The sequence below is a fragment of the Rissa tridactyla genome, chromosome 9 (genome assembly GCF_028500815.1).
Source record: "Rissa tridactyla isolate bRisTri1 chromosome 9, bRisTri1.patW.cur.20221130, whole genome shotgun sequence".
Lineage (NCBI taxonomy): Eukaryota > Metazoa > Chordata > Aves > Charadriiformes > Laridae > Rissa > Rissa tridactyla.
The window spans coordinates 21,811,766-22,084,292 of NC_071474.1; the positions used below are offsets into that span (position 1 = coordinate 21,811,766).

The 272,527-nt window shown below is 55.1% G+C and overlaps 10 protein-coding genes and 44 non-coding genes across 69 annotated transcripts in view; 24 read left to right on the forward strand and 30 right to left on the reverse strand.

The window, feature by feature from the left end:
* Positions 1-17,311: 17,311 nt before the first annotated feature.
* Positions 17,312-17,393, forward strand: TRNAS-AGA (transfer RNA serine (anticodon AGA)). The gene has a single exon. It is a non-coding gene; the product is annotated as a tRNA-Ser (tRNA).
* Positions 17,394-20,609: 3,216 nt separating this feature from the next.
* On the reverse strand, positions 20,610-20,691 carry TRNAS-AGA (transfer RNA serine (anticodon AGA)). Its single transcript has one exon. It is a non-coding gene; the product is annotated as a tRNA-Ser (tRNA).
* Positions 20,692-29,124: 8,433 nt separating this feature from the next.
* TRNAS-AGA (transfer RNA serine (anticodon AGA)) lies at positions 29,125-29,206 on the forward strand. Its single transcript has one exon. It is a non-coding gene; the product is annotated as a tRNA-Ser (tRNA).
* A 708-nt stretch (positions 29,207-29,914) lies between these two features.
* Positions 29,915-29,986, forward strand: TRNAM-CAU (transfer RNA methionine (anticodon CAU)). The gene has a single exon. It is a non-coding gene; the product is annotated as a tRNA-Met (tRNA).
* Positions 29,987-31,127: 1,141 nt separating this feature from the next.
* Positions 31,128-31,199, forward strand: TRNAG-UCC (transfer RNA glycine (anticodon UCC)). Its single transcript has one exon. It is a non-coding gene; the product is annotated as a tRNA-Gly (tRNA).
* A 677-nt stretch (positions 31,200-31,876) lies between these two features.
* TRNAL-CAG (transfer RNA leucine (anticodon CAG)) lies at positions 31,877-31,959 on the forward strand. The gene has a single exon. It is a non-coding gene; the product is annotated as a tRNA-Leu (tRNA).
* Positions 31,960-32,956: 997 nt separating this feature from the next.
* On the forward strand, positions 32,957-33,028 carry TRNAQ-CUG (transfer RNA glutamine (anticodon CUG)). Its single transcript has one exon. It is a non-coding gene; the product is annotated as a tRNA-Gln (tRNA).
* Positions 33,029-39,452: 6,424 nt separating this feature from the next.
* Positions 39,453-39,524, reverse strand: TRNAQ-CUG (transfer RNA glutamine (anticodon CUG)). The gene has a single exon. It is a non-coding gene; the product is annotated as a tRNA-Gln (tRNA).
* A 997-nt stretch (positions 39,525-40,521) lies between these two features.
* TRNAL-CAG (transfer RNA leucine (anticodon CAG)) lies at positions 40,522-40,604 on the reverse strand. The gene has a single exon. It is a non-coding gene; the product is annotated as a tRNA-Leu (tRNA).
* Positions 40,605-41,281: 677 nt separating this feature from the next.
* TRNAG-UCC (transfer RNA glycine (anticodon UCC)) lies at positions 41,282-41,353 on the reverse strand. Its single transcript has one exon. It is a non-coding gene; the product is annotated as a tRNA-Gly (tRNA).
* A 1,141-nt stretch (positions 41,354-42,494) lies between these two features.
* On the reverse strand, positions 42,495-42,566 carry TRNAM-CAU (transfer RNA methionine (anticodon CAU)). The gene has a single exon. It is a non-coding gene; the product is annotated as a tRNA-Met (tRNA).
* Positions 42,567-43,274: 708 nt separating this feature from the next.
* On the reverse strand, positions 43,275-43,356 carry TRNAS-AGA (transfer RNA serine (anticodon AGA)). Its single transcript has one exon. It is a non-coding gene; the product is annotated as a tRNA-Ser (tRNA).
* Positions 43,357-49,535: 6,179 nt separating this feature from the next.
* TRNAQ-CUG (transfer RNA glutamine (anticodon CUG)) lies at positions 49,536-49,607 on the reverse strand. The gene has a single exon. It is a non-coding gene; the product is annotated as a tRNA-Gln (tRNA).
* A 997-nt stretch (positions 49,608-50,604) lies between these two features.
* On the reverse strand, positions 50,605-50,687 carry TRNAL-CAG (transfer RNA leucine (anticodon CAG)). Its single transcript has one exon. It is a non-coding gene; the product is annotated as a tRNA-Leu (tRNA).
* Positions 50,688-51,364: 677 nt separating this feature from the next.
* Positions 51,365-51,436, reverse strand: TRNAG-UCC (transfer RNA glycine (anticodon UCC)). Its single transcript has one exon. It is a non-coding gene; the product is annotated as a tRNA-Gly (tRNA).
* A 1,141-nt stretch (positions 51,437-52,577) lies between these two features.
* TRNAM-CAU (transfer RNA methionine (anticodon CAU)) lies at positions 52,578-52,649 on the reverse strand. Its single transcript has one exon. It is a non-coding gene; the product is annotated as a tRNA-Met (tRNA).
* Positions 52,650-53,357: 708 nt separating this feature from the next.
* Positions 53,358-53,439, reverse strand: TRNAS-AGA (transfer RNA serine (anticodon AGA)). Its single transcript has one exon. It is a non-coding gene; the product is annotated as a tRNA-Ser (tRNA).
* Positions 53,440-59,618: 6,179 nt separating this feature from the next.
* TRNAQ-CUG (transfer RNA glutamine (anticodon CUG)) lies at positions 59,619-59,690 on the reverse strand. The gene has a single exon. It is a non-coding gene; the product is annotated as a tRNA-Gln (tRNA).
* A 997-nt stretch (positions 59,691-60,687) lies between these two features.
* TRNAL-CAG (transfer RNA leucine (anticodon CAG)) lies at positions 60,688-60,770 on the reverse strand. Its single transcript has one exon. It is a non-coding gene; the product is annotated as a tRNA-Leu (tRNA).
* A 678-nt stretch (positions 60,771-61,448) lies between these two features.
* TRNAG-UCC (transfer RNA glycine (anticodon UCC)) lies at positions 61,449-61,520 on the reverse strand. The gene has a single exon. It is a non-coding gene; the product is annotated as a tRNA-Gly (tRNA).
* Positions 61,521-62,661: 1,141 nt separating this feature from the next.
* On the reverse strand, positions 62,662-62,733 carry TRNAM-CAU (transfer RNA methionine (anticodon CAU)). The gene has a single exon. It is a non-coding gene; the product is annotated as a tRNA-Met (tRNA).
* A 708-nt stretch (positions 62,734-63,441) lies between these two features.
* On the reverse strand, positions 63,442-63,523 carry TRNAS-AGA (transfer RNA serine (anticodon AGA)). The gene has a single exon. It is a non-coding gene; the product is annotated as a tRNA-Ser (tRNA).
* A 5,929-nt stretch (positions 63,524-69,452) lies between these two features.
* TRNAS-AGA (transfer RNA serine (anticodon AGA)) lies at positions 69,453-69,534 on the forward strand. Its single transcript has one exon. It is a non-coding gene; the product is annotated as a tRNA-Ser (tRNA).
* Positions 69,535-70,242: 708 nt separating this feature from the next.
* TRNAM-CAU (transfer RNA methionine (anticodon CAU)) lies at positions 70,243-70,314 on the forward strand. The gene has a single exon. It is a non-coding gene; the product is annotated as a tRNA-Met (tRNA).
* A 1,141-nt stretch (positions 70,315-71,455) lies between these two features.
* TRNAG-UCC (transfer RNA glycine (anticodon UCC)) lies at positions 71,456-71,527 on the forward strand. The gene has a single exon. It is a non-coding gene; the product is annotated as a tRNA-Gly (tRNA).
* A 677-nt stretch (positions 71,528-72,204) lies between these two features.
* TRNAL-CAG (transfer RNA leucine (anticodon CAG)) lies at positions 72,205-72,287 on the forward strand. The gene has a single exon. It is a non-coding gene; the product is annotated as a tRNA-Leu (tRNA).
* Positions 72,288-73,284: 997 nt separating this feature from the next.
* On the forward strand, positions 73,285-73,356 carry TRNAQ-CUG (transfer RNA glutamine (anticodon CUG)). The gene has a single exon. It is a non-coding gene; the product is annotated as a tRNA-Gln (tRNA).
* Positions 73,357-79,773: 6,417 nt separating this feature from the next.
* TRNAQ-CUG (transfer RNA glutamine (anticodon CUG)) lies at positions 79,774-79,845 on the reverse strand. The gene has a single exon. It is a non-coding gene; the product is annotated as a tRNA-Gln (tRNA).
* Positions 79,846-80,841: 996 nt separating this feature from the next.
* Positions 80,842-80,924, reverse strand: TRNAL-CAG (transfer RNA leucine (anticodon CAG)). The gene has a single exon. It is a non-coding gene; the product is annotated as a tRNA-Leu (tRNA).
* A 677-nt stretch (positions 80,925-81,601) lies between these two features.
* Positions 81,602-81,673, reverse strand: TRNAG-UCC (transfer RNA glycine (anticodon UCC)). Its single transcript has one exon. It is a non-coding gene; the product is annotated as a tRNA-Gly (tRNA).
* Positions 81,674-82,814: 1,141 nt separating this feature from the next.
* Positions 82,815-82,886, reverse strand: TRNAM-CAU (transfer RNA methionine (anticodon CAU)). Its single transcript has one exon. It is a non-coding gene; the product is annotated as a tRNA-Met (tRNA).
* A 708-nt stretch (positions 82,887-83,594) lies between these two features.
* TRNAS-AGA (transfer RNA serine (anticodon AGA)) lies at positions 83,595-83,676 on the reverse strand. The gene has a single exon. It is a non-coding gene; the product is annotated as a tRNA-Ser (tRNA).
* Positions 83,677-89,605: 5,929 nt separating this feature from the next.
* Positions 89,606-89,687, forward strand: TRNAS-AGA (transfer RNA serine (anticodon AGA)). The gene has a single exon. It is a non-coding gene; the product is annotated as a tRNA-Ser (tRNA).
* A 708-nt stretch (positions 89,688-90,395) lies between these two features.
* TRNAM-CAU (transfer RNA methionine (anticodon CAU)) lies at positions 90,396-90,467 on the forward strand. The gene has a single exon. It is a non-coding gene; the product is annotated as a tRNA-Met (tRNA).
* Positions 90,468-91,608: 1,141 nt separating this feature from the next.
* TRNAG-UCC (transfer RNA glycine (anticodon UCC)) lies at positions 91,609-91,680 on the forward strand. Its single transcript has one exon. It is a non-coding gene; the product is annotated as a tRNA-Gly (tRNA).
* Positions 91,681-92,299: 619 nt separating this feature from the next.
* TRNAL-CAG (transfer RNA leucine (anticodon CAG)) lies at positions 92,300-92,382 on the forward strand. Its single transcript has one exon. It is a non-coding gene; the product is annotated as a tRNA-Leu (tRNA).
* A 997-nt stretch (positions 92,383-93,379) lies between these two features.
* Positions 93,380-93,451, forward strand: TRNAQ-CUG (transfer RNA glutamine (anticodon CUG)). The gene has a single exon. It is a non-coding gene; the product is annotated as a tRNA-Gln (tRNA).
* A 7,734-nt stretch (positions 93,452-101,185) lies between these two features.
* Positions 101,186-101,257, reverse strand: TRNAG-UCC (transfer RNA glycine (anticodon UCC)). Its single transcript has one exon. It is a non-coding gene; the product is annotated as a tRNA-Gly (tRNA).
* Positions 101,258-102,575: 1,318 nt separating this feature from the next.
* Positions 102,576-102,647, reverse strand: TRNAM-CAU (transfer RNA methionine (anticodon CAU)). The gene has a single exon. It is a non-coding gene; the product is annotated as a tRNA-Met (tRNA).
* A 2,002-nt stretch (positions 102,648-104,649) lies between these two features.
* Positions 104,650-105,633, reverse strand: LOC128914954 (olfactory receptor 10A7-like). Its single transcript, XM_054214687.1, has one exon. The coding sequence runs from the start codon at positions 105,631-105,633 to the stop codon at positions 104,650-104,652; it is 984 nt and encodes a 327-aa protein (XP_054070662.1).
* An 11,172-nt stretch (positions 105,634-116,805) lies between these two features.
* On the forward strand, positions 116,806-117,756 carry LOC128914916 (olfactory receptor 12D2-like). Its single transcript, XM_054214627.1, has one exon. It carries the CDS (start codon positions 116,806-116,808, stop codon positions 117,754-117,756), a length of 951 nt encoding a protein of 316 aa, XP_054070602.1.
* A 5,503-nt stretch (positions 117,757-123,259) lies between these two features.
* Positions 123,260-124,150, reverse strand: LOC128915047 (olfactory receptor 11L1-like). Its single transcript, XM_054214841.1, has one exon. It carries the CDS (start codon positions 124,148-124,150, stop codon positions 123,260-123,262), a length of 891 nt encoding a protein of 296 aa, XP_054070816.1.
* A 7,992-nt stretch (positions 124,151-132,142) lies between these two features.
* Positions 132,143-133,124, forward strand: LOC128914955 (olfactory receptor 10A4-like). Its single transcript, XM_054214688.1, is given in 2 exon segments — positions 132,143-132,462; positions 132,464-133,124. Coding segments are annotated over 2 exon segments (981 nt in total).
* A 5,166-nt stretch (positions 133,125-138,290) lies between these two features.
* LOC128914957 (olfactory receptor 10A7-like) lies at positions 138,291-139,298 on the forward strand. Its single transcript, XM_054214690.1, has one exon. The coding sequence runs from the start codon at positions 138,291-138,293 to the stop codon at positions 139,296-139,298; it is 1,008 nt and encodes a 335-aa protein (XP_054070665.1).
* Positions 139,299-141,550: 2,252 nt separating this feature from the next.
* On the forward strand, positions 141,551-141,622 carry TRNAM-CAU (transfer RNA methionine (anticodon CAU)). Its single transcript has one exon. It is a non-coding gene; the product is annotated as a tRNA-Met (tRNA).
* Positions 141,623-141,699: 77 nt separating this feature from the next.
* TRNAI-AAU (transfer RNA isoleucine (anticodon AAU)) lies at positions 141,700-141,773 on the forward strand. The gene has a single exon. It is a non-coding gene; the product is annotated as a tRNA-Ile (tRNA).
* Positions 141,774-141,933: 160 nt separating this feature from the next.
* TRNAM-CAU (transfer RNA methionine (anticodon CAU)) lies at positions 141,934-142,005 on the reverse strand. The gene has a single exon. It is a non-coding gene; the product is annotated as a tRNA-Met (tRNA).
* A 3,274-nt stretch (positions 142,006-145,279) lies between these two features.
* Positions 145,280-159,281, reverse strand: LOC128914724 (mitotic-spindle organizing protein 2B-like). 11 transcript variants are annotated; one of them, XR_008468417.1, is made up of 6 exons: positions 159,131-159,281; positions 158,907-159,052; positions 147,939-148,138; positions 147,615-147,822; positions 146,326-146,429; positions 145,280-146,185 (listed from the first exon to the last, which is right to left on the reverse strand). XR_008468417.1 is itself a non-coding variant. In XM_054214180.1 (4 exons), exons 1-3 carry the CDS (start codon positions 159,268-159,270, stop codon positions 147,978-147,980), a joined length of 447 nt encoding a protein of 148 aa, XP_054070155.1. In that variant the 5' UTR covers positions 159,271-159,281; the 3' UTR covers positions 145,280-147,817; positions 147,939-147,977. The 11 variants fall into 11 exon arrangements, 4 of the variants coding, with proteins under 4 accessions (XP_054070155.1, XP_054070154.1, XP_054070156.1 ...); XR_008468414.1 differs by lacking the exon at positions 146,326-146,429; XR_008468416.1 differs by having other exon boundaries at positions 145,280-146,429.
* Positions 159,282-164,046: 4,765 nt separating this feature from the next.
* SHF (Src homology 2 domain containing F) lies at positions 164,047-189,903 on the reverse strand. 2 transcript variants are annotated; one of them, XM_054215080.1, is made up of 7 exons: positions 189,437-189,899; positions 180,777-180,906; positions 179,399-179,617; positions 177,674-177,811; positions 174,540-174,711; positions 174,068-174,187; positions 164,052-170,302 (listed from the first exon to the last, which is right to left on the reverse strand). In XM_054215080.1, exons 1-7 carry the CDS (start codon positions 189,830-189,832, stop codon positions 170,116-170,118), a joined length of 1,362 nt encoding a protein of 453 aa, XP_054071055.1. In that variant the 5' UTR covers positions 189,833-189,899; the 3' UTR covers positions 164,052-170,115. The 2 variants fall into 2 exon arrangements, with proteins under 2 accessions (XP_054071057.1, XP_054071055.1); XM_054215082.1 differs by lacking the exon at positions 177,674-177,811 and having other exon boundaries at positions 164,047-170,302; positions 189,437-189,903.
* A 12,522-nt stretch (positions 189,904-202,425) lies between these two features.
* TRNAH-GUG (transfer RNA histidin (anticodon GUG)) lies at positions 202,426-202,497 on the forward strand. Its single transcript has one exon. It is a non-coding gene; the product is annotated as a tRNA-His (tRNA).
* A 709-nt stretch (positions 202,498-203,206) lies between these two features.
* TRNAH-GUG (transfer RNA histidin (anticodon GUG)) lies at positions 203,207-203,278 on the reverse strand. The gene has a single exon. It is a non-coding gene; the product is annotated as a tRNA-His (tRNA).
* Positions 203,279-206,510: 3,232 nt separating this feature from the next.
* Positions 206,511-214,946, forward strand: SLC28A2 (solute carrier family 28 member 2). The gene is made up of 17 exons (XM_054214803.1): positions 206,511-206,579; positions 206,651-206,742; positions 207,223-207,314; positions 207,760-207,949; positions 208,325-208,466; positions 209,249-209,362; positions 209,747-209,824; positions 210,182-210,262; positions 210,606-210,686; positions 210,828-210,953; positions 212,204-212,334; positions 212,538-212,706; positions 212,883-213,080; positions 213,557-213,638; positions 214,056-214,154; positions 214,625-214,736; positions 214,823-214,946. The coding sequence occupies exons 1-17, from the start codon at positions 206,511-206,513 to the stop codon at positions 214,944-214,946; spliced, it is 1,980 nt and encodes a 659-aa protein (XP_054070778.1).
* A 472-nt stretch (positions 214,947-215,418) lies between these two features.
* Positions 215,419-249,410, reverse strand: ALPK3 (alpha kinase 3). Of its 2 annotated transcripts, XM_054214800.1 has the most exons (14): positions 249,198-249,410; positions 240,192-240,230; positions 236,860-236,981; positions 229,029-229,146; positions 227,118-228,150; positions 221,730-223,581; positions 220,789-220,936; positions 219,191-219,318; positions 218,855-218,890; positions 218,458-218,732; positions 218,038-218,126; positions 217,569-217,786; positions 217,321-217,369; positions 215,419-217,153 (listed from the first exon to the last, which is right to left on the reverse strand). In XM_054214800.1, exons 1-14 carry the CDS (start codon positions 249,398-249,400, stop codon positions 216,832-216,834), a joined length of 4,632 nt encoding a protein of 1,543 aa, XP_054070775.1. In that variant the 5' UTR covers positions 249,401-249,410; the 3' UTR covers positions 215,419-216,831. The 2 variants fall into 2 exon arrangements, with proteins under 2 accessions (XP_054070775.1, XP_054070776.1); XM_054214801.1 differs by lacking the exon at positions 240,192-240,230.
* A 4,704-nt stretch (positions 249,411-254,114) lies between these two features.
* The window catches only part of LOC128915147 (mucosa-associated lymphoid tissue lymphoma translocation protein 1-like), a 30,158-nt gene continuing 11,745 nt past the window's right edge, over positions 254,115-272,527 (forward strand). Inside the window, exons 1-13 of one of the 4 annotated variants that reach the window (XM_054215071.1) lie at positions 254,132-254,259; positions 254,860-254,954; positions 255,223-255,341; positions 255,645-255,798; positions 256,453-256,631; positions 258,124-258,220; positions 260,216-260,242; positions 261,054-261,257; positions 266,791-266,968; positions 270,581-270,655; positions 271,273-271,400; positions 271,714-271,845; positions 271,997-272,148. In XM_054215071.1, coding sequence (XP_054071046.1) covers positions 254,945-254,954; positions 255,223-255,341; positions 255,645-255,798; positions 256,453-256,631; positions 258,124-258,220; positions 260,216-260,242; positions 261,054-261,257; positions 266,791-266,968; positions 270,581-270,655; positions 271,273-271,400; positions 271,714-271,845; positions 271,997-272,148 — 1,455 coding nt within the window. In that variant the 5' untranslated portion in view covers positions 254,132-254,259; positions 254,860-254,944. Of the gene's footprint in view, positions 254,260-254,779; positions 254,955-255,222; positions 255,342-255,644; positions 255,799-256,452; positions 256,632-258,123; positions 258,221-260,215; positions 260,243-261,053; positions 261,258-266,790; positions 266,969-270,580; positions 270,656-271,272; positions 271,401-271,713; positions 271,846-271,996; positions 272,234-272,527 lie in introns of those variants that run through there. The other 3 variants (XM_054215070.1, XM_054215074.1, XM_054215072.1) reach the window with 3 other exon arrangements.

Sequence of the window (272,527 nt, forward strand, 5' to 3'; positions counted from 1 at the left end):
CAACAACAACAATAATAATGATTAAAGAACATACAAAACAAGTGATGCACAGTGCAATTGCTCACCGTCTGCCGACCAATGCCCAGCCAATCCCTGAGCAGCGGCTGCTGCACCCCCCCAGACAACTCCCTCCAGTTCTATTGGTGTGCGATGCCATATGGTATGGAGTATCTTTTGGGCCAGTTTGGGTCAGCTGGCCTGTCTGTGTCTCCTCCCAGCTTCTCGTGCACCCCCCGCCTCCTCACTGCCAAGGCAGCACGAGAAGCTGAAGAGTCCTTGACTTAGTGTAAACACCGCTAGCAACAACTAAAACATCAGTTGTTATCAGCATTATTCTCGCCCTAAATCCAAAACACAGCACTATACCAGCGACCGGGAAGGAAATTAACTCTATGCCAGCTGAAACCAGGGCACTCAGGCTCTGCAAGATCCTGGTTAAAGCACCGGTTATGGGGGATAGCACAAGAAGGAGAAAGGGATAGCGCAGGTAGTCACGCGTTTTCTCACGTTCTTGTGCAGCCTCATCAGTGGCACACCGTGCGTGAACACCTTTCAAGTGACAGAAACGCGGGCCCATTTTGTCAGGGGTGAAAGTGTTTCTGCCAACGGAAGCAGGAAGGAAGAAGCAGCAGGGCCAGTGTCCAGACCAGGGAACTCAATGCCTTCTTCACTTTAGTCTTCACTGGTAAGTTTTGCTTTAGGGAAACACAGGCTCCTAAGCACAATGGGAAAGTGTGGAGCAATGAAGACATACCCTCGGTAGAGGAAGATCACATTGGGGAACATTTTAAAATAGTGGGTATATCCAAGCCTCTTGAAACTCATGGGGTGCATCCATGAATGCTGAGGGAGCTCACCAGTGTCAGTGCCAGGCCACTCTCAATGGTCTTTGAACAGTGGTAGGAATCAGGTGAGGTTCCTGAGCACTGGAGGAAAGCAAGCACTACTCCTGTCTTCCAGAAGGGCTAGAAGGAGGACTCAGGGAACTTGAAGTAACCTCACCTCAGTCCCTGGAAAGCTGATCGAACATATAATACCACAAACCATTTCCAATCACATGAAGCATAGAAAGGTGATTTGGAGTAGTCCATATGGATTTATGATGGGGAATTCATCTCTGATGTGTATATCTAAACCTTCAATGAAGAGACGACTACCTTGGGGACAAGTGGAGATCAAATGATATTGATTTTCTGGACTTGAACAAGACTTTCACAGCTTACCCCTATGATAGCCTCACAGAAAAATTTTAATGAAGTGTGAACCAGATAAGTGGACAGAGCTATGACTGAAAACTGGCTGAAGTCCTAGGCCCAGAGGGTTCTGATTAGTGGCACAAACTCCAGTTGGAGGTCAGGCACTCAAGCTGTACACTAATGGTGACTGATACTGTATTCTATACTGTTTAACATTTTCCATTAATGGCCTGGACAATGGGGCAGAGTGAATCCGTAACAAGTTTACAGATGATACAAATCTTAGAGGAGTGGGTGACACAGTTCAAAATGCAGACAGACGATGCTAACTGAGAGGAACATGAGGCTTGTGAGGTAGCTGGGGGGGTATCTGAGAGCGTTTCTGGGCCCCTGACACCCTTGGGTTGTGTGTGCAGGAGGGACAGGTCGGAAACAGGGGGTCTCCTGGAAGGAGAGGAGGGGGAGAGAGCTGGGCAATGCTGGCTGTCCTCCTGACCAGTTCGAGCCCCACAAAGGCGTATGTAACTGGCCCCTAGGGAGCACCAGTGACCAGGGTGTGCACACAGGGAGCGCATCAGTTGGGAGCAGTGTCCACACGTAGGCGGAAGGGTGCCGGGTACTGGGCTGCTGCCTGCTCAGCTCACCCACAGGCTTAGGCTGCAGCCTCGATGGTCCCCCCAACTAACTGGTGACTGTGCAAGCCTACCCAGAAGCTTGAGATCTCCATTAGAATTAGAAAGACAACACACCTTTCAAAAGAATTAGGGTCCTGAGGGAACTGGCAGATGCAGTTGCTAAGCCACTCTCCATCATGTTTGAAAAGCCACAGCAGACAAACAAAGCTCCCAGTGACTGGAGAAAAGGGAATATTGCACCAATTTTTAAAAGGGTAATAAGGAGGACCCTGGGAATTACCAACAAGTCAGTCTCACCTCAGTGCCCGTTCAGATCATAACTTCCAGCAGGAAGATTTTCAGCCTTGAGAAGAGAAGTCTCCAGGGAGACCTTCTTGTGGCCCTCCAATACTTAAAGGAGGCTTATAAGGAAGATGGAGACAGACTTTTTACCAAGGCCTGCAGTGACAGGACAAGGGGCAATGGTTTTAAAGTGAAAGAGTGTGGGTTTATATTGGACACAAGGAAGAAATGCTTTATGATGAGGGTTGTGAGACACCGGAACAGGTCATCCGGAGAAGTTGTGGATGCCCCATGATGGATGGGGCTTTGAGTAACCTGACCTAGTGAAAGATGCCCCTGGTCATGGCAGGGGGGGCGAACTAGATGAGCTTCGACAATCCCTTCTAACCCAAACCATTCTACGATTCTATGATTTTATTATACAGCAGGCAGTCGTGATGCCATTCAAGAGGACCTTGACAGACTGGAGAAATAAGTTGACAGGAATCTCATGATACTCACTAAAGAGAAATACATAGTCCTGTATTGAGGAAGAAGATCCCCATGCACTTCAGTGGGAAGGGGAAGATTCCTCCTCCTGCCTGAAGCAGAGACCAGAGTCCAGTCTCCTTTGACTTGTGAGTTTGTTGGGTCTGTCAGCTCGGAGTTGGAAGCAAGCCCACCTTCCCTTTGCAAAGTCTTAAGGCAGGGCTGTCTCTCAGCTTGTGGCAGTGCACAATACGACGCATCAGTCTCTCACTTAGGTTGCTGATACTGTGCTGCCTGTTAGGTGCCTCTTGAAACATGGCTACTGGCTTGAAGAGTTCATCCAGCTGGGCACACTTGCACCTGTGACATCCACCTCTGCCTTCAGACCCTAGTGGAACTTCCAGGTTCTGGAGTTCTGTGCGACTTTGGGTCTCAGCAGCTATCTCAGTTCTAGGGAGGTTACTCTGGGTGTAGGTGCCCACATAGAGAGGTTTTGTCACTTCCATCTCGGCTTCAGCCACAGCTTTGCAGTTGTGGCAGGTGGACACCATTTTGTTTCAGCAGGAACCTGTCTCCGTTCAGCCCCTAGGAGAAGATAGACCGCTTTCCAAAGGTGGCCCTCCCTGTCTGTCCTGCTGCACTGTCTGCCACACAAACTGCTGAGCCACATTCTGCTGGAAGCACCGTGCCCTGTTTGCCTCCCTATTTGCAGCTCTCCTGCTTGCTGGCACTCCCTGAGGGCTGCCTTTGCTGGGTGCGGGGGCTGGCCACGGTTGCTCCTGGCAATGCCACCCAGCTCCATGTTGTGAAAAGCACTGAGAGCAATTCCCACCCCCAGAAAAAAACCCAAACCCACCAAGTTAAGCTTAACGCAACACAATCCAATTCAACTGCATCCAACCCAGCGCTGTACAATGCAACCCAACCAATGCCGAGGTCAGTATGTGTAGAACAGGCAACTGCATATGTGCGGTCTGACACATTACCCAGTGGCTTCCAAGAAGGGAACATGCCTCACCCCAGACGGTCAAGTCCACCCGTTTCACCTGACAAGGGGAAAACTCCATGTGCCCACACGTTCTGAGGGCACCTCCTTCCCCAGATGATCAAGTGGAATAAAGCAAGGAAATAAAGCTACATGTTCTCATTTGCCTCTTCCACCAGACAAAGGCTCTATGCCTTTCCCCAGGGGCCTCGCCACTTCCATGCTCCGCTCACCAGGGACGCTTGGTGGGAGACCAAGTGAAATCCCGTCTCAAAGCGACTGGCCTGCACGTGGCCAGGGACGGGGCAAGGGCAGCGTGGAACGGCTGGGCAGGTGTCAGTGCATCGACGCGTAGAGAAAATCAGCAGCCCCACAGCGCGCGTGGCCCAGGGGCAGCTGCAGTGTCAGGAGAAAGGAAGACGAGGGCACTCGGGCTGGGATGCAGCATTTCTTTAATGAGAAGAGCAAGTGCGCATTTCTTCAGTGAGAACAGGAGGGGGAAGAGCACTGAGCGTGAGAGGTCGAGGGCTCCACAGGGCACGAGGACGTCGCCCCTCGCAGTGGGATACCAAGCGCCTGCAAGGCACTCCTTTCTCCCCGTTGCAGCTGCAGCCGGTGAGAGTCCTCTCCCATCTGCAGCACGGGCGAGTGAAGTGTGTTGCCTCGGTCAGCAGCAAAAGCTACGAAGCACGGGAGGGAGGATGAGGGGGCTACCTGGCGGTAGCAAGGAAAGCACAGGAAGAATAAGAGCAAGACGGCACGCTGTCAAGGGGTGACACACGGTTCCCTTCCATTCAGGGGGAGAGGCAGGCGTCCCACGCACTGGGAAACCACTGGCGTCTCCCCGGTCCTGGATCCAGACGTCCTTTCTCCGTTCCTGGTGGTCCTCTCCAACGTGAGCCATGCCCTGGCCCTACAAGCACACGTTGCATGAACGCAGGGGCCCGCACAGACCGCTCCCGAGGCCTGTGAACCTCCCAAGGCCAAGGGAGCCCCCAGAGGAGACGGGGACCCCCCCGGCGCTGAGGGAGCTCCCCACAGCAGCCGACAGAGAGGATCCCACGGCTGTGCTCTGGGGGAAAGAGGTGAGGATGGGGCCCGGCAGGGTCACCACCACCGGGGAGGGCTCGATGACGGTGGTGGAGTCAGCGCAGCGCAGAACACAAGGCTCGTTGCAGCTGTTTGCAAGGGGGGCTGGTCCGCAGGAGAAAGGCAGGCAGGGTCTGGAGCAAGACATCTTGTGGCGAGGGAGGCAGGGCTGAAACACAGAGCAGGGCATGAGTACGAGGCGGACGCCCAGGGAGAGGACGGGTGAGAACCACAAGCGCGCCTGCAGAAAGAGTGAACCCGGCTGGGTTCAGACTTACCCAGCTGACTGAGGAGACGGCAGCGAGGGCAGCGCATGGCAGGCCTGGGGATGCACGGACTTTTATACCCTGTCCCCAAGCCTCGGGGAACCCGAAGCGTTCTTTACGCATGAAGCGCTTTGCTAACTGCCACTATTTGCTGGCAAAGCGCTCCTGGATGGTTACACCTTTTCCCCTTTCATCTCAGAGGTTTTGCTCCCATCCAACACGTGCCCAAGACTGAAATGGGCCCTTTGAGGCGCAGCAGTCATTACGCTGCTCCCTAAGGCCACAGGACGCTCTTGGCCGTCTCCTCTCAGCTGCTCACAGAGATGCTCCAGTGGCTTGCTGGCCACGCACATTCCTGGCGCGCAGCCGCTACCACCGCCCCTCCGCACCGCACACTGCCCTTCAGGCACTGAGGAATGCAGCACCTGGAGTCACCTCGCCATTGGTTCCAGCTCAGAGCCTTGGCCTGAACAGCAGAGACTCACACGCTTAGCAGCAATGGTTAGACATTTGGGCAACAGCTGGCAAACCTCTTTTGGGCTCCTCCTCTGCCCAGCTCTTGCAGTCCTCCACTTTCCTGGACCCAGGAACGGAATAATTCACTCTGACCCTGACCCCACCAAAGCACCTGGGAGCTCTCCTTCCCTGCCTTTACCATGTCCCACAGAGGCTGTTGGCCTCCAGGATGAGCAGGAGGAGAAAAACAAATGCATTTTGTCTTGGATCACCCTTGGGCAAGGAGTCATAAGGCTCTTCTTTGAACATCTTTGAACACAGACTTGTTTTTCAGTAAACAGTAAACCCTCCGAGCTGAACTCATCTGCCCGGAGGGAAGAAGAAAAGCAGAGGTGAGGTGCTCTAGGAACCACACCATCCACACCCAGGAGAGAAACAGCTGGACCTTCCTGATGAGAGTGGCCAGCTCAGCTCTTTGGCCTCCCCTTTGATGTAGGGCTGACGTCTGGATGACTTGGACAGAGGGTGAGCCACAAGGACTGCTGAACAGTGTCATCCCACAGGCTTCACTGATTGCATGTGTCCATAGGTGCACGTTCGTGCTGCACGCCCGGGGGGACACACAGAGCCCATTGTCTTTCTTGGAATCCAAGCCCAACCTAACCAAACCTGACCCAACTCAGCTGCCTCCAACACAGCTCAGCGCAACCCAACCCAACGTTCCCCAACACAAACTCAAACACCGCCATTCCAAATTAAACGAGATCAAATCAAGACATTAAGACAAACTGCATCTCCCCTTCGTAACTCTTCGCTGGCAGGAGGTATTCTGCATTTTGATGTAAAACTACCAGGGTTTGAGTCCTGGGCGAGCCTCTGCCTTCCCCTGGGCTGTACGTATCATGCCCCAGTAGAATTCTCAGTCTCGATGGTTTCAGGACACGTGAAAAGGAGAGTCCAGACCCTCTACCTCAGAAAGGCAACTTTTGGCTGCTTATGGTGCTAGGTCTCGGATCCCCTTCCAGACAGAGCAGTTGTGTGGGATGAAACCTGGGTGTCTAGCCGGCTGTTGCCCGAATGTCTAACCATTGCTGCTAAGCGTGTGAGTCTCTGCTGTTCAGGCCAAGGCTCTGAGCTGGAACCAATGGCGAGGTGACTCCAGGTGCTGCATTCCTCAGTGCCTGAAGGGCAGTGTGCGGTGCGGAGGGGCGGTGGTAGCAGCTGCGCGCCAGGAATGTGCGTGGCCAGCAAGCCACTGGAGCATCTCTGTGAGCAGCTGAGAGGAGACGGCCAAGAGCGTCCTGTGGCCTTAGGGAGCAGCGTAATGACTGCTGCGCCTCAAAGGGCCCATTTCAGTCTTGGGCACGTGTTGGATGGGAGCAAAACCTCTGAGATGAAAGGGGAAAAGGTGTAACCATCCAGGAGCGCTTTGCCAGCAAATAGTGGCAGTTAGCAAAGCGCTTCATGCGTAAAGAACGCTTCGGGTTCCCCGAGGCTTGGGGACAGGGTATAAAAGTCCGTGCATCCCCAGGCCTGCCATGCGCTGCCCTCGCTGCCGTCTCCTCAGTCAGCTGGGTAAGTCTGAACCCAGCCGGGTTCACTCTTTCTGCAGGCGCGCTTGTGGTTCTCACCCGTCCTCTCCCTGGGCGTCCGCCTCGTACTCATGCCCTGCTCTGTGTTTCAGCCCTGCCTCCCTCGCCACAAGATGTCTTGCTCCAGACCCTGCCTGCCTTTCTCCTGCGGACCAGCCCCCCTTGCAAACAGCTGCAACGAGCCTTGTGTTCTGCGCTGCGCTGACTCCACCACCGTCATCGAGCCCTCCCCGGTGGTGGTGACCCTGCCGGGCCCCATCCTCACCTCTTTCCCCCAGAGCACAGCCGTGGGATCCTCTCTGTCGGCTGCTGTGGGGAGCTCCCTCAGCGCCGGGGGGGTCCCCGTCTCCTCTGGGGGCTCCCTTGGCCTTGGGAGGTTCACAGGCCTCGGGAGCGGTCTGTGCGGGCCCCTGCGTTCGTGCAACGTGTGCTTGTAGGGCCAGGGCATGGCTCACGTTGGAAAGGACCACCAGGAACGGAGAAAGGACGTCTGGATCCAGGACCGGGGAGACGCCAGTGGTTTCCCAGTGCGTGGGACGCCTGCCTCTCCCCCTGAATGGAAGGGAACCGTGTGTCACCCCTTGACAGCGTGCCGTCTTGCTCTTATTCTTCCTGTGCTTTCCTTGCTACCGCCAGGTAGCCCCCTCATCCTCCCTCCCGTGCTTCGTAGCTTTTGCTGCTGACCGAGGCAACACACTTCACTCGCCCGTGCTGCAGATGGGAGAGGACTCTCACCGGCTGCAGCTGCAACGGGGAGAAAGGAGTGCCTTGCAGGCGCTTGGTATCCCACTGCGAGGGGCGACGTCCTCGTGCCCTGTGGAGCCCTCGACCTCTCACGCTCAGTGCTCTTCCCCCTCCTGTTCTCACTGAAGAAATGCGCACTTGCTCTTCTCATTAAAGAAATGCTGCATCCCAGCCCGAGTGCCCTCGTCTTCCTTTCTCCCGACACTGCAGCTGCCCCTGGGCCACGCGCGCTGTGGGGCTGCTGATTTTCTCTACGCGTCGATGCACAGACACCTGCCCAGCCGTTCCACGCTGCCCTTGCCTCGTCCCTGGCCACGTGCAGGCCAGTCGCTTTGGGACGAGATTTCACTTGGTCTCCCACCAAGCGTCCCTGGTGAGCGGAGCATGGAAGCGGCGAGGCCCCTGGGGAAAGGCATAGAGCCTTTGTCTGGTGGAAGAGGCAAATGAGAACATGTAGCTTTATTTCCTTGCTTTATTCCACTTGATCATCTGGGGAAGGAGGTGCCCTCAGAACGTGTGGGCACATGGAGTTTTCCCCTTGTCAGGTAAAACGGGTGGACTTGACCGTCTGGGGTGAGGCATGTTCCCTTCTTGGAAGCCACTGGGTAATGTGTCAGACCGCACATATGCAGTTGCCTGTTCTACACATACTGACCTCGGCATTGGTTGGGTTGCATTGTACAGCGCTGGGTTGGATGCAGTTGAATTGGATTGTGTTGCGTTAAGCTTAACTTGGTGGGTTTGGGTTTTTTTCTGGGGGTGGGAATTGCTCTCAGTGCTTTTCACAACATGGAGCTGGGTGGCATTGCCAGGAGCAACCGTGGCCAGCCCCCGCACCCAGCAAAGGCAGCCCTCAGGGAGTGCCAGCAAGCAGGAGAGCTGCAAATAGGGAGGCAAACAGGGCACGGTGCTTCCAGCAGAATGTGGCTCAGCAGTTTGTGTGGCAGACAGTGCAGCAGGACAGACAGGGAGGGCCACCTTTGGAAAGCGGTCTATCTTCTCCTAGGGGCTGAACGGAGACAGGTTCCTGCTGAAACAAAATGGTGTCCACCTGCCACAACTGCAAAGCTGTGGCTGAAGCCGAGATGGAAGTGACAAAACCTCTCTATGTGGGCACCTACACCCAGAGTAACCTCCCTAGAACTGAGATAGCTGCTGAGACCCAAAGTCGCACAGAACTCCAGAACCTGGAAGTTCCACTAGGGTCTGAAGGCAGAGGTGGATGTCACAGGTGCAAGTGTGCCCAGCTGGATGAACTCTTCAAGCCAGTAGCCATGTTTCAAGAGGCACCTAACAGGCAGCACAGTATCAGCAACCTAAGTGAGAGACTGATGCGTCGTATTGTGCACTGCCACAAGCTGAGAGACAGCCCTGCCTTAAGACTTTGCAAAGGGAAGGTGGGCTTGCTTCCAACTCCGAGCTGACAGACCCAACAAACTCACAAGTCAAAGGAGACTGGACTCTGGTCTCTGCTTCAGGCAGGAGGAGGAATCTTCCCCTTCCCACTGAAGTGCATGGGGATCTTCTTCCTCAATACAGGACTATGTATTTCTCTTTAGTGAGTATCATGAGATTCCTGTCAACTTATTTCTCCAGTCTGTCAAGGTCCTCTTGAATGGCATCACGACTGCCTGCTGTATAATAAAATCATAGAATCGTAGAATGGTTTGGGTTAGAAGGGATTGTCGAAGCTCATCTAGTTCGCCCCCCCTGCCATGACCAGGGGCATCTTTCACTAGGTCAGGTTACTCAAAGCCCCATCCATCATGGGGCATCCACAACTTCTCCGGATGACCTGTTCCGGTGTCTCACAACCCTCATCATAAAGCATTTCTTCCTTGTGTCCAATATAAACCCACACTCTTTCACTTTAAAACCATTGCCCCTTGTCCTGTCACTGCAGGCCTTGGTAAAAAGTCTGTCTCCATCTTCCTTATAAGCCTCCTTTAAGTATTGGAGGGCCACAAGAAGGTCTCCCTGGAGACTTCTCTTCTCAAGGCTGAAAATCTTCCTGCTGGAAGTTATGATCTGAACGGGCACTGAGGTGAGACTGACTTGTTGGTAATTCCCAGGGTCCTCCTTATTACCCTTTTAAAAATTGGTGCAATATTCCCTTTTCTCCAGTCACTGGGAGCTTTGTTTGTCTGCTGTGGCTTTTCAAACATGATGGAGAGTGGCTTAGCAACTGCATCTGCCAGTTCCCTCAGGACCCTAATTCTTTTGAAAGGTGTGTTGTCTTTCTAATTCTAATGGAGATCTCAAGCTTCTGGGTAGGCTTGCACAGTCACCAGTTAGTTGGGGGGACCATCGAGGCTGCAGCCTAAGCCTGTGGGTGAGCTGAGCAGGCAGCAGCCCAGTACCCGGCACCCTTCCGCCTACGTGTGGACACTGCTCCCAACTGATGCGCTCCCTGTGTGCACACCCTGGTCACTGGTGCTCCCTAGGGGCCAGTTACATACGCCTTTGTGGGGCTCGAACTGGTCAGGAGGACAGCCAGCATTGCCCAGCTCTCTCCCCCTCCTCTCCTTCCAGGAGACCCCCTGTTTCCGACCTGTCCCTCCTGCACACACAACCCAAGGGTGTCAGGGGCCCAGAAACGCTCTCAGATACCCCCCCAGCTACCTCACAAGCCTCATGTTCCTCTCAGTTAGCATCGTCTGTCTGCATTTTGAACTGTGTCACCCACTCCTCTAAGATTTGTATCATCTGTAAACTTGTTACGGATTCACTCTGCCCCATTGTCCAGGCCATTAATGGAAAATGTTAAACAGTATAGAATACAGTATCAGTCACCATTAGTGTACAGCTTGAGTGCCTGACCTCCAACTGGAGTTTGTGCCACTAATCAGAACCCTCTGGGCCTAGGACTTCAGCCAGTTTTCAGTCATAGCTCTGTCCACTTATCTGGTTCACACTTCATTAAAATTTTTCTGTGAGGCTATCATAGGGGTAAGCTGTGAAAGTCTTGTTCAAGTCCAGAAAATCAATATCATTTGATCTCCACTTGTCCCCAAGGTAGTCGTCTCTTCATTGAAGGTTTAGATATACACATCAGAGATGAATTCCCCATCATAAATCCATATGGACTACTCCAAATCACCTTTCTATGCTTCATGTGATTGGAAATGGTTTGTGGTATTATATGTTCGATCAGCTTTCCAGGGACTGAGGTGAGGTTACTTCAAGTTCCCTGAGTCCTCCTTCTAGCCCTTCTGGAAGACAGGAGTAGTGCTTGCTTTCCTCCAGTGCTCAGGAACCTCACCTGATTCCTACCACTGTTCAAAGACCATTGAGAGTGGCCTGGCACTGACACTGGTGAGCTCCCTCAGCATTCATGGATGCACCCCATGAGTTTCAAGAGGCTTGGATATACCCACTATTTTAAAATGTTCCCCAATGTGATCTTCCTCTACCGAGGGTATGTCTTCATTGCTCCACACTTTCCCATTGTGCTTAGGAGCCTGTGTTTCCCTAAAGCAAAACTTACCAGTGAAGACTGAAGTGAAGAAGGCATTGAGTTCCCTGGTTTTTCTTATGTCCTCTGTTACCAGCACCCGCCTCCCCCTCCCTTTGCGTTCAGCAATGGGCCCAAACCTTCTTTAGTCTTCCTTTTGCAGCAGGTGTTCTTGTGGAAACCTTTCTTATTGCCCCTCATGGCCAGTGCCAGATTCAGCTCAAGGGAGGAGCTCAGGTCAAGAAATTCTCCCTGAAGTTGAAGGTCACTGGTGATACGCATGGGGAGCATGAACCTTGCAGTGGGCAATGACAGAAATGAGGTAGTTTCTGATTGCCACATGAACAGCTTTTTCATGTGTCTTTCAGCATGGTGAGAGTTCAGGGGTTTCGGGATCCCTGGATCTATCAGCCCCTAGAGACTCCAGGCATTCCTGCTTCTGCCCTGATTGCTCCAGCCTGTCCCAGAACCACTGTGTCTGCCCAGGGGAGGGGATCACCACATGTCCTATCTGTCACAAGTGCTTCAGCCTTACCTCCCACAGGGAAATGAATGCCAGGTCCACCAGCCCCTTCACATACTACCTCCCCCGGCCACAATCCACCGGGCAGGGTTGCAGAGCCCAAAGGCTCAGCCAGGGCTCATTCTGGGACACTGATGCCTTGATCATAGATTTCCATTGGCACTGCAGAAGGAGAGAGCAGCAGCCAAAATTTCACCTGTCCCCAGGGAAGGTAAAACTTACCCTGTGCGTGCAGTAGTCACCAGAAAGCAGACAGAAAGTGTCAGGCGTGCAGGAACCTTGAATGAGGAGAGCTAGGGTGTGAGAAGTCTCTACCAGAAGAAAGAAGACACCAGGGAAGGGAGTGATGAGCACAGGCCTCCGGCATCATCCTGTTCAGGGAGCAGTAGGAGATTCCCTGGGTGGGAGCCATGAGCAGCTCAGGTTCTTGCACCTTTCTTGCTGCCTGTCAGGACTCTGAGACTGCTTCTATGGGCACAGGTGGCAAACAGACCTGGGCCCACTCCCCAGGGACGTTTGTTTGCATTGGGGTTTCCTGGCGTGGCACAAAGCCCCTCCAAGACTCCAGCAGGAGCATGGAGGACAGCACTGGACCTGCACACTCACACAGGACTGAAGGTGGGAGCTTCAGAACGGCCAGTGGGAAAAGAGACAAGCATGTCATTAATCTGGCATGCTCTGGAAATGCACTTCAGCCACTTCTTCCCCTAGCCATTCTCCTCCTCCTTCCCTTCCCTGCAATCACTGCAGTGCCGTCCCTTACTGAACAATGAAATGGTGCTTTGTGAGAGACGACAGAGGCATTCCCTGAAACCTCCCGGGACGTGGCGCAGCAAGGAGCCAGCAGAATTACTTTGGCTTGGGGCTTTCCTGGTCAGTGGTTGCAGGCTGAAACGGGAGTACCCCACAAGTCCGTGGGATGGCAGCAAAAGCACACCCGCGTGTTTCCTTTCGGTTCAGTCTCGCTCAGCTCTTCTCTCTCCAGCTGCTCTTCCACCGGCGGCTCAGCCTGACAAGTGGTAACTTCCCCCCCCAACCAAACGCAACCTTAATCTCTGCCTTACGAGGCTTGCTAAACCTGCACAGCAAAAGGGGGAAATGGCAGGAGAAATAACAGGTGTGGGTGGTTGGGACAGGAAAAGAATTGGTATGGGTGGAACTAGGTTGTACGAGGCATTTTCTCATCACCTGCAAAGGAGCTGTAATTGCACAGTGCATAGAAAAAAGAAAAAAAAACCCCACAGAACATGATTTCTGGCGCTGTATGAAAGTCCCCTCAATTCCCTTTTGAGTATGAAGTAACTAAAAGTGAAACAGCTTCATTTCTCTCTCAGCTTATGGCCTGTGGGCCGAGGGAAACACAAGGAGCCTCCCTCAACAGGACTCTCTACTGGAAGGTGGTGAAGCTTCCTAAGTTTCTGATTCCAGGGTTGCTTAAAGAAAAAAGTAGAGTTCTTTTCTGTGCTGACAGTCAAAAGCCAATCTAGATGGTTTGCTGTATGTGGGATTTGTGTTGGCACAGTATTTAAAGACTCCCACTCTGTCACAAGCAGTTGCACAAGTAGACGGAGTTAGGAAGACTGGGATCATGATTGTGTGTGCTCAGTTCCCTACTGGAATGCCACCCTAATCCCATCTTGCAGTCACACTGCCTACGTCCAGGCCCAAAAGCCAGCGCCTTCCTCCTTTCCATTCCATACCCATTCCCTGGAATTCATTCCCACAACACAATGAAAGAAAGAAGTCCCATGACTTGTTTTCATATGAAGTTTGTGACTAACGTTTAAGAGAGAAGTTAATTCAAAAGGTCTATGTTAACATTGACATGTGAACAGATGTTGTCATCCACAATTCCTGTAGCCTCGTCCACCACTTGTGAAGGCCAAAGGACCCATGGCTCCACGTTTAACCACAGAACACCCTCTTTTGAATGGTGTCATGCAACAGTATGAGGATAGGCAGCCTCTTCAGGGATGCTTGGCAGAACGTTGTTAGGATCAAACGTGTGTCATCCTGAGTCTCCTGGGTGCCCAGGACCCCTTCAGAGGAGAACGGGATACATGAACCACGGCTAAAGGCTGCCTGCCCAAAACGGTGGCATACCAGGGGTTAGGAGTAGGAGGCTTCAGTCACAAAGGCAGGTGGGAACTGAAATTATTTTTACGCTACGTATAAGAAACTTGTATAACTTTTTGTGTCTCCCACTATGCTCTTTTCCAACAAAGATGGGATGAGAAAATGAAGACTGGAGACTGAGGCAGCTTGTCCTGGGGCTTCATTGCCAGCTTTACCAGAGGTCTGATTTTAAGACAAGCCTCTGCCTGGGGATACCGGTGGCTTTGTCCTGGAGAGGCAGCCGCTGTCAGACCTGTACTTGGATCCCAAGCACAACATCTGGCCTGGTCATAGCCCAGCGCCTTTTTATGACCCATATCTCAGGTCAGCTGGGCTCCTGGTAGCCTGCAAGGCCAGAGGCACGTGACCGAGTCCTGAGGGAGCCAAAAGGCTAAGGTCCCACTGAGATTTGAACTCAGATTGCTGGATTCAGAGTCCAGAGCGCACAGTATTACACCATGGGACCCCCGGGTGAATATTAATTTTCCACCTTGCCCATCCTCGCTCGGCCATATCCTTCTGGCTGAGCCCGACAGTCTCTCCATCTCCCTGGCCATCACCACGTGCAGCCTTTCTCCAGGGCCACTGAGCACTCGCTAGTCACAGGGCCTTTCAAAGGAGTAGCAAAACTCTTTGCGCAAGCCTGGCATGCTTTCTCTTACAAGACCCAGGCTGGTAAACTAAGAATCTTGCTTTCACCTAATTAGACCTGATTATGAAGTTTCCAGTGGAGACTGGGTCTACGTTAAGATTTACCAGAGAAACACGCACATCAGCTGTGTTTGAAGGGACCTTAACAGCTACTGGTAATTACCAATATGGTGGTAAACTGCAAGGCCCTGCTCAACTGGATCTGTGTTTCCTTGTCTAAAACGGTCACACCAGCTTCAGACACAAAATCACCTGTCACAGCAGAACTGAATGACCTAGATGAACTTCCTTTGCTCAAGTGTCAACAGTACAGTAACCTACAACCCCGCAAATAGACTTTGATGCTATTGAAGTGATTGATATCACCTCAGCCTGTCAATCGTTTTTGGCAATTGCAGCTTTGCTCTGGGATTTTGCATTTGGATTTATATTGTTACTGGCCATATACTAACTTGTAAGAATTATTCTATGGTATGGCCTTAGGTAATGAAGGCTTATGAGGAATATGTGGCTCTAAGACCCACAAGATACTCCTGTTAATTGGACTGGCATTGGTACATAAGGATGGGGTTTTTTCCCTTTTTTTTTTTCCTTCTCTCCTATTTCAGCCTTACAGCTAGAGGTCGAACAAGAATCTCAGGTAGCCCTGCAAAACAGCGTGGTTTTAGACGATGTGCTTGTCGCTCAAGGAAGTGTATGTGTATTAGTTAACACCGCTTGTTGTACATGTGCAGACCAGGAGCAGAGAATATAGAAACGGACATATGTAAAACTCGAGGTAAACTGCAGATATGATATACTTGGAGAAAAAAACCCCTTTTGACTGGTGGGAATGATTCCCAAACACAGAAGGATGTTGAGGAAAAACTGCTTAAGATAGCATTGAAATATATTTTGTGGAGATTATTAATTCTGGTGGTTTTGTACATAATTGGTTCAGCTGATCTTATGTTGTAGCAAATTGGTGTGCAAAAGGCTAGAACAAGGCATGGCTCAAGCAGAGGCCAGAAAAATGATGCTGAATATATTAGAAGATAAGGAAGAAGAAAAGGAAGAAGTGCTTGGACTAGTGACTATAAATTATTACAAAATCTAAAGGCAAGAACGAATGATGGGACAGCACAGCTCACATGGTGAGATTGATCCTGGGCTCCCAGGAATCTGCAGCCCTTCTACCTATCTTTAAGAGAAAGATGGTATGAGACTACAAGTCTCAAAAAGTCTCATTGGCCCTTGCAGGCCTCAATAGCTAAAAAAAAAAACCAAATATTTGCAGCTAATGGTCTGGTCAGTCAGCACAATTTACTTTAAAAAGTAGTGGATTATTTGTAAGAGGATGCACTGTCTGGAGCATCCTCTTCTGAAGGTACCTGAAAATGAGCTGTAAACAAAAGAAGGGAGCAAAGAGAAGTGAGGTGAAACAATTTTTTTTGGAAATGGAAATAAATAGGAAGCAAAAGGAGAAATTTTAATCACTTGCAATGATTTCTGTGAGTAATTACTACTCACTGGTAATTACTACTCACAAAATGGGGGGATGGTGGGTAAATTCAAATTGCAACTGCTCAGCAATGGTAAATTATGACCAATGAATGATCTGGCATGGAGGGCAAGAGGGCCTAACCGCAGAACTGGCTGGGTGCAGGAATGCCAGAGGCAGAAGGACTCCCTGTAAAGGGAGTGAAGGTTCCCTTGCTGATGAGATAAGAATTATGGCAATGTTGTCTTGTAGGAATCCCGTAATGCGAGCACTCGGGGGCCACCTTTGGTCAGCCGGGGGATGCACCCAACGCGAGGCTGAAGTGCCTGGTACCAACACTCCTATGATCCGTGCTGGTGCAACTGTATGTGAGGAAATGGCTTGTACTGCAGCTTTTGCAGATGTCATATAGAAACTCTTACCAAGGTAGGACACTGTCCAAAGCACTGCTCATTAAAGCTTTATATTTAAGTGCAAACATATATTTAATTCACCTCAAGGGGTGCAATAAAAATTCCCCTTCAACAGACAATGCCAGATGCACCACATCCACAGCGACTCCTTAATGCCATTTTCCACATACTCCTGCTACAGAGACAAAAGGGAATAGGGGCTACTGTCATCAAATGATGGAAATGATCATGTATGCAGATCATTTGTCTTTCTGGTTCCTGCTCAGGCATTGGACATCCCTTGCCACTGCTGGAAAAAGCTCAGAACATACCTATTCCACCAAGAGAAGCTCTCTCCTGTCTCCCTCTAGGTCACCTACACCTCCCATTTTTTCTCACTTTGCCTCTCCACTCTTCTCCTCAGCCAGGCTCGACCTTGCCCTTCCCACAGATCTCTCCCACTCTCCCAAACCGTTTTGCCTACACACGTACATCCTGCACGGCAGTTGTGGTCTCTGTTCAAGGGCTGACACCACCCTACGACCCCATGAGGCTGGAGGTGCTGCCAGGAGGTCACCACATGCCCTGCCGTAGTGTCCTCCCTGTAGAGCTCCCAGCAGGCTTGGAGTGCCCCTCCGATACATTTGAGAGGCAAAGCAGGGTCTAATATCCCACCTCACCCTGTCTGTGTCCACTCAGCTGCCCTCCCTTCTTCCCTGGAAGCACATGAGATGCCACGTGGGGAGTGAAACCAACCCCCCGCCCCGTGTTAGGCTATCTCAGATGGGTGTCTGAGGAGGCGGGGTTGGGAGGTGGGGGCGTAGGTGCTGGTGTTGCGTCCCTGAAGGCCTGTGGAAGGCTGTGGCCAGGTGCCGTCCATGGTCAGTGCATGGCTTGGAGTGCAGGCTGTCGCTGAAAGTGTCAGGGAGGCGGGTGTCCTTGGAGAGGGCGCGTGATGAGCAGGGCAGAGAGGGCTGGGGCAGGTAGTTGTGGCCGAGTGGTGAAGGCGATGGACTAGAAATCCATTGGGGTTTCCCCGCGCAGGTTCGAATCCTGCCAACTACGGGGCGCAGCTGCATTTTGGGCTGCTGACAATTCACCCCGCTGCAGCCACGGGACTCTGGGACACAGCAAAACCCCCTTGCGGTTCACACACCTTCCCAGAGAGATGCCTGGATACATGGAAAATCCTGCTCCCAGGTAAGGGAATGAGGGGAAGAGGAAGGCCCAGCACTGAATGTAAGCCATGAAAGAGGTCCTTCTGTGTACACACTGCCCTCATTGCCAATGATGCTGCCTGGGCGGTGCAGCATCTCAAGGAAAAAGGAAACCCAGATGACACCCTCTGGAGAGAGGCCAAAGAAAAAGAAGGTGATAAAAGCTCATTGCTAGCGCATGGTTTGTCCCCCACAGCCATGCCCCTGAGAGTGGGGGACATGAATGGGAAGACGCTAACTGTGTTACCTGAAATAAAAGCTCTCGAAACCAAAAGTAGTTTAGAGAGGAGGCATTGCTTTATTTGACATTGGGCGCTAGGGGGGAAACCCACAAATCTAGCACCCTTACTGGGAATATTCACCCATTATTTATACACAAAATATTCTCATTATTCCACCTACCTAATACATAACTCCACCTAGGCCTACATATTCATTAGGATGACCGAACAGCCTTTTTGCACATGCACATCAAATTTTGCTGCGTCGGCAAAACACTTCCACTCAAGCGCGAGTGTCTCGGTGGTCATTTGGGTAAGGGGACCCTTCCTTGCATCATCCTTTTAAGGTATCGAGTCATCTCAGGACAGTGAAAGTTTGCTGGAAGTTTGCCAACTTCTTGAGGATGATAAGGACGTTCCTTGAAGTAGCCACAGCTCAGTCCTAATTGGTATGGGAGTACATACTTGATGCATAAAAGAACCTTGAAGTGATTAACTACTTCTTGTTCTCCCGTCCTTGGTGATTAACTACTTCTGGCTGTCTCCTCATTAGCACTATCTGTAACATCAGCTCAGTGACTAACTATTTTCTCACACAGTAAGAAGGTCAGTAATTAGCTATTTTCTCACACAGATAAGAAGGTTAGTAGGAAACAAACAACATTTTAGTTAGCATAATGTTATAAAAAAAGCAGAGGGCTGTCTTTGGTAACAACTGCAATACATTTTGCTTAGAAGAACTAATGCTATGTGAGACTATGAACTTTTAATCTCAGAGCTGACATGGCCTGAAGACCCAATCTAAGTTGGCTCTCACCTCATGAGAACATGCAAATACTGACCATAAAAAGAATAGGAGATTTGCCTTAGGAAGCTAGGTTTATAAACATGGCTTTGGTGCAGAGTCAGTTTCCCCTGACCGGTTATGTATGCTTCCATCCGCACACCCAGCCCTCCCCATCCCGCTTTGGTTTTGTCTCCTCTGCCCGGCTTTGCCTGCTCTGACAGGCAGATGGGATAGAAAAACAGCAGACACAACGCACAAACACGCAGGCATCAGCACTGACACCTCATCCCTCGCCCTCACCGACAGGGTCTACCTGCTCAGCCTGCCCAGAGTGTTTCTGGCAGCATCAAAGGTTGGCCTCCACCCGGTCCATCTGGGCCAACCCTGTCCCGGGGAGACTGGGAGCCACCTCCACTCCCAGCAGTGCTGGGGCAATTCAGGCACAGAGAGGAGTGTTTCCCTGACTCCCTGGAAGGCTGCGTGATGAGAGGGGCAGCGCTCTGCTGTCACAAAGCAGCGAGGACAGGGCTGCGCTGGGAGGGAGGAGTTTATTTGATAGAGGAAGAGTTGTCAGGAGGACCCAGAGCAGCTAGCTACTGGTTGCACAAGCTGGACTGCCTTCCTCTGCTGGGACACTCCTGGCTGACTTCCAATCCTTTCTTCCAGGAAACACTAGCCCCTCCTGCTGCAAAGTGCCCTTTCCTGCAGTGGAAACGAGGTTTTTGTCTCCTGAGATGGCTCCAGACTGGTCCAGAGGCAGGTGAATTCCGCTGTTAGCCCAAGAGAGCTCTTCTGCGTGTCTTGGGACCACCTGGACTTGCATGCACACAGCCCCACCCATTTGCAAATATCCCTTCCACTGTAGTCTCCCATGCTGCTCCTCCCTGGGGGACACTGTGGAGGGGACACTTTGTGCCCCCTTTACTGGATTCACGCAATCTTCGTAGTCCTCCTGAGTGGCCTGCCCCTTCTTCCATAAGACATAAACTTTCCTTTTCTTCTGAGTTCCAGCCAGAACTCTCAGTTTAGCAAGGCTGGTTTTCCTCCTCGCTGGCTTGTCTTACGGCGCATAGGGACAGCCAGCTCCTGCACCTTAAAGATTTCCCTCCTCAAGAATGTCCAGCCTTCCCGGACTCCTTTGCCCTTCAGGACTGCCTCCCAAGGGACTCTGTCAAACAGTCTCCTAAACAGGCTAAAGTCTACCCTCCAGAAGTCCAAGGTAGCAGTTCTGCTGAACCCCCTCCTTACTTCTCCAAGAATCAAACCCACTATCATTTTGTGATCCCTATGCCCAAGACAGCCTCCAATCTTCACATCACCCACGACTCCTCCTCTGTTCACAAACAGCAGCTCCAGCAGGGCAACTTCCCTGGTTGGCTGGCTCACCAGCTGTGTCAGGAAGTTACCTTCCACACACTCCAGGAACCTCCTAGACTGTTTCCTCTCTGCTGTCTTGTGTTCCCAGCAGATATCTGGCAAGCTGAATTCCCCCAAAGAGAACAAGTGGTAGTGATTGTGAGACTTCTCCCAGCTGCTTATCGAATATTTTGTCTGCCTCTTGATCCAGAGTGGGCATTCTACAACAGACTCCCGCCATGATATCTGCCTTGTCAGCCCTTCCCCTGATTCTTACCCATAAACACTCAACGCTATTGTCACCATCATTAAATTCTCAACAATTAAAACACTCCTTAACATACAGGGCCACTCTGCTGCCCCTCCTTCCTTGCCTGTCCCTTCTGAGAGTTTATAGCCATACAATGCAGAACTCCAGTTATGTGCATCATCCCACTATGTTCCTGTGATGGGGACCATATCGTATTTTCTTACTGCACAAAGGCTTCACCTCCTCCTCTTTCTTGCCCATGCTGGGTGCGTTGGTGTAGATGAACTTCAGTTGGGCTCTTGATCCTATCACCTTTTTGGGAGGAGACAGCAAATGCTGTAGACAAGAGGGCTTTACAGAATGTCTCCCTGGGCACCAGGTGCAGCATGGAGCTGAGTGCCGTGGCTGCAGCGGGGTGAATTGCCAGCAGCCCAAAATGCAGCTGCGCCCCGTAGTTGGCAGGATTCGAACCTGCGCGGGGAAACCCCAATGGATTTCTAGTCCATCGCCTTCACCACTCGGCCACAACTACCTGCCCCAGCCCTCTCTGCCCTGCTCATCACGCGCCCTCTCCAAGGACACCCGCCTCCCTGACACTTTCAGCGACAGCCTGCACTCCAAGCCATGCACTGACCATGGACGGCACCTGGCCACAGCCTTCCACAGGCCTTCAGGGATGCAACACCAGCACCTACGCCCCCACCTCCCAACCCCGCCTCCTCAGGCACCCATCTGAGAGAAACTCAGCACCAAGGCCACTTGCTCGGCCTTGCAGAGGTCTTGGCCAGATGAGGGGGCAGGAGAACAAAGCACCACCAGTCTCCAGCTGTGCTGCACAAAGGCTTTAATGAGAAGGAGCAAATGCAGTGGCACAGAACAGAGACCAAGAAAGACGGCCGCGAGGCGCGGCGGGGCAAAGAGAATGACACGCTTCCCAAGGACAAGCTCCACTCACAGCGCTTGCCTTTGCCCACTCTGCTCTGCCTGCTGGCAATCCCAGCCCAGCAAGAGCAGTCGCCAACTCCGGCAGCCTCTCCCCGTCAGCAGCAGATTGAGCAGAGCAGAAGAGAACGAGCCCTTTCTCAAGGAGCTCAGAGCAAAGCGGAGGCAGGGGAGGCACGGCGAGGCCTGCCGTGCAGCCAGGAGCAGCGGGCACAGGTCCCTCCTGCCTGGGGGGATGAGGACAGCCAGCCCATCTGCAAGCCGTGGCCACGCTCCTGCTGCAGAGTTCCCGTCGTCCTTCCCGCTCCGAGAGGGATGATGCGCTGGCTTCAGCAGTTGAGACTGCAGCGGGGAACGGGCAGACACAGCCCTGACCCCCCCAGACCAAGGGAGCCCCCAGAAGAGATGGGAACCCCCCCGGCGCTGAGGGAGCTCCCCACAGCAGCCGACAGAGAGGATCCCACGGCTGTGCTCTGGGGGAAAGAGGTGAGGATGGGGCCCGGCAGGGTCACCACCACCGGCGAGGCCTGGATGGCCACCGTCGAGTCAGCGCAGCGGGCCACGCAGGGCTCACTGCAGCTGCTGGCGAGCGGGGTTGGGCCAGAGGCTCCGCAGGGGCAAGGGACACAGGGTCTGAAGCAAGACATCTCTCGGTGAGGGAGGCACAGCTGAAACACAGAGCAAACACAGACTCCAACATCAGCCTGTCTATTCATTCCTCCACTCTCGCCCTAGATATACTTTGCTGCCATTCATCTCCATTTCCAACTCCACGTCGAGAAAGAACCTGCAGCTGATTTTGCTAACGTGCACGACACCTCAGGTCTAGACTTGAATGACTGGGAGCAAAGATGTGCCTCACTGACTGCTGATTCCACCAGGACCTCCTCCTGCATTTCCTGGTACAATAACACGGGTAAAGATTGATAAAATGGTCCCAGCAGAAATAGGCTGCGTTGAACAGGAGCCTCAGAGATCACCTCTTAAAAGCACACGCTGTGCCTACAGCTCCCATGGAACTCACTCTGCCCTCCAAGCTGCAGGGCACAGGAAGGCTGACCCACCTGGGGATAGACCCAGCACAGTGGGTGCAAAGCCACTTTCCGTACCCTGTGGAAAGACTGATCATAGCCCATCGCCAGAACAAACTTTGCTGCACTGAAGGCGGCACTGGATGCATGTGGCCATTGGGTCAGAGACCATCTGCTAAAGGTGCAAGTTCTGGTGGGCAGAGCTCCCTGCAGCTGAGCCCCATTGATGCCCTTCTGCTTGGAAGAACCCCCTCTTCCCTGCTCTCCCCAGACACCTCCCACAACAGGGAAAGAGCCGACAGCCCTCAAACAGTTCTGTTGCAGGGCCAGCCTTCGGCAGCCCAAGCATCAGCTCGAGTAGCCACCACGACAGCAGCTCAGCCCACAGGGAGAGATGGAGCAGGCTCAGGCTTACCTCGTTCCTGGAGGACAGGGAGGCAAGAGAGGAGGATGTGGAGCCAGAAGCAGCGCAGGCTTTTATGCTGTGTCCCAGAGCCCTGGCGGGGTCACAAACATTCCTGGCTCCTGAAGCATCGAAACACCCAGCAGCTACCGCTGGCTGAAGCCTCCCTGGTGATTAAGCCCTTGCCTCTTTCTCCTGAAATGTTTTGCTCCCACTTCATAGCACCTAGAATCAAAGAATGAATCATTGAATGGTTTTGGGTTGGAAGGGACCTTCATGATCATCTACTTCCTACCCCTTTGCCATGGGTAGGGATACCTTCCATGAGATCAGGTTTCTCAAAGTGCCATCCAACCTGTCCTTGAACGCTTCCAGGTATGGGGCATCCACAAGTTCTCTGGACCACTTGTTCCGGTGTCTCACCACCCTCATAGGAAAGAATTTCTTCCCAGTATCTACTCTACATCTACCCTCTTTTGTTTTAAAAGCATTACCCCTCATCCAATCCCTACACTCCCTGATAAATAGTCCGTGCCCATCTTTCTGGAGGGTCTCTCAGGACCCTCCTCTTCTCTAGGCTCAACAACCCCAACTCTCTAAGCCTGTCCTCCTAAGGGAGGGGCTCCTGCCTCCTCCTCATCTTTTTTTCTGCCCATGAGCCCAGGGAACAAGGGCAGGTTTGTAACGATGAAGAGCAGAGGCTCAGGTAGGTCTCTTTCTCCATGGGACCTCCATTGCCCTGTCCCTTGACAACTTGACCAGGCCCTCAGGCTTCTTCCAAGCAGGGGTTTGGGCTCAGCTTGGGAAGTGGGGAATCTGTTGGAAAGAAGCACAGGAATGCGTAGGAGGGTGATCAAAGAGATGCCCTCATCCTTCCCTGAAGTAGACCCACACCCAAATTGACCAGTTTTGCTCAGCAGGGGCATCCCAGACGCCAAAGCCCTGGATGGCCTGCTTTTGAGGAGAGGCTCAGAATAGGGAGCCAAAAGCTCATGGCTCTTTTTCCCGGGGCAGGAATTGGGTGGGCCATTCCATGCATTTCAAACTACAAAGGCAATTCAGATCAGTCTCCCAGAGCACCTGGGAGTCATTGTGATGTGGAAGAGTTGGGAAAATCCCAGAGCTCCAGGCAAACATGAGTCACCCTTCTGTCAACTTCACTGGACACGATGCCCCAGCCTCAGGCGTGCCAGGGATACCAGAGCTCATAGCCTCATTCCTCCCAAAGTGCTGCTTTCTTCAAGGGCATTTCCACGCATTTTAGCACCTTTCCTTAAACAACTGGTCCTCCTATGCAATCTCATGCTGCAGCTGCCACCCGAGGCATTGCCTTTTAGTGGCTGATCAGAGGCCCAAAAGACTCAGTGTACCCCAGAGCAACGAAGGTTAGAAGGGACCTCTGGAGGTCCTATGGGCTCACCTCCTGCTCTAAGCAGACCCAAATTCCCATATAACTCAGGAAGATCTGGGCCTTGCCCCATTGACCACTGAATACTGGTACTATCGTATAGGCCCCCATCTCTTGGGCAACTCTTCCAGGGCTGCACTGTGGTCCTGCCACTTCTTTCTCCACAAAGACATCTGGTATTTCCCTTGTTGCAACTTGTTAGTGTTGATCTTGCCCTTTCAAAGTGCACCTCTCTGGAGAGTCTGGCTCCATCCTTACACAACCTTCTGTAGCTGTTGGGGAACTGCAGTTCTTCCCTTGCCTGGAATTGTCCTCTCGCTTGTCCATCTGTTACTCAGGTACCAGTGATCTTGCAATCAGCATCCAGGCCATGTGCCTCCTTCTGTCCTACCAGCTATTCAGGCACAAGTGGCCTCACAAGTACTAGTGCTGCCATGAGCCTACCCCGGCCCATCAGCTGCAGAGACAGAAGTGACCTTAAGTTCAAAATGCAAACCACATGCCTGCTGCTGACCTAGCAGGCAATGAGGTAGAAGGCAACTCACAAGCACATAGCCCAAAACGCGCATGCTGCTGCTTATCAGCAACACAAGTGCCTAGCACAAGCAATGTCCCTGCAGATGGCCTGCAGAGCCAGACGTGACCTCACAGTCAGTATCCAAGCCATGTTCTGGCTTCTGGCCAGTAAGGGACTCAGGTAGCAGGGAGGTGACCTGCAGATACCCATGCCATCTTCCTGCTGCCAGCTCAGACAAGGAGGACTTCTGGAAGAGGAAACTCTGGATTGTCTTTGAAAGGTGACAGCATCTGGAAGAGGTTCCTGAGGCCTGGAAGAAGTCAACTGCACTCCCATCTTCCAGAAGGGCACAAAGGAGGACCTGGGGAACTGCAGGCTCCACGGCCACCCTCACCTCGTTCCCTAGGAAGGGGAAGGAGCAACTCATCCTGCAAACCCTTTCCAGACAAATAAAGAACAAGAAGGTGATTCTAATTTCCATTACACTATTCCTGACCCATTTCTGTGCAACTGTGGTCTCCTCTTTTTGTGGAGGGGGGTGTGTGTGTGTGTAAGGTGTTAGCTGGGAAACTTCAGCTTGCTTCACAAAAACACACACAAAGAGAACATTAGGTCTCAGGCTCTATTTATGGTTTGGATGGGGTTTATTTGAATCAAAGGGGTTTATTTAAAACAGCAACAGCTGCAAAGAATGATGCAGTTTTAGGAAACATCAGTTGGAAGGCAGCTTGCAGGTGTGTAGACTATCCTCCAGCTCAGTGCAGGGCTAACTGCAAAGACAGTGGAGGATCCTCAGTACCTTGTCCAGCTGACTTTTGTCCATGAAGGGACTGCCTCTCTCTTCTCTACAAACCATACTTCTGTGGTGTTGCAGTTCCCCCCCTGCCCAGCCTCTCAGGCCACGTGGTGCTTCGCATGATCTCCCTCCCAACCTGGGCCGCAGAACAACACAATGGAGCAGAACGTAACACAGTGGTCTAACATAAAAGAAAGAAAAGGTAGAGAGCCACAGACCAAGAACACAATAGTGTGCCTAGTCCCCATGGCTCCTACCCCTTGAAGATAATAACTATAATTGATCACTCCTGACACCATATTGATCATGGTCATGGGGGGGATACCAGGACCCCAAGATCTAGCAAGCTCTGGGGTTGCGTTACTGTCATCTCACTTGGCCCTAAGTGGGAAAGTATCTGATGAAAGTCAATTATCTTGGATCCTATAAGTAGCGATTCTAGTAAAGACCCTTTGAACTCTTCTGGATCGCAGTGGGCTGTGGCCAGTAACTCCACTGAGTTGAGACACCTCTCAGGCTCTTACCTCGAGGCCAGGGCAGGAGAAGACCTTCTCACACCTGTCTCCAGACCTCATCCCAAAACCCTGGGACCTTCTCACCGATGCTGGCACCCTCACTCTCATCCCCTGGTGGCCCACTTGTGGTCACAGGAGGCTCAGCTGTGAGAGCTCTTGGCTGGTAGGGTGGGGACCAGGCCACAAGCCCCCTGCTCAGGTGAAAGCATACCTGTTTGGTGGATACGTGGTCGGAGTGCATGATCTCAAAAGCTCCTTTCCAATACAAGGTCAGTGATGAAAGCTGAGGGGAAGGATCATTGCCCTTTTTCGGCAATGCAGAGACCTAATCTTAATTGGCACTTTGGGGCTATGAGCACTGGTATCCATGGCACGCCTGAGACTAGGGCACTGTGTCCACTGAAGTCCACAGCACGAGACTCACGTCTGCCTGCAGCTCCGGGTTTTTCCCAACTCTTCCACATCACGATGACTCCCAGGTGCTCTGGGACAATGATGCCATGTCCCTTGGAAATTTGAAATGCATGGAATGGGCCACCCCATCCCTAACCCAGGAAAAAGAGCCATGAGCTTTTGGGTCCCTGCCCCGCGCCTCTCCTCAAAAAAAGGCCATCCAGGCCTCTGGCCTCTGGGCTGAACTCGCTGAGCAAAACAGGTCAATTTGGGGGTGGGTCTCTTACAGAGGCATCTCTTTGATCACAAAAGCAGGCCATGGTAGAGCCTGATGAGCATAAGCGAGGTCCTTGTGGCTGTCACTCCTGTCCACAGTGGGCTTGTCTCCAGCCCGCAATGCTCTTTCCTTGCCTTTGAGCTTTTCCACGTCCCTGGAGAGGTACCTCTGTTCTCCTATATGGGATTTCAAGGTCTTGACCTTCTGCCTGAACCTACCCACAGTCTCCTGTGTGTCTATGATGACTTGCAGGGAGGAGCACCTCTCAGGGTTAGCTTGAGTGCCTCCACTGAAAGCCCGTGAGAGCTGACTTGAGATGCCATTCATGGTTGACGGTTGGACTCAATGATCTTAAAGCTCCCTTCCAACCTAGAAGATTCTATGCTTCTATGAGGAGGGCAAAGTGACAAAGGCAATCCGTATAATGCAAACCCACTTAAAATCTCTGCATGCCTAGCCTGAGACCTCTGAGTTAATTGGTCTCATGAAGCTGGGACACAGATGAATCATTTTGATGTTCCGTGGAAAGAAAAGGGAATAATATATTTCAGGTGAAAGAGGCAAGGGCCCAAGTAACAGGTGCCAGGACAAGAGGAAACCTTTCGAGTTGCGCTAGGGGAGGTCTAGATGAGAGCTTAGAAAATTTTTACACTGAGAGGGTTATCAAGCATTGGATCAGGCTGCCCAGGGAAGTGGTGGAATCGTCATCCCTGGAGGTATTTAAAAGACGGGTAAACGTAGAGCTTCGCAATTGGGTTTAGTGATGGGTTTTGTCAGTGTTAGCTTGATGGTTGGACTCCCTGATCTGAAAGATCCCTTCCAACCTGGGCAATTCTAGGATTCTATGACATTTGGTGCTATGACGTGGGAGCAAAACATTTCAGGAGAAAGAGGCAAGGGCTTAATCACCAGGGAGGCTTCAGCCAGCGGTAGCTGCTGGGTGTTTCGATGCTTCAGGAGCCAGGAATGTTTGTGACCCCGCCAGGGCTCTGGGACACAGCATAAAAGCCTGCGCTGCTTCTGGCTCCACATCCTCCTCTCTTGCCTCCCTGTCCTCCAGGAACGAGGTAAGCCTGAGCCTGCTCCATCTCTCCCTGTGGGCTGAGCTGCTGTCGTGGTGGCTACTCGAGCTGATGCTTGGGCTGCCGAAGGCTGGCCCTGCAACAGAACTGTTTGAGGGCTGTCGGCTCTTTCCCTGTTGTGGGAGGTGTCTGGGGAGAGCAGGGAAGAGGGGGTTCTTCCAAGCAGAAGGGCATCAATGGGGCTCAGCTGCAGGGAGCTCTGCCCACCAGAACTTGCACCTTTAGCAGATGGTCCCCAGCCAAATGGCCACGTGCGTCCAGTGCCGCCTTCAGTGCAGCAAAGTTTGCTCTGGCGACGGGCTATGATCAGTCCATCCCAATTGATTGAAACCCAGCGTGCTGGGTCCTATCCAAAACCGGGTCAGCCTTCCTGTGCCCTGCAGCTCGGAGGGCACGAGGAGGGCAGTGGGAGATGAAGGCACAGCGTGTGTTTTTGAAAGAAAGGGTGTCCATGGAGAGAGCTGAGGAGCAGAAAGACAGACTGAAACTGAGGTCCGTGTTGGCTCTCTGCTCTGTGTTTCAGCTGTGCCTCCCTCACCGAGAGATGTCTTGCTTCAGACCCTGTCTCCCTCGCCCCTGCGGAGCCTCTGGCCCAACCCCGCTCGCCAGCAGCTGCAGTGAGCCCTGCGTGGCCCGCTGCGCTGACTCGACGGTGGCCATCGAGGCCTCGCCGGTGGTGGTGACCCTGCCGGGCCCCATCCTCACCTCTTTCCCCCAGAGCACAGCCGTGGGATCCTCTCTGTCGGCTGCTGTGGGGAGCTCCCTCAGCGCCGGTGGGGTTCCCATCTCTTCTGGGGGCTCCCTTGGTCTGGGGGGGTCAGGGCTGTGTCTGCCCGTTCCCCGCTGCAGTCTCAACTGCTGAAGCCGGCGCATCATCCCTCTCGGAGCGGGAAGGACGACGGGAACTCTGCAGCAGGAGCGTGGCCACGGCTTGCAGATGGGCTGGCTGTCCTCATTCCCCCAGGCAGGAGGGACCTGTGCCCGCTGCTCCTGGCTGCACGGCAGGCCTCGCCGTGCCTCCCCTGCCTCCGCTTTGCTCTGAGCTCCTTGAGAAAGGGCTCGTTCTCTTCTGCTCTGCTCAATCTGCTGCTGACGGGGAGAGGCTGCCGGAGTTGGCGACTGCTCTTGCTGGGCTGGGATTGCCAGCAGGCAGAGCAGAGTGGGCAAAGGCAAGCGCTGTGAGTGGAGCTTGTCCTTGGGAAGCGTGTCATTCTCTTTGCCCCGCCGCGCCTCGCGGCCGTCTTTCTTGGTCTCTGTTCTGTGCCACTGCATTTGCTCCTTCTCATTAAAGCCTTTGTGCAGCACAGCTGGAGACTGGTGGTGCTTTGTTCTCCTGCCCCCTCATCTGGCCAAGACCTCTGCAAGGCCGAGCAAGTGGCCTTGGTGCTGAGTTTCTCTCAGATGGGTGCCTGAGGAGGCGGGGTTGGGAGGTGGGGGCGTAGGTGCTGGTGTTGCGTCCCTGAAGGCCTGTGGAAGGCTGTGGCCAGGTGCCGTCCATGGTCAGTGCATGGCTTGGAGCGCAGGCTGTCGCTGAAAGTGTCAGGGAGGCGGGTGTCCTTGGAGAGGGCGCGTGATGAGCAGGGCAGAGAGGGCTGGGGCAGGTAGTTGTGGCCGAGTGGTGAAGGCGATGGACTAGAAATCCATTGGGGTTTCCCCGCGCAGGTTCGAATCCTGCCAACTACGGGGCGCAGCTGCATTTTGGGCTGCTGGCAATTCACCCCGCTGCAGCCACGGCACTCAGCTCCTCTCCCCGGAGATCCTCAGTAGGAATGAAGAAGGGAAGGGGCAATGGAGAGGGCACCTGGAGCTGAGCCACCGCCTGGAGCTGAGCCACGGACCTCTTGATCTGCAGGGGAATACTTTCCCCTGAGCAAGAGGGCCCTGCGGCAGAGAGGCTGGGGCCACGCTCCCATCGGCGCCCACATCCCAGCCCTCCCCGTCCTGCTGTTGCTTTTTGAGGATGGGACGGGGAAGCAGGAAACACAAGCCCCAGAAGGGAGGCTTCAGCACTGCCCCCTCGTCCCTCGTCCCTCGCCCTCCCGAAGAGGGTCTCCCAGCTCAGGCTGCCCAGAGCCTTCTGGGGATGTCTTGGAGCATTGAAGAGTGTCCGTCATGCAGTCGCGGGGTTTGCTGTGTGTCCTGCAGAGGCCCAGAGTCGGGCGGTGAAAGAGCAAGTGCCCCTGCAGGGCGAGGGGCAGGAGGTGCGGGGAGAAGGGCAAAGCAAGGCCCTTGAGGTAGGCATGCCAGGCGCGAAAGAGGTGAACTTTGGAGGGAGAGAGTTTCCCGCGCGGGCGAGGGCAGGGCGAAGAGGCAGGGAAGGAGGCAGGAGCGCTGGTGCTGTCCGGGAGCATCCTCAGGGCTGTGGCAGGTGCCAAAGAAGGCCCCACAGGGAGCAGAGTGGCGCAGCGGAAGCGTGCTGGGCCCATAACCCAGAGGTCGATGGATCGAAACCATCCTCTGCTATGGCAATTTCCTTTTCCCCCTGCTCCTCACGCTTGCTGCCTCTCCCACCAACTTTGAACCGCCACTGCTCTACCTCTCTGGGCACCCATGCCCAGAGCGGCTCTCCCGCTCCCTCACACCCCTCTCTCTGCCCTCACGCCGCCTTCCTCCTTTGTCTCCTCGGCAGCCAGCGCTCCCAAAGCCACCCTCAGCAGGGCAGACGCAGGCTGAGGAGCAGCGGGCACAGCACAGCACACACCTCCCCGACCAGGTGGTGCCTCTTCTGGGGACACAGCTCTTTCTCCTTCCCATCACGCAGCTCAAGAGCAACTTCTCAGCCGTGAGCGGGTCCCTCCGGGGCTCTGCAGGTGGGCAGGAGGACAAGGCTGGGGCTGGTCTGGCAAAGACCGGTGGGGTCACCTTGGCCATGCGGGCTTTTTCTCCACCCGTGTCTCTCTGCTGCCATGCCCACTGGCAGGTCAGGCCGGCAGCAGGGCCGCGCAGGGATTCCCAACGGGCACTGGATTGGCTCTGTGTGGGCTGGCTGTTGGCAGTGGAGGGAAGCGGGGGTGCTGCAGGGTGGCCTCTGTGAGGAGAGGCAAGGGGCTGCCCCGTGCCGCACACAGACGGTTCCATCTGCCTCCACTGTTGGCAAATTATTCTTTCCTCCAGCGAAGCCCCATTTGCCCGCAACAGTCTTTGCTGAGGCAGGTGCTTCTGTTTGTCTTGAGCCATGAGGCTTGTCCTCCTGTTCTGCATGCTCTGCATCGCCCTGAGGGTGGGGAAAGGAGTGCGCAGCCGGGTGGGAGCTTGTCTGCGCTTAAAGCACGGCAGGTGCGTACATAGCGCGCAGGTTGGCTTGCAGAGCCCAGGCACGGGTGGGAGGCGTCTGAGCGCAGGTGGGGAGCGTCATCACTGGCAGCACCTGGAGTTTGCCTGGCCAAGATGTGAGGCGGAGAGAAGCAGAGGAGCAGGCTGAGGTGGTGCCCGTGTGCGGGGGTGCGTAAGGAGGAGTGGGCGCAGGGTGAGGAGCGTAGGATGAGGAGGCAGGTGGTTGTGTGCTGTGTAGGAGGGGAAGGCAGGTGGGGCTGGTCAGTGGAGGAGCAGGAGGGAGCGGAGGCTGTGGGGCTCAGGAGCAGAGGCAGCAGTGGCACAGCCAGATGCGTTGGTGGTATAGTGGTGAGCATAGCTGCCTTCCAAGCAGTTGACCCGGGTTTGATTCCTGGCCAACGCAGAGCCCTTTTCTTCAGCCAGCGGGCTCCCCAGTGCCTTGCCTCTGCTGCTCCCCGACAGCCCAGCTTTGCCCGCGGTGTTCGTTGCCCTTCACTCCCCTGCAGCCTGCGGGCACGGCTAGCCCTCTGAGCACCTCCTAGCCCAGCAGACGCACGCCTGGCCTTTAGCGAGGCCCACCTTGCCCACAGCCCCCTCGGGGGGCTGCTCTGCACCATTCAGAGCTCCTTGGGCAGCGGCGAAGCCCTGGAGCAGGTGCCCAGAGCGCTTTGGCACTCCCTACGCCTGGGTGTCACGCTCGGCTTCCAACGGGGCTCAGGCACGCAGCCACCTGCTCCAGCTTTGGGGCTGGCCCTGCTTTCAGCAGGCGTTTGGACCACTAGTGACCGCTGAGGTGCCTTGCAGCCTGGCTCCTTGCGTGCTAGATGGAGGATGCTGACGCAGCCGTGCTTTTTCAGCCCGGGGAATGTAAGGTGTGAGGGCACCAGGCTGCAGTTTGTACCCTGGTGTGGGTACGGCGTGCGTTGTGAGGTGTGTGGAGGAGCTGCGGTGTCCCGTCAGCAGCCCTTGTTGGGAGCTGGGGCAGGAGGCAGGTGTCCCCCCAGCGGGGGCAGGAGGGGGCTGGCTGAGCTGGGCCGGCTCTGGCCGCTGCAGGGCCGGCAGCGGCGGCAGCAGCAGAGGGTCAGGATGGCCGAGCGGTCGAAGGCGCTGCATTCAGGTTGCAGTCTCCCTGGGAGGCGTGGGTTCGAGTCCCACTCCTGACAGCCCCCTCGCCTTGGGTGGCCTCCTTTATGGCCTCTCTCTCTCTTGGCCCGCACCCCTCTCTTAAGCGGAGCCTCCTGGCTCTTCTGGGGGCTCTGCTCAGCCTGCTGCACGTCCCAGCTCCTGATGAAGGAAAAATGGGCACCAACTCCCTAGGCCTACAACACACTCATGACGGAGAGCCCTGGCCTCTTCCGTTTCCGACCACCACCTCTCCCCCTCCAGCCATCGAGTTGCCTCCTTGTAGGCCCCGGGAAGCTCCTCTTAGACCCCACAAAGCCTTTTCTTCTCTCAGCTAAGCAAGCCTTGCGCCCTCAGCCTCTCCTCACAAGGCCAGAGTCCCCCTCTGCTGAACTTGCTCCACTTCATCAAGGCCTTTCCTTGCTTCCCCACCTTTCCTTGCTTCTTCCGCTTTTTTGGAGACGAGGCAACTTTTCCCTCTCCTTAGTCATCGGGGAGCTCCTCTGCCCTCTGCTCCCGAAGCTGGAGAGCCCCTGAGGTGCCTCCTTGCCTCTGTGACGCCCAGTGGCACATTCGATAGGTGTCAAGCCAGGATGTGGCCTTGCGCAGCAGGATTTCAACGGGGAAAGTTCCCCTGAACTGTCAGTTCGTCACCAGCAAAGACGGGCAGCGTGAGGGGGAAGAGGGTGAGGCAGGAGTCAGGTCCCCCGTGTCAGAGGGCACCGGGGGCATTAGAGGCCGTGTGTCATTTCTCTGCAGCCCCGTGAGAGGGCAGAGCCATCCTGAGGCAATGTCATGAGAGGGTGCGGGAGCAGGGTGTGCGATTTTCGAAGGAGGGGAGTGAGGAAGTCTGAGGCCCAGGAGAGGCGCGGTGTTGCGCCGCTGTGTGAAAAGGTGGCGTGGGTGTAGAGGTCTGCGTCGCCCTGTAGGAAGGCTGCAGCTGGGGATGGGCAGGGAGCTGGGGAGAGTGCCAGAGTGGTCCAGGAGGCATTGGGTGAGGCAGGGCTGGGAGAGGGGAAAGAAGAGAGGAGTCTGGGAGGTCCCATGGTGTAATGGTGAGCACTCTGGACTCTGAATCCAGCGATCTGAGTTCAAATCTCAGTGGGACCTCAGCCCTTTTGCTGCCCTGCCGTGCTCACACCTTCTTCCCTTGCCTCCCTCTTGCCTCAACTCTTCAATGCACTCCCACCTTCCTTCCTTTCCTGGGCTCCCAGCCCTGGCACCCCCAGCAGAGACCCCTCTCCTGCCCTGCGCCCGCCACAGCTCTCCAGCTTTCCTGAGCACCTCGGCTGCACGGCATATTCGACGGCTTTCTCTAGTTGCGTATTGGACGTCTCCAAAGGGGCACAATCTACAGCCTCCCTGGGCAACCGTTTCCCATCTTTGACTGCCACGCTTTCTGCCATGACTTGCATTTCCAGCTCTGCCCAGTGCTTCTGCCTCTCCCCGCTTCTCTGAGGCTTTGCTGTCTTTCTCGTGCCTACTTGCTTCTTTTTGGTGCTCTGCTTCCGGGAGCGCCCCCCACAACGGGCAGTGCCCCACGCATGGGCACAGTCTCACTCTCATGGGGAGAGCAGCTTCTCCCTCGGCCTTGCAGAGGTCTTGGCCAGATGAGGGGGCAGGAGAACAAAGCACCACCAGTCTCCAGCTGTGCTGCACAAAGGCTTTAATGAGAAGGAGCAAATGCAGTGGCACAGAACAGAGACCAAGAAAGACGGCCGCGAGGCGCGGCGGGGCAAAGAGAATGACACGCTTCCCAAGGACAAGCTCCACTCACAGCGCTTGCCTTTGCCCACTCTGCTCTGCCTGCTGGCAATCCCAGCCCAGCAAGAGCAGTCGCCAACTCCGGCAGCCTCTCCCCGTCAGCAGCAGATTGAGCAGAGCAGAAGAGAACGAGCCCTTTCTCAAGGAGCTCAGAGCAAAGCGGAGGCAGGGGAGGCACGGCGAGGCCTGCCGTGCAGCCAGGAGCAGCGGGCACAGGTCCCTCCTGCCTGGGGGGATGAGGACAGCCAGCCCATCTGCAAGCCGTGGCCACGCTCCTGCTGCAGAGTTCCCGTCGTCCTTCCCGCTCCAAGAGGGATGATGCGCCGGCTTCAGCAGTTGAGACTGCAGCGGGGAACGGGCAGACACAGCCCTGACCCCCCCAGACCAAGGGAGCCCCCAGAAGAGATGGGAACCCCACCGGCGCTGAGGGAGCTCCCCACAGCAGCCGACAGAGAGGATCCCACGGCTGTGCTCTGGGGGAAAGAGGTGAGGATGGGGCCCGGCAGGGTCACCACCACCGGCGAGGCCTGGATGGCCACCGTCGAGTCAGCGCAGCGGGCCACGCAGGGCTCACTGCAGCTGCTGGCGAGCGGGGTTGGGCCAGAGGCTCCGCAGGGGCGAGGGAGACAGGGTCTGAAGCAAGACATCTCTCGGTGAGGGAGGCACAGCTGAAACACAGAGCAGAGAGCCAACACGGACCTCAGTATCAGTCTGTCTTTCTGCTCCTCAGCTCTCTCCATGGACACCCTTTCTTTTAAAAACACACGCTGTGCCTTCATCTCCCACTGCCCTCCTCGTGCCCTCCGAGCTGCAGGGCACAGGAAGGCTGACCCGGTTTTGGATAGGACCCAGCACGCTGGGTTTCAATCAATTGGGATGGACTGATCATAGCCCGTCGCCAGAGCAAACTTTGCTGCACTGAAGGCGGCACTGGACGCACGTGGCCATTTGGCTGGGGACCATCTGCTAAAGGTGCAAGTTCTGGTGGGCAGAGCTCCCTGCAGCTGAGCCCCATTGATGCCCTTCTGCTTGGAAGAACCCCCTCTTCCCTGCTCTCCCCAGACACCTCCCACAACAGGGAAAGAGCCGACAGCCCTCAAACAGGTCTGTTGCAGGGCCAGCCTTCGGCAGCCCAAGCATCAGCTCGAGTAGCCACCACGACAGCAGCTCAGCCCACAGGGAGAGATGGAGCAGGCTCAGGCTTACCTCGTTCCTGGAGGACAGGGAGGCAAGAGAGGAGGATGTGGAGCCAGAAGCAGCGCAGGCTTTTATGCTGTGTCCCAGAGCCCTGGCGGGGTCACAAACATTCCTGGCTCCTGAAGCATCGAAACACCCAGCAGCTACCGCTGGCTGAAGCCTCCCTGGTGATTAAGCCCTTGCCTCTTTCTCCTGAAATGTTTTGCTCCCACTTCATAGCACCTAGAATCAAAGAATGAATCATTGAATGGTTTTGGGTTGGAAGGGACCTTCATGATCATCTACTTCCTACCCCTTTGCCATGGGTAGGGATACCTTCCATGAGATCAGGTTTCTCAAAGTGCCATCCAACCTGTCCTTGAACACTTCCAGGTATGGGGCATCCACAAGGTCTCTGGACCACTTGTTCCGGTGTCTCACCACCCTCATAGGAAAGAATTTCTTCCCAGTATCTACTCTACATCTACCCTCTTTTGGTTTAAAAGCATTACCCCCTCATCCAATCCCTACACTCCCTGATAAATAGTCCGTGCCCATCTTTCTGGAGGGTCTCTCAGGACCCTCCTCTTCTCTAGGCTCAACAACCCCAACTCTCTAAGCCTGTCCTCCTAAGGGAGGGGCTCCTGCCTCCTCCTCATCTTTTTTTCTGCCCATGAGCCCAGGGAACAAGGGCAGGTTCGTAACGACGAAGAGCAGAGGCTCAGGTAGGTCTCTTTCAAGTGACTTCTCCATGGGACCTCCATTGCCCTGTCCCTTGACGACTTGACCAGGCCCTCAGGCTTCTTCCAAGCAGGGGGCTGGGCTCAGCTTGGGAAGTGGGGAATCTGTTGGAAAGAAGCACATGAACGCGTAGGAGGGTGATCAAAGAGATGCCCTCATCCTTCCCTGAAGTAGACCCACACCCAAATTGGCCAGTTTTGCTGAGCAAGTTCATCCCAGAGGCCAAAGCCCTGGGTGTCCTGCTTTTGAGGAGAGCCTCAGGGCAGGGAGCCAAAAGCTCACGGCTCTTTTTTCTGGGTCAGAGATCAGGTGGCCCGTTCCATGCATTTCAAATTTCCAAGGGACATGGCATCAGTCTCCCAGAGCGCCTGGGAGTCATCGTGATGTGGAAGAGTTGGGGAAAAACCCTGAGCTCCATGACGACTCGAGTCACCCTTCTGTCAACTTCACTGGACATGGTGGCCCGGCCTCAGACGTGCCAGGGATACCACACTTCAGAGCCTCATTCCTCCCAAAGTGCTGCTTTCCTCAAACACTTTCTAGCACCATTCCTGAATCAGTTGGTGCTTCTATCCAATCCTGTGCTGCAGCTGTCCATACCACCCAACGGTGGCACCATGGGATGCATCCCTGTCCCAGCTTCATAAGGAAAACCAACTCGGAGGTCTCAGGCTAGTGTACTAGGAGGGTTTAAGTGCGCTTCCGTAATACATGTTGCTTTTGTCGCTGCCCTCTTCGTGGTCAGCATGGCCACCAGTCACGGTCAAATTCAGCTATGAGGGACACCTCAGGTCAGCTCTCAAGGGCTTTCAGTGCAGGCACTCGGGCTAATCCTGAGAGACGTTTCTCCCCGGGGGTCACCTTAGACGCACAGGAGACTCTGGGTAAAGTCAGGCAGAACATCAAGACTGCACAGTGCCATAAGGGAGAAGAGACTCATTAACCAGGGACGAGGCAAAGCTCAACGGCAAGAAAAGTCCATTGTGGGTTGGAAGGATGTCCTCGGTGGGCCAGAGTGATGGCCACGAGGACCTTGCTTATGCTCATCAGGCTCTGCCACGGCCTGCTTTTGTGGTCAAAGAGATACCCGCGTCCTTCCCTGGAAGAGACCCACCCCCAAATTGACCTGTTTTGCTCAGCGAGTTCAGCCCAGAGGCCGAAGCCCTGGGTGGCCTGCTTTTGAGGTGAGGCCTGGGGGAGGCAGCCAAAAGCTCACGGCACTTTTACCTGGGTCAGGGATGGGGTGGCCCATTCCATGCATTTCAAGTTTCAAAGGGACATGGCATCAGTCTCCCAGAGTGCCTGGGAGTCATCGTGATGTGGAAGAGTTGGGAAAAACCCGGAGCTCCAGGCAGACGTGAGTCATCGTGCTGTGGACTTCAGTGGACACAGTGCCCTAGTCTCAGGCGTTCCAGGGATACCAGAGCTGACCGCTCTCTACAGCTACCTGAAAGGAGGTTGTAGAGAGCTGGGGTTGCTTTCTTCTCCCAAGTAACAGGCGACAGGACAAGAGGAAACCGCCTCAAGTTGCGCTAGGGGAGGTTTAGATGAGAGGTTAGAAAATTTTTACACTGAGAGGGTTATGGGTTATCAAGCATTGGATCAGGCTGCCCAGGGAAGTGGTGGAATCGTCATCCCTGGAGGTATTTAAAGACGGCTAAACGTAGAGCTTCGCAATTGGGTTTAGTGATGGGTTTTGTCAGTGTTAGCTTGATGGTTGGACTCCCTGATCTGAAAGATCCCTTCCAACCTGGGCAATTCTAGGATTCTATGACGTTTGGTGCTATGACGTGGGAGCAAAACATTTCAGGAGAAAGAGGCAAGGGCTTAATCACCAGGGAGGCTTCAGCCAGCGGTAGCTGCTGGGTGTTTCGATGCTTCAGGAGCCAGGAATGTTTGTGACCCCGCCAGGGCTCTGGGACACAGCATAAAAGCCTGCGCTGCTTCTGGCTCCACATCCTCCTCTCTTGCCTCCCTGTCCTCCAGGAACGAGGTAAGCATGAGCCTGCTCCATCTCTCCCTGTGGGCTGAGCTGCTGTCGTGGTGGCTACTCGAGCTGATGCTTGGGCTGCCGAAGGCTGGCCCTGCAACAGACCTGTTTGAGGGCTGTCGGCTCTTTCCCTGTTGTGGGAGGTGTCTGGGGAGAGCAGGAAAGAGGGGGTTCTTCCAAGCAGAAGGGCATCAATGGGGCTCAGCTGCAGGGAGCTCTGCCCACCAGAACTTGCACCTTTAGCAGATGGTCCCCAGCCAAATGGCCACGTGCGTCCAGTGCCGCCTTCAGTGCAGCAAAGTTTGCTCTGGCGACGGGCTATGATCAGTCCGTCCCAATTGATTGAAACCCAGCGTGCTGGGTCCTATCCAAAACCGGGTCAGCATTCCTGTGCCCTGCAGCTCGGAGGGCACGAGGAGGGCAGTGGGAGATGAAGGCACAGCGTGTGTTTTTGAAAGAAAGGGTGTCCATGGAGAGAGCTGAGGAGCAGAAAGACAGACTGATACTGAGGTCCGTGTTGGCTCTCTGCTCTGTGTTTCAGCTGTGCCTCCCTCACCGAGAGATGTCTTGCTTCAGACCCTGTCTCCCTCGCCCCTGCGGAGCCTCTGGCCCAACCCCGCTCGCCAGCAGCTGCAGTGAGCCCTGCGTGGCCCGCTGCGCTGACTCGACGGTGGCCATTGAGGCCTCGCCGGTGGTGGTGACCCTGCCGGGCCCCATCCTCACCTCTTTCCCCCAGAGCACAGCCGTGGGATCCTCTCTGTCGGCTGCTGTGGGGAGCTCCCTCAGCGCCGGTGGGGTTCCCATCTCTTCTGGGGGCTCCCTTGGTCTGGGGGGGTCAGGGCTGTGTCTGCCCGTTCCCCGCTGCAGTCTCAACTGCTGAAGCCGGCGCATCATCCCTCTCGGAGCGGGAAGGACGACGGGAACTCTGCAGCAGGAGCGTGGCCACGGCTTGCAGATGGGCTGGCTGTCCTCATCCCCCCAGGCAGGAAGGACCTGTGCCCGCTGCTCCTGGCTGCACGGCAGGCCTCGCCGTGCCTCCCCTGCCTCCGCTTTGCTCTGAGCTCCTTGAGAAAGGGCTCGTTCTCTTCTGCTCTGCTCAATCTGCTGCTGACGGGGAGAGGCTGCCGGAGTTGGCGACTGCTCTTGCTGGGCTGGGATTGCCAGCAGGCAGAGCAGAGTGGGCAAAGGCAAGCGCGGTGAGTGGAGCTTGTCCTTGGGAAGCGTGTCATTCTCTTTGCCCCTCCGCGCCTCGCGGCCGTCCTTCTTGGTCTCTGTTCTGTGCCACTGCATTTGCTCCTTCTCATTAAAGCCTTTGTGCAGCACAGCTGGAGACTGGTGGTGCTTTGTTCTCCTGCCCCCTCATCTGGCCAAGACCTCTGCAAGGCCGAGGGAGAAGCTGCTCTCCCCATGAGAGTGAGACTGTGCCCATGCGTGGGGCACTGCCAGTTGTGGGGGGTGCTCCCGGAAGCAGAGCACCAAAAAGAAGCGAGTAGGCACGAGAAAGACAGCAAAGCCTCAGAGAAGCGGGGAGAGGCAGAAGCACTGGGCAGAGCTGGAAATGCAAGTCATGGCAGAAAGCGTGGCAGTCAAAGATGGGAAACGGTTGCCCAGGGAGGCTGTAGATTGTGCCCCTTTGGAGACGTCCAATACGCAACTAGAGAAAGCCGTCGAATATGCCGTGCAGCCGAGGTGCTCAGGAAAGCTGGAGAGCTGTGGCGGGCGCAGGGCAGGAGAGGGGTCTCTGCTGGGGGTGCCAGGGCTGGGAGCCCAGGAAAGGAAGGAAGGTGGGAGTGCATTGAAGAGTTGAGGCAAGAGGGAGGCAAGGGAAGAAGGTGTGAGCACGGCAGGGCAGCAAAAGGGCTGAGGTCCCACTGAGATTTGAACTCAGATCGCTGGATTCAGAGTCCAGAGTGCTCACCATTACACCATGGGACCTCCCAGACTCCTCTCTTCTTTCCCCTCCCCCAGCCCTGCCTCACCCAATGCCTCCTGGACCACTCTGGCACTCTCCCCAGCTCCCTGCCCATCCCCAGCTGCAGCCTTCCTACAGGGCGACGCAGACCTCTACACCCACGCCACCTTTTCACACAGCGGCGCAACACCGCGCCTCTCCTGGGCCTCAGACTTCCTCACTCCCCTCCTTCGAAAATCGCACACCCTGCTCCCGCACCCTCTCATGACATTGCCTCAGGATGGCTCTGCCCTCTCACGGGGCTGCAGAGAAATGACACACGGCCTCTAATGCCCCCGGTGCCCTCTGACACGGGGGACCTGACTCCTGCCTCACCCTCTTCCCCCTCACGCTGCCCGTCTTTGCTGGTGACGAACTGACAGTTCAGGGGAACTTTCCCCGTTGAAATCCTGCTGCGCAAGGCCACATCCTGGCTTGGCACCTATCGAATGTGCCACTGGGCGTCACAGAGGCAAGGAGGCACCTCAGGGGCTCTCCAGCTTCGGGAGCAGAGGGCAGAGGAGCTCCCCGATGACTAAGGAGAGGGAAAAGTTGCCTCGTCTCCAAAAAAGCGGAAGAAGCAAGGAAAGGTGGGGAAGCAAGGAAAGGCCTTGATGAAGTGGAGCAAGTTCAGCAGAGGGGGACTCTGGCCTTGTGAGGAGAGGCTGAGGGCGCAAGGCTTGCTTAGCTGAGAGAAGAAAAGGCTTTGTGGGGTCTAAGAGGAGCTTCCCGGGGCCTACAAGGAGGCAACTCGATGGCTGGAGGGGGAGAGGTGGTGGTCGGAAACGGAAGAGGCCAGGGCTCTCCGTCATGAGTGTGTTGTAGGCCTAGGGAGTTGGTGCCCATTTTTCCTTCATCAGGAGCTGGGACGTGCAGCAGGCTGAGCAGAGCCCCCAGAAGAGCCAGGAGGCTCCGCTTAAGAGAGGGGTGCGGGCCAAGAGAGAGAGAGGCCATAAAGGAGGCCACCCAAGGCGAGGGGGCTGTCAGGAGTGGGACTCGAACCCACGCCTCCCAGGGAGACTGCAACCTGAATGCAGCGCCTTCGACCGCTCGGCCATCCTGACCCTCTGCTGCTGCCGCCGCTGCCGGCCCTGCAGCGGCCAGAGCCGGCCCAGCTCAGCCAGCCCCCTCCTGCCCCCGCTGGGGGGACACCTGCCTCCTGCCCCAGCTCCCAACAAGGGCTGCTGACGGGACACCGCAGCTCCTCCACACACCTCACAACGCACGCCGTACCCACACCAGGGTACAAACTGCAGCCTGGTGCCCTCACACCTTACATTCCCCGGGCTGAAAAAGCACGGCTGCGTCAGCATCCTCCATCTAGCACGCAAGGAGCCAGGCTGCAAGGCACCTCAGCGGTCACTAGTGGTCCAAACGCCTGCTGAAAGCAGGGCCAGCCCCAAAGCTGGAGCAGGCGGCTGCGTGCCTGAGCCCCGTTGGAAGCCGAGCGTGACACCCAGGCGTAGGGAGTGCCAAAGCGCTCTGGGCACCTGCTCCAGGGCTTCGCCGCTGCCCAAGGAGCTCTGAATGGTGCAGAGCAGCCCCCCGAGGGGGCTGTGGGCAAGGTGGGCCTCGCTAAAGGCCAGGCGTGCGTCTGCTGGGCTAGGAGGTGCTCAGAGGGCTAGCCGTGCCCGCAGGCTGCAGGGGAGTGAAGGGCAACGAACACCGCGGGCAAAGCTGGGCTGTCGGGGAGCAGCAGAGGCAAGGCACTGGGGAGCCCGCTGGCTGAAGAAAAGGGCTCTGCGTTGGCCAGGAATCGAACCCGGGTCAACTGCTTGGAAGGCAGCTATGCTCACCACTATACCACCAACGCATCTGGCTGTGCCACTGCTGCCTCTGCTCCTGAGCCCCACAGCCTCCGCTCCCTCCTGCTCCTCCACTGACCAGCCCCACCTGCCTTCCCCTCCTACACAGCACACAACCACCTGCCTCCTCATCCTACGCTCCTCACCCTGCGCCCACTCCTCCTTACGCACCCCCGCACACGGGCACCACCTCAGCCTGCTCCTCTGCTTCTCTCCGCCTCACATCTTGGCCAGGCAAACTCCAGGTGCTGCCAGTGATGACGCTCCCCACCTGCGCTCAGACGCCTCCCACCCGTGCCTGGGCTCTGCAAGCCAACCTGCGCGCTATGTACGCACCTGCCGTGCTTTAAGCGCAGACAAGCTCCCACCCGGCTGCGCACTCCTTTCCCCACCCTCAGGGCGATGCAGAGCATGCAGAACAGGAGGACAAGCCTCATGGCTCAAGACAAACAGAAGCACCTGCCTCAGCAAAGACTGTTGCGGGCAAATGGGGCTTCGCTGGAGGAAAGAATAATTTGCCAACAGTGGAGGCAGATGGAACCGTCTGTGTGCGGCACGGGGCAGCCCCTTGCCTCTCCTCACAGAGGCCACCCTGCAGCACCCCCGCTTCCCTCCACTGCCAACAGCCAGCCCACACAGAGCCAATCCAGTGCCCGTTGGGAATCCCTGCGCGGCCCTGCTGCCGGCCTGACCTGCCAGTGGGCATGGCAGCAGAGAGACACGGGTGGAGAAAAAGCCCGCATGGCCAAGGTGACCCCACCGGTCTTTGCCAGACCAGCCCCAGCCTTGTCCTCCTGCCCACCTGCAGAGCCCCGGAGGGACCCGCTCACGGCTGAGAAGTTGCTCTTGAGCTGCGTGATGGGAAGGAGAAAGAGCTGTGTCCCCAGAAGAGGCACCACCTGGTCGGGGAGGTGTGTGCTGTGCTGTGCCCGCTGCTCCTCAGCCTGCGTCTGCCCTGCTGAGGGTGGCTTTGGGAGCGCTGGCTGCCGAGGAGACAAAGGAGGAAGGCGGCGTGAGGGCAGAGAGAGGGGTGTGAGGGAGCGGGAGAGCCGCTCTGGGCATGGGTGCCCAGAGAGGTAGAGCAGTGGCGGTTCAAAGTTGGTGGGAGAGGCAGCAAGCGTGAGGAGCAGGGGGAAAAGGAAATTGCCATAGCAGAGGATGGTTTCGATCCATCGACCTCTGGGTTATGGGCCCAGCACGCTTCCGCTGCACCACTCTGCTCCCTGTGGGGCCTTCTTTGGCACCTGCCACAGCCCTGAGGATGCTCCCGGACAGCACCAGCGCTCCTGCCTCCTTCCCTGCCTCTTCGCCCTGCCCTCGCCCGCGCGGGAAACTCTCTCCCTCCAAAGTTCACCTCTTTCGCGCCTGGCATGCCTACCTCAAGGGCCTTGCTTTGCCCTTCTCCCCGCACCTCCTGCCCCTCGCCCTGCAGGGGCACTTGCTCTTTCACCGCCCGACTCTGGGCCTCTGCAGGACACACAGCAAACCCCGCGACTGCATGACGGACACTCTTCAATGCTCCAAGACATCCCCAGAAGGCTCTGGGCAGCCTGAGCTGGGAGACCCTCTTCGGGAGGGCGAGGGACGAGGGACGAGGGGGCAGTGCTGAAGCCTCCCTTCTGGGGCTTGTGTTTCCTGCTTCCCCGTCCCATCCTCAAAAAGCAACAGCAGGACGGGGAGGGCTGGGATGTGGGCGCCGATGGGAGCGTGGCCCCAGCCTCTCTGCCGCAGGGCCCTCTTGCTCAGGGGAAAGTATTCCCCTGCAGATCAAGAGGTCCGTGGCTCAGCTCCAGGCGGTGGCTCAGCTCCAGGTGCCCTCTCCATTGCCCCTTCCCTTCTTCATTCCTACTGAGGATCTCCGGGGAGAGGAGCTGAGTGCCGTGGCTGCAGCGGGGTGAATTGCCAGCAGCCCAAAATGCAGCTGCGCCCCGTAGTTGGCAGGATTCGAACCTGCGCGGGGAAACCCCAATGGATTTCTAGTCCATCGCCTTCACCACTCGGCCACAACTACCTGCCCCAGCCCTCTCTGCCCTGCTCATCACGCGCCCTCTCCAAGGACACCCGCCTCCCTGACACTTTCAGCGACAGCCTGCGCTCCAAGCCATGCACTGACCATGGACGGCACCTGGCCACAGCCTTCCACAGGCCTTCAGGGACGCAACACCAGCACCTACGCCCCCACCTCCCAACCCCGCCTCCTCAGGCACCCATCTGAGAGAAACTCAGCACCAAGGCCACTTGCTCGGCCTTGCAGAGGTCTTGGCCAGATGAGGGGGCAGGAGAACAAAGCACCACCAGTCTCCAGCTGTGCTGCACAAAGGCTTTAATGAGAAGGAGCAAATGCAGTGGCACAGAACAGAGACCAAGAAAGACGGCCGCGAGGCGCGGCGGGGCAAAGAGAATGACACGCTTCCCAAGGACAAGCTCCACTCACAGCGCTTGCCTTTGCCCACTCTGCTCTGCCTGCTGGCAATCCCAGCCCAGCAAGAGCAGTCGCCAACTCCGGCAGCCTCTCCCCGTCAGCAGCAGATTGAGCAGAGCAGAAGAGAACGAGCCCTTTCTCAAGGAGCTCAGAGCAAAGCGGAGGCAGGGGAGGCACGGCGAGGCCTGCCGTGCAGCCAGGAGCAGCGGGCACAGGTCCCTCCTGCCTGGGGGGATGAGGACAGCCAGCCCATCTGCAAGCCGTGGCCACGCTCCTGCTGCAGAGTTCCCGTCGTCCTTCCCGCTCCAAGAGGGATGATGCGCCGGCTTCAGCAGTTGAGACTGCAGCGGGGAACGGGCAGACACAGCCCTGACCCCCCCAGACCAAGGGAGCCCCCAGAAGAGATGGGAACCCCCCCGGCGCTGAGGGAGCTCCCCACAGCAGCCGACAGAGAGGATCCCACGGCTGTGCTCTGGGGGAAAGAGGTGAGGATGGGGCCCGGCAGGGTCACCACCACCGGCGAGGCCTCGATGGCCACCGTCGAGTCAGCGCAGCGGGCCACGCAGGGCTCACTGCAGCTGCTGGCGAGCGGGGTTGGGCCAGAGGCTCCGCAGGGGCGAGGGAGACAGGGTCTGAAGCAAGACATCTCTCGGTGAGGGAGGCACAGCTGAAACACAGAGCAGAGAGCCAACACGGACCTCAGTTTCAGTCTGTCTTTCTGCTCCTCAGCTCTCTCCATGGACACCCTTTCTTTCAAAAACACACGCTGTGCCTTCATCTCCCACTGCCCTCCTCGTGCCCTCCGAGCTGCAGGGCACAGGAAGGCTGACCCGGTTTTGGATAGGACCCAGCACGCTGGGTTTCAATCAATTGGGACGGACTGATCATAGCCCGTCGCCAGAGCAAACTTTGCTGCACTGAAGGCGGCACTGGACGCACGTGGCCATTTGGCTGGGGACCATCTGCTAAAGGTGCAAGTTCTGGTGGGCAGAGCTCCCTGCAGCTGAGCCCCATTGATGCCCTTCTGCTTGGAAGAACCCCCTCTTCCCTGCTCTCCCCAGACACCTCCCACAACAGGGAAAGAGCCGACAGCCCTCAAACAGGTCTGTTGCAGGGCCAGCCTTCGGCAGCCCAAGCATCAGCTCGAGTAGCCACCACGACAGCAGCTCAGCCCACAGGGAGAGATGGAGCAGGCTCAGGCTTACCTCGTTCCTGGAGGACAGGGAGGCAAGAGAGGAGGATGTGGAGCCAGAAGCAGCGCAGGCTTTTATGCTGTGTCCCAGAGCCCTGGCGGGGTCACAAACATTCCTGGCTCCTGAAGCATCGAAACACCCAGCAGCTACCGCTGGCTGAAGCCTCCCTGGTGATTAAGCCCTTGCCTCTTTCTCCTGAAATGTTTTGCTCCCACGTCATAGCACCAAACGTCATAGAATCCTAGAATTGCCCAGGTTGGAAGGGATCTTTCAGATCAGGGAGTCCAACCATCAAGCTAACACTGACAAAACCCATCACTAAACCCAATTGCGAAGCTCTACGTTTAGCCGTCTTTAAATACCTCCAGGGATGACGATTCCACCACTTCCCTGGGCAGCCTGATCCAATGCTTGATAACCCATAACCCTCTCAGTGTAAAAATTTTCTAACCTCTCATCTAAACCTCCCCTAGCGCAACTTGAGGCGGTTTCCTCTTGTCCTGTCGCCTGTTACTTGGGAGAAGAAAGCAACCCCAGCTCTCTACAACCTCCTTTCAGGTAGCTGTAGAGAGCGGTCAGCTCTGGTATCCCTGGAACGCCTGAGACTAGGGCACTGTGTCCACTGAAGTCCACAGCACGATGACTCACGTCTGCCTGGAGCTCCGGGTTTTTCCCAACTCTTCCACATCACGATGACTCCCAGGCACTCTGGGAGACTGATGCCATGTCCCTTTGAAACTTGAAATGCATGGAATGGGCCACCCCATCCCTGACCCAGGTAAAAGTGCCGTGAGCTTTTGGCTGCCTCCCCCAGGCCTCACCTCAAAAGCAGGCCACCCAGGGCTTCGGCCTCTGGGCTGAACTCGCTGAGCAAAACAGGTCAATTTGGGGGTGGGTCTCTTCCAGGGAAGGACGCGGGTATCTCTTTGACCACAAAAGCAGGCCGTGGCAGAGCCTGATGAGCATAAGCAAGGTCCTCGTGGCCATCACTCTGGCCCACCGAGGACATCCTTCCAACCCACAATGGACTTTTCTTGCCGTTGAGCTTTGCCTCGTCCCTGGTTAATGAGTCTCTTCTCCCTTATGGCACTGTGCAGTCTTGATGTTCTGCCTGACTTTACCCAGAGTCTCCTGTGCGTCTAAGGTGACCCCCGGGGAGAAACGTCTCTCAGGATTAGCCCGAGTGCCTGCACTGAAAGCCCTTGAGAGCTGACCTGAGGTGTCCCTCATAGCTGAATTTGACCGTGACTGGTGGCCATGCTGACCACGAAGAGGGCAGTGACAAAAGCAACATGTATTACGGAAGCCCACTTAAACCCTCCTAGTACACTAGCCTGAGACCTCCGAGTTGGTTTTCCTTATGAAGCTGGGACAGGGATGCATCCCATGGTGCCACCGTTGGGTGGTATGGACAGCTGCAGCACAGGATTGGATAGAAGCACCAACTGATTCAGGAATGGTGCTAGAAAGTGTTTGAGGAAAGCAGCACTTTGGGAGGAATGAGGCTCTGAAGTGTGGTATCCCTGGCACGTCTGAGGCCGGGCCACCATGTCCAGTGAAGTTGACAGAAGGGTGACTCGAGTCGTCATGGAGCTCAGGGTTTTTCCCCAACTCTTCCACATCACGATGACTCCCAGGCGCTCTGGGAGACTGATGCCATGTCCCTTGGAAATTTGAAATGCATGGAACGGGCCACCTGATCTCTGACCCAGAAAAAAGAGCCGTGAGCTTTTGGCTCCCTGCCCTGAGGCTCTCCTCAAAAGCAGGACACCCAGGGCTTTGGCCTCTGGGATGAACTTGCTCAGCAAAACTGGCCAATTTGGGTGTGGGTCTACTTCAGGGAAGGATGAGGGCATCTCTTTGATCACCCTCCTACGCGTTCATGTGCTTCTTTCCAACAGATTCCCCACTTCCCAAGCTGAGCCCAGCCCCCTGCTTGGAAGAAGCCTGAGGGCCTGGTCAAGTCGTCAAGGGACAGGGCAATGGAGGTCCCATGGAGAAGTCACTTGAAAGAGACCTACCTGAGCCTCTGCTCTTCGTCGTTACGAACCTGCCCTTGTTCCCTGGGCTCATGGGCAGAAAAAAAGATGAGGAGGAGGCAGGAGCCCCTCCCTTAGGAGGACAGGCTTAGAGAGTTGGGGTTGTTGAGCCTAGAGAAGAGGAGGGTCCTGAGAGACCCTCCAGAAAGATGGGCACGGACTATTTATCAGGGAGTGTAGGGATTGGATGAGGGGTAATGCTTTTAAAACAAAAGAGGGTAGATGTAGAGTAGATACTGGGAAGAAATTCTTTCCTATGAGGGTGGTGAGACACCGGAACAAGTGGTCCAGAGACCTTGTGGATGCCCCATACCTGGAAGTGTTCAAGGACAGGTTGGATGGCACTTTGAGAAACCTGATCTCATGGAAGGTATCCCTACCCATGGCAAAGGGGTAGGAAGTAGATGATCATGAAGGTCCCTTCCAACCCAAAACCATTCAATGATTCATTCTTTGATTCTAGGTGCTATGAAGTGGGAGCAAAACATTTCAGGAGAAAGAGGCAAGGGCTTAATCACCAGGGAGGCTTCAGCCAGCGGTAGCTGCTGGGTGTTTCGATGCTTCAGGAGCCAGGAATGTTTGTGACCCCGCCAGGGCTCTGGGACACAGCATAAAAGCCTGCGCTGCTTCTGGCTCCACATCCTCCTCTCTTGCCTCCCTGTCCTCCAGGAACGAGGTAAGCATGAGCCTGCTCCATCTCTCCCTGTGGGCTGAGCTGCTGTCGTGGTGGCTACTCGAGCTGATGCTTGGGCTGCCGAAGGCTGGCCCTGCAACAGACCTGTTTGAGGGCTGTCGGCTCTTTCCCTGTTGTGGGAGGTGTCTGGGGAGAGCAGGGAAGAGGGGGTTCTTCCAAGCAGAAGGGCATCAATGGGGCTCAGCTGCAGGGAGCTCTGCCCACCAGAACTTGCACCTTTAGCAGATGGTCCCCAGCCAAATGGCCACGTGCGTCCAGTGCCGCCTTCAGTGCAGCAAAGTTTGCTCTGGCGACGGGCTATGATCAGTCCGTCCCAATTGATTGAAACCCAGCGTGCTGGGTCCTATCCAAAACCGGGTCAGCATTCCTGTGCCCTGCAGCTCGGAGGGCACGAGGAGGGCAGTGGGAGATGAAGGCACAGCGTGTGTTTTTGAAAGAAAGGGTGTCCATGGAGAGAGCTGAGGAGCAGAAAGACAGACTGATACTGAGGTCCGTGTTGGCTCTCTGCTCTGTGTTTCAGCTGTGCCTCCCTCACCGAGAGATGTCTTGCTTCAGACCCTGTCTCCCTCGCCCCTGCGGAGCCTCTGGCCCAACCCCGCTCGCCAGCAGCTGCAGTGAGCCCTGCGTGGCCCGCTGCGCTGACTCGACGGTGGCCATTGAGGCCTCGCCGGTGGTGGTGACCCTGCCGGGCCCCATCCTCACCTCTTTCCCCCAGAGCACAGCCGTGGGATCCTCTCTGTCGGCTGCTGTGGGGAGCTCCCTCAGCGCCGGGGGGGTTCCCATCTCTTCTGGGGGCTCCCTTGGTCTGGGGGGGTCAGGGCTGTGTCTGCCCGTTCCCCGCTGCAGTCTCAACTGCTGAAGCCGGCGCATCATCCCTCTCGGAGCGGGAAGGACGACGGGAACTCTGCAGCAGGAGCGTGGCCACGGCTTGCAGATGGGCTGGCTGTCCTCATCCCCCCAGGCAGGAAGGACCTGTGCCCGCTGCTCCTGGCTGCACGGCAGGCCTCGCCGTGCCTCCCCTGCCTCCGCTTTGCTCTGAGCTCCTTGAGAAAGGGCTCGTTCTCTTCTGCTCTGCTCAATCTGCTGCTGACGGGGAGAGGCTGCCGGAGTTGGCGACTGCTCTTGCTGGGCTGGGATTGCCAGCAGGCAGAGCAGAGTGGGCAAAGGCAAGCGCGGTGAGTGGAGCTTGTCCTTGGGAAGCGTGTCATTCTCTTTGCCCCTCCGCGCCTCGCGGCCGTCCTTCTTGGTCTCTGTTCTGTGCCACTGCATTTGCTCCTTCTCATTAAAGCCTTTGTGCAGCACAGCTGGAGACTGGTGGTGCTTTGTTCTCCTGCCCCCTCATCTGGCCAAGACCTCTGCAAGGCCGAGGGAGAAGCTGCTCTCCCCATGAGAGTGAGACTGTGCCCATGCGTGGGGCACTGCCAGTTGTGGGGGGTGCTCCCGGAAGCAGAGCACCAAAAAGAAGCGAGTAGGCACGAGAAAGACAGCAAAGCCTCAGAGAAGCGGGGAGAGGCAGAAGCACTGGGCAGAGCTGGAAATGCAAGTCATGGCAGAAAGCGTGGCAGTCAAAGATGGGAAACGGTTGCCCAGGGAGGCTGTAGATTGTGCCCCTTTGGAGACGTCCAATACGCAACTAGAGAAAGCCGTCGAATATGCCGTGCAGCCGAGGTGCTCAGGAAAGCTGGAGAGCTGTGGCGGGCGCAGGGCAGGAGAGGGGTCTCTGCTGGGGGTGCCAGGGCTGGGAGCCCAGGAAAGGAAGGAAGGTGGGAGTGCATTGAAGAGTTGAGGCAAGAGGGAGGCAAGGGAAGAAGGTGTGAGCACGGCAGGGCAGCAAAAGGGCTGAGGTCCCACTGAGATTTGAACTCAGATCGCTGGATTCAGAGTCCAGAGTGCTCACCATTACACCATGGGACCTCCCAGACTCCTCTCTTCTTTCCCCTCCCCCAGCCCTGCCTCACCCAATGCCTCCTGGACCACTCTGGCACTCTCCCCAGCTCCCTGCCCATCCCCAGCTGCAGCCTTCCTACAGGGCGACGCAGACCTCTACACCCACGCCACCTTTTCACACAGCGGCGCAACACCGCGCCTCTCCTGGGCCTCAGACTTCCTCACTCCCCTCCTTCGAAAATCGCACACCCTGCTCCCGCACCCTCTCATGACATTGCCTCAGGATGGCTCTGCCCTCTCACGGGGCTGCAGAGAAATGACACACGGCCTCTAATGCCCCCGGTGCCCTCTGACACGGGGGACCTGACTCCTGCCTCACCCTCTTCCCCCTCACGCTGCCCGTCTTTGCTGGTGACGAACTGACAGTTCAGGGGAACTTTCCCCGTTGAAATCCTGCTGCGCAAGGCCACATCCTGGCTTGGCACCTATCGAATGTGCCACTGGGCGTCACAGAGGCAAGGAGGCACCTCAGGGGCTCTCCAGCTTCGGGAGCAGAGGGCAGAGGAGCTCCCCGATGACTAAGGAGAGGGAAAAGTTGCCTCGTCTCCAAAAAAGCGGAAGAAGCAAGGAAAGGTGGGGAAGCAAGGAAAGGCCTTGATGAAGTGGAGCAAGTTCAGCAGAGGGGGACTCTGGCCTTGTGAGGAGAGGCTGAGGGCGCAAGGCTTGCTTAGCTGAGAGAAGAAAAGGCTTTGTGGGGTCTAAGAGGAGCTTCCCGGGGCCTACAAGGAGGCAACTCGATGGCTGGAGGGGGAGAGGTGGTGGTCGGAAACGGAAGAGGCCAGGGCTCTCCGTCATGAGTGTGTTGTAGGCCTAGGGAGTTGGTGCCCATTTTTCCTTCATCAGGAGCTGGGACGTGCAGCAGGCTGAGCAGAGCCCCCAGAAGAGCCAGGAGGCTCCGCTTAAGAGAGGGGTGCGGGCCAAGAGAGAGAGAGGCCATAAAGGAGGCCACCCAAGGCGAGGGGGCTGTCAGGAGTGGGACTCGAACCCACGCCTCCCAGGGAGACTGCAACCTGAATGCAGCGCCTTCGACCGCTCGGCCATCCTGACCCTCTGCTGCTGCCGCCGCTGCCGGCCCTGCAGCGGCCAGAGCCGGCCCAGCTCAGCCAGCCCCCTCCTGCCCCCGCTGGGGGGACACCTGCCTCCTGCCCCAGCTCCCAACAAGGGCTGCTGACGGGACACCGCAGCTCCTCCACACACCTCACAACGCACGCCGTACCCACACCAGGGTACAAACTGCAGCCTGGTGCCCTCACACCTTACATTCCCCGGGCTGAAAAAGCACGGCTGCGTCAGCATCCTCCATCTAGCACGCAAGGAGCCAGGCTGCAAGGCACCTCAGCGGTCACTAGTGGTCCAAACGCCTGCTGAAAGCAGGGCCAGCCCCAAAGCTGGAGGCAGGCGGCTGCGTGCCTGAGCCCCGTTGGAAGCGAGCGTGACACCCAGGCGTAGGGAGTGCCAAAGCGCTCTGGGCACCTGCTCCAGGGCTTCGCCGCTGCCCAAGGAGCTCTGAATGGTGCAGAGCAGCCCCCCGAGGGGGCTGTGGGCAAGGTGGGCCTCGCTAAAGGCCAGGCGTGCGTCTGCTGGCTAGGAGGTGCTCAGAGGGCTAGCCGTGCCCGCAGGCTGCAGGGGAGTGAAGGGCAACGAACACCGCGGGCAAAGCTGGGGCTGTCGGGGAGCAGCAGAGGCAAGGCACTGGGGAGCCCGCTGGCTGAAGAAAAGGGCTCTGCGTTGGCCAGGAATCGAACCCGGGTCAACTGCTTGGAAGGCAGCTATGCTCACCACTATACCACCAACACATCTGGCTGTGCCACTGCTGCCTCTGCTCCTGAGCCCCACAGCCTCCGCTCCCTCCTGCTCCTCCACTGACCAGCCCCACCTGCCTTCCCCTCCTACACAGCACACAACCACCTGCCTCCTCATCCTACGCTCCTCACCCTGCGCCCACTCCTCCTTACGCACCCCCGCACACGGGCACCACCTCAGCCTGCTCCTCTGCTTCTCTCCGCCTCACATCTTGGCCAGGCAAACTCCAGGTGCTGCCAGTGATGACGCTCCCCACCTGCGCTCAGACGCCTCCCACCCGTGCCTGGGCTCTGCAAGCCAACCTGCGCGCTATGTACGCACCTGCCGTGCTTTAAGCGCAGACAAGCTCCCACCCGGCTGCGCACTCCTTTCCCCACCCTCAGGGCGATGCAGAGCATGCAGAACAGGAGGACAAGCCTCATGGCTCAAGACAAACAGAAGCACCTGCCTCAGCAAAGACTGTTGCGGGCAAATGGGGCTTCGCTGGAGGAAAGAATAATTTGCCAACAGTGGAGGCAGATGGAACCGTCTGTGTGCGGCACGGGGCAGCCCCTTGCCTCTCCTCACAGAGGCCACCCTGCAGCACACCCGCTTCCCTCCACTGCCAACAGCCAGCCCACACAGAGCCAATCCAGTGCCCGTTGGGAATCCCTGCGCGGCCCTGCTGCCGGCCTGACCTGCCAGTGGGCATGGCAGCAGAGAGACACGGGTGGAGAAAAAGCCCGCATGGCCAAGGTGACCCCACCGGTCTTTGCCAGACCAGCCCCAGCCTTGTCCTCCTGCCCACCTGCAGAGCCCCGGAGGGACCCGCTCACGGCTGAGAAGTTGCTCTTGAGCTGCGTGATGGGAAGGAGAAAGAGCTGTGTCCCCAGAAGAGGCACCACCTGGTCGGGGAGGTGTGTGCTGTGCTGTGCCCGCTGCTCCTCAGCCTGCGTCTGCCCTGCTGAGGGTGGCTTTGGGAGCGCTGGCTGCCGAGGAGACAAAGGAGGAAGGCGGCGTGAGGGCAGAGAGAGGGGTGTGAGGGAGCGGGAGAGCCGCTCTGGGCATGGGTGCCCAGAGAGGTAGAGCAGTGGCGGTTCAAAGTTGGTGGGAGAGGCAGCAAGCGTGAGGAGCAGGGGGAAAAGGAAATTGCCATAGCAGAGGATGGTTTCGATCCATCGACCTCTGGGTTATGGGCCCAGCACGCTTCCGCTGCACCACTCTGCTCCCTGTGGGGCCTTCTTTGGCACCTGCCACAGCCCTGAGGATGCTCCCGGACAGCACCAGCGCTCCTGCCTCCTTCCCTGCCTCTTCGCCCTGCCCTCGCCCGCGCGGGAAACTCTCTCCCTCCAAAGTTCACCTCTTTCGCGCCTGGCATGCCTACCTCAAGGGCCTTGCTTTGCCCTTCTCCCCGCACCTCCTGCCCCTCGCCCTGCAGGGGCACTTGCTCTTTCACCGCCCGACTCTGGGCCTCTGCAGGACACACAGCAAACCCCGCGACTGCATGACGGACACTCTTCAATGCTCCAAGACATCCCCAGAAGGCTCTGGGCAGCCTGAGCTGGGAGACCCTCTTCGGGAGGGCGAGGGACGAGGGACGAGGGGGCAGTGCTGAAGCCTCCCTTCTGGGGCTTGTGTTTCCTGCTTCCCCGTCCCATCCTCAAAAAGCAACAGCAGGACGGGGAGGGCTGGGATGTGGGCGCCGATGGGAGCGTGGCCCCAGCCTCTCTGCCGCAGGGCCCTCTTGCTCAGGGGAAAGTATTCCCCTGCAGATCAAGAGGTCCGTGGCTCAGCTCCAGGCGGTGGCTCAGCTCCAGGTGCCCTCTCCATTGCCCCTTCCCTTCTTCATTCCTACTGAGGATCTCCGGGGAGAGGAGCTGAGTGCCGTGGCTGCAGCGGGGTGAATTGCCAGCAGCCCAAAATGCAGCTGCGCCCCGTAGTTGGCAGGATTCGAACCTGCGCGGGGAAACCCCAATGGATTTCTAGTCCATCGCCTTCACCACTCGGCCACAACTACCTGCCCCAGCCCTCTCTGCCCTGCTCATCACGCGCCCTCTCCAAGGACACCCGCCTCCCTGACACTTTCAGCGACAGCCTGCGCTCCAAGCCATGCACTGACCATGGACGGCACCTGGCCACAGCCTTCCACAGGCCTTCAGGGACGCAACACCAGCACCTACGCCCCCACCTCCCAACCCCGCCTCCTCAGGCACCCATCTGAGAGAAACTCAGCACCAAGGCCACTTGCTCGGCCTTGCAGAGGTCTTGGCCAGATGAGGGGGCAGGAGAACAAAGCACCACCAGTCTCCAGCTGTGCTGCACAAAGGCTTTAATGAGAAGGAGCAAATGCAGTGGCACAGAACAGAGACCAAGAAAGACGGCCGCGAGGCGCGGCGGGGCAAAGAGAATGACACGCTTCCCAAGGACAAGCTCCACTCACAGCGCTTGCCTTTGCCCACTCTGCTCTGCCTGCTGGCAATCCCAGCCCAGCAAGAGCAGTCGCCAACTCCGGCAGCCTCTCCCCGTCAGCAGCAGATTGAGCAGAGCAGAAGAGAACGAGCCCTTTCTCAAGGAGCTCAGAGCAAAGCGGAGGCAGGGGAGGCACGGCGAGGCCTGCCGTGCAGCCAGGAGCAGCGGGCACAGGTCCCTCCTGCCTGGGGGGATGAGGACAGCCAGCCCATCTGCAAGCCGTGGCCACGCTCCTGCTGCAGAGTTCCCGTCGTCCTTCCCGCTCCAAGAGGGATGATGCGCCGGCTTCAGCAGTTGAGACTGCAGCGGGGAACGGGCAGACACAGCCCTGACCCCCCCAGACCAAGGGAGCCCCCAGAAGAGATGGGAACCCCCCCGGCGCTGAGGGAGCTCCCCACAGCAGCCGACAGAGAGGATCCCACGGCTGTGCTCTGGGGGAAAGAGGTGAGGATGGGGCCCGGCAGGGTCACCACCACCGGCGAGGCCTCGATGGCCACCGTCGAGTCAGCGCAGCGGGCCACGCAGGGCTCACTGCAGCTGCTGGCGAGCGGGGTTGGGCCAGAGGCTCCACAGGGGCGAGGGAGACAGGGTCTGAAGCAAGACATCTCTCGGTGAGGGAGGCACAGCTGAAACACAGAGCAGAGAGCCAACACGGACCTCAGTTTCAGTCTGTCTTTCTGCTCCTCAGCTCTCTCCATGGACACCCTTTCTTTCAAAAACACACGCTGTGCCTTCATCTCCCACTGCCCTCCTCGTGCCCTCCGAGCTGCAGGGCACAGGAAGGCTGACCCGGTTTTGGATAGGACCCAGCACGCTGGGTTTCAATCAATTGGGACGGACTGATCATAGCCCGTCGCCAGAGCAAACTTTGCTGCACTGAAGGCGGCACTGGACGCACGTGGCCATTTGGCTGGGGACCATCTGCTAAAGGTGCAAGTTCTGGTGGGCAGAGCTCCCTGCAGCTGAGCCCCATTGATGCCCTTCTGCTTGGAAGAACCCCCTCTTCCCTGCTCTCCCCAGACACCTCCCACAACAGGGAAAGAGCCGACAGCCCTCAAACAGGTCTGTTGCAGGGCCAGCCTTCGGCAGCCCAAGCATCAGCTCGAGTAGCCACCACGACAGCAGCTCAGCCCACAGGGAGAGATGGAGCAGGCTCAGGCTTACCTCGTTCCTGGAGGACAGGGAGGCAAGAGAGGAGGATGTGGAGCCAGAAGCAGCGCAGGCTTTTATGCTGTGTCCCAGAGCCCTGGCGGGGTCACAAACATTCCTGGCTCCTGAAGCATCGAAACACCCAGCAGCTACCGCTGGCTGAAGCCTCCCTGGTGATTAAGCCCTTGCCTCTTTCTCCTGAAATGTTTTGCTCCCACGTCATAGCACCAAACGTCATAGAATCCTAGAATTGCCCAGGTTGGAAGGGATCTTTCAGATCAGGGAGTCCAACCATCAAGCTAATACTGACAAAACCCATCACTAAACCCAATTGCGAAGCTCTACGTTTAGCCGTCTTTAAATACCTCCAGGGATGACGATTCCACCACTTCCCTGGGCAGCCTGATCCAATGCTTGATAACCCATAACCCTCTCAGTGTAAAAATTTTCTAACCTCTCATCTAAACCTCCCCTAGCGCAACTTGAGGCGGTTTCCTCTTGTCCTGTCGCCTGTTACTTGGGAGAAGAAAGCAACCCCAGCTCTCTACAACCTCCTTTCAGGTAGCTGTAGAGAGCGGTCAGCTCTGGTATCCCTGGAACGCCTGAGACTAGGGCACTGTGTCCACTGAAGTCCACAGCACGATGACTCACGTCTGCCTGGAGCTCCGGGTTTTTCCCAACTCTTCCACATCACGATGACTCCCAGGCACTCTGGGAGACTGATGCCATGTCCCTTTGAAACTTGAAATGCATGGAATGGGCCACCCCATCCCTGACCCAGGTAAAAGTGCCGTGAGCTTTTGGCTGCCTCCCCCAGGCCTCACCTCAAAAGCAGGCCACCCAGGGCTTCGGCCTCTGGGCTGAACTCGCTGAGCAAAACAGGTCAATTTGGGGGTGGGTCTCTTCCAGGGAAGGACGCGGGTATCTCTTTGACCACAAAAGCAGGCCGTGGCAGAGCCTGATGAGCATAAGCAAGGTCCTCGTGGCCATCACTCTGGCCCACCGAGGACATCCTTCCAACCCACAATGGACTTTTCTTGCCGTTGAGCTTTGCCTCGTCCCTGGTTAATGAGTCTCTTCTCCCTTATGGCACTGTGCAGTCTTGATGTTCTGCCTGACTTTACCCAGAGTCTCCTGTGCGTCTAAGGTGACCCCCGGGGAGAAACGTCTCTCAGGATTAGCCCGAGTGCCTGCACTGAAAGCCCTTGAGAGCTGACCTGAGGTGTCCCTCATAGCTGAATTTGACCGTGACTGGTGGCCATGCTGACCACGAAGAGGGCAGTGACAAAAGCAACATGTATTACGGAAGCCCACTTAAACCCTCCTAGTACACTAGCCTGAGACCTCCGAGTTGGTTTTCCTTATGAAGCTGGGACAGGGATGCATCCCATGGTGCCACCGTTGGGTGGTATGGACAGCTGCAGCACAGGATTGGATAGAAGCACCAACTGATTCAGGAATGGTGCTAGAAAGTGTTTGAGGAAAGCAGCACTTTGGGAGGAATGAGGCTCTGAAGTGTGGTATCCCTGGCACGTCTGAGGCCGGGCCACCATGTCCAGTGAAGTTGACAGAAGGGTGACTCGAGTCGTCATGGAGCTCAGGGTTTTTCCCCAACTCTTCCACATCACGATGACTCCCAGGCGCTCTGGGAGACTGATGCCATGTCCCTTGGAAATTTGAAATGCATGGAACGGGCCACCTGATCTCTGACCCAGAAAAAAGAGCCGTGAGCTTTTGGCTCCCTGCCCTGAGGCTCTCCTCAAAAGCAGGACACCCAGGGCTTTGGCCTCTGGGATGAACTTGCTCAGCAAAACTGGCCAATTTGGGTGTGGGTCTACTTCAGGGAAGGATGAGGGCATCTCTTTGATCACCCTCCTACGCGTTCATGTGCTTCTTTCCAACAGATTCCCCACTTCCCAAGCTGAGCCCAGCCCCCTGCTTGGAAGAAGCCTGAGGGCCTGGTCAAGTCGTCAAGGGACAGGGCAATGGAGGTCCCATGGAGAAGTCACTTGAAAGAGACCTACCTGAGCCTCTGCTCTTCGTCGTTACGAACCTGCCCTTGTTCCCTGGGCTCATGGGCAGAAAAAAAGATGAGGAGGAGGCAGGAGCCCCTCCCTTAGGAGGACAGGCTTAGAGAGTTGGGGTTGTTGAGCCTAGAGAAGAGGAGGGTCCTGAGAGACCCTCCAGAAAGATGGGCACGGACTATTTATCAGGGAGTGTAGGGATTGGATGAGGGGTAATGCTTTTAAAACAAAAGAGGGTAGATGTAGAGTAGATACTGGGAAGAAATTCTTTCCTATGAGGGTGGTGAGAGACCGGAACAAGTGGTCCAGAGACCTTGTGGATGCCCCATACCTGGAAGTGTTCAAGGACAGGTTGGATGGCACTTTGAGAAACCTGATCTCATGGAAGGTATCCCTACCCATGGCAAAGGGGTAGGAAGTAGATGATCATGAAGGTCCCTTCCAACCCAAAACCATTCAATGATTCATTCTTTGATTCTAGGTGCTATGAAGTGGGAGCAAAACATTTCAGGAGAAAGAGGCAAGGGCTTAATCACCAGGGAGGCTTCAGCCAGCGGTAGCTGCTGGGTGTTTCGATGCTTCAGGAGCCAGGAATGTTTGTGACCCCGCCAGGGCTCTGGGACACAGCATAAAAGCCTGCGCTGCTTCTGGCTCCACATCCTCCTCTCTTGCCTCCCTGTCCTCCAGGAACGAGGTAAGCCTGAGCCTGCTCCATCTCTCCCTGTGGGCTGAGCTGCTGTCGTGGTGGCTACTCGAGCTGATGCTTGGGCTGCCGAAGGCTGGCCCTGCAACAGACCTGTTTGAGGGCTGTCGGCTCTTTCCCTGTTGTGGGAGGTGTCTGGGGAGAGCAGGGAAGAGGGGGTTCTTCCAAGCAGAAGGGCATCAATGGGGCTCAGCTGCAGGGAGCTCTGCCCACCAGAACTTGCACCTTTAGCAGATGGTCCCCAGCCAAATGGCCACGTGCGTCCAGTGCCGCCTTCAGTGCAGCAAAGTTTGCTCTGGCGACGGGCTATGATCAGTCCGTCCCAATTGATTGAAACCCAGCGTGCTGGGTCCTATCCAAAACCGGGTCAGCCTTCCTGTGCCCTGCAGCTCGGAGGGCACGAGGAGGGCAGTGGGAGATGAAGGCACAGCGTGTGTTTTTGAAAGAAAGGGTGTCCATGGAGAGAGCTGAGGAGCAGAAAGACAGACTGAAACTGAGGTCCGTGTTGGCTCTCTGCTCTGTGTTTCAGCTGTGCCTCCCTCACCGAGAGATGTCTTGCTTCAGACCCTGTCTCCCTCGCCCCTGCGGAGCCTCTGGCCCAACCCCGCTCGCCAGCAGCTGCAGTGAGCCCTGCGTGGCCCGCTGCGCTGACTCAACGGTGGCCATCGAGGCCTCGCCGGTGGTGGTGACCCTGCCGGGCCCCATCCTCACCTCTTTCCCCCAGAGCACAGCCGTGGGATCCTCTCTGTCGGCTGCTGTGGGGAGCTCCCTCAGCGCCGGGGGGGTTCCCATCTCTTCTGGGGGCTCCCTTGGTCTGGGGGGGTCAGGGCTGTGTCTGCCCGTTCCCCGCTGCAGTCTCAACTGCTGAAGCCGGCGCATCATCCCTCTTGGAGCGGGAAGGACGACGGGAACTCTGCAGCAGGAGCGTGGCCACGGCTTGCAGATGGGCTGGCTGTCCTCATCCCCCCAGGCAGGAAGGACCTGTGCCCGCTGCTCCTGGCTGCACGGCAGGCCTCGCCGTGCCTCCCCTGCCTCCGCTTTGCTCTGAGCTCCTTGAGAAAGGGCTCGTTCTCTTCTGCTCTGCTCAATCTGCTGCTGACGGGGAGAGGCTGCCGGAGTTGGCGACTGCTCTTGCTGGGCTGGGATTGCCAGCAGGCAGAGCAGAGTGGGCAAAGGCAAGCGCGGTGAGTGGAGCTTGTCCTTGGGAAGCGTGTCATTCTCTTTGCCCCGCCGCGCCTCGCGGCCGTCTTTCTTGGTCTCTGTTCTGTGCCACTGCATTTGCTCCTTCTCATTAAAGCCTTTGTGCAGCACAGCTGGAGACTGGTGGTGCTTTGTTCTCCTGCCCCCTCATCTGGCCAAGACCTCTGCAAGGCCGAGGGAGAAGCTGCTCTCCCCATGAGAGTGAGACTGTGCCCATGCGTGGGGCACTGCCAGTTGTGGGGGGTGCTCCCGGAAGCAGAGCACCAAAAAGAAGCGAGTAGGCACGAGAAAGACAGCAAAGCCTCAGAGAAGCGGGGAGAGGCAGAAGCACTGGGCAGAGCTGGAAATGCAAGTCATGGCAGAAAGCGTGGCAGTCAAAGATGGGAAACGGTTGCCCAGGGAGGCTGTAGATTGTGCCCCTTTGGAGACGTCCAATACGCAACTAGAGAAAGCCGTCGAATATGCCGTGCAGCCGAGGTGCTCAGGAAAGCTGGAGAGCTGTGGCGGGCGCAGGGCAGGAGAGGGGTCTCTGCTGGGGGTGCCAGGGCTGGGAGCCCAGGAAAGGAAGGAAGGTGGGAGTGCATTGAAGAGTTGAGGCAAGAGGGAGGCAAGGGAAGAAGGTGTGAGCACGGCAGGGCAGCAAAAGGGCTGAGGTCCCACTGAGATTTGAACTCAGATCGCTGGATTCAGAGTCCAGAGTGCTCACCATTACACCATGGGACCTCCCAGACTCCTCTCTTCTTTCCCCTCCCCCAGCCCTGCCTCACCCAATGCCTCCTGGACCACTCTGGCACTCTCCCCAGCTCCCTGCCCATCCCCAGCTGCAGCCTTCCTACAGGGCGACGCAGACCTCTACACCCACGCCACCTTTTCACACAGCGGCGCAACACCGCGCCTCTCCTGGGCCTCAGACTTCCTCACTCCCCTCCTTCGAAAATCGCACACCCTGCTCCCGCACCCTCTCATGACATTGCCTCAGGATGGCTCTGCCCTCTCACGGGGCTGCAGAGAAATGACACACGGCCTCTAATGCCCCCGGTGCCCTCTGACACGGGGGACCTGACTCCTGCCTCACCCTCTTCCCCCTCACGCTGCCCGTCTTTGCTGGTGACGAACTGACAGTTCAGGGGAACTTTCCCCGTTGAAATCCTGCTGCGCAAGGCCACATCCTGGCTTGGCACCTATCGAATGTGCCACTGGGCGTCACAGAGGCAAGGAGGCACCTCAGGGGCTCTCCAGCTTCGGGAGCAGAGGGCAGAGGAGCTCCCCGATGACTAAGGAGAGGGAAAAGTTGCCTCGTCTCCAAAAAAGCGGAAGAAGCAAGGAAAGGTGGGGAAGCAAGGAAAGGCCTTGATGAAGTGGAGCAAGTTCAGCAGAGGGGGACTCTGGCCTTGTGAGGAGAGGCTGAGGGCGCAAGGCTTGCTTAGCTGAGAGAAGAAAAGGCTTTGTGGGGTCTAAGAGGAGCTTCCCGGGGCCTACAAGGAGGCAACTCGATGGCTGGAGGGGGAGAGGTGGTGGTCGGAAACGGAAGAGGCCAGGGCTCTCCGTCATGAGTGTGTTGTAGGCCTAGGGAGTTGGTGCCCATTTTTCCTTCATCAGGAGCTGGGACGTGCAGCAGGCTGAGCAGAGCCCCCAGAAGAGCCAGGAGGCTCCGCTTAAGAGAGGGGTGTGGGCCAAGAGAGAGAGAGGCCATAAAGGAGGCCACCCAAGGCGAGGGGGCTGTCAGGAGTGGGACTCGAACCCACGCCTCCCAGGGAGACTGCAACCTGAATGCAGCGCCTTCGACCGCTCGGCCATCCTGACCCTCTGCTGCTGCCGCCGCTGCCGGCCCTGCAGCGGCCAGAGCCGGCCCAGCTCAGCCAGCCCCCTCCTGCCCCCGCTGGGGGGGACACCTGCCTCCTGCCCCAGCTCCCAACAAGGGCTGCTGACGGGACACCGCAGCTCCTCCACACACCTCACAACGCACGCCGTACCCACACCAGGGTACAAACTGCAGCCTGGTGCCCTCACACCTTACATTCCCCGGGCTGAAAAAGCACGGCTGCGTCAGCATCCTCCATCTAGCACGCAAGGAGCCAGGCTGCAAGGCACCTCAGCGGTCACTAGTGGTCCAAACGCCTGCTGAAAGCAGGGCCAGCCCCAAAGCTGGAGCAGGCGGCTGCGTGCCTGAGCCCCGTTGGAAGCCGAGCGTGACACCCAGGCGTAGGGAGTGCCAAAGCGCTCTGGGCACCTGCTCCAGGGCTTCGCCGCTGCCCAAGGAGCTCTGAATGGTGCAGAGCAGCCCCCCGAGGGGGCTGTGGGCAAGGTGGGCCTCGCTAAAGGCCAGGCGTGCGTCTGCTGGGCTAGGAGGTGCTCAGAGGGCTAGCCGTGCCCGCAGGCTGCAGGGGAGTGAAGGGCAACGAACAGCGCGGGCAAAGCTGGGCTGTCGGGGAGCAGCAGAGGCAAGGCACTGGGGAGCCCGCTGGCTGAAGAAAAGGGCTCTGCGTTGGCCAGGAATCGAACCCGGGTCAACTGCTTGGAAGGCAGCTATGCTCACCACTATACCACCAACACATCTGGCTGTGCCCCTGCTGCCTCTGCTCCTGAGCCCCACAGCCTCCGCTCCCTCCTGCTCCTCCACTGACCAGCCCCACCTGCCTTCCCCTCCTACACAGCACACAACCACCTGCCTCCTCATCCTACGCTCCTCACCCTGCGCCCACTCCTCCTTACGCACCCCCGCACACGGGCACCACCTCAGCCTGCTCCTCTGCTTCTCTCCGCCTCACATCTTGGCCAGGCAAACTCCAGGTGCTGCCAGTGATGACGCTCCCCACCTGCGCTCAGACGCCTCCCACCCGTGCCTGGGCTCTGCAAGCCAACCTGCGCGCTATGTACGCACCTGCCGTGCTTTAAGCGCAGACAAGCTCCCACCCGGCTGCGCACTCCTTTCCCCACCCTCAGGGCGATGCAGAGCATGCAGAACAGGAGGACAAGCCTCATGGCTCAAGACAAACAGAAGCACCTGCCTCAGCAAAGACTGTTGCGGGCAAACGGGGCTTCGCTGGAGGAAAGAATAATTTGCCAACAGTGGAGGCAGATGGAACCGTCTGTGTGCGGCACGGGGCAGCCCCTTGCCTCTCCTCACAGAGGCCACCCTGCAGCACACCCGCTTCCCTCCACTGCCAACAGCCAGCCCACACAGAGCCAATCCAGTGCCCGTTGGGAATCCCTGCGCGGCCCTGCTGCCGGCCTGACCTGCCAGTGGGCATGGCAGCAGAGAGACACGGGTGGAGAAAAAGCCCGCATGGCCAAGGTGACCCCACCGGTCTTTGCCAGACCAGCCCCAGCCTTGTCCTCCTGCCCACCTGCAGAGCCCCGGAGGGACCCGCTCACGGCTGAGAAGTTGCTCTTGAGCTGCGTGATGGGAAGGAGAAAGAGCTGTGTCCCCAGAAGAGGCACCACCTGGTCGGGGAGGTGTGTGCTGTGCTGTGCCCGCTGCTCCTCAGCCTGCGTCTGCCCTGCTGAGGGTGGCTTTGGGAGCGCTGGCTGCCGAGGAGACAAAGGAGGAAGGCGGCGTGAGGGCAGAGAGAGGGGTGTGAGGGAGCGGGAGAGCCGCTCTGGGCATGGGTGCCCAGAGAGGTAGAGCAGTGGCGGTTCAGAGTTGGTGGGAGAGGCAGCAAGCGTGAGGAGCAGGGGGAAAAGGAAATTGCCATAGCAGAGGATGGTTTCGATCCATCGACCTCTGGGTTATGGGCCCAGCACGCTTCCGCTGCGCCACTCTGCTCCCTGTGGGGCCTTCTTTGGCACCTGCCACAGCCCTGAGGATGCTCCCGGACAGCACCAGCGCTCCTGCCTCCTTCCCTGCCTCTTCGCCCTGCCCTCGCCCGCGCGGGAAACTCTCTCCCTCCAAAGTTCACCTCTTTCGCGCCTGGCATGCCTACCTCAAGGGCCTTGCTTTGCCCTTCTCCCCGCACCTCCTGCCCCTCGCCCTGCAGGGGCACTTGCTCTTTCACCGCCCGACTCTGGGCCTCTGCAGGACACACAGCAAACCCCGCGACTGCATGACGGACACTCTTCAATGCTCCAAGACATCCCCAGAAGGCTCTGGGCAGCCTGAGCTGGGAGACCCTCTTCGGGAGGGCGAGGGACGAGGGACGAGGGGGCAGTGCTGAAGCCTCCCTTCTGGGGCTTGTGTTTCCTGCTTCCCCATCCCATCCTCAAAAAGCAACAGCAGGACGGGGAGGGCTGGGATGTGGGCGCCGATGGGAGCGTGGCCCCAGCCTCTCTGCCGCAGGGCCCTCTTGCTCAGGGGAAAGTATTCCCCTGCAGATCAAGAGGTCCGTGGCTCAGCTCCAGGCGGTGGCTCAGCTCCAGGTGCCCTCTCCATTGCCCCTTCCCTTCTTCATTCCTACTGAGGATCTCCGGGGAGAGGAGCTGAGTGCCGTGGCTGCAGCGGGGTGAATTGCCAGCAGCCCAAAATGCAGCTGCGCCCCGTAGTTGGCAGGATTCGAACCTGCGCGGGGAAACCCCAATGGATTTCTAGTCCATCGCCTTCACCACTCGGCCACAACTACCTGCCCCAGCCCTCTCTGCCCTGCTCATCACGCGCCCTCTCCAAGGACACCCGCCTCCCTGACACTTTCAGCGACAGCCTGCGCTCCAAGCCATGCACTGACCATGGACGGCACCTGGCCACAGCCTTCCACAGGCCTTCAGGGACGCAACACCAGCACCTACGCCCCCACCTCCCAACCCCGCCTCCTCAGGCACCCATCTGAGAGAAACTCAGCACCAAGGCCACTTGCTCGGCCTTGCAGAGGTCTTGGCCAGATGAGGGGGCAGGAGAACAAAGCACCACCAGTCTCCAGCTGTGCTGCACAAAGGCTTTAATGAGAAGGAGCAAATGCAGTGGCACAGAACAGAGACCAAGAAAGACGGCCGCGAGGCGCGGCGGGGCAAAGAGAATGACACGCTTCCCAAGGACAAGCTCCACTCACAGCGCTTGCCTTTGCCCACTCTGCTCTGCCTGCTGGCAATCCCAGCCCAGCAAGAGCAGTCGCCAACTCCGGCAGCCTCTCCCCGTCAGCAGCAGATTGAGCAGAGCAGAAGAGAACGAGCCCTTTCTCAAGGAGCTCAGAGCAAAGCGGAGGCAGGGGAGGCACGGCGAGGCCTGCCGTGCAGCCAGGAGCAGCGGGCACAGGTCCCTCCTGCCTGGGGGGATGAGGACAGCCAGCCCATCTGCAAGCCGTGGCCACGCTCCTGCTGCAGAGTTCCCGTCGTCCTTCCCGCTCCGAGGGGGATGATGCGCCGGCTTCAGCAGTTGAGACTGCAGCGGGGAACGGGCAGACACAGCCCTGACCCCCCCAGACCAAGGGAGCCCCCAGAAGAGATGGGAACCCCCCCGGCGCTGAGGGAGCTCCCCACAGCAGCCGACAGAGAGGATCCCACGGCTGTGCTCTGGGGGAAAGAGGTGAGGATGGGGCCCGGCAGGGTCACCACCACCGGCGAGGCCTCGATGGCCACCGTTGAGTCAGCGCAGCGGGCCACGCAGGGCTCACTGCAGCTGCTGGCGAGCGGGGTTGGGCCAGAGGCTCCGCAGGGGGAAGGGAGACAGGGTCTGAAGCAAGACATCTCTCGGTGAGGGAGGCACAGCTGAAACACAGAGCAGAGAGCCAACACGGACCTCAGTATCAGTCTGTCTTTCTGCTCCTCAGCTCTCTCCATGGACACCCTTTCTTTCAAAAACACACGCTGTGCCTTCATCTCCCACTGCCCTCCTCGTGCCCTCCGAGCTGCAGGGCACAGGAAGGCTGACCCGGTTTTGGATAGGACCCAGCACGCTGGGTTTCAATCAATTGGGACGGACTGATCATAGCCCGTCGCCAGAGCAAACTTTGCTGCACTGAAGGCGGCACTGGACGCACGTGGCCATTTGGCTGGGGACCATCTGCTAAAGGTGCAAGTTCTGGTGGGCAGAGCTCCCTGCAGCTGAGCCCCATTGATGCCCTTCTGCTTGGAAGAACCCCCTCTTCCCTGCTCTCCCCAGACACCTCCCACAACAGGGAAAGAGCCGACAGCCCTCAAACAGGTCTGTTGCAGGGCCAGCCTTCGGCAGCCCAAGCATCAGCTCGAGTAGCCACCACGACAGCAGCTCAGCCCACAGGGAGAGATGGAGCAGGCTCAGGCTTACCTCGTTCCTGGAGGACAGGGAGGCAAGAGAGGAGGATGTGGAGCCAGAAGCAGCGCAGGCTTTTATGCTGTGTCCCAGAGCCCTGGCGGGGTCACAAACATTCCTGGCTCCTGAAGCATCGAAACACCCAGCAGCTACCGCTGGCTGAAGCCTCCCTGGTGATTAAGCCCTTGCCTCTTTCTCCTGAAATGTTTTGCTCCCACGTCATAGCACCAAACGTCATAGAATCCTAGAATTGCCCAGGTTGGAAGGGATCTTTCAGATCAGGGAGTCCAACCATCAAGCTAACACTGACAAAACCCATCACTAAACCCAATTGCGAAGCTCTACGTTTAGCCGTCTTTAAATACCTCCAGGGATGACGATTCCACCACTTCCCTGGGCAGCCTGATCCAATGCTTGATAACCCTCTCAGTGTAAAAATTTTCTAACCTCTCATCTAAACCTCCCCTAGCGCAACTTGAGGCGGTTTCCTCTTGTCCTGTCGCCTGTTACTTGGGAGAAGAAAGCAACCCCAGCTCTCTACAACCTCCTTTCAGGTAGCTGTAGAGAGCGGTCAGCTCTGGTATCCCTGGAACGCCTGAGACTAGGGCACTGTGTCCACTGAAGTCCACAGCACGATGACTCACGTCTGCCTGGAGCTCCGGGTTTTTCCCAACTCTTCCACATCACGATGACTCCCAGGCACTCTGGGAGACTGATGCCATGTCCCTTTGAAACTTGAAATGCATGGAATGGGCCACCCCATCCCTGACCCAGGTAAAAGTGCCGTGAGCTTTTGGCTGCCTCCCCCAGGCCTCACCTCAAAAGCAGGCCACCCAGGGCTTCGGCCTCTGGGCTGAACTCGCTGAGCAAAACAGGTCAATTTGGGGGTGGGTCTCTTCCAGGGAAGGACGCGGGTATCTCTTTGACCACAAAAGCAGGCCGTGGCAGAGCCTGATGAGCATAAGCAAGGTCCTCGTGGCCATCACTCTGGCCCACCGAGGACATCCTTCCAACCCACAATGGACTTTTCTTGCCGTTGAGCTTTGCCTCGTCCCTGGTTAATGAGTCTCTTCTCCCTTATGGCACTGTGCAGTCTTGATGTTCTGCCTGACTTTACCCAGAGTCTCCTGTGCGTCTAAGGTGACCCCCGGGGAGAAACGTCTCTCAGGATTAGCCCGAGTGCCTGCACTGAAAGCCCTTGAGAGCTGACCTGAGGTGTCCCTCATAGCTGAATTTGACCGTGACTGGTGGCCATGCTGACCACGAAGAGGGCAGTGACAAAAGCAACATGTATTACGGAAGCGCACTTAAACCCTCCTAGTACACTAGCCTGAGACCTCCGAGTTGGTTTTCCTTATGAAGCTGGGACAGGGATGCATCCCATGGTGCCACCGTTGGGTGGTATGGACAGCTGCAGCACAGGATTGGATAGAAGCACCAACTGATTCAGGAATGGTGCTAGAAAGTGTTTGAGGAAAGCAGCACTTTGGGAGGAATGAGGCTCTGAAGTGTGGTATCCCTGGCACGTCTGAGGCCGGGCCACCATGTCCAGTGAAGTTGACAGAAGGGTGACTCAAGTTGTCATGGAGCTCAGGGTTTTTCCCCAACTCTTCCACATCACGATGACTCCCAGGCGCTCTGGGAGACTGATGCCATGTCCCTTGGAAATTTGAAATGCATGGAACGGGCCACCTGATCTCTGACCCAGAAAAAAGAGCCGTGAGCTTTTGGCTCCCTGCCCTGAGGCTCTCCTCAAAAGCAGGACACCCAGGGCTTTGGCCTCTGGGATGAACTTGCTCAGCAAAACTGGCCAATTTGGGTGTGGGTCTACTTCAGGGAAGGATGAGGGCATCTCTTTGATCACCCTCCTACGCGTTCATGTGCTTCTTTCCAACAGATTCCCCACTTCCCAAGCTGAGCCCAGCCCCCTGCTTGGAAGAAGCCTGAGGGCCTGGTCAAGTCGTCAAGGGACAGGGCAATGGAGGTCCCATGGAGAAGTCACTTGAAAGAGACCTACCTGAGCCTCTGCTCTTCGTCGTTACGAACCTGCCCTTGTTCCCTGGGCTCATGGGCAGAAAAAAAGATGAGGAGGAGGCAGGAGCCCCTCCCTTAGGAGGACAGGCTTAGAGAGTTGGGGTTGTTGAGCCTAGAGAAGAGGAGGGTCCTGAGAGACCCTCCAGAAAGATGGGCACGGACTATTTATCAGGGAGTGTAGGGATTGGATGAGGGGGTAATGCTTTTAAACCAAAAGAGGGTAGATGTAGAGTAGATACTGGGAAGAAATTCTTTCCTATGAGGGTGGTGAGACACCGGAACAAGTGGTCCAGAGACCTTGTGGATGCCCCATACCTGGAAGTGTTCAAGGACAGGTTGGATGGCACTTTGAGAAACCTGATCTCATGGAAGGTATCCCTACCCATGGCAAAGGGGTAGGAAGTAGATGATCATGAAGGTCCCTTCCAACCCAAAACCATTCAATGATTCATTCTTTGATTCTAGGTGCTATGAAGTGGGAGCAAAACATTTCAGGAGAAAGAGGCAAGGGCTTAATCACCAGGGAGGCTTCAGCCAGCGGTAGCTGCTGGGTGTTTCGATGCTTCAGGAGCCAGGAATGTTTGTGACTCCGCCAGGGCTCTGGGACACAGCATAAAAGCCTGCGCTGCTTCTGGCTCCACATCCTCCTCTCTTGCCTCCCTGTCCTCCAGGAACGAGGTAAGCCTGAGCCTGCTCCATCTCTCCCTGTGGGCTGAGCTGCTGTCGTGGTGGCTACTCGAGCTGATGCTTGGGCTGCCGAAGGCTGGCCCTGCAACAGACCTGTTTGAGGGCTGTCGGCTCTTTCCCTGTTGTGGGAGGTGTCTGGGGAGAGCAGGGAAGAGGGGGTTCTTCCAAGCAGAAGGGCATCAATGGGGCTCAGCTGCAGGGAGCTCTGCCCACCAGAACTTGCACCTTTAGCAGATGGTCCCCAGCCAAATGGCCACGTGCGTCCAGTGCCGCCTTCAGTGCAGCAAAGTTTGCTCTGGCGACGGGCTATGATCAGTCCGTCCCAATTGATTGAAACCCAGCGTGCTGGGTCCTATCCAAAACCGGGTCAGCATTCCTGTGCCCTGCAGCTCGGAGGGCACGAGGAGGGCAGTGGGAGATGAAGGCACAGCGTGTGTTTTTGAAAGAAAGGGTGTCCATGGAGAGAGCTGAGGAGCAGAAAGACAGACTGAAACTGAGGTCCGTGTTGGCTCTCTGCTCTGTGTTTCAGCTGTGCCTCCCTCACCGAGAGATGTCTTGCTTCAGACCCTGTCTCCCTCGCCCCTGCGGAGCCTCTGGCCCAACCCCGCTCGCCAGCAGCTGCAGTGAGCCCTGCGTGGCCCGCTGCGCTGACTCGACGGTGGCCATCGAGGCCTCGCCGGTGGTGGTGACCCTGCCGGGCCCCATCCTCACCTCTTTCCCCCAGAGCACAGCCGTGGGATCCTCTCTGTCGGCTGCTGTGGGGAGCTCCCTCAGCGCCGGGGGGGTTCCCATCTCTTCTGGGGGCTCCCTTGGTCTGGGGGGGTCAGGGCTGTGTCTGCCCGTTCCCCGCTGCAGTCTCAACTGCTGAAGCCGGCGCATCATCCCCCTCGGAGCGGGAAGGACGACGGGAACTCTGCAGCAGGAGCGTGGCCACGGCTTGCAGATGGGCTGGCTGTCCTCATCCCCCCAGGCAGGAGGGACCTGTGCCCGCTGCTCCTGGCTGCACGGCAGGCCTCGCCGTGCCTCCCCTGCCTCCGCTTTGCTCTGAGCTCCTTGAGAAAGGGCTCGTTCTCTTCTGCTCTGCTCAATCTGCTGCTGACGGGGAGAGGCTGCCGGAGTTGGCGACTGCTCTTGCTGGGCTGGGATTGCCAGCAGGCAGAGCAGAGTGGGCAAAGGCAAGCGCGGTGAGTGGAGCTTGTCCTTGGGAAGCGTGTCATTCTCTTTGCCCCGCCGCGCCTCGCGGCCGTCTTTCTTGGTCTCTGTTCTGTGCCACTGCATTTGCTCCTTCTCATTAAAGCCTTTGTGCAGCACAGCTGGAGACTGGTGGTGCTTTGTTCTCCTGCCCCCTCATCTGGCCAAGACCTCTGCAAGGCCGAGCAAGTGGCCTTGGTGCTGAGTTTCTCTCAGATGGGTGCCTGAGGAGGCGGGGTTGGGAGGTGGGGGCGTAGGTGCTGGTGTTGCGTCCCTGAAGGCCTGTGGAAGGCTGTGGCCAGGTGCCGTCCATGGTCAGTGCATGGCTTGGAGCGCAGGCTGTCGCTGAAAGTGTCAGGGAGGCGGGTGTCCTTGGAGAGGGCGCGTGATGAGCAGGGCAGAGAGGGCTGGGGCAGGTAGTTGTGGCCGAGTGGTGAAGGCGATGGACTAGAAATCCATTGGGGTTTCCCCGCGCAGGTTCGAATCCTGCCAACTACGGGGCGCAGCTGCATTTTGGGCTGCTGGCAATTCACCCCGCTGCAGCCACGGCACTCAGCTCCTCTCCCCGGAGATCCTCAGTAGGAATGAAGAAGGGAAGGGGCAATGGAGAGGGCACCTGGAGCTGAGCCACCGCCTGGAGCTGAGCCACGGACCTCTTGATCTGCAGGGGAATACTTTCCCCTGAGCAAGAGGGCCCTGCGGCAGAGAGGCTGGGGCCACGCTCCCATCGGCGCCCACATCCCAGCCCTCCCCGTCCTGCTGTTGCTTTTTGAGGATGGGACGGGGAAGCAGGAAACACAAGCCCCAGAAGGGAGGCTTCAGCACTGCCCCCTCGTCCCTCGTCCCTCGCCCTCCCGAAGAGGGTCTCCCAGCTCAGGCTGCCCAGAGCCTTCTGGGGATGTCTTGGAGCATTGAAGAGTGTCCGTCATGCAGTCGCGGGGTTTGCTGTGTGTCCTGCAGAGGCCCAGAGTCGGGCGGTGAAAGAGCAAGTGCCCCTGCAGGGCGAGGGGCAGGAGGTGCGGGGAGAAGGGCAAAGCAAGGCCCTTGAGGTAGGCATGCCAGGCGCGAAAGAGGTGAACTTTGGAGGGAGAGAGTTTCCCGCGCGGGCGAGGGCAGGGTGAAGAGGCAGGGAAGGAGGCAGGAGCGCTGGTGCTGTCCAGGAGCATCCTCAGGGCTGTGGCAGGTGCCAAAGAAGGCCCCACAGGGAGCAGAGTGGCGCAGCGGAAGCGTGCTGGGCCCATAACCCAGAGGTTGATGGATCGAAACCATCCTCTGCTATGGCAATTTCCTTTTCCCCCTGCTCCTCACGCTTGCTGCCTCTCCCACCAACTCTGAACCGCCACTGCTCTACCTCTCTGGGCACCCATGCCCAGAGCGGCTCTCCCGCTCCCTCACACCCCTCTCTCTGCCCTCACGCCGCCTTCCTCCTTTGTCTCCTCGGCAGCCAGCGCTCCCAAAGCCACCCTCAGCAGGGCAGACGCAGGCTGAGGAGCAGCGGGCACAGCACAGCACACACCTCCCCGACCAGGTGGTGCCTCTTCTGGGGACACAGCTCTTTCTCCTTCCCATCACGCAGCTCAAGAGCAACTTCTCAGCCGTGAGCGGGTCCCTCCGGGGCTCTGCAGGTGGGCAGGAGGACAAGGCTGGGGCTGGTCTGGCAAAGACCGGTGGGGTCACCTTGGCCATGCGGGCTTTTTCTCCACCCGTGTCTCTCTGCTGCCATGCCCACTGGCAGGTCAGGCCGGCAGCAGGGCCGCGCAGGGATTCCCAACGGGCACTGGATTGGCTCTGTGTGGGCTGGCTGTTGGCAGTGGAGGGAAGCGGGGGTGCTGCAGGGTGGCCTCTGTGAGGAGAGGCAAGGGGCTGCCCCGTGCCGCACACAGACGGTTCCATCTGCCTCCACTGTTGGCAAATTATTCTTTCCTCCAGCGAAGCCCCATTTGCCCGCAACAGTCTTTGCTGAGGCAGGTGCTTCTGTTTGTCTTGAGCCATGAGGCTTGTCCTCCTGTTCTGCATGCTCTGCATCGCCCTGAGGGTGGGGAAAGGAGTGCGCAGCCGGGTGGGAGCTTGTCTGCGCTTAAAGCACGGCAGGTGCGTACATAGCGCGCAGGTTGGCTTGCAGAGCCCAGGCACGGGTGGGAGGCGTCTGAGCGCAGGTGGGGAGCGTCATCACTGGCAGCACCTGGAGTTTGCCTGGCCAAGATGTGAGGCGGAGAGAAGCAGAGGAGCAGGCTGAGGTGGTGCCCGTGTGCGGGGGTGCGTAAGGAGGAGTGGGCGCAGGGTGAGGAGCGTAGGATGAGGAGGCAGGTGGTTGTGTGCTGTGTAGGAGGGGAAGGCAGGTGGGGCTGGTCAGTGGAGGAGCAGGAGGGAGCGGAGGCTGTGGGGCTCAGGAGCAGAGGCAGCAGTGGCACAGCCAGATGCGTTGGTGGTATAGTGGTGAGCATAGCTGCCTTCCAAGCAGTTGACCCGGGTTCGATTCCTGGCCAACGCAGAGCCCTTTTCTTCAGCCAGCGGGCTCCCCAGTGCCTTGCCTCTGCTGCTCCCCGACAGCCCAGCTTTGCCCGCGGTGTTCGTTGCCCTTCACTCCCCTGCAGCCTGCGGGCACGGCTAGCCCTCTGAGCACCTCCTAGCCCAGCAGACGCACGCCTGGCCTTTAGCGAGGCCCACCTTGCCCACAGCCCCCTCGGGGGGCTGCTCTGCACCATTCAGAGCTCCTTGGGCAGCGGCGAAGCCCTGGAGCAGGTGCCCAGAGCGCTTTGGCACTCCCTACGCCTGGGTGTCACGCTCGGCTTCCAACGGGGCTCAGGCACGCAGCCGCCTGCTCCAGCTTTGGGGCTGGCCCTGCTTTCAGCAGGCGTTTGGACCACTAGTGACCGCTGAGGTGCCTTGCAGCCTGGCTCCTTGCGTGCTAGATGGAGGATGCTGACGCAGCCGTGCTTTTTCAGCCCGGGGAATGTAAGGTGTGAGGGCACCAGGCTGCAGTTTGTACCCTGGTGTGGGTACGGCGTGCGTTGTGAGGTGTGTGGAGGAGCTGCGGTGTCCCGTCAGCAGCCCTTGTTGGGAGCTGGGGCAGGAGGCAGGTGTCCCCCCAGCGGGGGCAGGAGGGGGCTGGCTGAGCTGGGCCGGCTCTGGCCGCTGCAGGGCCGGCAGCGGCGGCAGCAGCAGAGGGTCAGGATGGCCGAGCGGTCGAAGGCGCTGCATTCAGGTTGCAGTCTCCCTGGGAGGCGTGGGTTCGAGTCCCACTCCTGACAGCCCCCTCGCCTTGGGTGGCCTCCTTTATGGCCTCTCTCTCTCTTGGCCCGCACCCCTCTCTTAAGCGGAGCCTCCTGGCTCTTCTGGGGGCTCTGCTCAGCCTGCTGCACGTCCCAGCTCCTGATGAAGGAAAAATGGGCACCAACTCCCTAGGCCTACAACACACTCATGACGGAGAGCCCTGGCCTCTTCCGTTTCCGACCACCACCTCTCCCCCTCCAGCCATCGAGTTGCCTCCTTGTAGGCCCCGGGAAGCTCCTCTTAGACCCCACAAAGCCTTTTCTTCTCTCAGCTAAGCAAGCCTTGCGCCCTCAGCCTCTCCTCACAAGGCCAGAGTCCCCCTCTGCTGAACTTGCTCCACTTCATCAAGGCCTTTCCTTGCTTCCCCACCTTTCCTTGCTTCTTCCGCTTTTTTGGAGACGAGGCAACTTTTCCCTCTCCTTAGTCATCGGGGAGCTCCTCTGCCCTCTGCTCCCGAAGCTGGAGAGCCCCTGAGGTGCCTCCTTGCCTCTGTGACGCCCAGTGGCACATTCGATAGGTGCCAAGCCAGGATGTGGCCTTGCGCAGCAGGATTTCAACGGGGAAAGTTCCCCTGAACTGTCAGTTCGTCACCAGCAAAGACGGGCAGCGTGAGGGGGAAGAGGGTGAGGCAGGAGTCAGGTCCCCCGTGTCAGAGGGCACCGGGGGCATTGGAGGCCGTGTGTCATTTCTCTGCAGCCCCGTGAGAGGGCAGAGCCATCCTGAGGCAATGTCATGAGAGGGTGCGGGAGCAGGGTGTGCGATTTTCGAAGGAGGGGAGTGAGGAAGTCTGAGGCCCAGGAGAGGCGCGGTGTTGCGCCGCTGTGTGAAAAGGTGGCGTGGGTGTAGAGGTCTGCGTCGCCCTGTAGGAAGGCTGCAGCTGGGGATGGGCAGGGAGCTGGGGAGAGTGCCAGAGTGGTCCAGGAGGCATTGGGTGAGGCAGGGCTGGGGGAGGGGAAAGAAGAGAGGAGTCTGGGAGGTCCCATGGTGTAATGGTGAGCACTCTGGACTCTGAATCCAGCGATCTGAGTTCAAATCTCAGTGGGACCTCAGCCCTTTTGCTGCCCTGCCGTGCTCACACCTTCTTCCCTTGCCTCCCTCTTGCCTCAACTCTTCAATGCACTCCCACCTTCCTTCCTTTCCTGGGCTCCCAGCCCTGGCACCCCCAGCAGAGACCCCTCTCCTGCCCTGCGCCCGCCACAGCTCTCCAGCTTTCCTGAGCACCTCGGCTGCACGGCATATTCGACGGCTTTCTCTAGTTGCGTATTGGACGTCTCCAAAGGGGCACAATCTACAGCCTCCCTGGGCAACCGTTTCCCATCTTTGACTGCCACGCTTTCTGCCATGACTTGCATTTCCAGCTCTGCCCAGTGCTTCTGCCTCTCCCCGCTTCTCTGAGGCTTTGCTGTCTTTCTCGTGCCTACTCGCTTCTTTTTGGTGCTCTGCTTCCGGGAGCACCCCCCACAACTGGCAGTGCCCCACGCATGGGCACAGTCTCACTCTCATGGGGAGAGCAGCTTCTCCCTCGGCCTTGCAGAGGTCTTGGCCAGATGAGGGGGCAGGAGAACAAAGCACCACCAGTCTCCAGCTGTGCTGCACAAAGGCTTTAATGAGAAGGAGCAAATGCAGTGGCACAGAACAGAGACCAAGAAAGACGGCCGCGAGGCGCGGCGGGGCAAAGAGAATGACACGCTTCCCAAGGACAAGCTCCACTCACCGCGCTTGCCTTTGCCCACTCTGCTCTGCCTGCTGGCAATCCCAGCCCAGCAAGAGCAGTCGCCAACTCCGGCAGCCTCTCCCCGTCAGCAGCAGATTGAGCAGAGCAGAAGAGAACGAGCCCTTTCTCAAGGAGCTCAGAGCAAAGCGGAGGCAGGGGAGGCACGGCGAGGCCTGCCGTGCAGCCAGGAGCAGCGGGCACAGGTCCTTCCTGCCTGGGGGGATGAGGACAGCCAGCCCATCTGCAAGCCGTGGCCACGCTCCTGCTGCAGAGTTCCCGTCATCCTTCCCGCTCCGAGAGGGATGATGCGCCGGCTTCAGCAGTTGAGACTGCAGCGGGGAACGGGCAGACACAGCCCTGACCCCCCCAGACCAAGGGAGCCCCCAGAAGAGATGGGAACCCCCCCGGCGCTGAGGGAGCTCCCCACAGCAGCCGACAGAGAGGATCCCACGGCTGTGCTCTGGGGGAAAGAGGTGAGGATGGGGCCCGGCAGGGTCACCACCACCGGCGAGGCCTCGATGGCCACCGTTGAGTCAGCGCAGCGGGCCACGCAGGGCTCACTGCAGCTGCTGGCGAGCGGGGTTGGGCCAGAGGCTCCGCAGGGGCGAGGGAGACAGGGTCTGAAGCAAGACATCTCTCGGTGAGGGAGGCACAGCTGAAACACAGAGCAGAGAGCCAACACGGACCTCAGTTTCAGTCTGTCTTTCTGCTCCTCAGCTCTCTCCATGGACACCCTTTCTTTCAAAAACACACGCTGTGCCTTCATCTCCCACTGCCCTCCTCGTGCCCTCCGAGCTGCAGGGCACAGGAAGGCTGACCCGGTTTTGGATAGGACCCAGCACGCTGGGTTTCAATCAATTGGGACGGACTGATCATAGCCCGTCGCCAGAGCAAACTTTGCTGCACTGAAGGCGGCACTGGACGCACGTGGCCATTTGGCTGGGGACCATCTGCTAAAGGTGCAAGTTCTGGTGGGCAGAGCTCCCTGCAGCTGAGCCCCATTGATGCCCTTCTGCTTGGAAGAACCCCCTCTTCCCTGCTCTCCCCAGACACCTCCCACAACAGGGAAAGAGCCGACAGCCCTCAAACAGGTCTGTTGCAGGGCCAGCCTTCGGCAGCCCAAGCATCAGCTCGAGTAGCCACCACGACAGCAGCTCAGCCCACAGGGAGAGATGGAGCAGGCTCAGGCTTACCTCGTTCCTGGAGGACAGGGAGGCAAGAGAGGAGGATGTGGAGCCAGAAGCAGCGCAGGCTTTTATGCTGTGTCCCAGAGCCCTGGCGGGGTCACAAACATTCCTGGCTCCTGAAGCATCGAAACACCCAGCAGCTACCGCTGGCTGAAGCCTCCCTGGTGATTAAGCCCTTGCCTCTTTCTCCTGAAATGTTTTGCTCCCACTTCATAGCACCTAGAATCAAAGAATGAATCATTGAATGGTTTTGGGTTGGAAGGGACCTTCATGATCATCTACTTCCTACCCCTTTGCCATGGGTAGGGATACCTTCCATGAGATCAGGTTTCTCAAAGTGCCATCCAACCTGTCCTTGAACACTTCCAGGTATGGGGCATCCACAAGGTCTCTGGACCACTTGTTCCGGTGTCTCACCACCCTCATAGGAAAGAATTTCTTCCCAGTATCTACTCTACATCTACCCTCTTTTGTTTTAAAAGCATTACCCCCTCATCCAATCCCTACACTCCCTGATAAATAGTCCGTGCCCATCTTTCTGGAGGGTCTCTCAGGACCCTCCTCTTCTCTAGGCTCAACAACCCCAACTCTCTAAGCCTGTCCTCCTAAGGGAGGGGCTCCTGCCTCCTCCTCATCTTTTTTTCTGCCCATGAGCCCAGGGAACAAGGGCAGGTTCGTAACGACGAAGAGCAGAGGCTCAGGTAGGTCTCTTTCAAGTGACTTCTCCATGGGACCTCCATTGCCCTGTCCCTTGACGACTTGACCAGGCCCTCAGGCTTCTTCCAAGCAGGGGGCTGGGCTCAGCTTGGGAAGTGGGGAATCTGTTGGAAAGAAGCACATGAACGCGTAGGAGGGTGATCAAAGAGATGCCCTCATCCTTCCCTGAAGTAGACCCACACCCAAATTGGCCAGTTTTGCTGAGCAAGTTCATCCCAGAGGCCAAAGCCCTGGGTGTCCTGCTTTTGAGGAGAGCCTCAGGGCAGGGAGCCAAAAGATCACGGCTCTTTTTTCTGGGTCAGAGATCAGGTGGCCCGTTCCATGCATTTCAAATTTCCAAGGGACATGGCATCAGTCTCCCAGAGCGCCTGGGAGTCATCGTGATGTGGAAGAGTTGGGGAAAAACCCTGAGCTCCATGACAACTTGAGTCACCCTTCTGTCAACTTCACTGGACATGGTGGCCCGGCCTCAGACGTGCCAGGGATACCACACTTCAGAGCCTCATTCCTCCCAAAGTGCTGCTTTCCTCAAACACTTTCTAGCACCATTCCTGAATCAGTTGGTGCTTCTATCCAATCCTGTGCTGCAGCTGTCCATACCACCCAACGGTGGCACCATGGGATGCATCCCTGTCCCAGCTTCATAAGGAAAACCAACTCGGAGGTCTCAGGCTAGTGTACTAGGAGGGTTTAAGTGCGCTTCCGTAATACATGTTGCTTTTGTCACTGCCCTCTTCGTGGTCAGCATGGCCACCAGTCACGGTCAAATTCAGCTATGAGGGACACCTCAGGTCAGCTCTCAAGGGCTTTCAGTGCAGGCACTCGGGCTAATCCTGAGAGACGTTTCTCCCCGGGGGTCACCTTAGACGCACAGGAGACTCTGGGTAAAGTCAGGCAGAACATCAAGACTGCACAGTGCCATAAGGGAGAAGAGACTCATTAACCAGGGACGAGGCAAAGCTCAACGGCAAGAAAAGTCCATTGTGGGTTGGAAGGATGTCCTCGGTGGGCCAGAGTGATGGCCACGAGGACCTTGCTTATGCTCATCAGGCTCTGCCACGGCCTGCTTTTGTGGTCAAAGAGATACCCGCGTCCTTCCCTGGAAGAGACCCACCCCCAAATTGACCTGTTTTGCTCAGCGAGTTCAGCCCAGAGGCCGAAGCCCTGGGTGGCCTGCTTTTGAGGTGAGGCCTGGGGGAGGCAGCCAAAAGCTCACGGCACTTTTACCTGGGTCAGGGATGGGGTGGCCCATTCCATGCATTTCAAGTTTCAAAGGGACATGGCATCAGTCTCCCAGAGTGCCTGGGAGTCATCGTGATGTGGAAGAGTTGGGAAAAACCCGGAGCTCCAGGCAGACGTGAGTCATCGTGCTGTGGACTTCAGTGGACACAGTGCCCTAGTCTCAGGCGTTCCAGGGATACCAGAGCTGACCGCTCTCTACAGCTACCTGAAAGGAGGTTGTAGAGAGCTGGGGTTGCTTTCTTCTCCCAAGTAACAGGCGACAGGACAAGAGGAAACCGCCTCAAGTTGCGCTAGGGGAGGTTTAGATGAGAGGTTAGAAAATTTTTACACTGAGAGGGTTATCAAGCATTGGATCAGGCTGCCCAGGGAAGTGGTGGAATCGTCATCCCTGGAGGTATTTAAAGACGGCTAAACGTAGAGCTTCGCAATTGGGTTTAGTGATGGGTTTTGTCAGTGTTAGCTTGATGGTTGGACTCCCTGATCTGAAAGATCCCTTCCAACCTGGGCAATTCTAGGATTCTATGACGTTTGGTGCTATGACGTGGGAGCAAAACATTTCAGGAGAAAGAGGCAAGGGCTTAATCACCAGGGAGGCTTCAGCCAGCGGTAGCTGCTGGGTGTTTCGATGCTTCAGGAGCCAGGAATGTTTGTGACCCCGCCAGGGCTCTGGGACACAGCATAAAAGCCTGCGCTGCTTCTGGCTCCACATCCTCCTCTCTTGCCTCCCTGTCCTCCAGGAACGAGGTAAGCCTGAGCCTGCTCCATCTCTCCCTGTGGGCTGAGCTGCTGTCGTGGTGGCTACTCGAGCTGATGCTTGGGCTGCCGAAGGCTGGCCCTGCAACAGACCTGTTTGAGGGCTGTCGGCTCTTTCCCTGTTGTGGGAGGTGTCTGGGGAGAGCAGGGAAGAGGGGGTTCTTCCAAGCAGAAGGGCATCAATGGGGCTCAGCTGCAGGGAGCTCTGCCCACCAGAACTTGCACCTTTAGCAGATGGTCCCCAGCCAAATGGCCACGTGCGTCCAGTGCCGCCTTCAGTGCAGCAAAGTTTGCTCTGGCGACGGGCTATGATCAGTCCGTCCCAATTGATTGAAACCCAGCGTGCTGGGTCCTATCCAAAACCGGGTCAGCCTTCCTGTGCCCTGCAGCTCGGAGGGCACGAGGAGGGCAGTGGGAGATGAAGGCACAGCGTGTGTTTTTGAAAGAAAGGGTGTCCATGGAGAGAGCTGAGGAGCAGAAAGACAGACTGAAACTGAGGTCCGTGTTGGCTCTCTGCTCTGTGTTTCAGCTGTGCCTCCCTCACCGAGAGATGTCTTGCTTCAGACCCTGTCTCCCTCGCCCCTGCGGAGCCTCTGGCCCAACCCCGCTCGCCAGCAGCTGCAGTGAGCCCTGCGTGGCCCGCTGCGCTGACTCGACGGTGGCCATCGAGGCCTCGCCGGTGGTGGTGACCCTGCCGGGCCCCATCCTCACCTCTTTCCCCCAGAGCACAGCCGTGGGATCCTCTCTGTCGGCTGCTGTGGGGAGCTCCCTCAGCGCCGGGGGGGTTCCCATCTCTTCTGGGGGCTCCCTTGGTCTGGGGGGGTCAGGGCTGTGTCTGCCCGTTCCCCGCTGCAGTCTCAACTGCTGAAGCCGGCGCATCATCCCCCTCGGAGCGGGAAGGACGACGGGAACTCTGCAGCAGGAGCGTGGCCACGGCTTGCAGATGGGCTGGCTGTCCTCATCCCCCCAGGCAGGAGGGACCTGTGCCCGCTGCTCCTGGCTGCACGGCAGGCCTCGCCGTGCCTCCCCTGCCTCCGCTTTGCTCTGAGCTCCTTGAGAAAGGGCTCGTTCTCTTCTGCTCTGCTCAATCTGCTGCTGACGGGGAGAGGCTGCCGGAGTTGGCGACTGCTCTTGCTGGGCTGGGATTGCCAGCAGGCAGAGCAGAGTGGGCAAAGGCAAGCGCTGTGAGTGGAGCTTGTCCTTGGGAAGCGTGTCATTCTCTTTGCCCCGCCGCGCCTCGCGGCCGTCTTTCTTGGTCTCTGTTCTGTGCCACTGCATTTGCTCCTTCTCATTAAAGCCTTTGTGCAGCACAGCTGGAGACTGGTGGTGCTTTGTTCTCCTGCCCCCTCATCTGGCCAAGACCTCTGCAAGGCCGAGGGAGAAGCTGCTCTCCCCATGAGAGTGAGACTGTGCCCATGCGTGGGGCACTGCCAGTTGTGGGGGGTGCTCCCGGAAGCAGAGCACCAAAAAGAAGCGAGTAGGCACGAGAAAGACAGCAAAGCCTCAGAGAAGCGGGGAGAGGCAGAAGCACTGGGCAGAGCTGGAAATGCAAGTCATGGCAGAAAGCGTGGCAGTCAAAGATGGGAAACGGTTGCCCAGGGAGGCTGTAGATTGTGCCCCTTTGGAGACGTCCAATACGCAACTAGAGAAAGCCGTCGAATATGCCGTGCAGCCGAGGTGCTCAGGAAAGCTGGAGAGCTGTGGCGGGCGCAGGGCAGGAGAGGGGTCTCTGCTGGGGGTGCCAGGGCTGGGAGCCCAGGAAAGGAAGGAAGGTGGGAGTGCATTGAAGAGTTGAGGCAAGAGGGAGGCAAGGGAAGAAGGTGTGAGCACGGCAGGGCAGCAAAAGGGCTGAGGTCCCACTGAGATTTGAACTCAGATCGCTGGATTCAGAGTCCAGAGTGCTCACCATTACACCATGGGACCTCCCAGACTCCTCTCTTCTTTCCCCTCCCCAGCCCTGCCTCACCCAATGCCTCCTGGACCACTCTGGCACTCTCCCCAGCTCCCTGCCCATCCCCAGCTGCAGCCTTCCTACAGGGCGACGCAGACCTCTACACCCACGCCACCTTTTCACACAGCGGCGCAACACCGCGCCTCTCCTGGGCCTCAGACTTCCTCACTCCCCTCCTTCGAAAATCGCACACCCTGCTCCCGCACCCTCTCATGACATTGCCTCAGGATGGCTCTGCCCTCTCACGGGGCTGCAGAGAAATGACACACGGCCTCTAATGCCCCCGGTGCCCTCTGACACGGGGGACCTGACTCCTGCCTCACCCTCTTCCCCCTCACGCTGCCCGTCTTTGCTGGTGACGAACTGACAGTTCAGGGGAACTTTCCCCGTTGAAATCCTGCTGCGCAAGGCCACATCCTGGCTTGACACCTATCGAATGTGCCACTGGGCGTCACAGAGGCAAGGAGGCACCTCAGGGGCTCTCCAGCTTCGGGAGCAGAGGGCAGAGGAGCTCCCCGATGACTAAGGAGAGGGAAAAGTTGCCTCGTCTCCAAAAAAGCGGAAGAAGCAAGGAAAGGTGGGGAAGCAAGGAAAGGCCTTGATGAAGTGGAGCAAGTTCAGCAGAGGGGGACTCTGGCCTTGTGAGGAGAGGCTGAGGGCGCAAGGCTTGCTTAGCTGAGAGAAGAAAAGGCTTTGTGGGGTCTAAGAGGAGCTTCCCGGGGCCTACAAGGAGGCAACTCGATGGCTGGAGGGGGAGAGGTGGTGGTCGGAAACGGAAGAGGCCAGGGCTCTCCGTCATGAGTGTGTTGTAGGCCTAGGGAGTTGGTGCCCATTTTTCCTTCATCAGGAGCTGGGACGTGCAGCAGGCTGAGCAGAGCCCCCAGAAGAGCCAGGAGGCTCCGCTTAAGAGAGGGGTGCGGGCCAAGAGAGAGAGAGGCCATAAAGGAGGCCACCCAAGGCGAGGGGGCTGTCAGGAGTGGGACTCGAACCCACGCCTCCCAGGGAGACTGCAACCTGAATGCAGCGCCTTCGACCGCTCGGCCATCCTGACCCTCTGCTGCTGCCGCCGCTGCCGGCCCTGCAGCGGCCAGAGCCGGCCCAGCTCAGCCAGCCCCCTCCTGCCCCCGCTGGGGGGACACCTGCCTCCTGCCCCAGCTCCCAACAAGGGCTGCTGACGGGACACCGCAGCTCCTCCACACACCTCACAACGCACGCCGTACCCACACCAGGGTACAAACTGCAGCCTGGTGCCCTCACACCTTACATTCCCCGGGCTGAAAAAGCACGGCTGCGTCAGCATCCTCCATCTAGCACGCAAGGAGCCAGGCTGCAAGGCACCTCAGCGGTCACTAGTGGTCCAAACGCCTGCTGAAAGCAGGGCCAGCCCCAAAGCTGGAGCAGGTGGCTGCGTGCCTGAGCCCCGTTGGAAGCCGAGCGTGACACCCAGGCGTAGGGAGTGCCAAAGCGCTCTGGGCACCTGCTCCAGGGCTTCGCCGCTGCCCAAGGAGCTCTGAATGGTGCAGAGCAGCCCCCCGAGGGGGCTGTGGGCAAGGTGGGCCTCGCTAAAGGCCAGGCGTGCGTCTGCTGGGCTAGGAGGTGCTCAGAGGGCTAGCCGTGCCCGCAGGCTGCAGGGGAGTGAAGGGCAACGAACACCGCGGGCAAAGCTGGGCTGTCGGGGAGCAGCAGAGGCAAGGCACTGGGGAGCCCGCTGGCTGAAGAAAAGGGCTCTGCGTTGGCCAGGAATCGAACCCGGGTCAACTGCTTGGAAGGCAGCTATGCTCACCACTATACCACCAACGCATCTGGCTGTGCCACTGCTGCCTCTGCTCCTGAGCCCCACAGCCTCCGCTCCCTCCTGCTCCTCCACTGACCAGCCCCACCTGCCTTCCCCTCCTACACAGCACACAACCACCTGCCTCCTCATCCTACGCTCCTCACCCTGCGCCCACTCCTCCTTACGCACCCCCGCACACGGGCACCACCTCAGCCTGCTCCTCTGCTTCTCTCCGCCTCACATCTTGGCCAGGCAAACTCCAGGTGCTGCCAGTGATGACGCTCCCCACCTGCGCTCAGACGCCTCCCACCCGTGCCTGGGCTCTGCAAGCCAACCTGCGCGCTATGTACGCACCTGCCGTGCTTTAAGCGCAGACAAGCTCCCACCCGGCTGCGCACTCCTTTCCCCACCCTCAGGGCGATGCAGAGCATGCAGAACAGGAGGACAAGCCTCATGGCTCAAGACAAACAGAAGCACCTGCCTCAGCAAAGACTGTTGCGGGCAAATGGGGCTTCGCTGGAGGAAAGAATAATTTGCCAACAGTGGAGGCAGATGGAACCGTCTGTGTGCGGCACGGGGCAGCCCCTTGCCTCTCCTCACAGAGGCCACCCTGCAGCACCCCCGCTTCCCTCCACTGCCAACAGCCAGCCCACACAGAGCCAATCCAGTGCCCATTGGGAATCCCTGCGCGGCCCTGCTGCCGGCCTGACCTGCCAGTGGGCATGGCAGCAGAGAGACACGGGTGGAGAAAAAGCCCGCATGGCCAAGGTGACCCCACCGGTCTTTGCCAGACCAGCCCCAGCCTTGTCCTCCTGCCCACCTGCAGAGCCCCGGAGGGACCCGCTCACGGCTGAGAAGTTGCTCTTGAGCTGCGTGATGGGAAGGAGAAAGAGCTGTGTCCCCAGAAGAGGCACCACCTGGTCGGGGAGGTGTGTGCTGTGCTGTGCCCGCTGCTCCTCAGCCTGCGTCTGCCCTGCTGAGGGTGGCTTTGGGAGCGCTGGCTGCCGAGGAGACAAAGGAGGAAGGCGGCGTGAGGGCAGAGAGAGGGGTGTGAGGGAGCGGGAGAGCCGCTCTGGGCATGGGTGCCCAGAGAGGTAGAGCAGTGGCGGTTCAGAGTTGGTGGGAGAGGCAGCAAGCGTGAGGAGCAGGGGGAAAAGGAAATTGCCATAGCAGAGGATGGTTTCGATCCATCGACCTCTGGGTTATGGGCCCAGCACGCTTCCGCTGCGCCACTCTGCTCCCTGTGGGGCCTTCTTTGGCACCTGCCACAGCCCTGAGGATGCTCCCGGACAGCACCAGCGCTCCTGCCTCCTTCCCTGCCTCTTCGCCCTGCCCTCGCCCGCGCGGGAAACTCTCTCCCTCCAAAGTTCACCTCTTTCGCGCCTGGCATGCCTACCTCAAGGGCCTTGCTTTGCCCTTCTCCCCGCACCTCCTGCCCCTCGCCCTGCAGGGGCACTTGCTCTTTCACCGCCCGACTCTGGGCCTCTGCAGGACACACAGCAAACCCCGCGACTGCATGACGGACACTCTTCAATGCTCCAAGACATCCCCAGAAGGCTCTGGGCAGCCTGAGCTGGGAGACCCTCTTCGGGAGGGCGAGGGACGAGGGACGAGGGGGCAGTGCTGAAGCCTCCCTTCTGGGGCTTGTGTTTCCTGCTTCCCCATCCCATCCTCAAAAAGCAACAGCAGGACGGGGAGGGCTGGGATGTGGGCGCCGATGGGAGCGTGGCCCCAGCCTCTCTGCCGCAGGGCCCTCTTGCTCAGGGGAAAGTATTCCCCTGCAGATCAAGAGGTCCGTGGCTCAGCTCCAGGCGGTGGCTCAGCTCCAGGTGCCCTCTCCATTGCCCCTTCCCTTCTTCATTCCTACTGAGGATCTCCGGGGAGAGGAGCTGAGTGCCGTGGCTGCAGCGGGGTGAATTGCCAGCAGCCCAAAATGCAGCTGCGCCCCGTAGTTGGCAGGATTCGAACCTGCGCGGGGAAACCCCAATGGATTTCTAGTCCATCGCCTTCACCACTCGGCCACAACTACCTGCCCCAGCCCTCTCTGCCCTGCTCATCACGCGCCCTCTCCAAGGACACCCGCCTCCCTGACACTTTCAGCGACAGCCTGCGCTCCAAGCCATGCACTGACCATGGACGGCACCTGGCCACAGCCTTCCACAGGCCTTCAGGGACGCAACACCAGCACCTACGCCCCCACCTCCCAACCCCGCCTCCTCAGGCACCCATCTGAGAGAAACTCAGCACCAAGGCCACTTGCTCGGCCTTGCAGAGGTCTTGGCCAGATGAGGGGGCAGGAGAACAAAGCACCACCAGTCTCCAGCTGTGCTGCACAAAGGCTTTAATGAGAAGGAGCAAATGCAGTGGCACAGAACAGAGACCAAGAAAGACGGCCGCGAGGCGCGGCGGGGCAAAGAGAATGACACGCTTCCCAAGGACAAGCTCCACTCACAGCGCTTGCCTTTGCCCACTCTGCTCTGCCTGCTGGCAATCCCAGCCCAGCAAGAGCAGTCGCCAACTCCGGCAGCCTCTCCCCGTCAGCAGCAGATTGAGCAGAGCAGAAGAGAACGAGCCCTTTCTCAAGGAGCTCAGAGCAAAGCGGAGGCAGGGGAGGCACGGCGAGGCCTGCCGTGCAGCCAGGAGCAGCGGGCACAGGTCCCTCCTGCCTGGGGGGATGAGGACAGCCAGCCCATCTGCAAGCCGTGGCCACGCTCCTGCTGCAGAGTTCCCGTCGTCCTTCCCGCTCCGAGGGGGATGATGCGCCGGCTTCAGCAGTTGAGACTGCAGCGGGGAACGGGCAGACACAGCCCTGACCCCCCCAGACCAAGGGAGCCCCCAGAAGAGATGGGAACCCCCCCGGCGCTGAGGGAGCTCCCCACAGCAGCCGACAGAGAGGATCCCACGGCTGTGCTCTGGGGGAAAGAGGTGAGGATGGGGCCCGGCAGGGTCACCACCACCGGCGAGGCCTCGATGGCCACCGTTGAGTCAGCGCAGCGGGCCACGCAGGGCTCACTGCAGCTGCTGGCGAGCGGGGTTGGGCCAGAGGCTCCGCAGGGGGAAGGGAGACAGGGTCTGAAGCAAGACATCTCTCGGTGAGGGAGGCACAGCTGAAACACAGAGCAGAGAGCCAACACGGACCTCAGTATCAGTCTGTCTTTCTGCTCCTCAGCTCTCTCCATGGACACCCTTTCTTTCAAAAACACACGCTGTGCCTTCATCTCCCACTGCCCTCCTCGTGCCCTCCGAGCTGCAGGGCACAGGAAGGCTGACCCGGTTTTGGATAGGACCCAGCACGCTGGGTTTCAATCAATTGGGACGGACTGATCATAGCCCGTCGCCAGAGCAAACTTTGCTGCACTGAAGGCGGCACTGGACGCACGTGGCCATTTGGCTGGGGACCATCTGCTAAAGGTGCAAGTTCTGGTGGGCAGAGCTCCCTGCAGCTGAGCCCCATTGATGCCCTTCTGCTTGGAAGAACCCCCTCTTCCCTGCTCTCCCCAGACACCTCCCACAACAGGGAAAGAGCCGACAGCCCTCAAACAGGTCTGTTGCAGGGCCAGCCTTCGGCAGCCCAAGCATCAGCTCGAGTAGCCACCACGACAGCAGCTCAGCCCACAGGGAGAGATGGAGCAGGCTCAGGCTTACCTCGTTCCTGGAGGACAGGGAGGCAAGAGAGGAGGATGTGGAGCCAGAAGCAGCGCAGGCTTTTATGCTGTGTCCCAGAGCCCTGGCGGGGTCACAAACATTCCTGGCTCCTGAAGCATCGAAACACCCAGCAGCTACCGCTGGCTGAAGCCTCCCTGGTGATTAAGCCCTTGCCTCTTTCTCCTGAAATGTTTTGCTCCCACGTCATAGCACCAAACGTCATAGAATCCTAGAATTGCCCAGGTTGGAAGGGATCTTTCAGATCAGGGAGTCCAACCATCAAGCTAACACTGACAAAACCCATCACTAAACCCAATTGCGAAGCTCTACGTTTAGCCGTCTTTAAATACCTCCAGGGATGACGATTCCACCACTTCCCTGGGCAGCCTGATCCAATGCTTGATAACCCTCTCAGTGTAAAAATTTTCTAACCTCTCATCTAAACCTCCCCTAGCGCAACTTGAGGCGGTTTCCTCTTGTCCTGTCGCCTGTTACTTGGGAGAAGAAAGCAACCCCAGCTCTCTACAACCTCCTTTCAGGTAGCTGTAGAGAGCGGTCAGCTCTGGTATCCCTGGAACGCCTGAGACTAGGGCACTGTGTCCACTGAAGTCCACAGCACGATGACTCACGTCTGCCTGGAGCTCCGGGTTTTTCCCAACTCTTCCACATCACGATGACTCCCAGGCACTCTGGGAGACTGATGCCATGTCCCTTTGAAACTTGAAATGCATGGAATGGGCCACCCCATCCCTGACCCAGGTAAAAGTGCCGTGAGCTTTTGGCTGCCTCCCCCAGGCCTCACCTCAAAAGCAGGCCACCCAGGGCTTCGGCCTCTGGGCTGAACTCGCTGAGCAAAACAGGTCAATTTGGGGGTGGGTCTCTTCCAGGGAAGGACGCGGGTATCTCTTTGACCACAAAAGCAGGCCGTGGCAGAGCCTGATGAGCATAAGCAAGGTCCTCGTGGCCATCACTCTGGCCCACCGAGGACATCCTTCCAACCCACAATGGACTTTTCTTGCCGTTGAGCTTTGCCTCGTCCCTGGTTAATGAGTCTCTTCTCCCTTATGGCACTGTGCAGTCTTGATGTTCTGCCTGACTTTACCCAGAGTCTCCTGTGCGTCTAAGGTGACCCCCGGGGAGAAACGTCTCTCAGGATTAGCCCGAGTGCCTGCACTGAAAGCCCTTGAGAGCTGACCTGAGGTGTCCCTCATAGCTGAATTTGACCGTGACTGGTGGCCATGCTGACCACGAAGAGGGCAGTGACAAAAGCAACATGTATTACGGAAGCGCACTTAAACCCTCCTAGTACACTAGCCTGAGACCTCCGAGTTGGTTTTCCTTATGAAGCTGGGACAGGGATGCATCCCATGGTGCCACCGTTGGGTGGTATGGACAGCTGCAGCACAGGATTGGATAGAAGCACCAACTGATTCAGGAATGGTGCTAGAAAGTGTTTGAGGAAAGCAGCACTTTGGGAGGAATGAGGCTCTGAAGTGTGGTATCCCTGGCACGTCTGAGGCCGGGCCACCATGTCCAGTGAAGTTGACAGAAGGGTGACTCAAGTTGTCATGGAGCTCAGGGTTTTTCCCCAACTCTTCCACATCACGATGACTCCCAGGCGCTCTGGGAGACTGATGCCATGTCCCTTGGAAATTTGAAATGCATGGAACGGGCCACCTGATCTCTGACCCAGAAAAAAGAGCCGTGAGCTTTTGGCTCCCTGCCCTGAGGCTCTCCTCAAAAGCAGGACACCCAGGGCTTTGGCCTCTGGGATGAACTTGCTCAGCAAAACTGGCCAATTTGGGTGTGGGTCTACTTCAGGGAAGGATGAGGGCATCTCTTTGATCACCCTCCTACGCGTTCATGTGCTTCTTTCCAACAGATTCCCCACTTCCCAAGCTGAGCCCAGCCCCCTGCTTGGAAGAAGCCTGAGGGCCTGGTCAAGTCGTCAAGGGACAGGGCAATGGAGGTCCCATGGAGAAGTCACTTGAAAGAGACCTACCTGAGCCTCTGCTCTTCGTCGTTACGAACCTGCCCTTGTTCCCTGGGCTCATGGGCAGAAAAAAAGATGAGGAGGAGGCAGGAGCCCCTCCCTTAGGAGGACAGGCTTAGAGAGTTGGGGTTGTTGAGCCTAGAGAAGAGGAGGGTCCTGAGAGACCCTCCAGAAAGATGGGCACGGACTATTTATCAGGGAGTGTAGGGATTGGATGAGGGGGTAATGCTTTTAAACCAAAAGAGGGTAGATGTAGAGTAGATACTGGGAAGAAATTCTTTCCTATGAGGGTGGTGAGACACCGGAACAAGTGGTCCAGAGACCTTGTGGATGCCCCATACCTGGAAGTGTTCAAGGACAGGTTGGATGGCACTTTGAGAAACCTGATCTCATGGAAGGTATCCCTACCCATGGCAAAGGGGTAGGAAGTAGATGATCATGAAGGTCCCTTCCAACCCAAAACCATTCAATGATTCATTCTTTGATTCTAGGTGCTATGAAGTGGGAGCAAAACATTTCAGGAGAAAGAGGCAAGGGCTTAATCACCAGGGAGGCTTCAGCCAGCGGTAGCTGCTGGGTGTTTCGATGCTTCAGGAGCCAGGAATGTTTGTGACTCCGCCAGGGCTCTGGGACACAGCATAAAAGCCTGCGCTGCTTCTGGCTCCACATCCTCCTCTCTTGCCTCCCTGTCCTCCAGGAACGAGGTAAGCCTGAGCCTGCTCCATCTCTCCCTGTGGGCTGAGCTGCTGTCGTGGTGGCTACTCGAGCTGATGCTTGGGCTGCCGAAGGCTGGCCCTGCAACAGACCTGTTTGAGGGCTGTCGGCTCTTTCCCTGTTGTGGGAGGTGTCTGGGGAGAGCAGGGAAGAGGGGGTTCTTCCAAGCAGAAGGGCATCAATGGGGCTCAGCTGCAGGGAGCTCTGCCCACCAGAACTTGCACCTTTAGCAGATGGTCCCCAGCCAAATGGCCACGTGCGTCCAGTGCCGCCTTCAGTGCAGCAAAGTTTGCTCTGGCGACGGGCTATGATCAGTCCGTCCCAATTGATTGAAACCCAGCGTGCTGGGTCCTATCCAAAACCGGGTCAGCCTTCCTGTGCCCTGCAGCTCGGAGGGCACGAGGAGGGCAGTGGGAGATGAAGGCACAGCGTGTGTTTTTGAAAGAAAGGGTGTCCATGGAGAGAGCTGAGGAGCAGAAAGACAGACTGAAACTGAGGTCCGTGTTGGCTCTCTGCTCTGTGTTTCAGCTGTGCCTCCCTCACCGAGAGATGTCTTGCTTCAGACCCTGTCTCCCTCGCCCCTGCGGAGCCTCTGGCCCAACCCCGCTCGCCAGCAGCTGCAGTGAGCCCTGCGTGGCCCGCTGCGCTGACTCGACGGTGGCCATCGAGGCCTCGCCGGTGGTGGTGACCCTGCCGGGCCCCATCCTCACCTCTTTCCCCCAGAGCACAGCCGTGGGATCCTCTCTGTCGGCTGCTGTGGGGAGCTCCCTCAGCGCCGGGGGGGTTCCCATCTCTTCTGGGGGCTCCCTTGGTCTGGGGGGGTCAGGGCTGTGTCTGCCCGTTCCCCGCTGCAGTCTCAACTGCTGAAGCCGGCGCATCATCCCCCTCGGAGCGGGAAGGACGACGGGAACTCTGCAGCAGGAGCGTGGCCACGGCTTGCAGATGGGCTGGCTGTCCTCATCCCCCCAGGCAGGAGGGACCTGTGCCCGCTGCTCCTGGCTGCACGGCAGGCCTCGCCGTGCCTCCCCTGCCTCCGCTTTGCTCTGAGCTCCTTGAGAAAGGGCTCGTTCTCTTCTGCTCTGCTCAATCTGCTGCTGACGGGGAGAGGCTGCCGGAGTTGGCGACTGCTCTTGCTGGGCTGGGATTGCCAGCAGGCAGAGCAGAGTGGGCAAAGGCAAGCGCTGTGAGTGGAGCTTGTCCTTGGGAAGCGTGTCATTCTCTTTGCCCCGCCGCGCCTCGCGGCCGTCTTTCTTGGTCTCTGTTCTGTGCCACTGCATTTGCTCCTTCTCATTAAAGCCTTTGTGCAGCACAGCTGGAGACTGGTGGTGCTTTGTTCTCCTGCCCCCTCATCTGGCCAAGACCTCTGCAAGGCCGAGCAAGTGGCCTTGGTGCTGAGTTTCTCTCAGATGGGTGCCTGAGGAGGCGGGGTTGGGAGGTGGGGGCGTAGGTGCTGGTGTTGCGTCCCTGAAGGCCTGTGGAAGGCTGTGGCCAGGTGCCGTCCATGGTCAGTGCATGGCTTGGAGCGCAGGCTGTCGCTGAAAGTGTCAGGGAGGCGGGTGTCCTTGGAGAGGGCGCGTGATGAGCAGGGCAGAGAGGGCTGGGGCAGGTAGTTGTGGCCGAGTGGTGAAGGCGATGGACTAGAAATCCATTGGGGTTTCCCCGCGCAGGTTCGAATCCTGCCAACTACGGGGCGCAGCTGCATTTTGGGCTGCTGGCAATTCACCCCGCTGCAGCCACGGCACTCAGCTCCTCTCCCCGGAGATCCTCAGTAGGAATGAAGAAGGGAAGGGGCAATGGAGAGGGCACCTGGAGCTGAGCCACCGCCTGGAGCTGAGCCACGGACCTCTTGATCTGCAGGGGAATACTTTCCCCTGAGCAAGAGGGCCCTGCGGCAGAGAGGCTGGGGCCACGCTCCCATCGGCGCCCACATCCCAGCCCTCCCCGTCCTGCTGTTGCTTTTTGAGGATGGGACGGGGAAGCAGGAAACACAAGCCCCAGAAGGGAGGCTTCAGCACTGCCCCCTCGTCCCTCGTCCCTCGCCCTCCCGAAGAGGGTCTCCCAGCTCAGGCTGCCCAGAGCCTTCTGGGGATGTCTTGGAGCATTGAAGAGTGTCCGTCATGCAGTCGCGGGGTTTGCTGTGTGTCCTGCAGAGGCCCAGAGTCGGGCGGTGAAAGAGCAAGTGCCCCTGCAGGGCGAGGGGCAGGAGGTGCGGGGAGAAGGGCAAAGCAAGGCCCTTGAGGTAGGCATGCCAGGCGCGAAAGAGGTGAACTTTGGAGGGAGAGAGTTTCCCGCGCGGGCGAGGGCAGGGTGAAGAGGCAGGGAAGGAGGCAGGAGCGCTGGTGCTGTCCAGGAGCATCCTCAGGGCTGTGGCAGGTGCCAAAGAAGGCCCCACAGGGAGCAGAGTGGCGCAGCGGAAGCGTGCTGGGCCCATAACCCAGAGGTCGATGGATCGAAACCATCCTCTGCTATGGCAATTTCCTTTTCCCCCTGCTCCTCACGCTTGCTGCCTCTCCCACCAACTCTGAACCGCCACTGCTCTACCTCTCTGGGCACCCATGCCCAGAGCGGCTCTCCCGCTCCCTCACACCCCTCTCTCTGCCCTCACGCCGCCTTCCTCCTTTGTCTCCTCGGCAGCCAGCGCTCCCAAAGCCACCCTCAGCAGGGCAGACGCAGGCTGAGGAGCAGCGGGCACAGCACAGCACACACCTCCCCGACCAGGTGGTGCCTCTTCTGGGGACACAGCTCTTTCTCCTTCCCATCACGCAGCTCAAGAGCAACTTCTCAGCCGTGAGCGGGTCCCTCCGGGGCTCTGCAGGTGGGCAGGAGGACAAGGCTGGGGCTGGTCTGGCAAAGACCGGTGGGGTCACCTTGGCCATGCGGGCTTTTTCTCCACCCGTGTCTCTCTGCTGCCATGCCCACTGGCAGGTCAGGCCGGCAGCAGGGCCGCGCAGGGATTCCCAACGGGCACTGGATTGGCTCTGTGTGGGCTGGCTGTTGGCAGTGGAGGGAAGCGGGGGTGCTGCAGGGTGGCCTCTGTGAGGAGAGGCAAGGGGCTGCCCCGTGCCGCACACAGACGGTTCCATCTGCCTCCACTGTTGGCAAATTATTCTTTCCTCCAGCGAAGCCCCATTTGCCCGCAACAGTCTTTGCTGAGGCAGGTGCTTCTGTTTGTCTTGAGCCATGAGGCTTGTCCTCCTGTTCTGCATGCTCTGCATCGCCCTGAGGGTGGGGAAAGGAGTGCGCAGCCGGGTGGGAGCTTGTCTGCGCTTAAAGCACGGCAGGTGCGTACATAGCGCGCAGGTTGGCTTGCAGAGCCCAGGCACGGGTGGGAGGCGTCTGAGCGCAGGTGGGGAGCGTCATCACTGGCAGCACCTGGAGTTTGCCTGGCCAAGATGTGAGGCGGAGAGAAGCAGAGGAGCAGGCTGAGGTGGTGCCCGTGTGCGGGGGTGCGTAAGGAGGAGTGGGCGCAGGGTGAGGAGCGTAGGATGAGGAGGCAGGTGGTTGTGTGCTGTGTAGGAGGGGAAGGCAGGTGGGGCTGGTCAGTGGAGGAGCAGGAGGGAGCGGAGGCTGTGGGGCTCAGGAGCAGAGGCAGCAGTGGCACAGCCAGATGCGTTGGTGGTATAGTGGTGAGCATAGCTGCCTTCCAAGCAGTTGACCCGGGTTCGATTCCTGGCCAACGCAGAGCCCTTTTCTTCAGCCAGCGGGCTCCCCAGTGCCTTGCCTCTGCTGCTCCCCGACAGCCCAGCTTTGCCCGCGGTGTTCGTTGCCCTTCACTCCCCTGCAGCCTGCGGGCACGGCTAGCCCTCTGAGCACCTCCTAGCCCAGCAGACGCACGCCTGGCCTTTAGCGAGGCCCACCTTGCCCACAGCCCCCTCGGGGGGCTGCTCTGCACCATTCAGAGCTCCTGGGTGTCACGCTCGGCTTCCAACGGGGCTCAGGCACGCAGCCGCCTGCTCCAGCTTTGGGGCTGGCCCTGCTTTCAGCAGGCGTTTGGACCACTAGTGACCGCTGAGGTGCCTTGCAGCCTGGCTCCTTGCGTGCTAGATGGAGGATGCTGACGCAGCCGTGCTTTTTCAGCCCGGGGAATGTAAGGTGTGAGGGCACCAGGCTGCAGTTTGTACCCTGGTGTGGGTACGGCGTGCGTTGTGAGGTGTGTGGAGGAGCTGCGGTGTCCCGTCAGCAGCCCTTGTTGGGAGCTGGGGCAGGAGGCAGGTGTCCCCCCAGCGGGGGCAGGAGGGGGCTGGCTGAGCTGGGCCGGCTCTGGCCGCTGCAGGGCCGGCAGCGGCGGCAGCAGCAGAGGGTCAGGATGGCCGAGCGGTCGAAGGCGCTGCATTCAGGTTGCAGTCTCCCTGGGAGGCGTGGGTTCGAGTCCCACTCCTGACAGCCCCCTCGCCTTGGGTGGCCTCCTTTATGGCCTCTCTCTCTCTTGGCCCGCACCCCTCTCTTAAGCGGAGCCTCCTGGCTCTTCTGGGGGCTCTGCTCAGCCTGCTGCACGTCCCAGCTCCTGATGAAGGAAAAATGGGCACCAACTCCCTAGGCCTACAGCACACTCATGACGGAGAGCCCTGGCCTCTTCCGTTTCCGACCACCGCCTCTCCCCCTCCAGCCATCGAGTTGCCTCCTTGTAGGCCCCGGGAAGCTCCTCTTAGACCCCACAAAGCCTTTTCTTCTCTCAGCTAAGCAAGCCTTGCGCCCTCAGCCTCTCCTCACAAGGCCAGAGTCCCCCTCTGCTGAACTTGCTCCACTTCATCAAGGCCTTTCCTTGCTTCCCCACCTTTCCTTGCTTCTTCCGCTTTTTTGGAGACGAGGCAACTTTTCCCTCTCCTTAGTCATCGGGGAGCTCCTCTGCCCTCTGCTCCCGAAGCTGGAGAGCCCCTGAGGTGCCTCCTTGCCTCTGTGACGCCCAGTGGCACATTCGATAGGTGCCAATCCAGGATGTGGCCTTGCGCAGCAGGATTTCAACGGGGAAAGTTCCCCTGAACTGTCAGTTCGTCACCAGCAAAGACGGGCAGCGTGAGGGGGAAGAGGGTGAGGCAGGAGTCAGGTCCCCCGTGTCAGAGGGCACCGGGGGCATTGGAGGCCGTGTGTCATTTCTCTGCAGCCCCGTGAGAGGGCAGAGCCATCCTGAGGCAATGTCATGAGAGGGTGCGGGAGCAGGGTGTGCGATTTTCGAAGGAGGGGAGTGAGGAAGTCTGAGGCCCAGGAGAGGCGCGGTGTTGCGCCGCTGTGTGAAAAGGTGGCGTGGGTGTAGAGGTCTGCGTCGCCCTGTAGGAAGGCTGCAGCTGGGGATGGGCAGGGAGCTGGGGAGAGTGCCAGAGTGGTCCAGGAGGCATTGGGTGAGGCAGGGCTGGGGGAGGGGAAAGAAGAGAGGAGTCTGGGAGGTCCCATGGTGTAATGGTGAGCACTCTGGACTCTGAATCCAGCGATCTGAGTTCAAATCTCAGTGGGACCTCAGCCCTTTTGCTGCCCTGCCGTGCTCACACCTTCTTCCCTTGCCTCCCTCTTGCCTCAACTCTTCAATGCACTCCCACCTTCCTTCCTTTCCTGGGCTCCCAGCCCTGGCACCCCCAGCAGAGACCCCTCTCCTGCCCTGCGCCCGCCACAGCTCTCCAGCTTTCCTGAGCACCTCGGCTGCACGGCATATTCGACGGCTTTCTCTAGTTGCGTATTGGACGTCTCCAAAGGGGCACAATCTACAGCCTCCCTGGGCAACCGTTTCCCATCTTTGACTGCCACGCTTTCTGCCATGACTTGCATTTCCAGCTCTGCCCAGTGCTTCTGCCTCTCCCCGCTTCTCTGAGGCTTTGCTGTCTTTCTCGTGCCTACTCGCTTCTTTTTGGTGCTCTGCTTCCGGGAGCACCCCCCACAACTGGCAGTGCCCCACGCATGGGCACAGTCTCACTCTCATGGGGAGAGCAGCTTCTCCCTCGGCCTTGCAGAGGTCTTGGCCAGATGAGGGGGCAGGAGAACAAAGCACCACCAGTCTCCAGCTGTGCTGCACAAAGGCTTTAATGAGAAGGAGCAAATGCAGTGGCACAGAACAGAGACCAAGAAAGACGGCCGCGAGGCGCGGCGGGGCAAAGAGAATGACACGCTTCCCAAGGACAAGCTCCACTCACAGCGCTTGCCTTTGCCCACTCTGCTCTGCCTGCTGGCAATCCCAGCCCAGCAAGAGCAGTCGCCAACTCCGGCAGCCTCTCCCCGTCAGCAGCAGATTGAGCAGAGCAGAAGAGAACGAGCCCTTTCTCAAGGAGCTCAGAGCAAAGCGGAGGCAGGGGAGGCACGGCGAGGCCTGCCGTGCAGCCAGGAGCAGCGGGCACAGGTCCCTCCTGCCTGGGGGGATGAGGACAGCCAGCCCATCTGCAAGCCGTGGCCACGCTCCTGCTGCAGAGTTCCCGTCGTCCTTCCCGCTCCGAGGGGGATGATGCGCCGGCTTCAGCAGTTGAGACTGCAGCGGGGAACGGGCAGACACAGCCCTGACCCCCCCAGACCAAGGGAGCCCCCAGAAGAGATGGGAACCCCCCCGGCGCTGAGGGAGCTCCCCACAGCAGCCGACAGAGAGGATCCCACGGCTGTGCTCTGGGGGAAAGAGGTGAGGATGGGGCCCGGCAGGGTCACCACCACCGGCGAGGCCTCGATGGCCACCGTCGAGTCAGCGCAGCGGGCCACGCAGGGCTCACTGCAGCTGCTGGCGAGCGGGGTTGGGCCAGAGGCTCCGCAGGGGCGAGGGAGACAGGGTCTGAAGCAAGACATCTCTCGGTGAGGGAGGCACAGCTGAAACACAGAGCAGAGAGCCAACACGGACCTCAGTTTCAGTCTGTCTTTCTGCTCCTCAGCTCTCTCCATGGACACCCTTTCTTTCAAAAACACACGCTGTTCCTTCATCTCCCACTGCCCTCCTCGTGCCCTCCGAGCTGCAGGGCACAGGAAGGCTGACCCGGTTTTGGATAGGACCCAGCACGCTGGGTTTCAATCAATTGGGACGGACTGATCATAGCCCGTCGCCAGAGCAAACTTTGCTGCACTGAAGGCGGCACTGGACGCACGTGGCCATTTGGCTGGGGACCATCTGCTAAAGGTGCAAGTTCTGGTGGGCAGAGCTCCCTGCAGCTGAGCCCCATTGATGCCCTTCTGCTTGGAAGAACCCCCTCTTCCCTGCTCTCCCCAGACACCTCCCACAACAGGGAAAGAGCCGACAGCCCTCAAACAGGTCTGTTGCAGGGCCAGCCTTCGGCAGCCCAAGCATCAGCTCGAGTAGCCACCACGACAGCAGCTCAGCCCACAGGGAGAGATGGAGCAGGCTCAGGCTTACCTCGTTCCTGGAGGACAGGGAGGCAAGAGAGGAGGATGTGGAGCCAGAAGCAGCGCAGGCTTTTATGCTGTGTCCCAGAGCCCTGGCGGGGTCACAAACATTCCTGGCTCCTGAAGCATCGAAACACCCAGCAGCTACCGCTGGCTGAAGCCTCCCTGGTGATTAAGCCCTTGCCTCTTTCTCCTGAAATGTTTTGCTCCCACGTCATAGCACCAAACGTCATAGAATCCTAGAATTGCCCAGGTTGGAAGGGATCTTTCAGATCAGGGAGTCCAACCATCAAGCTAACACTGACAAAACCCATCACTAAACCCAATTGCAAAGCTCTACGTTTAGCCGTCTTTTAAATACCTCCAGGGATGACGATTCCACCACTTCCCTGGGCAGCCTGATCCAATGCTTGATAACCCTCTCAGTGTAAAAATTTTCTAACCTCTCATCTAAACCTCCCCTAGCGCAACTTGAGGCGGTTTCCTCTTGTCCTGTCGCCTGTTACTTGGGAGAAGAAAGCAACCCCAGCTCTCTACAACCTCCTTTCAGGTAGCTGTAGAGAGCGGTCAGCTCTGGTATCCCTGGAACGCCTGAGACTAGGGCACTGTGTCCACTGAAGTCCACAGCACGATGACTCACGTCTGCCTGGAGCTCCGGGTTTTTCCCAACTCTTCCACATCACGATGACTCCCAGGCACTCTGGGAGACTGATGCCATGTCCCTTTGAAACTTGAAATGCATGGAATGGGCCACCCCATCCCTGACCCAGGTAAAAGTGCCGTGAGCTTTTGGCTGCCTCCCCCAGGCCTCACCTCAAAAGCAGGCCACCCAGGGCTTCGGCCTCTGGGCTGAACTCGCTGAGCAAAACAGGTCAATTTGGGGGTGGGTCTCTTCCAGGGAAGGACGCGGGTATCTCTTTGACCACAAAAGCAGGCCGTGGCAGAGCCTGATGAGCATAAGCAAGGTCCTCGTGGCCATCACTCTGGCCCACCGAGGACATCCTTCCAACCCACAATGGACTTTTCTTGCCGTTGAGCTTTGCCTCGTCCCTGGTTAATGAGTCTCTTCTCCCTTATGGCACTGTGCAGTCTTGATGTTCTGCCTGACTTTACCCAGAGTCTCCTGTGCGTCTAAGGTGACCCCCGGGGAGAAACGTCTCTCAGGATTAGCCCGAGTGCCTGCACTGAAAGCCCTTGAGAGCTGACCTGAGGTGTCCCTCATAGCTGAATTTGACCGTGACTGGTGGCCATGCTGACCACGAAGAGGGCAGTGACAAAAGCAACATGTATTACGGAAGCCCACTTAAACCCTCCTAGTACACTAGCCTGAGACCTCCGAGTTGGTTTTCCTTATGAAGCTGGGACAGGGATGCATCCCATGGTGCCACCGTTGGGTGGTATGGACAGCTGCAGCACAGGATTGGATAGAAGCACCAACTGATTCAGGAATGGTGCTAGAAAGTGTTTGAGGAAAGCAGCACTTTGGGAGGAATGAGGCTCTGAAGTGTGGTATCCCTGGCACGTCTGAGGCCGGGCCACCATGTCCAGTGAAGTTGACAGAAGGGTGACTCAAGTTGTCATGGAGCTCAGGGTTTTTCCCCAACTCTTCCACATCACGATGACTCCCAGGCGCTCTGGGAGACTGATGCCATGTCCCTTGGAAATTTGAAATGCATGGAACGGGCCACCTGATCTCTGACCCAGAAAAAAGAGCCGTGAGCTTTTGGCTCCCTGCCCTGAGGCTCTCCTCAAAAGCAGGACACCCAGGGCTTTGGCCTCTGGGATGAACTTGCTCAGCAAAACTGGCCAATTTGGGTGTGGGTCTACTTCAGGGAAGGATGAGGGCATCTCTTTGATCACCCTCCTACGCGTTCATGTGCTTCTTTCCAACAGATTCCCCACTTCCCAAGCTGAGCCCAGCCCCCTGCTTGGAAGAAGCCTGAGGGCCTGGTCAAGTCGTCAAGGGACAGGGCAATGGAGGTCCCATGGAGAAGTCACTTGAAAGAGACCTACCTGAGCCTCTGCTCTTCGTCGTTACAAACCTGCCCTTGTTCCCTGGGCTCATGGGCAGAAAAAAAGATGAGGAGGAGGCAGGAGCCCCTCCCTTAGGAGGACAGGCTTAGAGAGTTGGGGTTGTTGAGCCTAGAGAAGAGGAGGGTCCTGAGAGACCCTCCAGAAAGATGGGCACGGACTATTTATCAGGGAGTGTAGGGATTGGATGAGGGGGTAATGCTTTTAAAACAAAAGAGGGTAGATGTAGAGTAGATACTGGGAAGAAATTCTTTCCTATGAGGGTGGTGAGACACCGGAACAAGTGGTCCAGAGACCTTGTGGATGCCCCATACCTGGAAGTGTTCAAGGACAGGTTGGATGGCACTTTGAGAAACCTGATCTCATGGAAGGTATCCCTACCCATGGCAAAGGGGTAGGAAGTAGATGATCATGAAGGTCCCTTCCAACCCAAAACCATTCAATGATTCATTCATTGATTCTAGGTGCTATGAAGTGGGAGCCTGCTTTTGAGGAGAGGCCTGGGGGAGGGAGCCAAAAGCTCATGGCACTTTTACCTGGGTCAGGGATGGGGTGGCCCATTCCATGCATTTCAAGTTTCAAAGGGACATGGCATCAGTCTCCCAGAGTGCCTGGGAGTCATCGTGATGTGGAAGAGTTGGGAAAAACCCGGAGCTCCAGGCAGACGTGAGTCATCGTGCTGTGGACTTCAGTGGACACAGTGCCCTAGTCTCAGGCGTTCCAGGGATACCAGAGCTGACCGCTCTCTACAGCTACCTGAAAGGAGGTTGTAGAGAGCTGGGGTTGCTTTCTTCTCCCAAGTAACAGGCGACAGGACAAGAGGAAACCGCCTCAAGTTGCGCTAGGGGAGGTTTAGATGAGAGGTTAGAAAATTTTTACACTGAGAGGGTTATCAAGCATTGGATCAGGCTGCCCAGGGAAGTGGTGGAATCGTCATCCCTGGAGGTATTTAAAAGACGGCTAAACGTAGAGCTTTGCAATTGGGTTTAGTGATGGGTTTTGTCAGTGTTAGCTTGATGGTTGGACTCCCTGATCTGAAAGATCCCTTCCAACCTGGGCAATTCTAGGATTCTATGACGTTTGGTGCTATGACGTGGGAGCAAAACATTTCAGGAGAAAGAGGCAAGGGCTTAATCACCAGGGAGGCTTCAGCCAGCGGTAGCTGCTGGGTGTTTCGATGCTTCAGGAGCCAGGAATGTTTGTGACCCCGCCAGGGCTCTGGGACACAGCATAAAAGCCTGCGCTGCTTCTGGCTCCACATCCTCCTCTCTTGCCTCCCTGTCCTCCAGGAACGAGGTAAGCCTGAGCCTGCTCCATCTCTCCCTGTGGGCTGAGCTGCTGTCGTGGTGGCTACTCGAGCTGATGCTTGGGCTGCCGAAGGCTGGCCCTGCAACAGACCTGTTTGAGGGCTGTCGGCTCTTTCCCTGTTGTGGGAGGTGTCTGGGGAGAGCAGGGAAGAGGGGGTTCTTCCAAGCAGAAGGGCATCAATGGGGCTCAGCTGCAGGGAGCTCTGCCCACCAGAACTTGCACCTTTAGCAGATGGTCCCCAGCCAAATGGCCACGTGCGTCCAGTGCCGCCTTCAGTGCAGCAAAGTTTGCTCTGGCGACGGGCTATGATCAGTCCGTCCCAATTGATTGAAACCCAGCGTGCTGGGTCCTATCCAAAACCGGGTCAGCCTTCCTGTGCCCTGCAGCTCGGAGGGCACGAGGAGGGCAGTGGGAGATGAAGGCACAGCGTGTGTTTTTGAAAGAAAGGGTGTCCATGGAGAGAGCTGAGGAGCAGAAAGACAGACTGAAACTGAGGTCCGTGTTGGCTCTCTGCTCTGTGTTTCAGCTGTGCCTCCCTCACCGAGAGATGTCTTGCTTCAGACCCTGTCTCCCTCGCCCCTGCGGAGCCTCTGGCCCAACCCCGCTCGCCAGCAGCTGCAGTGAGCCCTGCGTGGCCCGCTGCGCTGACTCAACGGTGGCCATCGAGGCCTCGCCGGTGGTGGTGACCCTGCCGGGCCCCATCCTCACCTCTTTCCCCCAGAGCACAGCCGTGGGATCCTCTCTGTCGGCTGCTGTGGGGAGCTCCCTCAGCGCCGGGGGGGTTCCCATCTCTTCTGGGGGCTCCCTTGGTCTGGGGGGGTCAGGGCTGTGTCTGCCCGTTCCCCGCTGCAGTCTCAACTGCTGAAGCCGGCGCATCATCCCTCTCGGAGCGGGAAGGACGACGGGAACTCTGCAGCAGGAGCGTGGCCACGGCTTGCAGATGGGCTGGCTGTCCTCATCCCCCCAGGCAGGAGGGACCTGTGCCCGCTGCTCCTGGCTGCACGGCAGGCCTCGCCGTGCCTCCCCTGCCTCCGCTTTGCTCTGAGCTCCTTGAGAAAGGGCTCGTTCTCTTCTGCTCTGCTCAATCTGCTGCTGACGGGGAGAGGCTGCCGGAGTTGGCGACTGCTCTTGCTGGGCTGGGATTGCCAGCAGGCAGAGCAGAGTGGGCAAAGGCAAGCGCTGTGAGTGGAGCTTGTCCTTGGGAAGCGTGTCATTCTCTTTGCCCCGCCGCGCCTCGCGGCCGTCTTTCTTGGTCTCTGTTCTGTGCCACTGCATTTGCTCCTTCTCATTAAAGCCTTTGTGCAGCACAGCTGGAGACTGGTGGTGCTTTGTTCTCCTGCCCCCTCAGTTCAGCCACGCGCTTTGCAAGAAAGAGCTCTGGCCTTTGCCCTGAGCTTACCACCAGTTGTGGATAGAGCTCCCTGAACGTATACCAAACACCAGTAGCAAAAATAAGCAAGCAGGCGAGAGAAATATTTAAAAACCTCAGAGAAATGGAGCATGAGTCTCTAAACTGGTCATCGTGGCCCTCTGATGTCTCTCAGGGTCAGTCCCGAGATCCAGCACTGAAAGCATTCAAGAGCTGATCTCCGTTCTTTTCCCAGTGTACCCAGAGCGTCTTCCATGTCTATTCCGGATGCAGGGACATTTCCCTGGCTGCCCTGGCAGGGGACAGGGGCAGGCTTACGAACTGGGCTGAGATAACTGCACTTCCTGAGGTGGCAGGAGAAAATGGACATGTGTGCTCAGCTGAGCTCTTGAGGGCGCCTTCAGAAACGTGCAGAGACGCGTTGCCTTTCTGAGCATGAATCTCAGGAGAGTCCTGGCATTTGGAAGTCAGGTTCATACCTCCCTTCCCTTTGCTGATGCACTTTGCTACTCACAGGTGGTTTGGGGGCAAAAAGCACCGAAGCTGCTCAGCAGTAAAGCCAAGCCTCCCCCACGCAAGCATGAGGCCAAGCACAAAGGAACATCCCGTGTCACTGTTTAGTCTCTCGAACGTGGCATTTCTCTCCCCAGCGCTGCGCCACCAAAGCCTCTCAGCAGCCACTGCTGCTCGAGTTGCACAAACTGCGGGGCCGGTGCGTGTCTTCTCCTCACCGAATGCTGTTGCTTCTGCTTTCTCTCTTTGTCTAACCCGCTCCCAGCAGCCAGTGCAAACCCTTCTGCAAAGCCGTGCCTCTGCACATCTGGACATCCATGTCTCCAACCCACACTGTTGCCATGGCAGGGAGTAGAGGCGGTTGTGGCTCAGCCAGGTGACAGTGACAGGACCTACCCCTTAGATAGAGCAGTCCCGGGTTGACACCGCGGCGCTCACCCGGCCTGGGGCTGTTCTGGTGGGACGTGGCAGCAGGGCTGGGGCTGTGCCCCCCCCCTCAGGGGGTGGGAGCGGGCAGCGACGCTGCGACTGGGGTACAGGGAGGTGCCCGCCCGAGGCTGCGTGGACGCGGGGGGGTGTGGGGTGGTCAGCGTTGCTCACGGGGGGGCCGAGCGGGCAGTTGGGAGCAGCGCGGGTAGAAGCCCGGCTAAAGAAAAGCCTCTTTGCGTTGGCCGGGAATCGAACCCGGGTCAACTGCTTGGAAGGCAGCTATGCTCACCACTATACCACCAACGCATCTGGCTGTGCTCCTCCCTGCGGCTCCTCCGGAGCGCGGCTGCCACCGCCCCTCCCCGGCTGCCGGGCGGTCCCTTCCCGCCCCTGCACACACTGCCGCCACCTGCCGCCGAGTACGTGCGTTTGTTTTGGCTGGGAAACCTCAGCCGCACTAGCCACCGACCAGGGAGGATCCGCACCCGGGCTGGAGGGGGACACCGGGCAAAGCGGGACTGAGCCCCAGGCACCGACGCTGCGCAGGGCTCAGGGGACCCTCTGGCGCGCTCGGCGGTGGGAAGAGGGGGGGTGTCCAGCGCTGATCACCAGTCCTGAGCAGAAGGAGAAGAGGAAGAGGGTCGGGCTGTCTGTCTTCTTCATGCTGGTGTGAGTCCTGGGGGTGCTTCTAGGGGTGCTGCCAATGCTGCCACTCCCCATCCAGGACCTGAAAGATGCTCCCCTTCCCGTCCCTAAAGGGGCTCCAGGAAAGCTGGGGAGGGACTCTGGATCAGGGAGGGGAGCCATAGGATGAGGGAGAACGGTTTTAAACTGAAAGAGGGGAGATTTAGATGAGATGTGAGGAAGAAATTGTTTGCTGTGAGGGTGGTGAGCCCCTGGCCCAGGTTGTCCAGAGACGCTGTGGCTGCCCCATCCCGGGAGGTGTTCAAGGCCAGATTGGACGGGGCTTTGAGCAACCTGGTCTGGTGGGAGGCGTCCCTGCCCAGGGCAGGGGGTGCCACTGGGTGAGCATTAAGGTCCCTTCCAACCCAAACCAGTCTATGATTCTGTGATCTGCATCCATACATGCACCAGCTGTGCATGCACTGTGCAAGCGAATGCGCATTTGTGTGTGTGTACCTGTGGTGGTGCAAGCGTAGCTAACAGCCAAACACCCACCCAGCTGCTCACTCCCTTCCCCACCTTCAGTGGGAGTTGGGGCACAGAAAATAGGATGAGGAAGCCCCCAGGTCAAGATAAGCACAAGGACATGGCTTAGCAAAGCCTATTGTGGGCAAAACAGACTCAACTTGGGGGAAACTGATTTATTGCCAATTGAAATAAATTCAGATAGTGAGAAACAAAAAGACAAACATAAAGCACCAACGTTTCTCCCTCTTACCCAGGCTGCTCCTCAGCCTGCGTCTGCCCTGCTGAGGGTGGCTTTGGGAGCGCTGGCTGCCGAGGAGACAAAGGAGGAAGGCGGCGTGAGGGCAGAGAGAGGGGTGTGAGGGAGCGGGAGAGCCGCTCTGGGCATGGGTGCCCAGAGAGGTAGAGCAGTGGCGGTTCAGAGTTGGTGGGAGAGGCAGCAAGCGTGAGGAGCAGGGGGAAAAGGAAATTGCCATAGCAGAGGATGGTTTCGATCCATCGACCTCTGGGTTATGGGCCCAGCACGCTTCCGCTGCGCCACTCTGCTCCCTGTGGGGCCTTCTTTGGTACCTTCCACAGCCCTGAGGATGCTCCTGGACAGCACCAGCACTGGTGCTCAGGTCCTTCCCCCTTTCTGGTCTGGGCTCTGCAAGGGCTTTTCTGAAACAGGTCGAATTCTCCGCAGAACCTTTCTCCAAGACCTTTGTCCCCTCCTCCCTTTGGCCACCTGGCACAGCCCAGACTCCGCCATGGGGGTAACCTCTGAAGTGAGACCCTGTTATTTTATCTGGGCAGCCCCTCTGGACCCACCGCTGGGGTCAATGTGGGCTGTCCTCCTCCCGCTTCTGAGATGGTTGGGTTCCCTTCGGAGACCAGTTTGTCCGACTCCCTGGGACAGTTTGCCCTCCCCCCCATCATTGGCTTAATGCTCTTGGTACCACCCACATGCATGTCTGTCATATCTGCTGTTATACTGTTGATAAATTCACTTCAATAATGAATAAGTTTGTAGTAACCCATAGCACTATATATATATATATATGTTGCTGTTATTAATACAACATATTGTTATATTGCAATAATATTAATTATTGCAATTATTATATAGCAATATAATGCAATTATATTATTGCTGCTATTATTGTCACTGTTATTGATTGTTTCTGTTATTTATGGCTGTTAATAATTTGTAATAGCTTGAGATACATATATTTGCTTTATTAATCCTAGATACACTTGCTGATGGTGATTTTTGTGGCATTTGTGGTAATCTGTAATAAGTAGAGAAATTTTGAGGATGGAGCCTCCATGTCCTTCTGTATGACGGGATCCTACAAACACATGGCCACAACCCGTGCACAGGCGCAGGCCCGGTAACCCGTTAGGTCGCGATGGCACCGATGGCTTGGGTCAGCTAAGACGCTTGGTCTTACTTACAGTCAGTGCATAACAGTTGGCCTCTGCTGCTCCTTCCTCCTCACGCTTTGCTTCTGCTCCAGCGTGGGCCCTCTCTGGGGGCTGCAGCCCTCCAGGATAAACCTGCTCTAGTGTGGGCTTTCCATGAGCTGCAGTTCCCTACCGCTCAAACCTTGCCACGCACACCCAATACACCAGGAATTGTAAAATTGTCCTTTTGTATTTGTCATAGAGCACCTTTGTTACTTCTGGTCTAAGAGACAGTGATGTAAATTAGGTAGTAATCACACCAATTGAAAGAGAAAATGCTGCTCGGACATAAGCAAGACCAGAATTGGGCTTGAAGTTCAATCGAAACAAGCAGAGAGAAAATAAAAGCACAAGTCACATTTCGCTTTAATGAACACTCCATCTGGCAAGCCGGAAAAAGAATCAGACAGAAAGTATTGGGTTCAATGAGTTAACAAACAATCCCCTCCTATAACTTTTTTTCAGACTACATGAGATAAGAATTAATTAAAACAAAGCTACTGCAGCTTGCTGTCAATGTTTCAGTTTATCCTTTCTGTTTTAAAGCGAGATAGTTACTAGCTAGTTTGGGAAAGAGATCTTTGTTCTGAGAGGAAATAAATCAGACCATGTCTACACTTGAATCTTTTCTGTCCCATCGGTAGGGAGGACACTTCCAGGAGACACAGCTCCTTCCCTCCAGCCATAAGGTACTAACTGGTTTCTCGACATAATTGAGTTTTGGTGTTAGTTTTTAACTTTTTTTGGGGTGTGGGGGAGAAGTTCCAGTCTATCACTTTTGCTTTGACAGGGAGGAAACCAAAGTTCTTTTTTCCCAAGACAGGGACTTTATATACTTATGGGCATAGAGGTATAATGATGGGGGAGGATAAGAATTGCATAATCCACTTGTGTAATATTCCTACACTGTGTCAGCTTTACTTGTTTGCAAGGACAGAGTTGCAACAACTATAATTTATTCTAATATACAGAGTAAAAATGGCCAGGTACTTTATGGATTTAACAGCAGATCTTTTTGAAAAACATTTAACTTCATTCACAAATTCCATTTAAATTTTTTTACTAGGGAAACACTTATGCTCTGTGCAGCTCCAAGGAATCCATCACCTGGCCAGAGAAAATATGTCCATCTGCTTCCTAAGTAACCGCTTGTCAATGCATCTCCTCAGGCTTTGCTTGACTTCCTGATTCCTCAAGCTGTAGATGATGGGGTTGAGCATGGGGGTGACAACCGAGTAAGACAGGGAAACCATTTTCTTCATGTTGGATGAGAGGCTGGACTTGGGTCGCAGATGAATGATGCCAGCTGTGCTGTAGAAAAGAGTCACTACCACCAGGTGAGCTGCACAGGTGGAAAAGGCCTGCCTCCGGCCCACAGCCGAGGGTATCTGAAGAACAGCATGGATAATGCGAAAGTAAGAGATGGCTATCAGAGAAAAGGGAATCATCACTATTATGACAATAGCAATAAAAATCAGTAGCTCAAACAAGGCTGTGTCTGCACACACCAGCTTCAACACAGGAGGGACATCACAAAAGAAATGATCAACCACATTTCTCCCGCAGAAGGGCAGGGTAAATAACCACGTGGTGAATCCCAGAGCTACGGGGACACCAGACAGCCAAGACCCAACAACCATCTTGAAGCAGCGATCCCTGTTCATCATGGTGGCATAATGCAATGGGTGGCATATTGCTGCTTGCCGGTCATAAGCCATGACACCTAAGAGGAAACACTCACAGGTGACAAAAAGAATAACACAGTTGAGCTGCAAGGCGCAAGCTGTGAAGGAAATCCTTTTTCTCTCCACCAGCAGAATTGTGAGCATCTTGGGGACAATGCTCAGGCTGTAGCAGATCTCTGTCAAGGCAAGATTCTTTAGGAAGTAGTACATGGGCGTGTGTAGGAGAGGGTCAATGGTTGTGATCAAAACAATTAGAAAGTTCCCTGTTAAGATGGCCAGGAACATGATGGACATCAGTGTGAAAAATAGGAACTGCATCTCGCCTTGGAAGGCAAACCCCACAAGTAAGAAGTGAGTAGTGACGGTTTGGTTTCCTGGCTTCATTTCCTCAACAGGTCCCATCCTAAAAGAGGAAAAAAAAAAAACACACTACAAAAGGATTAGTAGCTTGGGACAGACTTGTGGTCTCAGAAATAGCTACAGCTCCAAGTAAAATGTGGTTTAAAACATGAGGTGAAACTTGGACTGGATATGACAGTGACCCCAATCTCAGCTGGGGAACCTGAACAAGACCATTTGAACAATCACAGGCTGGGATTCATCTTCTCTAAATTAGGTGAACAGAAGATAGACGTACACATTTCGAATAACAATTTGTGTTTATTTTATATGGAAAGAAATGGATACCTGCAAAGGGCAGGTCACCTTAGTGTAAGAGCGGCGTCTGTGATCGAACAGAATAATTTCACTTTGGATGGGCTGGATGTCCCTTAGTTCGCTTCAGTGTCTGAATGTCTATAGACATCTAAATGTCAGACAGTCATCTTAGCATCCGTTTATACTGAGTGACAAGAAATAAAGCACAAGACAGAAACACAATTTCTTTCCTTCTGAGATGGGTGTCCAAGGGTGACAGGATTCACGGTATCATCAATAGTGAAGTGAGTCAAAAATGACCACATTTTTGGATACCTGGAATTAGCTAAAATTCATTTACTTCTTGGTGCTCTAAGCCAGGTGACAGGGAGATCCCGTGGCTTTCCAGCTCCCAGTTTGACTTCAAGCAGAAGTCATCTGCCTACATTATTTTCGTTGTTAAGCCTGGAAAAGTATGATGCAAAGCTAAAAAAGTTTAATTTAAGAAAAGTGTTCATGCACCTACGTTTGTTTCATCAAATCATATAAAATCCATATTCTGAGTTTTCCTTTTAGATAAACTCTGTGGAGTAAAAAGATGCTCAGCACACAGACAGCTGCCCACTTAAAAGTGGTTGCCAGCATCCACACCTTCCTGACATTTTCTGGGAATTTATCAGCTCATCAGATCTGCTAATGGAATCATTTGTCTGGGAAACTTCCTGGACTGTTTCAGCCAAAATATATTTGGTTGATTTTTGAAAGGCCCGTAAAGAGCACAGTATACTTTACATATAGAATCATACTACTTTTTTTTTTTTCTGTATTTACACCATTGGGATTGAGATAATGCAGCCCACAGGATCTGGAGTTTGGCTTTACTCTAAGAGAAAGAAGGATTAACATCTTCTCTTCAGGATTCACATGCATGAGTTCAGAAAATATATGTATATACAAATGTATGTGTAACAAAAAATCCAAACTAATAATGAGAAATAAATTGCCTAGACTACCATGGAGATATCTGTATGTCCAGTGGGGTTTTGGCTTCCATCCACAGACGAAGGAAGACTCTTGCTACCTACAAAGCAGTCAAACTGTATCACTAATCAACACAGAACAGCTTAAGATTTTGAAGTCTTGGGGTTTTCAGGGCTTCTGGAAATGTCTTTTTCTTTTCCTTAGCAATGATGAAAGAGAAAATGAGGAGATGAGAAGGATAGGAAGACACGGGTAGACAGATAGACCCTGTGATTCATTTTTCAACATATTTATCAGCAAAATAGGCAGCTACAGTTGCCAAAGTTTTCTGTAGACAATAGAAATAAGCAAGTATACTCTCAGTATAATTAATGTTTCTCCACCTTAGACATAAGAATTGCTGATGCCGTGGGTTCCTGTTTCTCTCGGGTGACTCAGTGAGTAACTCAGATGTACAAATCTGCATTGTTGGTGTCTAAAGGTAGGTGGGATGGATTCCTCTCCTGTATCATAATAGCAGCTCCAGGCTCCAATTAGAAAAATAAACCATGGAAACACACTTAGGTTTTGGTTTTGCCTTAGGAACCAACTAAGAATAAGAAACAGAAATCAAAATATTACCTTATGTCACTAAAATGAGTCGAATTTTCTCTCTCTCTTCCGTAGAGGCAATAATTCCAAAGGCAGAGAGGAAGAGAAATTATGAACGGAGAGAAAAAAAAGGAAAAAACAAAACCACTTTGCTTTCCTCTGTAAGAGGCAACATCTCCTCTCTGATTCCAAAGGCTCTTACAACTAATGCATGGCGGTATTTGAATTGTTATGTGCTCCCAGTAGGATCAGGTCTCCAGGCAGCACCTTTTTGATATGATTAAAGCATATGTTAAATGAACTTTTTTTACCCATGTTCTATATAAATAATGCAGTATGTTTTAGGACATACTAGCAGTCTAAGCATAGTACAAGCAAAGTTTCCTCCCATGTCTTCAGAGCTGTACGAGTACTTGATATAAGTGTCAACAGTAATAACAGGATATTCTCTTACTGTTTTTCTTATCTAGTTTACTACCATTAGGGAAAAAAATGGAACTTGACATATGTTGGTTTCCCAGTAACTTAAAAGGCTTTCAAGAAATCATTAAAAATGCTTGAATAACAATGGTGTTACGAACATAGAGAATTGCAATATGATATTGAGCCAGAACGGTGGGGTTGGAAGGGACCTCTGGAGATCATCCAGCCCAACCCCCCTGCCAGAGCAGGGTCACCCAGAGCAGGTGGCACAGGAACGCGTCCAAGTGGGTTTGGAATGTCTCCAGAGATGGAGACTCCACCACCTCTCTGGGCAGCCTGCGCCAGGGCTCTGCCACCCAAAATAAGATGAAAAATCTTATGGGTCAAGATAAAGACAGGGAGATCACTTATCAGTTACCATCATGGGCAAAACAAACTGGAATTGAGGAAAATAAATTTAATTTATTGCCAATTAAAATAAATCGGACGGTGAGGAACAAAGACAAAACTAAAACACCTTGCCCCCACCTTTCTCTTTTTCCTGGACTCAACTTCATTCCTTCATTCCCAAATCTCCTACCTCCTCCCCCTCAGACCGGTCCATTCGTATCTGTCTCTGCTCCCCATTCCTCCTCACGCGTGGGTCCTCCAGGGCGCTGCAGTCCTTCAGGATAAACCTGCTCCAGTGTGGCCTCTCGCCATGCTGTGGTTCCTTCAGGGACTGAGGTCAGGCAGAAGTGTCCCTGACGGCTCGGGGTCTGCAGCTGTGTGGCTGGACATACATCTGTTCCGCTGGTCCTGCTCTTGCCTGTGATGCTGCTGGGTCATCAACAAATTTCTGGGCCTGGCAAGGCTTGCTTCCACCCTAATAAATACACAAGCTATGTTGCTTTAACAGTAAGCATAACCCCAAAATGAATTTTGCCCTGTTCTAGGTCTGCATTTCTTAAAGTACAACTGGTTGTTGTAGGGTTTGTCAAAAAAAAAAACAAAAAACAAAAAACCAAAACAAAAAAGTACCCTCCAGTTTCCTTTGATATTGAGAGGATTTTGGTTTCTTTTGCAACTGCTGTGAGCAGTAGCTCCACCATCCTCCCCTGAGCCTCAAGGCCGCCTAGCCTCTGCTTGCCTTTTCAGAGCGTTCCTCCAGCGCGTGGTGCATGTGCCTGCACGCATGTGCGTGGGTGGGGGTTTTGGTTGGCCACACAGGTATATTCCCTAAAACATCTGGCTGGCAGTTTGCATGAGGAAAGTGCATGAGATAATTACAAATTATTACTTTTCAAATATTCTTGCTCTGTCTGAGCATGCAGAGACGCAGTCACAGCTGACGATGAAAGTCAAAGCTGAAATGGACTTCAGTCCAGCCAGGGACGTCAAAGACAGCAAGAAGGGCTTCTCTAAGTACAAAGGTGACAAAAGGCAGACCAGGGAGAATGTGGACCCATCACTGAATGAGCTGGGGGACCTGGTGACATAGGACGTGGAAAAGGCTGGTGTACTGAATGCAGCCTTTACCTCGATCTTTACTAGTAAGACCAGCCTTCAGGAACGCCAGGCCCTAGAGATCAGGGGGAGAGTCTGGAACAAGGATCAGAAGATCAGTTCAGGGAATACCAGGCATATGTAAGAGGGTAGATCTATTAGATATTAGGAAGAAATTCTTTACTCTGAGGGTGGTGAGACACTGGAACAGATTGCCCAGAGAAGTTGCTCATCCTGGGAGGTGTTCAAGGCCAAGTTGGATGGAGCTTTGAGCAATCTAGTCTAGTGTGTGCCTGGCCATGGCAGGGGCTTGGAACTAGATGATCTTTAAGGTCCCTTCCTACTCTAACCGTTCTGATTCTATGATAAGCCCATGAACTTATGGATCATGGAACATGGGATCCTCCTATGAGTGCTGAGGGACCTGGCTGATGTCGTTGTGAGGCCGTTGTCAATAAACTTTGAATGACCATTGTGACTGGGAGAGATTCCTGAGGACTGGAGGAAAGCAAATGTCACTCCTGTCTTCGAAAAGGGCAAGAAAGAGGATCCAGAGAACTACAGGCTGGTCAAGCCCAGCTTGGTCCCTGGGAAGGTGATGGAGCAACTAATCCTATGAACCGTTTCCAGGCACATGAAGAACATGAATGTCATCATCAGGAGTAGTCAGCATAGCTTTGTCAAGGGGAAATCATACTTCATCAACCTAATAACCTACTTTGATGAAAGGACTGGTTTGGTAGACGGGAGAGCAGTTAGATATGCCCTTTTTTGCCCCTGCTGCAAGGTGAATGGTATCTTGGGCTGCATTACGACAAGTGTTGCCAGCAGGTAAAGGGGTATGATCCTTCCCCTCTACTCAGCACTGGTGAGGAGTCTGGAGAGCTGTGTCCAATTCTGGACTCCTCAGTACAAGAGAGGCATGGACATACTGGAGAGACCCCAACAACCAGACACCAAGATGGTGAAGGGACTGGAACACCTCGCACACAAGGAAAGGCTGGGAGAGCTAGTACTGTTCAGCCTGGAGAAGAGAAAGCTTGGGGGGGATCTTATCAATGTGCATCAACACATGATGGGGGAACGTCCAGGTTTGGAGTGGAGCAGAGCCAACTTTCTGTTCAGTGAGAGGCTCTTGCTCCTACTTGTTGCTGTGTCAACCAGGGCCAGCTGAGGTGGACATTTACCCCATGGAGGTGTTGCACCTGTGGGGAGGTGGGGACAGGTCAGGTGACCCAAACTGACCAATGAGGTGTTCCATCTCAGCTGCCATGCTCAGGATAAAAGCTGAGGGATCAAAGGGATTTGGTTAGCTTTGTCTTCTTCAGTGGGTCTCTTCCTCCAAATTTTCTCTTCCTCCAATGTTTCTCTTCCTCCAACAGCTGATGTCTAAGGAGGACCCTGTCAGTTCATCTACCTTCAGTTCACCATCAGTATGTTCTGGGATCCAGTTCCCATTCATCACTGAGTCCAGTCTGGTCTGGAACTTTCCCAGTGCCTGCCAGTGACATCTCCCTGGGAGCTTGATATGGCTTTGTATATACTGTATGTATTTCATTATTTCCTTTTTATTTTACTATTAATATTTCATTAAAGTAGTTTTGTTTTTTTCTAAACTCATACATCTCTTTATCTCTCTTCTTCCTCTCCTTGGAGCAAATGGATGAAGCAAGACATCTGTCATCTTGTCATTGGCCAACTCAGACTGAACCATGACAGGGGAGCAAAGAAGGAGACAGGCTCTTTCCAGTGGTGCCCAGAGCCAGGATGAGAGGCAATGGGCACAAACAGAAGCACAGGAGGTTCCCTCTGAGCACCAGGAAATGCTTTTTTACTGTGAGGGTGACTGAGCACTGGCACAGGTTGCCCAAGGAGGTTATGGAGTGTTCCTCCTCAAAGATATTCAAAAGCAGTCTGGACACAGTCCTGGGTGAGTGACTTTAGATGACCCCCTAGATGTGGTGACCTCCAGAGGTCCCTTCCAGCCTCAACCATTCTGTGATGTTGTTTACCTTGATTTCAGAATGGCTTCTGATGTTGTCTTCCATAGGATCCCCTAGAGAAGCTGAAGAATTATGGGCTGGATTAGGGGAAAATGCGGTGGACTAAAAACTGGCTGGTCAGGCCCAGGGGGTTGTGATCCACGGCACAAAGTCTAGTTGGAGGCCAGTAACTAGTAGTGTACCTTAGGGGTCAGTACTAGGTCCAGTCCTGTCAACACTTCATGAATTATCTGTATGATGGGCCCTCAGTAAATTTGCTACAACCACAAAACTGGGAGCAGTGGCTGATACACCAAGGAGTCATACTGCTGTCCAGAGGAACCTCAACAGGCTAGAGAAATGGGCCAACTGGAACCTTAAGTCATGTTTTATGCTGTTTGAAAACCAGGAGTTTCTTTGTCGTTTTCGATAAACTCTCTTTCAGTCTTATTTTTCAGAGTATAAATAAGGGGGTTTGACGTGGGTGTTAAGATGCTATATTGGGTTGACATTGGCCTATCAAAGCCTATAGGAGTTGATGAAAGTCTGAGTGCAGCACAAGTCCAGCAACAGTGGAATTTCACAGCTGAAATGACATTGTATTGGGTTCACAGGTGCTTAAACTGAAAAGAGGAATACTGTTTACAAGAGCGTATAAAAATCCCATCACCCACACCCCAGATACTGGTTGGATGCAGCCTTGTGTAATGCAAAGGGTTGCACGTTGATTGAAATGGCCATATGTATATGGGTCATAATCCATTGCTGAGAGCGTAAAAGCTTCTGCACGAGCTAGCAGGAAAAAAAAGTATAAAATTTTACAATGCCATCGAGAGAAACATTTTTCTCCTTTTCCAGGAAGTTCTTCAGCATCTTTGGGACAGTCTCAGTGGAGTAACAGACATCAGCAAAAGCTAGATGACCCAGAAATACATGGAGGACTGAAGCTGAGGATTCACTTTTATTACCAGCACAGTAAGTGCATTCCCAGTCAGTGTCATTAGATAATAAAAAAAGCCACCAGAAATGGTGAAATCTGGAAGCTGGGATGGTTGGAAAGTCCCAACAGAAGAAACTCGGTCACCACATTTTTCCATTCACGTTTTGTCAGCAACCAGGAGACTGCAAAACAAACGAACAAAACTTGTAAATTTGTGAAAACAAAAGATAAAATTGGAGGAAGGCAGGGAAGTGTGCCACAGCCGTATGCCAGAGGAGGAATTTCCGGTAGGGTGAGGAGTATAGATGTACCGCTGCACAAGTCACTGGTTAGAAGTCTCTGGGACAACCGTGTGTTGTGTCGGGTCACGTGTGCTCGAGAAAGGTAATTCAGTGTAGGTCCTCCAGAGGAGTGCTGGTTAAATAGTGACCTCAGTCTAGCAAATCTCTGCTCTCGGTCTCTTGTCTACTGGTCTGATGGGAAGGTCATTTTATAATGTTCAGTTTCATCTCCCTGTCACCGGCGGAGTGATTAACTTCAGGCGTAAGAGAGTAGTGAAATATTTATTAACATAAAACAGTAATTTAACAAAGTTAGTCATGAACGCGACAGTGTTTTACGAGGTTGGATGGAGGGGCATGCTCAGTTATTTACTGTCCAGAGGCCAGGGTCAGACAGAGCTGTCAGGGAGACCCTCCCGTTGGGTCCCGAGGCTCAGAAAGGACCCTCAGAAAGGACCCTCAGCTTTCGGAACTCCTTCTCCAAGAGGAGTCTGGGAGCGGCTGGATCCAGTCCTAGTCCCAGACCTGGCCGATGGTTTATGTCTAAAGGATTATATCTGTGCTATCAATCCTTCATATCACTTAGCTAAGATTGCAAAGTTTAGCGTGCTATAAGCCGCTTACTGAGAAGCTGTGGCAGAAAGGGATCTCTCAGCCTGGAGGAGCAACCTTGAGCGGGCGTCCCAACTCAAGGAGACATCCTGGCGTGCAGCCTGCTGCCGCGCAGGAGAGCTCAAAGGGCTCTTGGGCTGTCCGCTATTTACAGAGTAAGAGAATTGACCTATAGTCATATACGCATGGGAACAAGAACTCTCGGTCCCCACTCCAGGCAGTGTTTTGTCTGTGTTGCCAGCCATCCCCCATAGGTCAGGTCCAACTCATCACAGCTCCCACTGATGGCCATGGCTTGGGCAGGAGCTGGTGGAGGGGAAGGGGGAAAAGGGGAGAGCACGCCACCACAGTCCCCTAATATGACAAATGTTAGCATTTGTCATGCTCCATATATACTCGATACAGTTGTTTACACAATTTTTACTTGTTGTTCCTAGATAAAGCAAAATGGGCAAATGGAATCACTTGCAGATTGAAAAACAACGCATGCATAACACGGCAAGGAGAACCTCGGAGGCATCACCTTCTCTGTAAATGACAACTATGCAGCCATTTCTGCTGCTGAAGGTCTGTCAATAATATCTTAACTCAGCCCAAGTGGTTTTTGCCTCCTCTTCTTCGTTGCAGTTGTGCACCAGGCTGCCCTTGCTGACACCCATGATTTACACCTTTAATTTATTTATTTATTGATAGGGCGAGGGGGAACGGTTTTAAACTGCAAGAGGGGGGATTTAGATGAGATGTGAGGAAAAAATCCTTTGCTGTGAGGGTGGTGAGCCCCTGGCCCAGGTTGCCCAGAGAAGCTGTGGCTGCCCCATCCCTGGAGGTATTCAAGGGCAGGTTGGACGGGGCTTGGAGCAACGTGGTGTGGTGGGAGGTGTCCCTGCCCAGGGCAGCGGGTGGCACTGGGTAGGCTTCAAGGTCCCTTCCAACCCAAACCATTCTACCAACAAAAATAAAGAAATCCTGAGATATCAGAATGGATGGAACACATTCTTGGTTTCACAAATCCAATATTTGAAAGAGATTGAGGAAATCTTGCCCAAACACTGCTCCAGTTCAGATGAGGTTGCACGGCTTGGTCCTCTATTGCCAGTAGAAATCCCAGCCCTAAATGCCGCGCACTGTGGTGGAGATGTTTGTGTTTGATTTTTGTGCGTGTTTCTTTGGGATTAGGTGGGTGTTTTTGTTTTAGTTTAAATGTTTGTTTGGTTTTAGCCAGTCTCTGTGGGCTGCTTCATTTTTTTTTTTTGCCTTCTGTTTTGCAGGTGGCTCATCTCTGCAGTGTGTTGAGGGAACACTTTGTTCGTCACTCTGCGGCTCACCATTGGATCACAAACCTCATCCCAGGAGACTGATCAAAGCCACAGGAAATTTACTTCCCGCCTGAGGCCGTTGATCTTCTGCACGTGCTGGACATGATACAAAGACTTCTTCCCCCTCTAACTCGGTCATCAGAGATTTCTGGTCCAATCAGCAAAGCTTCCTCCTCCCATCCTACCTGAATAACTACAAGCCGCTGCGAACTTGGGGTTGTCATTGTCATCGCTGCTGCAGTATTAATCTCTCAGCCAAAAGAATGCCAAGCGGATATGAAAGAGGAAAGGAGAACAGAAATCCTCAGTCTTTTACCTCCACAAAATAGACTGGTTTTGTCCTCAGCTTTGCTTTATGGCTCGCTGTCAGGGGGCCCTACCCCAATGGGAAAAATGGGGGTTGGTAGTGAGGTTTGTGCAGAATTATCTTTTTTTTTTTATTACATTGTAATTTATATAGTTGGAAAACCAGGCAAGCTTCTGCATGCAAAGTGTTTTCTTCGCATTTGTCTTTAAGCAAGAGTCCTAAAATCAATTAAAAAAAGAAGACTGGGGGACTGTTTTCCTTTGACTGGATGTGTTAATCAGCTAATTGGAGAAAACAGCAGTCAGCTTCTGTGAAACACAAGGGAAGTGCTGGAAAGAGAAGAAAAAAATTTCAGCAGGAATAGGGGAAAGGGAATCGATCACCTGTGGGTGACTGTGATCAACAGGCAGAATCGGAGGAGGCTGCGGGACACACCGTAAGGCAGTGATGTCTTTCTGCAGGCGGTTTCCAATGAGGAGGGCTTTGGTGCCTAAAGGTGGCAAATAACATGTAGGAAACTGAAGCATTTCGTTATTTCACAGAAAATTGCATCTATACCTCTTCAAATGCAGGTGACTGACTAAAATTTTGATAAGTCTATAACATTCCCAAATCTAATGTGTCCCACAGAGCCTGCTCAAAGATCAGACTAACACCGTTGTCAGAGAAACACAATCTTATTTTAGAGTGGACGCATATGTACATAAATGACCTTTGGGCTGCATACTCATGTTCTTTTAGTCTGAAATCAGTCTAGAAGTTTTCTGTTTGTTTACTGTTTTCATGCTGAAAGAATAAGCTAAAGAAGTCGGAGGAAGAGAGTGGCTGGGCTTGAGATATCTCATAATGACTTTTCAATGACAGTATGTAGTGCAATGGAATGGGCAAGAAAGACCATGAAATGTATCTATATGTGTTTTGACCTCGTGACTAGAAATAGTTTGGAAGTAATTATTTGTTCATTAGTTGTCTTCATCAATATTAATCATCACTGCATTGAATGTACGGAGAAAATTACTTGCCTTGTAGACTTCGCAGCCTATACTGTACGTAAGACATACCTGTGCCTACTTGCCCCCATGAAATAACCTCAGGACTCTGTTCTTTGTTGCATGTGGTTGGGACTTACCCATAGCCATAAACAAACTTACCTGAAACCGAACAAATTGAAAGTATGTGCGTACTCGTTTGCATTTTGGAAGCCTGTCGATACTGACGGAACTGACCGTACTGTCTCAGCAGGGCAGTTCGATTGACTTCCAGTGGGATGAGCCCTTTTGGAGCATCTTCTGGTGGCTGTGGATAAAAAAATGCGAACTGGGCTCCTGCAAATTCAGTTGTGCTCCCTCACAGTTTTGTAGGAGGTGAGATGCTGGCTTTTGCTGCTGCTGCTCAACAAAAAGACATTCTTTAGGCCAAGTTTACAGTCCAATAACAAAACCAGTTTGTGATCCCATGCTAAGGCATCCTCTTCCTTTATTCTCACCAACATTCAGAAGAAATGCTGATGGTTGTGTGGTACCTCGGAGCACCTTTTGCTGGCCGTGGATATAATAAGGGAAATTGTGCATTTTTTTTAAGGTCAAAAAACTGCCTGGAAGAGATGATAACCATTAGAAATGTGAAAGTTGAAATTGGCTTAATGAAATGTAGGCACAATAGTAGAAAGAAAGCATCAAGAGTGGTTCACATTATGAGTTAGAAGCTTTATTGATGAAATCAAAGGTTGTAGCAGGGAGTTACAGCAGAAGAGAACTGAAATATGAATGTGACTGAAGGTGAAGAGAAGCAGCAGTGTTTTACATCTCACATATTCTGCTGTTATGCATAGATGGAAGGTTTTATTTTAATAATTTCTGCTCTGTGATATTTTACTCTTTTCCTTTTTCTAAAGTAGGAGAAGACCACATTCAAGTTCTTTGTGTTAAAATAGCACATAAAGAAATGAGTTTTGTAATGCTGTTACTCCTCACAACTGTAGAACCTTGACATTTTGCCTTTGCTTCTTGTTGTTCCAGCAATGCTGAACCAGACAGACGTGAGTGAGTTCATCCTTTTGGGCCTCACTGATGTCCAGGGGCTGCAGCACTTCTTCTTCATCTCCTTTCTGCTGCTCTACTTGACCAGTCTTCTGGGGAATGGTGCCATTGTGACCATGGTCATATTTGAGCCCCGACTCCACACACCCATGTACTTCTTCCTTGGCAACCTGTCCTGCCTGGATATTTTCTACTCTACGGTCACTGTTCCCAAGATGCTGACTGGCTTTCTCTTTGGCCATCAGCCCATCTCTTTCGGCGGGTGCTTGGCCCAGCTCCACTTCTTCCACTTCCTGGGCAGTACTGAGGCTGTGCTCCTGGCCACCATGGCCTACGACCGCTACGTGGCCATTTGCAATCCTTTGCGCTACGCCCTTGTCATGAGCCCACAGACTTGTCTGCTGCTGGCGGTGGCCAGCTGGTCCACTGGTTTTGTACATGCCACGATGCACTCAGTCATGACCTCCCAACTGAGTTTCTGTGGCCACAAGGACATTCGTCACTTCTTCTGTGACATCAAGCCACTGTTGGCTTTGGCTTGCAGTACTACCAGCCTCAACATGACTCTCCTCAATGTTGTCACCACATCTATTGTTCTAGGCCCCTTCACTCTCATAGTCCTCTCCTACCTCTACATCATCTCCTTTGTCTTCCAGAAAGTCCGGTGCCAGGAAGGAAGATGGAAGCCCTTCTCCACCTGTGCCTCCCACCTCACCATTGTGGCCCTGTTTTACATACCAGTGCTCTGCAATTATACGCCACCCTCCTCAGGAAGCTTCCCTAAAAGGGATGTGCAAGTGTCTCTCATGTACAGCGCTGTCACTCCAGCTCTGAACCCCTTGATCTACACTCTTAGGAACCAGGAGGTGAGATCTGCCCTGAGAAAAATGTTAGGGAGAAAACGTTTTTCCTGGAGGAAAGTGACTAAATGAAGGACAAGGCTCAGAATGCGGTTACTCCCCCTCTCATATTTATAAGGGAAGAGGTCAAAAGGATGCTGTATTGCAAAAGGCTGAAAAACTTTTTATTATCACATGTAGTTCAACACCTTAGGAATTAATGGCATAGATCTAAATCAGGGGAGATATGGGAGGACTTGATGCTTCTTCCATTGTTTTTAGATGCCTTACCGTACCCCATCTGATCTGTGGCTTCAAATCCAGAAGGATGTGTGTCTCTTGCAGGAACTGAGACATACCTGACAGACTCGTGCAGATGTCCCTACATCCCCAAGTCCTTCTCCTCAGGGCTGCTCTCAATTCATTCTCTGCCCAGCTTCTCTTTGTGCTTGGCATTGCCCTGGCCCAGGTGCAGGACCTTGCACTTGGCCTTGTTGAACTTCATGAGGTTTGCAGGGCCCACCTCTCAAGGTCCCTCTGGATGGCATCCCTTCCCTTCACTTTGTCAACCATGCTACACAGCTCGGTGTCATTGGCAAACTCGCTGAGAGTGAATTCGATCCCACTGTCCATGTCACCAACAAAGATGCTGAACAACACTGGTCCCAGTACCAACCCCTGAGGAATGCCACTCATCACTGGTCACCAATTGGACATTGAGCCACTGGCTGCCACCCTTTGATTGTGATCATCCAGCCAGTTCCTTATCCGCTGAGTAGTCCATCCGTCAAATCCATGTCTCTCCAATTTAGAGACAAGGGACGGTGTCAAATGCTTTGCATAAGTCCAGGTAGATGATGTCAGTTACTCAGTTTAATTCCTGGACAAGTACTATTGCTAGTCCCCTCCTTTGATCTTCTCTCATCTTATGGTGCTTGCACCTACGTACTGGCTTGTGGGTCTTCTGATCATATGCCTGTGTCTGTGTCTAGCAATGCAGCCATGGCTGGTTGTGTTGGTGTGAGGAATACACTGACCCTTAGCTGTACTTTGGTTCAGACCAACTAAGGAGCAAGGGGCGTCATGCCCTGTGGTGAACCTGCAAGCTGGAGTGCTCCTGGCTCACTTGCAAGGGAGTGAAGGTACTTGGAAAAAATATTCTGAAAGGGGGTTTTTGAAGCCCGAAAAATGCAAGACAACCAAAGTACAGAACAAGATAGTAAAGCTAAAACGAAGACATCTGTAAAGATTACCGTCAGGGTGGGCCGAGTATAAGCTCTCCCTTAATTGCAGCTGGCTTGCCTGCCAGATGACTCTCCCCTTGAGCAGGGACGCCTGTCAAGGTTTGAGATCCCTTACCTGAGACTAAGAGATCCCTTTCTCGCAACAGATCCTTGGTAAGTGATTGATGGCATGCTGAATTAATACGTATGAAACATTGCTAATCCATAGAGCTACTTCATTATTATAAACTTTTTATAGGTAATTCCATTAGACATAAATCATTCTCCAAGTCTGAGACTAAGACTGGGCCTAACCATACCTAGGCTCCATAAGGAGTTTAGAGAGCAAGGGGGTCCACTCTGAACCTCATGGCTCAACGAGAGGGTCTTCCTTACCCTTTGCATCTCCAGTCTCTGAATCATTCTAACTCGATTCTAACTCAATTTTCCTTTGTATGTTTCTTCCATGCAGTAATTAATAACATTGCCATCAACCTTATTGAACCTTGGTAAAGCACTGTTAAACTTTGTTATACTCCGTTAAACTCCATCAAATTATTATTTTACCGGAATAAACCATATTGCTGCATTTCTCTGAGTGAGGTGCATTCCACTCATCCATAACAGTTGGTGTATCTTATAATCACAGAATCACAGAATCTTCATGGTTGGAAAGGACCTGGAAGAGTTTGAAAACACACCTTCAAAATGCTCTAAAATAGTATTGGTTTTTTGAATAATTATATGCATGTCACGATTTTTGGTACCTAAGTGTATTTTTCACCCTAACTGAATGTGCAGGTAATTTGACAAGAACAGCACCAGAGGGAACTGGGAACTGTCACTGGGTCTGCAATGCAGTGTTGTTTCTGAAGGTGGTGAGAGGGTCAATTTTATCACTGACAGCTTCACCCTTCACGACTCCTGAGAGAAACAGTCAAAGACACACCGTCCACAAGCTGCTTGACCACAAAGATAACGATGTTCGGTTCCTTTAACAGCACCAACCCCTATCGGAAAATGACGTTTATTAAGTTCAGTTGTAGCGTATTAATTTAACATCATTAGGCTTGAATAAGAAACAAGAATTCCCTGTTGCATCATACGCTCATTAAAAACTTGAAGTCTAGCAAAACTCTTCCTCAAAGACTATTTCTCCTATTAGCCACCTGATGACTGTACAGAAAAGCTTGTTATAGTTTGCTGAGTCAATCGTGCCCTTGGGTAAAAGCCGCACAGTGTGAAGCGTGGTCACAGGAGTAAAGTTTCCTGAAGTTTTAATGGGGCCTGCTGAGGCTATTAGAGATGGGGCTGCTGCAGGAAGTCTAAGTGGCCCTCCTGGGGGCCTCATCAGAGCAGAAAGTCAGAGCATGGTTATACGAAAATAAAGGAAGGATATAGGAAAATAAAGGGGCAATTCCCTGAAATACTGTCCCCTCCAATCCCCCCCCCACCTCTGCAGTACTCATCCAGCTCACCCATTGCCCCTCACTGAACTGCTGTCGCTCTTCTACAAGTGTCCCCAGTGGGACGTTCAATGGCAATGACTCTGTCAAAGGGTCACTGTAAAGTTCTTCTCTACTGAAGAGAGTTGTTTTAACAGTAAAACGCATGCACAATCATGATGTGGGTGTTCCACTGTTGCTGTCTAAAAGTAGAGAGAAATGTCTGTTCACAGCGTCTTTGGGTCTGGTTTCACAAACCTTAGGGACGCACACATCAAAGCACAACCTCTAAGACAGAACCAAGCGAAACCCGGTCTGTTTCACCAAAAAAAAATGAAGACGTGGCTTGAAATGCATAAACAGAAAGGAGGAAGGTGTATTTCAAGTTAGACTAAATAATTAGCTCATCTTCTACAGGTGCTAAAGATGTCTTAACCCAGGTAACTCAGAACAGTCAGTTCAGAGAAAAGGTGTGTCCTGGTTTGAGGTAAAACAGCACCAACTTTCTGTTCAGTAATTTTACTCCTTACCTAGGCCACCTCTAACTCTCCAAAATTAATGGCATGGTGTGCAAGAAAAGGGTTCCTTCTCAGAGTGAGACCAATGTTTACAGCAATGTAACATAAATGTAAACCAATGTTTAGAGTTTGTGCCAAGGAATGGTACCAGAGAGGCTCTTACTTATACTCAAGTAGGAGTATCAATTTAGTTGTTTGAGAGTTAAGTGCTACGATAAACATTTTGGTTAAAGACTCTCTGATTTTTCTGCCTATTTAGACTTTGATTCCTGTTGTGAGGGGAAAGCATTTCAGAAAAGAGGGAAAGAAATATGTCATGTTTATAGGATATTAGGTTCTCTCCTGTCCAAAACCCCAAATCCTATCTTTCCAGGTTAAAACTTCATTAGAAAAATAATAAAGCTCTGGCGTCTATAATTATTCCCAAACCACATATGCACGAAGGGGGAGATAAGCAGAAGGAATGAGACCCTGTGGTGATCTACAGCATATATGAAGGTACATGAAATAAATTTTAGCAAACACAGTGAGGATGCTGTTAGAGAAGATTATTTCAGATATCTACTTAAGGATAAGATGAATCACACCCAAGAAGTGACAATGTCTTTGTATTATATGTTATGTTATGTTATATTATATATACTGTATATTATATAGTATATATTATATAGGTAGTCTTCATATCTAGGCACATCTAAGCTATAGAATGCTACAGTTAGCTGCAATGCGAATAAGAAGCCATCTGCACCAGCTTGCTTGGGAATTAAATTTCTCTGTTGCAGCCCATAAACGCAATAAAAGTAAACTTACAGAGCATCTGACCAAACTTCACATGCTCGCACACCTACGTGCAATCTCTTTCTGCGTATAGAATGCCCCTTTCCTAGCACAAACCTGGCAAGCCAAGAACTCTCAATATTTAGTTAATTTAAATTCATACTTCTTATATTAATTTTGCCATACCTAAGGAGAGCACAGGCCAGCTTTCTAAGTTTATGACTCATACCTAGGATCTTTCTACAGCCCTTGGAAAGAAATAAGCACCTCCAGAGAGTGACTAGCCCATCCTGACTGGGTCATATAGCTGGGAACGAGATAAATCAGCATGGAAGAAGTATTTGTGGCTTTCCCCTGACTTCTGAGGAACCCCACATCCCCAGCATCGGCACATGCTTTTCTTTCTCTGGTGTCTAAACTTAGCAGAAAAGGTGGCCACCCCTGCCACCTATAGTGCTCAGCTTCCTCTTGATCCTTAAACAACTGGTGATGGGACAGTGGCGCTACCAGTGGGGTTAGAATGAGGAGCTCCCTATCTCTGTCCACAGCGGAGCCAAAACATCCACCGCAGATGGCACTACAAACTTTTAGCTCTCAAATTTAGGTGAGGTTTATCCCATGTTGTAGTGTCACAGTGAGCAAAGACTAAACATGTAAGTGATGCCTCAAAGTCTTGTTCATACCTTCAGTCTCCAGGTGAGAGGAACATTCCCTGCTTGGAAAAGCCCTTTTCTTTCCATGAGCTTCAAAGGTAGGCCTAGCTACTGTCATGAAAACAGACACTGACCTTTAATTTTCAGATTCCTCTCTATAAAGTCACTATAGTGGTACGGATGTCTTTATCGTCTTTGTCCCAAGGGAAGCATTGCCAGCATCCACACCGCTCAAGGTGGCTCCTAAGGAAGCAACACCCAAGCTCTGGGCTTGTAGCGCAGCCTGGCTCTCACCTACACCGCCTCAAGCTCCCTCTGACATGGGCAGCCTGAGGACAAGCATCCCATCACACAGACGAAGCACCGGGCCATCCGTGACGTCTTCACAAGGTAGACAGAAATGACCTGTGGCCTAGGAGAGACCTACGTGCTCTCAGCACAGAAGTAGGCACAGCCCAGGGAAGCATCCCCACGGCACCTACAGGACACCCCGTCTCTACATGTGGGCAGCTGAATCCTGCCACGCCACGTGGCACTTGGCCAGGGTCCTCTTCTCTGCCCCATGTGGCTATGCCCCGTGTTTCTATAGCCATAAGACACATTTTTTCTTCTTAGGGCTTTTGATTTCTAAGTGACTGAAATAATATGAAAACATGGCAAAGTTGTTTCGAGTTTAATCAAGGTTACTTTGGGGTGTGCTTACATTTTGGTTTTACAAGGCTTTTTTGAGGAAGTCCGACAAAAACATGTTTGTTTTTTTTCCCCAAAAAACCACCTAGCTCCACTTGTGACTAGGCACACTGCTACATCCGTGACCATACACTTGCTGTGGAAATCACCTCCAATGCTTTTTATTTTTATAGTCTGTCCAAAAAAAAAAAAAAAAAAAAGGCTTACAAGGCATAGATCTTGATATGTCATTTATATAAACCCATAAACGCTTGGGCTTCTTTCCTCAGGGCTCCTCTTATTTCTTTGTTTCATAAGGTATAGATAAGTGGATTCACTATGGGCATCACTACAGTGTAGAAGACAGAGAACAACTTGTTAAAAGCTGTGAGGTTGTAAGTTTTCGGTAACATATAGACAAGGATGAGAGTCGTATAGAAAATAGTGACCATAATGAGGTGAGAGGAGCATGTGGAAAATGCCTTTTTCCTCCCTGTTTCTGAAGGGATTCTCAGGATGCTGATGATGATTAAAATATAGGATGCTACAGTGAAAAGAAAGGGCAGCACAGTACATGTAGCAGACATCAAAGATGCTACAGCTTCTACCAGAAATGTGTCACTGCAGGAGCATTTTATCACAGGGGCAAAATCACAGAAGAAATGGTCAATCTCCCTGCGGTCACAGTACGCCATTTGTGACATCAGCAGCGTGATAACAGAGCTGATCATGAAACCGCTTGCCCAGGCCCCCGCAGCCAGCGCTGTGCAACGCTCACGATTCATTAGGGTGACGTAACGTAAAGGCTTGCATACTGCTAAGTATCGATCGTAAGACATCGCTGCCAGGAGATAGCACTCTACTCCAACTAGAAACGCAAATACGAAAAACTGCATCATGCAGCTGCTGTAGGAAATACTTCTGTCACCTGTCAGGAAGCCGGCCAGCAGCTTGGGCAGGATGGTGGAGCTGTAGCACGTCTCCAGGCAGGATAAGTTACTGAGGAAGAAGTACATTGGAGTGTGGAGGTGCTGATTAGCCACCACCAACATGAGGACGAGAATGTTCCCCGTCATCGTCACTGTGTAGATCACCAGGAAGAGCAGGAAGAGAGGAACCTGAAGGTCAGGGAAATCGCCAAATCCCAGCAGGATGAATTCTGTAATGTAGGTTTGGTTTTGCCTTTCTGTAGCTGACATCATGCTGAATCTCAGGGAAAGAAAATAGTAAGATGTAATATAAAAATTTAAAAACTATTTTCCATGCATGGCCGTAAAGATACACCATTCCAATTAATTCTTGGATCCAATCTCTATGTCCTGATAACTTATTTAAAATTCCAACTCTTAAAGCGTTTTGGTAATATTTTCTATGAAAAACAAAATTGTCTTATCTCAGTTTCAACCACTCTTGGTACGCCTCAGGGACAAGAGGGTTTTCTTCTTTTCGAAGAGGCATGGATGATTACATGACGGTTTTTGGCTCCATGTCCTGGATTGTTTTCCTTCCTTCCTTGTAGAGGCATACCCTGCTTCTTAATTTTTGTGCTCTGGATATACCTTTCCATATTTAGGCTCCTTTGTAGATGACCCACCAACATGGGGAGAGGTGTTCAAAACCACCTGCACCTGAACTACGGCATTAGCTTGTGGTCACATCAGGTTGGTTTCTGCAACCAGACAATCTTCACACAAGGTGTCTTACATTCTGCATCTTGGTTGATTCAGTTGATTTACCAGGTACGGAAATTTTAGGCGTGGGGAGGACTGTCTATGCAGTTTGTTCGGTTTGTTCAACGTCTCATCGCTTAAAAAATATTGGGACATTCAGATACAGCTGTGACTGGCATAATAAAATCATGTCAGTAACTGATGAACCTTACAGTTCAGCACACAGGCAATTATTTCCACTGATAGAAAAATAGAGAAAGTCAGAAATTAATCTTCTCATCAGTTCCTCTTTCACTTTCTTTCCAGGTCTGTGCACTCTCCTTTGTCAGGCTTACCTCTATGCTAGCCAGTTACGGACTGGGGTCTCTCAGACACCTGCCAACATCACGTTGTGGGATGCAGCATGGAGTCTGCAGGCTGAAAAGAGAATTTTCTTCACCTTTATATGAAAGGCAGGAGCTTGATCTTCCCAAGTGTTTGCTTTGTCTTTAAAAATCTCCATACGTACTGGAGCCAAGATGAACTCAGAAGTCCCACGTGATTCATTATAGGCTCTTGAGTATTGTCATGGTTTAGCCTCAGACAGCAACAAAGAGCCACGTGCCGCTCGCTCGGGCCTTCCCGATACAGGAAGAATCAGAAGAAAAGGCAAGACTCTTGGGTTGAGACAAAGGCAGTTTAACAGAACAGCAAAGGGAACAAGCAAACAACAACAATAACACGGACAGAGGAATATACGAACACGATTACGGGACCGCCGCTCCCCGCCGCTCCCCGACCGGACCAGGGACGCCCCAGCCCGCTCCGAGCGTGACTTCCTGCCCCCTCCCCCGGCAGCTCAGGGTGGGCATGGCTCACATGGCATGGAATACCAGGAAAAATTAACCCTATCCCCGCCGGAACCAGGACAAGTATGAACACAAAATCTTCTTTGGTAGTTTCACTAATGGCAATTTTGAATAATTTATCGATTGGGTAGAACCTTCCCAATAACATTCTTGATTAAAGTTTATAGTATGTTAACACTGCACTGAAATTTACTAATAAATTTTGCTTTCTCCATCCCCCACATGTATTATTTCCAATTATATTCCATTTTCCAAAGATACCTAATGAACGTACTGTGAGCTGGGTATCTGTTGTACCGAATAAGAGGGGACTGTGTCAGAACCCACTTGAATGGTGTCTTTACAACATGCCTTTGATGCAAGCACTCATGTATGGCATGAGGGCACACGGTAGGTTTCAGAGAACAACCTCTGCTGGACCAAAACACGAGTAGTGCTCTCGACAGTTGGATTTCTGATCTGAAGCAGCTGATGAGGTGAACTTTGAGTGTCAACTTTGCCTGAGTTCCCTCACAGAATCGAGGACCTGAAGGAAAACTCCAGAAAGAAGAGGAGAAACATGGGAAGAGGTGTGCTGTGAGGATAATGAGAGGGACCAGCACACTGGGATAAAGGACAGAGTAGGCCAAGTCAACGGTGCGAACAGACCGTTAGCATGGATGCCAAGTCAATGTTACAATCAGACTGTTAGAATGGGTGCCTTGGCAGATACCAAACCCTGAAGTGCTTTCTTCTCAGGGAAGGTCCAGCATGGTCTGGGCGAGAATCTAGATCTCTTGAGCTCTTTTTCCACTTGTCTCCGGTGGCAAACACATGGCAACCATCAGGCACAGGATAAAAATGGGGCAGAAATTGAAAAAAGCTGAGGTGTCATATTTTTTCCTATAATTTGGTCTACAACTTTTGCCTGACAACGGACTGAAATTATTCCAATAATTAAGTTGTTCACATGCAGCATGCATCTTTTAAGCAACGGTCGTGTTTTCTGCACCTAGCGTCGGTGATCGGGGAGTGAGAAAAGACAGTGCCCAGCATGAGCACCCAGTGTCATGTCAGATGCACTAGGGTCAGTGCACTTGGCTGACTGACCTGCCGTTCTTGGTGTTGCCTTCCTAAATCAAAGGGAGAAAAACACCTATTTGTTGTTCCTGCTGAGGGTCAATGGACACTTCGTTCCCACTGTGAATAACTGTTTACTTCCCAAATGATGAACACACTGGTTTTATCCATGATAAACAACTTTTTGCAAATAATTAACTGAGTCCTCATGAGTAATTGACATCCAAACTCAACCATCTAATTTTAGAAGTCTCCATTTCTGATGCCTCCTGTGCGAGGAGCTTAATTAAACTGCCTAAACATAGGCATCTAGGACTATCTCAGATGCCCAGAAATATCAGAACTCCAGCTATCGCTCCAACAAGCTCTCCTATAGGTCCTATGCCATACCGTTGCTGTGAGCATGAATATGTGAAATGGCATTTGGCTTCTTTATTTGGCACCTGAATCCCATTGTAGGTTGATCAGCTGAATAGCTCTCCAGGCCATATTGACCACATGTCCATAGACTATAAACGAGAGCTTAGACATCACAATCATGTGTGCAGGCCTACCGGGCAGAAAGGGCAATGTTGTGTGTTTGATTCTGGGGCTGAGTGCAGGGTTCAGCGACTTGAACATAGATCTTATTCTGTCTGGGATTTCTGCAGACCGATGGCAGGCGTGACACAATACTTGCTGTAGAGCTGAATCCTTCTTGAGCAAAATGCAGGTAAGAAAAGAAACCCAAATAAATCTAAAATGGCACTAGACACACAGATTTAAGTAAATTAATCCTATTTTCAATGTGCATAATATAGCTTGAGTTTCATGGAAGAGAAAAAGCTCCATGTGAAGCAAAGTTAACCGCAGTTTATTCAGTGTTAAATTTGGCCAGATGAAGTCTTAACCTTCAGGTTCAGGTGAGCAGAAATCTCTTTTTGTGGTTACATGTTCTTCTTTGAGTTTATCTTTGCAAAGTTTTCCACCCATGTCCAACAGGTAAAGTGAGAAGCTCTTATACATCACTCTGAAATTCCTTTTCTGTACAGCCTAAAAACATTCATTTTTACTACGTGTCTCCAGGGCCTACTTACTGCTCATGCACAGTACGGCTGGCTGACTTGTATTTCAAGTAATCTCATCGCCCAAAAGCAAATTGAAATTTTAATAAATCCATCAGGAAGATGCTATCTGTATTGACAAGATGCTCCTTGGCCTAAATGCTGGTGGGACACCTGGTTAAAACAATATCCACAAGCAATTCAGAGGTGGGGTTATGTGCTCACAATATGAATGCTTCTGAAGAATCATAATTCATAAAATCTTCATTTTATTCCATCTTCCTTAATTCACAAGAGCACCAGACATATGCCTTCCATGTACGCAAATTTAGGTACTCACCTGAGAGATGCAAAATCATTCTCAGGTTTGAAAAAGGAAGACAGAAATCTCCTTAGACAGAAATCCAGACTATTTGTCCTGGTTTGAGGTAAAACAGAATCAATTTTCTGTTCAGTAGTTTTACTTTTTAGCTAAGCCTCATCTAACTCTCTGAAACTCTCTGAAATTAACAACATATTGTGCAGAAACTGTTCGCTCCCAGAGTGGTAAGACCTGATTGCTTATAGTTGATGCCAAGGAATGGGATACAGAGAGGCTCCTGCTTATGCTTACTGCTGTAACAACCAAGGCCAGCAAACTCCATTATTTGCCCCGTTGGAGGGTCGGAAGTGGAGAAACACAGAGGGGTCGCATCTGCGAGGAGGAGAGGACCGGACTTGTGACCCCAAACTGACCAAGAGAGTGTTCCATCCCATCTGCATCATGCTCAGTAAAAAGCTGAGGGATCCCAGGGTCAGGGCTCTTTCTTCGATGGCCGGTGTCCAAGGAGGACTTTGTCTGTTCATCTGCCTTTGATCCCAATCCATGTGTTCCTCACTCCAGATCTGGAATCCAGTTCCCATCCATTGCTGAACCCAGTCTGGGATTTTCCCAGTGCCTGCCGCTGATGTCATTGTCATCCTGGAAGCTCAATATCGGTTTTGTATATATATTTCATTATTTTCATTTTATTAATATTTTCATTAAAGTAGTTTAGTTTCCTCTAAATTCATAAGTCTCTGTCTCTTTCTCCCTCCTCTCCTGGAAGAGAGACGTGGGGGAGAGCATCCGTCATTCATCTCAGTGGCCAGTCTGGCCCAAGCCACGATGCTATTTTGCCTAGATATCTGGGTATCTAGAATCAACGAGATACTCAGTGTAGAGTTCTCAGTGGAGAGAGAGAGGCACTTTTGAGAGCTTCCATAGCCTTGTCAGGGGACAATTTTGGTATTAGAAGACTCACATTACCCATTGTCTCTTCACTTTCCACATGGAGTACAAATTAATAGCATGTGAATTAATTATAGGAAGGCATTCTGGCACCAAAACCAGAGGTTTGTCCTCTGGTGTGTCTTGTCCTCCAAACTAAAGCCTCTGGATGACGCTAACAAGCAGAGACCATGGCAGTGATGTAGCTGAGACTATCTGGTTGAACACAAGCATTTTGTTCCCGTCGCGGAACTGACAGAGCGGAAAGTCAACAGGTAGGTGATGTATTTTTGAGACGGATTTATTCCATCTCACGTTAGCAATCAAAATGGATGATGCTCAGTATTTGCAGTTCAGCCAGGACCAGCTCTGCACCTGCGCAGGCCAGTCACCGTGACAGCTATTTCAGATTGTGTTAACTACACTCCCATCTAGCCGTGTCTGCGTAGCACGACGTCATAGAGTCATAGGATGGTTAGAGTTGGAAGTGACCTTAAAGATCGTTTACTTCCAGCCCCCTGGCCCCATCCAACCTGGCCTTGAACACTTCACACGTCCTTGAACACGCCCCCTTCTACTTTTTTGGGACTTCATTTTTTTTCACGTGGTCTTTGAATTTCCCCATGTTCTTAAGATTTTTTTTTTCTTTTTGAGGCTCACCAAGCTGATGCAAAGTTGTACTTTGCCAAGAGATATTTATTCATCTGTTTCTGTCTGGCCTCGGAGACCAAGCAGTCTGAAGATTCACTAGCAAATTACCTGGCCTTCTTAAATGCAAGCGAGGAAGCTGAGATTAAATACCAGGACCTGGAACAATCATCTCACTTGTTTGTGATACCACAGCCAGGAATGCAGCCACCCTGCAGAAAGAGAAGTTTGAGCAGCATCTCCAGAGGATGACTGAAATAGCTGGCGCTCGGGCAGCTGCCTGGCATTGAGCCCAGGCCCGAGTCAGTTTTGGACTTCAACACGTCTGTAGAACACAGCGCGGACTTGATAGCAATGGTGATCATCATAGCAACCTTTCATTCAGTTGTCATCCTATCTGTCAATATAAATCCATCCAGGCCCAAAAGTAATAAAAACGTAGGCTAAGAAAACACGATTCCAATCAGAGCATACAGGAAAAGAGTAATTAGTTAAATGTGTCTGAGGTTGACAACAGCAACCTTCCCCAAGGTTTTCGTTTGCTTGATTATCCCCTGGGGTGTTTCACCAGCCTCAGCTCTGAAAGGATTTTTGAGGAGTGGGGTGAAGGCAGGAACACGGGCAGACACTACCTGATAGAATGGAAAAGAAGAGTCAGTTGGCTAAAAAGAAAAAAGGAAAAGGTGGAAATAATTGGGGGCAAGGGTCTTTGCCAAACAAGGAGCTCTATTTATTTTCTTTTTCCATGAGAAAAAATCAAGCTCTTAAAGAAATTAAAGATGGATGCAAAACCTTGAGAAGTGCAAGATTTTTTTTGACTTGGATTTCAATGTTGCAATGTTCCCGTGGTTTCAGGTAAGAAACAGTGTCGGTCTGGAAGGTTTGTCGATTGACAGAGAAACAGGACCCACTTCAATGTTTTCATTTGTCAGATGTTGGCAAATTGACTAAACGTTGGGGGTTGGAATGAATAAAAGTTTAAAGGGAAATTTAAAATCAGATCCGTGGAAAGAAATGTGTTAAGTCTTACAAAGCTATGCTGTCACAATTGGTCCTGGTGTAAGTTATTGGGTGGGCGTCCTCATACAGCCTTCACTGCTACAGTCACCTCCCTGTAGTGCCTAAATGTCATGAGCAACACCAAAAAGTAAGTGTGGTCTGCATGGCAGAAGCTGACCTCTGGGCTAATACCTAAACTCCTGCTATCGTCAATGGAAATAGGTAATTTCCTTAGAAGATTTAGCTCATACAAAGTAGCTACATAAAACGTATTGGATGGATCACACTCCAAAACATTTACTTTTCTCTGTAGGCTATAAGAGGAGCGGGAAGCGAGTGCCTTGTATGTAGATGTTCCAATTTAGGTGGCATTAGTCCTGCTGAAGATGGTTCAAATACGTTCTGCTAAATTGGAGTGGGAGATCTGGGAAAAGAAAGGGCTGAAAAAAGTCCCACCAAATTTGTGTTTGCAATAGAGGACGTGTTCAGGCTACCCCAGGGCTGAAGGTTGTCCCTCCCAGCCTCTGAAGGGTCATGGGTGGAGTTTGCGTGCATGGGCTTGAAAAATGCACCCCATTAATGCCTTGCCAACACCTCTCCCAACCACGTGCACATCTGGATAAAAACACAGCTGACAAGGAGAGTCTATACAGAAGAAAAAAAGAAGCAGATTTTCTGTTCAGTTCCTTTGCCAGCATAGCCTTAACCACAGTATCATATCTAGTTTTGGCCACTGGATATTTATTTTTTCTTGATATTTTCATACTAAACAAATCCGGAAAAGATCAGACAAAGCCTCGGGAGTTTTGGAAAACGGTATTTGTAAGGAAATCTAGTGAATGAGGTGATTCAGTACACATGAGAGGAAAATAAAAAGGTGCACTAGGACAAGCAGCGGTATTTATCTAAACTGCATTTTTCTGGTTAAGGGTCTGGCAACTAAACTCCCTCTGAGTTCTCAGCGACAAGAAATAGGTACTTTCACAAGATGATTCGTCCTATCTGTTTTAGGGTGAATTAAACTACTCACATCTGGAATCCTTCATTCTACCCCATTGACAGGATGGAAGGGTGAGACAACCGCAAGGTGCTTTTGGGTGTGTTTGGGGTTTTTTTTTGGCAGGGTGAACATATGCTGAGGATGGCATAGATGTTCTCCATACTTATTTTCATTGGTGGAAGCTGGATTCTTTTTCAGCCTCCTTCAAATAAGAACAATGTCTGCATTAGAGGTGATGCTACATACTTAGAGTGAATCTATAATACGCATCAATACGTGTTAGCAATGGAAATGTGGCTGTTACCATTGGAGCAATCAGACCAAATACTTACTTTTCACAACGGAAAGGAATACGGCAAAACTTGTGATGGTATCTAATGAAAGAATTTGATTTTTTACTTTGCTTGCACAGACTGGAAACATTAGCTAGAAAGTCCTCTTGTGCCAGAGAAGAGGCATGGGAATTACTTGTTTTAAGTGCTCTTCTCGGGACGTGGAGTAATATGTGATGCGACTAGTGAAGCTTTATAATGAATCTTTCTAGAAATCAGGTGACAGGTCTAATAATGCAAAGACTCTTTTCCTCTCTGCTTCTCTATTCTGTGAAGAAACTTTCATTATTCGAGTCTTAACTGTCAAGGTGCTAAAATTCCCTGTTTTATCACTAGAACAAAGGTCATGACAAAGCAAGAGTGGAAAAACAAAACGGTTGTTACAGAGTTCGTCCTCCTGGGTTTTGGGAATGGCCCTCAACTGGATTCTCTTCTCTTCCTGATGTTTCTGTCCATCTACATCGTGACCATAACTGGAAACGCCCTTGTTGTTATGCTGGTGGTGGCTAACCGGCGCCTTCGCACACCCATGTACTTCTTCCTGGGCAATTTGGCCTGCTTGGAAATCTGCTACAGCTCAAACATTTTGCCGAGGATGTTGCTTAGCTACCTGGATGGAGACAGAAGCATTTCGGTCAACGGGTGTTTTACACAATACTATTTCTTCTGCTGAGTGCTGTCTCCTGGCAGTGATGTCCTACGACAGATTCCTGGCGGTGTGCGAGCCCCTGCACTATCCATCCCGCATGAACCGCACGCTCTGTCTCCAGCTGGCTGCCGCGTCTTGGATAAGTGGCTTTCTCTCTAATTCCATCCTAACGGTCCTGATCTCAAATTTAGACTTCTGCGGGCCTAATGAAATTGAGCATTTTTTCTGCAACTCATTCCCAATGACAAAACTCTCCTGCAGCGACACACGCGTGATGGGACTTGTCACTTCTATTGTGGCAGGTGTGTGCTCACTGCCGCCCTTTCTGCTGACCTTCTCGTCCTACCTTTACATCATTATCACCATCATGAGAATTCCTTCCGCCACTGGGAGGAAAAAGGCCTTTTCCACTTGCTCCTCACATCTTGTTGTGGTGATTCTTTTTTACTGGTCAATACTAACTGTCTACGTACTTCCTCATCGTGACAGCCAAATATCTCCGAACAAAGTCGTCTCTGTTTTTTATACCATTCTCACTCCCTTGGTCAATCCTCTCATCTACAGCCTGAGAAATGAAGAAGTAAAGGAAGCTCTGCGAAAAGAGACAGGAAAACTTCTGGCTTTCAGGGGGTTGCTTTCTGTTAAAAAAAGGGGGGCAGAAGTCCCCAATGAGCTATAGGTTCAGACACAACTACATGGCATGTGAATATAGTTCATTTGAATAAAGCTTGGGAATACATAGCTGTGCATCTTAAAAATAAAAAAGCAGAGAAACGAAATGGTAAAACAATCTTGCTAGCAGTTGGGGGGTGGTAAGGAGAAAGAACGTGAACATGTAGTGAATACCGTAAAGTAAGCAAAATAAATCCATGAATGTCATCGTATAGGTATCACTACGCATCGTGTCTTCTCATCTGCCTCCTTGCTTTCTGCTTCCTCACTACAGCCAAAAATTCAGCTCAGAATAAATTGTAAGCCAATTTATAGTGGATTGACCATTTCTTTGTTAATGTTACGGTCTGGATTACTCCTAGTTTTCACATCTACAGCGTAGATGTCTGCACCCAAGCCAGTTACCTGCACTCCCTTGATTGCAAATAAAGAGAGTGAGAAACATTTGCTTGACTGTGGTTAATCTGAGATATTTTTGATGTCTGGTTTTGGTTAACATAAACTGTGCTCTAGAAGGGCTCAGTTCAATGTACTAAAGAGGTACCAGCTCATACAGAACACGGAACATAGACATCCAGTCTAAAATTGATTAAACGCTATCCGTATTTGGACCGACAATTAAAACCTTAGAGCAACAGCAAAACTCCCACAACGACATTGCAACAACTTCCAAAGAGGAATGGCTGCTCTGTTGAGGTCTGGTGGAGAGGAAGGGAGGGAAAGAGAAAGGACCATCTTCACCAACCTGAAATTAAGCTCATTTTGCACGTGTAGCTTTGTTCTCCTTGAAAACAACTAAGAAAGAGGAAGAGCTGTTTAGAAATCTTCTGTAGGCTATGGAATTGTGATTGCTGTGTTTGTTCTTATATTTACATGGTTAAAAGAATAAAAGGAATAGTGGTTAGCAAAGCTTCACGTTTCACTAAAGCGTCCAGCGGTGGAGAAGAGACAGCACAGGAACAGGGTGGCCATCGCAGCAAGGAAATACAGCTTTTGACAGCAGTTAGCAGAACAAGAAACAGCTAATGGGAAACATCCCTGGAGTCTGGAGGAGGGAATGACTGGAGAGGGGATTAGCAAAAATAGGAAGGAACAGGTACCACCTGCCACGCAAAGCTGTGTGAGAAGGGAGGACCTTTCTCGTGCCTTGGCTAAGCGTAGGCAATTAACTAGAGCTTCAAGCTCAAGAATACATCTGTCCCATGGCATATATCTACAATAGGCCAAATTAACCAGGCCCAGAAATGTCTCTATTGCTTTACTTACTGTAATGGGTATCCACTAACACTTATATATCTGCAAGACAAACTCTGCATGTGTTTCATCACCTGATCTCCCAACATTCACTAAACGGAAAAGGCATTTCTAGACTGTGACTTATCTGGACATTTTGGACTTTTGAGGCTATGATGAACTACACCTTAGAAGTGTCTGTTCCTCTCCCTTGATTATAGGGTAAGTGACCCTTTGACAAGCTCAGAGGTACAAATTTAGGACTCAAACCACTTGACAAACATAGACCTTCAGTGCCATTTGAGACACCCAGCTGGTCTAATGTTCCAGAAGGACAGGTCTCCTATGCATCTCTGTCATATTTGTCAGTCTTGAGCAGGTATCTTGGATACTCTAGAGCATTTTGTAAGTCACTAGATCTGTCAACACCAATTCAACCACTGGATTACAGATGTCTGAAGTTAGGTATGGTGAACCTTTCTTTGACTTATTACCAGGTTTCCTTATCTCGCACAAAATACTTTGTTCAATGTGGGTCTAGGAAACTTTTCAAAAATTAGTTTTGGAAACCTCAAGCTGAATTTCTAAATTTCTGAAGAGCTGGAGTTCAAGTAGGATCCATTTCACCTGAATTTATCCATTCAGCTATAGACTTTTTAGCTAAATGACATACTGCTGCTACCATAGATATCCATCTCTCCCTCTCTCTCTCTCTCTATATATATATATATGAGGTATATATATAAATATACACACCTCAGATAGATAGATGTGTAAAACAAATGGTCTCATTTGGGTCGGTTGTCTCCATCAAGACAGACTTGATTAATAATTCAAACAAGGCATATAGCAAAGGGTGTTTTCCTCCTCTCGTTACCTTCAAATGGAGAATCACACTCTGCTGTTTAAACTTTATTTTAAATTTAAATTTTAACATCATTATTGTTAACTTTATTGCTTCTACTCACGTAAGACAAAAAAAAAAGTTAACTTTCATTAATTTAAATTGTCCACAGTCTACTACAATACCAAGGGAGATGTTTTGTCTTCTGAGTATAGCTGGTAATGAATCCAGAGAGGGGTTGCTATCTCGGGAAGCAATGTAAGGTAGCACGTGGTTCAGAACAGCTGAACCTCACCCTTTCTTGGGGATCCTCCAGGAAACTGTTCACAGCCCTGAAGTGTTGCCCAAAGGGCAGAAAAAGGTATCCCAGTGTCTGAAATCATGAACAAAGGCATGAACAAACTCTGGATTGCTTCTCATGAAAATTGAGGTATACCAGTATGTTGTATGCTATTTGGTAATGAAAATTGGCAAGAAAAATGCTTGTTAGTATAGGTGGCTGAAGAAAGAAAAAAAAAGGAGTATTTTAACCTTTTTAAAGGGTAGAAGAGAATGCATCTGATGTCTGAGCTATATGTTAAGACTTTCATGGAGATATAACAGAATTAAGTACTTCTAGCAACTCACTTATTTTAGATTATTTCTGAAGAATTAATGACACTAACATGAGAGTTGTTGCTTCTATTCATAGCTTGTAAGGGGAAGGCAGGTGGGTAGCTGTCTCAGCTGGTGATGTTTGCCATATGGCCGGTCATAGAAACAACACAGAAGCTTTTCTTGATCATTCAGGAAAATATTTCACTCGTAAAAATAAGGATTAAAACAAACAAACAAACAAACAAACTCACTCCTCCCTGCTCTGAAATGGGTCCTTTTTTTAAAGAAACAAAGCAGCTGCACAGTTTGTGAAAGGGAGGTGCTACCCACAACAGAGGACAATCAGGTTACAGAGTACTTCAGTAAACTGAACCACCCGAACACGTGGAAGCAGCGGAAGGTGCGGAGGGAAGCAGCTGATGCCATTGCAAGACTGGCGTTGGTCATCTTTGTCAAAACAGGCATAGGTTCCCAGTGACAGGAAAAAAAAAAAAAGCAAATGTGCCCGTCTTCAGGAAGACCAAGAAGAAAGATCTGAGGAACATCAGCCTCAGCTCAGCCTCAAGGAAGAACACGGAGCAAATCCTCCTGGAAGCCGTGTCCAGACACATGAAGGGCAGGAAAGGATGTTTAACAGCACAGATTTACCAAAAACACATCACGCATGACCAACCCGACACCTTTCCATGCTGAGAAGACTGGCTCAGAGCGGGGTGGCGGATGTCATTTAATGACTTCACCAGTTCTTGACATAGTAGACTTGTAGCCAAACTAGGAAGATCTAAACTGTATCAAAAAACATTGTAATGGTCTGGACCATCAAGGCTTTAATGGGTAGTGGTCAGCAATCTGAGTCTAACTGGTAGCTGCCTAGAAGAGGCATTCTTCAGGGCTGATACTGGTACTAAAGCTGTTTCACATATTTATCAGTGATGGGGAAAATATGATGGAGAACATCCTCAGGAGTTTCCAGGTGACCGAAGAGAGCCATACACAGGAACCTCATGAAGTTCAAAACAAATGCCAAATCCTGGCCATGGCCACAAAACATGCATGGATATAGACTGGGAATGACCATCTGAGGAGCAGCTCTGCAGCAAAGGGTGTGGGGTTCCTGGGGATGGCAAACTGGAGGTGAGCCAGCGGTGTGTCCCTGCGTTGGAGAGGAGTAACTGCCTAGCCAGCTGTGTTAGCAAGAGGTAAGCAGCTGGCCAAAGGAATGCACCCGTTCCCCTCTGCTTGGCACTTGTGAGGCCACCTATGGAGGAAGGTGTCCCATTGGGGCATCCCTCTAAGCAAGAAACAGCTTGATAAATAGAAGAGAGTTCAGACGACGACCACCAAGCTGATCAGAGGGAACACAAGTCAAGATGGTAGCATTCAACATTGGGAAAGGGGTTGTATTTTATAACAACACAGACTTGTAACTTCACTTGACTGTGGAGGACCACAGGAAGGTCAGCCAGTGCCCATAACCGACGCGCAGGTTGGAGGGTGCCTGAACTGCAAACTGCCAGGGAGGACCTTTCCCAGCTCACGCTGCTTCCCACCATGCATGTGGCTGCTCCTTTCTACGCTATCCCGGGTAGTGACACCGATCAAGAAACTGGATTCAGTGAGGAATACGATCAAGGTTTCTGACTTACCTTCGTAGCTGGGGTAAAGACCGTCCAAACTGAGAAGGTCATTCAAACGTTTGCCTCAGGTACGGTTAGCCACAGCACAAATAGCGAAATACAGCCAGGAAGAGTGCAGGTGGTCTACAAGAGGAAAGTTTCTTACAATACTGAATTCATAAGCAATTGTTCAGTGGCACTGAATAAAGAATAACAGTAGTTTAAAAAAGTTACAGAATTAGCAGGTCATTATATTTTATATTATTTTATATTTTATATTTTAGCAGTGATGATACCAGATAGTAAAATATATGTTCTGTATATATCTTCAAGCTTCAAACGTTTGGCTATACCACCGACAATTTTATTCTCCTTTATTTATCTGAAATCTGTACATACATATATACCTACGTGTGTGTGAAAACAGGGGAAATTTTATTTTCTTTTTTCCTAGAAATAGAGCAGAGAATGTAATTAGCTTTCAGTTCTGTCGGAAAGGAAATGGTGTTTTGCACACAGAACATAAAACAGGTGGATTGTTGAGGAAAACATATTTCAGAAAATACCAGTTGAACTGAGACAAGAAATTGGCATGGCAACATTTTAGCTTGATTAAAAATAAAAGCAGACAAACTAAAAGGAAAACCCGAGCTCTTCTGCACTGAAGCTCCTTGGGTTTTGTTATTACCTTTCTTTTCTATTGTGTCTTGCTTTTTTTTAGGGTGCCTCTAGAAATGTTACTTGCCCAACTGTATTTGATTGTCCCGTTTTCTAAATGATGGAAGCCATTTCAGAGCAGCCCCCTGTTTTTTCTTCATCCCCGTGAAGACTTTTCCCACGTCTTCGCTGTTGGCTTCCGCAGACCGTGCTGTTTCTCTTTCACATGGACGCTGCTGGAGCAGCGGGGCTCAGAAACCAGACTTACTTCACCTTGCAGGGGTTCTCCCACCTCGCCGCTCTCCAAGTCTTCCTCTTTCAGGGAATTCTCCTGATGTTCCTGGTCACGATGGCGGGGAACTCCCTCATCATCATAGTTGCAACCACTGACCCTGCCTTGCACACCCCCATGTACTATTTTCTCAAAAACCTGGCTTTCATTGAAATTTGCTTTACGCTAAACATCGTCCCCAAGATGCTTGTGGATTTGTTGTTGGAGAGAAAGGTCATCTCCTCGTCTGCCTGTGCCCTGCAACTTTATTTTGTCATATTCTTCATCACTTCCGAGTGTTTCCTTTTGGGCGCCATGGCGTACGACCGATACGTGGCTGTATGCCGTCCCTTGCACTACGCCATAATGATGAACAGGAGAGTCTGTCTCCATATGGCAATAGCATGCTGGATGGCCGGCGTTCCGCTCTCCGTGGGACTCACCGCTTGGCTCTTTAGCTACCCCTTTTGCGGCTCAAAGGAGATTGAACATTTCTTTTGCGACATCACTCCTGTTCTGGACCTGGTCTGTTCAGACACATACTTATTCGAGCTTCTTCTGTTCATTGCTACTGTTATAATCATTTTGATCCCATTTATCTTGACAGCAGCTTCTTACATCCAGATAATCCGCACCATCCTCCAAATGCCATCTGCCGAAGGAAGACGCAAAGCTTTTTTCACCTGCGTTGCTCACCTGGTGGTGGTGACACTCTTCTACTGCACAACTGGCGTGGTGCATTTAAAGCCAAAGTCCAGCCTCTTGGCAAACAGCAGGAAACTGGTGGCTCTTTCTTACACAGTAGTGACTCCTATGCTGAACCCCATCATCTACAGCTTACGGAACAAAGAAGTAAAGCATGCCCTGAGGAGGACGTTTGGGAGGAGACAATTCTTCAGCCAGGTGCCTCTGCCCAGACAGTCACACCGGTTTTCTGAAAACTGTCCACGCTTGAAAGGTTAAAAAACGAAGAATTGATGCATTCCTCAAAGCCTGTAAAGGGTTTGGACATTTCAACCTTTGTTGGAAAATACCGAGAAACGCACATAACCTGTATCATGAATAAATGAATATATTTAATGCAAGTGTCCAAAATATTACAGAGACTACAGAAATAAGCTATAAAATCTGTACATTAAACTAGCAAATGTTTAAGCCTTTTTCCCTTCTACACAACAGTTAGCTTTCAAGCACATCTAAAATAAATCCCTGTCGTAAGAACACGTGACTACAGCACTCATAAGCCTAACTTGTACAAAAATTCCAGCAAAGTCAGAGGAAAAAAAAAGAAATAAAGAGCTGTGCATGTTTTCAGGAAAAATACACCAACAGGTCGCTGGCACATCGATATAGCTCATCCCTTGGTAAGCTGTTCCTCCTACCAGAAAATAAAGGAGAGAGTTCAGTTGACAGGACATAGGAATGGGATTCGGTTCCAGATTATGACACCCCACCGTAGGTCTCTGTATGTAAGTCAGCACCGACATGCCCACCAAAGCCAGTGACCATCTGGTCAACGCAACCAGCAGCGTTTAAGGAGTGAACAAGTGAGAGGACCTTGATTTGGCTGCTTCAACACAGATCCCTACCACGGCTGGAAATGTCCTACATCATCTTACGTTGGTTCCAGCACAAGAAGGTTTGAGTTTCCTGTAAGTCTGTGTTATAGCTGCCAACCCCAACGTAGCTGATGACCCTGGGGACTGCAGGCAGCCAAGGATATCCCAAACCACACCTACACTGCAGCGAATCAAGGGACGTGCGCTGTGGTATTCCCCAAAGGCCTCCAGCTGCCATGCCAGAAGAGCGTCAGGAAACCAAATCCAGGGTCCACGGCCCTGTATCCATCATTTTTCTGGAGAGGTGAGCGTGATTCCTCTCCAGCTGTGTCGGGGTAGTTAGGGATCCCACCACGTGACGTCACAGAATCACGGAATGGTTGATGTTGTGTGGTGGTGCAACCTCACCCCCGGCTCCTTGGGACGCACTGCGACGTCGGGAGCAGCCAGCGTCGCATTCTTGCCTTGGGCACAAGCGCAGGGGGCTGGGACCAACTGGCACCTTCTTACCTTGGCTTCAGGTGCCGCGAGTTTGTTGTCCCAGTCACAAGTAGAGCAAGTTTGGCACTTCCTAACCGCGTCCGAAACTCCTGTTTCCTGGGAAACGTACCTGAAACTCCTGCTGCCTGCATCGTAGCCCGCTCTGGAAGGCACCAGAATTATCTGGTGGTAGGGATGAAAGTCAATTATCTCAGAGCCTATGAATAGTGACCCTAAGTGAGACCCTTTGGGCTCTCCTGGACCGCAGCGGGCTGTGACCAGCGTCTCCCCTGAGGTGGGACACCCCTCGGGCATAAGGAAGGGCCAGGGCAAAGTCAAACTCGTCAAGTCTCAGTTCTTGCCGGTTGAGGAATGCTGATGCATTGGAGTGTTTACTCGAAACTCAAGAAGGGGGAAATTTTAACTACAGGCTGGCCTCTCTCGCCCTCCTACCTACCCGTGTGTTTGAATATACTCGTTAGCCTTCACAAGTGTGGGTGTCTATATCTTATTGGATCCAAATATTTCTGTTTGGGTTTTTTTTTCCAAAAAATACTTAAATCTCCCAGCTGCCAGCAGTTTTACAAACCAGGCCCCCAGATTGGTGAGAAGCTTGTGCAAATACGCACTCACTTTCATTCTTTTACGTTCCCCACAGGATACTCACCTGTTTTCCCAAAGTCTTATGTGTAGGCAGCTGTCTCCAACAGGTGAACGGCAGCTCCTACCAGGACGGGTGAAAACCAGAAGATCCCAGATGAGGTTTTTTTCCCTCTGTTCAGCTTTCAGCAGCACAGCGGGGGCTTCGGCTCCAGTCCCTGGGAGAAGTTCAAAGCTCTTTCAGCAGATGGGACCACAGCGCGTTCATCCATAGTCACCCAGTGTGGGGGGAGAGCGGGGCTGTTAACGGCATCTCGCGTGGGATGTACCCTGGTACCCTGGGCTGAGGGTACCACCGCTGCTCGCCCAGCTCCGAGAGATCCCCTGTTCAGCATCCCCCATGGCGGGGGTGCAGGCAGAGCCCCCCATGGAACGTTCCCCATGGCTGGGGTGGAGGCTGAGCCCCCATAGAGCATCCCCCATGGCAGGGGTGCAGGCAGAGCCCACCAGGGATGGTCCCCCATGGCTGGGGGGGGAGGTAGGATGGGGATGTGTGCATTAAACGCACATCATACCAGCAGAGTGGCGCAGCGGAAGCGTGCTGGGCCCATAACCCAGAGGTCGATGGATCGAAACCATCCTCTGCTAATTACATTATTTATTACCTGTCCACCACCTTCCCCCCCAGGGCGTTTGGACCCAGCCCGGGAATTGTAGTGCAGCGGGGCCGGTTAGCTCAGTTGGTTAGAGCGTGGTGCTAATAACGCCAAGGTCGCGGGTTCGATCCCCGTACGGGCCACGTGTGTGTTTCACTTATCTTTTTTTTTCCTTCTTCTTTCTGGCCTCGGCAGCGATCGCGCAGGGACCCGCAGGGCCCTCGCAATCCCGGGATGTGCAGGGAGGCCGCCCCCTGCAAAAAAAAAAAACATGGAGCGAAATGAGGGAAAAAAAACACCATTTAGCAGAGGATGGTTTCGATCCATCGACCTCTGGGTTATGGGCCCAGCACGCTTCCGCTGCGCCACTCTGCTCTGCGGCTAAGAGGTCCTGCATTACCCTACTAGAGGTTTCTCCAAGCGCCTTCCCTGCACACACATAGAGGGCTCTCTCCAGGGGTCCTGTCCCCCTGGCCCCGGGCTATGGGCCCCTGGGAGAGCCTCGCCCCGAAGTCCCTCCCCACCCTTTGCCCTGCCCCTTCTGTCACAGGTTGTCATTCGTATTGGAAGACAAATGCCTCTGCACGCTACAGCCAACAGCGCCAACTGAACAGTGAGGAATTGTCAAAAAATAGCTTTGCACAGGAAGTCAGCAACCAGTCGGTGCGTAGCCCGTGCACCTGGTTAAGCATGGAATCACAGAATCATGGAATGGTTTGGGTTGGAAGGGACCTTAAAGCCTACCCACTCCCACCACACCACCTTGCTCCAAGCCCCATCCAACCTGCCCTTGAACACCTCCAGGGATGGGGCACCCACAGCTTCTCTGGACAACCTGGACCACAGGCTCACCACCCTCACAGCAAACAATTTCTTCCTCACATCTCAGCTAAATCCTCCCTCTTGCAGTTTAAAACTGTTCCCCCTCATCCTATCACCACCTGCCCTTGTAAAAAGTCCCTCCCCACCTTTCCTGTAGGCCCCCTTTAGGCACTGGAAGGCCCCTCTAAGGTCTTCCCAGAGCTTTCTCTTCTCCAGGCTGAGAGTTGGGGAACAACCCCAACTCCCAGGCCCAAAATGGGCTTGGGGGTCAGCCATGAGGATGTGACTGTAAGGGGGAGGTGTCAGGGATGCAGCTGGAACTCCGGCATGGGATGCAGCTCTGGGTCATCAGCATGGACCGCTCCCAAGCTCGGAGGTGATCCTTGAATATCAAGTTCCTTTCTTGGACCTCTCTTCCCTCCAGGGCCTTATCCCATGTCACTATTCCAAGCAGGCCCCTAAAGAGGCCAAAGTCTCCTCTCCTCAAGTCCAGCATTGCAATCTTGATTTTCACCTAGATACATACCCTCAGGTCGCTGAACTCCACCATCTCATGGTCACTGCAGCCAAGGCTGCCTTTGACCTTCACATTCTTAACAAGGCTTACCTTGATGGCAAGTGTGAGGTCCAGCAGAGCACCTCTCCTCATTGGGTCCCCTATCACTTGGGTCAGGAAGTTGTCATTGATGATCTCCAGGATCCTCCTGGGTTGTTGGGTTGTCCTACCAGCACATATCAGGGTGGCTGAAGTTCCCTGTGAGGACCAAGGTCTGTGAACGTGAGGCTGCTTCCAGCTGTCTGTAGGCAGCCTCATCCACTTGTTCCTCCTGGTCAGGTGGCCTATAGCAGACACCCACTACAACGTCACCCACACTGGTCTGCTCTTTAATCCCCACCCATAGGTGGCTGCTCACCCATCCCCAGGCAGAGCTCCAGGCATCCAGCTGCTGCCTCACATCAAGGACAACTCCCCCTCTTTGTCTTCCTGGCCTGTCCTTCCTAAGGAGCCTGTGGACACACATCACAACACTCCAGCCATGCGAGGTGGCCCACCTCATGTCCGTGATCCCAACAAGACTGGACACAAATCCCCAGTTCCTCGTGTTTATTCCCCGTGCTGCGTGCACTAGCATACACGTGTGTCAGAGAGGCCACACAGCACGCCGACTGCCCAGAACGGGTTTGGGGAATGTCTCCGTGGTGGTGCCTTTTAGGCACTTCCTTGCCTGCGTGCAAGTGCTGAAGGTGACCCTGCTTAAGCCCCGTTTTGCTGCTTTTGTGTTCCCTTTCCTTCACATCAATCCAGATCCTTTGCTTGCCAGCCCTGTCCACCACTGCCTTACCCCCGACTGTCACCCCCCCAGCTCTGCAGTTATGTCTGGTACTCCCCAGGTGGCCCTTGGGAGTATCACTGGTGCCCATATGGAAGAACAGCGGGGGGTAACAGTCAGAGGGCCAAGGGAGCTGTAGCGGTCCCTCCACAACACCCCAGATCTGGGACCCCCAACAAGAAAAAGAACTTTTTCTAGACAAGAAAAGTCGTACCCTGCGGCAGGGAGTCGCCCACCACCGTCACTGGCCACTTCCCCCTGGTGGCCTTGCATGGTTTGGGTGAGTTAGCCCAGACGGTTCATTTGAAAGCACACCCACCTCCTCCTCAGCGTTGAGGACAGTGAACCTGTCCTGCTGTTGCAAGCCTTCAGGTGGAGCAGGAGCCTTCCTTGATGCCAGAAGCCAGCAGCTTCCAGCCCTTGCCTTCCTTGTAGTTTCCTTTTATGATCTGCTACAGGCTCCGCCTGTCACCCCACTGCAGCTGAGGTCCAGGGATCTTGAAGTGTGTGGTCTGAGAAGGTCCTGTAGATCTCTTTCTGATGCCGCTTAGCCTGCAGACTTCCTCCTGTAACTCCTCCAGTTGGTAACACAGGTCTCCAACACCTCCCCAGCAGGAAACACCATCTCTGCCAGCCTCAGGGAGGGCCCTCAGGCATTCCCAGCAGCCTGGGGCCACAGGCCTTCAACCCCTATCCAAAACTCTGGGTTGAACTTCAACCAAGTCTGGGTTGAAACCTCTGCCCTGGCTGGGGCAGCTGCTCCAACACCTCTGGTGTGTCACCATTGCCACTGAGAACATTTAGGCTGGTCTGAACCAAGATGAGGTCCCCTTCTTTGCACCCTTTGCATCGGTTAGCTGCACTCTCAACCTAGCTGCAGCTCAGCCAGTTTTCCATTCATCCTGCAGTCCACCCCTCCGGGCCCATCTCCTGGAGAGACCATGCTGAAAGGCTTCCTGAAGCCAAGGAGAATGACTTCCACCATTCTCACATCATCCACCAAGCCATTACTGCACCACAGAAAGCAGCCAGGTTGGGCTAAAGTGCCCAGTGGAGAACCCCTTGGATCAAGGTGCTCCAAAAGCTCAAATCCACCACCAGCTCCAGGGGTGCCTCACCTGCTGCAGATGTTCTGCAGGACCAGGATGCAAGAGCAACATTCAGCTAGGTAGTTGGGAAAGGAGACCAGGACAGTCTGCCCAGGAAACCTGGACACCAGTGTTGCGTGAAAAGGGGCCAAGTGGTTTTGGCAGAAAATAAACCCCCTTGCGTTCTAACCCTCCTCACCAAGGTGGGAGGCTAGGTGTGGCTGGGTTTAAATGCTGAGTGATGCCCAACTCAGCACTATCAGTCCAATCGCATTTAATACGTATTAAACTATTGTGAATTGGATGCACTAATAGTGGACTGCACCTTCAGGCTAGTGGTGCCCGTGAACTAGCACGAGTGTCTCTCGAGTCTTTGGTCGCATTCAGTGAGAAACCGAAACGACTAGCTACTTAAACAGTGCAGTTTATTTAAACAACAGATATACAGGTTCTTTAGGATTGCCAGTGATAAATACATTGTCTGCAAAGCATGTGCAAATAAAGATATTGTTAAGTATACAAACGCGCAACGAAATTATAAACAATACAGCCTGGCTATAAATGTAGGGTACAGATTCTCTAGAGAAATTTCTAAGTTTCCCAAGAAACCACTCGGTATAATCGAAGTCTTACCCAAAGGTGTCCCTATGTGGGGGAAGAAAGGCTCAGCCCATCGACTGATCCCGGAAATCAGCGATGGAATTCTTCACAATGGTGTCTTCCCTGGCATCCCCTCTCTCGGGCTATTTTTATACTATTTTTTTATCTTCAAAGTGGAGTTTGAGTGACTTTAGTCATACGTACTTTTATTATGATTAACGTACTCAAGGAGGAGTGTTCGCACCTCGGAGGCGGATAGCCTCCGGGATGGAGGTGTGTTTTGGTACATTGTGGTGAGCAAAGTTCGCACAAAGGACAGCATTTCATCAACGGCCTCTGGTTCGTCCGGTAGGTATGGGGACCATCTCGTCCCCATATCTGCTATTCGTCACAAGGGAAGGCCACGGAACAAGCGTGTTCCGTTCCATCCCTCGTTTAGTTTCGCAAACAACCTTGTACAGGGAATCACAGATGTGGCATTCTCCGTGTGCTAGCTGCGGCTGTATTCTACCTCAGAAGCCTCTTGATTTTATGACTTTCCTTAATGTGTGAACAATGCTGTATTTTTGTATTCTTGGCCAATTCAGTAATTATTCCACAACCAGGAAAGGAGAAACGCCGATCTGCAGGCGGGGGATTGTGCAGCAGAGCTCAGGAGGACGTGATGGGGGCTTGGAGACGGGTAGGCAGGTACAACATAGGAGGCAGCCCAAGCTGCAGAGGGATAAATAGGAGAAATGCAGGTGTGAAACTCGTCACCTCAAGTCTGCCCACCCCTGCTCTAAGGAAAAAGAGCACCAATAATGATTCTTCTAAGGGAAAAAGCTCTTTTTTCACCAGCAAATTCAACTTACAGCTTCCCAATTGCTGTGGCAGAGTCTGGGCTTGGGGGTCTTATTGGGAGAAGGGGAGGAGTAAGTGGGCTGTCTTAGAAGATCAGAACAGGAGACACCCAGACCTTGCAAATGAAAAAAATTTAAAAATTAAAAAAAAAAATTTAAAGAGCAGCTTGCAAGCTCTCTGCTTTGAATGCCTTTCCCACGGCACAGCTTCAAGGTGTGTTACTGCAAGCCGTAAGCTACACTACTCCTAGTTCTAACCCCCACCCTTGAGAAATCCTGGTCTCCACGGATGGGTGCATTGGGTTCACACGGCAAGGCTGGAGGCCAGAGGGGGTCCTCAGCCGGGCAGTCAGCAAAGCTGATGGCACCTCTGTAAAAACAAACTGAAGAAAGGACAAAGCACTGGCCAGAGCGAGGAAAAGAAATGCGCAGGAAGCAATCCCGCTGACAGCGAGGGCAGAGCAGAAGCGGCAGGAGGAACTCCAGGAGTGGGAGCCGCTGCCCTGCAGCCTGCGGAGGACGCCCTGACAGAGCAGGTCGTCCCCAGAGAGGACTAGGCTGTAGCAGATACCCGCAGGGCCCCTGCCACAGCAAGTGGGCGATGGCCACGTGCTGTGAACACACCATCTTCCACGCACATCATTAATATTCTGCACAAAAAAAGAACTTATGCAAGAGTATTTGTACTCTCCAGTATTCTTTCCTATTGGTCAGGAAGAGATTTCAGCACCTGTTGAACCAGGTTCATGAGAGTCCTTGAGTCTAGGAAACATCATCTATCCCCCCACAAAGAAGGGAGGCACTTTATCCTAATTAGGGAAATGGATTTCAGTAACAGCTCCTGAGCTACTAAGGCTATCGCAGGCACATCCACCGCCTGGACACGCTCTGGAATGATGAACAGCATCACTTAAGCTCTAACGAACCCACCTACCTGTTTTAGCTACTTGCATGTATCTTACGCTAAATGGTGAAGCTGTTCCCTCCCTTATCTGCCATCATCTCCTCATTTAACCTGGCTCGTTAGGCAAAGGGCTCTGTAACACTTTATAAATGAATAATAGCACCGCCATCATGGGAAGGATTAGATGTTATGCGATTACACTCTGTGATAGGTCAAACTGGTTTGCAGATTAAGGTGCCAAAACCCAGGTAAGGGTGCACGCGAGGGGAACGGGCAACCGCCCGCTGAAGCACAAGGACAAACCACGACCCCCCACCAGACGGCTGGTTTCCAGGGCAGCCACCGCCACTGCAGGGCGCGGGGACGCTAACACATGACCCACCTCAGCACCACTCACCTCGTCATCCAGCCAACCAGGCCTTCTGCTGTCACGACTAGCCTGAACAGATCAAAATGGATTTTAGGGATGGAGGCAGCAAGCGGCACTGGCTTGGTAAGGCGAGTCCGACCCTCTCTGGAGCAACCTGAGCAGTATTCCAGGCTTTTCTAGGCTTCACACCTCTTTCCTTGTCCCAGGAGCCTTCAGGTAACCCCCACAGCCTGCACTGGCAAAGGCAGTTTTGGAAATAAGAAACAACAGCTCTGTTCCATGTATTACAAATCATGTTTTTCAGGTTAATACACACAACACACACATTTTTAACAAGCACGGTTTATATACATTGTCAAGCACCAAAACAGATGGGTTCCAAGGCCTCATTTAGGTATTGTTGCCTCCTCCGCTGTTCTTCCCAGAAGCTCCTGCTTTCTGCATTCGGCTCGCACTCGGCTGCCGTGGCATCCTCTGGGCAGATCCTTCCCGACTGCTCCTCTCCGCAAGGACCTGGGTCCCGCTGACAGCAGAACTGCTTTTATTTCTCCCTGGATAAACAAACACATACATTAATTTTCAAGTCCCGAGCCTACGTGTCGCCACGCGGCACCTAAGCTGCAAGCGGTCCTTAAGAAGTCATGCAAAAGGCGAAATTGTATTAGGTGTCACAAACGTATCGAGCATCCAACACAGAAAGCGGATTTGTGAATTCGGCTCAACGGGTATCAGGACCACAGAACTGAAACCAGTTGCAGTAGGAGCGTTGTTAGTTTTCACCAAGTTGAACCTACAAAGCAACCAGCCACTTTGTTCTTCAAACGCTGGCTTTTATTTGGCAGAGGAAGGCCAGCACTGCAAACAGCACTTCAGGGAGAACACAAAGAGCACCCAACACCTCAAGGCTGGGATAAGTGAATCCACGTGCCAGTGCCCACCAGTTTCCGAAGCCTGCAGTCACACTATCAGACCAGAAACCCTTCTCTTCGTGTCACTTCTGGGGCTTGATGAGCAAAAGTTTGGAGAGCAGCTCTGTGGGAGGAGACCTGGGAGTCCTGGTGGACAACAGGATGACCATGAGCCAGCAATGGGCCCTGGTGGCCAATGGCATCCTGGGGGGCATCAAGAAGAGCGTGGCCAGCAGGTGGAGGGAGGTCATCCTCCCCCTCTGCTCTGCCCTGGGGAGGCCACAGCTGGAGCACTGGGTCCAATTCTGGGCTCCCCGGTTCAAGAAGGACAGGGAACTGCTGGAGAGGGGACTGCAAAGGGCCACCAAGATGATGAGGGGACTAGAACACCTCTTGTATGAAGAAAGGCTGAGGAACTTGGGTCTTTTCAATCTGGAAAAAAGACGACTGAGGGGTGATCTTATCAACACTTATAAATACTTAAAGGGTGGGTGTCAGGAGGATGGGGCCAGGATCTTCCCAGTGGTGCCCAGCAACAGGACAAGAGGTAATGGGCACAAACTTGAGCATAGGAAGTTCCATCGCAACATGAGGAGGAACTTCTTTCCTTTGAGGGTGGCAGAGCATTGGCACAGGCTGCCCAGAGAGATGGTGGGGTCTCCGTCTCTGGAGACATTCCAAACCCGCCTGGACGCGTTGCTGTGCCGCCTGCTCTGGGTGACCCTGCTCCAGCAGGGGGTTGGACTGGATGATCTCCAGAGGTCCCTTCCAACCCCACCATTCTGTGATTTCCTGACGTTTTCTGGGGGGTTCCGGGAGCTCAGACTCCTACACAGGACCTACTCACAGATTTTTCCTGCTGCCTTCAGAAGATAAGAGCTATCCTTCCACAGGCACAAGGGACCATCTCTGAAAGGCAAAGGGGCAGCAGAGAGGAGCAATGAGTGCAAGGGCAGATGTGGAGGGGGCCAGGGGCTGGCAGCCCAGCCCGCGGGGCTCAGCCAACTCTTCCTGGCAGCCCAGAGAACTGCTTTGGATGAGAAGTAGGACTTACATCGGGAAAAAGAATAAAAGAAACATGAGGCAAAAGGGTCACAGATTTTACTAAAGATCATAGAATGGCTTGGGTTGGAAGGGACCTCTAAAGGCCATCTAGTCCAACCCCCCTGTAGTGAGCAGAGACATCTTTAACTAGATCAGGTTGCTCAGAGCCTCATCAAGCCTGACCTTGAATGTCTCCAGGGATGAGGCCTCCACCAAAGATAACGAGCTCCAGTAAGCATCATAAAGAGTTAGTAATAATAGTGAGAAGGAACCAAAACACTGAAATGCAGTGAGCTGTAGTTACACGCATGCAGTTAAAATGAAGAGTGACGTTTTAGCAATCATTATCAGGGCAACTTCCAGAATACCAACAGCTCCTCCAGACGCTGGAGTCTCCACAGGCACGGGTTGGAAATCACCATCTTGGATCATTTGTGCTACAGACAGTGCACAGCCTGGAGGTGTATGTTTGTTTGACTTACCAAACCATCCCGTCTCCTTGGAGAGGCTGCCTGAGAACAGGACTCGCGTCAACGCCACAAGTTAACACCAGAAAGACAACCTGAGAACTTTGAAATAAAGAGTATGTGGCCCCTTCACGTCTGCGAAATCTGACAGACTGCGGTGGCGAAAGAAATACATTCACTTATCCCAGCCACGTCAGGTGCTCTTAAAAGAAGTCCATCATTGCAAACCACACCAGTGATGCGCCAGCAGCTCCCAGCCCAAGCCAGCCCGCCCTGCCATCGTTCTGTGTAGCTCAGGCACCGAAGCGGTTCCGCTAATGCGGGTATTGTCCAGCAAAACAAACAAACTGCACAAGGGCAATACATGATCTCATGACATTCGAGGGAAAAACAGGCAGGAACCAAAAGCATTATAGGTCACCACGATGCTTTTAGCAATCCAGGACATGTCTACAGGTGAATGCCCTCCCCTGGGTGACATGCATCTGCCCAGTAAGAGTGCAGGTCCTCAACCTGCGTACCACAACTCCAACCATGTCCACACACAAAGCAACTGCACCATTAAGCGCTACTGGGAGTCAGGCCCTTGGTCTACCGACCTAGCTGAAGCCACTTGGGGAGAAAGAACCACTTGGATGAAGAGAAGCTGCGTTCAGACAAAGCACATGCCCCCCATCCTCTTAGCCTCAAAATCACGCTAAAACAAGGCAGTCACTTCATAAAAAACAACTATATTTTTGGAAGCACCCTGTCTCAACCCATGAACCAGTCAAGAATAGCTCATGAAGGACAGGCATGGTTTGTGCACTTCTACCGGTTAAAATGCTGTCAGAGACAACAGGTTCAATTAACTCAGAGCACAAAAGAAGTCAAACGACCACAAACCCTCTGCAGTTCAAGTACCACAGACCAACAAAAGGATTCCACTGACATTTTCCTTGGTGACAGAGGATGTCCTTGTCGTGGATGTGTCTGGCTGCCATAGAACAACCACAGCCCAAATAGCTACGGATGCGTTAACGCTGATCATCCCTCACACGACCCAAGGCCAAAAGGCTACAGCCACCTCCAGGAGAAGACCACCTCCAGGAGAAGACCACCTCCAGGAGAAGACCACCTCCAGGAGAAGACCACCTCCAGGAGAAGACCACCTCCAGCTACTGAGGCAGGAGTCTGCAGGGTGGCGCAGGGCGAGAAGAGAAGGAAGGGAGGAAGAAGCACCTTCTTGTGTCAAGCAGGAGGCCAGTGAAGACCGATCGGGTTTAAGAAAGGAACCCCAACCCCAAACATGCTTTCAGAAGGGGAAATCTAAAGCTCTTCTCTTTCAGTCTCCTCTTTACTCAACCTACTGCTTTTCCCAAGGGATCCTTTCCTGCCTCTGTGGGACTATAGATTCAGATTTTCCTCCTACTGGTAAAAAAAAAAAATAAAAAAATAATAAATACATTGCTATTGGTACATTTGCTTGTAAAACAGCCAGGGATATCAGGGCTGCAACAATCTCAAAATATCTCCTGTAGTGCATGTTGGCAGTAACTGTGGGCTACAGCAACCACAAGAGTACTTTTAAATTCTCCAAAATCCTGCTCTTGCCACACAGCAGGGCTTACGCAGGGCGCAGTAAACCACCCTGCCTTACCAGACAAGCAAAGACTCAGTTTTAGGTGTGAATAAAAAAAAAAAAAAAACCCAATGAACTGAAGAGCGGAAGTCCCTCCACTTTGCAGTCACTGTGTATTACCCAGAGGACTAAGGAGACACCTTTCGCCCCTTTACCAGACCTGCGCGCAGTGACGGGATTCGCCTCAGATCTCACCACCTCCCGGCCATGGAAAAGCCTCAGACAGAGCCAGAGCTCACTCCCCAAAGCCGTCCCAGTGTGTGACTGCGGCTCATGACACCCAATCCTTTGCAGACTGCCAGGTTTGCCCTGCAGAGTCGTGCTCACGTCCCTACATAAACCTAGATGTGGTGGTAATTTGTAAACACTCTCTACAGAGCCAAACCATCACCCCTGCTAACGCAGCCGCCCTGAGAAGCCAGAGTAACGCGGGCAGGTAAGACTGGCAAAATATGTCTCAAGAAATCCAGCTGAATTGGTCTAGAACAAAGGAAGAGGAAAAAACATGAAGATGGTTTTCAAATGCACTTTCCAAAGCAGGTCACCAAGACCTTAAGTATGCATTGAGCAGAGGGTCGTTATTTAAGCACATTTTCTCTTGCAATCAGCTCACCTCAAGAGGATTTGGAGAAAGAAGAGAACACAAAGTAAGTGGAGACCTACACAGGCCCACAAATCACCAGCACAGAACTTACACCGTCCTCTTCTCCAGCAAGCGTGCCACTTCATAGTGGGTCAGGTATTCAGCCGTGTTACAGACACCACTACGAAAGCAAGCTTACGTCAGCGAAGTCTCAGATCCTATTCGAGATGCTGACAAGCCTCCTTAGGTCCTCAAACATCTCAGAAATAGTTTAAGAAAAAAAAAAAAAAGGAATATAAAACTTCTTGTCCCGTGTAATTACCATGCCCATCATTTCACAAAACAAGAATAAAGGCCTCTAATTCAAAAGGCCTGAACTCTAGTGCTTACAGCAGAGAGTTACCAGGCGCCAGAGCTGCAGGACAAAGGCCTGGAAGGGAAATGAACTGCTCTTTAGTCAGTTTCGGAAATGCACTTACCAGGGTGATACTGATGGAGTACTGGAAAAAAAGCTGGCTATGAGTGAAGCAACTACGTAAGAAAACCCCGATCAGGAGTGTATCACCCCTTTGATTAGTCACGTAAGTCACCTATAGATCACGCTGTGGATTTATATTTTTTCCCAGGGGAGAGATACAGACCACGAAGTGTCAGAGTACAACACTTACTGGTGTGTGGCACAATTTAAGAACACGTTGCTATCAGTTAGATCCCACGGATATATTTAATCTACAACTAAAGCACAATAGCCAACAGGAAAATACCCTGGATGATGTATAAAACCCAGATTAAATACATTTAATAGAAATCCTTAGCATCCCTGGGGGGATACCCTCTGCCATATCTGAGCTCCACATAAAATAATCCTTACGAGCTACCTCATCTCCTTAATACCGAAGTCTGCAGTGCAAATCCCACGTCAAGATGCAGCCTGAGATAACACAAGGCTGCGGAAGCGGAGGGCAAGTACAGGAAGAATGCGAAGAGCCATCAGCCAAGAGCGATGGTGGCATTACTGTGGGCCCTTGCGGCAACAGCCACCACCCCAAAGGGCTGACAGCGGGCAAAGCCAAGCAACACAGAGAAAGGGCGAGAAACAAGCAGGGAGAAAAAGGGATGAACGGGGAAGGCTACAAAACACAAGGATGGCAAGAGGAACACACGGGGAGGACAAGGTTGGCAACAAGGTGCAGAGCAGACAGAGGGATATTTAGGAAATAATCAAACCACAACACTTAGAAGAGACCTCGATCGTACCTAAGTATCTGCGCAGGAAGAAAGTAGCCAAAAATGCAGGGGCAGAAAAGGACTTACGATTCTCAGAAGTGTATTTTTCCACACAGACAAGGAAAACCCACCCCGTGGAACTCTCCACCGAGCCCACGGCTGGTGGTGGCTCCGAGGCGTTTCCAAGAGGCACCCACGTGCAATGCAGAGTTTCCCGGGGCAGGAAAGCATCTGACCCTCGCTACGCACAACAGGAGGCTGCCACGGCGCCTCGCAGCCTTAAAATCCATAGACGGGGCGAGAGGCCCACAGTGGAGACAGGATTTTTGAAAAGCAAGCTCACTTTAGCAGCACATTTACTACAAGAAATCAGCTGGGGCAAAGCGTTGGGAAGTAACTTGGCGGAAGACACTTGGGCTGGGGAAGCGAGGAACGTGGAAAAACCAGCTGGAGCGCACAGAGCGAGAGAGGCATCAGAGAATATTCATCAGCCTGGGGAAAAAGAGCAGGGCACTGATGTGCGCACGACGACAGAGAGGGAGAAAACTGTGGGGAAACCACCAGGGGCTTGAGGGCTGGCTGACGGGAGCAGAAAGCATGGAAATAATATGTAAGGAAGTGGCATATTTAGCTACCCAGAGGCAACCCATACGCATGCCCAGCGTATGGCCAGTAGGCCAAAACCACCACCACCACCACTGTCCTAACGGGATGCACACCCCCTCCTCGCATGCGCAGAAAGAAATTGCCTGGATACCCTTCCGCTTTAAAATCAGCTCTTTCCCACCCAAATCATCAACTGCTGAGGAACTGTTTGAAACGCAGCCTGCCTGGAGTCCTATCCAGCTAAACATGCCGGCCAGACGCTCCCATACTCAAACACATTTTGATTTTTTTCGCCAGCTATCATGACTTCAGCTACCAGCAAACACAGCTCCATGCAGAACACCGTGGCTAGATCCTACGGGGAAAATGCAAAATCAAGTCACTTGTGTTAGACTCCCTGCTGCTTCGCCTGTAAAAAAGCTAGAATAACCAGCGGGGGGGCACCCCCCACCCCAACGGTGTTGTTCAGAAGTGCTCTAACAGCTTTTTTTTTTTTTTTAAAGCTGCTTTAAAAAAACCTCCTTGCACCACGATGGGCCAAGGAGCCTGAGGCCATATCTCATCCTTACTGATAAGACTCTAGCAGAGCGCTCTTAACAGATCTTTAGTGAAACCTGGATTACTTGAGCCACACGCCTGTCTGCTGACAAAGGAGGAAGCACAGGAGGAAGAGGAGATAGGCAGAGCTGAAGGGCACTGCGCGAAGCAGCTTGGCAAGCTTATATTTCTTTGTATCAGCGCAAGGAGTTCGGGCGTTATCAGCAGCCGCAAGTCCCAGCTACACAGAGGAGGCACCTCCTGTCTCCGAACGCCTGGTCCTGCGTGATAGCTGCACCATCCCCCTCTTAAACGGAAGCAGCCTCTTCCAACAAGAGATGGTGGGGCCGATGGCAGGAGGTTCCCCTTCCCCGCCACAGCTCCTGAAGGGAATGGAGGCAAGGCAAGCCAAACGCTCCCACAGAACACATTCAGCCCCCGTCACCCAGTCACTCCACACTCACCCAGCTCCAGAACGATGGACTTGGACTGTGCCCAGAACTAGACAGCTCAGCAAAACGGGGAGCGATTCCTCCCCCTCCCCTTCAGTTTGAGCTAGCTGGTTGTTTCCCCAGTTTAAGGGGAGAACAATCACTCTGCTGAAGATATGCTGATTTTAATGGGATCTTTTACTTCAGCAATGCACTTTCCCCCTGGGGCTATAGTAAAACAAGCTCCTGTCTTGAGCTAGATAGCTCAAATCCTCATTCAGCCTAGAGCGGTCCAGTAAAACAGAGACAAGGCTGGCACTGATGGCCCAGTTCTGCTTTAGATCGTGACCAATTTCCACGAAATGAGAGATCTCTCTGGACACCTGTCTGTTTTCACGAGCTTCAGCCAGCAGTCCTACACATCTTCCTCCAGGCACATCGCTCCAAGCACGCGGTTAGACATAAGCCAGCCAAAACTCGCACAGAGCTGCAATTAAAGCTGCAAAAGCTCGCTCGCCTGCACTTGATGCCCAACTTAGGTCAGGCAGGGCACTGAGCTAACATCGCCCCCCCTCTGCCTAAATCACAGCAAGCGCAGGCATCCGCCTTCCAGCCCAGAGGCTACAGAAACGGATCCTACAAGGAGAGCTGGACAAAGCGTGTCCTCTTCTCGGCGTCAGTGCGATATTACCGGTACTTGGTATACTCACAGACACGAGGACGCAGGACTAAGGTTGCGATAAGCCACCGCTTAAGTTCTGCCCGAAGAATTTTCTGAGACAGTTAAGTTTTCCAACGTTGATTTTACTCCCAGAGGAGCTGGCTGCTGTCTAACATCAGCGGGTGCCGGGTGACAGTAAAGTCACTTGGGCTGACAGAAAGTAAGAAGAAAAGTTTTCATTCAAAGCGAGATACAGCTCTAATGCAACATGAGCTTCCAGAAAACAAAAAAAAACCAAACAAAAAAAATCCAACCTGACATAGCTGGGAAGACCAAACCTTCTGGCAAGGCATAAAAGTGCTGCCCACCAGAGTTTGGTCAGGACTGAGGGAGAGGAGGCCAAACCATTACCAGCACCAGCTTTGCAAGCAAAAAAAAAGCTTAGAAAGCAAATCCACCTTCAGCATTTAATGTCCTACCATACATCTGCAGCAAAACTGTGGCTTGACGGGCACGACCCTCCTTTCTCAGTAAGCTGCATGTGATCCGGTGATCTCAGAGCACCGACTACCCCGAAGACGCATTTTAGCCTTGGGAAATAAGGCAGCAAAGTGAAATAAAGGAGCAGCAGGAGACGCTGAAGGCCAAACTAACACCGTGAATGTTTACCACGAGGTAGCACCATCTTTCTCCGAACTTCGCTACACCTCAGTTCCGAGGGCTGGGCACAGGATTGCCTTTTAGGGCATCAACATGTCCATTTTAAAGGGAAACTATGGAGAGGGACGTCTGGCCGGAGACACTAGGACTGCAACCTGACTCAGGCACCGTCTTGGACCAGGAGATGCCCTGCTAGAGGCGCAGCATGAGCGTCCTGGACCAGTGCAGTACAACCGAATGCAGCTCCCATGGCAGATACCAGTTCCTGGAAACCCCCAGCCCCTCTAAGGCGCTAGCAGCACCTCAGGTGGGAAGAGGCAACGGTTAAGGGCGTATCAGCTTCACCTTAGGGTTTCTAGCTTCTCCTCTTGAGGAATTTAATGCTGATTGACGGACAAGTTGCCATCTAACCATTTCAAATCTGAGCTGGCCTACTGCCAGCCAAAACTAGCCTGGGGCAGTGGCCCGGTGCTACAAAAATCTCATTTTTACAGGAAGTGCCACAGAAACAGCATTCATGAGAGAACAAAAACTAATCCAGACTAACAGACAGATGGGAACAAAAACCTTACCAAAGTTCCTTCATAGTCCGAGTGGCCCATCACACCTGAAGCACCAACAAAGGAGGAGAAGAGAGAGCAAAATTTAACAGCACCTTTTGTTCAAAATCACGGCTCTTTTGGGATGTTTCCTCTCAACATGGTACCAGAACAGCCCACTGCTGCTTACTTAAAATTCCACGTGCCATACCTCTCCCGTTTTGCCCAGGAAAGAGCAGTCAGCCGGGTGTCTTCATTTTCCCCTGTGTGTACTTAGAGTCACGCAGAATCACACACACAGAAACTTCAGAGTTGGAAGGGACCTCTAGAGATCTAGTCCAACTCCCCTGCTAAAGCAGGATTGCCTGGAGCACATTACTCAGGACTGCATCCAGGCGAGTCTTGAAAGTCTCCAGAGAAGGGGACTCCACAACCTCCCTGGGCAGCCTGTTCCAGTGCTCTGTCACCCTCACTGTAAAGAAGTTTTTCCGTGTATTTGAATGGAACTTCCTATGTTCTAGCTTGTGCCCGTTGCCCCTCATTCTGTCACTGGGAATCAATTAAAAGAGTCTGGCACCATCCTTATCAATCACATGCGAGGCTGTTCTCATCACCCCAACCAACTTCTCTGCAGGTAATTCTTGCCATCCAGCCTGGCCTTGAACACCTCCAGGGACGGGGCAGCCACAGCTTCTTTTTGCAACCTAGGCCAGGGGCTCACCACCCTCACAGCAAAGAATTTCTTCACAACATCTCATCTAAATCCCCCTTCTTTCAGTTTAAAACTGTTCCCCCTCATCCTATCTCTACCTGCCCTTATAAAAAGCCCCTCTCCTCTTCATCCTGAGAGAGGAAGGGAGAACAGGACACGACAATCCAACTCGACTCCAGCCATGCCTAGGCTCCCAACGGGTGAAGAAGGGCACCCATGTTACCGGCACCGTGGTGCCGAGGCGTGGGGCCAGCCGAGCTCTCAGCGTGTGATTTCGTCCCTGGCAACCCCAGACAAGGATCACAGAACCTCGGTGCCTTGGCCATTGCCCCTTTCTGTTGTGTTTTTGAATCCAAGAGAAAAGAGAGTCCTTTCACCGCGGATTCAAGCTTAGTGACAGCAGACTTATTTTAGTTACCTCTTTTCAAACCTTGCAGCAGTAATCCACAGAGGTTGCAAGCTACCAGCCAAAAGTCACTTCAGGAAGTTCGGAAAGTGAGCAAAAGTTTTATTAGAACCAGTTTGGAAAAAAGTAAAATAAAATTTTATATATATATATATATATATACACACACATATGGCACATCTCCGAGGCTGTAACTGCTGCTGTCCACCGATATTAAAGCAATAACGGATGACGGACGCATCCCAGGGTGGTGGCTATTCCAGCCCACAAGCCCCGTTTCGTGTCCCCGGCTGAACACGATGGCAACCGCTGGCCGAGCGGCACAAGCCACTGCAGCGCAGGGGCCGCATCGCAGCCCCCCTCGTGTTTTCCGGGGATTCCCAAGGTACCGCAAACTTCACTTTTCTTGGCATTAGCTCCGAGTGAAGCAGCACCGTGTAAATCGAGGTACCGAGGGCTGGGGTTCGCCGGAGGCCGAGCCACAACACAGCCCGGTGGCTGCAGCGGCCCCCCCCCAGTCCCCCCATCCCCGCGCTGCAAAGAAGAATAAAAATGAAGGAAGCGGGGGGCGGGCGGGGGGCGCAGGCCGCGGGCCTCTCCCCGGGCCTCACACCGAGCGGGCCCCCCGCGGTCCGGCCGAGCCCCCCCGAGGGCCGGCCCGCCCGGCCCGCGGCCCCCTCCCCGCGGCGGGGCGAACGGTGCGGCCGGCGGGCGGCGTGGGGAGGCCGCGGGGCGGCGGGCAGGCCCGGGGCGGCGGCGGGCGGGCCCCGAACCGCGGCGGCCGCAGGGCGGAGGCGGGGGGCAGCGGCGCGGGGGCCCGGCCGTCCTCGGGGGGCTCTGCGCGGGGAGACATGGGGATTAGGGCCCGCCGCCGCCCCCCCGCCCTCCGCCCGCCCCGGCCCCGGCGCGCCGCCTACCTCGGGTGTCGGCGGGGAGCGGCGCCGGCGCGGCGGGGGGGCCGCCCTCGGGTCCCGGCGGCAGCCGTTGACCCGCGCACATCGACTTCAGCACCTGGAAGACGGCGAGCGGCGCCACGTTCATGCGCAGCAGGTCCAGCAGCACCCTGCGGGGACACCCGTCAGCAGCGGCGGCGGCGGCACCGGAGGCCGCGGCGGCACCGAGGTTCACCCCCGCCACTCACCGGAACACCTCCGGGTCCAGCCCGCTGCCCGCCGCCTGCGCGAGCTCGAACAGCTCCGCCTCCTCCGCGCTCAGCAGCTGCTTCCGCCGCAGCCGCGCCTCCGCCATCGCCGCCGCCGCCGCCATCCCCGCCGCCGCCATCCCCGCCGCCGCCTCCGACATGGCGGCGCCACGCCCCCGCCCCCGCGCGGCCTGGCCACGCCCCTCACGGGCCGGCCCCCTCGCGGCCAGGCCCCGCCCACTCACGACTCGGCCTCGCCCCGTAATGGCCCCGCCCCGCCGCAACCCGGGCCCGCCCCTATGGCCACGCCCCCTCGTTGCCAGACCCCGCCCCCTCGTGGCCCGGCCCCGCCTCCCGGTCCCCCCCCGCCCCGCCGCAGGGTCCGCCCCGCTCCCGCCCCGCCGAGGCCGCGCTGGGCCCGGGCAGCCCCGGCTGCTCCCGCCCGGGCCCGGCAGGTGGCAGCCGCGCTCCGGCCGCAGCCGAGGCCCGCCCGGCGTGGCTCCCCGGCTCTCCCGCCCGCCCCCGCGGGCTCCTCGGCTGCCCCCAGGCCCGCCCGGCGGCCCCCGCGGTGGTTCCCGGCCGCCTTCCGCAGGCCGCCCTGCGTGCCCGGGGTGGTGGGAGGGTGCCCCTCGGTGCTCCCCCCGCGCCTCCCCCTCTCTGCAGCCCCCTCTCAGGGCTTTCCTGGTCGCTGCTGGACACCTGCCCCGGGCCTCCGAACCGCAGGGGCTGGCGCTGACCCCCCCGGCCGCCTTCTGCAGCTCCCCCACCAACCACCGCATTTTTGGCTGAGCAAAACTGCGGCGTGTCTTTATTCCTACGGGAACAGCCACGAGAGATACATGGCAGGGAGACCACATAGAACCACATAATGGTTTGGGTTAGAAGGGACCTTAAAGCCCACCCAGTGCCACCCCCTGCCCTGGGCAGGGACACCTCCCACCACACCACCTTGCTCCAAGCCCCATCCAACCTGCCCTTGAACACCTCCAGGGATGGGGCAGCCACAGCATCTCTGGACAACCTGGCCCAGGCGCTCACCACCCTCACAGCAAACAATTTCTTCCTCACATCTCAGCTAATTTCATCAAATCCCCCCTCTTTCAGTTTAAAATGGTTCCCCCTCGTCCCATGGCTCCCCTCCCTGATCCACAGTCCCTCCCCAGCTTCCCTGGAGCCCCTTTAGGGACTGGAAGGGGCTCTAAGGTCTCCCCGGAGCCTTCTCTTCTCCAGGCTGAACCCCCCCAGCTCTCTCAGCCTGTCCCCACAGCAGAGGTGGATCGCACATAGGTGGGTCACACCAAGGATCACAGTCTGTCCCCACCTGTGTGTGGGCAGGGGAACAGGTACCCAACGCATGCAGCAAACAAGGACCCCCCCAACCCTCATGGTGGATTTCTTCTTGTATTTTTCCCACTGGAAGACAGAAATAGCAGGCTGTCCTCCTTATTGCCGTGGCCATCCAAGTGACCTCCTTGTGTGACCACCCAGTGTCCCCCAACTGATTTGGATCCTGTATCATGGGGACAACTCAGGATGCTGTTTTTAACATCCTGTCACAGAATCACAGAATCACAGAATGGTCGGGTTGGCAGGGACCTCTGGAGATCATCCAGTGCCACAACCCCCTGCCAGAGCAGGGTCACCCAGAGCAGGTGGCACAGGAACGCATCCAGGTGGGTTTGGAACGTCTCCAGAGACGGAGACTCCACCACCTCTCTGGGCAGCCTCTGACAGGGCTCTGACACCCTCGAAGGAAAGAAGTTTTTCCTCATGTTGAGATGGAATTTCCCGTGTTCCAGTTTGTGCCCGTTGCCCCTTGTCCTGTCCCTGGGCACCACTGAGAAGAGTCTGGCCCCATCCTCTTGCCCCCTGCCCTTTAGCTCTTGCTGAGCGTTGATGAGATCCCCTCTCAGCCTGCTCTTCTCCAGCTGAACAGCCCCAGGGCTCTCAGCCTTTCCTCAGCACACAGATGCTCCAGCCCCTCAGCATCTCTGCAGCCTCTGCTGGACTCTCTCCAGCAGTTCCCTGTCCTTCTGGATCTGGGGAGCCCAGAGCTGGACCCAGTGCTCCAGATGTGGCCTCCCCAGGGCAGAGCAGAAGGGAAGGATGACCTCCCTCCACCTGCTGGCCACGCTCTTCTTGATGCCCCTCAGGAGACCATTTGTCTTGGCCACAAGAGCACATTGCTGGGCAGTGGCAGGGAAGGGGGCTAACGAGAGGCGATGGCAGTGCTTTGGGCCGCAGGCAGTGCAGTGAATCTGGGTGCGGAGAAGCAGCCAGAGCTGCACACAGACACTCGCCGCGGTCACCTCACCGGCTGCCCGCCCTGGACAGGCTGCAGCATCTCCAATGCGCTTTGGCTCCCGAGCCAGCAGAGAGCATCTGGCATCGCGTGGGGAAGAAAATTGGAAATGTGGGTCTCGCTTTGCACTGTGGCGAGGAGACGTCAAGCTGAGATTGAAATTCCTCTATCTAAATGGAAATGAGCAGCGCCTCCGCCATCAGGGAGGGCAGGCAGAGACCACAGACACCCCCGCCGCACTGCTGAACGGACCGCAGAGCCGGGGGGGCTGTGATGCCAGAATGTCCCCCCTCCCACCATGAGAGACCCCTGTCTCCTCCCTGCGTCGTGCTGTGGGAGAATGACACTCCCACCTGAGCGACCTGTGAGCGTGGCAAAATCGTCACCTACCGCAGGGCCACCCACCCCCGCGTCCCGGCAGGCGTTCGGCCTGGCCAGCAGATAGACATTTACTGCAGCTGCCACGATGGGAATGAGATGTAGGATGATAAAAGAAGGCTCTGGCTGCTAATGGCCCCGAGCGGGACCAGCCCAGCAGGGACAATTATCGCTGCGCTGATAACGGGAGCAGCTGCTCCCAGCAGGAATTGCCATGCAGGGTGCCTGCGGGGCTGGCAGAGCCAGAGACACAGAGCCCGGGGTCGCCCCCGGTGATGGACCTTTCAGAGGGACCCTCAGCCGAGCGGGGCAGCGCGGGGTCTGCGGTGCAGAGGGGACCAGGCGACGTCCCCACACTTGCTCTCCTGCCTGCTCTGGTATGCGCTGGGCTGCTGCCTTTGGGACTGGCTGGAAGTCCAACGCAAGGACGAGAGCCCTCGCCGTGAGGGTGATGAACTCTCCAGCCCTTTCTGGTCCCACCTGGACCGCTCACCCTAGCCTGTGGCATCTGGGAGCGCAGCTACAAGTCACAGCAGAAGGGGGCAAGATGCTTTTTAGCTCAGCCCCTCTCTGGAAAAGAGGAAAACCAGGAGTCTCAGCCTGTACCTCCTCCTTCCCATCCCCAGCCAGCTCCAGCTGGTCACCAGCATCACAAACAGAGCTGGAGAGCTTCCCAGGGCGAGGGATGGGAGATCCTGCCTTTCCCTGGTCACCAGCATCACAAACAGGGCTGGAGAGCTTCCCAGGGTGAGGGATGGGAGATCCTGCCTTTCCCTGGTCACCAGCATCACAAACAGGGCTGGAGAGCTTCCCAGGGTGAGGGATGGGAGATCCTGCCTTTCCCTGGTCACCAGCATCACAAGCAGGGCTGGAGAGCTTCCCAGGGTGAGGGATGGGAGACTCTGCCTCTCCCCTGCCTGCTGCACAGACCGCCCTAGGCCATGGCTGTGGGTCATGCCTGGATGGGCACATTCTGCAACATTGATCGAGTGACAACACTCTCCTCTGGACCTCATGGTCCCTTCTGCCCTCTGATGCAGATTCTGGGATCTCCGATATCCCAGTTTTCCCTCTCCCAAGCCAACAGGACAGCAGAGGAAGTCACTGTGATCCCATAAACATCCCCTGAGAAGACTGTAGGTACTGGAGCGGCAGCCTGGGCAGCACCTGGGACTCTGGCTTAGACGGCATCCGGCAGACGCTGGGTCTCGCTGCCCACCACAGACACCCTCTATTGCCTCTGGCAGGACTTGGACACCGAGTCACCCCCCAGCCTATGGTTCCCAGAGCAGGACATGAGCCAGGACGGCGCAGGATGGCGGTGCCGAGCCGCATCTCAGCCCTTGCAAGAGGCGGTTACGAGCCGGGCAGAGGAGGCTCGGACAGCCTGCGTGTGCGGAAGGAAAAGGGAACTCGGTGCAGCACAGACCCTGCAGTCTTCACCATGAATTCCCAACCAGGGGCTCCTCAGATGTCGGGAGGTGATGCTGGTGCTGGGCACACCTGCAGATGGCACAGCTGCAATGCCCGCCCAGGCGCCACAAAGGCACATGCGTGGGGAAGCAGCTGAGGCACGGGCAATAAATTAGGATGTCGTGAGCACAAGGGAGGCCATGCTGTGACGCCCAGAGCACCCATCCACTGTGCAGGCAGTGAATCCAAGAGCGCCGCACGCCCAGGGGGTGAATCAGGCGGAGTGTTCCCCTCGGAGAGGGCAGTGGGGTGCGTGGGCAGTGACTCCAGGTGACCTAGAGAGGGGCAAAGAGATGCAAGAGCCTTCCCTGCAAATCAGGACACGCATGGCCAGGGCGAGCGCGCCGAGCGCAGGCACTAAGCCCAGACGTGCCGTGAATTTGCAGAGAGGTACGCCGTAACGCCCGCGGTAAATCAGGCCGCGCCGGTGCCTGCGTGGGGAGGCTGCGGCGCCGCGAGCAGGCGGTAAATCACGGCGCGCTCGCACAGGCGCAGCAGGGCGGCCCCCCCAACAGCAGCAGCGAGGGAGGACACGCGTGTGCAGAGCCCCCATCAGCCCAATGCAGGCACTGAGCAGGACTTGCCGTGCGCTGCTGTTGAACAGGGGAAAAAATTCAGCACGTGTCCGTTTATCCTGGAAATGAAGAGAAAGACTTGTAGCTGCGCGGGTCACGGGGCTGAGGGTGATGTGAAGGATGGGGAATGCCTGAGGCAGGACCGCTGGGTGAGGACACGCTTTGAATGTGCGAGGTGAGGGTCAACCAGGAGGCGCAGCGTGAGATCGGGGAGGAAAGGAGCAAGGTCACCTCCCTGTGAGGGAAGAAGCAGATTGAGGGTAACCTGGATAAGACTCAAATAGCAAACAAACGCAGCAGATGCGCCTCCCGCATCCAGAAAAAGGGATGGAAACATTTCTAGACTTCCATACCCTTCTCAGGCTTGTTTTTTTTTTTTGAAGGAAACCCAGATTCAAGAGAGGAAGGCAAATGGGGGCAGAATTTATCACAGATACATTGTCTCTGTGTAACTTAAATGATTTTTCTTTGACAATTAGCATAGACAAGGTGATGCAGCACATTTAGGCTGGTTAGATTTAAGGATGAAGTTTCATTTGCCACCCAATAGGAACCAGTTCCCGATGCTGGAAGTCATGGGTACGGACACAGCAGCAGAGGGAGTAGCTAATGAAGTAAATGATGGGTTGTATTAAACGGGGCGTTTCTGAGCAAAGAGATGCTTCTGGCACTGTTCCTCCACCCCAGTCTTGGGCTGACCCCACGAACGTTTGAGTGCACCCTCAGCCAGTTTGCCGACGGCACCAAGCTGTGTGGCACGGCCAACACACTGGAGGGACGGGATGCCATCCAGAGGGATCTGGAGAGGCGGGAGAGTGGGCCCATGTGAACCTCATGAAGTTCAACCAGGCCAAGTGCAAGGTCCTCCACTTGGGTCACCGCAATCCCAGGTACAAATAAAGGTTGGGCAGAGAATGGCTTGGGAGCAGCCCTGAGGAGAAGGACTTGGGGATGTTGGTGGACGAGAAGCTCAACATGAGCTGGTAACGTGCGCTGGCAGCCCAGAACCCCCCCCGCAGCCTGGGCTGCATCCCCAGCAGCGTGGGCAGCAGGGCGAGGGGGGGATTCTGCCCCTCTGCTCCGCTCTGTGAGATCCCCCTGCAGTGCTGCCCCCAGCCCTGGGGCCTCAGCGCAGGAAGGACATGGAGCTGTTGGAACAGGTCCAGCAGAGGGACATGAAGATGATCCGAGGGCTGGAGCCCCTCTGCTGTGAGGACAGGCTGAGAGAGTTGCAGAGGGTTCAGCCTGGAGAAGAGAAGGCTCCAGGGAGACCTTCCAGCCCCTTCCAGTCCCTAAAGGGGCTCCAGGGAAGCTGGGGAGGGACTCTGGATCAGGGAGGGGAGCCATGGGATGAGGAGGAACTGTTTTAAACAGAAAGAGGGGAGATTTAGCTGAGATGTGAGGAAGAAATTGTTTGCTGTGAGGGTGGTGAGCGCCTGGGCCAGGTTGCCCAGAGAAGCTGTGGGTGCCCCATCCCTGGAGGTGTTCAAGGGCAGGTTGGATGGGGCTTGGAGCAACCTAGTGTAGTTGGAGATGTCCCTGGATGGGCTTTAAGGTCCCTTCTAACCCAAATCATTCTACGATTCTATAACGTTATCAGCGAGCAGTGCAGGGCAGACAGTGTGGAGTCATCATGGCTGGGATGCGTTTTTGGGAGGGCCACAGCTGCATCACCAGCGAGGCTCCAGGAAGATCTCACCCGCAAGATCTGCCCGAGCATGCTGTTTTGGAGGCATGCCTCCAAAATTGTGCAAGAAAAAGCAGAGACTGCACACACGTGTAGATTGGAAATTAGGTGGTGGCATCGAAGCACGGATGTTTTGGGACAATTGCCAAACCGGGTACCAGGAGCAAGGAACTGGTTTGAGACGATGCTGGGGAAGCGTGCCGAAGGGACTGAGCAAGGGTGGTCTCCGAGTTAGGAGCAGAAACTCGCCTCTGGTGTCAAATATGTTGGTCTTTACGCGAAGATGTGAAAGGAGGCATTCAGCTGGGCCATATGCGTGCCACATGCGTGTGTGCGCTGCGGATGTGCTCCACTGCACATTGTGCTGGTCGCCTGCAGGGATCAGGAACAAATTTCTCTCCTTTGCTATAAACTTTGGCAGCCGAACTGTCGGGTTATTTGATCCTTCTGCAGACTGCCGTGGTTGGGGACAGAACACAGGGCACTGTGTTTCCTGAGATATTCAAGCAATTTTAGGCACCACTGCTAGGGTTTGGGTTTTAAACTAATCACTAGGCTTGGCCTTAAGGGGACTTCTCCAGGCCAGAGGGGCAGGGAGGGGACACGGATGATGGAGCACACCCGGCACAGTACTGCCCACCCACAAGGACCAGTGTCCCACAAGTTCCTGGTGATGCTCTTCAGCCCACGAGGTCTTCAGGAACCCTGATGGCTTGTGCTGGGGGGATGACGGTAGCCTTGAGGCTAACCCCGAGAGTTCATTCCCAGCAGGTGGGAGGCATTAGGGATGTGACAGAGTTTCGGAAAACACAGCCCAGCTTCCAAGGAGGGCACGGTCAAAGTCTGCCCCGAATCAGCCTTTTGCCTCTCTTGGCTGCCTTCCTCCTGCAAGACTCCCCAGATTTTGGCCAGTGCAGCCCTGTGCCGGAGCCAGCACAGGGCTCGGGGCCGTGGCAGCTCAGCTCCGACCGCTGAGCGAGAGCCTGTTCCCAGCAGCACTAATCCAATTACCAAACAAACTCCCTCCCTTCATTACTGGGGCCTGCAGCATGCTAAAGCAGCTCGGCGATTATGGGGGGCTTAGCAAGGGACCAGAGATCAGGCGATGAATGACAGAGCTGTTTCACTTGCAGGGAGGAGGGACAGAGAACAGGGGCAGCCAGGAGGATGCAGGGGATTGCCGGGACAAGCGGATTGGGAATTGCTACAGGCAAAGGTCGCCGGTCAGCCTTCATGCTCCCAATGGGGTTAACCTCAAAGCCACATCGGGTTGCTCAAGCCCTTCTCCGTCCTGGGGATTAGCGTCCTCAAGAATGGGGATCCCTGTCACCTCGCTAGTCCTGTCACATGGCTGACCCCCTCGCTTACGTCCAAACAACGCTCCCTTCAGTCACGGGACAGCAAAAGGCAGCACTAAAATACCCTCACAAGAGACACAATCCAAATTTCCTGGGGAGCTCCTGCTCAGCTCCCACCGCAAACAGAGGATGCAATGCACCAGCCAGACCCAGAGCCATGTACTTTCTGTGGGAACCCCGAAATGAGACCTCCCCAGGTCCAAACAGGTCCCAGGACCTGCTTGGATCTGCCCCGTTTGAGATCACGTCCATCTCCTAACCCGATGTCAAGCTGTGGGCTGGCTCTGCATCCTGCACCCTGCTCCCACATCTTTCTTGTTGGACCTCCTCCACCACTGGAGGGCCCACATGGAGCTGGAGGCTCTGCTGGGCTGGAATTGCCCACAGGCTGCGGTGAATTTGGAGCCCTCTTCATCCCTGGTGTCCAAGTCCCTCCTGGTAACACTATGAAGAGGGGAAGAAAACCTAGTGGGCTTAGGGCACTTCTGCTTCTCTCCAAAATGAAGCCCTCTTGACTTCAGTCAATGCTAACAGAGCAGGAGGGTGGAGTAGAGACCTCCTGAGGTCCCTTCCAACCCAAGTTACCATACGAGTGTAGCAAGCAGGTCAAAGGAAGTGGTTATTTCCCTTTATTTGGCATTGGTGAGACCCCATCTGGATACTGTGCCCAGTTTTGGACCCCAAGTACAAGGAAAAAGTCCTGCAGAGGGTCCCTAGGATGGTCAGGGCTGCAGAACGTGATGTGCAAGGAGACGCCTGAGGAGCTGGGCTGCTTTAGCTTGGAGATGAGAGGGCTGAGAAGGGATGTAAATGCCACAGGGAGGCCTGACAGCTGCGTAGCTGAAGCACTCGGACACCAAGCCCAGCTCCAGACTGGTCTGTGACTGTTCCCAGGACGCTGGTGCCATGCACACAGGTCTCACACCCCTCAGCAGGGATGTCCCTCAGATGGAGCCAGGGATGGGGCAGGATCTCACCCTAAGGCTGCGAGCTCACCGGTGGAGCCAGCACTGGCTGCCAGGCAGCTTCCTCCCCACCACAGTTTCTCAAGAAAAAAAAACAACACAAAACCCTCCCCACAACACGATACATGAGGAGGCTTCTCCTGTGCCTTTGTTCCCTGCCTGCATGGACCTGAGAAGAACATCTGCAGCCACAGAGAAGGCAGAGTATCCCCGGGGATGAGCTCCGCGCCTGGAGCCATCAGGGCACAGCAGAGCTGCTAAAGGGCCCTTGAAACCTTTTAAATGCGGCGAGGGCAACCCAAGAGCACCCCGGCAGATTTCCGCATCGACAGGCCCTGCTGTGGCACCGCTGGGAGAAAATCCCGCCAGCCGGAGTCGTCTCTGTCCCCGCCGCCGGACAAGATGCCTGCCTGGGATGGGGAGAGGCAGCCGGGGAGCCGCCAGCAGCCAAGCGGGGCTGTAAGGAGACACCGGGCGCTCGAGGAGCTCCAACTGCTGCCTTTTAAGGAGCGGCAGAGGCCGAGGCGTCCTGGAACAAACCCGCGTAGTTTCTGCAGGCTCCCGTCCGCGGTGTGCGCTCGGGGACCACGCTGGACGTGCCTGAGGGTCCCCGCAGCAGCTCAGAGCTGTGACGGGCAGCCGGGAGAGTGATCCCCCAGCTAGGGACGGAGCCTGGAAAACCTCAGAGGGTAGAGCAGGGTTCCTGCCATGGCTGCAGCGCTCACCCATGCCAGGTCCCCCCCGTGCCAAGTCCCCCCCATGCCATCCATCACCTCCATTCCCCCCCAGAAAACCTGCAGGACCAGCTCCTTCCTGAGAGGAGGCAGCAGGGAGGAAGATGCTTTTTCACAAAGCCTTCCTCCACCACTGCCACCATGTCCCACCAGTGTCCCAAGGGCTCTGCTCCACTCATCCAAAAAGGTTTTGCTGGTCCAGCAGCGAATTTGGGGCTGCCATCCGCCCTCTGCTGAACAGAGCGGGGCCACCGGGAGCAGAGGGGAAGGGGAACGCACCGCAGAGCAGGAACAGCGAGACTGAGCTTCGGCCGAAGCACAAGGCAGAGGAAACGCACGTGCCGTGGGTGCGGGAGCAAGCAACACCAGGAAGAAGGTTAAACGGCAAGGTATGCGTTAAATCATTAAACGCTACAGAGCACCAGACGTAGCTTCAGCCAAACACAGAGCAGGAGCAAGCTGGCCCAAAGACAAGGTGTCAGGAAGACAAAGAACAGGACTGGAGCCACTAAAATACCCAGAGGACGAGGAGATCTGTGAAATTCAGGGATTTTGCCTAAGACTTGTGAGGGGTGAAGGAAAACAGGGAGGCAGAAGATCACAAAGAGCAACCCCTTCTACAGGGGATAACAGCCAAGTCCAAAACCAGCTCATCGCTGCCTGCGAGGGATCCCAAAGACACAGCGAGGACGCGACCACTGGCAGCCCTTGTCCCCTGTGTCTGGGACGAGTGAGCCAGCTGGACTGCTCCAGGCACACGGGTCCCGCAAGAGTGAAGGAAAAATCGACGTGCTTAGAGCTTTTGTGTAATAAAATCCCCTTCCCCGCCATTTTGCCACACGGAACCCCCCAGCGGAGGTGGTGGGATGCGGGGGCGCGGCGCCCACAGAGCAGGAGGCCACCATGCACCGCTTTATTAGGCAGCGGTGCTGCGCGCGCGGCCGAGACCCGTCACTATTTACATTTGGCAAAGGACGGCAGCGAGCACCGAGCACCCCTGTGGGGTTGTGGGGGGGGGCCACCGCTGGCCTGGCCCTGTGTGCCTCGCTAGCCCCAGGGAGGCCCCGGCTCGCCCCCACCAGTGGGCACAGCCGTTCGGTCTCAGCGGGCAGAGCCGGGCACCCTCTGGGAGGCACCTCAGGCCTGTTGGCGGACGGTTTCTCCCCCCTTTTCCCACACGTCGCCTCCCCCCAGGCCTCTCCCAGGCCCCAGCTCCAGTCCTTGTGTCCCGAGCTCTGCCCGGAGGCAGGCGAGGGCAGCGGGCAGCCGGCCAGCCCCACTCAGCTCCTCGGGCAGGGGGTCCCCCCGGCGCCGTCCCCCCGCCAACCCCCCTCCTCGAGGGAGCGGAATGAGGGGTCCAGCTGCAGCGATCCCCAGCAGCGCCGGCCGTGCCCAGCCAGCCGCTTGCTGGCTGCCAGTCCGGAGCCCGTCCTTGTCACGGCGGCGCTCGGCCCCGCGGAGGGGCCGGTTCGGGGTGCACCCGGCCTCGAGCCCGGCTTGTGGTGGGCGAGGGCTATAGGGTGCGGATAGCCACCGGGTAAAGCAAGGACATGTGCTCAGCCCCCTTGATGGGCAGCTTGCGGCTGGCGTAGTGGTGAATGATCTCCGGCACGCTGTCGAAGGGCGGGCTGTGCTGACCCAGCACGTACTTGTTCTCTTGGGTCCGGGACAGTTTCATGTGCATGAAGCCCTGGCTGCTCCTGCAAGGAGAGATGGAGGCAGAGTTAGGGGGTGCAGCCGGCCTCCCCTCGGCTCCTGCCCCCCGCCCCAGACCCATCGCCTGCCCCCACAGCCGGGGGGAGGCCACTGGTTCCTGTCCCCAGCCACGGCCCTGCCCACACCATCCCGCTCCTGCCCAACCCCAGGCAAAGCCCACAGCCCAGGGGAGGGACATGGCTGGCCACGCTGCACTGTGTCCCCCCGCGGGAGGCACGGCCACGCAGTGGGGTGGTGTGGGGGTCTGTCTGGGGATGAGGATGTTGCCCACGGCTGGGGGGGGCGAGGGCACAGCCCGGGCAGGAGCAGCAGGGACTCTCACACGTGGCAGAGCCCCTTTTTGCAAGCACGAGGAGGACTTCAACTCACACATCCCCAGCCTCTCCCTGGCAGAGCAGGGTTTTCTCCCTCAGTTCGCAAGCCCGCTCCCCCCGCCCTCCGCGCGCCAGCACTGCGGGCTCCATAAAAGCCGCTCAGCGTAGCGAGGCCATTTCCCGGCACAGCACGGGCACCGAGCCACGCGAGGCTGCGCAGGCAGATCCTGCCACGAGCGCTGATTCCAAGTGACGGGCTAATGGCCCTGTTGCTATTAATTTGCGTCTCCGAGGAGAGCCACAGCCTGTCTGCAGCGTCTGGAATGCACATTACGGCAAAATATTGATGACTTAAAAGCAGACAGGACCTCATCAGCAATGCCGAGCTGCTTCCAGCACCGCACAGGCCAGTCCCATCCCCCCGGCTGGAGACAGTGCCCATAATGGACAGCCCGGCAGCATTAGCAGGATGGGTCTGCAATCCATTTAGCGTCCAGAGGCAAGGAACCGGCTGCCCCGGGGGAGAAGACAGACAGGGGCCGAGAAAAAGCGATAGCTGGCCGCATCCTGTGTGCCAGGGGCGCAGGGGAGAGCTGCGGGGGCTGCGCCCTGCATGGCAGCTCGGGAAGGTGCACGGGTTTGTCGTGCGCACACGCACACACACAGTCCCACTGCTAACACGCACGGTACCCAGGGGTGCTGCCCTCGGCGCTGCACCCTCTCCGCAGCCGGAGCCGGCCCTTGCCCAGTGCTGGCAGGGGAGGGATGCTCAGGATAACCCCACTGCAGCATCAGTGCCAGTCCAGAGCTGCCGCGTGGGTCCAGGGAGAGGTGATGCTGGTTGTGTTTTGCCCAAATCACTTCACGGGTCTTTGTCACACAAGCTCAGGGACATGACGGAGAGATCAGACCCCCAGAGAGATGGCTGAGGGAGCAGGCTGCAAACCCGACAGCCTCACAGCCAGCAGCAGGGACAGGACAAGGACAAGGGGCAGGTGTTGCTCCTGCTGAGCACCTCACGGGGATGAGGAAGGACCCAAACCTTTGCAGCATGGCCTCAGCCATTCTGAGGGATGTGTGAGCTGGGACAGACTCATTCACCGAGCGTTCGAGGCAACAACATCCCTGGAAACATTCCAGGCCAGGCTGGATGGGGCTCTGAGCAACCTGATCTAGTTGAAGATAACAGAATCACAGAATGGGCTGGGTTAGAAAGGATCTTAAAAATAACCTAGTTCAAACCCCCCTGCCCTGGGCAGGGACGCCTCCCATTAAACCAGGTTGCTCAAAGCCTCACCCACAAGTTGGGGCATCCACAACTTCCCCAGGCAACCTGTTCCAGTGCCTCACCACCCTCGCAGTAAAGAATTTCTTCCTAATATCTAACCTAAGATGTCCCTGCCCATGTCAGGGGGGTTGGACTAGATGGCCTTTAAAGCTCCTTCCTAACCCAAACTATTCTGTGATTCTATGACACTACAACTCTGCCCACCACAAGCAACATGGGGCTGCCGAGCCTGGACCACGCTGTCCCGGCAGGGTTAAATCCTTCTGGCTACCTGACACGCTATGGGTACAGCCACTCCTGCTGCTCTCTCTTGTGCGTATTTTCCTTTAAAGCAGCACAAAAGGGCTTCAGGTCAGCATCGGAGCTCTCTTTCAGACCATCTCCTCTGCTGCACCTCCTTCTTCAAGGGAAAAAAAAAAAAAAAAAAGAAAGAGTTCAAGAAAAAAAAAAAAAAAAAAGAGAGATGCAGACAGCCAGCTTACAGCTATATAAAAGGCATCCCAGGGGATTTTCCTTGAAAAGGCCCTACAGAGAAAGGCAACAGAGTTAAAATCACATTCCCGAGGCTGTGGGCTCTGCAAGAGAGGCACAGAGGACAGGCAATGCCCAAGCAGCTCCGGGATGGGCTGCAGCCTCCACTGGGGAGGTGGCATGCTGCTGAAGGCCACATCCCAGCCCCACATGCTGTCTGAGAAGAGGATTAGGCCATTTTTGCCACGAGGCTAAGGGCAGGTGGCAAGTAAGGAAAAAAAAATGCAAAGAAATGGGTGACTGGCTTGTAGCGAGGTGATGGGAAGGGACACCCATGGTGGCGAGGGGAAGAAGCCCCATCCGCAGCCCCACCGCCACCTCCCAGGCTTTCCGACACACGTGCTGGCTAATGCCACCCACGAGGTGATGGCTGAGAGGACCTCTCGCAGCCTCGAATGCGGCTCACTGACCAGCAGCAGCTACTGCTTGAAAAAAATATAGAGAAAATTAAACCATCAGTAAAAACTCTGAGGAAAAAAAAAAAAAAAAAGGCAATGAAGGGGGTTTTCCGGAAAGGCTTGCTGTCTGAGCTAAAAGCTACATGCGCAGCAGGAAGAAATACTTCCAGCTAAAGATCTGTCCTGGCTTGGTGGTCAAGCCAGAAAAAAAGTGTAAAAAAACCAGAGAGAGAGATGGAGCAATCTAATTCACAACTGTGTCCCTGTGAAAGAAACGGGAGAGGTTGAAACCACCCGGGAGCAATGCAGGTACAGAGAGCACTGGGGAAACTTAGAGTGTATGGAGAAAAGCGTGGGGATATCTGGTGCGTTGTTGGACACAGATGACTGAAGTGCTCAATAAATACTTTTTTCACATCTGCCAGGATCAGGGCTAACGTACTTTCCCGGCAGGAGGGCAAGAAGGTATTTGCTAATCCATCATCACCTTCAGGACAGTAACAGCTTCGATTTTGTGGGTTCAGGCTGTCCCAAGAGTCCCGAAAGAGCTGGATGAGGAGCTATGGGCAGCTTCTCCCCAGCAGGACACGCGCGATGATGCTTTGTGCAGTTTTGTCACTAAGGGAATCTGGAAAACTTGGGGATGGTGCAAAGATCCCCCCAAAAAAACCCCCAAGCAGAAACCAAGCTGTGCTGTGGGGATGAGGTTTCCCCGCTGGGAAACCAAAGCGGCCCTTTCTACAGCACGGCTGAGCAAGGGCTTCTACCGTTACGTGGGCTGGGGAGGCTGGGATGGGTACCCACGTTTCCATCAACAACTGGATCATGATGAAACTAAGCTACAAAAAAAAAAGGGGGGGGGGGCGAAACAAGAAGCCAGAGCTGGAAGCTGTAACCAGACACATTCAAGTGAGCAACGAGGCACATCATTTTATCCATCTGAGGGATGACTAGCGCTGCCAAGGGAGGAGCGGTGTGCCTCCGCATCTCCGAGCCTCCCCGAGTGATGCTTTTGCCAGACACCAAACCAGAAGCCTGTGCCACGCCGCAGGGAAGCACGGACCTCACGTTCCAGCCATTTCTGACCACCCCAGGATCTTCTCAAGAGTCACCCCACAGGCAGGGGCACACGTCCGCATGGGGCGCCCGCTCGCGAGGGGTCACCCGCGGCACTGCTGCGGGCGCAGCCACCCCCCAGCCCCTGCCGGCCTCACTCACTTCAAGGAGAGGGAGAAGTCGTTCTTGCTGGTCTCGCTGTTGCGCACCAAGTAGCTGGCCTCCTTGCACAGCCTCAGCAGCGTCTCGGCGTCCGTCCGGCTGATGGCCCCATGGTACCAGCTGGAGGGGGGAGAAGGACCGGCTGTGCCAGGCGGAGAGTGGACACCCCCGGGGGGGGGGACCCCTGCCCCGAGGCAGCAGCAATGCCAGCGCCCCCCACACCTCCCTGGGGACAGCAGCCACCTTCGGGGAGAGGGACACGGGTGGCACCGCTGGGGCTGGGGGGACAACGGGCAGGGCTTCTGCCGGGCAGCGCGGGGGGTGCAGAGGGCACGCGGGGACACCGCCACTGCGAGACGGGTGGTGGGGACAAGCAGGCAGAAACGGGGGGCCAGAGAAAAAGGGAAGGAGCAGCTCTGCCCCGGGGCTCCTTGTGGTGCGGGCACGGGGATGCAGGGGCAGCGGGACTCACCACTGGCTCTCCAGGGGCAGGGCAGGGTCAATCCTCTCCCCGAGGAAGGGGCCAGGCTCGGCCATCAGCGTCTTCGTGCTCTTGAGGCTGCTGGAGCCATGCCTGAGGGCAGCCCTGGCCTTCTCCTCCCTGCAGGGCGAGGTGCGGCCGTACCCCAGCCCCTCCGACGGACCTGCGGGACAGACACGCATTGCAGCCAGCGGCAGGGGCAGACTGGGCCCCCAGCTTTACCCCCCTGCGTGGGGAACCGCAGCCGCATCACACCATGCTCGGTCCCCTGGCGCTGCCCCCGCCTCCTGCCCTAAGCATCCCGGGGTGCTGCTCACTGCGGTGCCCCAGGACAGACGAGGTCGGGTCCCCACCACGCCAGGGCCAGGGTCCTCGCTGCTCCCAAGCCCCTGGAAATATTCTCCAGGGGGGTTTCAAAAAGCTCCGAGAGGTTTTGCTAATGCAACCAGAGGTTCAGAGGTCGCGGCACAGAGTTAAGTGAGAAGCAGTAAGGAGAGGCTCTCCAGTCTTGGAAAAAATAAAAATAAAAATTAAATTAATAAATTTAGAAAAATAGATGGAGCTGAAGGGAGCAGTCAGTCAGCATGGACACATTTCTGCTGGCACAAGTAAACCTCCCGGGGTGAAAAAAAAATAATTCCCTGAGGTGGGAAGGTGACATTCCGACTGCGAGGAGCCCCCGAGGCAGCTCCTGCCCGGCACCAGCCCAGCCGCGGTCCCTGCACACCACCACACCATCGGAGCGTGGCGCCCGCTGCGTGCTGCCCAGCGAGCGGCAGGGGATCAACCCCCTCCGTGCCCCGGGGACCCGGCCTCCCGCCGACTGTTATTTCCGTGCGGGATGATTTCAGCGTTAACAATATTGTTTCTCCCTCCTCCAGAGAGTTCGTTATTGCTGCCCTGAAACACTAGCCCCCCTCGCGCAAATTACTTATCGATCGGGCAGAGCTGCCGGGAGGCGAGGCTGCCAGGGGCTGATGCGGCGGAGGCACGGTTGCCCCAGAGGTGGCCGAGACCGGGGTCCCAGGAGGGGTGGGATGTCCCGAGCCGGGCAGCCTCCCCCTGCCACGCTCCCCCACTGCTGCAGCCAAAAGCAGGGTGACGCTGAGGCAAGAAATACCCAGAGAGGGACATTTTTCTCCCTAGCAGGGAATCCTCTACGGCAGCTGTTTTGAGGGCCACCTTGTCTGGCCGCCCCGCATGGGTGAGCGGGTCTCCAGCCCCACCCCGGCTCTCAGGAGAGAGGAAGGCAGCCAGAAGGAAGCCCAGCCAAAACCCTCTGCATCTTAGCGCGGCTTAACCCCCCCCCGCCCCGAGAAGGAGCACGGGAAGGAGATGCCCGACGCTAAGGCTCGACAAGCCCTGCCTCTGCAGCTTTGCAGCAGCCAGGCTCGCCCTCGTACATAACACCCAGGCTTTCATTTCAACTCATCGCCTTAAAAAAAAAAAATAAATTAGTGCGATCATTAAAAAGCCAGACAATCAAAACACCGAGGTGTTTGCTGGCGGCACAAAGTCATGCTGCTAGAGGCTCAGAAGAAACGCATTGCACCTGTCGGAGAGAGGCAGAGGCACGTGCATGATTAAACAGGATATTAAAACAAGCCCCTAGGAGTAAGGAGACATCCTTCAAGGAGTTCCAGTCACCCCCAGACAGGGGAAGTGGAAAATAAGACAAAACTCTGGCAAGATGAACTTAATACAACAAAGCAAGTCAGGGGAAAAAAAGAGACTCTGTGTTGCTAAAACCAGGAAAAATGACAAACTGATGTGTTCATCAGGAGCAGGATGCATGTCAGAGCGACTGTGGAGATAATAAATGATGGGGGAAGAGAAAAGGCTGCACAGCAAAGAAATTCATTTTTCTTGACACCTGCATTCCTCATAGGAAGAGGATCAGGAAGTTTCCCCCTGCCAAGACCTTTCTTCCTGGGGACGGATCTCACCCGCGGCATCCCAGCCAGCTTGGGGCAGACCCTGAGGCTCCGGGTTGTCCCTTCGAGGGGCAGCAAAACCAGCTGCACGCTCAAACCCACCCGGGAGGCAGCCGGAGCCACCCTGCCGTTCTTTCTTTAGGAGGCTCTGCAGGGACCTGGGTAACTGCAGATAAGGAAATCGGGCATCTGCAGCTGGCACGTCGTGGCGTCCACCAGGAGCAGCGTCAGCGACGCGCGGGGGCACGACACCGGTTGGCAGAGTCACGTCTCGCGGATCTGTCCCCATCCTCCCCAAGAGTGGCGGCCCAACCCCGAAAGCCTGTGTAGCTTTCAATGAACCTCCCCCCAACTCATGCTCTTGGCAAAACCCTAACCCACCGCAGCATTAAGAGTAAGGTCCTTCAAATGTTAAGAACGGGTTAAAAGAGAAGCAGCAATATTTGGCTTTCATAAGCGAGACCGCCAGCAGAGCCCAAGGGGGATTTACATGGGGGCTCTGCCGCTCGGCACACACAAAAAGAGCTTCACAACAAGGCAAACCTGAGATGACAAAGCGTGCCTGGGAGATTTCGCTGTTCAGGATAGCAAATACGAGAGCGAAGAACCCAGGGGGACCTCCTGCCACTGAGCAGCAAGGTAATAAAACAGCAGAGGCAACGGAGCAGCGCTAAATGATAAAGCGAGGCACAGGTGGAAAAAACCAACTCCAACTTCAGCGGCAGGGTCTGAATTAGCTGCTACCACACCTGAGAGGGACCTGGGTATTAAGAGCCACAAGAAAACATCAGCTGAATGCTCAGAGCAGTTGTCGAGAACACCATAAAAACAGCCATCAAACCTGGGGAATTTGGAGGCAAAGAGGAGAGAACAAAAGAGAAGGTAATAACTCTGCCACCGAACAATCCCCTGGTGCAGCCTGGCTGCCGCGTGCACAGGGGCAGCGTGGAGCTGCAGAAGATGCAAAGAGGCAAGGACAAACGCCTGGTGTCCGGCACAGGACACGTGCGCGAGCCAGGAGGAGCGGGGGAAAGGCGGAGGAGGAGGAGGGTGGGTGTCTGGCAGCGCCCGCAGGGTCCAGGCAAGCTCCGAGGTGCCGCAGCATCTGGGTGCCATTGGGGCAGCAAGGCAGGGTCACGGTGAGCACCGGCTGCAGCCCCCCCAGACACCCCGCTGTCACGCGAGACCCACCGTTGGCGTCTTCGTAGCTGGGCTGGCCGTGCTGCGGAGGGACGGAGGCACCGGCCTCACTGTCCGGGGGGCTTTCACGGCTGTCGAGCTGTCCCACCGGCGGTGGCCATGGCAGGTCTTTAATGACCTTGATTTCAACTGGATGGGGTGGGGTAGGGGGGGTGGGAAAGAGAGAGAGAAAGAGAAAGAAAGAAAGAAAGGGCTTAGAAAAAACCGTCAGCAACACCAAGCCCACAGAGAAGGAGAGCAGTTGTGGGGGGAAAGACCTGAGGACTACACTCCTGGGAGCCCTGCGCCAGCTCGGCCATCTCATCCCCTCCCCAGCACCGAGCAGAGACAGGCCTGATGTGGGGCATGTTCCTGATGGAGAGACCCTGCTCCTCCATCAGCTTTCCCAGCCAATCCTCTCTGTGGTGGGGGGCAGCCTGCGATCACCCCTGCCCCACATGCACATCCGTCCAGGGGACCTTGGCTGAGCATCCCCATCTGTCCTGCCCATGGATCCGTCTTGCCCTGGGCACTTTCACGTTCCCCTGCCAGGTGCCAGCAGGCTGCTGCCTTGTGCCGGTACCCGCTGCCCATCAGCAGGGGTCTCGCGGGCCCCCCAAAGGCAGAAAGGGCCAGCAGAGAGAACCCGGCGTTGCAGGAGAGGAGAAACGCCCTGCGAACCACAGTAGGACCTGCTCTCTGGCTCTGGGAGAAAGCAGGCAACAGGTCCTCATGTGGCCCAGGGCACGGCAACCTGACCCCCTGAGGGCAAGCCCAGGGTGGCCACCTGCATCCACACGCGAGCTGGACCCGCGACGGCGCCCCTTTCTCCCAGGGACACCAAGCAAGGCGGCTCATCCGCCGGGATCCGGAGCACAGACACATCAGCACAAACGCTGCCTGGCAGCACACCGCACCTTGTGACGGAGCCCGACAAGCCGAACCCTCAGCATGGTGTGGCCACCGGCACCAGCCCCGTGCCCAGCCGAGTTCCAGTGGCACGAGTGCGACCCCAGGCACCAGTAGACGTCACGGCGTCGAGCCCAGCACACACATCTCCAGCTCGTGGAGCCCAAACCCACAAGGTGAAGCGCTCCAAAGCCCAAACCCTCACACCCCCCTCTCTGCTGGCATCCCGGCACAGCACCGACGGCCGCCAGCTCCAGTGCAGATGCACACTGCTGCGATTAAAATGCATCCTAGATAAGAGCGTGGCAATTAGCCAGCGCCGACGGAGGAGCCAGCACTAATGCACAGCATGGATTTCCTCATTACCAAACACAAACACAATCGATCCCGCAGCACAGATAAATAGGTCAGGGGGCTGGACCATTGCCTGGCCGAAGGCTCCCGGGCGAGCACCTGGCTCTCGCCCTGCCCTGAGGAAGGAGGGATCTGCTTGAGCCCCCACAACTGCAGTTCAGGGGTGGAGGGGGTCAATGTGCACCGGAGGCCGCGATGAGTTAGAGGGGGATAGAGGCAAGGAGAGAGGGGCACCGGACAGGCTGCCAGGGTGGCTCTGTCCACCTCTCCACCCAGCCTGGCTCCCTGCTGAAGAGGAACGGTCCCTGCAAGTGCACGAGCGCTCCCCGAGCCAGGGAAACGCAGAGGCCAGCACTACGACCCCAACAGATGAAGGAATCCCAAAGAGCCACCTCCCCCTCTTTGCAAAACACAACGCAGCGTCGGTCGCTTTACACCTGCTATTCATCCTTTATGACTGCTCCCATCACTCACCTGCAAAGGCTTTGGAGATCCGCTCCTTCTTCCACTCCCAGGGCTGGTCGTATTCCTCTGGCGGCCGCTCGTCGTCCTCGGGCAGCCGGGACTCCCTGGGCCTGGGGCACACCAGGTGGTCGCCATCCACGTCCAGCCCTCCCAGCACGGGCTCGTAGGGAGTGTCGTAGAGGTGCAGCGGCCGGGCGGGAGCCTCCCGTAAGCCCTTCTGGCGGATCTCTAGCAGGAGAAGAGGGAAAAGACCGTGAGCTTTTTGCCCAACGCAGCCCAGCCACGGTCCCCAAAGCCCTGCTCGATGAAAAGGCTCAATTTCACCCAAGGGTGACGTGGGGTAGGGAGAAGCAGGGATGGAGGAGACCCCTTAAACCTCCAGCAAGCACCTGCCAGAAGTCAGGGAGCTGCTGGGCAGCCGGGCCCTGGGCAGCTCCCAGCACCAGGACGCCTTCTCTTCCCACGGTTCAACACCCCCGGCCTCGGGTAGCCCTGCAAAATGGGGTCCATGGAGCACCAGGACGCCTTCTCTTCCCACGGTTCAACACCCCCGGCCTCGGGTAGCCCTGCAAAATGGGGTCCATGGAGACAGAGCATCCCAGAGCCTGATTCCCGAGGGGCAGCAAGACTGAGTTTCTTCCCTGGATGCCCAGCATGGCTGGTTTAACAAAATGCCCTTCCCTCCAGCAAAACAAAAGTCTCTCCTGCAAACCCAAGCAGCCTCTTCACCACTTTCTAGTATTTCCAAGAAATGCAACGGCCTCCTCCAAAAAATCGTGTGAGCTTTCCAGAAACCACTCGCTCCAGGAAAACCCCAGGACTGCGAAGCAGAGCCAGAGCCTGGAACGCGCAAGCCGGCATGGCGACCCCGCGTGCACCGCGGCAGTGAGAGCGATGCCTTCGGGAGGCATCCCAGCCATCCTCCTCCTGCCTCCCAGCCATCAGCAAGCCCACCAGGGACCCCGCTGCTGCGGCAGACAATGGCACACTCTGGCCCGGCCCTAACCGAATTAAATAGCTCCCACATCCATCTTAGTTTTATGCCAGACGCACGGAATGTCAGGTCTCTTCTGGCTCAGCCTGGCGGGCAGGCACCATGGTCCCAGGGGACAGATGGCACCACAGGCAGAAATATCAAGGTGCCTTTACTGCTCGGGTGGCCTTGGCGAGTGCTGTGGCTACCACCAGCCCATCACAGACGGCGAAAGCCATGAAAATTTGCCTGCAAAGTGGCTGTGCACCACTACAGCCACTGCCCGGGTTTGCCTCGTCTGGAGGACCCGGTGCTATCACGGGATGCAAGGAACAGAGCTCAGCAGCCACCAGATTCACACAGCAGGGACCCGAGGCACAAAGAGCGGCCTTTGCACGGAGCCTTCCGCCTTACCAGCCATCATCTTCTGGGCTTCATACGGTTCCATGTATCCATCGTTCTCCGTCACCTTCTCCAGCCCTGCCTGGCTACCAGCCACCTGCGCCGCATCGAAGGGATCTGCATAGTCCTCCAGGACAGCCAGCTGGAAGAGAGGAAGGGTAGGAGAAGGGTTAGCGTACTCCCTGCCTTTCTTGGGGGCATCAGGGACCAGCTGAAGCCCCTTGAAGCCTCACCAGGAGCTCTGCTAGTAGCAGGCGGGACCCCAGACCCACACCATGGCAGCCCCGCAGAGCAGGTGCTGGCAGCCAGAGGCTTCCCAGGCACCGGCGCTCGGCCGTGGAAATGCTCCAGCCTTTGTCCCGAAAGCTGGGACGGAGCCAGGCAGAGCAGAAGGCGGCCTGGCCTCCTCCCTTACCACGGGCTCAGTGCTGCCAGTGCCCACACGGACACCCCGGCAAGGCCCCCACCATGGCGTGGGGCTGACTGCAGAGCTGTCCCCTCCATGGCATGGAATCACAGAACGGTGGGGTCGGAAGGGACCTCTGGAGATCATCCAGTCCAATCCCCTGCCAGAGCAGGGTCACCTACAACAGGTTACACAAGAACGCATCCAGGCGGGTTTGGAATGTCTCCAGAGACGGAGACTCCACCACCTCTCTGGGCAGCCTGTGCCAGCGCTCTGACACCCTCAGAGGAAAGAAGTTCCTCTCATGTTTAGGCGGAACTTCCTATGCTCAAGTTTGTGCCCATTACCTCTTGTCCTGTTGCTGGGCACCACTGAGAAGATCCTGGCCCCATCCTCCTGACACCCCCCCTTTAAGTATTTATAAGTGTTGATAAGATCCCCCCTCAGTCATCTTTTTTCCAGATTGAAAAGACCCAAGTTCCTCAGCCTTTCTTCATACAAGAGGTGTTCTAGTCCCCTCATCATCTTGGTGGCCCTTTGCAGTCCCCTCTCCAGCAGTTCCCTGTCCTTCTTGAACCGGGGAGCCCAGAACTAGACCCAGTGCTCCAGCTCTGGCCTCCCCAGGGCAGAGCAGAGGGTAGGATGACCTCCCTCCACCTGCTGGCCACACTCTTCTTGATGCCCCCCAGGATGCCGTTGCCCTTCTTGGCCGCCAGGGCCCATTGCTGGCTCATGGTCATCCTGTTGTCCACCAGGACTCCCAGGTCTCTTTCCACGGAGCTGCTCTCCAGCAGGTCAGCCCCAATCTGTCCTGGTGCATGGGGTTATTCCTCCCCAGGCGCAGCACCCTACACTTGCCCTTGTTGAATTCCATAAGGTTTCTCTCCGCCCAACTCTCCAGCCTGATGCTCTCCCTGAAGGCAGCCACATTTCCGAGGCGGAGAAGGGGCGCAGATCCCAGCAGAGGGGTGTCAGCTGGCACTGCCAGGACTGGGAACTCACTGGTTATTTTCCAGGGCTCCTGCAGGCTTGTTTGAAGACATTTCTTAACAAAAGGGCTAAAACCAGATTATGGCTTACCCTCTGCTCCTCCCAGGCCCCTGCAGCATCCCCATCCACATCCCAGGTAACACAAGACGGGGCTCCTCCATGCCATCGGGAGTCACCGGGAAGCAGGAGCAGGAGCCTCCCAAATGCTGAGTGTCAGGGATGGCTCAAAAAGCCCAAGGTTTGCCCTTACCAGCAAAAAGGAGGCAATCTTGCAGTAGGATATGGGGCATGTCCCAGAGCCTGGTTCCCTCCAGTGCTGGAGTCACACGCCTGCTCCAGCGCCTCAGCGGCTTCCCAGAGCACCCCATCGCACGGTGCCGCAGCCCCCGCCAAGCCCGGAGCTGTACATCTCACCTCTGGCCTGAAATCTGCTCCCAAAATGGGGCCAGGCGACATTTCCAGCAGGGTCCTGGTGCACCCAAGCACCTTTGCCAGGGTCTGCTCACCCACCGGGCTGCCAACCGCAGGCTGGACCATCCGGAGAGATGGGTTTTGCCAGCACAATGCTGGCTGCGCAGAGCTCCTATTGCAAGGACCAAAGGGCCCGGGAACGGTGCAGCAGCTGCCTAAACCCGCCCGGTGCCAGCTCAGTCCTCCCCGCCACGCTGTCCCTGCTCCTGGCCAGCTGTGGGGACCAGGGCCGCTCACGCATTCCTCCCCGGCTCCCCTAATCGGCTCAAAACAAAACACTCCTCCCTCCTTCCTGTGCAAAACGGCCCGACAATAGCCTTGAGCAGCAAAACCCAGCAGGAAAAGGGAACAGGAACTGGAGCTGTAAACACCTCTGTGCGGCCCCGAGCCTTCGCACCCCTCCGAGCACCGGGAGGAACACGGTTCCCCGTGGCCCAGCTCTCCACCTTCTCCAAAAACACCCCAGCTCTGGGCTCCCTGATGCAGTGGGGAGCCAGGGCAGGTCTCCAGTAACAGTCTCCCCCCCCGCCCCGTCGTGGGGTGCAAGCAAGTGGCAGAGCATCACCCCCAGGGCAAACCCCATGAGCTGCGGGGCTCGCACCCACCCCGGCTGAGGGCAAGGGGGGGTTCAAACGCAGGAGCAAGCCGATGCTCTCCTGGTTCGGCAAGGCAGTGGCAGGACAGATGGCTGCTCGGGGTACCAGCCTCCGACGGACGAGAGGGAGAGAGCAGAACCTCCCGCTGGCTCCGCAGGCAGGGCCCGGTGCCAGCAAGCCGGGACTGGGCTGGAGGAACAGCCAGTTTTGCAGCAGGAAGACGGGAAATCTGCTCTCACATCCATCATCTGAGGGACACACAGCATCGCTCAGCCCCCGCCAGGCACCGAGTTGCAACACTGAGCCCAGGGGGCTGCAGTCCCTCGCTCGCCACCACGGGGGGGCGAAACCCCCCAGGGAAATCTAAGTCACCGGTGTCCCTGGCAGCTGCTCAGTCCCTGGGACCTGACCCAATGCCTGCAGGGCGGGAAGATGAGCAGCAGAAACGGGAAATCCACTGCGGGGAGTGAATCACAGAATCATAGAATGATTCGGGTTGGAAGGGACTTTAAAGATCACCTAGTTTCAACCCCCTGCCCTGGGCAGGGACACCTCCCACCACACCACGTTGCTCCAAGCCCCGTCCAACCTGCCCTTGAACACCTCCAGGGATGGGGCAGCCACAGCTTCTCTGGACAACCTGGCCCAGGGGCTCACTGCCCTCACAGCAAACAATTTCTTCCTCACATCTCATCTAATCACATCAAATCTCCCCTCTTTCAGTTTAAAATGGTTCCCCCTAGTCCCATGGCTCCCCTCCCTGATCCAGAGTCCATCCCCAGCTTCCCTGGAGCCCCTTTAGGGACTGGAAGGTCTTCCCGGAGCCTTCTCTTCTCCAGGCTGAACCCCCCCAGCTCTCTCAGCCTGTCCCCTCTGGATTCCAAACAGCCTTTTCCTCCCCAAGGGGGCTCCCCCTGTGGCAGTGGGTGCTCCCCACTTACTGCCGACGAAACACTGCGGGCAAATGGGTGCCCACCGCCCCCAGGAGCCAGACAGGAGACCCTGCGGGCTGTACCCACACCTTGGAAAGCTGCAAAAAGGCTTTTGCTCAGTGGCAAGGACTTCTGCAGAGCAGGGCCCCACGCCGGCAACAGCTCATCTGCACCCGCGCTAGTGCCAAGGGAGGCAGGAGCGGGCAGGCAGGTGTCCCGGCGGGCTCGACAGGCAGCGCTGTGCCCAATGCTCTCACGGCCCCAGGCGTGCTGCGCGGCTGCGAAACACGCTCTGCTGACCCCCCCAGAAAGGGCTTGCCTGCTGGTTTCTCCCAAGTCCAACCTGCCCGCGTTCCAGCCTGCAACAATCCCCTTTTCCTAGATGCATTTCGCCAGACGGACGTAGGCCCGGCTTGCTGTTGGCACCCGTCCTGGACCCTCCCTCTCCCACCCCGTAAGCACAGAGCAGCTTCAGACAGGACAGGGACAAGCACAGCAGCCCGGTGGCCGACAGGCTTCTGTGCATGCTGTGGTCGCACTTCCCAACTGGAGGAAAGCCCCCTCCTCCATATTTTCTCGGTGCTTGGTTCCAGCTTCCCAGAGAGGGACACACGAGTTCCAGCAAGCTCATGGAGTGGCCCCCACTCCAGCGCCTCCAGGTCTAGAAAGAAGAGGATGGTGGAAAATCCAAACACGACTCTGCTGAGACCCCTAAAACTGGGTATTTTGCTTGCTGGAGGCAGGGGGTGGGGGTAGGGGGGGCGCAGAGGCACGCAGCAGCAATTAGACTGGCTCTATGCAGGCAAGACGTGGTTTGCTGGGCTGAGCTCGGATCCAGAGCAAACGGCTCAGATGAGGGGCTCAAGTCCCCGAGCTCCCCAGGTTTGGGTGGGTTTTGTCACACTGGCTTTACTCCCCCACGATCTCATGGATGCCTCTTCGTAGGAGCGAAGTCTCCCCGTCACTGGAAGCTGAGAACATAAACCCATTCATTTGTTTTAAATGGTCAGATATTACCAGTGGAGAGCCACAGAAAAGCTGGGAAGGCGACTCCTGTCTCCAGGAGCACTGAAACCTCAGGATGCACAACCAAGCAAGCGAGGACGGTACCCGAGCCCTCAGCCCCGGGGATGGCAGCTCCAGCATGCCAGGAGCGGGGCAGGGCTCTTAGAGAGCAAGCAGCGGGGACCATGCAACGACTGGCTGCATCCTGACGCCCTTGGCACGTGGGGCCGAATTAAGGTTGCCCGGGAAACTGCATCTCTGACATTTCCTCATCCGAGCGCCGGACTTTACGGACAGCGCAGGGCTCCCTGCGGCAGCCCACGGGGCACGCAGCCGCTCCCCCAGCGCAGGAGGGGGGCCACCGTCGCGGGCAGGGCAGCTCTCAGGGGTGCCCCAGACACCAAACCACCCCGGTTTGGTCAAAAGCCAGGCATTTCCATGCTTCGCTCACCTCCCATGTCCCCGAGGGAGCTGCTCACCACCCGGCCGATCCCAGTGCCCTGCGCCGCTCAGATGCTGAGGCATCGCCTGCCCATACACAGCACGGGCTTTGCGAGATTTGAAATAATTGGGGTGCAAAGCGCACGCCTGACGCGCGAAGGCACCGTCCCAGGACAGCTCGCGGTGCAGAGCAGTCGGGCACCACCTGGACACACGTCCTCTTTGGGCACACGAGTGTTTGCCACGTGTTTACCTGCCGTGGCAATGCACACCCAGATCCCTGCTGCAGTGCCGAGGCTGCTCGCGCTCTACTATTTATGCCAACCGTAAGAAAAAAAGAAAACCAAAAGAAAATTACGGTGAAGGGCCAGATCATCACTGGGTCCTCACAGTAAAACGGCTTTTATGCTGTCCCCCAGGAAAGGCCACAGATGGCAGCTCTCCAACAGAGATCACAGTTCAGACACCGAGATCCAAGGGCAGAGATGGAGCTCTTCACCCCATCTTGCCTACAAACGTCCTACCTGCCACCACCTTTTGCTGCAACAAAACGCTCTAGTCTATAGAGAGGTCCCCAGAAGACACCTGGGAAGATCCTTCAAACAAGTTTCTTGCCCTGGAGGTAAAGCATGTTTGAGGTCCCCCCAGCAGATTGCTGAGTCTCACGCTGGAGCTGCTCTGAGTTATAACCAAACTCAGTCCCTCCTCTCCGTCAGGTGCAAAATCCCCCCAGTTTTACACATCTCACAGCTTAGCTTTTGGTGGATGCCGACGCCAAAACCAAAAGCAACTGGAGAGCTGGCCTTCCAAGAGGGGTCCGCTCGGCAGCCCTGGGCGGGGGCGGCTGGGCCGGCGGGGGGAGCCCGGGGCTGTGCGGGTGGCAGGGGAGGAGGGAGCGCGGGCAGACACGCGGCAGGGCACAGGGTGACTCACGGCAGGGAGGCTCTGGCAGGAAAGACACACGCCCAGGAGCTTCCTGGCCAGCCGATCCCACAGCCCGCAGCGCTGACCCTGCGCTCCCAGCAAAGCCGCCAGCAACCTGTCCCGGCGGGCATGAGGCAAAGATGTCCCCAGGCGCATCTCCAACCCTGTCCCCAAGCACGCCATGCCCTGGGCGCATCTGTCCCCACGCAGGGAGGTCCCTCACCGCTTCGCTCCCCACCACATGCTGGTGGCATGGCTCCTAGCACCTAACCCAGACATCTCCAGGGTACCCACCTCGCTCAGGTGAGCCGAAGAGGGCTAGTCTGTTGTCCGCTGCCCAGAGCAAGCAAAAGGGAGCAGGACCTACGCTGGTCCCCGCCACGTCCAGCAAGCATTCGTAACGGAGCAGGAGCTGCCACAGAGCTCACCCTAAGCACGTCCCAAGATGCTGTGGATCCCGTGCAAGGCACAGAGACGCAACAACTCACTTGACGACGGCAAAGAATCGCGCAGCACCCCTGTGTGGCCCAGGCAAGAGGGATGCCGTTGCCAAGATGTTCCTGCCCCGTCTTCGATTCTCCAGAAGGGGCAGGACAGCCACAGCGGGCACAGGGCTCCCAGGGCAGGCGGTGGGTCCCCCAGCCTCAACGCAGTACCCATACCACAAAGCGCACAGCCTCGGCCAAACCACATGACCAGGAACTGGTGGCTGCTCCTTCCACTTCTGCCCACTCTCGTCATTCCCACTCGGAAGGGCTACACGTTTTATTAGAGTGTTTTTCCTCTGTCAATCGTTAGCAAAAAGCCTCTCTGCTCCAGCAGCCCTGCCTGTACCTAAAACTGTACTTCTCCCTTCATCTTCAGCATCACCACAACTCGAGGCCCCACACCCATGGGCTTTCTGGAGCCTCAGCCCCCGCAGCAGGTAGGGAACAGTGCCCACCGACTCTTCCTCAAGCGTGGGAGCACTGAACCCCCTGCCACAACCATCATCTTGCTTGAAAGAGCTCAGCAGAGGCTCCAGCCTGGCCCTGGCTTGCCGTCCCTGCTCCAGGACACCTTGACATTGTCTCCAAGACCGGGAGTCACGAGCAGAAGCAAAGCCCTGGCAGGCACCTCCATCCTCCTGGACCACCTCCAGAGAGAGCCACTGTGACCTTGCAGCACCCAGGGAACCCTCCCACCACTCAGCCCAACGTCAGGGCCAGCAGATGGGAGCTGCAAAGGGCACTCAAGCCCAACAGAGATGCTCCACACAGTGGATGCTCCCCGGCTCCTCCAGGGAAACTGTTTTAATGGACAGTTGCATGCATCATCAAATACTCCCACCTTATCTCCAGCTTCACCCAGCCTCCGGAGCTCTGCCCGTGTCCATCACGTACCGGAGCCCTGAGGAATTAGAGACCTCCTCCCCACAGAGGCACGCAGTAGATAATCTAATCACCATCTATCTTGGATAAGATGAAGGGTCTTCTTCAGCCTAGTGCTCTTAGCAGGGTTTCCCCAAAGGTATCCCAGCTTTTGCCTTTGCTCTAAACATGCCGGCTTCTCCCCAGCCCTCGGATGCCCGCACAGCCCCGGCTGTACCTGTTGGCTTTCCGCAGTTCCTGCTCAGCCCTTTGCACATCACAAGCCCAAGTCCTTCCTACAATCACCACCTGCTCCTGGTCCCTCCGATCCCACACTGAGCGTTCCGGAGGAGAAACCATCCAGCCTGCTTCAGCAAACCGCATCACCGCAATGGCACCTCCGGTCCCTGCTGCCAGTGCCCTCCTCCTCCTCCTCTGCTGCCCGCAGTGGCCAGTTTACAGGATCCCGGCTCAAAACGGGGTTTCTGCCGGGCCCCTCTGGAAACCTCCTGGCAGCGATTAGTCAGTGCGAGCAACTTCCCAGGACCCACCAGCGACAAGTCTTTCATTCTGCTTAAAATCCTCCCGAGCGGGTTTTGCCCGGCGCTCGTTTCCTCATGCCGCCTGGCGACGCCAGGACCAGGGATGGGATCATCGTATCCACCGTTCCCCTCCGCCAGCCAGATCTGCAGCCCCGTCGAGTTCACCTGACAAGCCCCGGCTTGCAGGCGGCAGCGCTGGCGGGCACTAATTACCCCTCCTGCCTTTATTTGCGCAGTCCCCGCATCAGCCTCTCTGCCAAGAGGCCCGACACCGACGGCCGCAGCCCCGGTGGGTTTATTCCTCTACCAGGTCCCAGTGCCGCCCGGAGCATGTCTCCCCACAGGGAGCTTCTCCCCGGCTCCTGCTCCTGATGTTTCTCGCCTCCTCGGTGGCACAGGCAGTGCCGGGCTCCGCTCTCAGCCCCCGAGAAGGCAGCTGGGAGGCATCAGACAAAGAGGCGCTGAGGCTCCCTGACAAAGCAGCTCGGCGGCTCGGGGGGGGCCCATGGGCCACCGCTGGCACTGGCAGGCCCTGGCAAGTGGGCAAGGGGGGCTCTGTGCCACCCAGCACGGGCTGGAAGGAGGCCCAGGGCCTCCTAGCCTCGGAGCTGGTCCCGTGCCGCACAGGGCCTGGTGAAGGCTGGAAGGTCTTCACCTCCGTGGAGCACCGAGCACTTGGCTACAAAGAAATGGCAAGCGGGGAGGGGGGGAAGGTGGCCGGCAGGTCCCACGCTCTTGCACCTGGGAGAGTGACGCTTCCTGCTGGGGACTGTACCTGGCTGGTTGTACCTGGCTGGTTGTACCTGGCTGCTGGCGGAGGAGCCGGGGCCGCCCTCGCAGCTGCTGCCGGGGGACGCCAAGCGGGACCCCGCACCGAGCCGGCCCCTGGCTCCCGCAGCGGACCCTCGACCCCCGGCCTCCCCCTGCCCCGCGCGTCCCGGCCCGGCTCCCGATGGCCCGGCGGGGCCACCCGGCGCGCCTCCCCCCCCGCGGCGGGGCTCCCCGGGGACACTCACCTCCTGCGGCGGCTCGTCGGGCGGCTCGGGGCCGGCCGGGGGCGAGCTGGGGGCGGCGGGTGTCAGCGGCGGCGGCGGCGGCGGCGGGGGACTGGCGGGCACCTTCTCCACCGCCTCCACCTTGATGAGCCGGTGCTTGGGCGAGACGTAGCGGGGCCCGTCGGGGGCGGCGGGCGGCGGCGGCGCCCCGCTGTAGGGGTCCTCGAAGTCGCGCTCCTTCTGCAGCCGGTAGGCCGCCACGATGTCGGGCTGGGCGGCGGCCAGCGGCTCGGCGGCGCCCCCGGGCGGCGGGGGCGGCTGCGGCGGCGGCCCGGCGCGGTAGTCGGGCTTGGGCGGTGCGGGGGGAGCGGGCTTGGCGCTGCGGAAGCCCAGGTGCTCGCGGAGCCAGCGGGCCATGCTGCCCACGCACTGCGGGGCCCCGCCGGCCCCGGCCCCGGCCCCGGCCCCCGCACCGCCGCCGCCGCGCTCCGAGCCGGCCGCCGCTCCGCTCAGCAGCATCGGCGCCGGCGGACTGAGCGCGGCGGCGGAGCCCGGGCCGGGGGGGGAGCGGGGGAGGCGGCCGGGGGAGGCGGCCAGTGCCACCTGCCGGAGCCGCCGCGCCGCCTGCTCCGAGCGGGGCTTCCCCCCCCGCACCCCACTTCCCCGGACTCGCTCCCCCCGGCACGGCACGGCACGGCACGGCCCCTCCGCCGCCCGGCACGGCGCGGCCCGGCACGGCCCGCCTCCCCCGGGGCCCGCCCCGCCGCCCGGCCCCCGCCTTCCGCCGCGCCCGGCCTGCGGGCCGCCCCCCCCCGGCGCTCCGCTCCCTCCCAGCGGCCCCGCGTCCCGCCCCGACCCCGGGCGGGAACGGCCCCCCCGGGCTGCCCGCCGCCCCCCAGGCCCTCTCGCTGCGGAGCCCGCGAGGACGATCCTGCCCCGGCCGCCCCCCCGGAGCATCGCCCGGCCCCAGGAGCGGAGGAGAGGTGCCGGCGGTGGCAGCGGGGGGGGCCGCTAACGAAAAGGGCCCCTCGGTGCCTAGGGAGGTGTCCGCGGAACCAGCCCCGTGCGGGGCCCGCGGAGCCGATGGCACCAGGGGGTCACGGAAACACGGGGCCGGCAGCAGGGACACCCGCCAGGCGGGGCGGGAGCGGAGCCAGGGCCGGGAAGGTGCTGGGGGAGAGGCTGAGCCCGGGCCGGTGCGCAGGGCGGCGGGCACAGCCCAGGGGCGAGGGCTGGGGGACACCCCCGGGGTTTGCCGGTGAGGGGTCAGAGCAGGCAAGCGGCTTTGGGAGCGTGGCAGCCGAGGCCATCGCAGCGGTCCGGTCGTTACCCCTGCACACACCCCCACCCCCCATCACCAGCTCACCCACCGCCCAGGATCGGCTGTTCCTCCCACAGCCACTCTGCACAACCCGGTTTCCAGACCCACGAACCCCTGGAAGCGATTCCTAATCGCACGCCGTTCACCCAAACCCGCTCCCGGCCCTGCTCGCAGGCTGAATCCCCCAAAGGCTGTGGTCAGCCATGCCCGAAAGGGAAGGGGACCAGGGTCAGGATGCTCCGAACGCGTGAAGCCGTGCAGAGGGGTGCAGTGAGGGGAGAGAGATGACACAGTATGGCCCTGCCCATCCCCACGCCATGAGCTGGGCTCCCACCCTACTATGGCAACAGGCATTTGGATGTGGCCGTCAGGGTGCCCACGGCAGGGAGGAGAGGACACCTGGAGAGACAAGCTTCTCCTGGGAACCCCATTCCTTCCCACCCCTGCACAGGAGGAGATGGGGCTGCTGAGGAGCTGAGCCTCCTGTGCCAGCACGGCACAGCACACACCAAACGCGTGCCCAGTGAGCCCACCGAGCCCCGGATTTGATGATTTATTGGGTACAAACACACCGCACACTCCTGCCCAAGAAACCCAGCCAGATCCTCCCGGGTCCATCGAGGGAGCTTCCTCCCTAGGGAGAAGACAGCCATGGCACCCAGCACCCACGTCTGGAAATTTCAGAGCATAAGGAACGCAAGACAGAAAAGGCATCAGGAGGAGAAAAAGTGTCTGTCAGGAGCAGAGTGAATACAAGGCGGTGTTTGAGGTCTAGCAGCAGACCTCAATCTCGGCAGATGGGGATGATGAGATTGTTATTAAAATTGCAGAAAAGACAGGGGTTCTCAATAAATCTGTGTCTGCCCAGCATTTGGAAGGAAGCAGGATGCAGGGCTGATGGCAGATGAGATTGTGAGTACTTCCACCCTCTGTCAGTAACCGAGGAGGATGTTCGGCAGCAGCTGTTGGAGAGGGCTCTTGTTAAACCCTCAGGCCTGGAAAACACACGCTCAGCGTCCCCCGAGAGGCGACCGAGGAGGGATCTAGCTTGTGGTGGTGGGTTTTTTCACAAATACTGCCACACCAGAGGAATTGCAGAGGTCCTTCCCTCCCATCCTGCCCTGTCACCTCCCTCCCGGGAGGTCACCTCCCTCCCACCATCACTCCGGCCGTGGAGAGGCAGCCCCACTGGGGCCGTGCTGGGGGTGGAAGAGGGCCTGCGGTCTGACCCCACCTGGGACCGCCGCACCCTCTCCCCATTTGCTGGGCCTCTTTCTCTTCCAAATTCCCTTGTGGTCTTTTGGCAGGTGGTTACCTGGCCCAGCACAACCCCCTTCTCTGATCCATGCCCCATGGGGCATCCCCTTCTCCCCTGAGGCTTCAGCAGAGCCTGGAGGGGCATCAAGAAGAAGTCCCTGGACCCACCTGAGCCCTCAGATCTGAACCTCCCCTGGGCCAAAGCACCCAACATAGGGCAGCAGGGTGAGGAGAACGTAGCTGGGGTGGCAGCCCCCCTCGGGAGACACCTTTGTGCTTGGGGAGCTTTGAAGGGGAGCCCAGAAGGAGACCAAACAAGCTCCTTACCCCCCTGCACGGCTCAGCACAGGCACAGGCTGCTCATATTTTTTTCTGCAGTCATGACGAGATACTAGCGACATCCCTCCACTCACAGCAGTGTGAAGGAGCGGCAACAGATTTCTGCATTCACACTGCCAAAGCCGAGCTCCATCTGCGTCTCACGCAGCAGCTGGTGTTGCTCTGATCCCCAACTGTTTACATCCCTCCTATCTGATGCACGTTGGCACCCAGTTTGATGCCTGCGCCGCAGAGACTGGCCCCGATGCCACAACTGTAGCTGCGATGCCACTCCGCCCGCGTGTCACCACTGCCCGGCGGATCGCCGTGACAGATGGCTGTCACCCAGCATGGCCGGCGTAGGGACTGGCGGGGGGACGTGGGGCGGGACTGGCAGACGGCAGAGGATCAGGGAGCACACGCGGTGCCACTCATGTGCCAGACTCCACGTTTCGGCTGCACTCTCTGTCAGGCACAGCAGGGAGACCCCCAGCGGGATGTGCGGTCTGGGGGCTGCCTGCTGCCCACGGAGTCCCCCGGGAAGGAGGGATGGATGGCGGTGGAGCCCCTGCACACACAGTCCTCAGCAGGGAGAGGAACAACCCATGGCGGCACAGAAGAGATTTGTGGCTCACTCTTATGGACCACAGGAACAGGGGAGAGAGGAGGCTATCTGCAGTGGCCCGCAAGGAGCCGGGGCTGGACCTCTGCACCAAGAGCTCTGCTCCCACCCTCTCCTCCATCTCTGCAGGGCCTGGGAGCCCTTCTCTGCGGTCTCTGGGCTGGGGCTCACAGCACTGCCCTTCCTCTCTCCCAAGGCAGCAGTAGCTGCTCGCCTGGGTAAACACTTCCCAGGCAGGTCGGAGCACGCACCAGGAAGAAAAAGCCAGGCAACGTCTTCCGGGCTGCCGCCAGCCCTGCAGAGAGCTGTGCGTGTCCTCAGCCCTCATCTCTCCTCCTTGGGGAAGAGCTGCTTCTCCTGCCCTGAGCACTCCTCCTGCTCGCCCACAGTGGGGTCAGGAGCCCCCTCTGGCAGCCAGGACAAGAGTGGGACAGGGGACCTTCCCTGGATCTAGGAGGACTCAGGCCACGTCGCAAACCTTCCCCTGCAGTTTAACCCCAGGCACTGTGGACACAGCCCAGCGTCCCCCAGGCAGCAGCTTTTGGTGACTCAGAGGAGAAGGTCTCTGCTCCTGCACGCTCCGGAGGAGGTGGTGGAAGATGATTCACCCACAGGTGATGTGGGGGCTGAATTTAGCATTTGACACTTGCCAACGTGTCACTTGAGTCAGGCGCTGGGTCGGCTGCTGCCCCTGAGGCCAGCATCTCCCCTGGCTGGCAGGGAAGCCTGCAGCCCCTTCAGTCTCCATGTCCTTCTTCTGCAGCTTCAAATAAAAGCCATCCCTGGAAGCTTAGAAATGTCTGTGGTGACTCCAGCCCCTTCCCTCCTCGGGACCACCCTTCTTAAGCCCTGTTGTGCAGCGCAAACAGGGACCGGAGGGTGTCACCTCTGCTGGGTGACACCCACCCCCCGAGGCCTGGGTACAGCAGGGGACGTGAGGACTAGAAGGTGGCAACTGTGACACCAAAAATGCTTCCCAGGAGGCAGCCAGGGAGCCCCAGACTGATAAATGACACATCTGTTCTCTGCAAATGAACAAAAATTGGCATAAGGAGTAGGAAACTGGCATCGTTAGGGAGCAGATGGATAAATATGACATATTGGGAAAGAGTCGACACAGCTCTCTCAAAGCCAATTTCTTTTTTCCAAAGCTAGTGGCTTTCTTGGAAACACCCAGCAGGCACCTGAGGGTGACCCAGCTCAGAGAGGTCACCTGCATTTCCACCGGCAGATCCTGTGATGAGCCGAGGTCAGTAGAGAAGTGACAAAATCTGCTAATAGCATTGGGTTATTCTGGGTGCCACGGGTGAACGCTAAGAATTGCAGGAGGACTTCCAGAGGCTGAGCCGCTTGGCAGTGAAATGAGACAAAAGCCAGTGTCAGGGAAGTGACACAGATGGGGAAACCGAGCCCGGCGTCACGTCTGAAGTGATGGGCTCTGAGACCGGCAGCTCTGACAGTCCCTGAAAACGTCCCCTCAGCACTCAGCAGAGGTGAAAACTGCAAAACTGCTCCACTAAAACCAATGGGAAGGGTTAGGAAAAGGCGGAGGTGACATCAGAGGTGCTGCTGCTCCCTCGTCAGTCCCGGCCTGTGGCGGGTCCTGGTCCCCCCATCCCGAGGATACAGCAAAGCTGGAAAATGCGCAGAGAAGGGAGAGAGGATGATCAAAGGTTTCTGCGCGAGGGCTGGGTGAGGGACGAGGGCTCTGCCACAGAAAAGAGACATCTGGGGTCGCAGGCAGGGCAGGGATCTGCGGGGCTGGGTGAGGGTGGGGACAGACTGGGACATGAGGGATGAACACGAGGAGGTGACGCGGCGTGCGGCAGCCCTCCCGGCCACGAGCCGCTGCAGATGTACGTGATTTAGGAACAAGACCAGACAAATCCACAGAAAGAAATCCAGCGAGCGCCGCTAAATACAAAGACTGGCACGAGGAGCCTTGCAAATACTTAGAGGCCGGGGAAGTGTGGCTACACATTGGCACCGGGAGACCATCAAAGATGGGGCATGGGTGAGATGGGCCACTCTCCCCACAGCAGCTGCCCACGGGCAGGGGGAGAGACACCGCTCCCAGACACATCGTGCAGGCAGCATGCTTTCGCTTGGCAAGCCATTCCCAGGCTGGAAGCATCCCTCTTCCAGCAGCCCAAGCACATCCCCCTCCGGTTGCTCCGTAGCACTTAGGAACCTGCAAGCTTCATTCATCCCTTGCAGACACAGAATCATAGAACGGTTCAGGTTGGAGGGGACCTTAAAGTCCATCCAATGCCACACCCTGCCCTGGGCAGGGACACCTCCCACCACACCACGTTGCTCCAAGCCCCATCCAACCTGCCCTTGAACACCTCCAGGGATGGGGCACCCACAGCTTCTCTGGCCAACGTGGGCCAGGGGCTCACCACCCTCACAGCAAACAATTTCTTCACAATATCTCAGCTAAATCTCCCCTCTTGCAGTGTAAAACTGTTCCCCCTAGTCCCATGGCTCCCCTCCCTGACCCAGAGTCCCTCCCCGGCTTCCCTGGAGCCCCTTTAGGGACTGGAAGGGGCTGGAAGGTCTCCCTGGAGCCTTCTTTTCTTCAGGCTGAACACCCCCAGCTCTCTCAGCCTCTCCTCACAGCAGAGGGGCTCCAGCCCTCCCAGCATCTTCGGCTCCCATCAGGCTGGAAGGAAATGTCACGGAGCAGCCGTGCCCACCCACCCCAGCTTGCTGCCGGGTGCCCTGGGGAGGCGGGAAGGAGGCTGACACGGGAGGGATGCTCTGCACAAGATGCTGTGCAGCCCCTCACCCCAGCCTACCCCCACGGGTGCACAGGGGTGGCGAGCAGTAAGTTGGGGGAAAGCAAGTAGGGACACGGAAAAAATGGGCCCACACCAAGTCCCATGTGTGATGGGACACATTGCTCCTCCCAAGCATCACAAAGGAGGACATTTCTGCACCAACACTGGCACACGTGATGCAGATCCGAGCTCCGTGAGCGCGTTGGGGCCACTCGGGCACTCTCCAGACATGTGGGATATGCCCAAAGCACATGCGTTCACCAAACAGAGCAAATTCGTGCAGACACTTTTTGCAGCTCCCCAACCTTCCTGTCAAATGAAATCACCGTGCTGTTGGTAACATAACTGAAACCACGCTAATTGACCAAAAGGAGAGGCGACGACTCGCTGACAGACATCTGCCAGCTCAGAGCCAGACACGCCAGTTGCTGCCTCGGCCGCGCCGAGCCTCTTCTGCCTCTGCTCCCTGCGCTGACAGCCCTGAGCACCTCCACGACCCTGAGCGTCACAGCCGCGCTCTGGCACGATCCGTTATTTCATTAACACTTGACGAGGTGTGGAGAGAGCTGTGGGGAACTTCATTTCCACAGATCCAGGCTCAGCACCCTGGGAAGGGGCCAGCTAGAGCGCTGGGTGACAGAGACAAGGGAAAAATAACCACTTAGGACTGACACCCAGAGCGTGAGAAACGCCTCTTTCAGCGACAAATGCCAGGTATGGGTTTGAGGGAAATTTCCAAACAGCCACTATGTAAACTCTTTGGCGGTTTTTGGTTGGTTGTTTTTTTTTTTTTTTTTCCTGTAAAATCGTTCCGCGTGGGCTCAAGCCCTGGAGAGCTGAAGCCGCTCTCAGTGGCCGTGGGGACAGGGGAGCCAAGCCGTGGCGGGTCTCTGCAGCTGCCTCCGGTATTTCCCCAGAAAAACCAGGCTCGCGGCAGGGAAACCTCATGACAGATGCTGGCTTGGTGGCAACAGCTATATTATATCATGCAAATCTCACGACCACCCAGTTCCACGCTCTGCTCAGCCAGGCTGATGCTTGCAGGGCTCCAGCCATAGCACAAATTCAGCCCCTTCACTGTGGTCCGCCGGTGGGGAGGGCAGGGGGGAACATCTGCCTCTGCAGGGTATTATTTGCCCCTACCAGGGGACTTGACCCTGCAAGGGCACGGCAGTGTCCAGGTGGGATAAGATGCCTGAATTCCTCCCCCGAACGAACAAAGGAAGCGGGACCAGCTGGGAAAGCGCGGATCTGAACCCGATAGCAAGTGGTAAAGTGGAATTGATTGGAGCCGCCTGCTCTCATCGATCTGAGGCAGAGCAAACTAAGGAGCTGGAGCATTTGCAGCTCAATCAGGGGGACGTGCCGGCTGGAGGCCTGTGCTCGGGGCCGGCAGGGGACCTGTGTGCCCCAGGAAAGTGCTAATGGTGGGTTTGATTAATCCAGCTGCAACGGCCACCCTCACGCAGCTGAGTCCTTCTCCAGACAGACTCTCACTGGCTTTATATTGCTGAGGGGGTGTGAACAACCCCTGGCATCTCCCTTATATCTCTTAATAGGCCTGTCATCAACCATCAGGAAGATGGGCACGGTGGACAACAGCAAGACAGGAGCCACTCCCCCCACGCAGCAGGGAGCAATTGCTTTTGCCACCGAGCTGGCCCTGCGTCTCGAAAGGACTGGGGGGCAGAAGATGAAGGTGAATTCGGAGAGGTGGGGGCCTGGCAGCGAGGCGGGCTGTTTTCTGCCCGCTCAGCATCACAGAGCGGGGTTAAGAGGTGGCTGTGCACAGGCTATAAATCCCTGCTGCGGGGAAGACTCCGACTCCTGGTGCAGACAAAGGCAGGGCGACAGCTGGGGCTGGCAGCCCGAGCGCGGCAGGGCACACACCAACACATGGCAGCGTTTCTGCAGGGCTGCGGGGTGGCTGGCTCTCCCCTGGGACACTTTTATCACACCCCATCTTCAGCTGGGTGCTGGACCCACAGGGGAAGGGCTCGGGAGGCTGCTCCAGGCTTTGTGCTCCCTGGAGGTCAGACAGGACGGCTTTGGCGAATCCCTGCTCCATACGTTTTGGGGACCCTTTTCTTTGGCCTCTGAACATTGGAGTCAGGCATGGGGATCCCAAAACACAACCAAGAGAAAATCAGTCTGTTGTAGCCTGTTTGCCTGCCCCAGATAGCCCTGGCAGGCTGGAAAATACCCTTTGAAGCTTGGGCTTCAGAAGAACCAGGAGCATCTCATGCACTGTTGGACGTTCATAAGGCCTCTCAAGAGCATCGCAGCTGAACATTCATGTCAAGAAAGGCTTGAGCCCTTCTCCTTCAGTCCTTCCTGCACGTGTCTTATGAGTTAGGTGTCAGGTGTTAGGTGTCAGGAGTCAGGTGGCTTGCGATTGTCTCCCAGCTCAGACGTGCTGTCCTTTGACCCCACATCCCACCTAAACCTTCACCTCCAAAATTGCCCCAGCCCCAGGACACTTCCCTGGCCTGCTCTTGCTCCAGCATCCTGTGCTGGCCCAGCGGTGCCTGTGGACATGGGAATATGGCACACTGGGCTAGGTGGTATAGCGCACTGGAGTCACTCTGATTTCCTCGGGAAGGAAGGTGGGCTTTCAGCAGCAGAGCAAATGGCAAGCTGAATTTATGGCCTCTGAATAGCCAGAGATGACAGTGCTGGCCTGCGTCAGCGTACAGTGTTCTACCACCAGAAAAGCACAGAATGCCTCCTTGCAGCGTTGGCGTCTATCCTACCTCCCCGGGCAGCTCCTGGGGCTGCTTTGGGAATCCAAGTCTAAAGAAGGAGGCGGTGGGGATCGCTCTGCTTCCCATCGGCCACCCTGGGACGGGGAGAGGAGGCCAGGGGCTGCCCAGCAAGGGAACAGCTGGAGAGGTTGCTTGAGGGGCAGAGCAGCCGAGACAGCTGCGCGGTGATGAATTGCTCTTGTCCCTGTGCCAGCCAGAAGATTTATGTTTGTGCCACAGAGTGGCAAAGTCTAGGCCCAGCAGCATTCTCTGCCTGGCTGCACCAGTGTTTCGACATTGCAGGCACCTTTAAAATCCCATCGAACGCAACCCATAGGCATCAGAGGGCTTGGAGAAACGCCACCGAGGGACAGAGTAGGGTGGGAAGAGCAGAGGAGCCTGGCTGGAGCAGCCATCCTCTCCAGGCGCTGAGCAGAGCCCGAAGGGATCAGGTCATCCAGCAGATGGACAATTCCTCAGTGTCCCCACAAGCTCATCCCTTTTCCTCCACACCGCGTGAACACGTCCTGGCAGGTCCGAACCACCCGGGCCAGAGCAGCAGCATCCTGCGGACAAAACTGGGCAGCAAAGGGCTGTTGGGGCCCTGACAACCTGGCATGGTTTCATTAGGAGCGGTCGTATCCAAATCCTGTTATGGAAAGCAGCCTATGGGTAGGAACCTGTACCAGGACAGGGCCACCACTGCCAGTAATGGGTGGCAGCAGCTTCGTGCCTCCTCTTGTGCACCTACCAGGCGCTTATCTCCATGTCCACTTGCCACCTCCCTGCTCACTTCCATGTTTGGCCGACTCCTCCTTATCGCAGCAGCGTTTATCTCAGTCATGCCTGTTCCAGCAGTTGAGATCATTGTTGTTCTGCCTGCTTCCCCCTTCCAGAAACGTCTGCCGAGCATCCAAAGCATGAGCCCTGCTGCCTCCTCCCTGACCCTTGAGGAGCTTGCCCCGAACACTCCCTGTGAACAGCACTCGGCACCCACGGAGTCACAGAATGGTGGGGTCGGAAGGGACCTGTGGAGACCATCCAGTACAACCCCACTGCTAAAGCAGGGTCACCCAGAGCAGGTGGCACAGGAACGCATCCAGGTGGGTTTGGAATGTCTCCAGAGACGGAGACTCCACCACCTCTCTGGGCAGCCTGTGACAGGGCTCTGACACCCTCAAAGTAAAGAAGTTTTTCCTCATGTTGACATGGAATTTCCCATGTTCCAGTTTGTGCCCATTGCCCCTTGTCCTGTCCCCGGGCACCGCTGAGAAGAGTCTGGCCCCATCCTCTTGCCCCCCTGGGGTTGTTCAGCCTGGAGAAGAGCAGGCTGAGAGATCCTGCTCTTCTCCAGCTGAACAGCCCCAGGGCTCTCAGCCTTTCCTCAGCACAGAGATGCTCCAGGCCCCTGATCACCATTGTAGCCTCCACTGGACTCTCTCCAGCAGTTTCCTGTTCTTCCGGAACTGGGGAGCCCAGAACTGGACCCAGTGCTCCAGATGTGGCCTCCCCAGGGCAGAGCAGCAGGGGAGGATGACCTCCCTCCACCTGCTGGCCACGATCTTTCTAATGCACCCCAGGAGATGATTGGGCTTCTTGACCACAAGGGCACACTGCTGAGGCCAAGGACATCCATGCAACCATGAGCCCTGCACCACGCCAGGTGAAGAATCAGGATCAATACCATGGTGGACACCAACCTCAGGGGTCCCGCTCTGCCTGCCCATGTAAGTGCCCGAGGAGGAATCCCCTGATCACTGCCTGCATTGCTGTAGGTTCTCTGTCCCTATCAGGCATAGGCAGCATGTCCCACCAGAGGTGCTCCACATCTCCATGCTGTCCCACCTTCTCCCTTGGGTGCTTCTTCCCCACCACAGCTGTGCTGACCCAAGGCAGCAATTGTCCAGGGCCATGCGTGAGAGCAGGCCAGCATGGAGCTGGGCTTTTCCCTTCACCGGCAACACAGCCCAGCTCAGTGCCATTGTGACACCACCCACTCAGCATGGAGAAAGGCAGAAGCACCCAGGCACAGGGCAGCACAAGGACCTCTCCCCTCCACAAGCTCGTGCCTTGAGATTCAGAGGTTGTGATGAGCCCACCTGCCCAGCTCAGCTACCCCCTGTCCTGCAGACGACTGGGCACTCTCTCCACGGTGCAGCCAAGGGGCTGATGACAGCGTTAAACTCCCTGGACATGGGAGGAGACACACATATCTCCTACCAGTGATGCTGCACCCACTTTAGGTCCAGCATGAGGACGCAGATGGTGAGAGGGTTGGCCACAGGTGAGCAAGAGTAGTGTTCCTGCAGCCCTATGTGTGGGACAGGCTGGAATCCCCGGGGGGTGGACAAGGGAGGGAGAACGGCAGCAGTGGGGCAAGAGGGCAGCACCAAAACCACGCAGACACCCAGGCCATTCAGAGATACCACAAAGGAGCCCCCTCCTCCACCATCTCCTGGTCAGCCGGGTTTGATGTTGTGGACCTCCCATTGCAAAGGTTCCCACCATTGCTGAGGGACCAGCACGCACACACCAGCGTGCAGGGCGAGTCAAGAGCAAAGAGGCTGAGGGAGGAAAGAAAGAGGTGGACATAGGCAAAGGGAGGACACAAAAGGTTGTTCTGTCTTCCTCCACCACGCTGAGCTCTTTTGGGCTGGATACGAGCAAGATGAGGAGCTCAGGGTGTAATTACTTCACAGAACAATCAAGCAGGAGTAATTACTTCACAGAGCAATCAAGATGCACAGGGCCTTCCTCTGGTTTGTCCCAGGCCTCAGGAAGACTCTATTAGATTTGGGATTCACCATTGGCAGCAGATATACAAGAATGGACGTGGTGTGGGGACGTACCCCTGCCCAGCATGGTGGCAAGAGACCGCTGCCTCTTCCAGCATCCCCTCACAAGCAAGTAGAGAGTGTCGAGGTGCGTATATATATATATGATGCCAATTGCTCGTTGCTTGCGCAGGAGCAGAGGTTCCTGTGCCCCGCTCTTCCCCCTGACGCAGCACAGCGGGATGAGTCATCCGGGCCAGACGAGCGCCTTGAAGTCAGTGCCACGAGTGCTCTAAAAATATTTTGCACAAAGAAATCCTTTTGATCCCAGGTGTTCTGAATTCTTCACATATCTGTGAAAATAAAAGAGCCTTTGGTACTTGGAGCGCTGCAAAAATCAGCAGCAACGGTGACGGCAAGCAGTCATTAACTATTAATGTGTGTTTCACCAGGGAGAGACAGGAGCCGCAGCGCAGGCTGGGACCTGGCACGGTTTTGGGCCACAAAGACAAGGTCATCCTTAGTCCCTCAGCCTCCCCTCTGTCCTTAATGCTGGGGTGAAGACAAACTTAACTCACCGAGAAACACCTCCGGGGGGGCGAGGGGGAGAGGTGGGGTTAGGGCTGGGGGCCGGGGCGAAGGGAAGGGCCGCGGTACGAGCTGGGGGGGGCTCAGGGTGAGGGCTGGAAGTAGAGACGGGGTCGGGACAGCGGCCTGGGGCTGGGCCAGGGCCGCAGAGGGAGGGCTGGGGCTGGCAGAAGGGGCGGAGGGCTGAAACCCGGCTCGGAGGAGGAGCGGGGCGAGGAGCGGGGCCCGGCTGCGGGCTGAGGGCCGCCGAGAGGACCGGAGTCCCGGCACGGGCTGGGGCCCCGCTGGGGATCAGGGGTCGGGTTCGGGAGTGCCGAGCGGGGGTCTCGGCCCCGGTGGGGGTAAGGGCCGGGTTCGGGGGTCCCGGTGGCGGCACCGGTACGGGTCAGGGCCGAGCCCCGCAAGGCCCCTCAGCGCCGACCCTGCGCAGGCGCAGAGCGAGCGGCGAGGGCGGGGAGAGGCTGCCACTCAGGGTGCGTCGCCATGGAGACAGGCGCGGGGCGGGGTGCCAGCCGCTGGCACTGGCCCACGCCGCACGCAGCCCCGCCCCACAAGGGCCAAGAGGCGCCTGGGCGCCAGCTGCGCCCGGAGCCCCGGTAGCGCGCCGTGATCGTATAGTGGTTAGTACTCTGCGTTGTGGCCGCAGCAACCTCGGTTCGAATCCGAGTCACGGCATCGCCCGGCGGTACCACGGCACACGGGCTCTCTTTTGCACCTTGAATTTAATTTTTATTTTATTTCATTATTTTGTTTTATTGTTCTATTTCATTATTTTATCTTATTATTGTTTTATTTTATTTTTTAGTTTAGTTTGTTATTTTATTTCAATTTATTACTTCATTTTAGTTTATTTTATGGTTAGTTTAATTTATTATTTTATTTTTTTATTTTAGTTCAGTTTAGTTTATTACTTTATTTTATTGTTTAGTTTAGTTTAGTTTACTATTTTATTTCACTTCACTACTTCATTTTAGCTTGTTTATTTTATGTTTAGTTTATTACTTTACTTTTCATTTGAGTTTAATGTAGGGTTTGTCTTATTTTATTTTATCTTATTTTATTTGATCTTATTTTGATCCTATTTTGGTTGTATTTTAGTTTAGTTTATTTCGGTTTATTTCCTTCCCGGTGGCGCCGTTACCCTCCGCTCCCAGCACTGGGGGAAGTGGGGGGGTCCCGGCCCGGCCCCGCAGCGCCGCGCCCCGCCGGGGGCCGCGGCAAAAAAAAACCCTGTGTGAAATATCGGCGTAACGTGACAAAAAGAAAAAAATAAAATGAAATTAAAATAAAAAATAAATAAAAGAAAATAAGAGATTAAGGCCGCCGCGGGAGGGTGCAGAGTGAAAGAAAAAGTGAGCCCGTGTGCCGTGGTACCGCCGGGCGATGCCGTGACTCGGATTCGAACCGAGGTTGCTGCGGCCACAACGCAGAGTACTAACCACTATACGATCACGGCGCGCTACCGGGGCTCCGGGCGCAGTTGGCGCCCAGACGCTCCTTGGCCCTGACGCCGCGGGGATGGAGCGGGTGCGGTGCTGGGTCCCACCGACCCCGGGACCAACAGCCCCGGAGAGTCGCAGCGGAGCGGCCTCCGCACCCGCGGGGGTTGGTGCTCGGGGCAATCCCGCTGCGGCGGCCCCGTCTGACAGAGACACAGGGCGGCTGGGGGGGAGGGACCCTAAAGCCCACCCAGTGCCACCCCCTGCCCTGGGCAGGGACACCTCCCACCACACCACCTTCTCCAAGCCCTGTCCAACCTGCCCTTGAACACCTCCAGGGATGGGGCACCCACAGCTTCTCTGGCCAACGTGGGCCAGGGGCTCACCACCCTCACAGCAAACAATTTCTTCACAATATCTCAGCTAAATCTCCCCTCTTGCAGTGTAAAACCATTCCCCCTAGTCCCATGGCTCCCCTCCCTGATCCAGAGTCCCTCCCCAGCTTCCCTGGAGCCCATTTAGGGACTGGAAGGGGCTGGAAGGTCTCCCCAGAGCCTTGTCTTCTCCAGTTTGAACCCCCCCAGCTCTCTCAGCCTCTCCTCACAGCAGAGGGGCTCCAGCCCTCCCAGCATCTCCAGGGCCTCCTCTGGACTTGCAAATTTAGGCAGCTTTAGCAACAGGACTGGATAAAATCCCCAGGGAGAAGGTGCTGTTCGTATGTGCTGGGGAACCGGCACAGGGAGCATTTCCATAGAGGCACCGCATGGCACATGGACACCCGCCTGAAGAAGAGGTACCCCACGCCTGCTGGCGGGCAGCGCCTTCACTGGGGGCAGCCCCGTCTGCCCCGCACTGCTCGGGGACCAGGTGACACCACACCCTGCATCGCCACGGCCCCAGAGGCCGCAGGTGCCCGGCTCCTTACCCGGGATGCGGGTAAAGGTTGGATTTCTGCTTTTCATATCTTCCCTCCGGGCTCGCTTGACCAGGGTGTGAACGTGCCCCTGGGCAACCTATTTTGGGCGGCGGGGTGCCCCGTGGGCGGCCGGGCGTGAGCCCCGGGAGGAGCTGTGGCGGCCGCGGGGCCCAGCCCAGCTCTTTGGACCGAGCTGTTAATCGGTAACCGGGACCGGGAGCTGCGCAGACGTCGGGGCTGGCGGGTGAGCGTGGGGGGACGTGGGGCACGGGGAGGGGTGTGAGGCCATGGGGGGGCGTGAAGGCGTGGGGGGCGAGGACACAGGGGCGTGAGGGCGTGGGGCACGAGGAGATGGGGGTCGCAGTGGAGTGGGGCATGGGGGCGTGAGGGCGTTGGGCATGAGGGCGTGAGGAGCATGAGGGCATGGGGGGGGTGAGAGCGTGGGGTGGGGGTACGTGGGGCAGTGTGAGGGTGTAGGGGGTGCAAGGGCGTGGGGCACGAGGACATGGGGGGGCGCAAGGACATGGAGGTGTGGGGTACGGGGACATGGTGGGCATGAGGACATAGAGGTGCAAGGGCATGGGATGCAGGAATATGGCGGGGCTTGAGGACATGGGGGGCACGAGGGCGTGGGGCGTGAGGAGATGGGGGTCACGATGGAGTGGGCCACAGAGGCATGAGGCTGTGGGGCATGAGGGTGTGAGGGGCATGAGGGCGTGGAGCACAAGGACATAGCGGGGGACGGGGACATGGAGACATGAGGGTATGGGGCACAGGGACATGGGGGGCATGAGGGCGTGGGGTGCAGGGCTGCCGTGGTTGGGCAGAGGGGCGTGTGGCCACGCTGCACCATGAGGCCGTGGGGGACAGGAGGACACGGGGGGAGGGCATGGCGTGAGGACACAGGGAACCATGGGGCGAGGGGGCCCGTGGGGGGACCCATCTGCTGCCCCACTGATCGGCGGCCAATGGGGCATCACCAAAACAAACGGCAGATGAGCCATGTGTGGCGGGGGGTGGCACTGGGGGGCTGTGGAGGTGGCATCAGCCCAGAGGTCCACTGGGAGGAACAGGGAGAGCTGGGAGCCCCGGGGGGTCCCGGAGCACTGGGGGGTCCTGGAGGGGTCACTGAGCCCAGAGGGGTCCTGGGGGGTGTCCCTGAAACGGTAGTGGGCTTGGGGAGGGGTATCTTCCAGATCCTGCCAGGGTCCTGGGGGGGATCCCTGAGCCCCAGGAGGCGCCAGCGGTGCTGGAGGCCCTGGAGGAGGTCTGGGGTTCTGGGTTCCCACCATGGCCCAGGGTCCTGCCCTGCTGCCAAGGAACCACAAGCCCAGGGACACGCCGGGGGCCAGCATGTCTCAGTGGTCCCCCTTGGTGGCTCCGCTGGCCTGTGGAGCCCACCACCACCTTCAGCCGCCTCGAGGTCCCACGTTGAGGGGGATGTTCTCCAAAACTCCTCACCCCCACTCGTTTCATTTGGGGCTGGGTCGCTGCCCTCAGCAGCCCCTAGTTCTCAGGCTGCAGGAAGCAGGCGATGACCCTCCTGCTCCCACCTTCTCCGTGCAGAGCTCTGCGACCCTCCTCCAAACAAGGACACCGCCTTCCTCCCTCTGTCCTCACACAAGGGTGCTCCTACCGCCGATCACTGCCTTCTCTGCTCTTCTCTCGTCCTTCTCCAGGTAGAGGAACTGGGAGAGTGTCCAAATGGGATGCTCCAAGGGTTCCTGCCCCAGCATAATACTGGTTCTTCTGGCTTTGCTGGACCAGTTCTCCCAGTATGATCATCCTTTAGGACCAGTTCCCATGCGAACTACCACTTATTCCTACCCATCGCTCCTGCACCGTACTAGTTATCAGCCTGAAAGGACCTTCTTCCTTATCTTACTCGGTTGTACCACGAGCTCTCCATGAGGGATGGGGGCAGATTTATTTTTTGCAAAACCCCCCTTGCAAAGGGGCTCGTGGAGGCTGGTGGCCACTGCCACCAACCTGGAGGAGGAGTACCAGCTCTCCCTGCTGCATCTAATCCTCTCCTGTAATTCCTCGGAAGCACAGAAGAGCACAGACCTTCCCAGAGTTACAGGAGAACAAGGCAGTCAGCACACCAGCCCCATGGCTTGAGGACCCCCTGGGATGGTCCCTTGACATGCTGGTGAAGGAACTGCTCCGAATCCCTACTGCAAAGGGTGTCCTCCCCTCAGAGACCCAAAATTGAAAAATCAGGGTTGGATGTTCATCCTTCCCAAAGCTGATCCCCTCCTCCTCTCCCCAGCCAACGTTGGTCCCTCGCAGTGCAGTTTCTCTGATGCGTTGAAGCTGCATCACTTCTGGAGATGGAAGAAAAACAGATAACCCTGGACAACCTTGAGAAGGGTGCAGATAACCCAGCTTTCAGCTCCCTGGTGAGTCCTCCCTTCCCCCGGGTCGGGCTGCAGGAGCTGCTCAGTGTGCTCCCGCTAACCGTGTTTTCCAGGGGGAGGAGAGACTCTATGAGGAATGTGATGGTCCACGTGGCGAGAGCAAGGAGGAGAGGAGAGGAGAAGGGAGACTGTCCTCCTACTGCAGGTAGGACAGCCCCTGGAGATGTGTGTGTGTATGTGGGGTATTTCCAGCGATAACAGCGAGTCCACAATCCTTGGGCCGGCGTTTCTCCTGGAGTCAAACCAGGCTTGCAAGTACCTGTTCTGGGAGCAGAGTAGGGTCACATTGACCACAGAGGGGACAAGGTGCCTGATGGCTTCGTACGGCTTTGCAGGGTGGCAGTGGCAGCTCTCTGTCCCCATAGCAGCCACCCAGAGCAAGCCTCCGCTCGGGTGCCCGGGGTGCTGGGCTGGGTAGTGGGGTCTCCCCTGCCATAACGGGCCAGCTCGCTCCTCCAGGGTGTGGGCAGCAGAGTGATAGAGGCCACAGCACACCGACACCACCATGCCGCTGCCACAAGCGCCCTCTGGGAGGCACGGTCACGTCCCGGCTCCGTTGAGTTGGGTTGATCTTCAGGATCCATCTTCTGCACTTCTCACGTCTCTGGCGTGTGACTCTTCCCAGGAAGGCCCTGCAGCCGGCATCCAAGGCAAAGCGCTTCTGCAAGGTTCATGCCAAGGTGTTGAAAATGGTCGTCCAGGGGCTTCTTGGAGTAGGTGAGGACTTCCCGGCACCGAGACCCCATCTCCACATCCCTTTGGCGGGCTGTGCCCACAGACTCCAAGCACTGGGCACAGACACCCACCTGGAGGTTGTACCTGCTCTCACCAGCCCCACTGCCTTCCTCCTCCTCACCCCACCACGCCTGTCCATGGGTCCTACCTGCACTTCACTGTCCTCCCCTTTCCCCTCCTACCCAAAGGGTTTGCTGTGCCTCTTCTGCTCGCCCCACGTACCCCCAGACAGCTGAGTTGCTACCACCAGTGCGCCCGGCTGCTGGGGTGGTACTCCCCAAGTCCTCCCCACACACAGATGCGAGCCTCAAGGGTGGCCAGGAAAGGACATTTGGAGGAAATGAACCTCTTTGTTGGCCCTGGTTAGTGTTATGAATCTGTGATCCTCTGGCCCTGACATTTCTGACCCCCAATGTGCCTTCTCCAGCCTACCTGTGCTACTTCATTGCGGCCTGTTGGCTCAACTTTCAGCGAGCCCTTGCCTTGGTCATCATGACTGCTGTGGTTGTCTTCTTCGCCTGCTGGAGCTTCTTTAAGAAGCACTGTGGGGCAAAGGTATTGCTGCTCCTCAGCCCCGTTTGGAAGTGCTTCCAGAAGTCCTGGCCATGGCTGAAATGGTGAGTAAGGAAGAGGCAGGGCCACATCCCTCCCGGTGCCTGGTCCCCTCTCCCATGGCTGCCCCACCAGAGCTGGGCTGGTGCAACTGACAGCCGCTGGCGTTGGGCACATGCCCTGGTGCCGTGCAGGCACCTCCTGAATGATAAGGCATGGCCCAACCTGGGAGCCACTTAAAAGTCATGGCAGAAACGTCTTACTGCTCTACCTCAGTGGCGTGATGGCTACTCGCACCCCTCATTGGTGTGCGATCCCCAGGTTTCATCAGATGCATCGTCCTTGCAGTGGCATCTCCTGCACAATTAGATCCTGCCCTTCCTGAGCTGCTCTCCCCCTGGGGACATCCTCTCTGTGACAGTCTGGGATTTCCTTTGCAGGCTGGTGTGGGTGGCCCTCCTGGGAGGCCTGATCACGTGGCTGGCTTTGGACACCTCCAGAAATCCGGAGCAGCTCATCTCATTAGCTGGCTTCTGCTTTTTGGTGCTGTTCCTGTTTGCCTGCTCCAAGCACCACGGCGCAGTAGGTGTTTCAGGCGTGGCTTGGCCATGGGTCCCCTCGCAGGAGGTAGCCACGCAGCACTGGGGAACAAGTGCTCCCTTCCCACTGGCATCTCCAGATGGCCCACTGCCGGAGCTCCCTGGAGGAAGCAGAAGCCTGCCAGGGCTCCAGGGCAGAGCTGGGCACACCCTGGGGAGCCGAGCTGGTTGGCTGGATGGAGACCCAAAGCTACCTTCTTCCCACTGCTCAGCTCAGGGCTCCCCCCTAGTGTCTCCATCCTCTTTTCCACCATGTCCCTCATAGCGGGTCAGACCCAGAGACCCAGCACCAGACCCATGCCTGAGCATCAGGTGTCTGCAGGTAGAAGGTGGGTCTGAGGTTCAGGCGCCCTGGGTGGCTTGGGCAGAAATGGTGGAAGCCCCAGTGGCTTCCAACCCAACCTGCTTCAATGTTTTGGGCAATCTCTCCATCCCCTTCCTCCAAAGGAACAGGAAGTTTTGCCCTAGAGGGTCTGTACTACTGGTCAAACCATCAGGAGGTCTCTATGCTTGTCTCCTCCTGGGTAAGCCTGGCAGGTTATGTTCCATCAGCTGGTTCCTGCATCCCACCGACTTGTCTTCTTCTACTATCACCATGTTTGTGGGTTTCTATGACACTTTCTTTATTAGCACCCCCAGGACTGTCACCCAGGGCACAGTGTGATGGTGTTTGCCATGTGCAGCTGTCAAAGGGTCAGGAAGGCAGAGAGGGAAGTCTGGAGCCTTCGCTAACCTCTCAGTCCCCGCTCTGCTCTTGGTCCCCAGGTGTCCTGGAGAGCCGTTTTCTGGGGTCTTGGCTTGGAGTTCTTGTTTGGACTCTTCGTCCTCCGAACATCCCCTGGCGTCCAAGCTTTCCAGTGGCTGGGTGATCAGATCCAGGTACTGAGTCTGTCCCATGCTTGCACTCTCCATGTAACTCCCCTGGGATCAGCAGGAAGAGCAGAGGGTGGCACGGGGCAGAGAAGCTGCGGGGACTGCACATTTGCTCACAAACATTTTTGGGGGGAGCTGGAGAAGAGCCGTCTCTTTCCTGGTTTTCTGCAGCAGCCCAGGCCCTTTGGTGCGGTCCCCCTTGCAGGTTGGAGCGGTGCCCTGTGACTCGGAGACAGCAAACCAGTGTCCCCAGCTTAGGTTTCACAAGGTCCTTCTCTGGCGGGGTAGTGAAGGGAGCTGTGGGTACAACCCCCTGCTAGGTGGAAGTGAGATGTCAGGGAAAGAGCTAATGGAGACCTCTGTCCTACCATGTAACTTCTCCACTTGCAGTACTTCCTGAGCTACACCACAGCTGGCTCCAGCTTCGTCTTCGGGAACACGCTCATTGAAGAAGTCTTTGCCTTTCAGGTCAGCCCGGGGAACGGGGTACAGGAGGGAGAGGCAGAGCCTGGTCTTCTGGCCTGGCTGCCTTGCTGAGTCCCAGAGAGCTGAATGCAGCCGGTGTTGCCGGAGCTCAACCAGCTCAAGGATGGGTCTCCCTCAGCTTTGCACCCGCCTGTAGACCTCCTCAGTGCCATGGGGGATGTGCGCTGGCCCCTGGCCCTCCTGCCACGCTGGCCCAGCATTGTGGCAACCTGATAGCTTGGGCTGGCTATGCAGCACCGTGCCGTGCCCAGCTTGTGGGACAGAGGGGCTTGGTCCCCAGGTGTGCTCAGACGTGCTGCTCTGCTCTCTAACCCCTGCGCCCCGCTGCCTTGCCTGCAGACTCTGCCCATCGTTGTTTTCTTCAGTTGTGTGATGTCCATCCTCTACTACCTCGGCGTCATGCAGTGGCTCATTGTCAAGGTAGGGCCACACACCTGGCTCTGGGACGGTGGCAGAAAGTAGAAGCCCCTGGTGGCTTCTCTGACTACTATGATCAGCTGTGGGATGTCCCAGGAAAACTGGGGTGGTACTAATTTGAGGTGATTTGTCCTGCTAAAAGAATACACGCAAACCCCCTCTTCCTTCTTGCATCTCCTCCTGAGAAAGCCCAACCCTGGGGCTGATGTTGCTACCTGGTCTGGTGGCGCTTCCCAAGGCCACCTCTGTTGCAGCAGGCTGGAGGGCCACACAGTGCCCTGCTTCCCGGAGTGGGTGGCAGGGTGCCAGGAGCCTTTATGAACGCGGTGGCCCCGTCTCTCCCCAGATCTCCTGGCTGCTTCAGATCTCGATGGGCACCACTCCCACCGAGACCCTCAGTGTGGCGGGGAACATTTTTGTGGGACAGGTAAGGACCTGGGCAGAAGACCCACCTTCTCAGCCCTTGCAGCTGAGCCTGCCCAGAGGAAGGGTCTTCTCCTCCCTTCCCAGAAGACCCGTGTCCCCGCGTGGCCCTCCCTCAAGGACAACGGGGTTTTCTCTCTCACAGACGGAAGCGCCACTGCTCATCCGCCCCTACCTGGCAGACATGACCCGTTCAGAAATCCACGCTGTGATGACCGGTGGCTTTTCCACCATTGCAGGCAGCGTGATGGGTGCCTACATATCCTTTGGGGTGAGTCACATATGCCACGTGCTCCTGGCTGTGGGGTCCTGACACGCAAGACCTGCCCTGGACTTGCAGGGGGGGAGGAGACCCCCAGCAGGTGCCGCACGGTCCCCTTCCATAAGCAGGATGAGGGCAGGGTGCCTCCATGTCCGGCCTCACCTTGGCTGGTGTGGCCAAAACCCCGGAGTCCTTCCAGGCAGAGGGCACTGCGGTGGGGCCCTCACTGCCTGTCCTTGCACAGTGAGTGGTGCAAATCTCATCCAATCACGGGATAATTTAGCCCAAAAGGACTCGCTGGGAGTCTCCGATCCACCCTCCCACCCAAATGAGGTGATGGCAAAGCCCAAGGGGATGCCCAGGGCCTTGTCCAGGTTGTGGTGAACATCCCCATGGACGGAGATCTCCCCTCACCTCTCTGGTCCACCCCAGAGGCGTCCCGGTCACGGGGACCAATTTTTTCCCTTATATCCAACTGGGATTTCCCCACTGAAACTGCGTTGTTGCTTCTCACCCTTTCACTGGGCACCTCTGAGCAGCGTCTTCCCTCCGAACCCCTTTTGAGTAGTTGGGAACAGCAACCACAGCCCCTTGCGCCCTCTCTCCTGCCAGCTGAGCAAGCCCAGCTCCTGCAGCATCGCCCTGGTGGTCCTGTGCCCCAGCCCCCCGGGATGCCCTCTCCAGTCCATCGGTGCCTCAGCCCCAGACGCGGTGTCCAAACCTGGCCTCATCAGCGCTCCGTGATGGGGAATAAACCTTCCCCTCGACCTGCTGGCTGAGCTCCTGCTCTTTAAACGTTAATTAGTCTCCTTAAATGGGAAGCCGAGGGTGAAAGGTCAGCGAAATGAGATGTTGTCACTAGGTGGGCCGGGCAGGGGTGAGACTGGGAGCCTGGCTCTTCGTCAGCAGGTAGAAGTTCGCAATGTTGCACAACCTATTGCTCTGATAGTGATAAACAGGGACAAGGGAGGGACGAGAATCATCACGATTAGGTCAAACAGCAGGAGAGATTAACATCTCCGAGGCCGCGATCCCTGCGGCTCCAGCAATGCCTCCACCCAGGCGAGCTGCCCTACATGCCGCGGCCGGCTAAGATGGGAAAAAAAGGGACATTTCCCCCCCACCGAGCCAACAGGGAGCCCTGAGCGGCTCCGAGCTTCGCTGGCTGATGCCGGCCACGTGCTGGGGCGCCCTGGGGTGGCACGCCACGGGCGCAGCCTCGCACGGAGGTGCCTCAGCCCACGGCGTGCGCCTTGCAGATAGACGCGGCATCGCTGATCGCAGCCTCCGTGATGGCCGCACCCTGCGCCCTCGCCATGTCCAAACTCGTCTACCCCGAAGTGGAAGAGTCCAAGTTCAAGGGCAAAGCAAGCATCCGCCTTTCCAGCGGGTGAGTGCGAGGAGGGGGATGGTGGAGCAGGGCTGCACGCATCCTGGCCAGCGTGGGGAAGCCATGGGAGCAATTCCAGGGCCACAAGCGGACGTCTCTGAGGTTGGGGGAGCCTGTGGTGTGGGCACACCCACGGAGCAAGAGCTGAGCCCACACAGGAGCTGTGCGGCCACGTGAGCCCATCGGGGTCTTTCTCCACACAGGGAAGAGCAGAACATCCTGGAAGCTGCAAGCAATGGGGCTGCCGCCTCCGTGGGGCTCGTGGCCAACATCGCGGCCAACCTCATTGCCTTCTTGGCCGTGCTGGAGTTCATCAACGCTGCTTTGCGCTGGTTAGGGGAGATGGTGGACGTCGAGGGGCTCTCCTTCCAGGTAACCCCACAGGCAGCCCCGAGGCTCCCCCCCACCATGCCCACCTTTGCCCACTGCCTCAGGAGGCTGCCGAGACCCCTGCTGGGTGTTGGGCAAGTGCTGGCAGCGGGTGTCTGAGCCGGGGGCGACGCAGGTGGTCAGCCCTGAGTTGTTCCCTTCTGGGACACTTTTCCCAGGTGATTTGCTCCTACGTCCTCATGCCTGTGGCCTTTCTCATGGGGGCAGACTGGGCAGACTCGCCGCTGGTGGCCGAGCTCTTGGGGATCAAGATCTTCCTGAACGAGTTCGTGGCGTACCAGCAGCTGGCCACCTACAAGAAAAACCGCCTGTCGGGCCTGGAGGAGTGGGACGGGAGCCGGAAGCAGTGGATATCTGTGAGGGACACCCGGCCACCCTGTCGGGCACAGCGCGGGGATGGAGCCAGCCGAAACAGGGCATGGGACCTGGCCAGGCAGACAGGGGGAGGGCAGGCAGGGGGATGGTGGTGCTGGGGGTGGGAGTGCACCTATGGACAGCTAGACTTGGATGTCCACGCACTGCTGGGCTCATTCTGAAGGAATCGGCGAAGCCCTTGTCCCATTAACCCTGCTTCTTGATGGGGCAGATCATGGCGCTACAGGGCCCTCTGTCCCCCCCAGCCCAGCCTCTCCCAGGGGCAGGCTGCCCACCAACTGCATCCTCGCTCCCAAAAACAGCTGAAGGAGAAGGGATGGGGATGTGGGACTCGGCTCCATGGTGTCCGGCTGGGCTGGGAGCTGCGACACGGTGCTCAGCTCTGGGTGCTCTGGGCCTGATGACCAGCTCTGGTGGCTGGGCCAAGGTGACCAGCCCCTGTCGCTGTCTCCTCCAGGAGCGAGCCGAGAGCATCACCACCTTCGCGCTCTGCGGATTCGCCAACCTCAGCTCCATCGGCATCATGCTGGGAGGCCTGGGTGAGTGTGACCCGCGTCCTGGGTGCCTGGGCACCACGCAGGGAGATCCTGCTCCCGGGGAGCGAGGGCTCAGCTGGGGCAGGAGGAACGTGCTGCCCTCAAGCCTCCATGTTTGGTCTCTGCCAGCACCCAGATAAGAAACAGGACTTTTACGCATTGATAGGGATGATTTTGTGCTGCACCCGTGGGCAAGAGCACGTGCATGTGCCACAAGCCCAGGTGCCAGCCAGCCACGGGGCAAAGAGCAGAGACTCCAGGGCTGAGATCGCTGAGGGCTCTGACACCAGGGCTTGGGGTGGGCAGGGCACTCGGTGGCAGAGCCAGCCGGGGACCTGGGACATGTCCCCACCTGTCCTCAACCTGGCGCAGAGCCGGAGCAAGGCTCTGACTGTCCCCGGTCTCTGCTTTGCCCCGCAGCCTCCATGGTGCCCCAGCGCAAGGGTGACCTGGCCTCCGTCGTGCTGCGAGCCCTGCTCACCGGCATCTGCGTCTCCATGCTCAACGCCTGCCTGGCAGGTAGGTCCCTGCCACTGCCAGCGGGGCCAGGAGGAGCTGAGGAGGGACAGGCAGAGGGATGAAGACCCCTATAAACACAGGTGGCAGGGACGGGGACGGCTGGGCTGTCCTCCCCATGGCTCTGCCAGGGTTTCCAACCCCTCTGCTGTCCCCCCGTGGCTTTGCCAGGTGCTGCCCAAGCCCAATAGCTCTGCCGGGGCCCCTCATCCACAGCTGGGCTGGGATCGGGACATGTGGGGCACTGCAAGGAGCTCCCCGGGGCCGCCGCTGCGTCTGTCTAGGGGGTGAGGTGGTGGGACGGCGCATGGGACCTGGAAGCACAGTCCCAGGTACAGGACTTGCAAGCAAGCACAGTTGGGGCACGGGCTTTGCGAGTGGGGCTGGGGCACAGGATTTGCACGCACAGTCAGGGCGTGGGATTTGTATGCATGGGCTCGCACGAGCCCCGACCAGGAGACTTTGTGCCCCAGGTCTCCTTTATGTGCCAACGGAGCTGGGCGACTGCGTGACCTTCCTCAGCACCGCCAACTTCAGCTCTACCAGCTACACCACGTACATGTGCTGCAAGCAGCTCTTTGCCAGGTGGGTGGGAAGGAGCCGTACGGCCCTGCTGGGGGACCGGGGTGGTGGGGTGGCAGCTTGTCCCGACCCCGCTTCTCTCCTTCCAGCTCGGTGCTCGAGAACGGGACACTCTCCTTCACGGGACCCTGGGCCGGCGTGGGGGACAGCGTGCTGTGCCTGACGCAGTGCTGCGGGCACTACAACCACACGTCCTGCATGGGGACAATCTAGAATCCCGCAGGCAGCTGCCCGCGGCAGGGGCGAGGGCACCAGGGTCTGCCAGGACTGATCCCCCAGGCAGAAAAAACCCTGCCAGAGACCTGCGTGTCTGGTCTTCTCCACTGCCGTGATGATGGACATCCCTGTGCACCTTGCAACCAGCGCCCGTAGGTGCTGGCCCCATGGACACAACAAACTGCTCCCAAATAAACCCTGGAAATCCCCGTGTGCCTGCCCTCAGCATCCCTGGCCCCGACCGCAGCCATCCTGCAGGGCACAGGGCGCTTTGTCGGGCTGTAGCCAGCGTTGTCTGCAAACCTCATCAGCTTTAGGGTCCAGCCCTGGCCACCCTCTTCTCACCGGGATGGGGTGCAGGGGGGGATAGAGCCATTACTTGAAGACATTTCCTTCCCCCAAATGCAAAGCCACCCCGTCCCGCCGCGCGCTTGGGTGCATCCTTTCCGCAGGGACCACAGCACCGGGGACCAGGCCAGTCCTTCTCGCTTTATTGCACTCGAGAGCACCCATTCGCCAACAGGGCCACGTTATGTACATCGTTATTTTACAATGACCTAACAACAAAGCACCAGGACCCCGGAGCACACCGCACTCTCAGCCCCACTCCCTGCCCTCCTCTGCCCGGCTGCACCGAGCCACTGTTTCGGACACCACGCTGCGGGGTGGCCCTGCTGGCGCCCGGCAGCCTCCTCCGAAGCCCTGGGGAAGGTGACACTCTGCAGCGAGACGAAGCAGCAGCAGCTGGGGCTCTCCGCAAGCCTCGCTGCCCCCTGCCACGCTCTGCCGGCTGCCTGAGAGAGCCGACGGGCACAAGGGAGGCTTGATGCAACACAGGGCGCTGTACTCTCCCTCGTGAGCATCGCTGCCCATCCACTGCCGTCTCCCACCGCGGGGCCCAGAGGGGGTGCTGCCCGCTGCCACCGGGGGACGACACTAAGCAAGTGTGACCAGGTCATGCTGTGGGGCTGGGCAGGGCGTACGGGGTCCGCACGCAGCAGGTGGGCAAGGAGGGGTGACTCCTGCTGGCTGGACACCCGCATGGGCCAAAGTGGCGCGAGGCACGGAGGGGAGGCCTCCCTACCTCGCCCCGTGTGAGGTAGAGCATCCTGACCATGGCGCTGGCCGGCACCCACAGCAGCACCGTCACCTGCAGTGTCCACCAGGCAAAGGAGGGGGGGGAAAGCAAAATCCCACCCCCGTGCAGCCGCCGGTACCGATGCCAGCACCCCACCAGGGGACTGGCCTGCACCCCAGAGCCACATGCGGCAGCAGCAGGAGCCCTGCAGCCCACCACTAAACCCCTCTGCAGCAAAAACTTTTAAATCACAGTGCGCCAGGGCAAAGAGGACCGCCTAGGCGCTGTTAGGGTTCACATCCTTGACACAGAGCACTGGCAGGGCTTGGCGCGGTGGCTTTATGGAGGACACAAGGAGGGACACGAGGTGCTGGGAGGCAGGAGGGCAGCCCAGAAGCCCAGTTTGCTCGAGGGAGCCAGGCAGAGGGCACGGTGCCGGCAAAGCCGGAGGGAACAGCTCAGACAGCCACTGCCTTAAGGAAGGCAAATGGAGAGACTGGAGAGAGGAAAGCGAGCCCGAGCATGGGGGGACACGTGGCCCCCAGGCTCCACCACTGGCAGCAGCTCTTGTGAAAAGGTACGGGCAAGGGTTCCAGTTCACAGCCCCTCCATGACCCCGGCCGAGCCGCTCACACTAGCACACACCACACAACGCGAGCGCCATGGGCCGGAGCAGGAGCCATAGGGAGGAGAGCAGGGGCAGCGGCTGCTGCCAGGGTCTCCCTTCCCTGGCCCACTCACGGGCTGCCTCTGGGCTGCTCAGACTGGCATTGGAGCCCGGGGTCCCAGCCGCAGCCGCTCCGGCTACTGTGGGCGGCCAGACCTGCCACTGTCTCCTGAGCTGGGTTTGGAGGCTGCCAGGGCCTCCCCTGTTTCCGCAGCTCTCCTGGAGCTCTTGGGGCTCACGGCAGCCTTACGGGTCCCCTGGGGACTCGCCAGCCCCTTCTTCTGCAGCTGGGGGCTGGACTGGGCAGATTTCCTACCCATGGAGGGGCTCTTGGAGCCCTTGGGCTTGGCTGGCTCCAGCGTCTTCAGGCCCAGGATGCCGCAGTAACGGTTACACTGGTGAGCGGCCACAAATTGCTCCAGCAGGGAGGGGAAGCAGCTTTCCTTCAGGCCCTGGAACCTGCCAACACAGCCATCCTCAGCCCCTGCTTTGCACCAGGAAACATCTGGCGAGAGCAGGGAGCCGAGGACAAAGCCCAGTCATGCTCACCCCCATGGCCCTCCGCCAGAGCAGCAGAGCTGGGGACAGCTGAGGCCACCCTGCACCAGCAGCTTGGGGTCACTCACCCTTTCAGGTTGGTGGCGATCCGCACGTTGGTCATCTTCCAGCCCACTCCTGCAACAAGAGGGAGGACAACCAGTCTCTGCCCAGAGAAGGATGGGCACCAGCACGAAGGGCAGGTCATGGCCCTGGGAGCTGGGCTCCATGGCACGTGAGGAAAGAGGGAGGAGGGCCAGGCTAGGGCTCTTCCTCCTCCTTTTGCAGGCCAGAGGGTGGCGAGGGGCCACGGGAATCAGATGAGAGATCCCTTTACCTTCCATGTCCGTCACGAGGATGTTTCCATTCGTCCACTGGTAGACCCAATGCTGGAAGGTGCAGCATTTGAGCACGATCTCTGAGGTGCCTCGTGCCACCAAGCTGCCATCTCTCTCAGTGACACAGTACTGCTCGCAGGGCCTGCCCAGGTCCTCCTCCATGGTGGCATAGGGGATGTTGTTGGACGGTCGGTAAATCAGGTACACAGGAATTATCCTGCGCAGGAGTGCAGAGATGGGGTCAGCACCAGCCGGCAAGCTCTGCCACCGCAGCACGTGGAGATGTGCACCGTGGTCTGCAACCCTGGCTTCTGCCTTCTCCCCATGCCTTCCCCCCAGTATCCCTCCCGCGTGAGGGTGGAAGAAGAGGGTGCTGCCCCTCAGGATGTCCCCAGCACCCACCGGGAACCCTCCTGCCATCCCCCAGGACACTCCGCCAGGCTGTCAAGCCAGTGGAGCCTTACTTACTCAGGCACCGCTCCAAAATCAGGGACGGCTCGTGCCTCAGCAGCAAAGATCTTGCAGTACTCGCGGCTGGAATTCTGGATTTTACATTCCTGGAGAAGCAAGCAGGAGAGTCAGGGCCCTGTCCCGCCTCGCACCACTGCCTCCCTAGGACCCCCTGCCTGGCGAGGTATTCCTTGGGACCGCTGCCAGTTGTTTCCCTGAGCAAAGGACAAGTGACAGAAAAGCTCCAAGCAGCTCAGTGCTGCTCAGAGAGAAGAGCTGTAGCCAAGAATAACAAGGATACCGGCAGCCCGCTTGGACAGCTCGACCCCTCCGGAGCATTCAGGAAAGTGGAGAGAAATAAAGAAAGTGGGCACAGAGCTCAGGACTGCGGCTCAGACAGATGGAGGAGGAGTGGGGAGACAGGCGGAGGGTGCCCACCTGGATGGTGATATCGTAGTTCTTCTCGATGAGGCTGTTCTCATTCTTGGTCCCAAAGACAATGAAATTGTGCACTTTGATGACGCAGGTGCAGCCAGACTCAAAGATGGGCTCCAGGCCGTAGATGGCTCTGGCACGGCAGGCTTTGCGCAGGAAACCGGCACCCACTTCCATGTCCTCGCTCACCACACGCCCGAAGAGCTTATCCCCCCAGTAGCCTGCATCAGCCAAGCCCTTGGCGAACACCATGGGCGTCATCTCGATCTCCTCTCCAACTGGCGGGGGGAAGAGCTGGTGAGGGGGGACAAGGGGGACACCTCCTGCCCCCACCACAGAGCTGCCTGCCCCCGGCACAGCGAGGGGCAGCAGTTGCAGCTCGTCAGCACATGGCCCTTACCTTCAATCTCTTCCCGCAAGACAAATCCTGACAGCACTAGAGGAGACACAAAGCAAAAAGGCGTCAAGGACTGCCAGGATCCCCCCCTGCCCCACAGGTAGATGGGACACCGAGGGATACCAAGGAGGACGGCACACTGAGAGATGGCAAGGAAGGAGGTGTGAATCACTCATAAATTAGCAGGTGGAGGCAGAGGCACCTCACAGAGGCGGTGTTTGGGGGGTGCAGGGCTCCCCCTCTGCAGCCTGCCACCAAGCCCTCTTTGCGGCTTGCCGCGCTGCCCCACGGCACAGCCGGGCAGCCCGTAGAGCTGCCAGGCTGCTGAAGGCTCCTCACCTTCTGGGCTGAGCAGGAAATCGGTGGAGTCAGTGCCGTACTCATTGCTGATCACGCACCGGTAGACCCCGCAGTCCTTCTGGGATGCCTGCACGACAGCCAAGGCTGCCTGGCCCTCGTCGCCGGTGCTGGAAGAAAGCGGAGCATGGCATCAGCCCCGTGTGACGCGTAGGGGCACAGGGGAGCCCTGTCACACGCACTGCGGGGGAGGCACCACGCCGCCCTTGGAGGGCTGGAAGAGGGCTGCAGAGGAAGCCAGCCCCAGAGCATCCCAGCTGCTCCCCAGCACCTCATGGCACCAGGAGTCTTCCCCTGCAGTTTGTACTCACAGAGATGCTCATCTTCCAGGCAAGCCTGGCAAAATCTGGCCAAGACTGGGCTACAGACCGATAAAGTTACTTGCCTTCAGGGTGGCTGAGTCAGGGCTGCGCTTGGGCTAACAGACCTGCATCTAGATGGGATGGCTGGAAGGCAAACAGCCACAGGGGTGTCCAGCTTCGTTTTCAGCCATTCAGGGGTGAGGGCAGAGAGCACCCCCCATCCTGCAGCCTCCCCTCTCTGAGGGCCTGGCAAAGCACGAATTCAGCACCAGCAGGCTTCCAGCCTTCTCCAGCCTGCAACACCAAGCTTTGGGCGGGCAGTCCCTCTAGCCAAGGTGATGACACACCGGGCAGATAGGTCTCCACAAGAACCAAAGGCCCGTTTCTGACCCCCATGGCCGGCGTGAATCAGCAAGGGGATGACGGGCCGCAGAGGGAAGAGGTGGGACCCTCATCCTGAGACCCGCTGGCTGAGCCGGCCCTTCTCTGGTCAGCTAGAAGGCAATGGCCACTCCTGGTCCACCTGCCCCAGCTCCAGTATCTGCCATAGGAGATCATTTCGGCCCCAGAAGCACCTCTTTCTGCCTGCTCATTACAAAGGGAGCTCAAGGGACACTCCAAGGCATCAGGCAAATCCTACCCAACGTGGGTGATGTTCCCACACAAGCTCCCTTGGGCTTGAGAACAAGTTGCTCTCCGTAATGCACCCAAAGGAGCACCCAGGACACAGCATGCCACCCGGCTGTCCGAACATGCTCTCCCAGTGCAAGGGCAGTGCCAAGGGACACAGCCAGGGCTGCTTTTTCCCTGGTGGTGCTTGTCAGCGGTGGCTGCATGGAAACACCTGCTAGGGTGCAGCGTCCAGAGCCTCCCAGCACAGCTGCCCCCCCACGTGTATCACTTGGGGTCCCAGTTTTGCAGCCCATACCCAGTTCTCAAACCCAAAGATGGGCACAGCACCTTCCTGGCCCTCCCCGAGGTTTGGGGTCAGGCTCTGCCCTCCCCAGGGCTCTGCTACTCAAAGCACCAGCCCTTAAGTAAGGCTCCAGATGGACCATCAATAGGACAAATTTGCTGGCAATTCCCCATCTGGGCGATCCCTCCCTCCCCGGGCACCGAGAAGGTAAAATTTACAACGTACCGTGCCATGCAATGAGCTTCCCATGCAGCCTAACACACAAGGGGCATCTTCACCCCAGCAAACGCAAGGAGCCGGGTTTAACACACGAACCCAAGGCTATGAGCAAGGACTACAACAAAGCGGAGCCGGCAGGTTACCTCCTTTGGGCTTCTGCTACAGGGATCTCGTCCTTGTACCACATCAGCTTAGAATCACTCAAAATATTGAAGAACTGGCACCAAAGTTTCAGGTTTCCTGACGCATCGGAAAATTGTTCTGCCCTGATCTTACGAATCACCTGTGGAGCTAAGGACAGGGTGCAAAGAGATGGATGGTGAGACACACAGTGCTGGCTGCAGCTGCGCTGCTGCTTAGGACTCTGGTGTTGGGTGTTGCACGTGTGTCGGCACAGCCCGGTATAACATCGCCTTCCCAGGGAAGGTCTCAGAGCTCCACTTGGATAAATACGGTGGGATACAAGTGGTACAAATTCGTTCCAACAGTGCAGCACCGCAACACCTAGTGGGGCTCAGCCAGAGGCAACGCAGAGAAACACCATGCGATGTTGGAGGAAGCTTTGATCTACTCAAGTAGGGATTTCTCAAGGTTGCCTTTACTTTTGCAAGAGGGCTGATTTCCACGAGGGTATCATCTGGCTCCCGCAAGCACTTCAACAGCAGGATTATGCCTTTTCTAATTTGATGCCATGAGGGATCAAATTAGCATTGACCATGGAGGTGGAAAAGGAGCGTGCACCCCACTGACCCCCATTGGGCCCCGACCAGCATGAGGCATGGTGAGGACCAGGACATGCAGACCAAGAACCCGAGGATTATGATTCCTTTGCCACGGCTAAGTCCCGGCTGTGGAGACAGCCAGTCTCAGCACTGCCATCTCTTGCGTTCCTCTGCCCTCCCTGCGCTAGGGAAGAAGTCTTGGGGCAGACTTTTGGCTTTCATACGGCCAAAGGGCGATGCTGAAAACCCTGCAAACGCACAGAACCCACGTGGCCCCAGCTGACTATCACCAGCCCAGTTGGCCAGGCTCCCTTTGTAGGCAACAAGGAAACATGCTTCACAGGGATCACCTCTTCCCTTACCTTTAAATGGGTTATTTGCTTTCTTGGATTCTGCTGGCTGTGCTTCTGGCTTAGCATCTTCAGGTACCTCGTGGTCACCACTGCTGTCACTTGTGGGCTCCTCATACAGCTTAGGCACCTCCAACGTGGCCATCTTCCTCGTGAGAGTTGGTGAGCGTTGCTCCATGGGAGGGGATGGAGCCAGGGCAGGTGTCTGCAGCTGGGCTGCGCTCTTCCTGGATTGCCGTGGTGAAACGGTAGGACTTCTCACATGACCTTGGCTCTCTAGGATTGCCTCCTCTTCCTCCCCTACCTGCTTGGTTTTTGGCAGGTATATTTTGCGTCGGGCCCCGGAAGCAAGCTCCTCTGGTGTAGCACAAGGTAGCGCTGCCAGAAGGTCACCAGGGTTTTCTTTCTTAGGGCTGGCTGGAGGTAAATTGGAAATATCACTAGGAAGCTGCCCTGCTCCTGCTGCTGGCATGCTGCCCACCACGATGGCGGGCACAGAGAGCTGGGGTGGCCCCTCTGCCTCGGGAGTGACCCTGGTACGTCTCTTTGGTGGCACAGGTTTGCAAGCCAGCATCTCCTTGCTGGTAACAAACTCCTCATTGATCATGCCCGTGATCCGCCTGGACGTCCTAGGGGTCAGAGGCAAGTTTTCTGCTGTCTGGAAGAGCTGATTGTTTTGTACCTTTTCTAAAACTCTCCTGGAGGTGCGGGGGCTCAAGCCTGCAATGCCTATCTCTGGGACCACGGCCTCCTCTGCCTCAGGCTGCTCCTTGTCTCTGTGGTCTGCGTCTTCTTTTGTGGCATCCTTACTGCTATCCGACATCTGTAAAAGCAGCAGCAGGTAGTTCTTCAAGGAGGAAACAAGGTTTTTGTGCTGCACCTTCTCCTCCAAAGACATCTCCTGAGGTCTGTCGGGGCTAGGCAGGACCAGTGGTACCTGTGGTTGAACCTCAGTGACTCCTTCAAAAGCGCCCGAAGGTGCTGCCAGTCGCTGACGTGGAGTTGCGTCTGTTTGCTCTCCTCCCTCCTTCCCCTGAGGTCCCATGGCCACCAGTTTGGCACTCTCCCCTGCTAACATGCTGGCTGGAAGCTTCTGTTGCAGGGCAGATCCACCCGCCTGTTTGATTTCGGTTTCTCTGCTCGCAGGAGGCAGCAGCTGGGCTTCAGACGGGACCACCCCTGCCGTAGCCTCCATCCCTGGGGTGACGTGAGCTGCAAGTGGTACATCCTGAGCCGCCGCCATCCCTGCTGCAGGAGTGGGAAGCCTCTCTTCCTTGGCAACTGGAACTGAGACAGGAGCTGCAGTTTCAGTCTCCTGATGCCCCAAAGGGGTCCCTCCCACCTCCTTGTGCACAGTCCCGGGAGATGGCTCCTTTGCACTGCTCTGTCCTGACTCTGCACCGGGATGGCTCCCGGTCACCTCTGCTCCTGCTCCTTTGCACTTTCCATCCTCTATTGCTGTCTGATGTGTAATTTGCTCAAGAGGAGTGTTTTCTCCAGGCTCTGGAGGACTCGATTTCATTAGCAATGGCTCTTCCTCACCTTGGCTCTTGTCCTCTTGATTTGACAGTCCTTGCTGGGTCTCCCTGCCCTCGGGAGCATAGGAATGTCCTTCTGCCTGCTTCCTAGATGGAGGGTGTTCTTTGGTGGGCTCCACGTGGTCTGGAGAAGGTGCTGGTGGCTTTGGCGTCTCCCGAGGCCTCAGCCGAGGGTTCGTCCTTTTCCCAGACTCCCTGATCTCCTGGCAGGCAGGCGTCTCTTTCCTGAGCTCCTCTGACTTGTTGGCTTGCTGACCGGTCTCTACGGTTGGACTGGACACCGGGTGTTTTAGGCCACTAGCAGGCTGTCCCACTGTTGCTGCAACCTAGTGAAGAGAAGAAAATAGAAAATTAACATAATTTTACTGCCTGGGTCTGCTCAGAGTGCTTGTGGTCCACCTATACCATATGGCACTGCCCAACTTCTGCTTGAATCGTAAGTATTAACCCGGCATCACTGATACTCGTTCATCCAGGGCCTCCTGGCTTTGCCATCGTCCCGCAGTAGTAGGTCCCACAGACCCCGTCACGCTGCACAAAGTGTTTTTTCTTTTAATCGGCTCCAACCCTTCTGCCTTTCAATGCCTTGTTTGTGCACAAAGAGGCAGGGGATCTGTCTCTCTAGAACATTCAATGGCTTTTAATTCAATCCATTCTGACAAGGCACCTTCCCAAGGAGCAACACTTCCCCATTTTCTCCAGCCACGGCCGAGACCCTGTATAATTTTCTTGCTCCTTTTTTAAGACTTGGTGCTCCCCCTATACTATATCTGCAATCTCCACTCTGGGATGGGGCGATCGGCATGTCACACACTATCTGGATGAGGCTGCCCAAGTGATTTATAGCGAAACCGTACACCGTGACGTTATCTGCGCTATTCAACCATCCTGTTTCTTTGACATTCGGGAAGCTCAAATGTTTCCAACTGCAGCTGCACACCCGCAGACGTTTCAGCAAGCTGCCCGCTGTGACGGCTGAGCTTTATCCTGAGGAGATCTGGTGAAATCCTCCAGCCAAGGGGCACTATCTATTTTTGTAGGATAAGGCTCGGAGGAGGCAGCAACACTGCTGATACACGCCGCGCCCGGCTGATGCTCAGTTAGCAACATCAGGGCAAGCACATGGGAAGAGGGCACCCATGCAACGGGTTCCTCTGCCATCCCAGAGGATCTGCTGCTAAGGATTGTCTCCTGAGGTCCCCAATGTGAGCTTTAAGCCTCCAAAATGAGGTGCACGGGAAAGGAGGCTGTAGCACTTGGCCCTTCTATTTTGTGCCACCTCAGCTGCGTTTGAATGCTTGGAAAAAGCAGGAAAGATAACGCTGGTCTCTCAGCGAGCCCTTCCCCGAGCAATTGTTATGACAACAGGGATATCAGAGGACTGGGGTGAGAGAAGAGCATTAGGGGGGCCATTCCTGCACACAAAAGTCAACCCTGCTTCCTTAGTAGACCCCAAAAGCTGCCAAAGGCCGGGCGGTTTCTGTCTCCAGAGACAGAGATAGGGCCCCGGTTGACAGGGTTGCACAGGCAACCCCAACGTCCCTGCTGCTGTTCCCTGGAGCCACCTGCCCAGCTTGAGGGTCACACCACAGAGCATCCCCGCGCTCAGCCGTGAAAGGGTCCATTTTCAGAGACAGACGGGCTTCATGCAGCGAAACCCCCTGGGTTTTACCATGGCATTTGGTCCTCCGTGGCACGGAAAGGGATGGAGATGGACACAGCCCAGTCCAAGGGCCCGGCAGCCCCGGTCCCTCTGCTCAGGGGCTGAGCCACACAGCACCAGAGGGCTGGGGATTCACGGAGGGATGCACAGAGGCAGCTCTACACAACGGCGCTGGTCAGTGGGGACATCTCTTCGGCTAAAGCGGGACTGGCACTTGGGGGAAATTTGCTTGTCGTTGGCGCACAAACTAAAGCTTGTTCAGCAAAGCTTTCTGGGAGCTTTTCAGAAAAGTATCTGTCCTCAAGTAATCGTAAAACGCTCAAAACTAGGGCCATATAAAAGAAATATAATGAAATTGTCAGTTTCAAAGTTAGGCAAGAGCGATCATCATGCGAATCCCGTTTCTGCTCTGCTCTTGTGCATGAGGATGTTGAGAGCCCGGCCATGGTCTGGCATTTCGCAAAGCCCTTCTGCTACGGATAAATCCAGCTGGAAAGAGAAGCCCCGTGCATGAGGCTCAGCTAGGTCCCGGGGCCAGGAAAACACTCATGTTACGGCCCTGTCTTGTTTAAGGGAAAGAATAAAAAAGAAAAAGACAAGCAACCCGTGTCCTGGGGAGTGAAAATACCCTCAAACACGCTCAGAGTCAGCTTTAAAGGGCTTTAAAATAGCTTATTTGGTCACACAAAAGCCTGAGCACTTTCCCCAGCATCACCCACTAGCTGAAGCATTCAAATTCAAATCAAAAGCATTTCTTTTTGTCTACTCAAAGGCACACCAGCTGACAAGCTACAGGTTTCCCTCTGTGAGTGGGTTTTTGAAGAGGAAAATACCTTGATCCGTGTCAGTGGCTCAGGGATGACAGCCCAAGCCTGGCAGCTACGCACCAACTCTCTCCACCCTCCTTAAGAGCAAGGGGCGTAAAAATGAGCAGAGAGGGAGAAAACAAATTGCTTTGCCACGGGCCTGCACGCACGGCAATAATTTCTGCAGCAATATGTGATGCTGATGGGTCAGGTTAAAGATGGGTTCAGGGTGCTGCACTGCGGCAAGTCCAGCACCCAGATACTGGCTTCTCTGCGTAACACGGCAGGTTTCTTACTGGTAAATGGTGCTCCTACCTAAGAGAAATCTAGAAGAGGAAGAAACGAGTGGTTTTTTTTTTTCCCCCACTGGAGCACCCAGCAGTCCCGCTTTCTACATCGTGGATGTTTCCTCATCCGTAAGTATTTGCGTTACCTGCCGAGGAAGATGCGCTGCCCCCGGAGTGCCTCCTCTGAACAGCCTTGGTCTGTACTGAAAGCACCTACCATGGCTCAAACGCCAAATCCTGATGGCACCTGCAAATCGGACTCAGAGAACCTTTTACCACAGGAGGGGTCATTAAAGATAAAAGGGCAACAAAAAAAACCAACCCAAAACAAAAAAAAAAACCACTGGTACCTTCCAATCTAACATTTTCATGGAAAATGCTTCAGGTTAAGTGACAAAAATAGAAGTTGACTAAAAGATGCGGTGAGGGTCAGGAGCAGGTGCTGTGCCCTGGCCCTGCATCGCCACCACAATGAGTCTTGCAGAGTTTTTTCCAACAGGGGAGAGCCAAAAAATAGCCCAGATCTACTGTATACATGTTGCACTGTAAACAAAATTCAAGGCCCTGCCTGGCGCAGCTCACGTGGCGTACCTGGCACGCTGCGCTCATTTGCATGGGGGGCTCATTAAGTGCCGGCTGAAACTCCGGCTCAATTGCAAAACTGAACAGATGTCATCAGTCTCCCTGTCTGTCCTACGCACAAGGCATCCACCCCCAGCTATTAATAGCCATTCAGCGCTCCCTGTGCTTAACTGATTTGGGAACATTTCGCATGAGGTCAGCCTGCCGATTAAACAGGAGAGCTCACAGCACGCCCCAGGCCACCCGGAGACCAGCTGCTCGGCCACAGGGCCCTGACGTACATCTCTCCTCACCACCTCGTCTGACATTTATTTGGAGATGGGGTGGAAGCTCTGCTGTCTGGGCACACAAAGCCCAGCAAGCCTTTTTTCCTGGGTGTTTTAGCCAGCGGAGACCTAGGAAGCCTCTGCAGCAGCTCCCGTGGGCAACATGCAGCCTCCCAGGGCTGGTGCCACAACACAACCCTGCAGCACCAATACGTTCTTGCTGCAACCCTTGCATTGGCTGCTTTCTGTCCTAGTTACCTCTGGACTGACGGCTTTGTTTCCTTCGGACTTCTGTGCTTGGTGCTGGCCTCTCTGTCCCTCGGAGGGCACAGGTCCTGCTTCCGACACCTCTGAGGACGATGGAGCATCCTCTGTCTGTCTGCTGACAGCCACAGACTGCTGGGCAGCCTCGCTCGCAGCCTCTTCCTTGGCTCCTGCCTCCTCCTTCCCTGCTGCCGGCTTCACTTGATTATCGAAATACATCTCTTTCAAAGAGAAGTGCACATCGCCATTGATTTTAGCGTCCTGATTCACAGCTTTCCCAGGCTCTTTGATTTTTGGACTGTTTTCCACCTCTTGATCATTTGGCACCCTCAAATGTGCGTTCCTGCGTAAGGGGACGGGAGGGGCAAACCTTGGATTTGGAGAGGGGTTGGCCCTGTCTCGCCCACTTTCTTCTCGCTTTGAAACTTCCTGCTTTGCTGCTGGAGGAGCCTCTACCTTCTTTTTCTTTTTAGCTGCAGAGTCTTTGGTCATCGGCTTACTTGCTAGGTCCTCCACCGTCTCGTAGATGTACGTGAGAAAGCCATTCCCATTCTCCTCCACACTTTCCAAAGAGGCATCTCCGTTGGTGGTCACCTCTGCTTTCAAAGGTGCTATCAGTTTGTTTGGAAAGCCCGTCACCACATTGACAGGCGGTTCCTTCGGCTCAGCGACATCCTCATGTAAACTGGACTGGGAATCGGCAACGTGCACTTTTGCTGCATCCTCCTTCTCCCACTGAGAGGCTCCGGACCGGAGATTCAGATCCCTCGCCAGCCTCCGCTTTCTCTGAAGCCGATCGGGGCTCATTCCCTGCAACTTCTCCACCTCCACATTTTCTTTCCCTCGTTTCTTGCCCTGTTCTATCTCTCGTAGCTTTTCTGCAGCTTTTCTCTTAATTTTGTCAAACCACTTCTGATGGATTTTGAACTCCGTCATGGTTCCCACTTCCAGCACGCCAGAGCAGGATACAATGCCTTTGTTATTTCTAGCTGAGGCCTGGTAAATACCCGCATCTTCCTCTCGGCACCTGGAAACCAAAAGCTCTGTGTGAGACCTGCCCATCCTCCCCAAGCACTACCGCTGGGCACACAGGCATGCACGTTCTCCCACTTCTTGCTCCAGAGGGGCCAGAAGATGAAGACGTGACCCTTGAGGTGCACATGGTAGGTCTGGAGGCCTGGGGCTGGCCTCCCTCCCCAGGCTCTGCCTGTTCTCAGCACTAGCACATAAGCAAGTTGGAAGTTAAATCAGTGCCCAGCTCCTCCCCGGGCTGTAACTGAGAGGGCTGTGATGGAGGAGGAACACCTAACACCAGGCTTCCCAACTGTTCTCAGCCACACTCCTCTGCAGGATCTTCTCCTCTCAGCTCTTCACAGCCTATGTGACATTCCTGCTCTTCCTCCACCCTTGACTTCATCAGTAGACTGCCAAAGCAGCACTTTCCTTCCCTGACGTCATGGTAAGAGCTACAAAAGGCCTTCCTGGGCAGGGCCCTTCCCCTCTTTGCCCTTGTTCATGACATTCCTATGAATTGTTTCTGTCCTTGTCCTGCCCAGTCCTCCAGCCCACCATCCTGGAGGCAGCCAGTGCTTTCCCTTCACTCCCCTTCATCCAGCCTTAATGCTACCAGCACTGGAAGGCTCCAGAGAGAGGAATTTCTCCTGACCTTCCCCTTGCTTCTGGCACAGCAGCTATCCCTGGATGCAGTAATGGATGTTGTACTGATGTGATCTGGGAGTCATCAAAGCAAAGAGCTGAAGGGGAAGGGACAGCTGGGAACACAGCGATGGGGAGCACAAGGGGCCAGCACGGGTGCTGGGGGGAGGTCACTGCTGAGAGCCAGCTCCTCCAAGCACTGAAAACGTGCTCAGGGCTCCCATCGCCAAATCCAGCTTCTTTACTCACTTGTACAGCTGCAGGGTGTGACGATTTCCATGGCGGAATATCTCATACTTGGGTAAGCCACAGTAACGGTCCATCTCCTCATCATCCTTATACCACGTCACCTCTGGCTGCGGGTATCCTGGGGACGAGACGGACGGTACATCAGGGTGTGAAACATTGCAAACAGCAGCACAGCAAGCCTGCTCCCGCAGGGACAAGGTATCAACAGCAAACCAAAACGCCCGGCAGAATAGGATACATGTTATTCTGGGCTTGCCACATTCTTTAAATCACACAGCAGCAGAAGTATTGTGAGTGGAAACCTGATGGGCTTATCCAAGCCTTTTATCACCCCTTGTAACAGGGCTATTTTTGAGAAAAAAAAAATCCCAGCACTTCATTCCTGAACAGAGGGGAGGTGATCACACGATCATCTCCTGTAACACTGACAGGGAGGAGAAGGTGAGCATACTGTCACTTTTCTATGAAGAGGCATGTTTTGATGAGACTGAAGCTAAGGTTAGAAAGCAGGCATTCGCCCCTCCATGGAGCTCTCAGCATTTCCCTAAGTGTCACAGCCTGTAAGCTGATCCAAAAGTTTCCATTGAACAGAAACAACCTTGATTGCATCACAGCCAGCTTGGTGTCCTACAAATGTCACTTGACAACAGATGTCACCTGCCTTTTCAGTAGAATGACATCATGACGTGTGTGACTGGCTGGCTAGCAGGCTGGGCACGCAGCTGCGTTCCCCACCACCAACGGCGGTGGTGGATCAGCAGGAGTGCCCCACATGGACCAGAGCTAGCCACAGCCCGCGTCTCCCACCGACAGCAGCTCCAGCTCAGAACAAGAGCAGTTTTCAGGGGAAAACCACTTGAGCCAGCGGCCAACATGGGTTCCTGTACTTCACACAGGGCTCCCGGCACAGCCAAGCTGACCCTAAGGGCATGGGATAAAAGTTTCAATGATCACATCATGCCTCCGCTTAAGTTGATGCGCTGAACACTTGTTCGATGCCCCAGGGTAGGTATCCAAAGCTTATCTCCTGCCAATGCCCCTGCTGGCTTTCAGAGCTGCCGAAGTGAAGGAATGCTGCTCACCTCCACCAGCCCCCAAGGGTCTCCTCAGCAGCCCCCGGCACCCCGAAGGCAGGGGTCAGCGCTCATGGACGGCCCTGGCAAGGGCCAGCAGGGGCTCTCCAGGAACATCCAAAGCGTCCAGACCCAATGGCTCAGAATAGAGAGAGGGCAGGGACAGGGCACTACCTACCTACCCCAGGTACTTCCCAGCTGCTAACTCACAGGCTTCAGGGCTGACCAGGACTCTTTCAATCTCCGGGGCGAGGAGCCTCCTGCTTGCAGCTGCCAGGGATGCTGGCAGCCAGTAGCAATGCCCGAGCCCAGCTTATGCCTGCTCCCATGAAGGTCCCATAGCAGGAGCGAAAGACCAGGAACAAAGACTCATCACTGGGAATTTGCTCTGGTTTTGGGTGATTTATAATACCTTTGATCAAAAAAGCAGCACATGCCAAATCTCCTCCTCGTGTATCGCTTGGTTCCCCCCACCTGCATCTGCTCCTCCAATGCGCCCCTCTCCCCATCCTGTTGCTTGTCGGGGCTCTCTCGTGTCCTCTGGCCCCTCAAGGGACTTGGCCTGCTGCCCCAGAGAGGGTTGAGGAAATAATCTCAGAAGAGTTTTACTTTGCTGTTCTCCTCCACGAACAACAGCCATCCCCATAGCCCAAACACCCCCACAGCCCAGATCTTATTCTCTACTCTTTCCTTTCTTCACCGAGGTCTCCAGCTCTGCGTTGCCTCTGCATCTACCCTCTCCATACTCCCCGCCTGTACTCTCTCAGGTCTCAGATGTCTCTCACATCCTTTCCTGTCTCATTCCCCTCCCACTGCTGCCAGCAGCTTTAGCTTTCTGTTGGTTATTGCCTCGTTCCTCCTCTTCTGCAGGAAGCCAAGTCATTACTTTGTCCTGAAGCTCTTCGTGTGAGGCTCCCCATCCTCCCCTTCGGTCCCTGTCTCACCACACTCTGCTCTATGCTGCTGCTCTCGCCCTCCAAACCAGTTCCTGGCTCAAGTGCAAAGCCCTCAGATACCTGCAGCTGAAGCGAATGAGCCCTAAGCTGCTAACTGGGGGAGGCCACAAGAGTATCCCAGTGATGGGATCACCAGGGATCGATGCTGCTGCTTCTATTTTCCATAAATATTAGCTACTGACCATACTTGGCAGCAGGACCCTGCGCTGAACGAGCCTGTGGCGGTTTCTTTCTGCTCCAGGAATGAGGAACAAAACAATTTTCATACACAGCTCACAGTTTGCCCAGAGCAATCCTACCCCTCCCAAGGGCTGCTCCTTCAGGCGAGACCTTCAGGTCTGTAATGCAGCAGAGCTGGCAGGTAGATTTTCATAATAGCCTGCAAACAGCAATCACAGCACTTCATTCTGGGAACTGCAAAGCATATCATTTCCGAGAAGCCCTGTGATGTCCCCCCGTGGCCTCTGCAGCTGATTCCCATTCCCAGCTGACATCTGCCGGAAAGAGCTGCAATTTCCATAGCTGCACAGTGCCTCAATGAAAGGCTTTTCCTCCTGTAAACTCCCTTGGACCTGTAGCACTGTGTGCTTGAGGCGACCTGCTCCCTACCAGGGGCCACCGCCGTATGGCCCAGTGCAGCAATGAGGGAGCAGCCCCTGTTGCAGCCAAAGGGAGCAAGCACTGGCTGGAAACCTGCACCAGAGGCACGCTGAAAGGCTTCCCCCCCTGGCCCACGCAGAAACAGTGGCCCCAGCTGCCTGCCCAAACACCATCCCTCCCTCCCCAGGGGCTGCAACCAAAGTCAAGCAGGGGATGGAGAGACGCCTGTACAGGGACAAGGCTCCCTGGCATGCCCTGTGCTCCACTGGGGAGGGGAACTGCTGCTGACACTGCAGACATCCATCCTCAGGCTGCCCAGCAAATACCTTCCCCTGCTCTGGGGGGCAGGCACCACTCCGGGAACATCCCCTGCAGCCACAACATCCGCAGCTTTCCCGGCTGCTGTGATGGGCCAGTTCCAAGGGTGCCACTGGGACGGGGTGGCTGAGTCCAGGGCTCCATGGGTGGGCATTGCCACGCTGCAGGGTGCTGGATGGCCACCCTTGGCATAAGCGCATTGCAAGACAGAGCAGCCATTCATAAATCAGGCACTCGCCCTTCCGAAACCTGTTCCTCCCGCAGAAACCCCGTGCAGCTGGTGCCAAGAGGGATTTGCCGGTATCCACCAGCGCGTGCCCCACAATCGCAGACAGAGCTGTGCCGGGTGTTCCTAGGGAGGAGGGCAGGTGTCCACTGCACATCTTGGAGCCCAGCAAGAGGTTTTTGGGAGGTGTGTCTTCCCGCAGCATTGCTCCAGCGTGATGGCCAGCCACTGCAGGACCCAGAAGACTTTTGTGAGGAAGGATTTTTTTTGGAGAGATCGCCAGGTTTAGATCAAACATTCTTCCTCTCAAAGCTGTTAAAGTCCACGAAGTCTTCCAAGCTTTAGTGACCTCATCCAAAACAGTTCTTGCAATAGGTATCCCAAAATCAGCCAGAGACATTCTAAAGAAACGTTTTGTGATATTTTTTGGGCTGGGGAAGGGGGAGTTAGTCTTCTGAAAACTGGGAAGGTGGAAAGAGTTTAGGACAATTACATATAATCTCCGTGGCCTTCTGTTTCTACTACTACTTTCTACTTCTACTATTACTACTTCTAGCTCTACACAAGCTATGTGGAATGAGGGCTTCAGGCAGTTTTGGGAGGAAAAGTAATGGTGAGATCTCATCCTTTCTGACTTTATGAATTTATACCTCCCCGTTGCCTGAAGAGAAGGAGGCTTACAGTGATGCTCACAGGAGGGACAGATACTCACTAAGAGCTCCCCATGCCACCGGCCTGCCAGCGGTGCTCATTCTCCATCCGTCTCTTGCCCTGGCTGCCCCAAACCCAGGCATCCTCATTTCCCACCAGCCTGCTCTCTGCTCTTGTGCTCCCTACCCTGTCCCCAAACCCACCCATCCACCCCTCTCACAGCCCCTGCATTGCTCCAGACATCTTTCACCCATGCACTTTACTCTAGTCCTTCAAACACTTCCCTAAGAGGGCTACCATGGATTCAACAAGTTGAACTCCTTTATGCTTATTAAAGTCCTCATCCACTAAGCACCCAACTGTCTAATCACTTGACCCCAACTCTCTTCCCCAAGCCATGGGCAGAACCCTTTTACCTTCATAGCCCTACGATAAAACCAGACTGCTTTTGTTCCTACCGCCTCCAGGGACATGATACTGAACACAGTGCAGATGTCCACATTGATATAGAGCAACTGTGTAGCATGGGAGAGGTACCAGGCTGGACACTTCTTCAGCACAAGCACTGACCCATGAAGGGAGTGATGGGACTGAGCTCCTGAGCTGGTGATTTGGGTAGGCAGGTCAAAGGGGTTGAACCTGCCCAAGGAGGGCTGAAATGGCGCTGAAGGGGCAGCCGTCCAACAGTGGGCAATACCTGGTACTGACATACGATGGCCTTGGCTAGATCCAGTCATCACCTCCCCCACTTGGCCTCATTCACAGAATCACAGACTGGTGATGGGCTTGGAAGGGTCCTCTAGAGACCATCTCATCCAACCCCCTGCCAGAGCAGGGTCACCCAGAGCAGGTGGCACAGGAACGCATCCAGGTGGGTTTGGAACGTCTCCAGAGCTGGAGACTCCACCACCTCTCTGGGCAGCCTCTGACAGGGCTCTGACACCCTCAGAGGAAAGAAGTTTTTCCTCATGTTGAGATGGAATTTCCCGTGTTCCAGTTTGTGCCCGTTGCCCCTTGTCCTGTCCCTGGGCACCACTGAGAAGAGTCTGGCCCCATCCTCTTGCTCCCCGCCCTTTAGCTCTTGCTGAGCGTTGATGAGATCCCCTCTCAGCCTGCTCTTCTCCAGCTGAACAGCCCCAGGGCTCTCAGCCTTTCCTCAGCACACAGATGCTCCAGCCCCTCAGCATCTCCACAGCCTCTGCTGGACTCTCTCCAGCAGTTCCCTGTCCTTCTGGATCTGGGGAGCCCAGAGCTGGACCCAGTGCTCCAGATGCGGCCATCCCCCAGGAGACCATTGGCCTTCTTGGCCACAATGGCACATTGCTGGTTCGTGGGCATCCTGTTGTCCACCAGGACTCCCAGGTCCTTCTCCACAGAGCTGCTCTCCAGCAGCCCCCAACCTGTACTGTTGCATTCCCTAACAAGCAGTCACAGACCCGGGCCTCTTCATCCAAGCCCCCACATTTCACCAGCCAACATCTCTTCTTCCCAGCCAACGCTATACAGAAATGACTGAAAAGGTGTGAAAGCCTTGTAGTAGCACCTCCAATAAGGGCCACTCTCTGAAGAGAAGAGCCCAATATCCACTCACTGGGAATGATCTGTGATAACCCTTGAGATCCTGAAGTCCAGACAGACCCACCAAGGAAATCGCTTGGTGCAGAGAAGCAGAGTGTGCTCTGCTCTGCAAGAAACTGCAGTGAAAATGGGAATGTCCTCATTCCCTTTTTCACATCTCTTAGAGAACAAAGGATGAACTAGTTTCATCTAAAAAAGAAAACATGTCACAACAGATGCAGGATTTGACCCCATATAATCAAATCAGACATAGTAGGGACATCGGTAGCAGGCAGAACTAGGCAAGAGGAGGAAAAGAGGGTTTGTGCAACCACCCAAGAGCATCAGGAAGTCTGCCTCTGCCTCACTTGTTTTTTCCTTGCCTGCACCACCAAGCACATTTTGGAGACTGGCTCTTCAAACACTTGCATCTTGCTTCCTTCCTAGGAAGTCACTGGTATTCACAGATGTGGGACCACCCTATAACTCTCGCTATTGGTCAAGAAGCAGAAAAAAAAATATTAAGGTGTTATTGTAGGTCATGTATCCGTATTTGGGGCTTGAGAGTCATAACAGGAGCAGCTGACTGTCTGCCCTTTGCCTCCTGCACGTCTACGAACCAAAGTGTCCCTGGACTCCAGCCACAGCAGTGGGACTGAGCTGGTTCCACTCTGGTCACCGGCCAGGGATGTAACCACCACTTCCTTTCTCCCATTGGATGTAAACATCATGGCAGGGGGAGATATCTGAACTACTGACCAGACTTTGCAGTCAGAGTTTGCTTTCCACCTCGTGCCCCCCTCTCCCAAAGAGATCCTGACCTCCTAAAGCAGTCCACAGGGCCACATGCAAGAGATGACCATATGGCATAGGTGGCCCAGGCTGCTTTTAAGGATGTTTCCATGAAAATTCCTAATTTTGTAGGTTTATTAACTTTAGTGCATAAAGATATCCCCCAGTCTAGTTTACCAGGTATGAAAATACTGCCATAGGCTACGTGCCGAAGATTTGACACATTTTCTACTCAAATGCAGGAAAAAGACTGGTATCAGGTCAAGTCTTCAACTTGTAATACATCAGGTTGTGCTACACAGCACTAGCAGGTCATCCAAAACTGGAGGCAGCATCCTGCCTACCAAGAGCAAGGGTGGCCTGCAGGGAGGGCTACAAACCAGACAGAGACTGGATCTGCCTGTCGATGTTGATACTTTTGATTTTGGTAAAGCAGAGGAGGTTATTCCTTGGCAGCATGTCTCCTGCACAATGACTCCTGGCTTGCAGAATGCTGAGCTCCATGCTACCGCACAATAGGTCAAGCTTTTGCCTTTAGAAAATTTGACTCGGGAAAGGTTTCCTAATGAACCACTGAGGGGCATGGCTTGGAGGTATCTCCCTAGCAGCCCACGTCCTGCTTCTTGGGCGAAAGTGAGCTGCTAGGAAGTTAAGCATCAATAAAATCAACATAGCAGTTGCACCCCTGCAAGTTCCGAAAGTCAGACCTGTAAAACAAATTAATCCATATGAGAAGAGCCAGGTTCGATGCCGGCAGCTCTCAGAAGGGCTCAGTCTGTGTTTCCTGGTGCACAGCATGTTCCTAATGATAAACTAGATTTCCTAACTCTTAGGAAAGTCTTGGTCCTTGTGGCTAAGGGGCTCACTGCAGATACTCTCCTCCTTCCAAAACTTACAAGCTTGCATAATGTCTCTCACTGAGTAGCCTGTCAGAATAAACAACATGTGCAACATCAGGAAGGATCAGAGTTGTAAACAAGTACATAATGGAAAAATTACAGTTTTAGAGTCTCTGTATTTAAAGGACAAAAGCTCATCAGCAAAGGAGCCCCTTGCCTTTACAGCAATGCACCAATGCCATACCACATCACAACAATGCCTTCGCACCAACCCTCCTCTTCAGCCTCCCCCTTCTCTTCTTGGCCTAACCCCTTCCTGCCCAAGGTTAGATTTTAGCTCATTGGGCAGAAACTGGCTTTTATTTCAGACGTTGACAAACACACAAGTTTATCACCGATGCAAACGCAGCTGCACTCTAACCATTTACAGCCAGCAAAAAGAGCCAGAGCTGGCTCCAGCATGACAGCCTTAGTCTTCAAAACTGCACGTTCCTGAGTTACGGAGTCCGGGATTAGCAGAGATTAGGACAACAAAATGTAGCTGGCACAAGCAGTAACCAGCATAATCCATTTTCTGGTCTGTAATTTGCCTTGTTTGAGATGTTAGGTTATGCCTTTGCCTCTTAACTATTTCCGGTGGTTACCCCCCTCCCCTTAAATTAAAGCTGAAATCATCATGCAATTGCTGAATCTCTACTTGGCAGTCTGACAACAGTGGACTTGTTAATGTGTTGCCTTGTTATCACTTGCTCTGGAGTTTAACTAGCAGGAGTCCAGCAAGTGAGGCAGGGCCAGGTTATTCACTGAAGACACTGTTACCTGTCACTATGCACGTGAATTTAGCATCAGAGTCCTCGGACACAGAACGGGATTTGATAGTGGTTTCAAATAGTGGCTGGGTTTCCTCCGTCAGCTGAGAAATGATTGCGCAGAAGGTGCTCCTGGAAGATTCAAGAAGCATTTCTTAGAGAACAAAGTACTAGAAAAATCAAAGGGTCCCCTTCCTATCTCGTCTCAGAAGCCTGCGTTCTTCTTGTAAATGCCCTCCTTCCCTCCCATTGTCCCTACACTAAGTTGTTCACAAGTCTAGTCCACTGTCAGGGTATTTGACTATTTTTTCACTCCTAAAATGATTCTGCCCACTTAAAGTGTCATTTGGGAGACGTTCCCTTTGTCTTAGCCCTTATGGCTATTGGGGTAATGAATGTCAAGAACCATTTTAGTTCTTGATTATGCGGGAACATTTCTTGGATGAGCCAGAAAGACCCAAACAAAGTCAGCTTCACATTCCCAGGGCTGCACCATCAGTGTTTCAAGTGTTGCTCTGTTCACCAGGATTTTACTTTATTTGTGAAGACTTCACATCGTAATTTCAGGCCAAGTGTGAATTGAACACGTCTCCTAAAGACAACAGCCCTCTTTGAAAGCTTTGAATTAAGAAAAGCTGTGTACTGCAGATCGCTGAAGGAGGCCTTGAGCCTGGCTTGCAGCTTTCTGCGCCCAGGAACCATATGTGAAGCTGACACCCATTCCCTGTCTCACCTCTCACACTACCTGCTCCAGGAGTTGAGGCACTAGCCCCAAAGTTCAGGCTGGGACACCCAAACAGCCAGAACTACCCAAACAGCCAGCGCAATCTGTGAAGCTCATAAAAATGGACCTTAGATTCTCCAGTCATTTAAGCACTAAATCCGTGTATTCGTACAGCACTGCCAACCCTGTTAGAACATCACCAAGAGGGGCCCCAGAAGACCTAGGCTTTCTTAAATAAAGGAAAAGGATTAATTCCAAGTTGGGCCTTCATTTGGATAGTGCTCTGGGGCTCTCAGAACAGAAGAGCTTCTTTCATTTTGCCCTCTGCAATTAAAGCACTACACGTTTCCTTGAGGAGAGAGGACCCCAAGGTCTCAAGCGCAAGGATCTTAGGAGAAACAGCAAATATTGCAAGAGAATTGGTAGCTGGCAGCTCTACTTATATAGTTTTCAGCAGTGAAAGACATTCCTTAAACAAGTGATCAGCTTCTAGAGACATGCAAGAGGTGGAACAAACCCCCAGACCATTCCTGACACAGCTCCACCACGAGCAGAAGGGCTCATAGCACGTGGTGAGGGCTCCACGAGGGAGACCCCAGCCTCACAAGCAGCACCCGGCTTGCAGGCAGGATGCTGGTACTGCTGCTACTCATGCTCTACCTGCTGAGGAAGCAGACTCTTTCAGGAAAAAAGCAAAAAAGAAAAAATATCAAACCACATTTAGCACGAACCCAGCAAGATGAGGTGCACTGAGGGGCTCTGCAGCAGGGAGTGAACTGCACGCACGGCTAAAGGTGCCAAGATGGATCCAGCCACAGCAACTGCCTGTTTCATCCACCCAGAACACTTACCTGGAGGCTGCAGTGCTGTCATTTTCACCCTGGCTTCCTGCTAGAATGGGTTTGTGAGAGATGCTGGGAGACAAATCCCTGAGCAACAAGCAACTGGAATGCAGCAGGAGCCTCACCCAGCTCCCAGGCACTTTGTGTTGGGTAAGGGTCCAGGACAGGGGCAGCTAGGGCTCTTGCAAGTTTGACTCATCTACTGAGCAAGGGTTATAAGCACTGTCTATACCCAACACATATGTGGGATGGGATAAAGAGCCAGATGCCACAGCTTAGACTCTTTTCTGCAGAGATCAACGGTCCCCAGGAGACTGGCCCTGGCAAGCAACTCTTGACCCAACCGCAGGGCCAGGAAAGGGCTGTAGGAGCCAACAGCTCCTTCAAGAACAGAGAGACCTTTCCATACTCCAACCCCAGGAGCAAAAACTCCTATTTCTAAAGAGCAAGGCAGACAGTCCAGTACCAAGGCAGTTACTGGTGGGGTGTTGATAGCCCCTTCAGTACAGACCCCCAGCCCTAGACCAGTAAATGCCTTTTAGATCCACATAAGGCACTTCCCAAGCATCAACAAACGTTTCATACCCCAGCAACCGGATCAGCGTCTTAAAAAAAAGTGATGCGCACACACATAGTGACACTCGGGACCAAGTTTAATCCCAGTACCACGCCGCCGCTACCAGCAGGCAGCACCAGGAATAAGTCTGGTCCATTCAGTGCAAACCCCACGGTCAGGTGAAATACAGCAAAGGCTACTGAATGGTTTAGGAAAGCAGTGTCACCCGAAGCTGGGGGCTCCACGGGCATGGCAGATGAATCAGAGGAGACTTGCCCAATGTGCACTCGCCAGGGAGCCCTGGAAGGTCTATTTAGTCTTTCAAAGAAACCATTGTATTAGTCACAAGGGGGGTTAGAGGCTGCAGCACTGTGGGGCTCTCAGCTGACTCACTCCAGCTGCAGCCAGACTCGTCCAATCCAAATTGCTTTCTAAACCAGTAATTCAGAGCATTCAAGAAATCCAACACAAAGCAGCAGCCGCTCTTCCCCCGGGCCTTCCTGAAGCTGCATCTTTGTTGCAGAAAAAGCCCTGGAGCCCAGGAAGACGACACTGGCAATTCAGTAGCCTTTTTACATTAAAGAGGGATTTCCATACAAAAGCAGTCTGCAGGAAAAGGAGACTGGAGAAGCCTATTCCTCTTCTTCATGGCCTTCTTTTCCTGACTTTGTTTAGCAATCCCCCAGCTATAGGGGTGTTCTGGAGGGGCCTTTCCCGCCACAGTTATTATATACTTGCTTCTGCAGCAAACCAGGAACGCCAACTGATTTCCAAACATGCTATTTTGCCAAAGGCAAAGCACAATGGTAGGAGTGCACTTCAGGGCAGAGTTCAAATGAATGAGGACTTTCACGAGAAAGCACAGGATGGCAGGGGGAGACAAGAATTTATTCTTTGAAAGTAGAAACAGGTAGGCATATCTAATTTAAAAGGTCTCTGTATGGAAGTCTCACTTTAATATCAAGAAGTAGCTGAACACCCATCCTTTGGCTAAGAAAGAGGAATATTTCTTGCACCTTAACACAGGAATTACGATGAACATTCACTTTGCTGTCTGAAGTTCAAGCAAGCAGTAGGGATCCAATCATGCAGAATGAGGCTGTTAGATCACTTCAGGGCTCTCTACTAATTAATTAGTACCAAAGCATTACAGATTAATCATGTGCAGTCAGATTCAGCACAGTGTTTGGTCAGAGCAGTTTAATGCAACGTAGTTTTACCTTCCTAAACTGGAGGGAGAGAATCTGCTGCTTGATAAGCTAAGCAAAAAACAGCATAAAAACCATTAGACAGAGAAGCATGGAAAGGAGCCGAAATAAACAAACCGTTACAGAGACGTATTAATGATGAGTCGTTTTGCACAGGTCAGAGTTCCTATTAAAAGAAGGTACAGCTGCCTTACTCAGGCTGACTGCCAGGACGAGCAAGCCACATTATCAATTGAAATCAAAGGCTGTAAAAATGAAATGGTCATTAACCGCAGAGAATAAGTGTAAGAACATTTGTACAAGTAGGTTTCCAAGAAGCAGCACCCGAGCCTTCCATGCACCATCCGCAGCGTTGTGCTCAAAGCAGGCAGCTCCACCCCGGGAGATGTTGGATTAAAGGGCAGGCAGGAGTACAGACCGCCACAAGCCCACTTCTCCGCTGGCAAGCGGGTAGCCTGAGATGGCCCCCCTCTGTGCTTCCAAGGACAGCTCTTTGGAGAGGCTGAAAACTCTCTGGTCACTATACACTGCTTTCCAGCTTGACAACCAAATCACTAAGGTCTGGCAAAAAAAAAACTAAACTAAAATAAAAGAAGCAGACAAGAAGCTACAGGGTTTGCTTTCTTTGCAGGAACATGTTATAACATTAACCAATTCAGGAGGAAAAAAAAATAAACCAAACACCCAAGTCCTACAGAAAGGACACCCAGATGAGCTACTTACCAGTGGCCACCAGCTCTCCTGAAGGAGTGTCTTCAAGGACCCATGTGCTAGCCAAAAGGCCACATTGCCATACTGTGGCAGTGGCCCCTTGCAGGCTGTAGGAAAAAAGCCCTCAACATTGACCTGCAGCAGTCAGGAGCAGTTCCTCAGGCCCTTGTCTCACCCACATAGCAATCAAAAGCCCAAAACTGACTAGCTACCAACTAGGCAACAGCGTGTAAGCTCAGTGCTGTCATCGCATCGAGACACATGCCAGTTGTGCCTCTGCAACAACCTCACCATACAGCACAGACATCCCCTCTGGGATGTACCAAGTCAGACGCCCACATCAGGACGTGCAGACAGACCAAACCTTCCCAGCCTCATGCACTGAAGACCACCGTTAAACAGCCGGCCTTCAGGGCTTTATGATGATGCTACAGAAAGCAGCACGAAGAACCAAGACAGCTGCACCTCTTCAGGTCTCCCACCCAAATGACCAATTCGGGCTCTGCGCGAGTCCCAGTCCCAAGCAGGGCTTCAAGTCTGGCCCTAAAAATGACCACAGAGGGTCTCTGAAAACGGCTCCTGCCAACCTTATAGCACTTCCACCTGTGGAGGCAGAACCTCCGTGCAAATACTAAGTAAAAAAGTAGACACTTCACACAAACAATTGCACATTTTCATTGGGAAAAAACCCCACAGCACTCCGAAGAGCTCACTGACTCCTTCAGATCAGGGGAGCAAAGACAGAAGTAGTTTTGGACAGCCGCTCAGGAGTAGTTTTAACCCAACAAACATGGGTGACACTTGCCCTTTTGGCAGCAGCTTCACCCTCTCCACCCCCAGCCACACGATCCTGATCCCTCCCCGGTGCCAACTGCTGTTCACGCAGCCAGAGGATGAGCAGGTCAGGCGTTATCCAGCTGGATAAATCAAACCCTAACCGTAACAGGCTGAAGATCAGCCACCCAGTCCATCTTGCATGCACTGTGCTGGCCCATGGGAGAAGGCATAGAGGAACTTTGTCTTTCCAGCTGAGCCCCACCACCTGGGGCATCCCTTTGAGCCCCAAGTCCTCTCCAGCAGTACAAGGCATGCCTTTGTGTTACCTGCCTTACTGACCAGCACGTCACCTTGTCCTCATCTCCCACCTTAGAGAGCTTTGAATGCACCTCCAGCTGCTTTCGCCCTCCGCTGACCTCCTTCCTCCCACAACCCTCCCAAGCCCAGCCATCCCAGGGGAGCAGCCCCCAGGGGTTCTGGGTGCCCCCAGCCACCTCTGTCTGGCTGCAGACACAACTCACGGGCTTACCTAGTCTCAGCCACCAGCTTTCCAACAGTAAATGAGCCCAAAAACTTTTTGCATACCACTGCAAGGGAAAGACGACCTTTTAGCCTCCAGGAATACAAAGGACCTGGCATCGCTTGAGGAGCCAGTGGGGAAGATCCTAAACCACTTGCTGGAGAATGCCGGCGTAGTCAGAAGTGCAGTTTTAATCATGCTTTCTTGCATAAGACAAAGGGGAAGGTGTCTTGGCTTGGACGTAAAGAAAAATCACCCGAATAGCAAGCATCAGAATGAAGGGTGCCTGTGCCACAAACCCCTTGTGCTCCTGAATGTGATCAAACAGTGAGCGTTGTCAGTGCTGTTTTTTTTATCCCCAGTGTTGAGCACACAACCTGGGCTTTATTCACTGCACATCCTGAAACACAGTGCTGAATACTGGTCTGAGGGTCTCTTGAGGAGCCATGATATTATCAAAAGAAAAAGGGCATCACCACAATGATCCACATGTTAACTAAAGTTTAACCTCTATATGCTAAGGAACCAAGCAAAATTTGCTTTTCAGACTAAGCCCAGAGAGAGCAAGATCAAATTCTGAGTGTTTCAGCCAGAACAGCCCTGCCTGCAGGCAGCTGGCATTTCACTTCATTTTCATTACGCTCACAGCACAGCCATGCAGAGCTGCAACGGCGTAACTGCATCAGACTCCAAACCAAACCTACCCACTCGCAAACACGGGACTCCCGAGCAAGGCACGACAGATGCCCCAGCACGCCCTGTCTGATACGCTTTGGGACCGGACTGCCTGCGTCCCCAGCTCTCCAGAGACTTGTTAGTGCACACAGCTAAGGACTCTGCTAACGATATGCAGCGCTGGCAGCGGATGTGTCTCCCCCCGAGCAAGCCGGGAGCCATTATAGTCACTGGATGAAGGCAAACGCTTGTCTTATCCTGAGGAACACATCTAAAGCAGGCAAATCAAGGTCTAAAGGTGCTGGTTTCTCTCTACTGGAGAAGGGGAGCTCAGAGAGATCTGCTCCAGGCATGTGCAGCGTGGGTGGGAGGAAGCCTTCTCAGGTGTCTCACGTCCATGAAGCACAGCACAGCTTGTTAAAAGCTAGCCCTGAAAAGACAGGTTTAGTTATTACCCGCTGTTGCACTGGGCTGTGAGAATTATACCCCTCTGTTATGTCCCTTCTACCAGCCTCTGTTCTTCAAGTTCCACTTCCTCAGAGGCTTTCAAACTCCTTCAGACGTTTATCATCTACTTAAAGGTTTTAGCCCTTCAACTACTCATAATTTTCTCCAGAAGTGAAGACAGTCTTCCCCATTTTTCATGCGCTTGCCAAATTTCAGTCTTGCTGCAAGGGCAGGAGGCAGAACTGTCAATCACACTCACTTTTTTTAATCACTACAAACATCGCTCAAGTCGATGGCCTAGGCTGGTACACTACCCCACTGGCACTGAAAAGTTAACTGCTTGAAAAACATAGATTTTAGATCTAGCACCTTTTCTAAGCCCTCTCATGCAATCACCACATGAAATTCTCCGCTTTCTGTGCGTCAAATTCTCCTCTTTCTGTATTTCTTCTTACAGAGATAAACAAATCCTTCTCGTTCCAGCTCGTGTCCTCATATGGAAGTCAACAAGAGCTCAGGATGCCCTGAAAGAGGCTTCACAGGGGCTCCATCCTCGCATGTACAAGCGCATGGACTTGATCTGCTTGAGCTGCAGCAGTCATTAATACATTTCAGTGCTCTTCCACAGCACAAAAATGGAGCCACGCGAGCTCTCCAGTGCAGCAAGTAAACAGTGAAACCTGGCAATGACAGCAAACCTGAGACCTCCGAGTTAGGGTTTGGCAGAAAGAGCACTGCAGAAAAGCTGCTCAGAAGAGCCCAGGGGGAACAGGGCAGTGCGTCCATGCCGGGAGCAGGACAGAGGGATGGCCCTGGCCATCCCCTACAAGACGCTCCCTCTCGCTGGCACCCTGACCCGTGACATTATTGGGCATGTTTTGCACATGCAGACTTCCAAGTATAAGATTTCACATGAACTTCTCTGCCTCCAAGGTTAACACTACTCGAGACAAACACAAGCCTCTCCAAACGTCTTCTCAGCTGTCGGAAACCAACCCTTTTCAACACTGAAAAGCCAACAATGAAGCCTTCATGTACATATGGTTATGCTTAAGGCTTCTTTCCTGCCATGTGCCCCGCTTCTTATCAAGCCCTTCACGCACACACAGAACGAGTGTGTTTGTGCTTCATATACCATGGCAGTAATTATCAGCAATGCTGTGATAAAGCAGCTGTGAGTGCTGTGGAGCTGTACAAGACACATTGTTATTTTACAGACTGGAAAACGGATGTATTGAGTCTTCGCTTGTCAAGGTCACGGAACGAATCGATGTCAGAGCTGGAGAAATATGGCATTTTTTTCTGCAGGTAATTAACTTTGAGCCAAGATGAACACAGACTTGCATGTAACAATTTAGAGCTAGATTTCATTAACAGAGAAGGTGGAAAACAATAAATTAAGTTACATGTTCCTGTACCAGCCCCTCTAACGCTCTGAAGGTGGCACAGATTTGTGTATTTTAGCTCTGAATTACTGCTGCCTCTACGGTCCAAATCAAACTGGTAGTTAGCTGAAAGACATCAAGGTATGAGAAAGGACAAAAGCAAACAAAGCAAATATTGGACAACAAGACGCCTAGGGAAGCTGACATCTTCCTGGTAACTCATTGCACATAGAAGATTTTTTGTGAGTGTGGGTTAGAAAAGAAGCAAGGTGAAAATACAGCTGTTCGTAACAGCTCTTCTGCCTTCCTCTTCTTGGACCAGGCGATGCTGTGAAGTGTGAGACCGAGCCAGCATGAGATAACAGCCTCATTCACCCAAGACCTCACTCTGTTTCAGCACAGGGGGGAAGGATAGAGCAGGTTTCAATGCTGCCTCCTGGAAACCGTCTCTGCGGTGGCACAAGAGGCGCCTGGTTGAGAGGAGACCACGCTCGCCCCTCCACACAGCCAGCTGGCATCCCAGGCCTGGGAAATGTCTCCATTTATGGGGTTTCCAGAGAAGAGCAAAGTTCACACATGTGATATATTCTGTATCTCAACAGCGGTCCTGAAGGGCACTGTTTGTCCAGCTCCAAATCTTCATCTTCCAGCCTAGGTTACTGGCTCACCAACCTACATACTCAGCTCCATGTGACTTTCTAGGAGATACGGACAGGAGGCTTTAGAAAGGTGGCTGAGAGCTGCAGCTTGGTACCCACTGTGCCCAACCGGTAAGGTGCCCACTCAAACAAGGCACCGCTGGGCAGAGAATTACACCAACAGGAAAAGAGACACTTCTACCCTAGAGTCCCCAGGGATGAACCCACCAATTCCTTCACTTTTGCCTGGATGTCCCTCCTGTCAGAGTCTGGGATGCTTCTGACCGATAAGATGGGTACACTGAAATCCTCCAGATGTCACAGCTGGTTTCTAATCAGGGATTTACACCACTCGTTGCCCCATAAGGTCAAGGTCCCATAAGAAGTTATGGATGTCCAACTGCTGGAGAGGGAACTCCTCCGAACTAAGCAAGCTAAACATGCTTTTCAGGAACCAAGCACTCCTGTGTTTTCAGCTCACTTTATTATAGTAACAGATCTTTCACCTCCATTTGATATTATGTGCAAAACAAGAGGTACAAGATTGGGAATGGTTTCTAGCCAGAAAAGCCAGGTGGCAAGGCACTCTCCTGAGCTCAACTGCCACCACAACCAGAGACGCCCGTCCAAGAAAAGATCAGAGGCAACGTCACCATACTCTAAAAATATCTGCATATGATGAAGCTATGACAGTAGAAAGATATTTAAGCGAGGAGGCAATGCTGTAACAAGACTGAGGAGCAGACATCTGCATTAGACAAGACATGCAGATCACTTCCAACAGAGGAGTTTGCCTAGGTCTCAGATGAAGCCCCTGCCATAAGATTTCACAAGAAATTGCATCTCTCTGCACAAGTAATTCTACAGAATCTGCTAGTTCTTACAAAAAGGACACCTAAAGAGACGTCTTGAAGTTGTGGCCCATGAATTCAGCCAAGGCAGACCATGGCCAGGAACAACAGATTCTCCTCTCACTTTGTGAAGTAGTTATATTCAAGTGCTTTGAGACTTAAGAGTTGTTTAAACCCCACCTACCCCCAAATGAAAGTCCTGTCAGCTGCTGGGGCAGAAGGCAAGTCACCATGGCCATAAGCTGCTCCTCACGTTGTCGGTTATCAGGTATACATTAAAAGACTGACAAAGGAAAACAGTAATCTCTTGTCAGTGAGCTATCAGCTCACAGGGAAGATTCTTCCTAAAGACCAGTTCATCAAAGCACAAGAAGTAAATATCCTGAATACTCTGTTTAATAAAGGGCTCTCTAGGGCTATTTTCAACACCTCTATTCTTTTGGCCCCTGCACCACCACCTCTGACAAACTCTACAAGTGAAAAAAACCAGAAAAGCATGTACCAGATTCTAAATTAGTATCCTTCAATTTACACAACATCCCTTTGCTCCTATAGGACAAGGGAGACCAGGTACGACCATCCAGACTACTCTCTACATGGTTCACAAATGCAGTCGTGTAGGTGAAACATGTTCATGCCTCACCCAGAAGTAAGGATTCCTAACCTCAGTTCCATAAAGACGTTTCCATGTCTGTAAGTACCTCTGCCACGTCACTACACTTTGTACTGCTTTAAGAGTGGGTAAAGAGAACAGGCAAATATTTCGGTTAAACACGCTCTACAAATACATATAAAGCCAGCAACAGAGAAGCCTGAAAAAAACCCCACACTTTCTTTGGATCAGAATATCCAATTTTGCTTTCTAACCACCAGAGCAGCCTCCCACCACAATTCTGTGTCTGCATCACTTGTCCCATACTTTCGTTAGCTCCAAACCCACCAAATTCAAATACGTTCTGCTTTGAAGAGAACTGCTGAATGTTATCTGCCGTTAGGCATGTCACTCATCTTGCTTTTCAAGTTCTCCCAGGCAAGCTCTCCAGATGTTCCTGGATTTAATTAAACTCATAATTGCTTTCTGAAAGTCGTCTTGCCTACACCATTCCACTCACTTGCTTTCCAGAATTGTTATGATACATTATTTAATTACAGGACAAAAAGCCCCACTTCATTCAAGCCCTTGCCCTGCATCACAGACAACACCACGGTTTCCACACATCCTGGCACAAGTCCTCAACACTTGTAGGCGCTCTCAGGGCTGTGCAGGGAATAAGACTTCTATATTCCTCCTCCCTAACTCATTAGAGAAACTGGAAGATGTCACGAACACAGGGAAAGGTCAGTTTTGCTATTTAGTGAATATTTATTCACTGCTTCTTACAACAGAAGGGGCAGCCACTGAAGTTAAGGGGCAAAAAGAAAGTACCTTGCCATAGGCCTTGACGACCAAGTACATAAGTGTGTTGAAAAAAACCAAACCTGAGTGCAGATTTACGCATGGCAGTACAGTGTCCCTTCACCTGCAAAAGCACCAGGCTCCCATGGATGGAGGCTGGGGTGCACCCACTGCTGCCCAACAAGTTCAAGGTGTTCGGGACTCAGAGCTTTGCAGGCACAGGCTGGATTTACCGTGCCCGAGCCACAGCATCCACCCCAGCAGAAGACACCAGGTTCACTGCACGTGAGAACTACGTCACTCTGCACCCTCCCCAGCGGCCTTAAGGGAAGCTTTGGGAATTTGGGGAAGCTGGCTGGGAACATCGGAGGTACTGTTTGCAGGACCGGTGAACACTCCTTTATGGTTAAACTGATTAAAGCTGCAATTTGAACACCCTCGGGGGGAATAAAAGTCAAGCGATAGGCAACCAAAACACCTCAACATCTTATTTATTGAAGACTCTCTCTACTTGTAATCCGCAGAATGGAGTCATCAGACTCAATTACAGCTTTCCTTTGCACGGTACGGTCTCAGGTCACAGCTTGGCTGTGGACGCCGTACGGGCATTTGTTGGTACTGAAGATGCCACGGCACGCAGAGAGGCTGCAGTCAGGTCACACGCTACGATACCAGCACAAAGGAACTGAATTAAGGCAACTTAACTTTGGCATTACCCCATTTTTAACATCTGACTTCCAAGCAGCATGTCTTTATCTCTTTTGGTCCTGTATTTATTTTTATGAATCTCCGATTCTTTGAGGCATCAGAGCTTGACACACTGAAAATGGATTATTTATAAACCATCAACAGAGAAGAGGCACACTCAAGAGCTTACAGACTGAAGAGCATTCCCAGTGAATCCAAAGTAATTTATAGGCTTTCTTTTGAACTACTAGCACAATCATCAACACCTTTGCCTTCGCTGGCACGTTGCCTTGTGTTTTTGTATGTGCTAACCTCAGCCAGTCTCAGTTGACATGTTTATCATACCTTCTCCCATGCAAACAAAGCCTTATTCCTACCGCAGACCCCCTGCCTCAGGCCATTTCTGACCCAGGAATGCCATTCTCACTGCTGCTCGGCCCGTATCTACATTGTAGAAATACCTTTTTGGCAATGAGATAAGGCACAGGCGCAGCGGGCCTCTTGCTGGGAGCCTGGTGTCGGTAACAAAGGCGGCGTCACCACAGCGAAGGCAGGAAGGTCAGGGCAGCGCCCGCACCCCGTTTAACAGGAGAAGTGCAGGGGCCGGCGTCCGCCTGCGTTTCGCAGCACGCCGAGCACACCCACCCTTCCAAAAACACAGCCCTTTGCCAGGAAGCGAGGGGCAACCAGCTATTATGGAGAGCCCAAGCCACCGCTTGGCTTTTCCCAGCCCACAGAATATGTGTAGGGAGGGAAAGGCCCAGGCGGCCATGCCGCTTCCAGCTGGGCCGTCACCTCCGTCCCGGTATTGCCTTACCGCCTGGGACGCCACCAGCCCCCTCAGCTCCCGCTTCACCCCACACAGCTCGTCCCGCGGCCCGGCCCCCCACCGGCCTCTGAAACGGCCCCGTCCCCTTCCCGTCCCGCTCACCTGTTCTGGGGCCGGATGCCCAGCAGGTAGCTCCGCCGGTCGGGGCGGGAGGCCCAGGCCGCGCTCTCGGCCTCCTCCGCCCCCTCCACGCTGCCCGTTCCCCGCCCGGAGAGGGCCCGGCGGGGCGAGCCCATGGCGGCGGCCGGGCTGCGGCTGCCGCTGCCCCCGCCGCCGCTGCCCGCCCTGTCACTCACCGCCGGCATTTATAGCCGCCCCGCACATGCCGCTGTCAGTCGGGGGCGGTGGCGTGACGCGGTGGTGAGGCCCGGCCGGGCCCGGCCTCCCGGGGTCTGGCCGCCCACTCTGCCCCGGGGCCCTGATGCCCGGGCCTCCCCCGGGGCCGGGCCACCCCCCGGGGCCTGGCCGCCCAGTCTGCCCCGGGGCCTGGGGCCTGTCCTCCCCGGGACCAGGGCTGCCCCATGGCCCTGCTGCCCATCCTCCTCCTCCTCTTTCCATCACTGCCAGCTCGATTCCATCATTTTGGGAGAGAGTGTATTTTATTCTTTTTAGTAATAACCTCCACCTCCCGCCCCCAGCTCGATTTGGGGGATTTCTCGCACCTCGAAGGTGTCTCGGGATCAGCTCGAGCGTCCCCCAGTGTCGCGCAGGCCCCAGGCTTTCGCCTGGCCGGCAGCACTGCACAGTGCGGTCATGGCGGTCCCCTTCTCGTGTTGGATTCACCCCTTGGCAGCCTGGGTTTTGCCCGGGAGAAGATCCGTGATGCTATTTATTTGGTCTCCATGAAAAGAACAGCACAAAAGAGGGCTATAAAAGGCGGGTACATGTCACAAACTATTACCGGCAGTGATTTAATACCAAATGAAAACATAATGCGCAATAAAATGGGATTTATTCTTGTTCCACCTTCGTCTTGCCTGTCAAGCTGTTGTATCGTGTGCTGCAGGCACATCACTGGTGGCACCGTGTCTCCCCGGCACGGGATTGACAGATGGAGCAGATTTGCTGCAGATCGGATCTCTGCCCACGACTGCACAGCAGCGATTGCTGCAGAAGTGGGAAGACTATGGTGGAGAAGATGATGGCAGGTGGCTGCTCCAGACTGGGAAAGACAACAGGCTGCGAGCTGGTCCTCCCTGGTCAGGAGAGATAACGAATGTGGCAGCAAACAGCGGGGCAGGTGGTGGCCGCCTGGGTCACTTGGTGCAGGACAGCCCGGATTCCTCTTCCCCAGCACACACCGTGATTTGGAAGGTGGCTTTGGATAGGGACATACAGAGTGTGTGCATCACCTGTACCGGCACGGGGGCATGCGCAGAAACACAGGGTGTGTGCACCACCCATGCACGGGCACAGAGATGTGCCGACACACACACAGCCTTCACCTAAGCTGTTCTTGTCACTGGTATATCACACCCAGTCCAAATGGAAGGGGTGGTAACAAACTGAGACAGATCTGCAGGCGGAGAAACTGGTGTCCGACAAAAGAATTGCCAAGCCCGGCAAATGTCCATGCTCAGGCATATGGGAGGGCAGTGACACCTGTGGACCAGGGCTTTGGGGAGAAGTTTGCAGGGAGAGGCGGTGACTGGCGGGTATTTGGCCATGCAATCTAGCGGAGCGGTGCTTGCAGACACCACCAGATCCAAAGCCAGGACCCCCAAGTAAGTTCTACTTTCATATAAAGTTTCTTGGGTTCTGTTGACCTGTCAGAGTCAGTGTATACTGGGTCAACAATTTGGTTTCTGTGGTTGCAGTAGTTATGATGTGGTCCTAACCGTTCCAAATCTGGATTTATCCAGTTGGTTGACAGTGGCATGATCAGGCTTGTAGTTCTTCCACTCGAGGCCCAGTGAAATGCTTTTCTCAGCTCAGATCCCAGGGCAGTCTCGCATTTGAGCAATGTTTTGGAAGGAGATTTCTGTCATCTCAGGAGTAGGTATTGGAGTTTATTTGCTTTTTGCAGGCCACCGTGGCAGGTGATTACACTATCGGGCATGTAAATAGTTTGTGATACCAGAGAGGATACTTGGACGAGAAGAACAAGACCAGGGGGCATCAAATGAAATTAGCTGTACAAAGTTACTATCTTTGGTTCAACAAGTCTCTGAGCTACAAAAGAATATTCTCTGTGTGCATGCCTCGATCTCACACCCTTTGCTGTGCCCTGGCTGCTGCCCACATGTGGGAGGCAGGATGCTAGGCTGGGAGGACGCAAGGTGGCATTCTCCTGCTCCCGTCTCTTTCTCTGAAAGGAAGAGGACTTTCAGGCGCTACAGTTTCAGGCAACCTGAATTCAAGTCCCAGCATATGAATTACGCGTTATTTTACCATCCTGTCACCACGAGCCCTACCTCTTTGGGGTGTTGGTCTGAGAGAAGAGAGCCCAGACCGTCTTGAGAAGGGTGTCCAGGACAGGCGAGTCTCTGTGTTGGGCCTGGAACTGTGATTTCAGGCTCCCAAATAGAGGAAAGACACTGATACACTGGAGTGAGTCCAGTGAAGGCCACCACGATGATTAAGGGAGCTCAGGAACATGACATAGGAGGAGAGGACAAGAGAAACTGGGTTTAAGCCTTCAGGGGAGGGCTAAATGGAGACCTCCTTGTTTCCTTCAACTACCTCACGGGAGGGTGCACACCAGACAGAGCCAGCCCCTTCCCAGGGGTGCAGAAGGGTAGTCTGAAAGGGAACAAATGCAAGTGGCAAGGAGGAAAGTTCTGATTAGATGTTAGGAAAAGAAATTGCCCTGTGAGGGGATGAAACAGTACAACAGGGTCCCACAGTGGTGGGCAATCTCCATCCTGGAAGACTGTGAATGGGACAAGGAGCAGATCAACGTCTGGGTCAGAGCGGGGGCTGGACCAGAGACCTCCAGAGCTCCCTTCCCACCCCAGTCATACCGTGGGTCTGTGCCTCACCCAGGCAGCAGGGGGAAACCTGGATGGCGAGCACAGATTTAGCCCGGCTGTGGTGAGACGAAGCCTGCTGTGGTGTTTGATCTGCTCCCCAGACACACACTGGATGGATTTTTTCCTGCCCTTTCAGGCTCTGAATGGTTCTTGTGCCCGTCACCCTGCTGAGACAGAGCTTCCTCTTACAGCATCTGCTCTCCCGTCATTTTGTTCCCAGAGAGTGACAGTGCCCCCTGCTCCCGTCTCCATTTGGAAACACGCTCCCTCGCCATTTAGCTTTTGAAGCCTAAGCCAGTCAGCCACAAGGCTTCAATCCTTGTTAGCAAAGCTTTCCTCCTCTGCCTGCAAATCCAGCGCTGACTCACAGCGAGAGCCACAGATGTTTTCTCACTCCTCTCACACAATATATCCTTCCCTTTCCCCGCCTGCACGCACACCCGTAGGTTCCTCCCTTTCTGAAATCACCGGCTTCTTCCTGCTCTCCAGCGTGATGTCAACAAGCTCTCAGCCCTGATTCTTCACCAAATATTCATGCAGACTCTGACAGGGCAGGTCTCTTACAGAGGACAAGCATGAGCGGCTTTTTGTGGAGGTATTTGATGGAGGATGCTCTCTCTGAAGCCCAGAGAAGCAGTCTGTGGGGAACACAGCAACCTCCAGCTGTTTGAAGAGACACTGCATCAACCAGAAGTGTCATCTTTAGCTCCGGGAAAGTTCTGGGGTTAACTTAATGATCATTTTTATTAGCTACCTGCACTGCATTTTAAATAACTCGGCTTCACAGGCATGACACAGGGCTACTGGCACATATTCAGCTGGAACCTTCATTTGCAATCCATTAATATGTTTATTTTAAACCTTCAAGGGTATATTTCCAAATGCTTGTCTGGCCCCCCTAGGAATTCAGAAAAAGGAGGGTCTGTGTGGTCTCAGAGGCAGCTGGGGAGATGAGCACAAAGAAAGGTCCTACGAGTCTGTGCTAAGCATCGCCTTCCCTGTATCCAGGAAAGGAAAGGACCAGTCCCTGTAGGAGCAGGGATTGCTCTGGATCAGATCTATGGACAGGGTGTAGCATGTTTTCCTGCCTTTGCAGGAGCGCAGCCTGACTGTCCCATCCTGCACAGAGGAAAGGGTGTGGGGGGAGAAAATCCTTCCTCCACCCACCAATTTGTTGGGTTTGGCTTTTTCCTAGCATCCTCTTCCCCATCCCATATAAGAGCAGGTAGAAGACACATCCCTTGGCCTTTTTTGGTCGCTCTGAACCCTATGGAATGGCTCAGCTCTGCCCCGGGTTCCCTGGGGAACCCCGTAGAGGTGATCCATGACTGCTCTCAGCCACCCAGAGACCTGCCTGCACTCTTCCATGCTGCCACTGAAGGCACTTGGGAGAGACATCCCTGGTGCTCTTGCTCTTCCTTGGTCAACCCCCATCATCGCTATTGTGAAAACCACTGCTGCAGCCCCAAGGGGGGAGAAATATCAGCAGGAGAGCAAGGGTCTCTCCTGCAGCTTCTTCTCCAGATGGTTTGTAGTCACCTTCGTGCTGAAGTCCTGGTGCCCATCACTCCTGGCACCACAGGAACCTGCTGCCCAGGACCACTGGCTTGGGGAGAAGCCAGGCTGGTGCGAATTTGTCTGCCCTGGGGCTGGGAACCTGTCAGTGGGAACCCCCAAGTCCTGAGCACATCTCCGTTGGCTTTGTGTCACACTCCCTGTCCAGTCACTTCAGAGCAAAGCTCTTTGAGAACGACAACCAATTGCTCCCAGTTCACCCTCCATCCTCTCCATTTGCCATGTCACAGACCTCCAGCTCTTTTCCAAATGGTCCTCCCATCTCTGGAAAGGTGACGAGTTTAGGTTGAATGAGTCTGACCTTACTCACCCTAACTTTGTAAATGAAAGTCACGGCATGGTGGGAAGGAGTCCTGACGCTCACCGCCACGTCGTTTCCCCTGGGTGAGCAGGCTGTCCCCGGCCGTCCCAGTTCCGCCACATCCTGGAGGGGCTTGTGCAACCTCGGGGCGGGCTGGCCCAGCGCCACTTCCCCCGGGCCCTCGTGATGCCCGGCCCAGCCGGCGGGGATTTCTCGGAGGAAGCAGCCCAGCGGGGTTTCTGCCCGCCTGGCGGAGCGGAGGCAGCACAGCTGTGGCTCCACCATGAGCCTTGGGGCTGCGGCCCCCGGGAGAGAGGTGAGGGTGGCCGTGGGGTGCGAGGGCAGAGGGGAGGGCGGCCGCGGGGATGAGAGCAAGGGTGGTGGTGGGGATGAGGTGAGGACAGCCGTGGGGACGGGGGCGAGGACACCTGTGGGGTGGGAGGTGAGGACATCCATGAGGAGCGGGGTGAGGAGACCTGTGGGGGTGTGGGGAAGGATATCCATGGGGATGGGGGCGAGGACACCCATGGGGATGGGGGCGAGGACACCCGTGGGGGCGGCGGCGAGGTCACCCGTGGGCAGGGGAGGCACGGGGGCTTTGGTACCCGAGCGAGAGGCGCCTCCTGCCGCGACCCCTCGGAGCGGGCCGTCCCGTCCCGTCCCGTCCCGGGCAGTGCCGGTCCAGCCCCGGCGCCGTCCGTCCCGCCCCGCGCGGTCGGGCCGTGGGAGCGGGGCGGGCCCGGCGGCGCGGAAGTGCGGGGCCGGCGGGGCCTTCCCCGGGCGGCGGGGCACGGCGGGGCCGCGACCCGGCGACCCGCGGCCCGGCGCAGCCGGCCCCGGCGGCTGCCTTGCCCGCTCGCCGCACGGGCCCGAGCCGCCCCTCCAGCTCCGGGCGCTGCCGTCCCGCCCGCCGCAGGTGCTGCTGCCGCTGCCCTCGCAGAGGAGCCGCCGCGGGCCCGGCCGGCGGCCGCCGAGGCCGGGGAGGAGCCGCCGGCGAAGCGATGCAGGAAGGTGAGAGGCCGCCGGGGGGGCCGGGGGGCAGCCGGGCCTGGGCCATCCCCCGCCGCCGCTGGGCCCCGTGGGACCACCCCACAAGCCCCGTGGCATCCCCTGGGCAGGGAGGCCCAACGTCCCTGTTGTTCCAAATCTACCCCTGGGATGGGTGACGGGGACCCCCTCTTGCAGCCCAGCGTGCCCGGCCACCAGCCACCGGCTGGGAGCGAGCCCCTGGACTGCGCCCACTAGCTTGTTTCCATCTCCCTGTCCTGTTCCCCCGCAGCCATTGCGATCACCGAGCAGCCGGTCTCCGTCTCTGTCCCCGTGGGGTACTCCTTCAGCCTGCGGTGCAGAGCCGAGGGACGCACGTCGCTGCAGTACCAGTGGTTCTGTCAGCACCAGGTAAGGGTGGGGGCAGAGGTGGCCCTGGCCACGGCAATGGAGCTGGCCCTCCGCGGACAGACCTGGTGGGAGGCAGGAGGCTCGAAGGAGCCGGGGATAGGATGTGTGTGCACGTCAAGGGCTTCTGCAGATGCTGGAAAGGGGCATGCAATGGAGAAGCTCCTTCTCCTGCGTCCCTGCGGCTGGAGGAGGGAAGGAAACCAGGGACTTCCACTTTTCCTGCTCCTGCGAAGGGCTTGCTGGTGCCTTCTACTACCAGCAGTGAGGGGGATTTGCTGCCCACTGCCTGTGTTTTCCCTTTAGTCTGTCTGCCGCCAGATCCCTGGTGCCACCAAGCAAGATTTGCCCATCACTGCACAGCAGACCCAACTCTACACGTGCAGAATCAATGATCTCCACAGGAATGCTGTCTTCTCCAACTGGGTGAAGGTGGAGGTCCATCAGTGTGTCGCCAGAGGTGCGAGCGTATCTTCTATCTTTTCTATATTTTATGCTTTGCCCACCCTTGGAACAGTGATCCTGTGCAGTTCCTGGGGCACTGTGACCTTGCAGCTCGAAAATCGCAATCCAGAAGGATTGCTCCAGCAACGTGAGCGTGCAGGTCTAAGCCAGGTGTCTGCTTCCATCCTCTGGATGCTTCAGGTCTCTGTCATCATCCCAATAACACCGGCTGTGTGTACCTGCTCCTCCTGCTGATCTCTCGCCATGTGTTTCCCAGAGTTATACCAGGTGTTTGCCTGTTTGTGTTGGGCAGAGGGACTGGAAGAGGCGATCTGGCTATTTCAAAGCTGAGCAAAAATAACTCTGGGTGTGGTTGACCTCAGCAGGTTGACTGCGCCCTTGGCAGGAAAGGGCAAGCATCACATCTGGGAAGCCAGAGGCAGGGCTTTGGCATGTTGTTTATTATTGTGGGTGTTGCTCTCAAGGATTCCCTGCTTCCAGAGCAGAAAGGCGCAGCTGTGAGGTCCTGTGGGATGGCATCTCGTGGTGCGGGTGGAAAAAGCTCACTTTTCTGGCATTATGTGCAGAGTCCTCTACTGGGGGTGGGGGGAATCACCGTTGTTTTCTGGCCTTGTGGAGGGAGGACCAATTCTGTGTCGCTGCTTCACAGGACTGCCGCCTCGGCTCTGGCGAGGAGAACCGGTCATCGTCCTCAACCCCACCGAGCAGAGAGTGGAGGTGGGGAAGCCGCTACAGCTGCAGTGTGCTGCCATGGGGGTCCCGGCCCCCACCTACCAGTGGTACCGTAATGGGAACCTGCTGGAACAACAGAAGAAAAAAAAACTCTGGGTAACGTTGCCTTGCGATAGTTCAGAAGCTTTGGCTACTGAGGTGGGTGATGGGAGAAGGTCATTGCTGGATGGTGGGCGTGGGAGAGCCTCAGAAGCCTTGGAGAGACTGCTGAAAATGGTGTTATTTTCGTCCTGGGCATGACAGGTGGCAGTCCTTAAGCCTGGCTCATATCTGCGTGACAGGGCTCGGGCGTGCTTTGATCTGTGTGATCAGGTGAATGCCAGCAGAAAGCAGCCTCTCCTTGCCCGTCCTCCCCGTCTCTCCAGCCCTTGAGAAGCAGCCTCGCGCTCGGCTATCTTTCCCTGCTGTGTTGCAGGGTTGTGCGAAAGCACTCCATGCCTTACCCCTGTTGCTTTGATAGCTGACTAAAGGACTCCGGGTGAAGAGGGAATACGTTTTACGGGCTTCTTTCAAAGCTGTGGATGTTTCTCTGAGAAGTAACCAATTCATAGGTGCATCAAGGGCTCTCAGCGCGTCTCTCGTGCCTTTTTGCAGCAGCGGCACAAGAACAGCTATCGTATGTCTGTGCGGGGGACTGCAGAGTGATGGAGCTGCGGGAGTGCTGTCTGCCTGCAGGAGAGCTAGAAGGAAAAGTGGTCAGTCCTGATAGAAAAGAGTCAGGGAGACAGCAAAAGGTCTGGATTTATTTTGTGTCACTGGCTGAATGTAAATCAGTGCTGTCGTCTTGATGCAAGAAAGGCAGATTTCCTGCTGGGGCATCATGTGAGGGGTAACGAAGACAAGACATCCAGTCTCTTCTCAGTAGTGGTAGGTGATACTAGAGGGGACAGTGGCCTCAGATTGCATTTTTCACAGGGAAGTTCCAGCTGGGGATTAGGTTCTTCATTAGAGGTGGGTAGTGCTGCCCTGGAGCTGGAAAGGCAGACACATCTCTGTCTTTAGAGATTTTCAGTACTTGACTAGACAAAGCCATGGCCAACCTCGCCCAGTGGTGACTTTAGTTCCTCTCTGAGCGGGAGCCTGGCTGGAGAACCACAGAGGTCCTCGCCAGCCGGTACTGCTCTGATTCTCGTCCCGCATCAAGAGAGATGGATAAGAATTGAAAACTTGCCAGAAGAGAGCGATGGGCATGATCAGAAATCTAGAAAATGTCACCTAAGAGGAAAACCAGGCAACTTTCTGATATTGGCCATGCACCATCCTCCCAGTGTGGCTCCTGGGGCAGAGTATGGCTGTGACACAGGGCTTGGGGGCTGCTGGAAAAAGAAAGGCAGGCATTTGGGCAGAGGATTCTTGCACTGTAGAAGCTGTGGTCAGCAGCAGACCTTAGCGTGTGGCCTTGCTGAGCTATTTAGAAAGACAAGTGTCATGGGCAATCTCTTAGCTTTGTGAGGCAAGGAATGAGGTCCCAGCAAACAGCAAGAAAAAAGAATTTTTATTCCTGGAACACAGGTGCCTTTGGCAGATATCAGCAGGGGGCCACAAACTTTCACCATAAATAATGTGATTTAACTTTTAATCTGTCTAGATCACCCACGCGAAGGTCAGTGACTCCGGCACGTACCTCTGCTGCGCCTCCAATAGCCACGGAGAGCACTGGACCAATGCTGTGGATGTCCACATAGGTGAGTGGAGCCAACCCACGTCTGTTTTGCTGCAAATCACCTTTTAGCATGAAAAGCAACGAAAGGACAGGCAGGAATTTAGTGCTCTCGCCTGGAAGCGCAGGGCTGGTGAACAAGGACCCCAGTGCTGGCATGTTACCCTGTGGCTTAATCGGTGTGCGGGAAGCTGGGCTCCAGGGTGTGGGATTAGGAGAAGTTGAATGTGTGGCTCTGACACTTGCACCTCCCACAGCTTGGGCAGATCTTGCACTCTTTTTATTAACAAAAAGAGACCACCAGTTTTAAATACCGCTTCTGCAGGGAGCCAAAGGTAAGACACTTCAGAGTAGAAAAGCAGCATGGGGCTCTGCGGGGAAGCTGGAGCGCCCTGGCATTCCTGCGGCGGCTGTCACAGGAGCAGCCTGCAGAGCGCAGTTTCACACCCTGGGTATACTGGAGGCGATGATCTCAGCAGAGCTGCGCAGGCCCTGCCGAGCGGTGTGTGCAGGCGTCCGTCAGCCCGTGATAAATGTGATTCCTTGATAACGGGGTTCAGAGGTAGCACGGGAAGCGGCGTCTGTGAAAGAAAAAAAACCCCAAAACCCGGTGATCCGCTCTACTGCGGCACGGGATGCTGCTGGTCTTGCAGTCTGTCAGGAACCTGCCGCGTTAGAGCAGATTGAGCGCTCTCAGATGCTCGCTGTGGTTTTCTTGCCTTGCCAAGGTGCTGGTTTAATAGCTCCCCGGCCAAATTGCAGCGGGATCCTTTGCTAAAACTCATTTACAGCCTTTCTGAGATGAAGCGATGCACTCGGACTCATAGAGCTGGAAAGGCTGGTGTTTATTTTGGGAAGGTTCAGGCCCCTGGGGCTGGCAGCCCAGGCCTGATGCTACATGAGCTGATGGATCCCAGGGAGAAGATGGGTCCCCAGAGCTCGGGCATGCTCCACCTTCAGTGTGACGCTGCTTTGGCCCTCTGCCTTTGCCCTGCTGTGAGACAGAAATAGCATGGGCTGGCTTTGCTGGCTCTTTACTCCATCTAGAGATTTTTCTATGCTATAAACCTCTCCTCTCACCTTTTAGGCTGGCTTGAAAATTGCTCCAGAGTGCAAATTGGTCCACTATAGCCAGAGAGCACTCTCCCTGCCTCCTTGCAGCTGGCAAAACAGCGTCCGGATGGGGACAGGCAGCGAGAAGGGGGCACAGGATTAGGTTGGGTTCGAAATGTCATGGCTGGGTAGCTTTAACGTGCAAGAGGCAGCTCTGTCAGAGGCAGGAAAAGATGAATGGGCTTGTTCTGCTGGCTTTCCAGGCATCCCTGGGGCATTAGCAACACCGGGTCAGGTGCTAAAGGTCTTCCAGACCCGTGAGGTTTATGTAATTAAAAATATGCCCTTAATTTCTTCTTTTAGAGCCTGTAGGGCTTTAGGGTTTTTCTCCTGGGCTGCTTTTTTTTTATTTTTTTTATTAATTTAAATAGGAAAAGCTGCAGCTGTTAAGATAATGATGATTTTAAGAGGCTGGAAGTGCTCGGGCAGGGGAGGTTGTGGAGCTTGTGGAGGTGAGTCACGTTTGGGGTGGCTCTTCTGAGACGGAACTGCTGAAAGGCAGGGAAAGGCAAAGCAGGGTGGTGAAGGCTCTGGGAATATTACCGCAATCAAAAGCAAACAGTCGGCTTCCTCTGCGCTGACCGCTCGTGGGCAGAAGCTCTCTGTTTTGAAGCTTATGTTGATCTTGAGTCATTGTGTTTCCTTTGCTTTTGCCACAGTGAGGGAGCAGGTGAGTTGGCTCCAAGCTTGGCTTCCCAGCTGCTCAGGATTTCATAAATCCTCCCCAAATCGCCAGACCAGTGTCTTTAGGGTTAGCAATCAGGCTATGAAGAACTTGCCCGAGGAGCATCGCTTGTGCGGGGTTCGGTGCAGCTTTGCATTGCTGGGGTACGTTGGAGCAGGTGTCAGCCCCAAGAGGGGAGCTGGCACTGGGCACAGGCTTATCATTTCCCTCTTTCTTTTCCAGGTACTTGTCGCTCTGAAAAGTTTTTTGGTGAGTAGTGTCATCTTTTCTTCCTGAGCAATTATTTCCTTAATTAAAAGCCAGGCTCCAGGGTGGATGGGGGGGGACAGGGCGCAGGAGTGGGTGCCTTTCCTGCAGAGATTGCTTCAAGCCTTTATGCCAACATTGTCATGGGCTCTGTGCTTTTGGGATCAGGGCTGCAAGGCACGGGATGAGTCCTGCCCCCTGCCAAGCCCTGATCGGTCTCAGGAAGTGGAGTAAGATTATTTCTAATGAGTAACCCAGCCTTGCACCAAACGAGTTTAAAAATGTTGTTCACATGACACCTTTTCCTTTCCTTGAAATACCTCCTCGGAGCAGGCCAAAGCTCCTCCACCATTCCCGAGTGCCATAAATCTGGTTTTCCTGCAGTGGGAGGTGGGGATAAACTGAAAGCAGGACCCCAGGATTTTTCTCCTTCAGCCCCGTGGGGGAAAGGACCTCTTAGCCTGGCTCAGTGCATCATCCCCCTCCCAGGCTCCACTGCACACAAGACCTGTGGTCACCGTAGGGCAGGTGCCAAATAACCTTGGTAGCACAGATCCCCCTGCACTCCTGGGATTTTGGTTGTCAGGCGAAAACTTCTCAAGTCTTACTTTTAAAATGATGGTTTGTGTATTTTGTCTAAGTGTTCAGAAAGCCGAGGGCTTTCTGGAGGGCACTTCAGGCTTGTAGCAGCATAGCCTCTATCCTTCCTGCCTAGAAGTAAGAAAAGATTTCCCTAATCCTCACTCAACCAAAGGAGGCGAGACCTTGCCTCCTCCTGAGCATTTACAGCTTTGTCGCTTGGTGTTTCTGTTAGCTACAGGCAAGATAGCACTTTTAGTGGGCAACAACCACTACCAGCATCATCCCAACTTGATGGCTCCCGTCACGGATGTGTTTGAGCTGAGTCTTCTTCTGGAGCAGCTGGGCTTCCAGGTTGTCTCCCTTCTGGACCTGAACAAGGCTGAGATGGCGACAGCGGTCAGTCGGTTCCTGCAGCTCCTGGGGAAGGGAGTCTATGGTAAGGCTAAGCCAGTAAGGTAAGGTAACTGATGGGCGGGTAGCAGCGGCTGATGCCAGGGAGGAGCAGGGATTTGGCAATTTTACGAACAGCTGTTGAATTAAAAGAGAAAAAATCAAACTGTCCTTTAGGGGGGGTAGAGGAGCCCCCTGGCACAGTCTGCGGCAGCGTGTCTGCAGCAGTGCCAGGCTTGGCAGAAGCCCCCAGGTAAATGCCGTTCAGTTTTGGCCAGGTTACAAGCAGGCAAAGTAAGTGTTTCTCCATCATGTGGCTCACTTCCAACTCCAACAGCATTGTCTCATGCTGAGGTTTTGGGGACCCAGTGCTTCTGATGGCAAACGGGAGAGGGTCTTTTGATTTTTCCTTAGATGAAAAATTGAGGAGATTGACTGTCAATCGTCCCCCCTCACTCCTTTGTGAGGAGAAGAGCTCCTTTTGAGCAGCAACTGCTACAGCTGGCCACAATTTCTGTGTTTCTCTTTCCTGGTGGTCTGATTTGAGCCTCTGACAGCCTTTTTGGAGAAGTGCATTCCCAGCTGCAGATGGTTTTGAGGTTGGGCTTTGAGCTTATTGCACGCTGTCCTCAGCAGAAAGCATTCCTCAAACACAAAACCAACCAGCAGATCTTGTGGGTCTTAAAGCAGGTGTTCAGATTTGGTGGTGAAAGGAGCTTCTTTGGGGTTTCTGAGGTTCTCCCAGCCTGAGGGATACCCTAAAAACACCTCGCAGATGGTTGGTTTTTTTGCTTCCAAACGTTAGCATGAGGCTTATCTTCACCACCCTCCCAGCTGCGTGGCGTACCGGGCACCCAGGCAGCGAAAGTCAACACAGGCTAATTTCAGCAGCGCTCAGAGTGAGATTTGGAGGTTGTGCAATGGATAGGGACACGCCACAAGGGAAATGCTGCAAAGCCACCTCATTCTGGGAAGCACTGACTCAGCCGGGGAGGCTGAGCTGGCGGGGAAGGGCAGTACACAGTTGTCACCACTCCAGCCGAGCATGTCTTCTGGCAACAGCATATTTCTATGACTTCACTTGCATCTTCCTTTTGTGGTTGCTCTCTGAAATCCCCTTGCATCTCAGGCTTTACCTCTTCTCCCAGGCCAGAGTCACCCCTGGGGGGCTGCTGTGTTTTTCCCATGGTGCTGCCATTCCTACCCTCTATCCATCGCGCGTGAGGGCCAAACGGCATTTTGTCCACGGCTCTTCCCTTGTTTTCACAAGCATTGGAGAGAAAAAAAGATTTGGAAACAGCAAACCTTTCATGCGGTCATACCTTATTTAAACTTCTAGTGCTTTTCTGCATTTGTGGCCACTGATCCTTCCTGGCAAAATTGATTTTGTGCACTGGCAGGGAAAAAATTAACAGCTGAGTTACTGAACCTTGATAAGCCTCAAGTGTTCGCGAGGCATAGCCTGCTCCGGATGGTGGTTTTCTTTACAGCTTTCTAGGCTGAGTGCTCTGCTATTATTTGGAGGCAGTGAACCCCGGCGCGGGCTGGGCCCAGCAGCATGATTGAGCTGAGGACTCTTGCTGTAATTGGTGGCATCCAGACTTAATGGTGGGGCATTGGGTCAGTCCACCTGCTGATTGCCCCGGGGTTTCTCCATCTGAAGCGTGCTGCCTCTCGCTGTGATGCATCTGCCAGCATTGCTTCAGCTGTTTGCCTTACATAAAATTAAAAGGACCAGGTGAAGTGCAACTCCTTGAAATTACTTTTCTTGTTAATAAAAATACACATTTAGAAGGAGCTAACAACTCATAAACCCTGTGTATCAGTTTTTCAAGGCGCTAGCTCCAGGATAAACATCTAGAACCAACTGAGAGGTTTAGGATTCACATAATTCACATGCATGGGCGGACAGTGGTGAGACAGCAGCTCCAGGAACAGCCTAGGCAGCCTAACGCAAACTACAGAGACCCCAGGGGTGCCTGTGATAGTCAGTCCTGTCCATCCACGTGGGTGTCTCAGACACGCACCTGCACAGAGGCGTCCCAGTGCTTCCACCTGGGTTTTCTTGCTCGAGGAACCTGGAGGTGCCATCTCCCGTGTAGCAACCACCGCAGCTGAAGTCAGGAGATATACGGAGCGAAGCAGGGAGCTGGGAGGAGAGTGCTGTCTGGTGAAAGACTGTCACTGGACTGAAGTGGGAGACTGGTGTAACACCCAAGAAGGGAGGCTGGCTGTCTTCTGAAGTGTAACTCCAGTGGCAGAGGTGCTGGGGCATTCATGCACCTTTCTGCAGGTGCAGACCAGAAGAGAGGACGTAGCCACGTGGGTTAGTGTTTGAGCACAGTGCTTGTTGTTGCTTCAAGAGTCATTTATCTTCAGGATGCTGATAAGAGCTGAAGAAGACGTGTCTGACCTCCCTAGACCTCTCTCTTATTGTGGAGCTCTCTGGATGGCTGGCCCTCACTGTGTGTGTGATTTACACCGTCTGCGACTTACACTCCTACAGGGGTTGGTGGGAAGGGACTTTGGAGTCATCAACACAAGATCAGGTTGTGGCTCTCCTTATCAGATCTTGAACACTTCCAGGCATGGAGTCCCCCACTTCACCTGCCCATCCCAGGGCTGCACCACCCTCCAGGGAAGTCTTTCCTCCTATCAAACATGACCCTGCGTGGGTTGGTACTTGTTGCCCCATGTCGTATGGTCCACGCCAACAAGGAGAGTTGGGCTTTGTTGTCTCTGTAACTGCCCCTCCAGGAACTGTAGGCTGGTTTTGGGCCTCCCTTCACCTCCACATCTCCAGACGATCCCAGATGAGTTCCTTCCCTCTCTGCTCCCAACCCCTGGGCCCCAACATCTTGTTAGCCTCTATTTTTTCCAGCTTCTCTACCTTCCTCTTGAACTGAGGTCCCTAAAACTGGACACAGGATCTAAGTGGGGTCTACTTGGGGCCAAAGAGGGTAGTGACAGCTTCCCTGGTGATCCTGCATCTCCTCGTGTAGCTCCATCCCCAGTCAATGCTGGCTCATCTTCAGCATGGTGTGCACCATGACCCTAAGCTTGCTGCTCAACCGGTGCTCAGCCCCAGCCAAAACGGTGCCTGGGGTTATCTGCCCCTGTGCAGGACTTCGTCTTTCTTATTATTGAACGTTCTTGGAGATTTCTCAAGCCCAGAGCAAAAACTGGCTTTGTTTTCAGGCACAGGGATGCTGTATAGTTGCATGTTTGAGGTGATACAAAGGCTTCTCTAATTCACGGTATGGTGGTGGTGGCTCATGTGGCTGCTTTTCCTCTGGATCTCCTCTTAGGAAAGCTGCAGAGGATTTTTGAAGGCCCAAAACATCCCCTGAACAGTCTAATTATGCAACACTCAGGCAAATGGGGAGTGCGCCCCAGATGTTATTTCAAGCGTCCTAAAAAGTCCCAAGTCAAAAAAAAAAGACAGAAATGCAACGAGAGCAGAAAGTTCAAGTGAAATACTAGGAATATGCCGTCATGCCTCAATTAAGCTGCATGCTGACATTTCCTGTTTTATAAGCAGTGCCTGGAGCTTCCCCTTCTTAATTTGGTAGTTGGAAGTTTGTCTCTCATCAGCAGTTTTAACTCACAAGATGAGGGAAGAGCATCGCAATGTTAGCTCTGCGTAAAAAACCCTTTTCCTTCTCTAGGCAAATTGCTGACTTTCCTGTTCAGGAGGAGAGATTAAGTCCAGGCGGGGTTTGCAAAGTTGCTCAGCTGGTGTGAAACTCACGTCTTTTTTGATTTGAAGGCGAGTCTTTGTGGTTTATATAGCGCGGGAAGCACTTGGCGGTATATTCAGGGTGCACAACAAGACCTCAAAAGTTAGAAGATTTAATGATTAAATGATTCTTTGTGGGCTTTTCTGCAACATTTCATTTTTTTCCAAGTGTCAGTGATGCTGCCTGGTAACAGATGTCATCACCTCCCTTTCACGTACAGGAAGAGGACGAAAGCCATCAGTGCTCTGTGACTTCAGGGGACAAACCTGAAGTGCCTGCAACTGATTTTTCCAGAAGGCTTCCTGTTTTATACTCTTTTATAGTCTCAGGGGAGGCTTTTGTGGCTTTAACTTGCAAGTTATGAAAGTTTAAAACTTCTGCAAATCAGAGTCCCCTGTCTCTGGCTGGCGATCCACAAGAAGAGGAACCCGAACCTTGTGGGCATCTGTGACAACAGCCATTTGAGTAACTTTCCATTGTCCCCTGAGACTAGAAACCAAAGGTGACTTGAGGCCTTTTTTACTATGAGGTCATGCTTTCCATCCACCGCATGATGAGATCATGTTTTCAGTCCTTCAGCTCCTGCCCCATTCACTGCATCCCTTGCAGCATCAGAGATCAAAGCAAGTGTCCTGTGAACTGCGGGGGCAGGAACAATGGAGGGAAAACAGCGGAGAGGTTACTCAATGAAGCGTGGGCTTTGTCAGTGAATCCGACTGAAGAATTTCTCCTGCTTTTGCCTCTTAGCCTTTCATTCCCGTTTCTGACCTCTCATTCTTCACTGTCCCTCAATTGCGGTAGTGCGACTGTTTGTGCCACCTCGCGGAGCTATTTTTAACCCATTTCAGTTCCCCAAGTCGGCCTGTGCCATCCCCCGAGCAGTTGCAGCGGGCTGGGAAGGGGTAGCCAGCCGCTGCACTTTCCTTTCAGGGAGCTACTGCCCACGTGGGGCTCCCTGTGCAGCAGGAAAGCCCTTCGCCCAACACAGGGGTCGGAGAGAAGCACCAGCTTGGGCCGTGCCGAGCTCCTCAGTGCTGGCTTTCCAACCTGGATGTCCCCGTGTTGCCATCTCTTGTGAAGGCAGAAACCGTTGCTACGTTCCATGTGCTTAAGAGTAAAACTTGAACCCAAAATTCTTGTTGAGTATTGGACTTCCCACCAGCACCGGGATGAGTTTGACTCCTCTGCCACCTTCCAGGGGTTGGTATCTGGTCTGAGGTTGTTGAAGCACATGGTCCACATGTTCTGGACATCTGGAGAACTCATCTCGCTCTGTCTCTATCTCGTTTTTTACCAGCTTATAAGTGTGTAAATACAAGCAGACCTTTGAAAGCTGGAGAGTGCTTCTCATCACCTAATCCATTGCTAGTCTCTCCTCTAAAACGAAAAAGCTGAGGAGATTCTCATTTAAAAGGCTGTTAATGTGTTTTTCTTCATGGTAAAATGTCTGTTGTCACATTCTTGCAAAGAACTGATGATTAACTGAAACTTGTAACAGAGGTGGTGTTCAGCCTGGCAGATGCCCAGTCTGGGTGTTGTAGCACAGATGGTTATGGAAACGTGTAAACCCGGTGACTTTGGGGTCTCCTGACAAATGGTACTGGAAACCACAAGTACAGGAGAGCCTGTCAGGGCTGCTTCCAACTCTGCCAGAGGAAATGAACTCGAAAAAGTCAAAACTGTGTTGTCAGCATCGCTCCGGTTTCATGGGTTCTACAGGTCTAGGTCTGCCCTGCACCAGTATCCCTCCAGGACAGGACGTGGGACATGGCTGTGGGGAAGTGGTTACAGACCTGCAAGTTCCCATCGTGACTCCTCCTCTCCTCTCCCTGTTTCCAGCTATATTCTACTACGCTGGTCATGGGTACGAACACTTGGGAAGGAACTACATGGTCCCTGTTGACGCTCCACAACCTTACGCCCCTGAGAACTGCATCAGTGTGCAGAGGATCCTCCAGAAGATGCAGCAGCAGCAAACGGCCCTGAACCTCATCCTGCTGGACACCTGCAGGAAATGGTAAGGTGCTCTTCCCCCTTCCTTGCCCGGGATGGGCAGAGCGTTGTGTTTTGAGAGGCTGGGGGAAATGGCTGCCAGTCTCAGCCCCTGCTTCTGCAGTGGGCTTCCACACAACCACGTGGGGTGTTCCCGTGAATTACCAGGGCCACGTCCCCCGTTGTGCTGCTGAGCCCAAGCCTCTGTCAGAGTTTATTGGGCTGTGTTGTAAAATCAGCAGGACTGCCAGGTCTTGCAGGATCTTCTGGGAAGCCCAGTTGGTCACGGATTAGGTGCAGAGAGCATCAGATGCTGCCTGAGATCTGCTGGAGAGAAGGGGCTGGACAACTCTCTCTTGGTTTTTCAGGATGAAGCAGCCTGGCAAATACAGGCAAGTCACCTAAAGCCTGCAGAAGGTTGGCTTTGCCCTGGCATAAATTGTTGGCTGAAACTCAGCATGGGGTTTGTCTTCCTGTGTTTCAGCCCCCTGCCCTGCACCGCCCGCCCCTGGCAGGCTGTAGCAGCATCCTGCTGATCTCAGGCTTTCACAGTACGTGTTCCCCACGTGCTTAGGCTAGGACTGTTTAACTCACCTCTCTTCTTCTGGCTGCATTTTTGTTAACATGTCAGTGACAAGAGTGCAACATGATGGGGAAAATTTTTAAGCCACGCTACTTGGTTTTTACTGGCCTTAAGTGCTTCTGAAGTGGTCATGTCGTGAGGTGGGACAGCTGCTGCTGAGGTCAGGGATCGGCTTTTTCCCTCTGTCTGTGAAAAGCCCATCATCCTCCCTCGGCCTGCAGATCTCCATCCTGCAGCTTGCAGGCTGCAGAAAATTACTTCTTGCCCATTTTCAGCAGAGGTAGGTGGACTATTACAGTAGAAGCTGTCATTAGTTCATGTATTTTGGTCTCCTGAGGCAGATGTACAGGTCAGAAAAGACCTGGAGGGCAAATGCAGAAAAGTTTCCCTCTTCCTTCTGTGGTCCCTGCACTGAGAACCAGAAAGACGACAGGGATTTTGATACCGCTGCCCTGAAGGAGCTGCCAGCCCCTAGAAAGGTGATAAATCTTTGATGCCTTTTAGCTGCAGAGGTAGGAACGCTCGTTTTGAATAGCTTACGAGCTGGCTGCGCTGGGGCTTATCCTGCTGCCCCGGCTCTGGGTTGCCAGCATCACCGGACCTTGCTGGCCCTTGATACCTGCCCTGAATGCCCCGTAGCGAAGCGTCCCCTTCCTCCCTCCTGCTCCCTGCTGCCACTGAGAGCAGAATGAGTTGCTTCCCTGCGCTGCCAAGTAGCCCCAGCACAGCCGGCAGCACCTTGCTGCTCTCCCAGCATGATTCCGGGCAGGGGACGGCTTGCAGCCGAGCAGGAGCATGTGGTCATTGCGGATGCACGGGTGGAGATGGGCTAGCATGCCTCTGGGCTGCTGGTAGCCCGTCCGAGGGCAGCGTGGGGTCGTGGAGGCTGCATGGGGATTGCTAACACGAACGGCGATGATCTATAAAATAGCTTTTGAGCTGGTGTCTCCTTTTTGGCATCACCAGCAGTTTTCATGCTTAGTGGAGTCTTAACAGCGCTTTGGGAAAAGGGTGCGATGTGAGATCTACTGTGACGTTGTGCAGCTCTTTTTTTTTCTCTTCCCAACCCAAGATCTCACACTTCTTTCCTCCTCTCCCGCAGCAAGCACAGCACTTCGTGCAGTAGGTGTTACCCCCAGGCTTGCCGGGGCTTGCTGCAGAAGCTCTCTCCTGAGCTCATTTTTCTTGAGAAGTCACCATTTCAGCTCAGCATCGAGTTTGGATATCATAGTTGCGCGTGTTTACACCGCTCCTTAAAACGGGGCCTCCTTTCCCAATGCCCTGTGGTTGGACTGATGCTGCGAGTCTGTCGAGGGTTCACTCGGCTGTGTGGGAAGCAGGAGGAGCTGTGCCTGTGCGAAGAGGGATCTCACCCGGCATATCTCCTCGCCCCCTGTGTCAGCATCAGAAATGCCAAGGCGATGAGAAACACATCCTCCTTCGCCAAGTGCTAGCAGATGTTCAGCTTCAGCAGAGGAGGAACCAGGAACACGGAGCCTATGTGTAGCCTCGTACATTTATGTGCTGATTTCAGGTGGATGCAATTGCCTCTTCCAGGAATTCCCTGATTTATGAGGGTTTCTAGCATGTGCTGCTTATGGCAGAAGGACACCATCTCCTATCTGGGATGCAGACCAGAACGGGGTTGCATGAGATGTGCTGTATAAATGAGACCTTTGGGGGCCTGAAGCAGGAGGGAGCGCTGCCACCTTCTCTGCTGCCAGGTCTGTCCCTGTGTTCGGTCACCATCTGGAAATGCCCCTGGAAATTCCAGCCCTTGCTGAAGCTTGCCTTCTGCTGCAGCAGGGTACCGTGCCCAGCGTTTCCGCCATGTGCGGCTCCAGCCTTGCTGGAGCTGTGGGTGTCTGCTGGTGCCATCACAAAGGGTTTGCATAAACTCATGTCTGCAGAGCACCCCCAGCAGGGGGACAACAGGACCTCAGTTTATTTTGGGGTCCCATGTCTCATTTCTCCTTGGACCTGGAATCCCAGATTTCTGCATTCATTTAGGAGTAGCTGAGGGGCAGATAAATCTCTCTGTTCAGTGTTCATATTTAGAGGCGTATGTCCTTTTCCACATTTTCTCTTCTGATCATCTTTAGAAAACTTACACAAGCCAGATGAATCCTGCAATTAAACATCTCCAGACTGCGCCACCAGCAGTAGGTGACGTGCTGGCTGCTGGCGATACAACCGTCCCTTCTGCTCTCCTTCGCGTGCCAGCTTCAGCCCCAGAAAACTGTACTGGAACCGAGTAACACCGCGTAACGCCGCCTCTGTGCCTGGCTCTTCTCCCTCTGCGACTGGGAACAGCTCCAAGTCACTGGTGTAAACTGGGGGCAGCCGGTCCCCATGCTGTTCAGTCTGGCTGCAGTCAGACTGAGGCTTGGCCATTAAGTGCAACCATGATATCTTTTTCAGTGGAGAGCAGGACCGTCACCTTAGGTCTGCCTGATCTTGAAAGTGACAGGGTCTGTGCTCGTTGAGCTGTATCTAGACCAGGGTGCTGGGACTGGTTTTGGGCTTCGAGACCTGGGTGCTTGTCCTGATCCCATCTCTCGGTGAGATCTGGAGGTGTATCAGCTGGAGCGTGCCTTGGTGTCCTGGGGCAGAAGGTGTGTGCGTGGGCTGGAAGGGAGCCGTGGGGCACCCCAGGCCCCTGGGACAAGTTGAGCCGTAGCCCTGCGATGTGCACACCTCCGAGTGAACCCATACGTGCTCTGCACTGTGCTGCGGCCTGGATTTGTGACAAACCAGCCTCAGGAGGGAGGAGACATGGTTGCACCCCCAGCTACAGGCTCGCTTGCAGGGCAGGGAGCAGCTCACCAGCGCAGAGAGGTCAAAGCTAGCCCTGTCTACTCATTTTCCCGGGGTTGGGTTCTTTGTAGGACTCCTAGCTTTAGCCTCTGTTGCTGCCCAAGTATTTGACATGAGGGTTGATCTTACTGCCATCCATAGGAGATGGACTTGGTGGAGCACATGGGTTCTGTCCCCTCCAGACACATGCTGACGGGTGTCCTTGACACTGACTCGTGCCTTTGTCTCCTCTTCCAGGTACAACCCGGAGTGTGCCCTCTCCCAGGTCCAGCCGTTGGAGCCCTGGGGCAATACCGTTTACGGCTATGCCACGTAAGTGCACTTTGCTGGGCCCACACCATGACACAGGACCAAGTGCTGGTGCAGCCATATCTCCTCACATCCCTTTGTGCATTGTGGCTTTTGGAGGCTTGAGAGAGCTTTGCTCATGTTTCTTCTGGTTCTCACCCTCCATCTCTAAGTGTTTCCCATTCAGATGCTTCTTTTCTTCCTCCTGACACCGCTAGTGGCAGCCTGTGCATCAGTTACAAGTTATGTGTGAAGGTGGCATCAGCTCCTGTAATCTGTCCTTCCGTGCCTGAGCTTGATTCCCAAGGTGTATGTGCCATGAGCTTGTCACCTGAAGCCTCCTAAGATGAGGATGAGCATTACTTACAGCTCCAGTGCCAGTTCCTCTGGCTTTTCAACTGCTGTCACACACCCAGGCTGGCAAAAGAGGCTGTGCTGTCCTCTTCTGTCCCCCTCCACTGCTTTTCCTGTCCATGCCCTTTCCACCCTCTCCCGTGCCAAAACCAAGCACTTTGCTCCATTGTGTGAGGAGTGAACTCAAACTCAGCCAACGGAGTCTAGATGGAGTCGGCAAGCCCTGACTCACCCCCAGGGCTTCATGCCTGTGGCAGAAATGTGAGGACGGGTCCTTATTCTTGCAGGAGCGAAGATGCAGAAGCCTATGAGTTGCAGGACGGGGAGTTCAGCTCTGGAATCTTCATGAAATATCTGAAGAAACACATTCTGCAGGAGAAGAAGGTTACACACATGCTGGAGGATGTGTTAGAAGGTAAAGGAGTACTTTGAACCCAAGCTAGAGACCGCTTACTTCAGTAGCGGGGGTGAGAAGAAATATCAGCGGAAACCGAGTGGCCACCCCAGCCCAGCCATCCCAGCAAGGGTGAGAGTGAGGATCAGCACCTCTGATCCCCCTCCCGAAAAAACAAATTGCAGGCCATGACCCGTGCAAGCTTTTAATAACCTGGCAGTGGTATGGAGATGTTCACGTCGGGTCTGAAATGATAAATAAGGAATAAATAAAAAAGAGGATGGTAAATAAGGAACCTGGAGTGACCCTTGTACCTGCAAACTCTCTCCCCTAGACATCGGCCGGGATCCCTTGGTCACTGGGAAGCAGGTGATGGAGATCAAACACACTCTGAAGGAAGCTCGGTCCCTGACGGACCCAATCTGCCCCTTGGGAGCAGCTGCCGAGCACTGGGGACGCGGCCACGGTGAGCCATGCAGGGCGCGAGGAGGGCTGCCGGGTGGGTGGGGGGAGAGGGCTGGGCATCCCCATGCCCCTCAGGGACACCAGTCTGCAGGGGGGTGTTGGTGAGACCCTCTGACCACCAGGTGCTGACCCCACTCGGCTTTCCCTTCCAGAGCCACTGAGCAAAATGGTGACCTTCCCCTGCGGGGCGCAGGCAGAGCTCTGCTTCCACCGGCTCTTCTCCAACATGATGTACGTGTGCGCCAAGCTGCAGCCTCCCCCAGCACACGTCACTGACGCCCATCTCCTGCTCTGCCGGCCCACCGTGAGTCCTCCAGCAGAGATGCTGCTCCCCTTCCCCTCAGTTCCCACCGGGCTCCTTTCCCTGGGGCAGAGGGGGGGGTGTTATGGTGAGCCCGAGGGCTGGAAAAGGCTGAACCCATATGGAAGAGGATCTCTGCTAACTCTAATGCAAATAATCCTCTCTGCAAGCACCTCTTTGAGCATTCCTTCCACGCGTCGGTGCCCCGCAGACTGCCTGCCTTGCTCCTGATGCATGGCAAAATAGATTTGGTGCCAGTTTTGATGCCTTTAACCAGTTACTCCTCAGACCAATTTCTGGCCTGCCTGATTAAATCATTGCGTTTAATCTGACTGAGATGAAGAGCCTTTCTGTTTTCTGTGTTTGGAAGCAGATCTGGCTT

Coding starts and splice junctions, on each gene's coding strand:
- LOC128914954 (XM_054214687.1), bottom strand. CDS start 105,633: ATGGGACCTGTTGAGGAAATGAAGCCAGGAAACCAAACCGTCACTACT.
- LOC128914916 (XM_054214627.1), top strand. CDS start 116,806: ATGCTGAACCAGACAGACGTGAGTGAGTTCATCCTTTTGGGCCTCACT.
- LOC128915047 (XM_054214841.1), bottom strand. CDS start 124,150: ATGATGTCAGCTACAGAAAGGCAAAACCAAACCTACATTACAGAATTC.
- LOC128914957 (XM_054214690.1), top strand. CDS start 138,291: ATGGACGCTGCTGGAGCAGCGGGGCTCAGAAACCAGACTTACTTCACC.
- LOC128914724 (XM_054214180.1), bottom strand. CDS start 159,270: ATGGCGGCGGCGGGGATGGCGGCGGCGGCGGCGATGGCGGAGGCGCGG. Junction 159,053..159,130: donor CTGGACCCGGAGGTGTTCCG/GTGAGTGGCGGG, acceptor GTGTCCCCGCAG/GGTGCTGCTGGACCTGCTGC. Junction 148,139..158,906: donor GCTCCCCGCCGACACCCGAG/GTAGGCGGCGCG, acceptor TTGTTTATCCAG/GGAGAAATAAAAGCAGTTCT.
- SHF (XM_054215080.1), bottom strand. CDS start 189,832: ATGGCCCGCTGGCTCCGCGAGCACCTGGGCTTCCGCAGCGCCAAGCCC. Junction 180,907..189,436: donor CCGACGAGCCGCCGCAGGAG/GTGAGTGTCCCC, acceptor CCTCTCTTCCAG/CTGGCTGTCCTGGAGGACTA. Junction 179,618..180,776: donor AGCCCAGAAGATGATGGCTG/GTAAGGCGGAAG, acceptor TTCTCCTGCTAG/AGATCCGCCAGAAGGGCTTA.
- SLC28A2 (XM_054214803.1), top strand. CDS start 206,511: ATGGAAGAAAAACAGATAACCCTGGACAACCTTGAGAAGGGTGCAGAT. Junction 207,315..207,759: donor CCAGGGGCTTCTTGGAGTAG/GTGAGGACTTCC, acceptor TGCCTTCTCCAG/CCTACCTGTGCTACTTCATT. Junction 209,825..210,181: donor AAGAAGTCTTTGCCTTTCAG/GTCAGCCCGGGG, acceptor CCTTGCCTGCAG/ACTCTGCCCATCGTTGTTTT.
- ALPK3 (XM_054214800.1), bottom strand. CDS start 249,400: ATGCCGGCGGTGAGTGACAGGGCGGGCAGCGGCGGCGGGGGCAGCGGC. Junction 218,733..218,854: donor CTTGCGGGAAGAGATTGAAG/GTAAGGGCCATG, acceptor TCCCCCCGCCAG/TTGGAGAGGAGATCGAGATG. Junction 218,127..218,457: donor ACTACGATATCACCATCCAG/GTGGGCACCCTC, acceptor TTGCTTCTCCAG/GAATGTAAAATCCAGAATTC.